This window comes from Strigops habroptila, chromosome 5 (genome assembly GCF_004027225.2).
Source record: "Strigops habroptila isolate Jane chromosome 5, bStrHab1.2.pri, whole genome shotgun sequence".
Lineage (NCBI taxonomy): Eukaryota > Metazoa > Chordata > Aves > Psittaciformes > Psittacidae > Strigops > Strigops habroptila.
This window is the reverse complement of record NC_044281.2, coordinates 19,570,587-19,777,558: the sequence shown is the minus strand read 5'-3', so window position 1 is coordinate 19,777,558 and position 206,972 is coordinate 19,570,587. Positions and strand designations below refer to the sequence as shown.

Genomic DNA, 206,972 nt, shown 5'->3' with positions numbered 1-206,972 from the left:
CTATCTTTACCACTGGCAGAGAGAAAGGCAATAATCTCACGTATAACAGCTAGAAAACAGTGATAGTGCTACTGACACTTCTGCTGCTTGGGGAGCATATGCCCTAGTTCAGTAAGCTTCTGGGGTGAGTTTGAACTAACATTTTACAGACTAAGCATTAGTGGCAGAGTTAACTAAACACTTGGGTTTTGGTGGATGCTACTAGACAAAGCTCTAGCTTTTTTTATTTGCTAGTCTGCATATTTTGTTCCATGGTTTTCAACAGGATAACAAACTTCACCTACATGTGAGCTGTGTGATTCTTGTCTCTGAAGTACAGACAGCAACTCCAGCTGTTCAGTGACCATATTTATGAAATAAAGTTTAATACTGTTTGTAAAAGTTTAAGTTTGGTGTAACTCCTGTTTATATTTCTGTAGCAATGTAATTAAGAACAGGGAGGTCCTGCTACATTTAAACAAATACTTATCAGTGTAGTATAGAAAATAGCATAGCTCTCGCTAGTGGTGTCTGACCTGCATGCTGAGAAGGGACCTGTGAACTAATAACAGCTGCCTATATACAACTGCAATTAGATACTGGAGGGATCTAATTTTGTGGGTTTGTGAGCTGACAAATTAACACTGAGGCTTAGTAGCAACTCTTCAACTCTAGATGTTAGGAATGTAGGAATTGGATAGCTGAAGCTGAACGATCCTGGGCGCAATATGACACTAAAGTAATCTTGGATATAAGTTACTTTTGTCCAAACATACAATCTGCTATCGTAGGTTTCTTAAACTAAAGAAGCTACTGTTCTTCTTTTGAAATATTGCATACTAACAGGAGCAAACACTAAATATAGGTTTATGTTATTTACTCTTTTTTTCTGCATTTTGATTAAATACAGATTCTTCAGTCACTTCACTCAATCATCAAGTGAAACTTTGCACAACATACTGATACAGCATTTAAAAGTTTTGTGCATTTGAGTATCCTTTTCAGAATGCATGTAAGATCTGTAAGTATATTTAAGTTTTTCCATTGTGGATGCTGCTGGCATCAAGCTGCTGGTTTGCCCTTCATTGCTTACAATTCCAGTCACAGCAATAGTGAATCTACTTCAAGAAAATTCAGTGGAGTATCTAAAATGGTGAATATAATTCAATTATAGAGACATTTTCTTTCCATGCAAAGCTATTGTCAGCAGTGCTGATCCAAGATTTTGTCCCAAGAGGTAAATCAAGCTCTGAAAAATGTTTATGTTTAGAAACTTGTGTCAAACTGATCCCTTTCATGTATTTTGAAATATAAAAGTTACCTACTGCAGATACTAGGAAACAACTTCTAGCTCAACAACTATTAACCTGAAGAAATGCAACAGAACACCTACAGTTTCAGAACTGAGAAAGCAGGCTACCTGAAGCTGCAGGATTTGAAGGACACTTTAAGTGCTGTAGCAGGAGGAATAAAGGTCTACGTAGCTGAAGCAGTCTCTTGGGCAGTAAATGTCCATGCCTCCTAGGAACAAACACACAAAGCTGCTATGTGGCAGTTTAGGCAATTCAAGACTGATCTATTGTCTCTCTCCGCAATGTCAGCAGGAGGGTAAGCAGCCCATAATGTCTATACGAAGGATTTACGTCTGCTTACATAGATCATTTTTTCAATTCCTTTTTGTCTCTCACTGAGACTTTGTTGCTCTTTATGCTTTATCATATTGTATGACTGTCAGCCACTAGAAGGCTTGAAAATCTCATGTTGCCTATTTTGCCATTTTACCTTTTCTCTCAGTGTCAGTTCTGACCTGATTTCATCAGTATCAAACTGTTAGAGCTAGAAATACCTGTTACATTCGTAAGCCTATCACCTGAAAACTTGGAATCTCAGCTTTCAATTTGAAAAATATTATTCTCTAACGCTACCGCTTTGTGAAGCATTGCTTGTTAGGATAATTTGGACTTGAAGTTGACAAAAAGACAGCATGGTAAAATATTAAAATCTGTATCTCACAAGTAACTATCTGTTGCAGATATTTCCGTTTTCTCAAAAAAATCAACTTAGAGTCATTGGGAATTTTTTTTCCCCCATGCTCTCAGTATTTCCATCCATTTTATGCTGCTAGTTCTTTCTCAAATAAGAAGAAAGATTTGAATTGAACCCTGATTTCTGTCTATTAAAATGTTTCATTTACAAATGCTATTAACCACACCAGCGGCAGTGTTTGGAATTCTGAGGCTAAAAATTTAATGCAACCAGTAAAAATGGAAGGCTATTACACAGAGCAATACAAATAGATGCGAGCTCTGCTGAGGCAGGACGTGCTATCTGCCAAGATACTAGCTTGTAACTGTGGAGGGAAAATTGTAGAAATGGGCTTGCCCTCCCTATCACTCAAATCTTTTTTACAATGAAAAAAGGAAAATAATGCAAATACCAACTCAAACTCAATCATGCTTACTAGGTTCTTTGTACCTTATGCTAAAGCCTTCAGTAACAGGCATTGCAAGAAACAGGACTGTAGACTCTGTGTCTGAGCTTTCTTTTAGACCTATAATGGTACAACCTAGTGTAAAAAGGATCATTAATCTAACAATTTCCAGATTTCCATCTTCAAAGTATTTGTAATTCTCCAGACTAGAGAAACAAAAAGAAAAAGGGGGGGGGGGGGGGGGGAACAGCATCCTCCTTCCACTCTTCAAAGCTCATTTCAGAGATAAGGCTTCCATCCAAATTGATGACTCTCAGGTAATGACATTATGAAGACAAAGCCTTGGGAAAAATGTTTCAGAATTCTGTCTTTGCCATTACGAAAAATCTATATAGCAGGAGCAGTAGTGTGAACTGGTGGGGTTTTTTTTCTGAGGGTGACACTACCTTCTTTCTTTAGTAAATAAAGAACATGTAATGCTGTAAACACTGCATTAGAGGAGGTATGTGCTCCATTTATGGTTGTTGCACAGTTTGAGCTGAAGAGAGAAAATGTAAAGGAAATCTAGATCAATGAGAAGAGCTTGACATCCCCTTTTTTGTTTCTAAATGGTATGGCAATAAGAGAGGTGTTCTATGTTCAATAGCTGCTATTTTTAGACGCTTGTCTTTCTTCCAGTGAAGCCTTCCTCAGAGCTGCAAGGGGTGTTCATGTTTTTAAAGCTTTCATAGTTTCATGGAAAAGATGAAATCTTTGCCTAGAATGAATTTAATATGATAGGGACTGTGAATATGTCATTTCACTTTCCCTAGATAATGATGTAACAGTTTGATGTAGCTTTGATTATATTTATTATGCATCACTGATGTAGGAGGTTTGGGGTTTTTCACAAGTTCAGGACCCCAAACTATCTCACTGTGGATTAGTTGAACATCAGTGACGAAAAAAAGGACACGTGTGATTAAAGCAGGACCCAAACAGCACCAGCCTCATCAGCAAAAACTGCTGTGGAACTAAATAATCTTTTAAGACAATCTTAGGCAAGTCTAAGCCTCATGCCAGAAGTATCCAACTGCTATAATTAAACTAGAAGTATATTTCTATATTGCTCTATATAAGATTTCATGTATACATAAGGCATAACTGGTTTTTGTAGACTGTTACAGGCTGCTTTCAAACTTGCATCTAAAAATGTAGCTTTACGTCTTCCTTAGCACATCTTTTGCTTATTTTTAAATCAGCCTGACCAAGCTTGGGTGGAAATAAAGTTGAGATTGTACATTTAGAACATGCTGACTCCAACAGCTCAGAGCCAATGTAAGTGAGATGGGGTGTGACAGACTCTCCTTGAAGGACGTAACACCAAGATGTGTTCAAAAGACCCTGGGCTGAAAAGTGACTTCTCCAAAGCTGCCTCTCACCCTGAAGTTCAGGACAGATTGAGACATCACTGTCTGTCTTAAACGTTTCAGAGGATTTGCCAAATGTGAACAAAAGGCAACTATATACATGAGGGAAAGTGATCTATTTTCTTCTGGTGACAGAACTGGAACATGGCAGAGTATGATTTTTCAAGTTTGCTGTGTTAGGATATGGTGTATCTCTCCTTTTCTGAGATATTCATCCCTATTTTACTGGTATAAAGCTCCTAACAAACCTGTATCTGTTATTTATATTTGTTAGTAAAAGGAGAAAACCTGCATCTAAGCATAAATTAGAGACTACTGAATAATGATGGTTGTTAGGCTTAAGATTCATCCAGTGACTGCAAAAATTACACAGTTCTCTTGGAATGTAATCGATTGTAATTTGATCGATCGCCTCTTGGTTTCTGATATGGAAAAGGAATTGGTCCAGTGTAACTGCTAGCACATACCTACAAGTATTTGTGAAATAACCTGGCACTTAAGAGGAAGGTAATTACAAAAGTGGTAGCAGCAGAACTAGTATTGCCTCTGGTTCCTGCATTTCGTTATACCATCAACCAGTTTTCAGACTGTTACAATATGAAATTTTGGTCTTCTGGCTGCAGGCGAAAGCCAAGCATTCACTTTAATTTCTCTAACAGTGGCTGCATTCCACTGAGTAGGAAATACTGACTGACTCTCATAAGAAAGGTGAGACTATGCTACTACCTTAGAGCACTTTGTTTCTCTCTTTTATTGACAGTTCTGTAAAAGACGGTGCAGTGCTCATCAGACATGGCTACTTGCATGTGAAGTGTGCTGTTCTCTTTAGGCACGCACAAGCACACCTACTCCAACATACATGTAGTTACTTATGTGAGATTGCTTTATGCTGTACGTCATTGTTAGAGAATCAGTGGTTGGGTGTCTGCACTCCTAAAGCCTTGCCCAGATAGAAAATAAGATTAAATGATGCCTGATGAGATTCAAACTCCTGAAAGATCATACTATGTTGTGGAATTGGGAACAAGGCAAAGACATGCACATTTCTGCCCTGCAAATGAAACGTGTGTGTACCTCTCACCAGTGGGCAGTGATGCTCATGAGGTGTAACTGGGCAGTTTAGCAGTGCTGTTTCTTCATTTACTTCTAAGTCTATTTTTCTTCTGCTAAAATCCTGCCATTCTCCCCTCCTGGATAACAATGATGCAGCATGTCAGTTGGTGCAGAATGTGGCTGTTAGGCATGGGCTGCTCTATTTTTTTCTAAGGCAGTGCAAAGTATTGATCTTTAAACTACTACGTGGTCTGGATATAAGCTATATGATAGGCTGCCTACCGTGCTGTGGCAGCTGACAGTGATGTACTGTCAGTAGCGATAGTGTTTAGGTCCTGTATAGGACCTCAGAGAGGATCATAGCACAGAGAACTCTTGGAATTTGCTCCTTAAAGGCAGAAATACTTGCTGTGTAACTTCTAAGTTCATACGCTTTTGGAGTTTTTTCCAGAGTACAGAGGGTAAATAACACCAGCCTTCCCATCTGGCTTTGAATCTATTCTTGTTACCTAAATTAGAAAATCTGTACGTGTGAAGTTAAAAACTACTAATGGCTGTACCAGGAGATAAATAAATCTGGAGATCAACAGTCAGCCTCAGTTCTCATTTGAGAATTTGCTTACTTATCTCACAGGTTACCATTGCGTGTGTGCACCTGCATGTGTGTAAGGATACAAAGATAATTACACGTGAGGATGTACGAAAGGACACTACTTGTACTGCTACATTTTATTCATTCTTTCATTCAGTGATTTGATTCCTTTAGGTTTAGTCTCTGCCTGCCAGCTGCTGGATTTATGTCCTGTAACAGTGTTTCTCAAACTCTTAATATTGATAAGAACATAATTTCAGAACGTGTTCAATCATTCATACAGGCAAGCCAAATGTAGGCAAGGAGACAAAATGGTGGAAAATAAAAATGATAAATGGACATTAGAAGCTTAGTTTGCTTTTATTTGACTGCAAATGAAACCTACCACACCAACACCCTGTAAGATGGTCTTGGGGTATTTCTTTAAGGCAAGGTGATGCCTGTACTGAAAAAGGTTGGAAAGGTGCTGCTGTGGCTAAAAGTTTTGCTCTTTTAGATCTTTTCTAAATGCATGAAGTCTGACTGTGCAGGTGAAACAATGAGTTTAGGTGGAAAAATATTGGAGTTCAGAGGTTCCAGCTTTAACCTTCAGATTATGCATAGAGCTTCACAACAAATACAACAGCAAACAGTCCATAAAGAGCAGTTCACATTTTCATTCACAAAAGTGCAAAAAAGAGTTTTGGTTTAGGATTTTTTTGTTGTTGTTGTATTTGTAGGGGAAATAAATGGTGAGCTGGCTCCAGCCCTCATGACCTCGCATGGCTGCAACTCCTCTGAGACCGAGTCCCGCTCTGGGAAGCGCTGTCACTGCCATGTCCCTCGCGGGCTGAAGACCGTCTCCCCGCCTGCCGGCCGCGTTACAGACCCGAGCGAGGGATGCGGACCGCATCCGCGGGCACTTCAGCAGCACGCGAGGGGAACGACACCCTGAGCGCCGCCAGTACCGCACCGCTAACGGCAGCCGGAGGCTGTCGCCCGCGCGCCCCGTGTGCCGCGCCCCGCTCAAAGCCCCTCGGCTCCCCGCCGCGGCAGGGCGGGAAGGGGGCGCTCCCGCCCCGCTGCCACAGACGAGGGGTGGCCGGGCCGGACCGGGCCCCGCGCTGCGAGGGCAGCGAGGCAGGGCTGAGAAGAAGCGGCACTCGCCGGTTCGCGGACACCGCCCTCGCCACGCACAGACGCAGCCCCGCGAGGGAACCCGGGGCTCCCGACCGCCGCCACGTGACCCGGCCTCACGTGGGCAAGATGGCGGCGCCCAGAGCTGTCAGCGTGATGAGGGGCGGAGGTGAGTGCGCACCGCTGCTGCCTCCGCGGGGCGGGGGGGGTGTGTGGAGGGGGAGGCGCGGGCCCGGCGCGGCGCTTGGCTTTGCCCTGCCCTCTACTCCCCTGCCCTCCGCCCGCGCTGCCCGCCCGCCGCCGCGGCGCCGCCGTGGAGACGGGGCTTGCTTTGGACCAGAGGAGCGGGCGAGACCGCCGCGCCCGCCGGGGGCAGCGGGAGGTGTCCTGGGGCGGGAGGGGTGTGTGGCCTGGGGAGCCGCAGCTGCGCAGCCTCGGGTTTTATTAGTGCGTATTCGCTTGGCGTTGGGGCCGCTCTGGTCTCCTCAGTGCGCCGGCAGCGGGCCGAGCAGGGCAGCACCTGCTGCCCCGGTGGTGGTGAGGCATGGCCCGAGGCCGCGCAGCGCGGGCAGCCTGCAGGAGGGGTTTGCTCTCGTTCCGCGGCGGTAATTATTGCTCTTGCAACTTAAGTGTTCGACAGGAAAAAGTAGTCGGACGTAAGTACACAAGTTCCTTCTCCCAACCCACTCAACTGCAGAACTTTTTACGTGTTGGCATGTCAGTGTATGGAATGGCATTTCCAGGTGCCGTTATCCCTCAAACTCTGAGGTCCTCCTAAAAGCACCTTTTCTACCACCTAACCGTCTGCAATCTAGTCACTCCTATGTGTCTTATTGACTTAATAATACACCAGAACAGTTGTACAACTTGTTGTACTTGGCTGAAAAATGCATTATCGGTGCAATGTTACTTACCTCAGCCCTTCCCCTCAGAGTTTTATTGTCACATGTTAAATAAGATTGGAAGCCCTTTGGGCCTTGCAATTCTGTGTTTCTTTTTAGTTGCCATTGTAAAATCTTAAACGTGTGAACAGAAGGAAACGCCTCACAATGATCTTGGTGAAAGATGCGTGATTATTTATCTATTTTTTTAAAGACTGTTAAATACTTTGTAGTAATACAGGAAGGAGTGATCCCAGATTAGCTTTAACTTAAACATTAAACTGAATGTTGTGTGTTTTCAGCTAAAGCATAATATTGCAGCTGGCATAACAAAATTTCAGTCTGTTTTTTCATGTTGCTGATTCTGATCTTCTACTGTACTTTTTTTATTCTATCCAACAGTCTTGAAAAAACACTGGGAAATGTGAAGGCCTTTTCTTCATAGTCAGACTTGAATTTTGCAGGGCACAAGTGCCACATTATTTACTTTTTTTCAGTGGTAAAGGCTCATATCCATAAGGAAATTTTAGTTTGACTGGACCCTTGGAATCTGAGCATCAGCCCAGAACTCTGGATAAAGCTGCAACATTTGACCTTCTGAGTCTCCTGTTTGCTTCATTTCTAACAGTTGTCAAAAACCTTCACTCTTTCACGTGTGTGGAATGGAATCATAGAATCATAGAATAGTTAGGGCTGGAAAGGACCTTAAAATCATCGAGTTCCAATCACATTTTTTTGGTATATAATACCATACAAATAATTACTTTTTTGTTTGAATCTCAAATGAATCACAATTTAGTGTGCAGCTTCATACTATTCTTCATTATTTGCTTCAGCAGTTGTGTGTCTGCAACCTTTTTCTTCTGGATGTTGTTTTGGCCATGCATCCGTTCCCTACCACCACCTAGCCCCACCCACACCTAGAAAACCAGTGTCTGTCAACCAGACAAAAGAACCAAGCCGTTTAAATTTGGTAAGCCTTCATACCTTCCCTTCAGGCATCAAACCTCGTTCAGCTCCCCTAGTGGATATGCATTTCCAGAAGTTGAAAAAGCAAAACTCATGGTTCAGACAAGACTGATTAAACTAAATCAAATTTTCGCTGAATTGGACAGTTCAGTATAATTTAATTTGCAAATACTGAAAGAAGTAATTTAAATTAGATTTCTGTTCACCTAAGGGGATCTGTTCTACCTAAAGTGAATGAAAATGACTTTTTTATAGCCTCTTTTGTGGTATTTTTTTCATATTTCTCATGTTTTGTTTTTATAAGTCAGGAAAGGAAAGCTTGCTTTGTTATGGAGCTGTTCCTAGATAAGTGTGTTTGAACAGCAGAGATCTTGGAAGTTTGCGTACTCAAATACATCCTCTACATATCAGAAGGACTTAGGCTAGCCTAAAAAATCTTTATTATATTTGAAAAAGAAAATAAGCTTAATTAAAAATTGTAGGAAGCTAAAAAGACAGTTTGTGCCATTTCGGTACATGTATCAGGAATTTATTTGAATAGTGGTCTGCTTTGCTAGTGTCAGAATTGCAACGTTGTCAACCCATGGTGAAGGTACACAGCTTTGTAAGAGTGTGAGTGGTTTGCATAAACCTTTATGAAACTCTGTATGCTCAACCACTGCATTTCAGAGTGGCCTTGCAGAGGGTTGAACTGCACTTTGGCTGCCATCCTTTCTTGAAGAGTGTTTGAAAGAGTTGTAAAGGTGGTGCGCGGAAGTGTGAATTGCATTCACCCTTCTGTAAAAGAAAACTAAGAAACACCCAGAACATGGACACATTGCATCGATGTGTCATGTCACAGTGTGTCATGTCACAGTTTGTACTTAGAAATAGTAGGGATTATATGGTGATTCATTGGCTTGTAAATGGTGTAATTACATATTATGACAGGTATTACAATAATTGCATCTGTGATACGTCATTGGTTATAAAATAAAGTAGAGGGTATCAAAGAACTGCATGTCTATAAATGCAACTTAGATGGTTTAAGGCATGGTAGTCTCTTACTGATTTATTCATTTTAGGCAGGTAAATTACCGTGGAGTAGAAGCCCCTAATTTCTTGTAATGAAGTTTCAGGGCTTTGAGCCAGAGGAAAGACATCTCCTGTAAAATGAGTTAGTTACTTTGTTAAATACTGATATAACTGATTTCCGATCTTGCTTACCTATCTCTAACAATGAATAAGTATTCTGTAATAATCTATCTGACCTGTTATTGGCCAGACTTTTAAGTCACTGTAGACTGACAGCATGTGATACAGCTCTTAAATATTCAGTCTGTGTTCCCAGACTGTTTCTTTGCTTGTACCACTGCCTTGTTAAGCCCCTTGCAGAACTGGGAATTCGTACACAGGGTCCTAAACGGGTACCGGTAAACCTGGAAACTTGCTCTCAGGTAGAAGCTATAGCTGTCTCCAACACCATAGTATGTAAGATGTTGTGAGCTACTTCTCTTCTGTGGATGCAGAGCCTTTTGGGAATGAATGTTTTCAACGTTTTTCTGAGTATGTTATTCTTTCCCCCTCAATAAAATGAAGAGAAGAGACATAAATATGTTTTTAAACCTTTTAAAGAAAAAAAGCAGGGGCACATTGCCAGAGTTTCATTTTGTTGCAGTAGAGCTTCAAAACCTCACAATTCCAAGTTTGCCTGGAAGTGCTGAATTTCATTAAAATCAGTCTCTTTAATTTTTATTAATTTTTTAAATTAAAATAAATTCTTATTTGGGCCATGTACATCACAAATTTGGTCAGTGTCTCATCAGTAATGCATGGTTACGTGTTGTCTATACTTCACAGTCTCAGCAAAATTGGATATTTCAAAGGAATAATAAACTCTTCTCCAGCAGGGTATTTGTATGATAATCATCAAACTATTCTGAAGCATTACAGAAGTTGGAAATAGTAGTTTGGACCCTGCAGAGAGTGGACTAATAGCTGAAGGAATAGCAAGTGACTGAGGCAATATGAAGTGATTTGGTTTACATCCTTTAGATAGAGTGAGAATATATTATTTTATGTTGTGTTTTTCTTTGTGGTCAGACATGGCTTTGCCATTTAGGGTGGTAAAACTGGTAGCCAACTTTTAAATTACCATATTGTGCTGAACTCTCACGTTAGTGTACAGAAACGTGTTATGGAGTCTCCAGCTGGGAGGTGGTTAAATAATAAGTAAAGTGCCTGCTGTAAATCTCTTCAAATCTCAACTTGGCCTTTTGATTTCCAGAAACATGGTCAAGATCAAAACAGTTACCTTACTGAATAATATCTAGCCAAAACCATTGCAGTTTCCACCAAGTCATCTTCTGCAAGGGAAGAAGGCCATCTTAATTCTCTGGAATCTTTATTTGCAGCAGTTTCTGATATCCTGTTGCTGTTGCTAACTCACTTCTTCTGTAGGCAGGAACCTGGACTTGCTGACATGTCACCTCCTCACCCACACAGTCTACTACAGGGAATCTGGCATCTTTCTGAATAGTTAGCAGAATCAGTGTCACAAATGAGTCGAGGCATCTTTCCTCCAGTGTGCTTACTTTCCTTTCTTTTTGTTTTTTACTTTTGTGCATGAAATACTTATTCATTATTCCAGAATTCATCAAACGCCTGTGGTCTACTTTGTTTCATGAACAGAGCTGAGGGTGCCTACTGGTCCTTGTGGAAGAAGGGGACATCCCTGTGAAAAATAATGTACTAAATTGTATTTTACGGACATGTAATTTCCATTACCTTAATCGTAATTTGCAGGTGATCTTTATCATTGTAAGTATTTAGCCAGTTTGTGCATTCTGTCAAAACAGGAACCTGGGTTTTTTTCACTCCTGCATTGGAATTGGAGTTGATATGAAACATTCAACCCAACTTGAGAAATTGAGTGAATTTGGGTAGAAGATGGAGCATTAGTGACTGTCTAATACAAGAGTCCTGTCTCTTGGGTCATCCATAAAAACTTTACTGAAGCTTTTACTAAGCAGTATTTCTGACACATACTTGCATTTTGTAAGTCTGCAGCCCTTGTCTCATGAAATGCAAACTTTTAAAAACCTTTAAGAGGGTGTGAACAAAGGACTTAAAATATGGTAGATTTTTTGCTGGAATCAAAGCATACATGCCAGATTTTTTAACAGATTGATTCATGCTGCTGAATCAATCTGTTTCCACCTTTTTGATGATGCATTTTGAATGAGGAGTTACATTTATTTTTAAAAAAGTATTGTTAATAAGTTAAATACCCTTTGCTAAGTGTATTTAACCAGAAACTTCAACATATATGAGATTATTCTCAAGTTACAAATTAATCATAAAAATCTTCTTAGCACTATTAATATTCAAATGCTAAAACTCTCTCTTCATATCTTCATCACCATTAAAAAGAAACTTAGACACATACAACTGGAAAAAAAAAAAAAAATCCTCACTTATGGTAACTTCCAATGCTTTTAAGCTAATGTTTTTTAAAAAATTAACCATAGCATATACAGGTAACAGTTTTGGGGAGACCTGACTAAGCATTTCCTGGTATTCTAGACTGAGAATAAAATACGTCCTGTAATCCTGAGGTTTTTTGGCAGATGAGAAAAAGTGATTGAAAACTTTTATGAGAGAGTTTTCAAGATCAAGTGATGCTTGGCTGCACTGTGCAATATATGAGCAATTAGCTGGAAGAAAATATTAATTCATATTTTCCATTAATTTGTAGACAGACTCATGTCTCCAGAATTTAACATTAGCATTATCAGCTGCAAGTGGTGCATGGTGGAAGTTCAAACCATTTGATTGTAGTACACTTTTAACATTTTTCAAATTATCCTAAGGTAGTTTTATCCCTGTCTTGAAAATAATCAGGCAGACAAGGAATTATTCCCATTTCAACAGTGCACCAGTGAGTAATTCTGTGGGAGACATGCACTTTCATGGTTTGAGGCACGAGAGAAAAAGTATTCCCTTTTCAATAAAGTGTTTAATTGTTCTCTTCTTTTAGTTGAGAGGTAATGTATTGTTGGCAGCACACAGTGCCTTTGTTCTGACAAGATCTATCACTTCTGTCTGTGGGTGGATTTGTAGGGTGTGGTTTCTCCCTGAGCTTAGATTTCTCAATCAGCATTAGCTAAGATTGCCTGTAAACGAAGGAAAGTCATTAACAGATGTCCAGCCATGGTCTGAATTGGATCAACTTGTTGAATCTACCTGAAAACCAGCCACCATGGTGGAGGCTGTGTTTAGGTCATCAGCTCCCTGTTTCGATTTGATGGAGAGGGGAGGGTGGCTTATAAAGCAGCAGCGTTTTCATGTGTGGTTACATTTGAGTGATTGTATAAGTGACATAAGGCATTACCTGAGTGTTCTTTATTATTTGCTAGCTGCTGAAACTCAGCGTTTTCTGCCACATCAACAGCTTTACTGACCCACACCTACTCGGGTGGCCATTTGTTCCAGTCCGTGAGCAAGGAGTATTCCGTGTTTGCATTCACAACTTCTGTGTTGCCTGCCAGAGGTTGTTGGCCTCATCTGGTGGTTCCTTACTTGGCTTCAGGTATAGAAGCAAAGGCTCAACATAATACCATGCAATAGGGTGGAAAGTCGGAAGCAGAAAATCACATCTGTGATTTTAATTCCAAGGGTGTGGTTCAGTGCTGGCTTTGGGCAGAACGAAAGGCAAACTTTGTCTCTTACTGAAGGGATAGGTCTCTTCAGGCTCACAAACACAGTGTATACCAACATGCAAATCTTAGTGTTGCTCTGCAAAAAATCAAATGATTGATTTAACCTCTTCTATACTTGTACAGCAAATCAGTAAAATAATACCAATTCACAGGGATTAAATTAAAGGAAAAAAAAAAAAAAGTGCAGGATCTTAAAATCTGCACAAGACCATGACCCTGTCGAGCCTGTGTACAGGATCGAACTGCAAGTGAAGTCTCTGGATTCTTGGTCTTTGCATGTTCTATTACTTAAAACATCAGGGATAGTGGTAGAGTATATCATAGGTCTCTGGTGGTCTTTAAGCTTGTTTACTGTAGTATATAGCATTTGAAGAGAAAGAATGGAAAGTTGAATCATCCTTAAATAAATTCTGGACCTCAGATTGTGAACTATATTGTATTTTAGAGCAGATAGCTCCATTATCCAAAATCACAGGATCAGATGCCTTATGAGCATATAGTATATCATTTTTTGCCCCTGAGAGCTTGCAGCACAGATAGCTGTGGCAGACAAAAGGGACTGTAATCGTGAGCATGAGCTGATGGATGGAGAAACTGTAGTGCCGACAGAGTAATTTGTGGAGGGTCTCATGGCAGCAGGATGAAACGGGGCCTGCAGCTGCCCTAATGCCTGCTGCTTCTAAGCTACTAGGCTAACACAGTTTAACAATGGTCATATGTGAAGTGGCTTTCTAGATTTAGATACTGTATTCCTTTTACTCAAGCTTTTGCATTGAATTATCCAACTTAGACCAGAAGTTGGATTTGAGGTGTACATAAAAACAATGCATTACATGTCTGTAGAGTTTGGGAATTGTGTGTTGTGGGTGTTCTCTATCTGTTCTAGAGAAACCAAACTGAAGTTTGGCAAGTCTCGCATGCAAGTCTGGCATACTTCCTGTCATTTCTTGTGTGTTTTTCTACATATAGCTAGAGTTGGAGGGTAAGGTTGAAGCTACCAAGAAAGTATTTCTATTGTGTCATGGTATTTTCTTCTTCTATTCTGAAGGCATGTGGGTTTCTGCTGAAGTAACCTGGAAGACAAGCTTATGGTTTTGAACCTGTTCTGGAGCTAAAGCTGCAGCAGAAGTCTGTCTCATGAAATCGAAGTTGGTTTTCCTTTCCATGATATGCAGACATAGTAAACACAGTATTCTGGTTGTGACAGATGTGAATCGTGAGGAAGTTTAAGAGAAACCTTAGGAGTTTTTGAGCATTCTTCAGTGACAGTTCTGCTCACCCACTGCAAACTATGATTGCAAAGTAGTGCTTGGTCATGTATGCAGTCTTTAAAAGGCCTTTATTGTGCTAAAACCACCTGTAGAACCCCAAGTTAGAATTATCTTCTCCATTCAGGATTGTATAATTTTCCTTTTTTTTTTTTTTTCATTCCTCTTTCCTTCTCCCTCACTCCCAAATGAGCACATTCCTATAGCACTTGAAATGCACATCTGGCAAGAGAGATTTGCTGCCTTTTCTCTTTGACAGTTTGATGTGATGATATGCCAACCCTGGATAGCTTGCAGTGCTTCTAGACACCACATCCCAGTGCTGTTGATATAGCAATATTTATTAGCATTAAAATTTAATTTGAAAATATTTTTAAGTAATGAAGCAGGAAAGGAGTGGGTTACAAAGCAGTTGCTTTTATTTATTTATTTTTTTTTTGGTGTTGTGCGTGTTCGAGCCATGTGCATTTGTCACAGTGGTCTCTTTCTGAAGTATTTCTATTTAAAATCAGTGTTTGTTAAAATATCCTTGTGCCTCTGGTCTAACTGTCATATTATAGATGTGAAAAAGCAAGAGAACATATGCAAGGAGCGGTCTGTATGTTGTACGCTCTCTGCCTTACAGTTACTGCATCCTGGAGACAGAGTCTGTGTGGCTACAGCAGTGTTTTAATTTCATGTTTTAGTTTTCAGTTACACATTTCTGGAGTCTCCCTGACCACTGCTGTTACCTGATGGCGCCTATATTTCATCAAGTTTAGACAAGCAGTCTACCTGGACTTAGGCCCAGAGAAGCTGCTGTAACTGATGAACATGATCCTCCCTGCCCAGGAATCCAAGACCTGTAGTACCACAGTTCCCAAGGGAACTGAAAGAAAACTGTGTTCAGGCCTTGCCTCCTGCGTTCTGCATTATCTTTGTTGTTTTTTCTATACTATTGCCTTGTACTGATGGGTAGGGTACCTCACCACAAGTAAAATGCAGTATTAGTTTGATGATAATTAGGATAAAAGATTCTTTTTATCCTAGACTGAAAACAGAAGCAGTGACAAGCAAGAGCACAGGTAGCAACAGAAGTTACTATGACATCTCTTGATTACTGCTTACAAATAGAGTGACAAGTTATTAAACAAAATAGCAAAAAATGTTGCAGCACTAGTGTTATATTGGTGGGGTTTTTTATTACTTGTCATTTTCGTGCTTCCAGAGTTTAGTGGATACAGTTGCATATTTAAATTTTGTTCTTGCATGGTTCCCTTTAATCTGTTTCATTCTGTTGGGAAAGCTGCACTATATAAACATTGTCTATTATTTTAGCTGCAGAATATTATCAGGTGGATTTTTATCTGTTTTTAATTTTAAAAATGATTTTAGAATTTTCTTATTATTGCAGAGTGAATGTTTGTGTCCAATGTAATTAAATTTAATGGCATTTCCTGTATGTTTTAGTTTGCTCTCGTATGCCTTTATTTTCATCAGGAGTTGTAAATTTGACTTTTTTGTTTTTAAAAGCATTGAGTTGGCAGTCAGACCCGATTCCACTTTAAAGCATTGAAATCATAATCTTAAAATTCTTGTAAATGTGGGGAACATGTAGTTTCTGCCTAATGCTCAAGAGCTCTTTCTTCATGTTGTTTTGGTTTGTGTTACATAGTTTTTTTCCTTTTGCAAACTTAAAAAAATGAAGGTGGAGAAGAGTAATTAAAAGCTGCTTCTTCCTTCCTATTGCAGCTTTTATGTCCAGGTCAACTGGAGAGGCAAGCGGAACATGTTAGTTACTCTTTATAGCTGCATAGATCTTTGCTGTTCTTCATTTATCTTTTACTGCTCATGTTTACCTAACTAACATGTTATACCATTACTTGTAGAGAGACTTTTTTCCTTGCTTCCTTAAGAAAATATGAGGAAAAATTTGCCTTCAACTATTGTTGGTTTTGCTGTTATTGTAACAGTTTGTCTGACTTAGCTCATGTTTAGAAAAATAAATGTTTACCCTGGAAGGATCTACGGTGGCTGGAGAACTTGTAAAGCTGTAGATTCATAATGTGAAGACTGAACAGATAAGGGTGCTCAGATTTACTTATTTAAATCTAGTGACTAATAAACGTATGAAATAAAGATGTCATTGCTAAAAATTGATTATTCTTTTTCATCTTATAAGGGAATATAAGGTCTGCTGTAGCACAGTGCAGGTATTGTATTGTTCACCTCTTTCAGGCTTCTTGTCTGCTCCAGGTTTGACAATCCTAGTATTTCTGAGTAAGTGTGGGGGATTTTTTTGTTTGTTTGCTTGTTTGTTTGTTTGTTAGGAGAAAAAAAAAAAGGGCATGAGAGAGAATCTTGTCAGATCTTTTTAGGCCTCAAAAAGGTAAAAGTACAATCATGTGGTACAATCACATTAAGATTTTTTTTCCAGCCACTAGCAAGGGAGAGTTACTGCTCTCGCTAGACGAAGTTCATTCCAAGCTTTTGATTGTTAGAGAATGCCTGAGGAGTGAAGCTGAAGTTGTTTGTTTGCATCATGGCAGTACTCACAGGCATCAGGTTTCTGTTGTCTGAAATGTAGAAGTCTCCTGCCCTGGACACTGTACAGAAGTTTGCAAAATAAGTAAGGGAGAGAGGCTTTTGCCAGCACACAGGCTTTCTCAGCTCACTGCTCAGCCTCAAATCAGTTTCCTACACAGTCTTACGGTAGTGTCTTGTGGACTTCCCACTTCCTGGGGTTGGTGGTCCTGGTGGGAGCTGTCCTTGAGAGCTCACCTGCTTCAGAAATGGGAGCCTCTCCTGCTAGTCTGCTGTGGTCCTTCTTGCAGTAAAAGTTGTACAGCTGTGTGGCTGAAGAGAAGGCATGATATCAACCCAGAATGGGGCTCAGGTCCCTCATGGGACTAGGAGCCGGGAGCTAGGGATTTTGGGGCTGATGATTATGTGTGGACTTGGGTTAAGCCACTGAACATTCTGTGTCTTTCTCCACCTACAATGCAGATATTTATCTACCTTGCAGGTGCGTTGGTTCAGATTAATGAGTTGTTTGTAAAGCACTTCGGGGATGAAAAGCACTATAAAAATGCTAAGTATTATTATGTATGAGCTCTTGAGTGCATAATGGCTGTTTGCCTGACAGTATTTAAAGCAATTTGTTGCACACTAAGTATGAAAGGCGCTGTATGAAGTCAAGTTCTAGTTTCCATTTAAGAAAAGTCGCTCTCATTTTGTGTTCAGCCGTTCAGGTCACACCACTGGTCTTCGGTGTTATCTAGAGTGGAAACAGACAACAAGGTTTTTTAAAAGGAACCATTTCAAATCTTTAAAATTGTGTTGTTATTATAAGGGTTTCTTCTCAATTGATCATTTCTTACCCTTTTTATATGTCTTGGGTTTTGTTTGCCAAATTCCCAGGTCTTCTGCCTTCTTCCATTTTGCCAAATGCTTTTTCTGTCCGTTCTTATGCTTCTGTCTGAACTGCCATAACTTTTCTCTCCCTGATCCTTTTGACTGTCTCTGCAGTTATCACCAAAGCTTCTGTTCTTTGTGCTCCTTCTGCTTGGTGGGTCTTGCCACATTGCCCAGGTTTCCTCAGGCCTTCACCTGCCTGTCCCTTACTTTAGTCATTTCTGCACCCAGGCTTCCCCTGCACTCCTGCCCCAAGGAGTCTCCTGCCCTAGGGTGCTCACTGCCAGTGCTGCAGGATATGGTGCTTTTCTTCAGGTTGCTTCTTCAATAAATGTCAGAGTGAACTGCCTGTCGGGCTGGCAAAAACATCCACAAAAACAGCAACACTGCTCTGTGTTTGAGAGCAGACAGCCCTGTCGGTGACCTGTTGGTTCACTGATTTTCAAGCTGTTTGAGCATGGGTTTTTCTAAGCATTCTCCAGTGGCAACGTGGACTCCCATATAAGGAGCTTAAACAAATTGATAATGAACTTGCTTTCTAAAAAAAAAAATATATCTTTTCACAGTCTTTGGATGTGGCCATCAAATTCTCAGGTTTCTTGAAATTACAAGTTGAAACAACTGCATGTTGTTCATTATTTCCAACCCTAACCATTCTGTGATTCTATGTATCAGCACCATATAGTCTGTCCAGCTTGGATAATAAAATACTTTGGCCCCAAGTATTGTGGTCTATGGCATCAGGTTACAAGATGTGAAAGAAAGAAGCGCCCCATCTTAAGTAGATTCACACTCATATATAATTAATTTAGTGTAGTTCCTTTCACTTTATAAGGTATGTCACATAATCAAATAGTTCATGTTTTAATTGTAGGAGTAAAATGTGAGAGAGTAGGTGTGAAAATTCATATTCCACAGAGTAAGGTCTTGTAGTTTATCATACGCAGTTCAGGCAGGAAAATAGAGTATGTGGCTATGTTTGGTATGATAAGAAGTGTCAGAATTCTCTATTTTGTTTTAGTTATTTCATTATCTTGCGATGTTTTTAAAAGGATCTTGGAGAAATTATTAAAGATAATATTTACAAGTTCATTGGCAGAGGGCATTATCTGTATGATAACTGGCTGTTCCTTGGAAGTAGTTACTACATATGTCCCTGGACAAGGGAAGCTGGAATTTTTTTCATTTTTTTTAATTTTTTTTATTTTAATTCCTTTAAGATCGTTCATATTAAAAACATTTGAGTGGAAAACAATCTGGAAATTTTTTATGACATAGAAATGAAGTGTGGAAGGTTTGTTTATTTCGTTAAATGACTTATTCCCTGGGGAGTTCTTATTTTAGAGCCTTAGTAGATGTTTTTCCCGTTACTTAATTTCTGAACAAAGCGGAAAATGTTGGAAACCAAGTGTTCAACAAACTGCCCTGCTGCATGGAAGCCTTAGAAAAGGGGAATAAAGGGCTCTTCAGAGCTCCTCAGAGGTCTTTTGGCAGGCGTACTTTGTAGCATGCAGCCTGAGAAAACTTTCATGAGTGTTTTTGAAAGTCGCACTGTTCTCTTTCAAGTTCAGATGATAAATAACCAGCCACTCTAACCAGCTGTATAGTCTCCAACTTTCACACTTTAAAGATGTTTGTTTTCAGGTATTCATGGTTAAAATGCTTGTTTAAAGCTATGTTTCAGTTTTAGATCAAGCTCATTTTGAACCATGAAGGACTGTTGCAGTAATGAACACGATCTAAATTTATACATTAATACTTGTGGCATATCAGATGTTCTTTAAAGGAACATATACACTTAGATTATCTGTTTTCATGTTTAGTTGTGCATAAACTTAAATTAGGTCTTACCTTATGTATTTTTTAAATTATGAAAGTCAACAGGGGTGGCATAACATTGAAAGAAAATGGCAAAGAAATAGTTTGTTTCTCACATAAATTCCAGCTGTTCAGTCTCAGATTTTCTCATAGACACACGTGAAGATAAGAGTTGGAAAAAAGCAACAGTGAGCTCCCAACCTCTTTCCACAAGTCATAAAAATGAGGTGCCTTATGTGATAAATGCTGCAGTCACTGCAGATCTGCTTGTATGCTGCTTGGATTGGTAGCTCTTGAATGTGCTTGTAAACTCATCTGGAGTTGTTGAGTTGAGGTCATTCTCTGCTGGGCAAAGTGGGTAGTCATCTTGCAAAGATAACCTGGTTTGACACTGTGTTGCCCACAGTGGTTTGTGCAGGCCTGAGAATCAAGTCACGCTGTTGCATCATGGTAGGCAGTGATAAGGCTTAATTTCATTGACATGTGCTATCTGAACTAGCACCTGTGAGGTGACTGGGAAGGTCTCACCTCCGCGACCTCTTTCTCGTTGTTCTGCACTGATTATTATTAACATACTTCTTATGGCTTATGACAGAGACCTAAAGGAAATGGGTGTTCTTTAAAGAAATAAATAGTGTGACTCATCTGGGTTTATGAAGATTTATTCATGCTCTGGCATACCCTACTAATTCAGCAGAATCTCCGCTCATGAGAAGAGTTGTCTTCTGGGAAAGCTTAAATTGGTTCCTCATAAGGGTCAGGTTGTACCAGCAAGAATTGTTTGGTGCTATAGCTCTGTCTCAGTGGTTTTCTGAGTAGTATTGTTATGTTGTCTAACAGTTCTGGGTTGTAGAGTACTCTCCTTAACTAATACACATTTTCTGGGAAAACTTTAATTGCAGAGCAACCCAAAGAATAAAGGAGAAATGTCTGTTTCTAAAACCAGCTTGATAAAGACAGTTTGCTTTTGTTCATTTGGGGTCTGTTTTGTCCTAATAACTCCTTTGTAAAACTGTTTCACAGAATTTGGTATAGAATAAGGTAGGTGGTAGACAAACTTTGGCAGTTTTCGGTGCAAGTATCCTCAGCTGTGGAACCAGCGGGAGGTTGCAAATGGGTTTGTGGAAGGTTGGCAGCTGTAAGCTCGGCCAGTCAAAAATAATCTGCTGGTGTGGCTGAGGTAGAAGCACTGTTTTTTTCCTGTCCCCTCTGGTGTGAGAAGTGGTGATGATGGACTGCCAACCACTGCACCATGGGCAGGCACGGCAGAGGCATGGGCACATTGCTTCTGCTGACGGTGCCGTTGCAAGGGGAGCAGCCACATTGGAATCAACTTTGCCATAGCTGTTTGCTCAGTGAATGCGAACTGAGAGTCCCAATGTTTATAAAGTTGTGGCCAGGGCCATAAAATTTAAATTCACAGTCACATCACTTTGCAGTAGGCCATGTGGATGGATTGAAATGGGCTTCACATTTTCCATAATCCCTCAATATGTGCCTGTATCTTGTGTGACACATGGAAAGCTATGCACCCTTTTTTTCCTGTCGTGTTAAATTTTACTTAGAGGTAATAAATGCTCTTTTTTTGTATCAAATTGAATGGGAAGCCTTTGCAAAATTTTTTTTCTTTTTACTAATTTTGATTTTGTGTCATTTCTGCCTCCAAAGCTGTTTCTATGTAACAAAAGCCCCAAATAAATAAATACATAAGTGAACTGTGTTCTGATTGAAACTTTTTCTCACTTGCAAGCACCTGGCTCCTGTCAGAGAAACTGGGAGATACAGCTGTGGGCTCAGGTTGCTGCCCATGCCGGCCTGTTTCTCCACTGCACAATACTATACAAATCTATATATTTAAAGCACAAACCTGTAACAACAACAGCAAAAAAAGAGAGTTGAGGTGGACGTTTGACAGATCATGCAGGACCATCAAAAATCACGCAGTTGAGTTTGCAAATTAGTAATTAGTTAAGTGGGATGTCCCATGGAGAATTTCATGGATTATTGCCCAGCTTTGCAGACAAGGTAGCTAAGCATGCTCTGAAGAAATGCCTGTCATATTTAGGTGGCAAGTTAGATTATCTTCATCTTTTTGAAAGCAAAACATTTTTTGCTTCTTATAGATTTACTATCCATGCAGAAAAGAGCTGTGTGAACTCTTTTTAGTCTAGAAAAAGGAGTTGGAGACCTAATTTCTTGTGAAGACCCTTTGCTTTATCTATTTTAGAAAATCAGATGGAGGAGTAGTTTGATAAAACTGTACAAAGTGAGTGAACAGGCTGGTGAAGATGGTTTAGAAATGAAGTATTCTATCTTTTTAAGTTGGCCTGTATGGGGAGTGGTTGTCATGGGCCTTGCTGTACCTGTCCTTGGAGCACCGTATGCAGTAGGGAGGTGTTACCTGGGTGAGTGATACCTGCAAGGTGTGCATCAGGAGAAGTGACTGGGAGCAAGGTCAAGACTTGGTACTGCCTGCAAAGGTCAAGACCTGCAAAGTCAAGAATGGTACTGCCTAAAGTACAACTAGATGTTTGATCCTCTCTCTAGGAGTTAAGCAGCTGCTGTAATTTGTGATTTATTGTCTTTGTTTCAACAAGATGAGTGCTGCTTGAGGTTCCTCCAGGAAATCTCCCACAGCAGTAGCTGGGGTGTTGACCATGGGATATCAGGCAGTGGAGAAACCCAGAGGTCCTTCCTTACCACTCAGGGCTCCCAGCTAGCTCTTGGGATTCAAATGTGACGTTTTCTCACTGGAAGGCAAAGGGCCAGATGGGCAGGGCTGGAGCCAGTCCAAAGTTGTGCTTTAGAAACTTGCAGATGTTGAATGTCAGTTGTCTTAACTCCTTATAATGTGCATTTGATGGGACAGGGTGCAGGGGAAATGTATGTGCCAGATATTGACCTGCATGTGGGTTGTCACACCATGAAATACGCTGACCTCTCTTCCGTGTTCCCAACACCTAGAAAAGGTCATGGCGAAGACTTTACCTTAGTTATCATAGTGGTAGTTATTGTTCAATTTACTGTAAATCAGCCACCAGGTCAGTGCCCACTGATGCCTTAGCTCTTTGCACTGCACAGTTACTGCCTCCAGTTGAGGTGTCTGCTATACCCAGGTGTTTATTAGGTACAAACACTTGTCCAGGGCATGAGTGTTGCAAATGAAGTCTTCTGATGTCGGAATAGTTGGAAACCTCCTACTTTGCCATATGTTGATGAGTTTACTTTAAAAGCTGAAGCTTAGTCCCTGCCCTCCTTCATACTTATGTCTGTGGATTGGAAGAGGAAGCATGGTGAAGGCCTTGCAAGAAAGCCTGTGGCCAGTGCCCACGCCATGTTTTTAGATTTCATATCTCAAAATCAGTAATTTGGGATAGTGTTGGCAAGTGAGTGGCCTGTATAGCTAACAGAGAAGAGATGTTATGTATGCTGTATTACTGACACTTACTTACCAAATAACAGCTACTTTCAGTGGTAACCAAAACCAGTTTCAAGGCTTTAACTTTGTTAGTGGAGAATAAACTGAAATATCGATGGCTGTGCTGATATCAGTGTGTCTATATAAGAATGGATTCAGAGAGCAGACACTGGTAAAGCTTAACCATCCATCGCTGGCTGTCCAGCCATGATAAGGGAGGAAGTGAAGAGTCCCATTACCCACCTGCCTGTTGCCTCATAGCCCGTGCATCCTGTCCCCAAGAAGCTTGGACTTTTCCTGCATTGTCCAGCAGGATCTGCCCAATGGTATGAACCGTGGCGTGGGGTTTCCCAGGCAAGCTCTGCCAGCCCTGTTACACTGTAATGTAATTAAACATGCAATCTCTGCCTTTGTAGAGATTGTGTGCCATGGCAGAACTCTTGTGTTTCAGACAATCTTGATTGCCTTGTTGTTTTTTTAACCCTAATGATATATTTATTGTATAAATGAGTCTGAATGTTTGGTACTTGATCATCCTGTTACTTTCTGCCTGTTTTGTACTTATGTTCTTTCCTTTTAGCATTTATTAGGACAGCTTCCCTTTCCGCAGAAGTGCTACATTATTTATAAATTGCCATTTTATTTGCAATATAGCATGTATGAAATGGGCCGTAGATGATGGCTGCATGGCTTGAGAATAGAGCCCTTAATTTTGATGTGTTTTATAAACAGTTGGCAATAAATGGCCTGATCCTGTGTCCTTTGACTTCAGTGGGAGTTTTCCAACAAGCGTATTTACGCAAGAGCAACCCGTCTGCCAGCACAGTGTCAGCGGGCAGCATGCCTTTGCATTCAGCACAGTTGCATGTCCCCGTGCCAAGAACGAATTTTGCCGATTCAAATTTGCTCAGTTTGTCAACACACAGCTTCCATTGAACTTTGCAGGACAAGAATCATTCTTGGCACGGGGCCGAAGGCAGCCCAGGGCGTGCTGCCCACTGCCAGCACCAGTGAGAGGAGCAGCGCCCAGCCTCAGTTTGCGAGGGTCCCATCTCCTGTAACATGTGTTTGCTGTTGTTTAACCAGTAGGAAGAGTCAATGATAAAAAGAGATTTCCTAGGTTAGTTTTCAAGACTTGGGTTTGGTTTCTTTTTTTTTTTGTGGCTGTCTGTATGATTAATGTGAATAGGAAAATACTGTTGACCCATTTAAATCATGTTAGACAACATCCATTGCTCATCTGCATAATGAAATACACACTGAACATTACAGCCTAAGTATAAGAGCCAGTGAACTACAAAAATAATATTTTACTCATTTAGATTATGAAGTAAAATATAGGACATTAGTACTAATCATAGTATTAAATTTCAAGCCATGCAAATTGTAATTGTCAGTGAAAAAGAACTATAAGTTGGAAAGGCTATTAACATTTCAGCTTTAACAGTTAATTTGAGTAATTTTTTTTGCTAGTGTGCAGCTTAGAAAAGTCTATATGCAAAGCAGTTAATAGTAAGTGCGGGAGTGTTTGTTTTACCTCATTATTTAATTTCAATCATTAAAGAAATGTTAGAAATATTAATTTGCAGTATCAAAAAGTATTAATTTATATTACAAAGTATAAATTGTAATTTTACTTGGATAAAATAAAATTTAAAAGGCAAATTATTAGTAACCGAGAGATTAAATCATTGTAAGCATTTAAGTACCAAAGCAAAAACTGAAACCTTTGAAAATATTGATTTTGTCAAATAGAAACATCATTTTCAACATTTTAAACTAAGCACAAATTTTAAAGTACTGAATTTAGGCTGTCAGGTTTCTATGGTTACCTACCTTTCCAGCAGTTTGGTGAGATGTGTAAATAGGCCTATGAGTCACTTGTAATTATTTGGTTTTGTTTGTTATAGTTGTAATTCTGTGTTCAGTTTGAATCTAATATAGTTCACACCACATGCTTTGGTTTATGTATATTTTAGTCCATATGATTGACAGTGATTGAGCATTTCTTATGGAGTGCTTGGGTTTTTTTGTCATAAGTGATGTATGTTGGTATTTCTGAAAATGTAAACAACTTCTTCCTGTATCACTGTTTGATAAACAGGGACTTTTGTGATAAGAAAGAGGTCTTTGTAAATGTTAAGCAAGGAGATAAGTTAAACGTATTTAAAAAAAAAAGTAAACCAGCTCCTAAACATTATACCATACTCTTCCAAATTCAGTCCATACTCCTATCATTATAATTCATTCAGTGACCCAAATGCCACATTTTTATGAATAAGCTTCCAAGTTACACATTAATAGCACATACTAATTGCTGACAGGTTTAAAAATAGATGTTTTAATCATGATGCTAAAAGTTATCCACAGCCAGCTCTTGATTGGAACATCTTCCTTGTGCACAGCATCTTTGGGGGTGGGGGGGAAAGAGCTTATTTCCACCACCATCACGACAGTAGTTTAGTAGAAACAGCTGTAAACTCTTACACCTCTCTGCTCATGTATTTCGAACTCCGGGTTATAGGATGAATTCCCCAAGGTTATACTCTTCACTCTAGCAAAGTACTTGTTTTCTCAGTAAAGACTCACTGTCCTAATGTAACTTGTGTTTTCATGTGAAAACAGGACAATATGAGTAATTAACATTTAGTACAAGGCAAGAAACACCGTTAGCTGTAATTTTTACCAGATGAATAGTAATGTAACCTTATTCTATTAAGGTATTTATCACAAAATTGCTAGCAGCATACACTTTGTTAGTAGGATTATTATTATTTTTGAGAGAAGACTGGCTTACCATTCAGAAATCATCTTGTATCCTTACACATTCAGCTGCAGGTATGTTGAAAATAATTATTGCAATGGGTCTTATGTTCTGTGTGGGGAAAAGACTCCTGACTGCCCATTCTCTTCCTGTGTCTCAAGCTATGCAAAAATCCTGATACAATGTTTAGGAGCACTCCTAAATTTTCTGAGCAAAAATTACTCTAATTTCAGTAGCTTTGAAAGGGTTTCTGTGGGAAACATTTTTTTGTGGTGATTCAGACATATTTTTTCCATTTCAGATAGAAATTTAGGAGTTTAAAGGATTTATTTTTAACATGTAATACTGTATCAGGCATGTGTATAGGACATAAACATGCCAGTTGAAAAACAGTTGTTTCACAGCACACCTGAAAAGATTTTATCCCAGTAGGATTCAATGAATGTTAGAGCTGTGGGTGGGTGCATATAAACAACAAGACTCAGTATTGTGTGTATGTGTGTAAGAGCTACTTGAATAGCTTATTATTTTAATCTGAAACAACTGCTATTTTTAAAACCGAGTAGCTTGTTCCAACGGTTCTTACTTCTCTACAAGATCAAAATAATTAATACAATAACCAATCTTTCAAGTGAAAGTAATTTCTACAATCTTTTTAAAAACCTCAAGGTAGATAGAAAATGATTGAAAGATATATTTAAATATGCAAACCTGAGCAGATATGTTTCTCGTTTCAATTTATTCGCTTTATGATAAATTAATTTACTCAATATAGGAATGCAGTAATATAAGAGGAATGTTTCTTCTGCTAGTCACACAACTTGAAACTTGCCAGATGCCGTGATCTGGAGCCTAAATTCCCCTGATATTAACTGTACGTGAAACTCTTAATATTGCTTTGTCCAGCTTTTGTACCTGACTTGTTTCATTTTGCTGTGATACTGCTGTAAGCAACACTTTCTTTTTGTTTTCTACTTGTGTTATTCTATCAGAGAGAGAAAATGTAGTAGAAATATACACTAGGATGGAAGGCTCGATTGGAGAACTGCAGTGTCCTGTTCCCAAAGTTAAGCCTGTACCACCCAGTCCCACTTCTGTAATTGGCAATTAATTTTCTTTGGTATATGAGTGAATACAATTTGGATATAATATTTTTTAAATCATGTAATAAAATGGGAAAGTGCTGTTTAATGATACCAGAATTTTACTCAGTCAGTTTCTTAGCCTGCCTTGGTGTGACTCTATGTGTGTGTGTGTGTGTGTGTATATATATACATACACATACACATCTGCTTAACTGGTTGAAGGGGTTTTCAAGGATATAAAATTAATTTCTCCTTTTTTTCTTGTTTGTTAAAGTTGCACTCTTGGTTGCTGCTGATAAAAGCTGGCACTGAGCCGGCTTCCTGAAGGAGCTATGGGGAGGGTCATGGCTTGTCATGACCTGGGCGCTGTTACTTGAATGTTGTTATTATTGGGATGAAGTACCCTTAGGCTGTCATCCTTCCTGTAAATAGAAGAGGTTCTGGTTCTCTGTGGTTTCCCAGTTTACCAACTTGTAGAACAGCTATTTTGTCGGCCCTAAGTTTGACTGAATAATGAATTAGAAGACCGGCACTATTCCAGAAGGCACTGATTCATCATTTTAGTGTGCTGGTCTAGATTAAGGCATAATAATAATAAGTAAAGCCAAACAAGAATGTACTTCCATATATTTTATAAATTTGCGCCCAATTAAAAAACTCATATATATTGGCGTACAGCAAATACAAATTGTCTGGTTCTGCTGTCCATCAAATAAGGTCAAACTGTAATTAACAGGAGCATAACTGGTCCTGAGGGCCAAACTTCGCTTTTTCCATGTCATGGAAGAATCACAGTGGTGTTGGCAGAGGGGCTAGCTACTTCTGCTCCCTTAGAATCAGTGGGTGTTTGGCCATTGGTTTGCTTTATTGCCTCTTGTGAGGGTAATGAGAACAGCAATTCTGTTAATACCTTTATTAACTAAACAACTTTAATTGTTAATTTCAATTATTAAGTAAACCAATGCCAAATTAGAATATAATGTTTGTAAGATACTGGCCCATGTTTCAGTTTGTACAGTCATAAGCATGCTGTTGTTGAGGTTTTTACCAATGTGTTGCTGTTGTAACTGAAGTCGTATCTATCCTGATGAATATTTCATTTCCCCAATCATGTTATTAAAACCAGAGTGTTTTTACCCTTTCATTTCTGTTTTCTCTTTTCCAGTACCATCATGACAGCTGTGGCTGCATCCTGTTTACAAATTGCTGCTAGTCCCTTTTTCAGTAGTCCTTGTGGGTTTTGCTTTCCCCTAATATGGGCAATTACGAGGAAATATTTCTCACGAGCGTGGACTTGCTCTTCTCCTTGTAATGACATAGTCCTGCAATCCAGGAAACAGTGCTGCATGGTGTCCATGTCCACGATTTCCTGATGTGGGAAAAACGTGTAGAAAGCATCTGGAGAGGAGGAGACCCCCTTTACCAGCTTGTTTCCTGTAAGCGAAATTGGAAGACCTTGTCTGTGCAAATAGATTTCAAAATAGAGTCTGCCCTTTGACTGTCTCCATAATTACACAGTGCTCTCTGTATTTTATTTGGCTGCCAGAGCAGTTAACCCCTGGAAGTAAGGGGCTGATGATGGCGTGACCAGCACGGGTATGCAGACATGACCATGTGAATACACTCTTGTTTGGAGAAGCCTGTTGTTAAGACCTCGTTACAATATACTTTTACCAAATTTGAAAATTGTTATGTGTTGGGCTATGTTGATTAAGCTGTGCTATATCCTTAATGTACAGAAAACACGGAGGTATTAGCTGCAAAAAAACGAAAAAAGAAAAGGAAAAAAGTTCTTTCGTGGCTTTGATGTAGTCAACATCTGTCAACAGAATGAATTTGCTTTTGTTTAATTTCAAGGGCTCTTGTCCTTCTACTTTGCCCAATCAGTTTCAACTTCTGCCTCAGGCATTTCCCTATGTTGTTCTTTTTTTTTTTCTTCCCCTCCTTTTTTTCCTTTTTTTTTTTTTTTTAAACGAATGCACAGGTTATTGCTTGTGAAATGTGAGCTGCTTTTTTGCTACACAGGTTACACAGAGTTGGAGAGAACCTTTAATCTTTCCCATCCAATTTCTGAAGCTTGGACGTACCATCGCAACACGGGGATTACAAAGTCAGTGTTTTAAAAGACTGTTAGAATTACAATTACAAGTAATGATCTTTCAAACCACAACCATTATTTTGGATTGGAACATTTCGTAATTAACAGTAAAAAGCTATATATTCTTACCTAGTTGCATTGGTTGGATTCACATACCATTACCCATAGTGATTTTTAATAACTTGCTTTAAACTTTATTCCTTTGAAGTTTCAGCAAAAATAATATTTGCACAAGAAGTGAAATTATGATATAATATTGAAATGACCTGACAAGGCATATTAAAATCTCTAGTGTTTTACTGTCAAATGCATATATGCTAAGAAAATTTCCACAGTCATTCTTTTCAGTAAAAAAAACCCACATATTTTGAAAATAATTATCAGAACAATGCTTTTGATGTTGTTAATTGTTCCTATATACTAAGATGTACTTTATCAAGAGCAAGTTGATTTTATTTCCTAAATGGGTTAGATGTTAATTCTTGTAGTCCTGAATAATTTTGGTACTCTGCTTCTGTTGATACTATGACTAAATAATTTTTTTAAATGTTAATTTTGTTTCTTGGCTCTTTTAAGACGTACCCTTATATTTATTGTAGCTTAGAACTGTCCTTAAGTTTATCCTTTGCTAACATTTTTGTTAATTGCTTGGAAATTTGAACTCTTTCATAAATAAATACTCCAAAAAATGGTTGCTAACAATCACATTTGATGAATCATGCAGATGAGCAGTTTTTTGCATGGCTACCCCACACCTCATTCATTGAAAGCACAGCTGATAAATTGCTGCAAATGTTAAACAAGAAGCATTAGAAAAGGGCTTATGTGAGAGTTCATTTCCAACATCTCCCGTTAAAAATACTTCTTGACCAGAGGAAAATCACATTTAAATGACTAAAATCAACTTAATTAAGGGTCATTAATAGAGATACACATAAAAAACTCTCCACTCTGAGTGAAATGGGAGCATTTCATTATATAGTGTAGCATGCATGAACAGATAACAATTAAAATAGACCTAGAGTAAAAGGCTAATAAATATAGGGCACATTGTGCTACAAAATCAGTCACTTAAAAATGCTCCCACCCATCATCATACTTGAATTCTGTATTCAGCCCCTTTGGCTGACTCGTTTAAAAGAAAAAGAAAATGTCATTTCCGCAGAAGATAAATTCATCTGGTAATTCATGAAAGCTCACAGCGCATATTTATATTATTAATACAAATTAAGGTCTGTAAGGAATGCTGAGGAATCCAGCGGCTCTGGCAGGACATGCGTGCATACAGATTGCACAGTGTAATTCACTGTCGAGTCAGAGGAGCAGTTGTCTGTAATTTTCTGTGCTCGGTGCATCCTGTCTGCTGATGTGATTCAGTAACGCTGGTAATAATTCTTCTTATTGCAGCTGGTAGTAAATACTCTGTTACTCGTGGCAGGTGACATAGTCTTGCTGTTGGGAGAGAGGAGAAATGTGTAAAAGGGCCAACTTTGCATCCTGGCTTTGCTGGTGTGTTACCAGGCTATCCGGGTTCAGAGTCCGGGCTCTCTCCAACAGCTGCAGTTTCTGCTGGAAGCTCCATAAATCCTGTGTTTATGAACTATCTTACAGTAATTAACATACACAGAAAGCTTAGCAAAAGGGATGTGCTTGAAATCCTTTGCAGAAGTAAATAAGTCACTGAGAAAAGCTTTGATAGGTGTAAGGGATGGGGAGGAGGGAACATCTGAGCCAGACTTGGAGAATACAGCCAGTTGTTCCTGTCTCCGATGATTGATGATGTTGCTATATCGAATTAGCTGTGAATATGGGAGCTTAAAAAATAAAAGGAGCTGTGGAGGCATTAGGAAGGCCTTCTTAAGGAAGGAAGTCTGTGGATGGAGTCCAGATTTTCATTATAAAACAATAACTTCATTATATTTTAATGCCACTTTATTTCCTTTTATTTTTACTTTGTAGGAAAATGTTTTCTGCTATAATTTTTTATATTTCAAATAAAGGTTTAGTTGTCCTGTGTTTATAATTCTTGTGATGTATTTTAGAAGTCATATTATACTACGGTGATATTTATTTTATTGTCGCATTTCACCTGTTCAAGTAGTAGATATTCTTGTATGCGTCTGGTTTATAATGAGTAGTTAGAATAACAACAGACTACAGTATCTTATTATCCTGTTATCTTGTGACAACACTTACAGTGTCTCTTTGGGAGAACAGAGGCAAAAATTTAATTCCAAATAAAAAGGTATGCCTTCTGAATGTGGGACAGCCGATACGCACACACCCATGAATATAAACTGGTTCAAGGTACTTAAGAACATGTATTTGGGCATCTGGAGTTTTATTGTTGAACAATTTATAAGCACACCTGCACCTTTTCTTCCCCAATTAAACTTTTACACGGTAGACGAGGTTCCCAGGCAGCATGCTATGCATCAAGAAGAGCATTCACGTTCCCATATTCGTGTCCACATGGGCTTCAGCTGACCATATCAGTGAGTGTGGGTTTTCAATATATTTATGATACCTTCAGCTGTGGTTAAGAGCAAGGTACTTCCACTTCACTCTCTAAAAGAGCTACCTTAGCTTACACTGGCAGACTGATTGCTACTTCCAAGAGCCCAAAAGTTGCTACCTCAGCAGATTCTGTGCTTCCAGCTTCCAGCAATGGGTGCAGATCAGCCAGGGAGTTTGTAGGATGCTTTGGGCTCTTTGGATGCACTTAGATGTTGTGCAGGTTAGATGGCCCACATTCTTTTCTTTTTTTTTTTTTGTTTTAATTGGACAATGATTTTTCTTCTTCTTGTGAAGGAGACACTAGGGAAAGCAGTAGTGAGGTTGTCATTAAACTATAATTAAAACACCACCAAACCAATCGAGCCCTCTGTTAACTGGGCAGGTCCACTTCCACAGACACTCTTGCCTTTTGAAGCAGGCAACTTCCATGGGGGTAGCCAGGTTATACTGAGAGCTTGATCTGAGCCTCAAGCTCCAACTCTGCCTTGTTACTTATCACCAATTTAAAAAAAACAAAACCAAAAACAAGCCTGTAAAAATTTGCTTGTACTCAGTAAAAGGCTTTACAGCCTTCCAAGTGGTGGTAACTAAACATAGCACGAATCAGTGTGCAAAGAGACAGTCGGGAACACTTCTAAAGCAAACTTCACGTGACTGTTTCATTCATTCTGTGTTTTCGGGCTCCAAAAAAGGTGTGTAACTTGAATCTCCTGTATAACATGGGATGCTGTAAAGTGCCTGCAGAAGGGTAATTCCTGCATTTGGACATGATAAATGCATCCAAAAGAAAGGAAGGAAGGTACAACAAAATAAAAACATATAAGATATGGAAGAAACTCTTCCTCTAAAAAAAGAAAAAAATAATTCTTACATAGTTACAAAATATGCAGTACATTAATTTCTTAATTTCTGTGTTGCAAAAATGTTTAGTTACTTCTGTTTAAATGAAAACTCGTTTTACTGAAGAGTAAGTATTTGTATGAGTTACTTCCCATAAAAGATTGCTCTTGTGTTTGTATATACGGATGACATTTTTCAGAAGCAGATTAACTATTATCTGAAACTTTTATTTCAGAAACCTCCTCTGTTTAGATTGTAGAATGTCTGAGTAATGGGAACATGCACTACGTGTAATTGTAGTTTACTTGGCAGTGTCAATAATCCTTTTGAGTTTAGGATATTTCCCAGTTTTGATACTAGCATCACCTTTTGTGATGCATTGTTTTGGATTTGATGTCTCTGACAACCTTTGGGCCTCAATGCACTTCCTCCCCCCCCCCCCCCCCTTTTTTTTTTTTGAGAGGGGCAAAATGTTTCATTGCCCAAGAACTACATTTGAGCAATGAATACTCTGATGAACTGTCATCCCGAATTCCCATGTGAATTACATGGAAATCTCATTCATACATTCCAAGTGACTTACAAATTTTAATTCTCAATTGCCTTTGGCCAAAATTAAAAAGAACTTTTGAAGTTTTTTCTGTTGCCTTCCTATAGGCAGGACAAATTGAACCCCATTCCTTGTGTCTTGGCACAAATTACAAGAGCAACATTAACTTGGTTATGCTCCAATCCGTGACCAATTCTGCAAAAATACTGCCTGAAATCAACATTTAATCTTTTTTTTTCTCTCCTCTTTTCTTGCTATTGTCCCTTATTTACCATTTCACCAAGCCTTGAACAGTGCAGCTTCTAGCTGTGCAGGGGCTAGTTGGAGCATCGCTCCTGGCTGTAAGCTTTGGGGAATTTACCCACACTACTTTTTGATGCATTGACCCAAAGCAGAACTGGCATTTTATAAAGCTTCAAAGTATTGTTTGGGGAGTTTTTTTGTTCTCATTGCTTCTCACTTTTAATGCTTTTTCTTTAACAGTACAAGACTTGAACAATTTGAATTACCCTTGGCTACTGCATGAGTTCTGTGGTTTGTTTTACATGGTGCCCTTCTTTTTGCCCTTTTCAGTTTGTAACGTGGTAGTAGAAAAACTGTTAACCATTTTTAACTAATCTGTTAACAGGTTCTGTGACTGGGTGCCACGTATTCTTTTCTTGGTGCAATCGTATCTACCTGCACAGACAGTCAAGCAATCAACAGCAAAGATGCTTCTTTTTTCACGAACAAAGAAATACTGCTTATAGTATAGTTTGGCCAGCCACAGTTTCTCCAGCTCACCCAGTTCCTAAGGTACTGCAATTTCTATTATCTAATGTGTTCTTCAGCCAATGTAGAGTTCAGCTGCAGCATGATCAAGTGTATTCGTTGTCCAGCAGCTGGGAGTTTGGATCACTGTCCTGTTGCTTGATCTGGTATTTGAAATAGGAGCATTGGTGAGAGAAGTTTTGAGCTGCCTACCATGTTAAACACAGTTATTAGGGAGTTTAAATCTGGGGCTTGTTCACTTAGGGTAGTATAAATGTGGAATATCGTAATAATCTGTCAACACTTTACACTTCTGGGTCCAGATTCTCGTTTTGGACAATTGTAGATGGTCCTACCAAAAGTCAGTAAGAATCATTAATGATCATCTGAGTCCTTTTCTGTATAAACCTCTAGCAAGCTAATTATAAAAACATTTATATTTTGCTGAAGGTTTTGTTAATTGGTTATGTCAGATTTAGGAAGAGAACATACAATACCTGCTGGTAGCTGCCACGCAACCCCACTGCATGTTCTGAACTTGTCTTCACTGTGCTTAAGTGGTTTTTTTACTTGCAACATATACTTTTATGTACTTTAGAGCTAAAAGGAACTTTTTTCATGCAATTTTAACATGTGTCCAACTTCTGGTTTTCTTTTTTTCCTTTTTTTTATTTCCTTTCCCCTATTTAATTACAGCATACAGATTAACTGTTTAGTATCTTTCCTTCAGGCAAAAGAAGACCAAAGTACCTTTTCTAAACAGTGCTTCAGGATGTGTATTAGTACTTTTTTCAAATTTTACTTTTCATCTTATTATAGATTTCTTATTCAAAATATAGAGTATTTCCATGGGCCAGAAATACTTAAAAGTGGTTAGACAGGAAAGCAGATAACGATGTAGGGCTCTTACACCTAAGGGGCTGTGAAGCTCTGTGCAGGGGGAGAGCATAGGGTTACATACTTTAGATATTTTAAAAAGTTTAAAAATTGTAGAACTTGGACACTTTTTTTTCTGTATTTAGATGATGCTTTTAGGATAAAGAGGAAGAAATATATTGTCATACTGAAAAATTGTCTTCACAGGTCGGAGTTCTCAGATTGTTTAAAGATCAGTCCAATTCTTCAACTCTAAAAACTTGAGGGCAAAGTTACTGCTTCATACAGAGTACAGCAGAAATCACACTGAAATACCATGGGGTTTTTTCAAGATACTGGTGTGAAACTGTATGCATAGACATTTGTATGTGTGCTGCTTTGGGCTTCTGCCTTAGCAGATCATACAGGTCAGCAGGGTCAGGTCTCAATAGTTTCTAGATATGTGCCCTCCAAGGGGAAAGCAAGGGTGCTGCTGTTTACAGACTTGCTAGTCCAGGAAATTGAGGGTTTTTTTTCTAAATTAAGTCCCAAACCACTGCAATAGGATGTTGTTAGGGTTGATATGCCATTAATTTGAGCAAAATGGAAATCTGAAATTCTATTGATGTAAGTCCATTAAAGATAGTTTCGCTTTTTATCAGAGTAGAAATTAAATACCTGTAGGAGTAACAATAGTCCTCCTATTTAAAGCCCCTCTAGAGCTAATGGGCTGCCCCACTCTTCTTTACTCCCACACCCTGCTGGTTTATGTTCTTGTTGTGTACAGCCCACATGCCCACTTTGGGTTCTGCCTGCCAGCTTGATTCTGCATTCTGTGAACTCAGTGCAAAACTTGCCCTGTGGCTGGCGTGGCAGAGAATCAGCCTGGCTGTGGTGGGCAAAGGGACTCTTCCTCAGCCAGTGAAACAGCCCAGGACACTCCAGGAGAAAGTGTATTTCCACCTCCGTGGAAGATGTTACCGTTATTATTAGTTTGGTGTGTTTATACACGTGCCATGAAACTTGTGGATTTAAAAAAAAATCAGAAATGAATTTTCAGAACTTTATGTGTGAAAAAAAGATGAAGTTTATTACACTTTCCAAGACACAGCATAATGTTGTAGATGGACAAATTTGGGCACAGCATATGATCTAGATTAAGAAGTAAAAACCTCCAAATTAAATTAAGTTAAATCCAAAGATCAAAAAGCAATCTTGTGAAAGTTAACGAGAGTTTTGTCTGAATGAGAAACTAAGGATTTGATCAGTTTTATTTTTGAGCCTAATTCTGTATGTTTGTTCCATTGGTTCCAATGTTTAGATGCCTTTTGTAGAAAATGTGCCTCTTTCTTTGCAAAAGCAAATTAAGAGTTTTAAAGTCTTTCTCACAGTTTCAAAACTTGCAACTGTCTGTGCTGGAAGTCAGCTGCAGTATCTGGGGTTTCAGCACTGGAAGGCTAACAGACTGTACAAGTCAGTAGTAACAGGCAATGTTAAGTTCAAAAGGGCAGTGGAAGAAATACTGAGGCAGCCTTGAGGGTTTGCCCTGATGGCTTAGGAAGGTCGATACTACGACAGAAAGGGCAAGCTGCCATGAAGCAGGAGGCAGTATCTGAGAAAATGATCCCATTGTCATGCTCAGTTTTCTGATCTTCATTTTCAATCCTTTTTCTCCAAGCACATAAAGAAACCAGACTATGTGACGACAGGCATTGTACCAGACTGGGGAGACGACATAGAAATTAAGAATGAAGATCAGATTCAAGGGCTTCGTCAAGCTTGTCAATTGGCCCGTCACGTCCTGCTTCTGGCTGGAAAGGGCTTAAAGGTAACAATTACAGAAGTCCCATAACAGCTTGAATGTATTTTATGCTTTAGCTTATTTGGGTTTTTTTCTACTTTTTTTTTTTAACTTTCCCTTAATGTGCATCCAGCTTTTAAGTTAGATTCTGAAAAAAATAAGGATTTATTAACTTTTGAGTTAGTCCATAATATGCCTCTTTAATTATTTCTATATTTTGGACCTATGTAGTACTTAGAATGAGTTGCTGGCTCAGGTGTAATATCTCTCTGTCTGTAATCTCCCTCCCTTAGGATTGTGCCAAATCATGTGAGTTTCTCATAAGGCCCATGCTACTTTTTTTTTTCATTTCATGGCCCATCTTCTTCATGCATCATTCTTTCCAGCTCTTCATCTGTGCAAGTTTGAAGGGCTGGGCTGCCCCCTCTGTTCCCATCTATCCTTTGGCCCTTCACTGTCCTGTGAGGTCCAGTGCAACTCCTAGAACTGCCATTGGAGAAAACAGCTGCCAAATTCTACACAATTTTCTGGAGTGCATTGGTAATAAAGCCTCATGGTTTCCAGAAATGTTTCTACAGTATGCTTTTTGGGATACCTCCCAAGTTAAAATGTACTGGGAGGAGTCTATTACCAGGTTTTGCAGATGAAGGAATGCTTTTTTCGCCTTGCCTTGTTATTTCATGTAATAGCATACTGGATAGGGTAAAATGGGTTGAGTAGTTACGAGATGCAGAGATAGATGGGGGCTGCAGGTTAATGCCATTGACTTAAAAGGGGGAAAATATCAGTTTAGCATGCATTTTTTTCTTTCGGCTATCATCACACTTTCCAAGAAGTTTAATTCTGGACCTGGGGTGGCCAATAACAAAACTGCCTACAGCTTTAATCTTACGTAGGCGCATGCTTGCTTAACTTCTTCATGAGCAGTTATTTCCCAGTGCAGTAAACTTACTCATGTAAAGTTAAGGGCGTATGCATGTTTGTGAAGGATCAGGGTGCATATGTATGCAGCACAGTATAGCTTGTGATGCAGTTCATAGTATGTGCCAAATCATACATAATAGCAAAATACTGCATACATGTAATAAACATTTTGGAGCAAGAAGGTGTACGTAAGGTAAGAATTACATGACCAGGTGCTGTGGACTGGGAGGGAGGTGGCATTAGGAGTTGTGGTGCCAAGACTACTGCCCAGGTCAGCTGTAGACAGGTGGTGAGCACCATTTCATACCAGTAAGTGAGGCCAAGACCATCCCTCATTGACAGCAAGCATCTTCTACTTCCCAGCCTGATGTTGCATGTGGCCAGTTTATACCCATTTGTTCTTGTGCCAACTCCACTCTTTAGTTTAAACAGCTTCCTGCCTTTCCTTGAGTCTGTCCCCTTCACATAGTAATAGAGCTATTACAGCTTTCAGTGCACCCGACTAAACAAACCAAGCTCTTTTAGGCTATTCTCATAAGGTAAACTCTGAATTCCTATTTTAGTTGAAGAGCCCCGTCCACCTGTTCCTGTTGTCTTGCTGAACCCACCTTGAATGCAGCCTTCCAAACCAGCTTTAGTTAGTGGCAGTAACATTCCTCAATATAACAAAAGTGTATTATAATGCATGGATGCAGAGAGATGAAGTTTAGGCTGAGTGTTGTTTTGATACACCATTTACTGCCTGTGGGACTTAAAAATACAATGTGGTATTATGTATGACAGTATTTCCTAGGTTTGAGTTAAAGATTTGGAAATAAAGCAGCAAATTCTATGACGTAGAAGTATTTTGTTAGACACCATCAGATTGCCCAGTCCCAAATAAGGGATGAGGTGTGCAGTAGGTGCCTCCCCAGCCTTGCCCGGCTAGCAAAAGCTCCTTTAAAATTAAAACAGATACTGTTAAAAGTAGACCTTTTCACAGTGTGTAAGCCTGCCATGCAGAGACCACAGATCTGTCTGCTGAGTGTCCAAAAGCCACATCAAATTGCTTGAGCAGAGCAGCGTCAGGCAGCACCCAGTCTGGTACACAGCAGTTCAGTTTGTCTGTGGGCTGAAAATGATAGATGGGTGAGTGAAGGCAGGAGCAACAAACCTGTATTTATCCAGAACCGATGGCTGCAGTATCGAGTACAGACAGCACACTGGGGCTGCGACTGCCATCCCAGCACAGAGGCTGCAATGGCTACTGCAAAGCAGGGGGGTTGCACAGTAACCCCAAATCCTGGTCTTGAGTGTCATCATCACTCCTTATCTGCCCAGCCATGTTTTTGTGCTGAACAAGATGCAAGCTGAGCAAAATAGACCTGGTTTTATCCTCAGCACAGCACACAAACGCACTCCACTGTATTCATTGTGCGTGATCACTGAATATTTCAATATATGGATAAGTATGCCTCCTGCACCACAGCCTACCTATATTCCTTGTGTTACTAAAAAGGCCTCCAGAATCACAGCCACTGTGATTTTTCCTTTCCTCTGCCAAGATTGATCTTCGTATGTGTACGAAGTATGATTTTCAAAGGCTCAAAACTCATTCAAATCAAAATCAATTTGCAGAGGAACCCTCAAAAGCACTTCTTCTCAATGAGGGAGGTTTCCCTACCAAATTTCAAATTTCAGCTCTAACCATTCCAGAGACAGAGTTGATCCAAAAGAAAAATGAGAAGAATGTTATTTTAAGCATTTGCATTTTCCACTCCATGGATACTCAGAAAACGGCTGAATGATTTATGAGAGGGGTTTTTTTTAATATGTAAAATTGTGAGAAAAAGATGAATCTAGGAAACGTCAAGCATAAAAATGAATATTTCTAAAAATGATGGATAAGCGCTTGTAGATTCACTGTGATCATCCAGGCTATGGTGACTTTAAGTAAAATATCTTCAAGATATGAAGCCAAATATTTAAATCTTTTATAAAATTACAGCATACTTGGAAAACAATTTCATAAAATGCACAAACGCATTATGATGAATGTCCTGGGCAGTTATATGAGTTAAGGTCCTTTCTTTTACAAATAAAAGGGAAAGTAATGTTGTGTTTTAAATGACTGAAAGCATTGAAAACAGACATTTCAGCAGCTACTGAAAAAAGGTGCCACGGAAAATTGGTGTCTTTGAGAAATCAAATGTGGAAAAAAGAATGGAAAGGAAGTAGGCAGTATTTTAGGTTTTCTAGGAACCTTTGAGTACTTGATTCTACTGTATACTTTGTTTAACACCTTTTCTCTTTTAAAAAAAAGGTTCAACATATCAATAAAGTATATCAGACGGTTTAGTGTTTTGTATCAAAGCAGTGTATTTGAAACATCCAAGATTTCATTGAAACACTTGGCTGCAATCACATTCAGTAAATATGAGAAACTATCTTTGCTTTTTTAACAGGATGTTATGTTTGATATTTTAGGTTGGCATGACAACTGAAGAAATAGATTCCATTGTTCATCATGAAATAATCAGACAGAATGCCTATCCGTCACCTCTGGGCTATGGAGGGTTTCCAAAATCTGTTTGTACTTCTGTAAACAACGTGGTATGTCATGGTATTCCTGACAGGTATTTCCCCAATAATATACATTCTACCACCAGGAATGAAAATGTTAAACTGAAATTAATAAATTATGTTTAACATTGAACATACTTCAGCTTAACTAAATGTCATGTATAAATGTATTGCAGATGCATATCATGTTACCACATGATGCTGATAGATGTTATAGAAATGTATGTGAAATAGAAAAAAAAATATCCTGTTTGTTGAGAAACTTAAAAAAAAAGCATAATGCCTGTAGAATTTAGTGTGTGGAAAAAAGCCAAGAACTGTCCGATTTATTTTTTTTTTCCCTCCAGCAAAATAAGTATAGGGGAAGGAATAAATATATTTGAATTTATGTGTTGTTGTTAGGGGGGTTTTATTATTATTTGCAATACATTCAGCTACTCAGAAAGTAAAATATGAACCCTAGTGAGAGAAAAAGAATAAATATAATGGCAGATTTTTGAGGTGTTGATATGTTTTTCTGGTAGTCATTTCTCATTATTTTATATTCGGCTACACTTGTTCTCTAAGTAGTGAGAGTTGAACATTAAAAATGGTTATTCTGTTTGCCTCGACCTTCCTCCATCACAAAATATCTACCCCCTGATTTTTTATGTATGTGTCATTAGGTGTTTATTCTTATATTCCCTTTGTTGGGAACTGTCTGTCACCTTTTTTTTTTCTGTTTATGTTTCAGTCGACCTCTGCAGGATGGAGATATTATCAACATTGATGTCACGGTGAGTAATTCATATAAAAAAATAGTCTTTGATCAACTTTAGAATCACTAGTAGCAACGGGAAGAATAGTGGATTGGAGATGGGGGATGCACAGATGGATGTGCTGTTTACTTCTGAGCCAAGGCACAAGCAGCTGGTTTCCTTTTTTGTTTTTAACTGTGTGTTTATTCCAGCTAGACCCAGGCCTGACTTGAATTTAGGACTGGAATCAGATGCACTGAGATCAATGTTGGCCTAAGTGAAATGTCAACCCAATCCTGCTATGTGTCATGTTTTTGAGAAGGTGTAATTGTTATTGATCCACTGTGTAGTTAATGCAGAGCACCACAGTACTGGGCAGCAGCTGAAGATAGATATGTATGAGATGAGCTAACATGAAGAAAGCCAGCATTTTTCCTTCACTCTGCCAAGATTGATCTTCCTCTTCCTGCTGATTTTGAGTGGGGCCTGACATTATCTTACTCTGTCATTAGAGGCTACATTGGCCTGTGTATGTCAGTCTATTTGGACAGCAACTCTTTTGCTAGCAGTGTTCCCTACATTTATTAAAATCCCTGAAGGTAGTGTTGTGTTCCATTTCTGGTATAAAAACCCTGAACCTTCTGCACAGAAAACAGAAATAGTGTGATATAACTATGACTTAATATTTCCAGAGAATGGTCAATTATAGCTATTTAAATAAGCACTGGCTGGATTTTCTTAGGAGCAAGAAAGTATAGAAACTGGAAACCTAATTCTCATCTCATTTATACAAAAAAAAAAGAAAAAAAGTCGTCTCTTGCAGAAGCTTTTTTCTTTCTACTGTGCATGTTTTTATTTTCCCAAAGTCCAATTTATTTCTAATATGAACACAGATGTCTTTTGAATCCCACTGTTGCTTTGCAATTATATGTCGCATACAAGGGAGTAACATCTCATAAAAATGGGCATTTTTAATCATTGAAGAAGCTCTTGGTAACTTGATACTATTTTCCATGGGCCCAAATTTCATACTGGCAGAAGTGGAAGAAATCTGCAGTAGAATTGAATCTCTGAGCATGAGATTCAAGCTTTCTAAAATATTTTTTCTATTAAAATTATGGTCAGCGACCTCTTTCCCATGGTATACACGCATGTGATCTAGAACTGGGTTTGCTTTGGTTTGGTTTTTTAGTCTTTCTAAATTCTTTCCCATCTCCATACTTTCTAATTGTGGAATTCTGACTATATCAGGTTTGCACAGTGGGATCTGTCATTTTGAAAGTATATTTTTGGCCTACATTTTTACTTTGGTGAACTGGTGTACCTTGGCTCATTTTATTAGACTAAATCAGTTTGCAACAGCTGAGGATTTAACAGCTGATTTCTTTGTATCTCATTAAGGTTCTTTTTTTTTTTTTTCATCTTTTAGGATAATAATGATGCCTTATATATATAAAAAAATAAAAGTATAGATTCATATCACAGGTACTTTCCATGAGAAACTAAATGAAATATTTTTATATTAATGCATATCCTGCCCACTCTGCTTTACAAATAATGTCTGACTAAATGCTTGATCTTTTTGAAGACATATTTGTATTTGTTTTCTGTTTACTCTCGTAAAATAAAATAAATCTTGAAGTTTCTGTGAATGTGAAGATTCCTGCAAGGATGGGAATTGCTGATTATCTTTGTAAGGTCTTTTTACCATTTAAAACTGAACTGTGCTGTGTTTGATAATTGCTCAGTTCCAAAATAGCTGAAGAAACAAAGATTGCTTTTCAGCGTTGCTAACTGATCTTTTAGCTTATTTTTAATGAGCAAAACTGTGACATTTGGCAGGTGGACAGAATAAAAATCAAAGTAAATATTGCACAACAGATTGTTTATAATTGTGTACAGGCTCTATAAAATGATTAAATAATGTTCTGGTTATTGAGTGTAAAAACGTCACGCTATGTACAAATTATTTGAAGAAAAAAATCCATTTTTGCACAATTAAGGTGGTAGAATTTCGTAGATAAAATACAAATTTTATTGGCTTGAATCATGTAGCCTTTAAAATGTATTTTAGGGTAGAAACAATAGCATTATCCATCCAATCCTCAGCATAGTGCAATTTTCAGCCTACCATTACCAGGTTAATGTTTCTTACAGCTTGGTTCTTTCAGTGACTTCTAAGGAATTAGCGTGTTACAGTTGCTGTGGTTGTACCTTATTAACATCAGAAGTCTGTAATTGCAGTTGATGGGCTGCTGTAAATATTATTATTAATTTTAAGCTCTCCTATGTTTTAAATCTGTATTTTCTTTTTCAGGAGGATGATGATGTTTAATGCTGGGATTTTGTGTGTTGTACTTGCTAGCACTAAAAATGAACTGGTTTAGTTTAAATATGAACTAGCTGGATTAAAACCTGCCCAATGGGCATTAAATTAATAATAGGGAAAAAAAAAAAAAGAAAAAGAAAAGATTTTTTGGCAGTCTGGAATGGCAGAGGAAGGTGTAGAGCAGGGGGTCACAGCCGCTGTCCACCCGAGTGGTGGTAACACAGTTGGGCCCTTGCTGACACTCACCTTTTAAACACCCCTCACTCTTAACTGCCTGCATTTTGTTCACATCTCACCCTGAACACAAACCTGGCCTTGGGATAAACTGTCTGAAGCCAATTTTTTATTTTTCTGTTTTTTCTAGTTTGGAATTGGCCAAAAAGAATGTGAGTCTGTCTTTCACAAATAGCTCACCAGTGGCAAAAGTTCCGTGCTTTGAGCTTGGTGAGTTATTAGTCCTAGAAGGATAGTTGCCCACTGTTCAGGGAGAGAAAAAATGTTTTAGAAGATCAAAACGGTGCACCATTATAATTTGTCTTTCCTTCGGGTAATTTGGCTTGGTCTTACAATTATGTGCCTGCCTGCCATACCTCAGAGCTGCAAACCCCATTTTAATGGCGCGTTGCAGAGCTCCATAGTGCATAGCCAGGGTTTCCTGTGCCCAGCAGAGAACTTCTGGAGAGCTGATGTTTAAAACCTATGAAATATCCAAAAAAAAAGAAAAAAAATTATTCAACAGAATGCCATGTTTTCAGCACATGAAACTTTGTGGTGTCAGAATGGTACATTTATTCTCTTTCAAAATTTAGCTCTGGAAGTCAGAAGTAAAATCGAACATTAATGCCCCACTGTAGTTTAAAAATGAGACTAAAGCAAATATGCAGCGGCTGGCTGTGGATTTGGCCCGTACTTTCCATGGGGCTCCCTATGGATGTTGGTAGCAGGGTACCCCTCTCACCCAGCTGTGCACAGCATCACTCAAAACCCCAGCAGGGGATGCTGGCTGCAGAGGTGCGTGTGTCCCTGCCAGCACTGCTGCGTGTTCCAGTGCCCATAGCCAACACCAGGACTCAACAGCCAACCCTGTGGGGTGCAAGCAGGTCCCCAGCCCCAGGAGCAGGTGTCCTGGGTGGGTGGGCTCCCAGTGGGCCCCAAGAGCCCCCTGAGCCCATGCACAACCTCCATCCATCTTCTCGCATATAGCCCAGCTAGCCTCATGTCCTGTAGCTGAGCAATGTCATTGTCTGGTGCGCTGCTGGGCAGTGGTGCACAACTTCTGCTTTTCTCGAATTTTTAATTGGCAATCCTTACACACCTTGCAATCTTCTGTGCCTTTTGTTTGGTTGGGTTTTTTTTCTCCTTTGCAATGTTTTGCTTTTCCAGTCTCATTCTCGCAAATAGAGCTTACCCGTGGTCTATCTGTTACAATATATAGCCCGTTCCTAGAAAGAATGGATTTAATTAAGGAGACAATCTGTTTCTGGATGCAAAATGAGAAAATGTCTTTACGTTTCTGTATATGTTTAGGTGTATTACAATGGCTACCATGGTGACACTTCTGAAACCTTTTTGGTGGGCAATGTGGATAAATCTGGTGAAAAGTTAGTGGAGGTTGCCAGGAAATGTAGAGATGAAGCAATTGCAGCTTGCAGACCAGGGGCTCCCTTCTCTGTAATTGGAAACACAATCAGGTAAGCCTTATATTGACAAGTAAAAGGAGGGCTGGCAAGTGGGACAAAGGTTATTGGTGGTTTGGTATAAAGCTGATGACATGTTTTATGATTCAAAACCATCATTTCAGTCTGATATCAGTATGTGAACTGCCAAGCTATAATGTTGGTCCTTGGGTAAGAGACTTTTTTTTTTTTTAAGTGAATTACAGTAGGGTCAGCAAAGATAACTGTAGAAAGAATCAAAGACATTCTTAAGATAGATTTAAATTAACAGATGTAATTTGCGGTGGGGTTTTGTTTATTTTTTATTTGTGTGTGAAACTACACCACATCTGTCTTACGATGTAAGGAGGTTAGAAACCATTGTTTTCGGTGTATAGCAATAACGAATGTTACAAAGGAATTAGTCAACATAAATAAGTCTCTTTGTTTAAAAAGTACAAAAATATTTAACTCAAGAGCTTTTGATCTTACAAAGCACAGTGCATGCTAACGTCACAGGGGAAAAAAGAGCTCACATTCAGAGATTTTTCCCTATTTTGCATCTCTTCTAGCCTTCACATAAATGCAGTCATGACTCTTCTTCTGCTGGCAGTTTTGAATAAAAATACAGCTTAGTTTTTTGAAGGTAACTATGAATTATTTTAAAATGTTTGCCAAAAAAAAATACAGAGATATATCGTATACATTTCATTAAGCAATACTTCTCTGGACTATTAATGGTCCCAACATGCTATTGAATACGTTCTGATTACTTAAAAGCTGCAAGGCTTAGTCACCTTGAAAGGATGCTGCTTTTTTTTCTTTGTAAATCTCCAAATACTTTAAGGAAAAAAGAGAACGGCAAAATATCAGTTAGATGTATTTATAGCTTTAAAAATATTGTAACAGAGTCTGAATCAAACTTTAGTAAAACCTCTTTGGGTTATATCTGAGAAGCTTTTATTGAAGACTTTGTATAAAATTGTGTTTTTGACAGTTTTAAATTATAGGCTAACTAGCCTGGAGAAAAAGGATAGTGTCTTTCTGTTCTTTCATAGGAAATGTTGAATCAGACCCCTACTGGGAAAAGAAATTTAATGCATATCTCACTATCTTACTGTCCATGAATATAATAGAAGTGAATTCAAAATGTAGTTTTATTTTTGCAAATGGGATGAGTTGATAGATGCACCTCATATTTTTGAACACCTAGGGTTCAACAAATTTACTGGTGGTGCTCTTGCATTTTAACAAAATTTATTCTTGAGTAGAAGGGGGCACAGAACACTGGATTCTTATTCAAGCATTCTATCGAGCTCTGCATTCATGGCTGTGTCTAAAGGGCATGTCAGCCTTTGATTCTCTCTGAGAGGTAATTATCCTTTTCCTGTCACGGAACAACAAATGATAGCTAACTACAGAGGCACATTTGCAGTAGTCACATTCATCAACTGCAGAAAAAAAATTCAATTTAATTGTGCAACACAGCTGCACATAGGCTTTTTGAGCATTTCTGTTGTTCTCCCTGTCTTGCTATTCCTCCCTCCAGATCTATTTTTTAAACTTTTTTTCTGGTTATTTTTTTCCCCTTTTTTGTCTCTTCTTCCATTTTTACTCTCTGTACTTTCTTGTTAAAGTAATTTTCCTTTGTGGCTCTCATTCTTTTTTCCCCATTGAAGGCTATGAATGTAGAAAATTATCACAATTACTCATATAATTGAGCCTCTTTGTAGCAAGTGCAACTCCAGTAGCCTTTCTCCATCATGAAAATGGTTTCATTATAGGGTTTTTCATATTCTCTGACACCATCTACACAGAGGAACAGGCGTGCAGATGAGATGTACTAGGAACAGGGTAGATCAGTAAGGTCACAGTAGGAATAATTAGCTCTGCTATGGAAAGAGCATCTAGGCCTTTTACTGCTACATAAATGTACTGTCCGTGGCTTTTAGTCACAAAAAAACTTACTAACAAATGGAGCTCCCGCCTACTACTTTGAAAAAAAGATTTGTATCAACACTACAATTTTCCATCATTAAGACTAATAACACAGAGCCTAGTATACATCAAGGGGAATAAAAAGAAAAATCTCACATTCAAGTGGCGGCTGGGTGCTGACCTTTGTTCGCTTTTTTTGTGTTCAACTTAACTCTTTACAAAAAAGAGCCACACGCCACACCAACATGCAGGTGAACTCCAGCTAGTGCTAGCAAAGCATGGCATTCAATTGGAAAATCTGATAAATCTCCATGCAGGATAATGCATTTCATTACAGATTCACTACATTAATTCTAGCTGTATTAAAAAAAAAAAAAAAAAAAAAAAAAAAAAAAAAAAAAAAATAAAAAGGAGGAAGAAATAAAAAGAACAGAATTGAATGTGACATTGGATTTTTGCTGTGTTGGTACAGAGGTCAGTTTACATGCAAAGTGTAAATATGTATAGTCAGCGCCCCCTTTGAAAAGCAGATTAATCAAAGCTAGTAGCTGTTCAAAACTATATATGAAATAGCAGGTCATTAACTTTATTTCTCAAGATTTTATCGTGTTGGTGATTTAAATGTGCTGATTTGTTTAGAACTACTTTAACACTGCCTCTGCTGAAAGATTGCCTTGGTTTGATGAAGCTGTGTGTTTCTGGTTATTTGTCATTCAACATTTGCATGCAGACATATATAATACATACATACGTACAAATCTGAAGCTTTGAAAGAGTGAGATACCATAAATACCTGAGAATAGGCACCTACCTACGAGCTGAAAACGTTTAGGCCCGTCACAATGCAAATGTGTCTCGGTTTCTTTCATCAGTATTTCTATAAAGGTGCTCAAGTGATATGCAGAACATATCTTACACACAAATAATCAGAATATTTCCTTTCTACAATAGATTTCCAAGTAATTATATTGCAGAGATAAGTTTGCATTCAGTATTGTAACATAGTCTTTGTTGTGGAAGCTCGATAGCTGACACTGTGTGTTTCATGGATTCCTTCTCCCATGAGCTACAAGTTGCAAATAAAAGATTGCATGGATGCGCAAGTTACTTTGCTTAGAAAAATCTGAATCTTTGCTGACCTGTTCTTATTGAAGGTGGTGGCAAAACTGTCAGCCAGCTCTGCTGGAAACAGAATTGGGCCCTGTGTTCCATTTTCTTCTACCGTTTCTGACATTTCTCTTTCAGACAGAAACAAATCTAGTTTGAAATCTTCTTTTTAGACAGTCAGTTTAGGTACATGGAAGTGTTGTGAGTGTAGAGAGCTAAAAAATATAAACGTGATATTATTAAAGAAACCAATTTCCAACTCCTAGGAAAAAATAGTAGTGATGAAAGTGTTAATAAATGGTTTAAAATGTTTAACTCATAAGTATATGTTTTGATATTAATTTAGAACAATATAAAGCAGATTTAAAAAAAAAATCTGTTTCTATCAGATTATGCACATTTAAACAATAAGTGGCTCAGGCAAAATAAGTCATTTTAATGTCATCTGTGATAGATTTTCCTTGACAGCTACTGTAAATTACAATTACACTGCTTCTCTCTGCACTTGAAAGTAAGCATTGCAATAAATTATCTTTTATTTCAATCCATCATGTCTGCTTTCAGAAACAGAGAACCTCAAATAAAAGTTCAGCACTATTGTAAGAAAAATACAGTAATTTGTGTTCCAGTTTGAAACTAAAATGTACCTTTCTTTCAAAAAACAATTGTTGGCTTTCAAAAATATTACTAATTATACCTCAACATTTATTGTCATTATAGGGAATCCCTGAACTTGTGCATTCCCTCAGTCTAATATTACTGTTTAAGAGAAAAATACTTTAATATTTTCCCAGTAGAATTTTGTAATTTCTCAAATTAGATAATATGGTACCATTCAAAGTAGGTATTTTTATCATGAGGAAATCTCATTTAGGCTGATGCTGTTTTCAAGAATTAAAAAAGAAAGGAAAAAAAAAGAAAGCAAATATGCCATTCAGTGGTCATTTTGCTAACAATATATCTAAGAAAAACATGATTACTTCTAATTAAAAAAATAAAATACCTAGATAAGAAAATAATTATCATAGGTCTCATCTCATTCAGTGTTTCCCAAGTGTGTTCCCAAGTGCCCAAAAGTGTAAGACAGATTTGTTTGGCAACTTCAGCCATTCACGTCATGCTGCTCTCTCTGCAAGACTGTTTTATCCCTGGAGAGAGAAGCTGGCACTGTAGGACAAGCATCCCTAGCTGGGAATCAGTTCACCAGGATGTTCAACCCGGGTAGCAAAGCAGTCTGTGCCATCTTGTCTGATCAGCAAAATTCTTCCCTTATGCTGTCAAATTGCCCAAAGTGGTTTCTGTCAATGCTAAAAAGAGGATTTGTTTCACTTTGTTTCTTGTGAGGGCTTAGAATACTGTACCAGACTTGCCTTGAGGAAAATTACAGAATTTGGTAAAAAGAAAAGAAAATGTCCCCCTCAAAAAAAAAAAAAAAAAAAATTAAAAAAAAAAATTAAAAAAAAAGAAAATTTCAGTCCTAAGACTGAATGTATGTTTTTCCCTCTGGAGCTGGGATGCCTGTTATCCTGTAGATGCTCCGAGAGGCTATCTGCACAGGGCCAGCCCCCTAAGGAAATTCTTTCAACCTGCTTTTCAGCTTCTTAGCGGGAGGGATTTATCACCCAAGAGCTCCTTTCAGAGGAGGCTGCAGAGTATCAGGGAGAGCTTTGTAGGAGTCAGTCCTGCCTGTTGCGGCTTTGTGGCAATTTCTCTGTTGGGCTGCTGGCAGGACAGCAATGCATGTCTCCACACTCATTCCTCCCTTTGGAGAATTACCTGTTGTCTGGCAACTTGGGAAGAGAATGCTCAGGAGGGAACTGACACCCAACTCTCCTGTCTCTGTCCATTCTCAGAAGCATGATACCACCCTATGAAAGGCTCTGCCTGTGGGTTTAGGTGGACAGCCTGGCCCTCAGTCATGTTCCTTTACCAGCTTGTCTGCTGCCAGTCCGTCCCAATGCCAGATATTTTGCCTGGCTTTGCCATCAGCAGAAGAGGAGCAGCACGGCAGGTACTCTTGACTCCACAGCCACTGGGCTGGAACACATGGCAGCAAAACATAAAATCAAGTACTGGGCTCATTACATGATTATGCTTTTAATCCTGCCCAATTCACCTCTGCTCAGGCGTGCAACATGGCTCAAAGAATAAACCGTGTGATGGTAAATGTGTCAGTGGATATTTTTAACAATGATTATTCTGAAGACCCTTTTTTCCTCCTTGATGCTGTCGGTGTGGCATGGTTCTGCTGCCCAGCCTTTGCTCTGGAAGTGATTCAGCGGCCAAGGGGGACTGGCAGACTGGCACATCCACGCAGTGGTGTAGCTCTCCTTTCCCACGGCAGATGCCAGGCAGCCCAGCTCAGCCATGCCGACTCCTGCCTCCACCTTCGCTGCTTTCCCACTTGCAGTCAGGACTCCTCTGGCTGCCTGATCTTATGCTGCCTGTCTGCAAGGAGCAGCACATGGAGCTGGGACCACAATCTTGTGAGCCTCCCTTCCAGGGAGAGCTGGAAAGAAAGGCCACTGCTGGCAGATCCCGAGCTGAGCAGTGAAACAGTGAAACCAAAATGTTAAGCTTTTGTCGGCAGCAAATGGCAGAACTTGTGCAAAAATGATCCACTCCACAGCATCTTGATTTTTAATCAGATTCCACAGCCTGGGAATCCTGGAGGCTGGAGAGGCTGACCAAGATTAACAGTTCAATTCACTCTTCTCAGAACTGTTTCACAGTCCTGACTGCCAGCATTTACAGCCGACATGTACATTTACAGGATTGCTTTTGCAAGTTGTAGCTGGAGTTGGTAGCTTTGGGTTTTTATGAAAGCTGGGTGTTTTACTGTAACTCCACAAGGATGAATGAGCTCACTAGGATTTTTAAATACTCCAAAGTAAAGCTAGTAGTTGTGGAGTGAAATTCCCCATAAGGTGCTTCTGAAGCACATGCAGATGCTAAAGCCAGATTGAATGTGGCTGAGTTTCATACCTGCAGCTTATTTTCTCCACAGGTTTTCTGTGTGTCACTTCAGGTTCATTGACCACGTTGCATTTTATGTAAAGAATACCCAGGCTCTCTATGTAGACATTATTAAGTGGGAAGGAGGAGGGGCATGGACGTCTGTCAATGCCAATGTCAAAGCCCTGTGAGCTCCAAGATCCCTTATTTTGATCACAGACAGCAACCACTGAAGTATTGGTGCCAACAGAGTTGTTTTCAAGCTGTCTGGCAAGAAAGTGGCAGAATTCGCTGTTGAAATGCACGAGAACCACTTCTTTCACCATGCGAGGACAGGATGCTGTCTTAACACTGCCTTCTGTGTACCTCGGTGCTCGTGCGCCCGGTGCTCAGCACGCAGCTGCCGCTGCCACTGCCACCCTCCTCAGCATCAGCTGAGTGCTGGGGCGAGAGCTTCCCCTGCCCACAAAAGAGTATGTAGCCGTGATGCTCAGAAGAATAGCTGCACAGAAAAGAGCTTTCTGTCTTGCTGAAGAAGATGGGTATTTCTGGGGGGAAAATCCTGTAATAATACAAAACATCTCAAAAAACAGCCATGCTCTTTCAGTGGTCGGGCATGCCATGTAAGGACATCAGCAAAGCTGAGTAGTCAGTGGGATTGTTTGTCCTCTTGGAAAAAGGCTTGCAGAAGAAGGTGAAAGAAAAGCTTATCACATGTTGCATGGATGGCTTCTCCCATCTCTCTTCAGAGAATTGCTTCACCCATATGGGAATCATTATGTGCATTGCTCTGGGCTTGGTCACCGGAGACCATCAGTTTCATTCTGTGTATGTTTCTGAGTAATCTGGCTTTCTAACTCCATTCCCTGTGCTTCTTCCTTGGCCTTAGCCAGCAGGCCAAGTCTCTGACCCAGATGTGGGCAATGTGTTTGAAAGGCAGGGGAGAAAGTTTTCCATCTCTAAGTAGGACTTTCTGCTGCATAAACCTTCATTACTTTTTTTCCATATAAATGATGTATAAACTAAAAGCCTGGACTTTTAATACAACCAAATGAAGCCAAACTTCTTGCCAATACTTAGGAGTTTTGGGGCAGCTGAAATTGACATTCCATTCTTCTCTAGGGTTAATGAATGAAATGTGATGAGTCTTTGTAGCAGGGCAATGGGTGGGTAAAAGCTAATATACAAATCCTGTTAAAATGTGCTCTTAAGGTCTGAACACTGCAGCATTATTAACCATTGACCCGACTCCTCTCTCATTGCCATTTTGCTGTGGTGGAGCACCATGTCCCTCAATTGCAGTGGCATTAAATTCTGGGACGGTGACCCACAGGCAGTGGAGGCAGCACTGCAGGGTCTGTGAAGCCTGATGTGCAAAGGGATTACTGCATACGGCAAGCTGAGGCCACTTTGCACCTGAGTAAGAGCCTCCCTGTGGGGTGTAACATACTTTAATTTCTGTGAGAGCTTACACTTTTATTTGAGTTTCTTAACCTTTCTGCTTTTCCACCTGTAGTCAAACTCTGAGAAAGCATGTTAGGGTTAAATATAGGCAAACCTGAAGTTTTTTAAGTGCCTACCTTGATTTAAAACAAACAAATGAAGCTTTTAATGTAGGTGAAATCTTTCAGGCTAAGTGCCTTCCTGTCTTGCTCCTGTTCGATTTTAGAAATAGTATGGGGATCAAATGCAGGGACAGGGATAGCTTCCTTGTCACTTCTAATCCACCTCCAGGTCCCCCCAAACCTCTGCACATTTCTGTTTGAATGTGGCAGCCTTCCTGGCTGAGCCCTTAAGTCACCTCTTCCACCACTGCTTGAGTCTGCAGAGCCTGAAAGTGAAGCCTGCAGACAAGGGGATAGCCCAGCAGTCAGAGGACACCCCACATACCTTTTTCAGGGATTAGGATAGGAATTTGCTTTCCGGACGGGGCAGGGATCAGTGCCTAACCATGGTACTGCAGGCAGCTCTCAGAGATACTCCTCCCTGAGGCAGGCCCTGGAGGACAGGACAGATCTCCCAGGCAGAACTGATAAACTATGACTCTTTGGTTTTGCTACTGTGGTGATGAGTTCATTATCAGGAATAGATTTGCTGGAGTTTCAATATGTTTTGGTACTGAATGTTTGCAGTATTCTAAAAAGGAAGAAGTAGGGCTCTTAACTCTCCCTGTTGGCAGCAGGAACTTCTTTTCCTGCAGAAAAGCCAGTGCAGGCAGTGAGTACACAACCCAGCATGGGCTCTGCACATGAGAAGTGCTCGGCAGAGGCAGAGGCTGTGGTTTGGTGGTATGCTGGAGCCTCAGCTGCGTGACTTGGCTGCCATTTAGCTGTCCCAGGTTAAAATGAGTTCCCAATGTGCTTGTGGAAAAGGTTACCCACCACCAGACAGGGACATGACATGCTGCAGTCTTGCTTAGACAGCAGGATGGGCACGGGAGCTACCAACCTCTGCTGGCAGGCATGTTCACTCTGAAACCTAACAGTGGCTCACCGGTGGTAGCTCCGATGGCTGCTGTCTTTTGGAGCGGGCAAAAAGTGGTGACCTGGCACTGGGGCGATGCCACTGCTGGTGCCAGTGTGGCAGCAGGGCCTGGGGCTGGCTGGTGGAGGTGGTGGTCAGGCCACACTCCCTCATGGTGTCCTCTTTGCCCCTGCAGCTCTGTGGCGCGGCAGGGCGGCTTCCAGGTCTGCCCCTTCTTCGTCGGCCACGGCATCGGGTCGTACTTCCATGGGCACCCCGAGGTGTGGCACCACGGTAAGCGGCCCTGCCACCCCCTGCACTCACTCCGCCGCCGGCGATGGAACAGCTTCGGAGGAGAGGGTAAAATGAGCAGAGCCCCGCTCCTCACCCGGGCACACTGCCGATCCCGGCGGGGCTCCCGGGGCAGGGATTTCCACGCTAGGTACTGGCGGGCAGACCCTGCCTCCTTTTCTGGGAGTCGCGCGGGTATTTTTGAGGACAAATCACTCGTTTAACGGAGTCGTCGGGGCAGCAGGGCCCCGCGGACCGCCTCTGACCCCCGCTCCGGGCAGCAGCCACCGTGTTCCGCGGCCCCACACCCCCATACCCTTGCACCCCTCCCCGTGTCCCCGCACCCCGCCCGCGCCCGAACCACGCCGGCAAAGTTTGTTACGGGGCAAAGGAAAATCTCGGCCGAAAAGTTGAAGCCCCGGACCCGGCCTGGACGGAGCCGCCGTCGGGGCGGTCCCACTGCAGCCGGGGTGGGATCGCTTTCGGTGGATGCTGCGGTTCATAGCGGGGACCGGCGTGTGCGGTACCTGCGAGCCAAAAAAGGGGGTTAAACCGAGTGCTGGTTGCGTTTATTAGAAAGAAAAAACCCCAACAGTCATAACCGCGGTTTTATTTTGTTTTGTAGCCAATGACAGCGATTTGCTAATGGAAGAGGGAATGGCGTTCACAATAGGTTAGTAACTCTCTGCTACGGGTTTCTTTAAAAAAAGCATACACAGAGCAGCCCAGATCCAGACCGTTTCTTTATTGGGATATCGAAATATGCGTGCAGATAGGGGCATGTCGGCGACACTGACCTCTTAGGAAGCAGAAGATTAAAATACCAATTTTTTTAAAATGCATTAAGGAACGGATTGGGTGAAATAGCTTCCAAACTACAAGATTTAGAAAATTAAGTATTTATTATAAATCCTCCTAAATGTCCTTTTGGACGCGTATTTTTGGCAAGGCAGAGGCTCTGCCGCCCCCCTTGGGCTGTGGGGGATGGGAAGGGTGGGAAGGATGGGTCGGATGGGACCGTGTCCCCGCAGCCGCGCTGTACTGGGGAGTAGCAGCCCGCGGTAGCTCCTACTCGCCCGCTGCCCGGCGGGGCTGCGGCTGGGCTCGGGGGCCGCGGGCTGAGCCAGCGAGGTACCAATCACGGAGAGCCGCCGGGGAAAAGCCCTCTCTCGCACCGTGTGGCTAAATGGCAATTAGAAGGAAATAAGAAAATTGTTGTTTTGCTGATTTAATGAACATTTTAAGCCTGTTTAAAAAATTCACATATTTAAAACTATCTGCTGTTTATAAGTGTGGTTGGTGCTTTGGTTATTATCCACGGGGTCTTAATTAAAGCTTGATTAAAATTCCCCACTTTTACAAAAGAGGAATGGGCAACTTCCTACCTTGATATTTCATCTTCCTCTTTAGTTCACATTTTAGTGTTGCAAGGAGTGCCAGGCCAGGGCAGCAGGACCTGTGCAAAAGGGGAGCTACCTGTTGGGACCCCCCTTTTCTTCTTTGCTTCACACTCTACACAACTAACTTTAGAATACATCTTGTTTTTCTTGCTGCAGAGCCAATAATAATGGAAGGATCCCCTGAATTTAAGATTTTGAAGGATAAATGGACTGCAATTTCTGTAGACAATAAAAGGTGCCTGATTTTATTTTTTTGATCTTTCCTAAAGCTGTAGAACTGATCACTGACGGCCAAAAAAACCCCACCAAAACCGGGTGAGTGTTATGGGCATGGTGGACGCGTTTGTCCCCTAATAACTAGTAAATGTGCATTTCAGATCAGCGCAGTTTGAACATACCATTGTGATTACCTCAGAGGGAGCAGAAATACTCTCTAAACTGGTGGAAGAAGCCTAAAGATGGAGCAAGGAGTGGAGGGACTCACTGTGCTTCTGGGATTTCCAGTTTCACTCGGGACAGAGAGGAGAGTTCTGTAATTTCTGCAGAACTCACAGCAGAGGACAGAAAAAGCAGCTGGAGAGGCTGGCTCTGGATGTAGTCCTTTCTGTGTGTTACCTGGTGAGGATTTAATAAAGTCCCTTGGCTTGTTTGTGACCCTGGAAGCAGCCATACACAGCCTGCAAGTGCAAAGGGTTTGGGTTTTTTGGGGTGAGGGGCAGAGAACGGGTCCCCTCTCTTCTAAATCCTGTGTGGGACAAACATGTATCAGATGACACTGTCTCTGTGCAGCTGAGAGGACAGGGGAACATAGGATTTTCCCTTTATAGCTAAGATACAGGGTCAATTTGTCTCACTGTGATTGGCACAGTGCTGTTTCCCAGGCTGTCACTTCTGCAGTTCCTTGGGTGGAAAAAAGTTTCCCGAGGGTGGCAGGCAGAGGCAGCCGCTGCTTCCCCCACAGCCTTCCCAGCAGCAGCCCTCTCCCCTCCTTCCTGCCTCGGCTAATTTCTCTTTGCACAGCACAAAGGAAAAAGTGATTAAAAATGAGATGCGAAGCGCGCTTCTCTGGAGATCAATAATTGCCCTGCTTGAAGAATTAGCCGGTTTGGGGTAATCACTGCTCTGCGGTGCCCACGTTAGTTAAGGGAGAGGCACTCCGCAGTGAAAGCGTTTAACAGAAACAGAGGAGTTTGCGGTCTGGAGGTTGAGCCCCGGCTCCTTGCTGGAGTTTGGAGCTGATGCTCCTCATGAGCTGCTGGTCCCACTCGGTCCTGCCCCGGGCTTGTGGGCGGGGGGGGGGGTGTCGTTTACAATTAGCCGGTTGCTGACCACCCCGTCGCGCCAGACGGGTCTGGCCTTGATATTGAGAGGCTACCGGAACAGGACCCGGTCCTGTGAAATGCGGGGTAGCTTTGGAGATCAGTAAGGGACATCCAGAAGTGCCCCAGATCCGCGGCAGCAGCGGTGCGGTTTTGGTACAAATAACTTGCCCTTAATTGTAGGCAGATGCGGTCCTGTGCCGAGATTGCCACATGCAGGCGGACCGGGGCTGCTCTGCACCGAGTCCCTCGGTGGTTCAGGCAAGAAGTAAGCCCCTTTCTTACAGCTTTACGCTGCTGTTTGTTTTCACTCGAGTACAGCGAGCTGTCAGCTCTAATAGTTCCTAACAGCATCTTTTCAAAAAGCAGGACCCCACCAGAACACGGCTAACACCGCGGGGCAGCCGCTCAGCTCCGTCCTCCCCGAGAGGAGCTTGGAAGGCCTTAAAACCTGTAAAAACAAACGATGCGGCCAACAAGTTTACAAATACACAGAGGTTAAACAGCGCGCTGCGGCCGCGGGAGGCGAGGGACCCCCAGCGCTGCCCGACGGACGGGGACGGGGGTATTTTACTTTCTGACACCCTGGGGCGCTGGGAGCAGCTGGGGGTCCCGCGCGTCCCGCGGACACTCCAGGAGTACTTCCCGGGGTAGGTTGGCGCTCCGGAAGCCCTTGGATGGCACCGGAGGTGCTGAGCTTCCCCGGTTCCCTATCGCGGCGTGGGGTGAGGCAGGAACGGGGCAGCCGGGGGCAGGGAACCCCCCCGCAGCCCGGCGTAAGGGGACTGCTGGCAGCTCCTGGAAGACCCTGTTTGCTTTGAACCCGTCAGTAACTGACGGGATTGCGGGTTCTACCGGCCGCGGCGGAGCGGTGGCAGCCAGGCGCTGGCATTGATGGCGCACGTTTGTAATCCTAATTATGAATGAGACTGAAGGGATGCCTCAGCTACGCGGGGACAGCCGGCGCCTTTCACAAGCCCTTCACACAGGAGGCCTTGCGGGCAAGCACGGCGGGAGCCCCGACGGGGCGGTCGCCCCCGACGGGTCGGGGCGTCTCACGGCCCCTCCGCGCCCGCCGAAGCCGGCGTTGCACGGAGGACGGGTGTGAGCAGAGCCGCGCCGTCCGGTCCGCGGGGTTTTGGCGGGGCCGGCGGATTGTGGTTCGCCCCGGGACTTGCCAGCTCCCGGATAACTGGAGGAGGTGGCGGCAGACCCGGCGCGCACGGAGCAGCCTCCCCTCCCCGCAGCCGCCGGGCCCGAGGCCGGTGGAGGCGCCGGAGCTGCCGGGGCGCCCCGTCCCCCCTCGGAGAACGCGCAGACCCGCCGCGGGTGGTCACTTACATGGCCGGGAGGCAGAGCCGGCTGCCGGAGGGGTCCGTGTAGGGACACACCGCTACCGCCCCTTCCCGCTCCGAGCCGCGGCCGCTTTGTGAGAATGAACTTTGCATCGCAAGCGGGGGAAAAGAAAAAAAAAGGAAACAAAAGGAGGGGGAGAGGAAGTAAAAGAGGCGTTAGGAAATGGGCAATTAAACCGACAGAGCGCTAATGAAAGGGGGGAAAAAAAAAAAACAGGAGCGGAGGGGCTCGGTCTTGTCGGGTTTAGCGCAGCCCTGAGACGGTTGCTTCAAGGGCCGGCGCTGCCCGGTGGAGCCCGAGCTCGGTGTGCGGGCGCTGCCAGGATGTCCCAGCCCCGGTGGCGGTGGAAGGCAGGCCGGGACTGCCGCCTCGAGCGGCATGAGCTCCGCGATTTGTTTTGAATGTTCCCTTTTATTGGTGTTCTCCGTTTGCCAAAACGCGCTTGATTACATAGATGCGGTGCCGTGATAACTGCGCACCCTAGACAGCCTAGGTGTAACCGGGAAAGTTCAGCCCAGGCCAGATCAAATCCCAGGCTGTTTAATGCTGGAAGGCTGCATGTTGCTATTAGTGTTAAATATATGGCTAATTATGCGTATGAAAATTAAACATCAGTGTTATGCTAATGGGGCCGCCTTCAGCTGTGGATCAGAGCACTTGAGACTAGCATTTAATCAAATGAATCAGTAACTAATACATCTGCACGTGTGAACTTTCACAAGATCATTTTCCTGTTACAGTCACACCGCTGAATTATGAAAGAAATAATTATCAACACTTTCTAATTATCTAACAAAGTAATTTGGGATTCATCGTGGGCTTTCTGGGGAGGATCTCCCAAGTCCCACCTCATTTACCGCTCGCGCACGCGGAAGTTTTCATTTTAAGCTCAAATGCGCCGTTTGGCCGGTCAGGGCGATTTTTGTTTCCTTGGATTTTTTATCTTTTTTTTCCCTTTAAGGACAATAACGGCAACAACCGGGCTGCGCTCAGCGGGGGCGGAAAGCCCCTGCGCGCCCGCGGAGCCTGCGCGGCCGGGCAGGAAAGGGGCTGACCGCTTTGTCTGCGGGTCCCGCACGGTGGGCCCGCAGCCCGCCGGGGCCGGCGGAGCGCGGCTGCCGTTCTCTCCGCGCCGCCTGCGCCGTGAGGGGCGGAGGAGAAGGGCAGAGGGCGGCACGCTGCCTCCTGCCGACCTCCGGCTGGGCGCCGTCAGCCACCGCCGGCGGGAACGGGCGGCCCGCGGTGGGAACGGGGAGCCCAAGTGGCTCCGGTCGCGGGGCCGGCCGGGGAGCGGGGCCGGGGAGCCGTCGTAGCGGAGGCCGCCGAGCGGAGCCGAGCCGAGCCGAGGCGAGGCGAGCCGGCGGTACCGTCGGGGCGTGCGGCCGGCACGCGGGGACGCGCGGCGCTGGCATCCCGGCTCTCCGTGCTCACCGGGGTCCGGGCGAGCCCCGAGCGCCTTGGACCAATCCAAAGCGATTATGCAAGACGGCGGACCAATCAGCTCCGCCAGCTCATGAATATTCATAGGCTTGGCTGAGTCAAAGCTTTTAGGCGAGTTTGTGTAGATCTACAGCATCATGCTTAGACTTTTCAAAGAGACAAACTCCATTTTCTTATGAATGGAAAGTGAAAAACCCTGTTCCGCTTAAATTGGGTTCTTTCCTGTCCTGAGAAACACAACAGACCCCAAAAAGGCAAGCTGAAGAGAGAACACACACACAGACCAAGCGACAAGAAATGACCATGACTACCATGCCAGAGAGTCTAAATAGCCCCGTCTCAGGGAAGGCTGTCTTTATGGAGTTTGGGCCGCCCAGCCAGCAAATGTCTCCTTCTCCCATGTCCCACGGACACTATTCCATGCACTGTTTACACTCCGCGGGCCACTCTCAGCCTGACAGCTCGTACAGCACAGCTTCGTCCTTCTCCCGACCGCTGGGCTACCCCTATGTGAACTCGGTCAGCAGCCACTCCAGCAACCCCTACATCAGTTCAGTGCAGTCCTACCCCAACAGCTCCAGCCTGACTCAGACCCGGTTAGAGGAGACAGGTAGGTGCACTCGGCTTTGGGGAGGGGGGGCAGGAGGGGAGGGAAGGCAAAGAGGGAGGGAGTGTGCTCGTATATTTAAAAAAAAAAAAAATCTATCGGGGGGGGGAAATGAAATTAAATTACAAAATGTTAGTGAGGAGAGGCTGAGGATCACAGGGGAGCAGTACACAGAGCACACAATGCCTGGCTGGAAAAGAAATCAACCCAGATGTGCACGTATTAGTCTTCGTAATTATTTATTGCGTAGCGCTATAAACAATGTATGCAATTAAGGGTAATTAAACCTAAACTGCAGCCTGTAAAAATAGCAAACTTTCTCTGGGAAGAAGCCTGGGCTGCCATAATCGCCCGGAGCCTTTGTTAGCGTTACTCGAGCTTCACTTTTCTTCTTTCTCATTATTGTTGTTGTTGATGTTGCTGCTGTTATTGTTACTATTGCTGCTGCTGCTACTGCTATTATTACTATTGCTGCCATTATTATTATTATTATTTATTCTGCATCGCTTGTTGTTTGTAGGGGCCGAATCCGAGAAAAGCACTGTGGTAGAAGGAGGGGAAGTTCGCTTTAATGGGAAAGGGAAAAAAATCCGCAAACCCAGGACTATTTATTCCAGTTTGCAGCTACAGGCTTTGAACAGGAGGTTCCAGCAAACTCAGTACCTGGCTCTGCCCGAAAGAGCCGAGCTCGCAGCATCTCTGGGACTCACCCAGACCCAGGTATAGCTCCGATAGTGATGGCCCCTCTCCCGTGTCCTCTCCCTGTCCCCACGCGTGATGCAGACGGGTCACAACAGGGCCCGACTCGACGCCCGCCCCGACGCGGAGGAGCAGACGGTGCCGCAAAGGCCCCCGCGGGGCCTCCCCGGCACCGGCTGCTCCTCCGCTACGGGGCGGGCGGGAGGGTCTTACCGGGTGGTTTAGCATCACGAAATGGCAACGGGCACAGCAGCCACCGGGGAATAAGGGAGAGAACCCGGGGGGCCGCCGGGCGCAGGGTCCGTTGGACCCCGGCAGGGAAGGGGGTGGAGGGATGCTGGACCATACCGAGGGATGCTGAGCCCTGGCCCATTCCCGTTCGCAGGTGAAGATTTGGTTTCAGAACAAGCGCTCCAAATTCAAGAAGCTGATGAAGCAAGGAGGGGCCGCCCTGGAGAGCAGCGCCTTGACCAACGGCAGGGCTCTCTCCGGCAGCTCACCACCAGTGCCCCCGGTGTGGAATACCACCTCCGCCTCCGGTAAGGCCTCATCGGGGACCCCGGGCACCTACATCCCCAGCTACACGTCGTGGTATCCTTCGGCCCACCAAGAAGCTATGCAGCAGCCGCAGCTGATGTGATTATAAACGCGTTTTCCCCTGCCGCAAGCACCATCGGCCCCGAAAAGAATCAAAATCATTACGGAAAAAAATAATTTAAAAAAATTTAAAATAGAGAGAAATTAAGAAAAAAATAAAAGGAAAGGGGGGAAAATGAGGAAAAAAAAAAATAACAGGGAGAAAGAGAGAGAGGACAAAACCACAAAGGAAACCCAAGCGAACAACCAAGCAGGAGGTCTCTTGCCCGTCCAGCCGCCGGGACGCTGCCCCGCAGCCCGGTGCGGGAGCGCACAGCTGCGATGCGGCCGGTTCCCAGCGCTGACAGCTGCCGGGCGGCCCCGGGCACCGACCGCGCACCAGCCCGGGAGCACCGCGAGCGGCGGCCGCGGCTTTGTGGGACAATCGGAAAAAGATGTTTGGGGGGAGGGGGGGAAGCCCTCTCCTCTGTCCTGTCTGTCTGTCTGTGTCTGTTGAAATGTAGGTCATTTATTTGCTACTCCGATCTGACGGTCTCTTCAATTGCAAGAGGGGAGGAAGTTGTACAATGTCCAGAGCTTCTTTCCCTCGAAGTTTTCTGTACCTTTCACTCTCCATCTGTATATTTTTTGTTGTTGTTAAAAGGGGAAGACAGGGGTTTTATTTATTGATTTAAATTACCACTATGAGAGCGCCAGAAACAAACTCAGCTCGCTGAGTGCACTGCTCGGACGGACGCACTGTTTACTTCAAACAAAACCACACTCGGCCCCCGGCCCCCCCCCCAACCCCAATAAACCACCTCGAAAGAAGGCGCGATTTTTAACTTTTACAATAACTTTTCTACTTCGCTGTTGTGGAGGGGTTGGCGCCCAGTGATTTGCATCTCTCGCGTATTTAACAAAGGGAATACGTGCGCGTTGTTTGGTGCTCGGAAGTGGAGCCGCAGCAGCTGCCGAGCGCGGTGCCGATGTGAAGCAAGGCGCGGAGGACGGAACGAGAGCCCCGAGGGAGGCGACGGCGGGGGGGGGGGGGGGCTGGTGTCCCGCTGGGCGGGCGGGCGCACCCGCGCAGCTCCGCGCAGCCCCGGCCAGGCTTCTCCGCGCAAAGATGGCCCGAAGTCTAAATGCACAAACCGACGTGCAGGAGCTACTCGCTGTACATATTTTATTCATTATTATTATTATTAATATTATTATTATGTAAACATGTTGCACAAATTTAGCCTTTTTTTAATTATTATTATTATTTCTGTTCCTTTTCGTGTGGCTGTAAAACATGATGCTTTGTGTACTGAGATCTTGACATTTTACTTGTGAAACTCGGAAGATGTGATAAACTGAGCTCGGCTGTGTTTAGTGTTCTATATGTCAAAGTTTAGTTTTATATTAAGAATGTTAACTTATTGCTTTGTATTTGGGGAAGGAAAGAAAACAAAAACAAAACCGAAAACCACACAAATCTTTGTACATAAGTTATAAAGTTTCTTTGAGACAGTAAAATTATGGTTTGGAAAAAGAGACACGCGTGCTCCCTGTGTGGTGGCCCGGGCCAGGCTCCGCGCTCCGCGGCGGGACGGCAGTGGCCATAACCGGGAGGCGAGGCGGGGGAAGGGGGCGGCCGCCCCGGGCCGCGCAGCCGGTCCCCGAGTGTGCCCGGTCGGGCCCAGCCAGCCGACGGCGACCGTCGCGATGGGCCGCGGGACCCTCCGCGGAGGAGCCGGGAACAGCTCCTGGGCCGGGAGGCGGGCGCGGGCGGGACGGGACGACCACAGCACAGGCTGCGACAGCAGGGCCGCTCATCCTCTCGGCAGCGGAGCCGCCCCGGTGCCGCCGCGGGTACCCCAGCGCCGGGCTCAGCCATGCCTGCTCCCCGGGCCCAGCCCGCAGCCGCTACTGGGGGTGAAGCGCTGCGGAGCGAAGCGGGAGCCGGTCGCGGTCCAGCGCGCAGGTTCCGCGGAGTGTGTAACCCGGCGAGGGCAACCCACGCCCGCCCTGAATCCCGCACCCGCTGCCCAGGGCGCGGAGCCGGCACGCGGCCGATGCGAGGCAGCGCAGCATCCTCTCGGGCGCGCAAATGCGGCGCGGCGGCCAGAGGAGTTTCGGCAGCGAAAACACTTCCCGGGGCTGCATTTCCTGCGATGCCACGGCCCCAGCCCGGTACCGAGCACCCCGCAGCCCCGAGCGGAGCGGGAGCGGCTCCGCGGCCCCGCCGTGCACCAGGGACCCGCGCAGCTTCCGCGGCGTCTGCAGCCAGAGACCGAGCGGCTTTGACCGGACAGGAACGGGGTGGTCAAGCAGCTCGGAGCGCTTTAAAGATATATTGGCTTTCCCTAATTCAATAACGTCTTGCTAACAGTTCAAATAGAGAAATTATTAGTTTTCTCTCAGCGAGGCGGTCTTGAGTTAGAGGCTATTATAATTGTACATTTGAAAATGTTAATCTCAATACAGGCCTAATTAATTCTGCCTTGTTGCTGACAAGTAGTTCATCAAATATCTGATTCGAAGATTTTCATAATGAGGATATTAATTAAACTATGAATAATCCAAAGGTGCTTATATTGAAACAATACCTCATTACAATGATTAAGTCCTGATTTCGAATATTATACCTTTAACAATTGTCACCCCGCAAACAAAACCCTACGGATGAGCCTGTAAATGGCAAAATGTAATTTTGGGATATATTTTTTCCTTGTTGGGGAGAAAAAAAAAAGTGCCCCTCATTTTCAAACACTTCTGAAATAGGTTACACACAGCTTAATGATGATCAAAATGACTCTTTTTTGCAAAAAAAGACCCCAAAGTGCGCGTACAGCTGCAAACCCAAGAGGGTCAGCATCATTTCACTGTATTCTCTTCTTGATTACAAGCCGAGCCCATCAAACACAACATAATTACAGTAATTTCAGGTTTATTTATTCTAATGCAGTTTCCCCATCTCTCTGGTAATTATGAGCAATTTTTTCGCCCAGGGAATCTTTTTGCATTAACAAAAGAGATAACGCACTGAAAGCCAAATTTGCTGTGCATTGAGAAAAGCGAAGGAAAAAAAAAACATAAAATAGGTGCGAGCTGCCATCTCTGCAATTCTCCTATATTGGAGCTCTGCAAATTGCTTGCAGGTGTATGGAGCAGAGCTGTCAATAGGAAGGGGCTTCCAAATTAGCAAATGCACAATGTTGAAGTAATGAAGACAGACTTAGCAAAATTGCCAAACAACAGATACCTCTTTAATATCTTCCACCCAAAAAGAAAAAGGAAAAAGAAAAAAAATCCCCTTGGAGTGTCCCTGCGAACCCCCTTGAATGGCTGGGGATGTTGTACATGTGTCAATCTAATTGCAGAGCACAGAGCGGCCCCTGAAACTAGAGGGGGGAAAAAAAATCAAATATCAGAGCCCGAGCCCTCCTGCGTTCGGAGTCTGCTCCCTTCGTTTGACAGAGAGGGACAAGAAATCCCCGCCACCGCCCGCTCCGCTCCTCTCTGCTCCGCTCCCCCGCCGCCGCACGCCTGCCCCGCTCCCGCCGGTGAAAAAGTGCCATGTGCCCCCCCCGGCGCCGGTGCCCCCCCGTCCCTGCCCACCGCCCGGCTCCTGCCTGGGAACCGGGCAGTAACGCTCTCCTTCGCAAGGAACGGCCAAACGTACACCGCGGAACCACCACCGAAAACGATCGCGGCGGGGCGGCGGCAGCCCCCGGCCCCGCGGAAGCCCCGGGCGGCGAATGTCCCCGCTCCGCCCCGGCGCCGCTCTGCCCGCGCCGCGCTCCGCGGCTCGGCGCTGCTCCGGGCGCGGCATCCCCGACGCCCGGCCCGGCGCCCCGCTCCCTCCCCTCGCCCCGGCGCCGCCGGCGGGAAGTTTTGCGGGAGCCGGGGCCGGCGGAGCCGGTGCCAGTTGGTTTACCCCCTCTTCCGCGGCCCGCGCGGGGCACCCGTCCACGTCGCGTCCCGTGCGCTCCCTCGCGTACCCCCTGTGTCGCCCCCCTTACCTGCCGCCTCAGTCCCTGAGGCTCTGGGCACAAGTCTTTGCTTTACAACACACCAAAGGACCGAACGCGGCTTTTTGCTACGAAAGTTACAGGAGCGAGAGAGTGTGAGAGAGGCAGGGGGAGAGGATCGGGGAGGGAGAAAGAAAGGGGAGAGAAAGGAAAAGAGAGAAGGGGAAAAAAAAAAAAAAAAGAAGAAGCCGATCACAATAATAATATCCTGAGAGTGCAAATGTGGATCGAGATCCCCCAGAGATGCACATGCCTCTGAGAGAGCGCAGCAGCCTTTTTGCAGCTCTGCTCTTGCAGAATATGACTGAAATTTTCTGCTATATAGCCTCTGTCTTTATAGCTGATGAAAAAAATTGCAGATTATTAGCATAAATGTTTACTCTTCATTACGCTGATGACATTGTGCACTCGAGATCTTGGTAATCTTTGGGAAAATTATGAGTAATTTTTAAAAATTTTAAAGCAGCAGCAGTTACCATGCAATTCAGGCTAATTCTGCGTAGGCTCCGAACGGATATAATTATCGAGGAGTCAAGATGTTATGCTAAAAACTATGCATTGATATTCCCATTTATTATGTACATACAACTTTGACAATGTTGATGCTTGAAATAGCAGGAAATTGTCTTGCGCAAAAATTACAGTCCATATTAGGACATGTGAAATTGCGAAGAATTATATAGTAATTGCAGGCTTTCAGATGGGAGAGCCAGAATGCTCAAACTAGTGCAAATGTGGATAAAATTACAGATCAGAGCAAAAATTAGGGAAAAAAGGGGTCTGGGATTTTTCAAGTTGGCTATAGGATTCCGGAAGTGTCTAATGCCACATGATTGCTGCAGCTTTAGGGGAGACATTCATGCCTCAAATAACTCCTTTTGCCAGAGCCGCTTTAATTTAATTTCTCGTGCTTTTTCTTTTCACCGGGCAAATGAGTAAATTGCCTACCCACGGCACAAGCCCGGCCGGCCCCGCCCGTGAGCCGGGAGGCACCGGGTGCCCCTCGCCCGGTGGCTGCCGGCCCGGCCCCCCCCCCGGCCAGGGCTGCCCGCGGAGCCCTCGCTTACCCCGGTCGCCCCCCGGGACCGGCCCCCCTCAGCCGCCCGTGTCTGGGGCCGGGCCCGACGGGGGGGGGAGAGGAGGGCGGTGGCCCTGGGACGTGGGGCGGAATCGGCCCAGTCTCACCCGCCCCCAACCCTTCCTGGAGTGCTGGGGATGCACTCTCGCCCCTCGGCTGCTCGTCCCAGCTCCGGGCGGCCGAGCCCCGCGTAGCTGCCGCCTTGAGCGGGAGCTCTTGGCTCACAGCGGTGCCTGCCCCGTCCTACCGGACAGGAAAAAAGAGCATGTGAAAGCAGATTACAAACACGCACAGACCAATGCGTGTGCACCTGGAGGTACGGCGCGCGGGTGTGCATCCCGTCCGCGCGCTGTGAGCCGCATCCCGAGCCCCCGCGAGCGGCGGGAGAAATGAGGCGCCTGGAAGGGCCGCGGAAGCTGCAAGGATGCTGCGGGGTGAAGCTCGAAAAGCCTCACGCACATAGACACCAGGTGCGGGCAGCCCAGGGAGAGCCGCTGCTAGCGGGCAGCAAATAAATACTAATAAATAAGTAACAAAATAATATGTAACCAAACAGGAGAAGGAGAGCGCGGAGGGCAACGGGGGCGGGCCGCGGTCTCCCCCGTCCCGGGGCGGGGTGTTCCGCTCCCGGACCGCTGACAAGCGTCCCCCTGCCCCGGGATCCCCCCCGCCGCTGTCGGCATCCTCCCCGACCCCATGGGGCCGCGCCACGCTCCGCACCGCTCCGCTGCACCGGGCCGGAGTCCCTGGGCGAGGAGGGACGGCGGGGAGGCGGCGGAGGGACGCGGAGCAGGTGTTTGGGGGGAGCTTTATTTAGCAGAGAGAAGCGCCTGTAGAAACAACGGGGCGGGGTGGCGGGGGGTGGGGGTTTGCTGTTCCCGTCTTGGCCATGTCACAGTTTTCTCTTGCATCCCGGATGAGAGGTTTAGCAAAACTTGTCATTTGGCAGAGGGGGGTCCCAGACACCCTGCACACACATATACCTCTCTCCGGAGGCACGGCACGCTGACGGGAGCACAGCCCCTGCCAGTCCGCGGGGCCGGGGGCTCCTCGCCACGCGTGCCCCTGTCTCTGGAGGCGGCCCCGATGCCTTTCCCTACACAGCCCTCTCCGTGCCCACCGCCCCAGCGGTGCCTGCTGCTTCCCCCGCTTCGCCGCCCGCAGCTCCTTCCCCCTGGCCGAACCGAGCGACCGAGGCCGGTGCCGCGGTGTGTCTCCGCGGCCGCCGGGGAGGGAGTGGCGGAGGGAAAAGGTGCGGGACGGGCCGGCGCCGCTGTTTCCCGGGCGGCTCCGGGCTCTCCTCTTCGTCCGCGCCGCCGGGGCAATGCCGGGGCTGGCGGGCAGCTGCCGCTTTCCCCTTTGTCTCTCCCGCTCCCTCCTCTCGCCTCATTTGCGGCCGCCTCTTTCGTCCTCCACCCCCCTCTTCCTCTCTTTTCCTCACTCCTCCTTCGCCCCTCTGCCCCCCCCCTCCTCGCCCCCCAGCTTTTCCCAAGCTCTCAGGAGCAATCCGCCCACCCGGCCCCCAACTCCGGCGTGTCCCCTGTGCCCTCCCCGCACCTTCCCCGGCCCCGCCCGGGCTCCTTATGCCAAAGCCTGTCGGCAGACTCGTGGCCGGGCTGCGCATTCCCTGCCCCGGGCGAGCTGGCCTGGGCCTCTTCATCATCTTGTCTGCAACGGGATTCTCCGCATCGGTCCCTCTCCCCCCGCACCCTCCCAGGCTGGCGGGACCCTCGGGGCGACAAGGGGCAGACACTCCCCTCCCAGCTCCCTTCTTCCAGCCACCGGAACCTCCAGGGGTGCAGAGTTTCACACCCCTCAGGGTTACAGGTGTGCGTGCGGGGCACGTCCCGAGGAAAGCAGACTGGAGGGATGCAGTCTAGAAAAGGGCTCAGCCTGGAGGAATGCAGGGAGGGGTATGGATTCTCCTAGAGGGCTAACGTTCTGGAGAGGTCAGCCCTCTCCATCCCAGAGAGGTGCAACTTAGAGGGGGTGCAGCCTGGAGGGATCCAGCCCTCGGAGAGTACATCCCAGAGGGGTTCAGCTATGAAGGGTGAAGCCTGGAGGGCCACATCCCAGAGTACATACTGGGGGGTCCGGCCCTCCAGGAGCACATCTCGGTAGAGGCCCAGCCGGTGCCTCCAGCATTGGAAGGGCCACAAGAGGGGCTCGGCGGCAACCACCAGCTCTGGCCCAAGCAAAGCTCCCACGCGGGCTCCCGGGCTGGGTGCTACCGGCGGCGGGGGAGAGGCGAAATTTCCCCGGGGCAGGGCTGCGGCCAGGAACCGGCTGCGGGAGTACTCCAGTCCCCGGACACGGCCCTGCCCCAAACCCCTCCGGCCCGGCTGGGAGGCGGCAGGAGCCAGTCCCGGGCGAAATGTGGCTGGCGCCAGCAGGCGCGGGGGGCGGCTCTGGGCTGCTGCAGGCAGCGCTGAGTGATTCATGGCCTCGCCGAGAAGACTGTCAGGGGCGAGATTTTACTGTAGACGGGAAAGGAGAGGGGAGGAAGAAGCGGGGCGGTCGCCGGCTTGTGGCAACAATTGCGGTGGGGAGGGGGTAGAGGGTTCGCAGCTTTTCACCCCCGCAGTGAGCGCCAGGGTCCGGATCGACACACCAACCTCCCCCATCCCCAAAGAAACTCAGCGCGGGCACCATGGAAACAATAATTTATTTAAATAATCTCTGCTTATTGTAAAAGAAACATTAAAGATTGTTTCAGTTCTCCATAATAAATAACCAAAAATACCCCCCCCCCCTTTTTTTTTTCTTTTTTCTTTTTCTTTCACGACTCTAGACATCAAACGGCGCAGGGGCAGGGCCAATGGCTGGGTTGCCGGTGATGGGGGGAGTTGAGCGGAGGGGTGGGCTCGGCGCCCACCCCGGGGAGGCCGCATCGGGTCATGAAACTCACCCGGAGGCACAGCGCGGGCGGAAGCCCCCCCTGAACCGCCGCCTGCGACCGGGCCCCCTCACCGGACGGTTCCGATCACGGCTAAAAAGGATAACTTATCCACGGGAGGCTCTTGTTTTAAATCTACATATAAAAATTATTTATCTTTTTTTTTTTTCAACATTTTATTCTTTAATCCCCAACATCAAAGTGAGGTTATCCGCAAAGGCACCTATCAACTTTAAAAAAATAAAAAATAAAGTTAACCAAAGTTCTGCACCGGTTGGATGGAGAAGCCGGGGAGGAGGAAGGAGGACAGCAGGAGGGGAGCTGGGTGCTTGTTCCGCAGCATGGTCATTTTGGCGGCGGGAGGGCGGACCCCGCGGGGCCGAGCGCACATGGGGTCCGCCGCCGGCGGCGCAACGGATGGGGCGCGGAGCGGTTCCTCTCCGCCGGGACGGCAGGAGCAAGGCTTCACCTAAACACCAGTGCTGCAGCTCGGTAGCCCCGCGGGCTAAAGTCTCTGCGGCGTCTAGAAGATACCGCTGCCCCCGTGGGGGTGCGGAGGCTGCGCCGGCTGCGGCAGGGGAGCGGCCGCCGGCAGGTGTCCCGGGCCGCCGGGAGCCGGCGGGTACCACGAGTAGCTCCCGAGGAAGGCTGCCGCGGGGCTGGGGCTGGCGGTGCCGCCCGCCGTGCGCGGGTGAGGAGCGAAGTCCCAGGTGGGGGGCGAGGCGGGGGGCGGCGGCGAGGAGCTGCGGCGGGGGGGCGGCTCCGCCGGGATCTCGCCGCTCTTCCACATCTTCTTGAACTTGGAGCGGCGGTTCTGAAACCAGATCTTCACCTGAGGGTAAGAGGGGCGTCAGGCGGCCGCAGCCTCGCCGGGGCGCCCCGGCGCCGGGGCCGCCCGCGGCGGGGCAGGCAGCAGCAGCTTTCGCAGCCCCGGGCAGTCCCGGCGCTGCCTCGGCGGCGCGGCCGCCTCCACACCCCCCCCAACCGGCCTCATCCGATCCCGCGGAGGACGAGTGGCGGGGCACCCCGCGGCGGGAGAGTCCTACCTGGGTCTGGGTGAGGCCGAGGGAGGCCGCCAGCTCTGCTCTCTCGGGCAGGGCGAGGTACTGGGTTTTCTGGAAGCGACGCTGCAGAGCTGCCAGCTGGAAGCTGGAGTAGATGGTTCGGGGCTTCCGCACTTTCTTCGGCTTCCCGTTCACGATCCTGATCTCCGGCTCGCAGTCTTCCTTCTCTGCTGCGGCAGAAACGGTGGCCCCGGTGAGGAAAGGCACCCGCGCCGCCTCGAGCCCTGCCCGCAACGCGGCATTACCACCCGCCCCGTCGAGGGTGCCCGCCGGGGACGAGCGCCCTCCCGGTCCACCCCGCGTCCCGGGCCCCGACCGTCTCATCGCCGGGCCTGCAGTGGCCGCCCGGCTCCCGTCAGGTCCCCAGACCTGCCCCGGGTCTTGGACGTACCGGAGTCGTTGTTGGCCGGAGAGGCCCTGCTGCCGTAGGGCCCGTAGGAGCCGTAGGCGCCCGCGTAGCCCAGGTCGTAGCCGGCCTTGGCTGAGTAAGGGGCGGTGCCGCCGCCCGCGTAGGGGTAGGAGCCCACCGGGCCGTAGGGCGGCCCGCCTGCCGCCCCGTGCTGCTGGTTGGTGTAGTAGCTGCTGTCGGTGGCCGTGGAGACGGGCAGCGTGGGGGACTCCTGCGGCTTGTGCAGGCCGCCGTGCTGGTAGCTGCCGGCGGAGATCTGGCTGGCGTGCATGTCCGGCACCAGGCTCTCCAGCACCCCGGTCATCCCGCGCCCCCGCCCGCCGGGGCACGGGCCGCCGCCGTCCCGGGGCCGTCCCCACGGGGCAGAGGGGGTCAGGGCCGCGCCACCATACTCGCCGCGTTGCGTTGCGCTGCGCTGCGCTGCTCTCCGCGCCCGCGGGGCCAGGCCGGGCCGGGGCGGCCAACCGCGCTCCCGCCGCCGCCAGCGGGACGGGCTCTGCGGCGCCGCGCGCCGCCGGGACGGCATTTAACACCGGTCACGTGGCGCGGCGCACGTCACCTAGCAACAGCCAATGGGATGCCCGGCCGCGCCGTATCCCCGCGGGTTCGCAGGGCGCGGGACGGGAGCGGCGCCGGGCGCAGGCACGAAGAGCCGCGGGGTCGCGCCCTGAGCAGGGCCGCGCGGTGCCACGGACCGTCCCCGTCCCCGTCCCCGTCCCCGTCCCCGTCCCCGTCGTATGGCGCTTACCACCGCCCCTCTCCGCCCCTGGCCGGCGTGGTCCGACAGGGCGGTCCGATCCTCACCGGCGAGCGCTCAGTCCGGCCGCTCTTGCCGCGCTGTGCCCGGTGTGTACCCCCGCCCGGAGGCCCGCGGTTCCGTCCCGCCGTGAGCGGCATCCCCTCGCGGGCGCGGCGGGCGCCGGTAGGACGGCAAGAGACAAGCAGAGATATGGGAACCCTGTTCGGAGGTCCTTCACGGCTGTCCTGGCCCCGGGGGAGCGGCCACACCGCGGGACAGCAGCACCCCTCTCTCCGTGATAGGGTGGCAGCCCTTTCCTGCGAAACCTCCGCGATGTTACGCGCGGAGAGGCGACACTCCGTGGGGTGCACACTCATGTATTTCACACAGCAGCTGCTGGCGGCGGCACCCACGGGGCGTCCCTCCACGCGGCAGCCGGTAACGGCGCGTTGTTGCGGGACCGGCAGTGCCAGGCACCCCCCAGCAGCCGCCCGTCCCCTGCCGTGTCCCGGGCGGCGGGCGGCTGCACCAAGAACGGCGCCGGTCGACGGGGCGGCTGTCGGGCGGGCGCGGCGGCGCTGCCCTCTGCCGGGGGCAGCCCTAGGGGGCACAGTGGGCAGCCGTCGCGGTGTGCCAGGGCCTCGGGGAAGCGGCTCCAGGGCCGATGTGGAGTTTCACATTCTGTTTCTCCCGCCCGTCCCGCCGCACTGGGGGGGGGGGTGTGTGTGCCGAAAGGCGCGCGTGCCCCGCGCGTGCTTCCCCCCCCCCCGCGAGCCCCCAGCGCGTGCCCCCTCAGGACCCCTCCTCGCGCTCGCCGCCGCCCGGCTGTGTGTGTGTGTGCGTGTGTTTGGGGAGGGGGGGGTCATTCCCTCCCGCCGCAGGTGCCGGTACCGGGGGTCCCGCCCCCGCCGCTGGGCGGCCTCGCCCCGGCCGCAGCCCCGCTGCGGTCGCTTTGAAGCGGGGCGCGGCTGGAGCCCGTTGGTCTGTGCCCGGCGGGGCGGCGGCGCTCCGCAGGGCGCCGGGCGAAGGTGAGCGGGGCCGGGCCGGGCCCCCGCGCCGCCGGCGGTGGTAGGTGGTCCCGGGAGCGGGGCGGCGGGAGGCGGCGTGCTGGGCCCGGGAACAGCCTCCGCAAGAAGCGACGTGCCGAGAACCCGGGGGACACCGGCGGGACCTGGCGCCGGTAGCTGGCGCCTGGCCGTGCCGGGGCAAGCGGAGCCCGCGGGGTCCTGGGGCTGGGCCGGGAAAGCGCACGGCGGTTACGGAGAGGGCACGGCGGCTGTACCTGTGGGCTCGGGTGCTGCTGCCTCTCAGGCATAGCTAGTATTCAACGCAAAAGAAAGCTGGTTTATAAAATCCGCAGTCTGAGCTTACTGGTGCCCCAAGTGAGGTCTTTGTGCGACCATTTTAGCCCTGACTAGCACGGGGGAGAAGGACAGGGGCAGGCAGCGTGTAGTGATGGGCAGCAGAGATCAGGGCAGTCGGCTGCTCTTCGTTAGTCACATTTTGAAGCATGTAAAATACAAAGGAGAAAGGACATGTCACCGTATGTTATCTCGTTGAAGACTTAATACAAATGACTTTCTCTGAAATTTGTTTCGTTATGTAGCAAAGGTGTTTGTGTTTTTTGTTTTTTTTAATTTCCTTAGAATAATAATAATTAGAATAAATAATTTAGTGCTATACAGCTCCACGCATGTGCATGGTGATTTACACAAAAAGCAAATGGCATAGGTTTTTTTACTTCAGCTTATGTGAATAATCTTTCGCATGCAAGTTGTTTCTCGTAAGTTAGCACAGGGCTCACGAATTTAAGTGAACTGTCACATGGTAGCTGCTTGGACGGCTTTGTTCTTGCAGTTGTTTTGCCTGTGTGGAGTTGCAGGCTCTGCTGGAATGAGCACCGGGGAGTTACTTATGCATACATTCAGATGGTTGATCTTGTAGATCTGATTTTATTATTATTTGTTTGAACTTTGCTTGTGAGTAAGGTGGTGGTTTGAAACAGCAACTTGTGTAAGTAAGGGCATGACTCTCCAGGCTGTGAAGGTGAACAGGTTATGATGCAGGGAAGGAAGGCATCAGGCAGCAGGAAGGAAGGAGGAAGGGTTGTACTAGGTAAGAGAAAACTCGATTACCATGGATGTTTTAAAACACACTCCTCTGAATCAGTCTTGGTATTAGCGAGGAGTTTAAAAGAATAATGGCATTAGGCTGCCCCATGTTTATGTGATTTTGTGTTCTCATGTTGAGTTAACAATTTCAATTCCACTTTTTTTGTCTCTGTTTTGGGAATTACGAATGTTGTCCAGATGGGTAATTAGAAAGGACTCATGGAGACTGGAGCAGGAGGTAAAGCTCAGAGGAGAGGAGGAGTGTTTTGTGTACCTACTATCGCTATTTGGCAGTCTTGCTTGGTTTCGGTGTAATAGATCATGTGTTATTATTTATGTCCAGTGAGAAGGCATGTTTGGGTGGTGCAAAATATTTATTTTATGGACCATAGTAATTCAGCTGCACGTGGGAGAAAGATGCTTGCCTTCTCATGGCAGAGCGGTTCAGTGTTCAAAAGTTTTGGTATTGAGGTTTATATAAATGTACAGCACTTATTGCCAGAGGCTGCAAAACAATGAGCTGGCTGTGGTGTTGTTGATTTTTTTTTTGTCTTAGAATCATCTTCATGCTGCTAGGACTGTGGATATATTTTGTTTATGGAGTATACTAAACACAGTGTGTATGAACACAAGAAAGGACCATCAGCCTTTAAGATGGTCCAGCTCTCCAGCTGACCAGTTTGCATTAATCTTTTTGTTAATTTTTTTCTTAACAGGCCAGTCATATATGACCCATAGAAATGGCAACAGTAACTCCTGCTCGGTATGTTTTGATATATATATATTTTTTTTATTAACTATTATTTCTATTACTCTCTTCCTAAAACAGATTTAATCTGACAAAAATCTGAAAGCGCTTAAATGCTTTAAACTCAGTCTTTATGTACGATATAGATTTAACCTAGGGATCAACAGAGCAAGCTATTCCATGATGTTTTATCTCAAGTTTAACTTGAAGAGAACCACACTCAGCATTCAGAAAGAGATTAATTTTTAATCCTCTGTAGTTAATATTATTTTATCCATTATGATCCACATCTGCCTGAACCATTTAATTTATTTCAGTGGGAATGTGGTGAATCTTGGGAAATGGGCCCATTATTTCTGATAATGTTGCAAAAAAGTGGTTGGACAGTAGTCTCTACTGCAGTGGCACATTAAGAAGTACAGGTTTCTTCTCATGGCTGTGGGAAATGCTTTCCAGTGGATTTATGGTGATACAATGAATGGTATAGTCCTGAGCGTTTGTCTTCCAAATAGAAGGGTCGTTTAAATCACATGCCAGATGAAGCCACGAGGAGGGTTTATGCTTGCATTGTACCTATGAGATCTGGTATTATACTCCGGAGTAATGGTAACAATTAAATCTTCCTTTTCTGAGGGATTAAGCGTATCAACTTTTAGGGAATTGTATGAGTCTTTTCAACACCCATCCGGATGCTTGCTACCTGCTGTGCTTAGTTTCAGAATCCAGCATTATCGTTTTCCTCTCTAGAACTGTTTATTGCCTCATCCATCTGTGCATCAGATTACTTAATTCCAAAACCCACGAAACTCTGCTGGGAAGAATATGCCCCTGTGTGTGGCTCCCCAAGGTTTCTTTTCTTAGCCCCTTGTTGTGAACAGCTTATACAAGCATGATAGGAAGCACGGGCTGTGCAAAATCCTTTCAGAGTTGTTTATTAAGATTACTTGGCCTCAGATTGTCTTTCTCAGTGAGGAAAGGTGCTGAGCTGCTGAGGAATCTTCAGTAGAAACTTTTGCAGAGCAGAGCACAAACTGCGACTTTTAATAGTGGATTAGTCCGGGGTTATTTAGCACAGGTGTTTCTCATTTCTTTCCTTCTACTACACTGAGGGAGTGCACAGCCTGATGCATTGGGGTGAGTGTCTGATAGCAGCACATCCTTGAGTCTAATTATTACTACAAATGTGGGGAGAAGGGAGAAGGAAGGTTTGTGTACAGAATGTGAAGGCAATAGAGCAGCAATCCTCCACGTGCAGCACATGGGTTTTGGGAATAAAGCAGAGCATGCCCAAACAGTTCCTCTTGCCTCCTTTATGGACGTGAAATCCCAGCCAGTGCTTAAGTAGGGCCCTTCAGGCTGTTCTGACCACCTCTTGTATTTCCAGGATCTTTTTTTCTCTACCAGCTGTATCACAAGTAACAGCACTGACAAAAGCTATATGCTTTTCTCTATAGAAGGGGATTGGTAGAACAGCTAGGCAGTAATCTTTTGAATAGTTTCAAATAATGTAAACCAGGCCACTGGTGGCTGCAGGTACGCATACACTCCAGAGCAGTTGGTTCTGAGCCCACTTCATAGTGGATTTGAGCAAACTTGGGTTCAGTCCGCAGGTAAATCTTTGTTGAAAGTGTCTTGTGTGTGAATATTTTGATGGAAGGAATCTTTAGTAAGAGCATGCATGAAAAATACTTTCAAGATGAATCATTAGGTAATTTCTAATACTACTGTAGATGACAAGTGTGAGAGAAGCTGAGAGGCGTATTTTGTGGGAGCGGATTCAGGCCGAGTTGATCATTTGTATCATTATGAGCTCTTGTTTTGCACAGGTAGTGGAGAACAGACTTATTTTTGCCTTGATTGTAACATCTGTATAACCTTTACCTGTGCAGTCTAAGCACAGTTTCAGCAAACTGTTCAACACAGAGACCAGACTAACCAAGACTGCTTTGGTTTTAGTTTAAAGGTTTGGGTTCAGTTTAGTGGACAATGCTGTTCCACCTCAGTGTGCTTGGACGAGTTTTGATTTGTAATGCGAATGAACTGCCTGAGGCATGGAGTGCAGTTTCTCCTGCAGCATGTTGCTTGAGCTGACACCTCCTCTGACTGGCAAATGACAAGGTCTGTTCCTGCTGGAAAACATGAATGTCTTGTTGGAAGGATGGGATGTTTTTCTTTTAAAGAAGATATGCTCAAGAACAGGCCTCCTAAGTGGATTATGCAGCTGCAACACACTTGGGGCAAGTCCTAGATGGCTGCATTTCCATCTGGAATGCCACACTAAAGTGACTTAAATTGTGGGCCATGGAAACTTCAGAGACTCTTCATAGGAACATTTGCATATATGCTCTAGGATTTAGCATTGCTATCCCTAGCCTTTGTAGGCAGCTTAAATACAGACAGTGAATTGATTGAAGATGTAAATTTAAAAGAGAACCTTCTTTTCCATAGTGAGAAAATATATACAAACCACAAAAAAATAATTGTCCTTGAAGTTCATTTGCTTTTTGTTTTTAAAAGTGGTGAAATCAACATGATCAGAAGCGAGCTGAGATGATTTTGACTTGTGAAGTCACAGTTGTCCCATAAACTGGCTGGGTACCTTTTACTCAAGCTACATGGCTGAAGTCCATCACATAAGTGTGAAAACAGAGGCAGTTTTGGGCAGTGAGTTGTCTGAGGAGCACTCAACCCCATAGTCTGCACACATATCTATCCTGAAATTGTTCCTTCCTTGGAGGGAAGGGGATGAAAGGAATGTGTTCAGATTCACAAGTTACTGGCCTTTCATTTTCCTGTGCTTAGCTTGCAATATTGGCAGGTGCTTTACACATGTATTTCATCTGATAGTATTTTTCCCGTTGGCAGAATGCCTAGATCGGAGAATCACATGCCTTTTATGAACATTGTTCTACATCTAAATAAATTGCATTTGAATGTTTCTTTTGACTTGTATGCATGGCTATCAGGGGTTAGTGTTGCCACCTAGACCAGCTCAAGCTTCTGAGCTTTTTTTAACTTGGAAACTTGGTGAAGGTATTGAAAACTGAGGCAGAGCGCAGAAACTGCTGAGAAGCAATTACGTAAAGTGGTAGGCGGGAAGTTAGCTAAGCAAATTCTATTGCCTTCAGGCCCTCTTACATTATTAAGTGACTTGGCATCTAATTTGCAGAAGTGGTTGAACAAATGGATTAAAAATAATAATGGGAACATTCAAGTGTAAAGAATCTAAGTGGCCACAGGATGTCCCCACTGTTCCATGTTGATGCATCCTGTTACGCTATTTATTCTGTAGTACAAAGCTTGATACATTTCTTAAGTGGGATATTTTACATGTTGGAGGTTTAGCATTCATATTCATATTCCCAATGCTTATTAACTGACAGGGCAACCAATTAGCATCTGGTCTGATGGAGGGAGAAAGGAAAAGAAGAATGGTTTTCTTGGCTGGCTTGCTTTAGGTCTGAGTTCTCTTAGCTTCCAAAGATTGGGAATGAACAAGATTAGATTTTTTGGTTTTAAGTCAATTATTCATTCCATGTGAATGCAATTTGGTCGCTCAAATTAGACTGAGAATTTATTCAGAAAGTTAATTTTTGACCCACTTTTAAAAGTCTGCTACAGTTGCTGTGCATGTTGACTAAGAAAGCAAAGGGACATCCTTATTTAAGAGCTTGAACAAGGCGGTGGCACTGAGTAAACTAAAGTGTGAAAGTAAAAGTAATAGCAGTGTTTTTGAGCTGTTAGAGTAACCTGCTGTGGAAGTGGTTTAATTGAAACAGAAGGGAGGCATTCTGTGAAATAAATGTACCCATGAAGAAAGCAGGTGCAGAGAATAGCTATGATGACAAAACGTACACCCTGGCTTCTGAAAACGTGTCCCAAAACTCTGTATGGACCTATGTGATGAACCACACTGTGGCTGATGCTGCACAAGGATATATACGCAGGGGAAAATGTAGAGCATAAGGAGCAATATATTAGTGCTGGGACTTTATGTGAAAACAGATTCCTGAGTCCAAGATCATGCTGTTACATGCAGGCTATGGCAGTGATGTTATCCTTAGGAATTCTTTATAGCTACAGCAACTATATTCAGTTGTTTCAGATTTTCAGCATCTCTGAAAATCACAGCCTGTGTTTTGAAGTTAGATAGTATTGGACATGAGGAAAAATAACATTTTGGGTAGCCTCTTGAGCCTGGAAATCCACGCAGTGAAGCTTTGTATGCCGGGTACAGACAGACATATATTCTCATTCATACTTTTTTTATATGCATGTGGCCACTTAGCCCTCTGGGAAAGCCTGAGGAGAAAACTCTACTTCCCCGAGCAACTCATTGCTTTTCATTGTCCTTTCTGCAGTGCAAGATCTGTGAATTACATTTTTGTATCAGTGGCACACTTACCTTTTCTTACTGAATTGAATGCTGCAATACCAGCAGCATTCTGCAGTGTTGTTTATCTGGTAGCTTCCAGGCTTGGATTGTCTATGCTATTTTAAATAGCTCTGTAGACCAGACTTGTCTAAATGACTACAGTAATTATGCTGCAAACAACAGATGACTGGCATTTCACCTAGAGGTGTTTCCTTGGGGGTTGATGAATGTGAACTAATTTTCCTAAGAACTACTCTAGCAGTAAGCTTGGAGTGCAGCAGTGAGTTAACATACAAACTGTGTCTATTCTTGTCTATGAAGACATGCTACCCAAATCTATATGATTGTATATGCTTTTATTATTGAAATTGCTCGGGGGGTGACAAATGCTTTCTCTTTTCCAGCAAGCTATGCCTTTTGGGTGTTTTATGTGAAAACACAAGTTAGCTTTTTTTGTATCTACGGTTTTCATGACCAGCGTGAAAGAATTTTTATAAAGGAGGCATATCCCATCATCCACTTTAGTATATGCAAGATTCATACTACTGTTACCACTGCCTGCTTAATCAGTTGGTTCACTGACATCAGAAGTAGCTTTAAATGAAAGACAAAACTCTGATGGAGTTGTTCAAAACAATGGGACTTTTATGTACCCAGAGACTGCAAATCTTGAGTCAGACCTAGGCTTTCAGCTCTTACGTTTGCTGATGTGAAGTGATCCAGTGATGAAAGCTGATCACCAAGTACACAACATTTGTACAATGCTTCCGGAGCTGAAAGGCTGGAGTTGCAGTACACTCTCTACACCTGTGAGCTGGCAATGTGGTGCATGGGCAGCTGGGCTGTTGAACTTGGAGTAGTCAGGTTTTGTAAGGAGCCTGCATTGCTTCTAATTAAGAAACCTGTTGTATGGGTCTTAGTGCTGGAATAGTAACTGCATCACTAAGTGCACTGCAGCACTGGAAAAGGCTACCTGACCAGCAGGGGATTTTGCGCTCTAATTGAAGAACTGTGAACAGTTGCTCTTGAACAATGTGAGGCTGCACATATTGGAAGAATAATTGTCCTTCAGACATACAGTATATGGGGTTGCATGCTTGCTTCATAATACTTTTTATGTACCCTTGGCTGCTGCCTTCCTTTTATCTTCCTGCATACACATACTCTTCTGGAATGGGGAATAATTACTGTAATTTTTTGGTGAGAGTGCCAGCTGCCCAGAAGTTATGAGTTTTCTCCTTTCCTCATTCCCTAGTGGGAATGAGGCAGGAGATGACATTCCTGCCTTACTGGGTCCAGGTCACTTACTACATCTCATTCTGTGTATCTAGCCCTGTAAATAGTTAGGAAAAGACAGCAATAAGAAATGTGGGCCCAGGCCTTTTACCTACATTGGCATTGCTGGCATGGCTCTTCTGGTTCTGTGTGTGTGTAACACAGGAATGCAGTGATGCTGTTGTTAAGATGTAGCAGCACCCAGCTTGCTGTGAGAATAGGGATTTGGATGTTGTCACCTCTGTCCAGAAGAGATGTGTGCCATGTCATCAGCCAACTTGAGGAAAGAAAAACAGGGTAGGGAACATTGCCTGTCCAGGTTCTTAGCCTCTGTGTTAGCTGGTCCAGTCTTGACAAAACTCAGGAGCAGAAACAGGTAGGAAGGTGTCAAGAAAAAAGCTTTCTTCCAGAAGGTGGCACATTTCCACCGAGTTTGTGCCAGCGCAGCTGTGTTGGCAGGAAGAATCCAGCCCCTGCTGGACAAGGGAGTTCTGTGTTTCACCCGTCATTCATCCAGCAATGAAGTCAGACCTTCCTGGCAAACTCTGGAAAGGTAAAGTAGGTATGACAGGAAGCATTTCTCTAACTGCTAACTAGCTGTGCTGCCATCTAGCATACCTGTAAACGTTAAATTCTGTTGTATCAATGGTCGGGGAGCTGAGGAGGGGAGAAGGGAGTACTGTTGACCATGAAACTTACCTTGCTCTGGAGGGGGAATGAGAAGGAGAGAGCACTATTGTCACTCAAACAGGGTGGGGAAACAATGTGTTTTGTTTTTAATTGCATAAAACATAAAGCATAAACACTGTTAAGTTAAACAGAGCTTGTGTTACTATTATTGAATTTCATTTTTGTTAGGTGTGAAGAAGACACTAAGTATTTCTGAATTCTAAAAGTGTCCTCACTGTTCTGGGGAGGATTGGATAATTTAGCAAGTTCTGAGTATCTGCCTTTAAGATGAAAATGTGTTATTGTTGATCCCTGGTTTGCATGACCTAGTTAACTAGTTAAGTTTCTTAGAGCTCTGCAGAGACTTAATAATAACCTTGCATTATAATTAGCAGTTCTTCAAAGAAATACCAAGCTTCAACAAATGTATTACTGGCATGATTTGCTCAGTGAACTGCTAGCGAAGGGAAGTAAATAAGCTGCTGTGCCAGCTTCTGTCCTGTTTGCCTGATGTGCTGCCCGGCAGTTACTTAAGCCTATTATAGGGAGGTAAATAAATTGGACCTTCCTTTTTTCAGGTGACATGTCTGACAACTAGCTGTTTTCTTGTTGCTTCTCATGCATTTCCTTTTTGACAGCAGCTCACCTGATGGAGTTGGTGTACTGTCTTTAACACAAGTTTAGCATCGGTTGTTAAGCCAGGAATTCAGTGATGAATTTCAAGATGATCTCTTGAAATTCTATTAATCTTAAATTCTCATTGCTGTATTCATCCTTTCTTATGCTGTTATTTTTTTTTACCATAAGGATAGGCCATATTTTCATGAGAATTGTTAAGGAAGCAGTTAAATATAACATGACATTTTGAAAACAAATGTACATCATATCTGTTGCTTAATTGCACAATGATATATAACAATACTCAGTTCGTCCACATACACAAATACGGGGTTTCCATTGACTGTTTTAACAGGAGGTTCTGGAAACTTGGTCTTTCTCCCTGGTGATGGTATTTGGAGGTGAGAAGTACAGCTGTATACTTATGAAACCTGGCAGAAAAATATCTTTTGCATTAACAGTGGCCATACTTTTACATCCTTCCTCCTTCCCATTATACACTATTGAAAATGGATGATTGAAAAACCACAACAGTCTTCATGAAAAATGTGGAAAACAGTTTCAACAGTTTTGCCAAGCAGCTTTAAACTGTGATAAAGGGTAATATCAGTAAACCTCAGGCAATCCTCTGCAGAATCTGCAGAGGGAATAGCAACCATTTGCAGACTTAATGCAGTTCCTTCAGGAGGTTGCCTGAAGGTAGTGTTTGGCTTTAATCTGCACACAGCATTCATCAAGAGAAACATCCCTGGCTAATTTCCTGTTTCCATCAGGTATTTGCACTCTTACAAGGAGAAGAGCAATCCTTGAGTTTTTTTCTGCATGAAACTGAAACTTCAAAAGCACATTGTTCCCAGATGGGTCTGGTGTGTTCATATTTTCTCTGTGTCACTGGAGCATGGCAGCATCTCTTGCACAAACATCACTATTGTGACAAGCTGATTAATGGATAAGTGCTTTCTATCTGTGTCCACTTGGCTGCACTGTAGATTTATAAATGTTACCTTAAAAATCTTCCTCTCCTGGCTTGTTTCCTAAATTAGTACTTTACCTGAGCTTGAAAACCTTTTAATTTCTTGGGATGTTTCCAATGTTCCAGCATCAGGTCTTCTGTGGGAGTAAGACTTTGGGAAATCATCCTGAACATAGCATAAAGGTCTACAGCTTACATCCTCTGCCCCATTTCTGAATCTGCTCTTGTATAACATGTCGAATACAGAAAATGTGACCTTAAATGGTTTTGTTGGTCTGTCTGTGTGTCATGTTCAGCATAGTTTTTGGCAAAGGTATTTTTTCAGCTCTGGAGTTAGGGTAGGGGGTATGTGAGCTGAGTACAGCCACAGTGACTGGCACCCCATCCTGCTGCCACTCATCTCACTGACATGCTGCCTCTGGCCCTGGGTGAACGCATAGGCTGGGTGGGAGCCATGGGAGAGCCTCCCACTCCACAAAAACAGCTGCAGAAGTGGGCTATGCACCACGCTGCCTGCTCTGCAGTGGGCCAGCTGCTCCAATGTCCACCCTGGCAGGGCACAGAGCCTATAGGGACAAGCTGGGCAAAGCCAGTGGGACTTGTGCGCTATGGGGACATTAAGGATGGGTGAAAGGAGGTGAAGAAACCTACTGGCTTTGTGATGGTTGTGCAGGCTTTTCCTCCCCCTTGTTGGTTTTCTGCAAAATGTACTGCATTGTGTGAGATGTAGCTGATCCCCAGTAGCCTCATAATGCTATGACCTCTTCCAAGGTAAAGGAAAATTAAACCAAGAGCAATACACTGTCATGGATCTCTAGTGTGATCTCTATGATGTGTTCCCAGGGAAAGATCTGGACCCTACCTGGTTTGAAAATTTTGATTTGATAGGTGCTAACAGTTCTACTTGTTTTGTATCTCTAGCGCTGACTATGGTAAATTGGGAATTACATTTGAGTAGAATCACTTCTTAGGATAGTAGAGCATAGCTATCAATTTATGGATTACTTCAAATATTTTATATTATTATTATTACATTTTGCTCCATCAAACACAGTATTAGCTTTAAAGATCATGCATAGAGAAAGAGTGTTTAGTAATGCATAGCATTAACAAACAGCATTACTTGGCAGCCTGACCACCCAGTTTATAATAAAGGCTTTGGCTCTCACATCAGTGAGATCTTTGTATTGCTGCCAGCATGCTTTCCACAACACTGCTTCATAGTTGTGTAAAACTTCTGAGAGGAGAAGACTTATAGAAATAACAGGCTACACCATTGTGCAGCAAGATTATACACTGCTTATCACAGATTAAGTGCTAAATACTGGCTGAATCATTAAAGAGATTGAGAGTGATGTGTGTGTGAGTGGATGGCTGCATGTTTAACTTTTTCCTTGTGCTACTTGATGTAATATTGTCTTAGCTGTTGAGCTTGAGTACTTTCACTAATACTTGCTGTGTTTAGCTACTGCCAATTTTGACTAAGCACCAGTCACAACAAGGAGTAGAAACTTTCTAAACTTGTTCTTTCTTAGCTACCTGGGATACATCTGCCAAATTCCTTAGAGGAAGTTTTATCCTTCTTAGCTGATACCACTTCTAGCTCTCTAGTACACATAGATTACCTGGATTTATACCTCCAAAACGTACTTCTTCATTATTTGAGAGTGATGGTTTTTACAAATACTTTAATTGAAAAAGTTCCTTTTATAAAATTAAATGGTTTCTTCTCTATTTTATATATATATCACTTTTCTCCTTTCTCTTGTGCATATCAATGATGTTTACTTCAAATACATCTTAGTTATTGCAATGGAACCAAAGATGTTACAGCATATGTCCGTATATCTAGGCAAAACAGTGGCTTGACTTAAAGCCAATAGTAAAATAATTAATTACTTCAGCTACAACAACTTAGAACAGTGATTTCTCCAAAACTCTTTTTTCTGTCTGGAAAATCAGGAGTCTGTTTTGCAAAATTGGAGCATTCAGGAAACTTACAGGTGAGGTCATTCAAACACTCTAGTGCTATCCTGAGAACAACCAGAGTCTATGACAACTTTATCTTCCACCTCTCAGTTCTTATTATCAGTGAGCATTAACACCTTTTATATTAGACAGAGAACATTAACTTCTAAATATTACAGAAAAAGCTATGCAGCAGAAAATAATAGCTTGCTATTTCCCGTACAGCTTAAAAATAGATAGTGGTAGCATGTATATTTAGTTCTGTGCTGTATGAGCACTTCAGTTTAACTGTTCAAGAGACTTTCTTTGGCATTTATTTGTTTAGCTGCTAAGACTTCGTTGTTTTGTTTGGTTGCTGGTAGTCAGTGTTCAAACTGAGAAGCCGTGATCAGTGGTCAATAAGCTTGCTTCCCAGGCTGAGTGAGGTGCTGTTAGGAATGTCAGCTGCTGTTGGCTGAAACGCCACAGTTTCACATTGCTTTTTGGAAGGCTCCTGCAAGCCTCAGATGAGGTCACTGCATGATTGCAAAAGAGCAATGAGTGAGAAACAATAAAGTCGAAGGATCCTAATTTTTACATTATAAGGAAATAAGGGAATCTGTAGATCTACAAAAATGCAGAATGAGAGCCGAGGAGAAACAGAGGTGCTGCAGTAATTCAAAATTAGCAAGTGTACTAAGAGCTGTCCTCCAGGGTTGGGGGGGTTTGCTGACTTTTAGACCTCTGCCTATTAGGTCATTAGTGCCTGGCTTCAACCTTTGATCTTTCTGCAATTCTTGTAGCTCTCTTAATTTTTTTTCCCAACAGAGTGCCAAAGTTGTGTGATTACAGTGAAGCCATTGTACTAAACATCCCACATATGGATGCAGCACAGAAGACTTAGAGAAGTGGCTTATGTTGCAAGAATGCAACGATCTGCTTTGTACAATGTATATTCATCTCAAAACAGCCTTTATTATGTGAATAAAGCCTGATTGTTTTTGTTTAAACAGAGCTGTCTTGCAGGACGGAAGATGCACCTCAAGACAAGACAAGAGATGGATAATCTAAGCTCTCCAGTGACACATTAGGCAGAGGGGCTGTTTGTCAAGTCAGAGCTGTTGGGACACAAAGCTCTTGGGAGAGAATGAGGAGCAGCAACATGAGACTACAAAAACTCAGGGCCAGCAATGCTGAACTGTGTTATAAGTGTAATGAAACTTGGACACCTTTGCTGTAACTCCCAATAATGTTGTGCCTGGAAAAACAGCAGAGTTGATGACTTCTGTACAACGGAGACTTGGCTAACTTGAAATTACTTGTATCTCTGGGAGAAGTGTGTGTTCAAGGTCAGGGTGGGAGATGCTGGATGTATGTATTCCTTAAAAGGGGTTCCCATGTTTAATTTTTAGGAAACATTTTCTTTTTCCCTTGGTATATGGGTGAGTTATGTAGTAGTGTCTTTAGTGGTTGATTTTTATGGGCCAGATTCTTGGCCATTTGGGGGTATCGCTGACCATTCAGGAGCATCACTGTAGATTTGGGAGTACAATGTACAGATTGTACACCATGGCTTCCCCAGTATATTTGGGGTTGTTCTGGTTGCTGGAGTAGGGCCAACCTGAGAGTAATAACCTCTTTCCCTAGGCTGTGAAAGACAAGGACTTGGAAAAAAGCCCCTATTGCCTGATTACCTGAGGCTGCTTTCCCACACGTTTGCTAACATGTCACCCCCTTCCTAATTCTACAGAAATGCCTGATTTTTTTCTTAGATTTGCTTTTATTGTACTCCACCACCACTGATGATGTGAACTATGGGTCTTGTAAGCTAACAGTTCCCAGGAGAACAGCTTTCAAACTACTTAGAGCAGTTTCTCTCTTGCTTGCTACCAGTTAGCTGTGCTAGTGCTTACTAACTACGATTGAAGCACAGACATCTTGTTGGTGCTGCAGCACCTCTTTGTCTTCCTCCTCATCTGTATCTAGTTTAGATGGGTCGCCTCCGCCCTGTGTTGCTCAGAGACCCTGCCCAGAAGTGGATGAAGCACTGAGTCATGGAAACAGGAGCTGTGTGCACTGCACTGGCAGGGTCTTTGAGCATGTCAGCACTGACTCCAGCACAGCCTCATTCAAGCTCTCTCTTGCCTCTCAGGCTTAACCACTAGCAGGTTCTGTCTTGTCCCACATAGCAGCACCCAGACTCACATGGGATTACAGAGGAGAGTCCCAGGATGTCTGTGCTGTAAACAAAGATGTATCTGTGGAGCCAAATACCGAAATCTTTTGAAGGTCTCAGGCGCTGGAAGGGCTGTGTCGTGAAATCTGTTCCAGCCAGTTCATTCAGTGACCTTGTATCTCTTTTTTTTTCCACTTTGTAAGGATAAAACCCAAAGTGAACCATTAGATCATCTGTCTTCATTGCTGACACTCAGCCTAGCTACCAACTTACTTAGCAAACAAAACAGACAAAACGTGTAGTAAACTAATTAGAAGGAATCCCAGGACTAGTGTAGGCGTTAACAACAATAGGAAAGTTGGAGAGTCACACTGTAAACAGGGAATAGTGTCTAAAGTGCTACCATTTAAAAGAATAACAAAAGAATAGAAAAATCTTGTTTTCTTTGAGATCACTGCCAAAGAGTTTTGTATTTGGAAATGACGTGCTTTTCCATTATTAAAAAAGGAGTGTGACAGCACAGCTAGGCTTCCTGTTAAGATTTGGTATCTTCCTACATGGTCAGTAGGCAGAGGGTATTTACCAGGAAATGACTGAAAACCTTTGTGAAGTATTACAGATACCCGGACCAGAGCCAGCTGTCTCTGAGAGCCCTGGGAGTCATAGACCTCTAATCGAGTCCAGTAATTGGGTATGTTTTTCAGTTAGTGGCAGCCTTCCTTTTGGGTTCAAAGAGCTGGATCTGTAACTTACTGCTGTCATTCAGAGCAGTTAATTTACCTCCTGTATTTTGCTGCTTTCAGACTGAGTGAAACTACTTGTTTCATGATGTTGTTGTTGTTGTTAAGCATTATTACTTAAGCAGCACATCACAGTGCCTGACAACATGGCATTAAAAAGTTAAGGTTCTTTAGTAAAGTAAGGAACCTGCAGCCCTGTGAATTTATCTTCTCTCGCTGCAGCATTGCTGTGCAGCTATGCGTGATTATCCTTGGCTACACTAGGTTTGGTCTGTGTGGGTTTGTGGAAACAAGTAGCCAGCCCAGGGGGGTCAAACTTCTTGTGGAAATTGGCTGCTCTGTTGCAGTAACTGCCAGTTTTGTTCAGGAGTAAAAGAGGCCCATGGGGCTGAGTACAGTAAAGATCTGCTCTGTTTACTGGTTGGGAATGGTTTTGCATGAGCATATTATTAAAAGTTGGTCATGGTATACAGGGTCCTCATTAGAGCTCGGTACGTAAAAACTGCAATCTGCATGGCTTGCCTGTGCCATTCAGAACAAGTAAAGGGGACACTGGAAACCAAGAGCAGCAGAATGTTCCCTCTGCAGGAAGCAGCATGCCCGTTCCTCTTAAAGCCCAGTAACTTGCATTAGTGAGCCCAGCTAGTCTGCTGTGTGGGTGGGGAGTTGGAGCGATGGAGACACTGGGGGTGGTGTTCCTCTTCATTTTTCCACGGCTTAGTCGTGCAAAGGCACTTCCCCATACCCTGAAGCTGGCTGCGATCCCACAGACGTCGCAGCGCTGTGTTTGTGCCACAAAGGGCAAACCTGCCCAAGCAACCGTAAAGTCATCTTGATCATTTGAATGAGGAATGAACAGTTCTGAGTCATTCCTGCACAGGGTGGGGTGAGAAAGGGAAAGGCAGGTGGACCTGGGACATGGCCTGGGTGCTCAGCCTGGCCTGTCTGTAGTGACCAAAAACCCTCACAGCATCACTGCTGCTCACACTCTTCTGGGGGGCAGACAGCCTCAGTTAGCTCATCTGCTCCCCTGGCCTTGGGTGGCTCATTTCCACCACGTCATGCTTCTTGTATAGCTAAGTGCAAGACCCAGGGACACTTGAGGTCTCTCACACCTTGGCTGTAGTCTCATTTTCACCCTGAACTCCCCCCGGGACCCATGTTTGAGACTCTGTTGATACCCAAGGCTGCACTAGTGGCTCCAGGGCATAGTGAGAAAGATTTAATAAATCCCTAAAGGCATTAAAATTATGTGAGTGTGTTAGATAGATAATCCAGTTATTTTCTCTTCCTCTCCCTGTTCAAGTTTGTCCTTGCACACTAACACCTCAGGTTCGTGACAACATTAGCCTGGCAGAGACTGGCATTTTGGCTTAGGTGGTCCTGCTGCACCTGGTTGCTCTCCCCTCTGCTGTAATGACCCTTTCATGTGCTGATGTAAGTGTACTTGTGGCAAATTTGAGGCAAACTGTGCATGCAGTATTGTGTCTTAATAGTGAAACAACAGCCTTGGTGCCCTTAAGACGTGCATTTTTGTGTGAGGTTGGCACACATGGGATTACGTAAACCTCAAGGTGTGTCCAAGAAGCAGAGTGAGGCAATTATGTGGCCCGAGGCATACGACTTTGGTTTGAGACATGTGTTGCAAAATTTTTGAGGTGGAGGCAGGGAAAAAGGGAGAATTGGGCTTTTTTCCCACCACTGCTTTTCCCTGAGACTTGCCAACACAGGTTTGAGCTGTAAGGGTTGTTTCGAAGATTTCAACACTAGGCTCTTTAAATCCCAGTCTTTATGCACTTTGTGTCTCTGGGGTGACAGTACTGAGGATGGATTTTTCTTTCAGTAAGGCAAGCACAAACTCTAAACAGGAAAAACATTTTAATACTCAGAAGCATTCTTCTGTAACTGAAATGCTGCATGTCTTGCATCTTTGATATTAGTACCCTTCCCTGGGTTGCTTCCAGGGGCATCCAGGAAAGAAGTATTTAACAGCAAGGAGACTGTCATGGACTAAGGAAGGTCTGGAAACAAAACCAGCTATGTAAAAATTCAAATTATCTCTTTCTCATCCCTGTTTTTTGTTCTTTTTATAAGATGATGGCAGACAGTGGCCTGCTGGACTTCAGTTTCAGCTGCATGTACATTCCAGAGTAGCAGAGGACACAAAAGCCATTATACTGAAGGTGTAAATTAGCTTGTACTCAGGACTGTTGCCAGATCAGCGGACAGTGTGTGAAGCATACCAAATGACAGAGCTGGGTATGTGGCAGTGATAATCAGTCCAAAGAGAGGCTGTCACCTTTTCGCTCCAGCAGTATAAGAATTGGCAAGGAGAGAGAGTGTCCCATCTTGGAGCTATTCATTAAGAGGAGAGAAAAGGACACTAAATTAGCATTTAGTGTCTCTAGCTGCCAAAATGTCTCACTTGGGCTGCATGTGACTGCAGGGCTGTGTACTCCCAGCGGCAGTTGACTGGAGCACGAGGAGGGTAGGAAGGAGCTGAGAAGCACCCGCCATGGTGCGCTCCCAGCGTGTGAAGGCAGGAGATGCCTGCCAAGTGGTAACTTTTGCTGAACGGTTGAAAGCTGCCTGGGGTGCATAGACCTGAAATGAGTGTCAGAGTTCTGGTTCAAACTTCATCTTCCAACTCTGTACCAAGATTAGAGGAAGGACAACATGTGCAGGTTGGGCATGCTTAAATGTAGGAAGGAAAATTGCTCTTCAGCAGAGCAATGTCTTCATCTTATCCCAGACAGAAAAACCTGCAAGCTATTGGCACAGACGTGTACCATCTTCAGACATACAGAACTAGCAGCCAGTTGAACAAGACTAAATTGCCTTGTCTAGAGTTCGAGAGTTTATTGCCTTGTCTAGAGTTTGAGAGTTTTTATCCACACTCTGACATTTTACTGAATTAGAAAAGAAGAAACAGAAGCAGCAGAGTGGTGTGAAACACAGCACTATGGGAGCTGCAGCTGAAACAAGGCTCAGATAACTACTGTGTTGTCCATGAGCAACTGGCTGATGAAATTCAGGTATTTCCAGCAAGGCTTCAGTTTGTGTGTTTTGAAGACAGAAATGTAATATGAACACAACAAGGACAGTCTGCTTCCCTTTGTAATAATTTAATCTTTAAAAATTGCATTATCCCGACACCTAGGAATTAGTTAGGGACTGCAGTCACGTTGTGCTGGGCAGATGCAAGAAGGTGCAGGCCATCTGTAAATAGCTACTGATGAATACAGTTACTTTAACAGATTTGCAAAGCTGCATTGCCCATTTTTATTATTTTCTTTAGCAATAGTTTGTCAGGGGTTTCATATTAATCAGCCAGCTCTATTTATTCTGTTTTCAAAAGCTGTTTGGTGGATCTTGTTTTGGTGCAGGCTGGTCTCATTTAGAATTTATGTCTATGGATGTGCGTAGCAATAAGCTGTCCTTAGGAAGCTGCTGGAGTGTATATTAGCAGATTATTATCCTTAATGTGGATTATTTTTGGGTATGCTTTAATCTCTTGCTGCCTCTTCCCTGGAAGACTGATTTTTAAGTAGCAAAGCTGATTAAAGCTTTTTAAGTTTTGTTCTTTTTTATTATTATTATTTTTTTAAAGAAAAGGACTGCAAGCACTCTTATCTCTTAACCAGTGTTCTCCTAAACTGTAACTGTGTGCTCTCATAGTTTAAAATAAAGCCTATGTGATAGTGACTTGTTCCATGATGTTCAGCTGTGACTCTGGTGCTAATTTATTCAGTTAATCATTAAAAGAACAGTATTGCTAACCAGCAACAAAGCAGAGTTTAAGACTGAAAGAAAGCTGCTGCACAGGCTTAAGGTGGAAATTAATGTAGGCATAATATTGATAGACCACCAGCTGGGTTAAACTTGGCTTTCATATCTGTTTACTTTTGGATGTAGAGGGAGAGAGTTGTTTTGAAAGAGGAAGAAAACTTCCTAAATCTCTTTGTGGTATGAACTCTCTCCAAACCTTTTTACTATGATACCTAACAGAATCCATTTAATGCCATGCGTTCTTACTTGTTTGTGCTTGCTTAAAAATGAAAGTGTTTCTAACACAAGCACATTGTTCTGACCTTCAGTGACCATCAGTTGCATTTCCCAGTATCCACACTCTGAAGTGCAATTGAAAGACCTTTGATTTATGATGATGCTAAACATCTCTTTCTGTTTTCTGGCTTTTGTTTGTTTTTACTTTTAATAAGCAGAAGTTCATAATATTTAACCTACTTACATTTAGTAGTGATAGCATAGGATTCACCCTACTGAACAGTGAATGCTGGAAGAAACCTCCATTGTATAAGTAGTATGATTTTGTGGCTAAGGCCATAGTGGGATCTGGGTAGATGAACTATGATTGTCCATTTTGCTGCTGAGTTAGGCAAGTATTAAGTTTGGTCTGAAAAAAGCCACTTCCTTTTTCTTTGCCTCAGATCTCCAAAAGCTAAATGTGGTGGAGGCTTCCTTTTTCTTATGCAGACCATTTGTCTGTTTGACTGAGGGTGGTCCAGTCTGGTAGCAGTTGGAGTATCATCATATTTTCCAGTACAAATAAGAGTGTTTAGCTATGGGAGAGAATCAGAAACCATTTTGGTATGGATACTAGGGTCATGCAGAAGCAGCTTACTCAAGGTGACAGCTGGACTTTTGCAGCCCCTTAATCTGCTTTCATCTGAAAGATGGATGACAGCTGGACTTTTGCAGCCCCTTAATCTGCTTTCATCTGAAAGATGGATTAGGGATGGTGGCTGGAGGAGAAAATTGGGGACCAGCCTGGTGGAACTATCAACTATTTGCTTTTCCTGGGCAGCTCAGCTTTTGTTCCTCGCCTTCCATATTTAATGCAGTTTCCATGATTCAGCAAGTTCAGCATTGAGGGAAGTGCCAGACTCATGTCTGTAGGCAGCACCATCTTCTGTGTGCCTTCTCTTGCGTCTGCTATCCATAAGTGTGACCCTGCTTTACAGAGGTTGAAAGTGCCTCTTCCTGTACATGCTATCTTTGGATCCTTTTTTCCTAGTTCATTTTGTGTTGCATGTCTAGAGGCCCCAGCTGATGCATTGTGCCCAGCCTACACACAGCCAGCTCCATCTCACTGCCTGGATTAGCATCTGGGTTCATCATTCCCAACTGACTCATGTCCTAGGCAGTCAATGCAGTTTCTGGTTAAGTGTTTGTGGTTGAAGAGTGCAGGTGCTGTGCTTAGCTGTTGATGGGGAAGAAGGCCAGGGAATGCCATGTCGTATTATCTGTATGGAGAAGTACCACTACTGCAGAAGTACCAAATGAATGAGCAAGCAATGAATATGGCCCTGTTTCTTGGTACAGCTGTTAGTAAGGAAATACTCTCTATCTCAGTCAACAATTTAATGTCTGTTTTCTTCATGTAAAAGGCACTGAAGACTTTTAAAATTGACCTCAAAGGGTACTTCTCATGTATGCTACGTGGATATGGGATAATGAGGTATAGAAAACCTTTAGGTAGTCTCTAGAAATAGAGACATGACCAGCTCCAAGTTTCTGTGGATGCTCAAAAGTAACTGAAAGGAAGGCTGAACACTAACATGGGAATGGTCAGGGGATGAAAAGGCTTCCATGAGTTCTTTCTCCTGCAATTGCTAGTGGCAGATTGGGGAAAGCATGTAAAAATAAAGTAGGGGAACTGCAGGTTGCCCCTTCTTTGTTCTCCAGTCTGAAACAATGAGCAGCTGAGAGAGATCCCAGATAAGATGTTTCATGTGAACTGCTAAGTTTTACTAGCCACTGATTGACTTACCCTTCAAGAACACGTCTAATCTCTTTTTGAAAGCATTTATACTGTTGACACAGGATAACATGGAAGCTTAAAAGCTTAGAAATGTAATTATTTTTTAAGTGAAAAAAATCTTTTTGTTTGTTTAAATGCTGCCACCTGATAAGAATTAGTAACGGTGAGTGAAACTATTTGTGAGAGCCCAAAGAGTCATTTCCTACATAGCTTCTCTTATACAGATTGCTGTCTTGTCCCTTAGACATCTTTGGAAGACAGGAAGCACATTTTGCTTCTGGTACTACAGGAAGTGATGGCAGGAGATGAGGAAAGACAGCTTTCAGCTCTGGATCAAAAAAATCAACTTTCTGTGCACAACGTATTAATGATAAGTAACTGCTGGAGCATACCAACCATTGGACTTTACTCCAGAAGGTCCTCTCTGTGCAAGAGATGAAGGGTCAAGGGACAGCTGACACAAGGTAGTTATAAAGCAGTTATTTATTGGTGCACATAAGCATTATTAGGGATAGCACCGTATCCTGTGTGTAGGGTATATCCTACATTAGTGATGCCTTATATTTTCTCAGCCATAAGAATGCCAGCTGTTACTATCTGTGTTTCACAGTTGTAGACTGATGGGACAATCATGGTTTGACCCATTACAGTGAAGAACCCTAAAGGATCCACAATGCTTGCATCTTAACGATTATAGCCTCTTTGTCAATAAACTTATGGAAACAGAATATTCCTTCAGTTACCCACTCTTACGAGAACAGGGATGGACTATATTTACAAAAATGTTTCAGATACAGAGGCATCTGCTTTTACTCCTGAAAAAATAGAATGCCTGACTTAGCTTTGATACCGTGAAGCCCTAATAACAGTTCTGGAACAACACTCTTATTACACAAGAGATTTTTGAAAAAATAAGTTTTGTTGAGGTAAAGTAAAATTTGCTGTTGGTCTTCTTTTGTGGTCCAGAGAAGGAAGTGGTGGTCGTGTTCTGAGAGAAAGTCTTAAAGCAGAGGCTGTCTCATTGCCCTGTGTTTTGGTTCAGAAGGAAGGACAGGATTTTGAAGAAATGGAAACAGTTATTGGGAAGCTTGTAGGGAAAAGTCTTGCTAACTGCTTCAATGTTTTCCCATTGCTCATCAATGACACAAGTCTGTCTGCATTGAATGAAATATGCCCTTGCAGCCTTCTCAAAAGTGGAAGTGAACTCCTGTGAACATTTCCCTTCTGGAGGCTGTTTCATATGAAGCAGAACAATTTGCCTCCCTGAATTATACCATTTGTTTGAAGAAAGCAGCAGGTTACTTACTGAACAGCTTGTTACTCTCAGTTAAGCTGTCCTGGCCCTGTGGCATCTGGAGGTTGGTGCCCACTCTCTGCAGGCTGGGATGCAGAACTCTTGGCTTGCTACAAGCTGTACCTTGCACCTCAACAATTTAGCTGAGGAAGCCCATCCTTAATTATTTTGTGAGGTTCTTAGTTAGCAACTGCCAGGTGCCCCTTCCCCTCTGGGAAGGGGAAAGTCTTTTGGCCAGCTCTAGAGAGGACAGAAATGACTGCTCCTATCTCCTGGCATGGTAAGCTCAAGTGGGAATGGTTTGAAGGAGAAGCAGGCATACTGTAAGGAAATCTGATGCCCTTGGCATAACATAATCTGGCATTAGTATGTAACTTTAAAAATAATTCTTCAATAAGGAGAACACTACTATTACCAAGTAGTTGTTTCTGTGTTTCTGCCAAACTTATCTTGTCAGCAGCAAAATAAGTTTAAGGAATCCTTTCTTTAAACTGCTTTTTCCTTCTGATTTATATTTCAGCCACAATGAAATTTCTCTGTGGTATTATTTTGTTTCTGAATCAGACTTCTTCTTTCTCTTTTTAAGTAACAGCCTTCCCAGTCTGGGAATAGAAGTACTATTGTACCTGCCAGTTCCTCTTTTCTGCGTGAACTCTTGTTGCTTTACATTACATAGCACTGCTGCCCTGCAGTGAGGGGTCCAGGTGTAGCTACAGTCTGTGTAGCAATAGCCTGCTGTCACACTTGTCTAAATACAGCCGATTCCTACTTGCTGTGATAACACCTCCAAGTACTGGATCACCTTGGGGTAGTTACAGAGGAGACTGTTTGGGATACTCACCTGAAGCTGACTTGTTTTAGAAGGGAAAATTATCTAGGAATTATAAGGTCCTTAGCTGGGCTAGATTGCTGCTCTGCAGCACTGTAAGAGTTGTGCTTTTCTTTTTTGTTTCTAGCTGTGGCATGTTCAGGAAGTCAACAAGCACATCCCCTGCACTTTGGCCTCTGCGTCAGGACTCCATCTCATTCCAGAGGTGGGCGCGTGAGCTGGGAGAGCAGTGCAAGCAGAGAAGCCGCAATGCTGGGTGAATGCGGTAGAAATTTAGGATAGCTTGAGTGTGCGCCTGGAGTGAAACGAGAACTTGTTTTTTAATGAAGGTCATATTGGTTTTTTTGTTGTGTTTGTCATCTGAACCTGGAGAATTTGCAATAGTTCCTTCAGAACCTTGCTCTTCCTTGCTGGTTAGCATAAAGAAAATAGCTTTATTTTACGAGACAATTATATGACAGTATGGATAGGATATGATACAGGATATATGAAAATGCTGAGTCCCCTCTGTGGATGTGAGCATTACTAAATTTGGGAGTATGTGATACAAGGCTTTGAGTTTTGCACTTTAATGGTATGGTTTACTGATAGGATATTAATACCTATTTCTTTTACCATCATGTAGCCAGGAAGTGGTGCTGTCATATTTGGATGAGTCCTGTAGGAACAGAGAATGTTCTGGTATGTCTTTTGGATAATGAAAAGCACCCATAGCACTGCTTGGCTGGGACTGTAGTCTCTTTTGAGCAAAGGCTGGGGTCACTGAGCCAGCACAGTTAGGTGATTATTGGCTAACCACCAGCCAGCTTGCAGAGAAACTGCTTCTGTTTTTAATGAGAAATGTCATATTATTAGCACTATTTTGATGTGGAGGAGTCAAAATTGCTGAGCTAGTCTGAAATTTTCCCTTGGTTCTCTTTTTTTTATTTTTGGCTTTTTAAAAATAAAAATGTAATAGTGGCTGCATGCTGGAAGTGCTCTCTTTACTCATGGCATAAGAATGCTTTTCCTGTGCTGTGTGCGCAATTCGAATATGAGCCAGAGTGCAGGAGTGGTTCATGATGCCCTTGTAACAGGCACCTGACTCACGTACATCATGATGAATCAGCTTCCTAGGCCCAGAAGATGCTGTTCTGCAAAAGAAATGTACTTTGGTCATGGTACACCGTGCAAGCACATGTTCGTAGTCTCTTTCCTTCTACGTTCATCCCATCAATTACGCAGACTGTTAAATCCATTCTAAATTGTCTTACTGATTATGCAGATCAGCATTTCAGAAAACCAGTATTTTGCTATTGGTCCAATTTACTGTATGAATAGAAATTCTTGGGCTGCTTTTACAGAGCCTCAGGGTGTTTTATTCTTTCCCTTGTGACATGTTACTACTAGCTACCTTAGTGCTAGCTTTGTCCTTGCATCAGAATGGCTCTGCGAAGGACAGACTCACATGTGGAAGAGTGTTGCAATATAAGGAAGAGCTTCTAAATCGTCACATTCAGCTTAAATGTAGTAGGATGAAGTGGAAATGAAATAGAAGAGTTTAACTTAGAAAAACTGCCCACATTTTGGGAGTGTTCTTAGGATTAAGCCGACTCAACTCTTAAAATATTTTAATTAACATTTTATTAACGTCAATGTGTTTGGAAGATTGAGAATGATGTCTTCTATCTCTCCATTGGCCCAAAGAGAATTTGTGTTTGCCTTGAGGTATATACTAGACATTTCCATAGTGTCATTATTATAAGAATGAAGTATGTGACAGAAACTACTCATGAAAAATGGCTACGGGCAGATGACCTTTTGTGAAATGTGGACTAGGCACAATTTTGTGTTTGCAGATACACTTCTTGAAACTGATAACATGACTTCCTAAAATGAAATATCTTAAATAACATAAAAATTAAAATTGCATTATTTTTTAAAAGTTAAGTATACCTACCTTTCTGGTCAAAACCAAGTAAACTTTTTAGCTCTCAGGAGAATTCTGTAGGTACTTTGTTCTTATCGACAAATAGGATATAGGCATTTGTTCGTTACGTCACGTGCTTTGATTTTTGGGTGTCTGGTTTTGATCATGAAGCATGAGAACTGCAGTAGTAGTCTTCAAACTGTGCAAAATGCAGGAGTACTACATGCAGTGTTTATACTTGTGTTAATACTAGAGCTGATTGTATTGCTTGAAATTAAGGTTGTCCTGTGCTTTTTTGTGAAAGATCACTTTTCAGATGCTTATAACTTTACCAAATTTTAACCTTTTGGACTGATGTTTTCTATGTTTAATCAGTGCCGGAGGGTGAAAAGTTATGTCCATAAATTTTAGGAAAATTGTTTTTCTGAGTATGGCTTGTATTGGTTCCATAGAATGGAATCGAAAATCTATTTATTTATTTATTTATATATGCTTATGAGTTAGGAAAACACATCTGAAAAAATTATGTGAAAAGAACATATGCTAAATGCAGAGTGAAACATGTTTAGGAAATACCAGATTTAAATTTTCCTACGTAACTTGGATTCAGTAGTTTACACGGAGTGAGTGACAGAGGCATCAGCTACATACTTACTATAGAGGATAAAAATAAATACTGAGCACTCAAATACTAAATGAAGGAGTGTTGTGGAGAAAACAATGCTCCAATAATGTAATTAGAGAATTGCAGCCTATGGAGTATGCAGAGTTACCTGAGGTTGCACATGTAACTTTTCTTTGGCTGTGTCTGCAATCTAATCAACTTTTTTTCACTGAGTCATTTTATTAGGTATAATGAACTTAAATGAACATAGAAGATTCTTCTCTGGTTCCACTTTTGTCATTCTGTAGAAATACCAATTAGAAACAGCTTTCATTGTCACTTTGTTTTATGCAGTACAATTAGTCCTTGCTGGTATATAAACCTGAAACAATTGTTTGGATATAGTGAAATGTTTTCTATTTCTCTCTTTGTTTTAACACATACCGGAGCTTTTTTATAGTTATATTAATTAATCTGTAGTTGGCAGTAATGTGTGCTGTACTGGATTTCATATTATACTTCCGTAATGAAAATAGCTTTTGTATACCCCACTGCTGTTATACTTGCAACAAATGATGAAGGTGATTGATTCATAGTTAAAAGACTGCATTTACGTTGAAGTATAACATGGAATATTCTGTTGGCTTATAGGTGGGAGAGAATAAGTGGTTTATATTCAGTTACCAAGTGTATAAAAACTTGGAATTCTTGAACATTGTGTTATGATTTCTGTACCTTGAACATGGTATAAAGAGCTGTCTTACACCTACCAAATATCTGAATGCAGATACTGTGTTTATAGCTAGGTACTATTACTACAATGGTAGTTCAGAAAATACTACACCTTTGTAACTTCTCTTCATCAGTTTGGAGGCCCTTGGTGGTAGAGGAGGCTGCTGCTGCAGAGGTGGATCTGCCTGCAGCAGACTGGCTGGGGTACGTGTCTGAACCTCTGAGCACTGGGAGCAGGAATGGATACGTGTCTCACTGCTTCTGCCTTTTTCCTTTCCTGAACCTGTATATTTTTACAGGAGCACCAAAATACAGGCTTTTGGTGAACATGTATGTTCTAAATCCATGTGAAATTTTAGATTTTTTTTTTAAATGTAAAGTTAATTATGAATAAAGTATTGCTAGCAATCATCTGTAGTTGTGCCTGCTCACATGGAAGAAACTGCCCATAAGCAAGGTCAGACTCCCAACAAGAAAATAAGATTCAGCAAAAGGCAGGATGAGATAAGCAGGATCAGTTTCTGTGATTGCCAGAAGCAGAAGTTCCTTAAAGAGAATTTTAAGTTCATGTGTCTGTGAGTAGAGTAAGAGGGGAAGTCAGATTCCCAGTTCTCAATAGCTAAACCATCTCTCTAGCATGTCACTTCTGTTGATGTGAGAGCATAACTGAGGAAAATATTGGAGGGGGCTGGAATAATTGTTTTAAGCCACTTTTAATGCTTCTTCAGCAACCTCCTGATCCAGTGAAATGCAGCAGGGAGCTCCACATGATTCACCTTGCTTATATAGGGAACTTACTGCCCTACTTGAAACAGAAGGGATAGGAGTCTTGTACACATCCTGTTAATACCATCCATAGGGCATGCAATTCTCTCTTCAAACCATGCAGCTAATTCAGGAACGCTTCCAGTATTGACAGGTGGTGGACACAGCACTAATGCACTTGCAAACATCCAGGACATCTGTGCCACCCCTAAACTTTAACTCTCCGGACAGATGGCTAACAGATCTCTGGCAGTATTGGCTGTTGATTGTCACAGGGTTGCTGAGCTGTTATCAGTTCTCTTCTGATCATTGCTAACATATGTGAGGTAAACCCTTTGTACAGTCTCATGAAAATGTCTTTTCTGATTTGAAGGTTTTGGGCTCAGTGCAGGTCACTGTGTTTCCATTTGCAACATGGTCGCACAAGCACAGTTTGTTTCTGTATCCTGTCTGTGTTGCTCTGAGTACAAGCTGTATCCCTGTCCTCAGACTAGCATCTGAGGCTTGTCAACCTTATATGGTTGTTGTTGGGACAAACGCAAGGAAAAGCAGCACTGGCTTCATAAAAAGCAGCAGTGTTTGGTTCTGGTAATTAGGGAGGGTAGGATTGATTTCCCTAACATGAAGCAGCTTATATCATTCAGCTGTAGCCTGTTGTCAGGAAATTGATTTTGCAGACCCGGACCATTTCTTCCTACTATTACAAGACCAAATGGACAAGTTGTCCTGGAACATACTGTGAGTGTACTTAGGAGGTAGTGCAGTGTCTTGTGGGGCTACAAAATCAGGTATGACTGCAGTGGGCTGTAGAGCTTGTCATGGCTGGTGCCCATAGTACAGCCTTGCAAGATGAAATGATACTATACCAGCAAGGGGAAATGCAGGTTCTTACCTTACAGCTAGCACACAGAACTGGTGGTGTTAGAAATGCTTTAGGAATTAGAAATGGTTTTTTGTGGGTTCAGGAGATCTTAAAAATAAGACAAAAGGCTTTTATTTTCCTCCTCAGCCAATGTGAACTTTATCTGCAGTGGAATCTGAAATCCAACACCCTACAGTATTGTGTTTCCCTATAGGGAAACAACTTCCTTATCAGTCTCTATAAGAGTCAAATAACCTCCTGTGTTCTAAAAGCAATGTTCACAACTGGCTTCTAATTTCAAAGCCAAGATTTTATTTCCTATGAAGACTGTCATGCTGCATCAGCTGAAATTGTTCTAGGAAGACACAGAAGTAATCTGCTTCCACTGAAGATGAAATGGTGCAGTGTGAAATTTTATTTTATGTTCCAAAGATGCCAGGTGCATAACAGGCATTGTAACTCACAGGAGGAGTTGGAGTATAACAGCTGATACATTTTTGAGTCACATACAGCCTTTAAAGTTGATAAAATTCTAATGACTTACTGCAATAATACCTCCTCCCTCTCCCCCTTTTTTGGCCTGGATGTTGTGCAGCCATCACAGCTGCTGTGATAGTCATCACACAGTGAGTAGTGAAGGCAGTGCAGCAGAAGTGGGCCTTGCCCAGATGGCGGCACAGAAAGTTGGAACTCCTCCCATGCGAGCACTAACTGCACCTGGCCTTCTCTGCCTTTCCTGAAAGGATCTCTATAGGTTGTCAAGGCTTAAGTCATTTCAGTTTATGAATTTATGACACAGATTTGTTGGCTCATGGGGTTTTTTTTTCAGGTCTGCCTGCTGTGTCTGGTAACATTTTTGCCTCACAAATGTGAGGAGTTTCTATCAAATATGTATCTATATAAGTTATGCATTGGGTTTGGGCTAGTGATAAGTGTAATATGGTTTCATGATTTTGCCTAAAAGAAACTGCGTGCAATTGTATCATAGAAAACAAACAACCTACAGCTGGAGAATGAAACAGCTGCACTCTATTTCTGCAACAGGTCACGGAGGGAGGGTTGCACGAAACTTCCTGTGTAAACCAGTAAAATTATTTTGGTGAATTTGAGTTGTATTGTGAAGAATGGTCTTGGTAATCCACTCCACATCAGTCTGGCTCTGTGTGTAGCGTAACTCTCCTTCCTCCCTAAACAGAGGAAGGAGAGTTTCAAGACTGGGAAAAATAGCAGGGCAAGAGTTAGTAAGGATGGGTAGCATTTGTGAGAGATTACTGAAAGCAGAAAGTATACAAGTGAAAAAAAAATTAAAATTAGCTGGAGGTATGTGGTTGAACCCTCATGGCATATATGCAGCCAAGTTTGCAATGGCTTGCGTTGTACTGCATGTCAGATTATTTCTCCTTTTCTGCCTTTTAGTCCACTGTAACTCTTGAACCTATTGGCTGCAAAATTTAACAGGGGATGAGATGTCTCAAATATACTTAAGTTCCTACAAATCTAACAAAAATCAGCAGCTGGGTACAGGAGAACAGCCTGATTAGTGCTCCCCACCGAGAAAAGGCAGCTACATTTTGGCTCCCAGTGCCTCTGTCAGGCATCAGCCAGCTGGTCAATGAGCACACGCATCCTGCACCGGCCCATCAGACAACACACATGTAGCTGTGAAAACATCATGGCCCATATGTCACTTGTCTGGCTGAACAGAGTGCTCAGGATAAGGGGGTTAAGAAATATAGGACATGTCTATAGGAAACCGGGCATTGCATTTCCAGTGGCACACGGAACAACATGTTGCTCTAGTAATCAAGATGTGATATTTTACCTCTTGCCAACTAATGTTGGCTAGAAGAAAACTTCTAGATGTGTAATCTTGAGAACCTCATGGTCAAGTCGCACATGATGGGAGAGGTTCTGAAAGTACTGCTGGAACTCCTGCTCTGGTTTGAAGGAGGACAAGCAGTCATTGTGTCATAGCTGCAGTGATGTCACCGAATTTAGGTATGATGCATGTGCGTTTCACTTTTCGTAAAAGAAAACTATTTATTAGACATGAAGTGATATGAAATATTTCCAATTTTTCGCCACAATCTCTTTGTGGAGATGCTGCCAAAGGAAAGGTGGAGAAATGGAGGAAAATACAGTAAATATTGCCATTAGCACTTTTTGTTTTTATTGAGGATGTATTTTCTTCAAATATTTTTAGTGGGTTCTTACTATTAAGGTCTCATTTTTGTAACTTTTAATATACACTATATCATTTTTACTTGAACGGAGGAGGAAAAATTTGGCCAGCATATTTTTAAGAAAATACACTTTCCATTTCAGTTACGCCGATGCAACTTTTCTGTGTAGCCACTCTTTGTGGCATCAAGGCACTTTGTAATTCGTTATTCAGTTTACCCAGGTAAACATTTCTTAATAAAAGGGTATATTGGCGATGGTAAGATGATTTTAATGAAGGGGGAGGGTAGGGAGGAACCCCTAATAAACCTATAAATTCTCTGGAGGTCTGGGAGGGAACCAGAATCTGTGAGGACTTCCAAAGCAATGACACCTCTGTCACTGCCACTGCTTCAGTGGCACATTGACAACATGAGTTATCACTGTGATGTTCCTGTGTTTGTGCTAAAATACCAGTTCCTAAAATTGGCGTAGTGCATGTTCCAGTCCAGACACAGGACTCCCTTTGTCCTGTGCTGGAGAGGGGGAGCAAACCTGATGGTCACTGCAAAGGCTGTGGGGACTCCCACCCCCATCCCAGCCCCCTGCTATGGGGACAGTGCTCATTAGTCTGCTCTCGGCTGAGGCTTTGTAATGATCACACAGCTGATGGTGATCCTTATTGCTGTGGTCAGATGATGATGATGCGATCTGGGAAATGATGCCATTGATGTCAGCTTTTCTCGGCAGTTAGGAGGTTATTACTAAACACTTGGGAATATCTGTGTAAATACATGGGAAATTGCTCCCTTGAATACCTTTTAAAACTAGTATGGGAGCAAACAAGAGCTTTTTCCGGCTTGCAGATTTATTAATGATATTTCAATTGAAATATATATAAGTTTAAGTATTACGTGAACTATAAATGCAGTTGATTTTATGATAACTTGTCTTATGTTGTAAGTTGGAAGACATGCTTTACGTTAATCATATATATGTGTGAACAGGACTAAACATACTGATGATTAACATACTTAACCTGGGTGAGAGGTGGTTTGCTTTCATGCATATGCCATGCACTGATGTATTTCAAACTACAAACTATTGTAAAATTAAAACCATCAGTTTCTGCCGAATGTTGGCATCAGTAGGATATACTGATAATGATGTCACTCAAATATTTTGCAGTGGAAAGACTGTAGCTTTGATACCTATAGCACTCTGTAGATATGGCCGTATCTTTCACAGTTGAGCTTTGAGAGTGTTCAGAAAATGCCATATGATGGAAAACAAAAATCTGACTTTGCAAGTGCTATAGTTGCCTATGTTTACCCATTATTTTATTGGGAAAACAGCATGTAGTGAAACAAAGAATTGTTTAGCAGAATTTTTACATTGTAATTTTCAAATTCATTTAGCAAAGAGTTGAAATCAAGAGAAATTGATGGACTGTAAGAGAGTAAAAGTGTAACAGAAATTGTCCTCCCATTATCTGGTGATGAACTACTCTATACTTATATCCATGATGAGTGAGTGTCTGCTCTTTCCGTAAGACAAATGAACAGAAGTCAACAAACGGTATGTGTAGCATGTTGTCATCTCTGCATATAAGAAGGTTTTGGAGATTCACTTGTTTTCCGTGTAATGGTAAATAAAGGTGCTGAAGCATTGAAGATGGGGATTGGGAGATGGGGTTTAAGAAGAAGCCATAACCTTGAGTTGCTTTTTTCAACAATAGAAAAGATGATTTCATGTTCATAATCATGCTCACATTTGGCTAACAGCACTGTACAGTCAAATACCCAAAGGTCTTATTCAGTTACATCTTCTGTATTTGCCTTTTAAGTCTTTTTGATGTTTTACACTGTTGGTTTTGATCATCACCGTAAATTTCATTAACTTCTCATTCCCTAAGCAATGATCCCCCAAACCAGGGTTATGTGATATTGTGCTACATAATAGGTTTTAAAATTCTTAAAACATAAGTTTACAGCAATGAGTGGAGGTAAAAGAATATGAATAAAGATATTCTGCATGACAGCTGATTTAGGCTGACAAAAGTCATACTATGTAATTATCCTAATTGGAAACAGTAACAGAAAACCAGCTAGGCAAAGGGCATCACTAGAAAGCGATGTGGAAAGGACTTTTTTTTATGTTAGGCCGTCAGGAACAAGTTCGACTGAAAGTAACAGAAAATCTGTATGAGGCTGTCAAATATGTTTGTTTGTGGTAAGATACTGAAAGAAGGGCTGTGCTCTGAAATGATGCTCCCTTTGCTCCAACTCCTGTTTTGACTTACAAGTTTGTCTTTCATAAAGTACTATATTTCTTTGTGTAAAGTGGGGAATGGAGTAGAAATGTAACAGTATCAAAAACTCAAGCAGTTGAGCAAAGCCTAACAACATTAATTACAAGCTATTTAAAATCTGCTTTATCTTTGAAGAATTATGTTATTAAACAGTAAAGAACAAACACAATGAGAAATTTGAAATTGATGCTCAAATCACTGTCAAGTGAAGCTGTTAGGAAAACTGGGGGCCTCGCTTTGATTTCGTATTAGAAACAGCTGGAAGAAATGTGTTATCAACCTCCCCTACTTCACTGATGTAAAACAAATAGGGAAGAGCAAAGCAGATACAAACTTCCTAGGCTTTCCTGTGTAGGAAGGCAGAGGTCAGTAAACTGATTCTCTGTGAGCTGATACTCTGGGTTACTCTTCAGCAACTTCCTTGCATAAGTAAGTTCTTCAGTTTGTCTCCAGCACAAATTCATGAATTAGTTTTTCCCAAAAGTGTTGATATATTGAACAACACTAATAACAAGATAGAGTGAGACTATATGTACTGGGACACTCTTTATTTGTGTATTTGAAAGATCAGTGCTTTTCTGAACCTCAGAGAGATTTAAAGCAAAAGCAAAAGGAAAAGAGCTAGATGCACAGAAAGAGAGATAAATGGCAGAAAACTGAAACCAAACCAAATCAAACCCACCCAGGCCCCCCAACAAACAAACAGAAAACCCACTCTAACCCAAACAACCCCTGTATGAAGGGAGGGGAAAAACCGAAACCACCCTATGTCTTAAATCTGTATTTCCTCTGTTTTAAAGGTATTTTACAAATTAAGTTTTAGATTTTTCTTTTTTTTTCAGCCTTTCTTGATGTAGAAGAAATAAATCTTAGTTGGGTATCACAGTTTGAAGAGACTTGTTGTAAATCGTATCGGCAGTATTTTCTAAGAGAATGTAATTTTAGATGAACCTAAAGAATGACAGTCAACCATTTAATTGGCATTGTGTGCAAGACAGAATGTCCACACTAAAGGTTACCTTGAGGTCTGCAGCTATAATTACCATTGACCAAAACAGACTTTTCATTTAATCAGCCCCCTGAGAAATGATGTTGCAAGGTTAAAGGATTACCATTTTTCAAGAAAGATGTCAATAAGGAATGAAGGCTGCTTGCAATTTTACAGCCTGTCTTGTGTCTGCTATGCTTGAAATCTGATAGAGTGGGACCCTTTAAGTATGAAAAAGAACTGTATTCAATACACACTCCTACAATGCCCTCCATCCGCCCCAAAAAAGCCCAAACCCGAACAAACCCAAAAAGAAGGAAGGCTTTTAAATGTGTGAAGAAAAGACATTCAAGTATCTTTTAAATACCTGTAACACTTGATCAGTTCTAGTGAGGTTTTTTTAAAAATGTAAACTTCTAAAGAACTGAAATGGAAAAAAGGTGCTGGAAGCACAGGAGTATCCCTTGATGCAGAATTGGATATAGTGGCAGCTGAGATAATTTGGGGTGCTGAATTCACAGCTGTATAAACTTAGGAGGAGATGGGTCACGGCAACTCTTATGTCCTTAACAAAGGCTTTTTAGGTCTAAAATGTGCTTCCTTCCTTTCATGGGCATTCACATTTGGTTAGGATGAGAAAATTCCAAGAAACTGTTTACTAGATACGTTGTTAGTGTTGATTGTAGGATTGTTTGGTAACTTGAGGCTAGGATACATAGGCTTGAGAAAATACATACTGTGACAAATGTCCTGTGAAGTCTGAGCATAAAAATACAGTTAAAATCATGTGCATAAAGACAGTTACTTCTAGCATTGAACACAGGGCATTAGGAGGAAAAATGTTGGAGATCCGTCCACCTTCATGTAACTGTATCCATAGGTCCTGTGCAAATGGGATCTCTGACAACTTTTGTTAATGAACTGAAAACCCTTTAAGTGGCTCCTAGATAATTTTGTGGCATGGCTTGAGTCACATAAAATGGACAAGTCTAAACATCATCTGAAATGAGACTGCATCTTCTTTCTGTGTTTTTTTTGTTTTCATACCATACATTGGGATAATGAGTGTAATGGTTATCTGGAAGTGGAAAACTCAGCAAAGAGAAGGCGCATTAACACTGTGTGCTGAAACCCTTCCTGCTCCTTTCAGGTGCAGTGTGTGGATTCTGGAGCAGCAGATTTGTTTCTAAGCTCTGGTGTCCCCCTTGCAGTGTTCAGTTTCAGGTCCCCCAGCAGGCAGGGGTTGTGCCGTGCCACCATGTGAAAAGCCGACTGCTGCAACACTGTGCCCTTTTTTTACCACTGGTCAAGAAACCTGCATCTGCCCTTTCATTCTTGCTGTCACCCTTCCTTTCATGTCACCTCCTTCTATCTGCAGACGATGTGTGTGGTTTTATCCGCTTTCTGCAGCGGGATAATCTAACAGCTAGATAGTGTGGGGCAGGAGTTGGCTCTACTGTGGCTTGTTCGTGCAGCAATTAGCACAGCGAGGTGTCAGATCAGTGTAACAACTGCTATCTTGGTGGAGACCGAATGCTTTGCTGTGGATCTCCAGAATTAAAAGCATAGCCTCTATGTGACTCTCACGAGTTAAGTGCAGTAGCTGTCAGGCTCACATCCTTGTCGCATGGAGGGGCAGTGCAGCTGAGTGACGGGCTGCATTCCTGAAGGCACACAACAATAGCAGACACCTAAGCAGCTGCTGCAAGGGGTTGAACAAAAGAAAGCACAAGTACTGCAGATTTATTTATCTGCAACGTGGGAGAAGTATGGTTCCTTGCACTTTCACCTTTAATCATTTACCCATAGGCTGTACTCAACCTGCCTCTATCTAACTTGGTTAGCATCTCTGTGATTCTGAAGTTACTTTCCTTTATCCCCATCTGATTTTCAAATCAACTGCAAGATTCAGGATGTGATAAGGAAGGATCTTAATGTTCACAATGAGCTCAGCTTTCCAACTTTCAGCAAGCTAGAAATACATATTTAAGACAAAACATGGAAGTCCTACAAATTATCAGTGAATGCCCGTGTTCTCTTTTTCAGGAAGTACGCTTTGGCTTACACATCCCTCTCAATACAGAGTTCCCCAGCAGTCTTGCTGTGGACAGTTTGAAAGTGATTACCTTGGTAACGCCACTTCCCATGGCCAAAAAAGCTTCAGACAGCTTGTCTTAGTATTGCCTTTGTGCTCAGTCCTCTTACAATTACAGTATAAGTCCCTAATTATCCTGCTTCACAACAACTTTCCTTCTTCCCTGCTGGAGCACTTGAAAGGGTGCAGTAAGTAAAATAAAGCAAGGATTTACATCTCAAACTTGTTCAAAATCAAGTCCTGATGACAAATTGAAATGCATTATGAAAGAAAAATGTTTTGATTATCAATTTCCTGCTGCTACATCCTCCTGTTTAACATTAGTGTACACACACACACACACACACGCACACACACTCTTCCTTTAAATCTCAGATGGGAACGTGAGCATGATGCCAATTAAGAGCATAATGCTAGAACTACTATACCCAAAAAAGGTGTGGCTAAGTGAGAGCAAGACGAAGTGGTCATCTGGTTCTGTTTTCTGAATTCCTTTCGTGGTCTTGTTTTCAGGCGTTGAGTGTCCAAAACTGTACGGAGGTCAAAGAATCTGTGCCTACTTGATGTTCCTGAAAATGAGGTGTTAGTTATTCTGCTGCATCCTATTCCAAATACTGCTGTCCTGCCTGTGTGATAGCAATGAATGTCTTGCAGAGAGCCTGACAAATGTCCATTTGTCCCAGGATTGCAAAGCTACAGTTCCATATGCAAAGCTGTGAAGGTGAGGAGATAGTTTGTCATCTTTAGCTCAGAGGCAGCAGTGGGATGCAATATGTTGCTCTTAGTGCTGTCTTGTCCTGTTTCAAGGGTTGACATCAGACAGTTTCTTAACTTAGTTTTGAGTCTGTTGTAATTGCTTTGCAATCGAATTGAAGGGTTTGCTGAATTAATAAAAACAAACCAACCCTATATTGAAGTAGCTCTTACAACTGAGGAAAATGCTTCTGCACATTATGGACCTTGATGTCCCTTCACATGTAAATGAGTGTAGCAGAACACAGATTTGTGTTTTGGGATCTACTGGAGATACTCCTTGTGGAGAGAAAGCAGGAAACTTTCATTAGCATGGGATTGTACTGTTTACGTAGGTAATGTCTAGTATTATGACAAAAAATTCTGTTAGTATTTGTTAGAAAAAAATCCTGCTTGTCTTTACGTTATTTGGAAGGCATATATCTCTGTTAGGGAAGCAAAGTGACTATTAAATGCTTCTTTTGTTGTTGATGGAAATTCCACGTTCAATTGTGATGTGTCAAGTGTGAATGTAAAAGATCTGCCATTTCACAATGGCTGTCTACAATACATCCTGATGACAGTGAAGCCAAATTAATCTGCTGCATGTCGGTCAATATTTGCAATTGTTTAGAGAGTTTCTTTGATGGACGTTTATATAAATAGTGGTTCATTGTCCTTTAAGTGGATGTCACCTCCTGAGAGACATAATCTCCCAGGGGGAAAAAACAATCATGGCAAACCTATCATCAGTCCATAAACTGAGGGACATTCATTTTCTCTTTGTTTCACTGTGAATACCTATTCTGTGTGCGCAACACTGGTGGGGTTTTTTCACTTTCTGTGATGTACGATTGCAGATGTCTAGTTTGTGCTGTTCCTCAGCAGAGTTTGGGACGTGCTGACGTGCGTTTCACACATCAAATCCTTCATACAAAGCAGAAAGAGATGTTTATATAGAGATTTATATTTTTTTTGTGCCCAACTGAAATTGGGCACAGAATTATGTTATCTGAAATTAAGGATTCTCTTTTTTTTTCCCCCTGTGAAATACAAAGTCAAATTTTAAAATTAAGACTAATCTAAGATCTTAAATCCTCCTGTATATAAATACTAAAATACTAAATCTTTCTTAATACTAAATCTTCCTGTAAAATTCAAGAGCTTACATGGACTTGGACTAATTCACAATTGTAGTTCACAATTCAGATATGGTATGAAAGGGCTACCAGTGTATTTAGCTCATCCTTAGCAGTTTTCCTGTCTTCTCAAGTCTTCTGCCAAACCCTTCTATAGTGCTGACAAGAGCCATCTGTGCTCTTTCTCTTCTGTAACCCAGGCATCTGTAAATCACTGGCCTGTTCAGTATTAAAACCTGCTTACATAGCACAGCAGTAGGTGATATGTTTTCATATGTGAGCATTTATTTGCGAAAGAACAATGTTTGGTTAACAGTGTTTCGCTGTGCACTTTAGCAAATTTATCTTTACTCTTCTTTGCTAAGTTACCAATAGGTTTAACCCTGTGCTGGTCAACAACTGTGCTTCAGGTAAAAAAAGTAGTGGCTTCATTTTCCCTAAATGTTCCTTTGAAAACTTATCCAAAACTTTGATCCTCAATACCTTTGTGAGAGAAAAAAAGTTTTGCTTCTGGCTCTTCTAGCCTTCCGTTTTTAAAGTTAGTTGTGTTAGGAAACTTTTCAAAGGAACTTCCATCTACACAAATGGATTTTATTTATAGAAGAGTGGAGTTGGTTCTCCTGCAGGAAGGATGTATTTCTTCTGCACGAAACAAAGAAATAAGAAAATTTAAACAGGGAAAAGGTCTGTTTTGGCAGTGCTTACTAATTGAAGAAGAATTAAAAGGCAAAAGATGGGCAGTGGAAAGGAGATCAGAGTTTGATTTGCTGTTTGGCTTCAGTTTGTAATTGTTTTTCTGGCTCATTGTTAGGAAATCCTCTTCCTGTGCCCCTAGTGTTGCAAAAGAGCAAGGGGAGAAATCTTGGGGTCACAGATGTCTGTGTAAATGGTATTAACTTCAGCCAGCAATGAGTGAGTTAGTTACAATGCCCAAGAGAGAGACTGACGTTTTGTTAGACCCAAAAAACAGAGAGAGAGAAGAACTGTTATGGCAGTGGGGTGCTTGAAAGAAGTGTCCTGAAACCATCCTCCTTCTTTTGTGTTGTGAGTGGTCCAAAATGCAGGAGAATGCGTTGTGCCCTGACAAGCTTACCTGTCAGTCTGTGACACCGGTAACATCCAGCCCTAAGGCAGCTTGTCCTCAGCCTCAGTACTTGCCATGCTGAGCTGTGGGCCGTCCTTGCCAGCTTCGAGGCACAGTATGTGGGCAAGGCTTTTGTGAAGCAGGACTTGGTTGTTATTTGTGCATGCCTGCCTCACCGTGTAACACTTCTTTTACTCTAGCTTGTACTTTCCACTTGACCTCCAGATTTTCCAGAGACCTACAGGCTTCACAAATAGGCTGCATGAGGGAAAAAGATGTTGTTTGAACTCTCCTTTTGGTAGGAAATATAGTTCAAAGGTGGGCATTTTCTGTGACAAAAAGGCATGATTTCTGCTTTTCTGTGCCTTGTGATGCTTGGGTTTCTTTTGCAATTATTTGACTTACATGTAATAACCGACCAGTCCTTTCAAAAAGATTAACATTAGGGTTAACAATGGTTTTTTGCATATACATGTCTGTGTGTATGTGACGTTAATTTTGTTTAAAGCTAGTCAGGAAACAATTATTAAACAGAATTTAAACTAAAGCGAAACATGTTTGTGGCTTGATTATATATAGAAGCCTGTGGAGAACAGCAGAAAGTGGCATAATAAATAGACAAAAATGAGACTGGATTGATAAATAATCATAGCAGCATTTGAGAGGGGTAGTTTACAAGTAAGTAATGTGTTGTGCACACAGGACTAGGGTGTTCTATAGTGCTTCCATAGCATTTGTGCTTGGCCATGTGGGGCTGTCAGTATCTTAGGATCAGGAGCACTAATGGCTCTCCGCACCCTTACGAGTGGAAGGTGTGCTGTCCCACATGACAGCTGAGAGACAGGAAATTGTAGATTATTCAAGGTTATCCAGGAAGTCCAGCTGTTGAATTCCTGTGGCAAAAGCATTGGAATTAATCTCTTATTGCAGTGCTGGTGGTTTCCTCTATATGCCAGCTCCTAGACAATCGATATATAGCAGAACAGCTTTGCAAGTCTCCAGATTTTGAAATGTGACATAGCACATTTAGAATAACCCTTTTAGAGGGTATTTATTCCAGTTCACAGTAGCAGGTAGGGATAGAGGAGTCTGCAAGCCACACAGCTGCAGGACTCTGTACTCAGGTTAATAGCTTCAGTCCCTGAATGCCCATTTCCTGAATCCACTCTCAGCTCATCTGCAAGAAATCTTGCTGACACTGCAGCACCAAGGATTGTCCTGACCTGTGATGCAGTTATCAACATCACTTTGCAGCTATATACATACATACACAATGACTCTATGGGCCTCATTTCAGAAACCCCTCTTGTGCAGCAGATTAAATTTTACCATTTTAAGAACAGTCACAGTTGAACAAAAGTAATATTAAAATGCTTTATAACTTACAATAGTAATATTTTTTCTCTTGCTATTACTGTTTTGTTTGAACTTCTTATTAACAGTGAGAAATTCACATTGCAACATGTTGGTGCATGACTTATCCATCCTACAGTGTACTATCTATTGGGCTGTGGCCCTAGATGAGGCAGAAAGGTGTCTCATAAGTGGCTTTTATCAATAAATTAACTCCAAAGTAATATTTGTTCACTTCACCAATGCTTTTTTGTTTGTTTGTTCCATTTGCCCTCCACCTCTAATATTGAAGGAGATGCCAATGAGAAATAATTTTAGGCAATACTCTATTTCTGGTATTGCTTGGATGTCGATAATATTTCTCTGCAATGCAGCCTAGAGGATTGTCATATCCCCCACCCAGTGGCTTGCAAGGAATGCATTGGATAATGACAAACTGCAGTGCACTGTGCTCAGAGAGCTAATGAGGTGCTTTGTTCTTCAGCATCAGTACATATTTCATCTATACCTTTCATGCGCAGAAGTGGAGTTTTAACTGACATTATATTTGTCTGAAAGGCAGTGAATTTCTGATCAAGTGTAGGTACGGATATCCTAACCATAATGATTTCATTATGTCCTGAAAATTCAGCATCAGACTGTCCTTGCGGGAAATGGACGTTCTGAATGTAAGGTAGGAAATTACTGAAGGGAATTGAGGATGCCCTTCTGAAGGGGTGTCGTGAAGATGCTGTGACTTGTTAGAAGGAACAAGGGTGTGATACATGCTCAGACATAGCTTTGTAAGCCTTTCCTTGACACTAAGCACCTCTACTGAATGCTAAGGCTGCATTTCTACAAGGTGAATGTAACCATATGATAAATGTGCGAGAAATATCATTTCAATCTTGTCCCTTTTTGCCTTTTCTATGTATTTAAAGAAAAAAAAAAAAGAATTTCTCATTGTGCTACTTAAAAGGCTGGTATTTTCAGACCATAAACTCTGGGTGGATAATGAATGCGGAAAATATGCATTTTGACTCTTAAGAAAATGCTGTCTCCTAATATTACCAAAGTGGACATCAGCTGTTGGAAAAGTTGAACACTGCTATCTGTGTAAAAGGATGCTGTTCTGAGTGCTATAAAATACACCAATTTGCTCAAGTTCTCTTCTATTGTATAGACTCTTAATGTATGTTCATCACTCCTGTGTCTGCTCATCATACAGAAGTAAATGAAATAATATGGCTAATATCTGCTGTGTGCTCTTACTGTTCTCTTGCAGTGAGAAATGTGTATGTAATGAAATAATTTATTTGGGATTTTTTTTAACTGTGTGTATATGCAGGCTTGTGCATGTTGCTATGCACTTGTGTCGAGAGGTCAAGATCTAAGAAACAGTGTGGTTTGTGACATTTCACAATCCAGCTGATTCTCAAGATAATTTTTTCTTCTGCCCAGGTCAGCCTATTGCATAGTGTTGCTTTTGCCAGACGAGCAAAACCGTCTATGGAATTCTTGAGCTCTGGAGCAATGCCGAGTAGTAGGTAGTGGCCCAATCCAAGGTTATTTTGACAATGATCTACAACCCCAAAGAAAAATCTCAACAATGTAAAACTTCCTTTGCATGTCTGAGTCAAACTGCAGCTCTGCCTCTCTCCAGTTTGATACAAATTTCATGGATTTGTTTATTTGCACTAGTGTGTGTCCTCATTGCCCCATCCCTTCCCTGTGTGAATCAGATGAATTCACACAGATGAAGGGTGCTGCCTGAAGTACAGATGCTCTGAAAGAAGAATTGTTGGTTGTGTCTGCTACAACTGCAGAAAAAGTTTTAGTGTTTCTTCTTACGCCCAGCACTGTTCATCTCCCCCTGCTCCTGTGCTGCACTGCTCTATGCAGCACTCTCTTGCCAGAAAGTAACTTAAATGCGGTGTTAATAATGTGAGTAGTACCAGTGCTTGGACATGAGTACTAGGGAGCCTTCTGGTAAATCTCTGCACTGAAACTGAGCTGCAGAATTTGTTAGTCATTTGGAAAATGTCTCCTGTGTCTATCTATTGCTGCCTGCCTGTACTATCAGAATCTGCTTTTGGAAATCAATGCTAATGCTTGGGGAGTAGTATTTCAAGGTGATCTAGAATCCACATGTAGCCTGTGATCTTGCATCAGCTGTGTTGCAGACATTAGCACAGATTAAATAGAAGAAGAAGATAAAAGGCAAGTTGTTCTGCAATCATATTTGCAGAACAATAGAAGTGAGAGTGATCAAAGGCAAGCACACGGCTGGGTCACTTTGCTGGAGTAGTCCTGACACTCTCGTCACTTGAGCTGCTCTTAGCAGTTTTCCAGGCTCTTTGGAGTAGGAGTTGGAAGCATGCCCAAGGAAGGTGTTTTGCCATTATACATTAATTTTTATTTACTGCTCAACAGCTGAGAACCAAAGAGCAGAGCCTGTTCTTTGATACATGGTTGACTTATTACACACCTCTTTAAAGCCCTCTCATCATCAGGAGTTACGCTTCAGCCAGTCCTGGGGTCTGAGATACTGAGTGCCTCTTTGGTACATGACGGATCTTTTGAAGCTTTTGAAGCTACTAAGGACTGAAGCACCATGCAGCTTCCAAATTGGTTGTAGAGTGCCCATTAGAGAAAATAAGAAAGTTAGGGAATAACAGCAAAATGTCCAAGATCTGCAGTTGCTCCTTGTCGAACAAATGGTGTTATGCTGCAGCACCTCAGTTTTCCTCCCTGCAAAGAAAGGGGTCATTACTCTCCTCTGAAGAATACTTTGAGGCTGACAGCTGAAGGGGACTGTGGAAGTTTTTGGGTTAATTACTATTTGTCATGGCGTTACTGTTGTGGCTACTACTGCTATAATCTGATGTAGCTTCCTTTATATAATTAAACATATACCGATGTCAATAGCGATTTGAGTTGCTGGTATATTGAGACAATGTAGAAACTTTATTGTGGCACAAACCCGTTGCTGTTCTAGATTTTAGTGAGGAATACTTAGCGAAGCAATGTGCTCTAAGTTTGATTAGCTTATCTGAGGTTTTTTTTGAGGGTCACTGTCCTCTGGAAGTTTGGATGTACGTGCACTTAGTTTTTTTTATAACATCTAAAATGAGTCTTGTTTAATGATGTATTCCTATAGTTAAGACCAGACCAGCAGGTATAAAATAGCCACTTGAAGGATGAAGTGCCAAATGTTACAACTAGAGAGAGAGACTCAAGAGACACATTGGGGCTAAGAAGGAACTCACTGTTCAGTGACACATTTCCTCACAGAAACTGTGGAAGACAGTAGCTTTTGCAAGAAGGAAAGAATTGATGGGCAAAGGTGAAATGTCACTGATGAAAGCTGAACTACTGCTTGATTTATGGCAGCCACCCGTAGCACACTGAGCACCAAAGGCTGCTGAGGTATCATGCTGCTGGTGTTAGCCACAGAAAAGGGTGGTTTTGAGATAGACATCTTCTAGGTTTTCTAAATATGACCCACAATGCTGTCATCTTGTTATGTCCAGGAGGGTTTGCTCCAGGAGAAATCTTGTATTGTTTTGAGTAAATAATGCCCAAAGGGAGAAAAATTACCCTTCTCATCCAAGATGTATATTTTGTAGTAAATTTGTTTTGTGACAGTTTGAGAATAGGGCTTTTCCTTAATTTTGCTTTTTATTATTACTCTCCCTAGCTATTTTGTATGGTGTTTGGAGATGTTCATGAATCATGTTGGTATTGCCATTTCAGGTGGGTTTGGTGAGGCATCCGGCATGTTAGTGCCTGTGAGCTGGCTGCCTCCTGCTCCAGCCAGCGACAGGATCACACCGGTCTGGCATAGGAATAAATAGCTTTATCTTCCCCCATCTTACAAATCTGCTGAGTGGGTCAGTCTGACTTCTTGCTTTCCTTGGCTTCCTTCCTTTGAGCTTTCACTCTGTTGTGCCTTTGAAATACACAAGAGATGGTATAATACCAGTTTTACAGAACAAAAGGAGAAGAGAAGGAGAAGTGAAATGATATACCCACATTCCCGAAATAAGTAAGGCAAGAGATGGAAAACAAACTCCTTAATTCCCAGAGGCTGATGGTAGACCCAGCACAATCTCCACTTTGACAGCTCCTCTCTCTCCCTCTTAGCATTTCTTTCCCATACACATTTGAAGAGAGTTTCAGGACAGTGTCCTAAATTTCTTCTGCAGTACACAAAGTGGTTTGAGATTCCCACATCCTTTTTTCCTTCGTTTAGCTACAATTTAAATACGAGCCAAACTCTGTCAGAATTGTTATTTGCTATGACTACTTCTGACTACCCTCAGCTGCTTTATCATCTATAGAGGTGCTTGAGAGCAAAGTCTAGTAATGCAATTTCCTTTCTCACTAGATTTCATTCCCACTCAACCTATTCACCTCTTCAATAGCAGCATCTGGGAAGCCGTGCTTCCGGTTTAAGATTAAAGACACTTCAGAGATTACTTCCATAGCACTGGAAGATAACGAAAGAACTTTTGTTGCACAGGTTACCAAAAGTGTATTTAGCAAATATGTAAATATCTCTTTGCAAAAGAAACTCAATATGGACAGAAGTGATGGGGGGGGGTGTGTGTGTGTGTGAAGGAGGAACAAGTCCTGAACTTCATTTTCTCTGGGTCTGTAGAAGGCTTCCAGACCATGGACTGATCACTGTTGTTGTGGAAGGGTTATTTGAGGGTGACAAATAATACTTTTTTTAAATAACGTCCAGAAAATTAATTGAATAAATTCTGTCAAAGTAGGTGTGGACTAGATTCACCAAATTCAGAACTTCAATCTGCATATGCACTCATTCCACAGTTGCATACATTTTGAATGTGAGGTGCCTGACACATCGTTATCTCAAATGAAATGCTACAATATAACAATCAAGGCATGCAGTTAAGATTAACAGGCTGGAGTGGAACTATCATAACCTCAGGGCAGAAAACAGGTACCTAAAGCCTGATCAACCTTGGGTCTGTGCTCATGCACAAGTGGGTCTCTAAATATTGCAGTGCAGCATTTTCCAGCCACAATTTTTTTTGGCAATTTCTAGTTGTCTGAACTTCTAAGTGAATTTTTACATTTGGATTTCAGCTGCACAAATAGAGTAATACACTGGGTTTTGTGTTTAAATTTTTGGTTCATTTCAATGTTCTCTTCTGATCCAGGCTTCAGAGTATACTTGTATGAATTTGTGTACCTTTCTAATGCGTAAAATAGCTTCACAGTTAAATGTTTTCCTTCCATTTTCCTTCCATGCCAGTCTACTATTTCAGTTGTCTTCCTTTAGTGGTTCCTGTTCTGAGGGCAGGAAAGAATGTGTTGAATGAAGTCTCCATTCTATGCTCAGTTAGTTATCCAAACCCGCTTTTCTTTGTCTAACAGCTTCATGTTTTTCACCATCAAGATCCCTTGATCATAATTTGATCTTCAGAGATGGTTTCTAAGAACTGCTTTGCAGGCAACTTCTGCATGTCATTTAAGAGATTTCCCCATCAATCTGAACTGATATTCATAATCTGGGAAAGACAATTGTGGAGCTGAAGAGCTCTCTTACACTGCTACGGTAAAAATGCAACATCACTCATTCTTTCAGCATTTGTGGTGTGGTGGCTTAGGTTGGTTTGGGTTTTTTTAATCGTTTGCTGAAGTTTAGCAGAAGAAGTATAAACAAGGTTTCTAGGTAATGCAGTTAAGTTTACCGCAGTGATTAAGATAGACTCTCTATCATGTCTGACTATTGCTTGCTGATTTCCTCTCATTCCCAGATGTGGATTCTTATCATACCCTTTGCCTCTTTCACTCACTGCAATTAGCTCAGCTAAAGTAAAGATAAAGTTTCTAGAACCAACCATATTCTGTTTCATGATTGTTCTAAAGAAAAATCAGAGTCTCTTTCATTACGTGTTTGGGGCACCTCAAATAAATAGCAGGTCAAATTACTAATCTATTAGCTCTTTGTGTGCCATGGTATGCACAGTTAGTCATGAAATATTCATGCAATTCAGAAAAAAGCTGGGGGGGGGGCAGCTTCTAAAATGAAACCACAGTATCATAAGGTCAATCAGCTTGCTGCTCTTAGATTCAAGCACAGGTCAAGCCTTTCATCCTAGAAACTTTGCCCAAGAATTATTTACTTTCAGCTGTCAAGCTTGTTGAATTATTACCTAAGTCGATAGTATGCATTTTCTTTATTCCCTGGAAGATTTTTTAGATTACTTTTTTCCCCTGAAGGATTACATTTTTACAGTACATGGTTCTCTATATGTAAGCTTTTCATAGAAATCCTAATCCGGCTTCAAATTAAATCAATTGGCAACTCCTGTTGACTTCAGTGAGAACAGCTAGCACCTCTCTGTCTTTGTGCATTAGAAGAAAGTCCATTCAGCAGTAGAAAGCACATTCAGTGGCACATAGTTATAAGATTACTGGGTTGGAAAGAATATGAAGTTGCATATGCGCATAAATACAAAACTAGATGTACTCTAGTTGGGGTTCCAACCCCATCTCCTCATCCAGCCCTGGAGAATGAACAACTACATGATAAAAGAGGAGATAATCTAAATTTTAAATAGAAAGTAAAAAAAGAACCTGTGTTAAACCTATGCTAATGTTATGTTCATTATTATGGTATCAGAATACTTTCTTCTCTGTACTAGTGACATATATGTTTTTTCTTCTCTTGCGCTTCCTCATCAGCGAAGAACACGAAAAGGAAGGTTTTAGTTTGAGGTTGATTTTTTTTCCCTCTTTAAATGCATATGTGTATTAGGAAAAGCAAGAAGAATCCAATTTTTAATGTGGAGCAAAAGATGACTAGGTTGGCTCCAAGGTTGGTTGAAGGAAATTTATTTCACAGATTCAGGCTGATGCTTGCAGAAGCTTGCGTCTTTTTCCATTATGTCAGGTGAACAAAGTGTTGCCTGTCATCTTTATTTCAGCACCTTATTTATTTTGATTAATCTGGTTCAAGGTTTTGGAAACTTTGCAGATTAACACCCGAGACCCTGATTTTAAATTTATTGGCCAGTATGTTGTACTCTTAGGATGCACACTTGCAGGTGTCTAAACACGTCCGGATTTTCGACACAGTCCAAGACAGAAATTACTTTCTAATTCAGGCTGGAGAGTCAGACTAGTCAGAAACATTGACTGAGAATACATAAAATTGTGGAGTCACATGGATGTTTGCTGGAAAGGACGTGTAGTCCAGAATTCCTCTTGCCATCAGGCCAGCTCTAGTTTTGTCTAGCTGCATCCCAAAAACCTCCAAAGATGATGATTTAATCTCTTCTAGGTCCCATGTTACACTATTTGTTACTAAGGGAAGATTTAGCTCCATCATCTTCATAACTGCCTTTGAAATAGCTGTAGACTTCTGTTAGAACCTCCTATTGCCTCTAGCTAAGCCTAGACTAACTACATTAGAAAGGACAAAATATTTGGCAGGCAAATTTTATTGTAGTAGAAAATACATTGTGTGGCACATGCCACATATACACATCACCAGTGGCTGCTGAAGCTGATGAATCATGGTAGAATAGAAGCGTGATCCATAAAACATTAAATTTCCACTGGCTGCCAGCCAGTGTTTTTCTAGAACAATTTAATGCCCCACCCTGTAGCAGGATACCCTGCCCAGCTGCAGGGCCAGGAAGTGATACATGGATGTGTCCTTTTGAATAAGAGCCTTCACTGTCATGAAAAGAAAATGTGTCTAAATACAACTGCCTCCATGCATCCTCCAGCGGAACTGACACATTCCCATAACCTGTTCCGTTTCAGTCAATGCTATGTGCAATCCTTTGCTCTAACACGCTACCATTAGAGATGGAGCAGTCATGGGGAAATGGAGCTGGTGGTGGAAATAGCACACTGTAGCTGGACCCAAAGAATCATGTAGAGTTAAACACCTTCACGTTAACACATCTCAAGATAGCACCTGCAGTGTTGGTGCTGTGATGTTTATGGAGAAGTATAAAGTAGTTTAATAGTTTTCAAGACTCTGGCTAAAAAAGATTTGCTGCATAACTTGTATGAAATCACCAGACCAGTGGGATATTTTTTGCCTACTGTAAATCCTAAAAAGGTGAATACAGTGAAGATTTAGATATTCTGAAGTGCTAAATTTATCTCAAATTGCTGCATTATTAAAATGCTAAAGTGAACACATTTGCAATATGTGCTGCTCTTAGGAAACTGATGCTGGTTGAAGAAATGTTTTCTGGGATATTTATTTATTGCTCTTTCATGGGAGGGGAATTGTCCATTTCTTGTTCCATCCCATTGACTATGTCTTGCAGTAAAGCATTCATGATTCCGTAATACAGAAGTTTGAATTTTTTATGGGAAATACCCTTTTTGTTGCCAGGATGTGGAAAAAATACATGATACACTTTGGAAAGATGGTTTCATGTTTAGTTATACAATCAGGATTTCTTTCAAGAAAAGGCAAGTTTAGGAGACTGAGAGCCTGTTTTTTATCTGCATCGACTCAGAAACTGAGGTGCCATTGACTTTAAAAGTGCTGTGCATGCTGTTTCTCGCACCGTTTTCTACTGTGACCATGAAATAAATATCAGGTGCTGTGTAGCCCATTGAGGTCAAAATGCCAAATGCTGTTCTCAGTTGCACATGCTGCTGGATAATGGCTGCATCAGTCCCTGCTGCTGGGGAGGTCATGGGGACCTGCACAACAGTCCCTGTGGGAGCCTGTGATGCTCACCTTATTGCAGTGTGGGACACTCCTTCCCTGGGTGCTGCTGCTGGCACACTGAGACTGAGGCCCTTGCGTGCTCTCCTGCAGGGCTGGTAAAAGATTGCACATCAAAAAAACTAATTATGCAGTTATGTCACACAGTGAGCTCTAAAACAAGGATTGGTTTGGCTATGGTCTGGCAAGCATATCCCGCAAAGCCAAAATAAGCAGCAGCCGCCTTTCCTGTGCAAGCTTTTATTCCACCTGTACAGGAGGGCATCTCCACTTGTATTTCATGTTCTGTTCAAATCATTTGGAGATATGCTACTGTGGGATGCAGACTCCTAACTCCTGTCTATGGCACTGGGAGAATTGGTGGGGCACCTGCATAGAAGATTTCTGCCTTATTACCATAAAGAAATAGAAACCCACCATGCGTTGCCAGGGATTTGTGTGTTAATTATCACATTTCTCAGTTGAATCTGGTCCATGGTGACATATGTATAAGGAAATATTAAACATACAGATGAAGAGAGGAGCACGGCTGATTAATGATTGTCATGATTCTTTTCATGTTGTTGGAATCTGAAAAGGGCACTAACTTGCACACGGTAGAAAATTTATTCGATACGCCTGTATTTCCTCCCCTTGTCTTAGATGATTTTTCTCTGTGTCTGATTTTTAGGTGGTGAAAATAGTAAAATATTAAACTTGGGATTATAAAGGTCTACTAAATTCAATGTTTTATGTTATTACAGTATATTTAGAAATCGGTCTTTGGTGTGTTCTATATTGTTTCAAAGGTCAGTTCTAAAATCAAAGCTCTGCACTGGGTATGAGTAATATGAGTTCTTTTCCCAGCTTTTCTACTGATCTACAAATTTCTGATATTGCTGAGATTTTCCAGTTTCACAATCTCTAAAGTGAGAATAATGATACTGATTTCTCTGGCAAGGCATTTTGACAATAGTGAATACAAAGAGTTATTAAGAGCTGGGTTATTATTTTCAGATAAATATTACATTCAAATTATTTTTCGTTGTCACTAAATTAACATATTTTATTTGTAAATTTTGCAACTTTTCTTTCTCCTCTGATAGAATAATTTTCATTGACAGTTTTCAAAAGGTATTTAATTTCAGTCACGAGAATACTTTATTTTTTTTAATGTGCTCCTGGTGAGTTCTAGTCAGTACATGTTTTTCTGCACTTATGTTTTTACTTGAGGAATAACAATGGAGACAGCAGGTGTGTGATTGATTCTGGTGATTGATTGACTAGTTAAGTGCTGATGTCTGGAGGAGGAGTTAAGGCCATTTTTATAAAATTGAAAATGAAAGAAAATTATAAGGGGGTGGATTTTTGTTTAGTGATTGAGACAGCTTTTGCTGTGTATTGTGAGAAAATGAATTTCCTGCACAGTAGCAATTAGATTTCTTGAATTATATTATCATTCTATTCAGTTTAATATTATAGTTGTCACTTACATAATGAGCCTTCTGTATGCAGCTCTGATACACCGAGCCTTGCTGTTTCACACTGGGAACATGAAAGAAATAACTATCTACATCTGGATTTCCCTGCATGTCCAATAGCCTGCACAGTAAGTTTTCAGATCCAAATGATGGATCTCATGTCATGATCTCTGAATGGTAAAAGATGTCCTTTCTGCTGACTACCAGTGAGCAATACCAGCTTTCAGGAGGCACGTTTTCATTTTTGCTGCTTTGTTTCTACTTAGAAATTCCTATGTCGACAGTGACTCATACTGGGAAATATTGATAGTTTTATGGTTTTATTTGCTCTGGCATGTTTGTGTATTAGTGTTTAATTTTTTGCTTGGACTGTACCCAGAATATAAACCAATGTATTTCTCTAGCATGAAGACATATAGAATAGGAAAAAAAGGCCATGAGACAGGGTATTACAAGGTAAATGATAGAGGAGGTTGAGCAAGTATCTAATTAGTGCTGTGCTACCTGTGCCATCTACCTTTCCTATATAGGGGAGGTCTCAGGTTTGTTGCAGTTGGGAGTTCTGTAGTCTCTCAGCCATGTCATGCCAGTAAAGGAAATAAGTCAATTCCCAAGGAGTTAGAGGAAGGAGGAACTGTTGTGGGCAGGTTGCCCGAAGGTATCAAAGCTGGATAGAGCTGCGTGCTGTGGCACGCATGAATTTCCAGGATGGCTGGGATCAGGGAACTGAAACTACATTAGCAGGAATGGAAATGTTTTGGGAAGTGCTTTCTTAGAACAGGGCATGTCCAGTGCAGATGAAGAATACCAGTGTCACTTGGAAAATTATGAAGAATGAGTTAGTCTAATTTGACCTGTAGACAGGACCAACCTAAGTCCAGTACCATTCATAAATTGTATATGAGTATACAAACTGATAGTAAAATGATCTCCAACTCCATACCCTAGACTAAAAAAAAAAAAAAAAAAAAAAAAAAATTCCCCACAAATGTCAAAGTACATTTGTGATCTTTGTGCAATGTAGTAGTTGTTTGACAGAAGGCCATGAAAAAGTGAAAATGAAGGTAAGGGTGTACCCTCTGTGAATTAAGTTACAACACCTTCAGCAGGGTATGCGTGTCCCCAGCCAGATTTAAAATAGGTGCATTGAGACAGATGTGTGTTTGTGTTTATACTTACCTGTAAGTGAAGCCATCTTTTAACTTGACATATTACTATTTCTCTCCACTTCAGTGGAACAACAGCGTGTTGTAGAATGTGCACGTTTAGGATCTAGACTACTTCTGTTTCCCTTGAAATAAGCAAACTAGTCTCCTAGTTTGTTTGTTTTTTACCAATATGCCATGCTTGCTCAAGTTGGCAATGTCAGAGCATCTGAAATGCTGGGCTTCTGACAATAGCTTACTTCCCAGCCAGCTCCAGTTTAGGCAGGACTTTGCTATGTTTCCTGTTATGGCAATGCCTGGTTATTTCCTTTTTGTGCTTATGAGGCCTTGCATGCTTAAGGAAATTATGCTCATTAGAGACTCCAAAACACACACCAGTCTCTATCTGGTATTGTTTCGGATGATCCATGGAGTCTCTCTTTGGTTTATGCCCAAATTAAATTGTGCCAATTTCTGCATGTCTGCAGTTGTTCAGAGCCCAACTGCCCCCTGGGGCGAGAGCACCCAAAGGACTGGTATGTCCCTGCTCTGCAACAGGGGCTCTGGGGGGAAATGGGGGCAAGGAGACCTGATGGATGAGGGGACTTTGCTGCCTGGCAAGTGCCTGGGGATGTGTCCTCCCTGTTCACGTGGTGGGACGTTGGAGGGGCACCTAAGCCGCTGAAGGAGAGCCATGGCTGCCTGCTGAAGGGGCTGCACACAGCCACTGGTACATGCCCTGGTAGGCAAGGCTGGTCTCTCAGGGACAGAGACCTCTCCCCCAGCCTGTGTCAGGGGTGCTCTGCAGTCACCTGCTTCAGACACCTACTTGCCCTCCACAAGCTTAGCCGAGTTGGTTTGCCTCTTTACGCACCAGCCATACGGCTGGCTCTCAGAGGTAAAGACGGCGGATGGGTTCAGCTGCAGCATGAGGGATTTCAGGAAAATGAGGCACTTAGTTTGAGGCTTGGCTTGTACATTAACAGTAACAGTGTTTGCGCTTGAGGAAACAGGCTTGTTGGCTTCAAAGGCAGCTATTTAGTTACATTAGCTGCAGAATGTTTTCTGTGTTTGAATGAGAGCACGTGACTGTTTGGAAAGGGGGAGGTTGCAGTATTTTTAATAGAGAGAGGGCTAATGTATAAATAAAAGGAATAATTGAAAAGTCCATGGCTTCCCTGCCAAATCAAATCAGATTTTTTTTCAGCCATTGTCTAAGAATTACTGGTAGATGTGCTATGCCTGGTAGAGGGATGGTGTCCTCATGGCCATGAGGACTAGTGACCACAAAACAAAATGAGCAAAATGTCCTTCCATAAGAGTGGTGCAGAAACGGTTTTAAAATCAAAGGGCCATTTTGTTAAACCAGCTGGTCTGGACTTCGTGCTCCACAGTAACTCCTTGTTTAGCAGCAAATGCTTTTAATGGTAAAATCATTGCTTCATTCATGACTCCTAGTCTTATGTGAATAAACCCTTTCCAATTCACCTACTTGCCTTGCAGCAAAATCACTTCATTTTAGGCTTTTTAAATAAATGTTGGTTGGAATGAGTGTTTAATTAAATACTAAGGACCTCTGTTGCTCAACTGTTAAATAAAGATCAAGCTCCATTTGGCTGCAAAAACTTTTCAGACATTGCTTAGCAAAACATACCTTATTTTTATAAAGGCATCTGGTATTTCTGGACACAACATTCTCTGCTAACTCTAACTGCCAGTTTCTTTCAGCGGTGTTTTTATTGTCTTTCAAGACTTGCTAAGTTGCTGCCTTGCCTTGATTTATGTCAGTAATGAAAACCAGTGGTTTGGAACAAGATATAATCAGTTTTTCATGCATCTCATGACTAGCCATTGTCTCTCTTAACTTATTCCCATCATATATTTCTGAAGAAGTCTTCCTGAAGGACTTTTTTTGAGCAGGTGTTGCCTTTTCAATTTTATCCTTGTTAATAATTAATCCTTTTTCACAGTTCTTTCTATAGGTACATGTGTTCAAGGCCAGGTTGGACAGAGCCTTGGGCAACATGGTCTAGGGTGAGGCATTCCTGCCCATGGCAGGGGGTTGGAAATAGATGATCTTAAGGTCTTTTCCAACCCTAACTATTCTATGATTCTATGATTCTGTGTTTCTCTCCTTCACAGTTTTGTGTATGTATGTTCAAGGAAGGAGAAAGGACACACTTTGATTTCTAAATATGTTGTATGTTCTGCTTTAGCTCATTGTAAACAAGGAGTAATCTCTTAAATCTGCTCCTTGCATTCAAGGAGCAATGAAACCAAAAATATTTAGATCACTTATTCTGTAGGATGGTGCTTAGTGATAGATCTTTGCAAGGAGAAGCTTTTGGTAGTAAGACCAGAGTCTCTTTTTTCCTTTGATCTTCATAAAAAATTAATAATAAATGATGAATCACTGTTGCATAAATGAAATTATATGGTGGTAAGTAACATTAAGCAAATTGTATTTCAGTGTTTTTTTCTACATGCTTGTAGAAAATTAGACTCTAGCTCAGGTCCTTTTTAATTATTTTAGATGCTTATATCATTCATATCTGGAAAGTATAGAAGTCCTGCAAGACTTTGTGTTTGTATAGTTGCCTACACATGAAACATTGCCAACTCCTGGCAAATGGAGTACATGACTCAGGCTTTCAAATCACAAGGTTGGCTTAAAAGCCTGCACATTTTAAGAGGCATTTTTTTGGTCACAGCTCTTATAAAGCAGCTCTTGAGAGACGTATACTAGATCAGTGCATTTCTGGGTTTGTCCTATGCTCCTAGACTTCCCAACACTGCTGTTGTCCATTTTCCTATGTTTGAGGAGTGTCCTTTCAAAGGAGCCTGCTCCACTTCGTCATTCCTTATGGGAGTGGATCTTCATGGTCTGGCTGCATGTCACAAGATTGCGCAACACCTTCCCCCTTAGCTCCGTGCCTTCTTGTGCCCTTCCTCTCTGAAGTCCTGCCTTAACATGCAGCCCTCTGTGGATATGTGTTGGCTAAATCATTTAGAACAGAGCTTGAAACATTTGCAAAATCTGTTTTCTCCAGTTATTACAAGAAACCGTGATAGACAGAAGTACTCATGTGCAATTCTCTGTTTCAGTATTCTCAGCACTCTTGAGCTGAGGACTGAGGTCAGAGTCTGTTCCTATGACTTGGATTCTTTTTTTTTTTCTCTGTGGATACAATCTGAGTCATGAAGCAAGCCTGTGAACCTTACCTACTTTCTTGTTTAAGCTTTCTTTTAAATTAGGCTATGAGACTACTAGACTAAAATTCATGTGACAGCATGGCTGAGATACTTCATTGGGATGCTGTCTGCTTAACTATTGCTTACCTGGAATTTATCCTAGAAAACTTGACTGGCCCTGGATGTCAGTGGATTTACAAAGTAATGGATGATCTATTTCAACTGGCTGGCAATCTCTGGCTACACTTGTATAAACAGCTTCAGTTGGGGTCAAGCCTGTATCATGCTTTCTGTATCATGCCTTTATACACATCCACTACTCCTGCATGCTCTGAGTTAGACATCACCTGCAGGTAAGGAAATAAATGAATTTAAATAGCTGCTAAAGGTGCTGTAATCTGCGTTCACTTTTCTGGCTTCTTACAGAAGTTCACAGAAGCATTTTCTTGGTACAGTGACAGTGGAGAAGTAGTTTGGGAAGCTGATAGGCTGTCAGCTGAGCCCAGGGAGGCTAAACCACACACATTTAGTGCACACTATTTACCATATTAGCAGACACCTTGTGAATATTTGGGAAGGGAGAGAGCAAAGTCGACCAACAGTAAAGCTGCATCCCAGTACTGTCTGGTACCAGCTGGAGGAGGTTCTGTTATTAACACTACACGTTACAAGGTATTGGCTACAAAAGCACACTTAAAAATGAGGTAAAAATAAACCCATAGAAAAGAAAAAGTATTAAGAATGAATTTTATGATCTTCCTGAAGACTTTGCTTTCTTCTATGTAGGTCTTTTCTTTCTTGGAACTTGCTGAAGTTTGGGGGTTCGTTGGTTGGTTGTTTTTTCTTTCTCCCTTCGAATAGGTAAAAACTGCCTTCAAAATCTTTTCTCCTTTGCCGAAGTGTTTTATCATGAGAGTATTTATGAACTCATGATCAGCAAATTGCCAAGGTTTTCAATCAAGGACAAAAACTCCCACCAGTCAGCCTTTTCCGATAAAGAACTTTATCTGTACTTTAGCTTTCTCTTTTCCTGCTTAGATGACTCACTGCTCAGCTGAGTCATCTTCCAGCACAGCTGATTACCAAGCTCCATCTCACACAGAGCTCTACCCCTAAATCTCTTCACCAGCCACTTGTTGCCTTAGCAGGGCCAGGACTTGCTTTGGATATAAACTTCCAATTTCTTTTTCTGAAATTGCATTTTGCATATGTTTTGTCACTTGAAATCTCACTCAGAGTCAGAAGTTATTTGAATGTTTACGTGAACATCAAAAAGCTGGCATTTTCTCGTCACTGAAGCTGGAAACCAAGCCAAGTGAGAAGATAGCAACATATTTTCTCACCATTCCCGTCTACTCTCCCCTCCAAATGCAGGAATAAAGGCATGGGTGGGGAGACGCAAACAAAATCCAGAAATGATTGTCCTGGATCTGGCCCTCTAGAGCTGCTTTGTCATGAGGTTTATTGAAAATGTAGTATCATTAATTGGTATTGTAGGGAAAACTCAGATTTCATCAATCGGTGACCGTACAGTACTTCTGTTAAGGCTCTCCTTTGCCCTGTTCCACTAACGCTGTTACTAAACTTTCAGCACCACACTGGGAAATAATATTCAACTAAACATGGGCCAAGTAACTTGTTTGATGGTGGCATTCAGCATAACCTTGAGATAAATAGCAGGATGTGCAGCACTTTGCTCACAGCACAGCCTGTTTCACAAAGTGCAGAACAAGCTACTCCCATCTTTTCAGTAGACACAAGTGATAAGTGGCCTTATGGGCTTATTTTAAAATGTTTAAGGATTTAAAATCAAAGAACAGTTGAGAGAGCGGCAAACAGTGACCTAAATCCTTGAACTGAAATTTGGACTGAAGTTCTTTTGAAATTCTTTCACACTCCGCTCTCACTCCCCCTTATTTTTCTCCAAGGACTGGCAGGGACAGAGGGAAAGCAGCATAGCCTTGAGGGAAGTTTTATTAACTTAGTTGAACTTTGAGAACTGTTTTTGCTGTTGTTGCTGTTTGATTTTATTATCTGAGCACTCAGATAATTTAGAACTGTCACAAAGCTCCACAAAGCTGTGGATCCAGACCTTCTCATAGTTTTAGACTAGTTTAGATAGTCTGTGGTGCCCTTCCTAAGCTGAATATGTTACCTACTTCTCCTTTCTTCTGCAAGCCACCTTGGAAAAGATGTTTCTTTCACCAGCCTTAGTGCTTTAGGAAAATAGGTTGTACTAGAAAGGTTGTTAGCTTTAAAACAAACTCAGCGGAACCCACCTGCATTTCAATAGACTGGGGATGATCCAAGGCTGGCGATTAACTTCGAGACAACCAACTGGTAACTACGAGAAAGGAAAACCCATAGCTAGCTGAAAAGGAGAAGCTTGTTACCATACAAAGAAGTGAGAGTTGACTCTGAAAGCTGCATAGCTGAAATCTTCTAATGCAGGAGAGTAGGAGATTTTATTTTCATCAAAATGTTATACCTCTTGGAAAAACACATTCACCTAGTTCTTGCCCTTCTTCTGCTGATGTACTGGTTCAGGATTGTGGCATTGTAAATGAGCATGAAATATACACTGCTAGAGTGGTATAAACCAGCTTTTTATATAACAGGGATCAAATGTATAATTGTGGTTTTTTTTTCTTTACTGGACACAGAAGATAACAATAGTTGTAAGAAACCAAGACCCTGATTGCTTGATATCAATGGTAGAAATCGTGCTTGACTTTCAGGGGGATTAAGATGTTGCGTCTTGTTTGAGAATATCACCCAGGAAAGACCAGTGCTTGATGATCTCTCTCTCCCTCTTCTGATATTATGACCTGGCACGCATGACATGGAAGATCTGCATACGACTGAACTTCTTGTTTCTCACAACAGTGCATCTTCAACAAAACTGTGGTTTTGGTTCGATGTTGCTATGAATTCTTGCTAATGGTATGTGCCAACATACACAACAGGATAGAAACCCAATATTATGACAGGATGGATTTTCAGTAGGTTCAATACCACAGAGTCAAATAGCTTAGAAAAATGTATACCACCTTTAGTTTGAAGCAGTTCAACAGAAACGTGTGCTTTCTGTTCCTCCCCCAGGAATCCATCCATATTTTGCTGCTTTAGACAGATTTCAACAGTTTTGTGTTCTACTTAAAGCCAGCTGTATATAGCCTTTTCCTATTTGTGCTTCAGCTATTTCAGAACATTGCCATTACTTACGGTTCTTCATTTAGCCTTCTTATTCAAACTACTTTACTTGTAGAGCTCCTTGGCTTTGGGTTTTTAACTTCAAGGCACATGTATATGTGACAATGGCAAGTTGAATGTGATCTACCGACACCTTAATTTGCTTTGAAATATTTTGAAACAGTGTGTTGACAGTCTTTGCAGTTGATGCAATTAATAGTATCATAGTTCTACATAAAACTCATTACATTATGGTGCTGTATCTAGTAATTCCTGTATAGTTTCAGAGGGCAGAAATCTTCTTGTTCTCTGTAACTGCTGGCTGGTTTGTTTAGTTTTGAGTTTTTCTTCTATTTGAAGAATAACCTTCTACTAAAAGACTGTCGAGCCTAAATCCTTTTGTAAAACAGAGCTGACTTTCTGTTTTACAGAAACAGTCACACCGAGGTTTTTCAGCTGCTGGAAGTAAATGTTGGTTTAATTATTCATCAAGACAGTTGTTTGTCACTTAAGATCCTGTATTTCTTGGCATTTTAGAGAAAACGTATAGAGCACATTAAAAGATATATCTTTTTTTTTTTTCTTTTCTCAACTAGGGCTGTGCAGAATTAAACCCAGATATTGGAAAGGCATGGAGAAAGATCTTGCTCTGATAAATGTTCACAAAGAGCAGTTACTAAGCTGTACTGGTTCCTGGGATGCAAACACCTTTGCATGTGGCCTCATCTGTGGGAACTGCATGGGTCAGTGAACACTTCTTGGGTGTCTTTTCCTAGTATCTCAGACAACCTTACAGTGGAAAACCCTGTCATCAGTTAACAGTTTTTCTGAGCCTGGGATGCTGCATGATTTCACACTTTCAACTTGCTACTGAATCAGGTTGTACACAAAACATTAATCTAGACATTGATGTGCTGTGTGTAAATCCCTGCGGTGCTGGATGTCACAGCAGCTTTGGGGCTTGACAGGGTTCCTGGCACCTGAGCCTCTCTCATCTGGCTGTTCCTCAACACTTAGTGGTGGTGTTTGCGGATCTGCTTTGAAGTGCCACAACAAAAGGCTATTGGAGAGAATAGGCAATATTGCAATACAATCAAGCTAAGGCACAAAGCCCAAGTGCAAAAATATGTGTTATTAACGAAATAGGTTCTAAAGTCTCTGAAGTACCAAACTATCCTCGGCCAACTGCTCCTTTTTTAGTGCATGGATTTTTGATCTGATAAATCCTGACAGCTCTTGCAGAGCCATTGTAGCCTTGTACAAAAATCAAATGCTTCTATTACAAAGACTCATGGCACCAAAAGACTTCTGCTAACTTTCTATTAAATATGGTTGTGGCACATGTAGTTTAAAAATATGACATTTCCTTTGAAACTGCTTCAGCACATACAAACCACTGTCCTAAATGTGATTACACAGCCAAAATATCTTTCCCCTTAACAGAGCAGTCTGCATCATATGAAAATAACAGTTGGTACTTAGAGCCAGTCTTTTCAAAGTCTCTTTCAATTTCGAAGCTTTTAAGATATTTTATGATTCTTTAGCATGCATTATACCTGTTTTACAGTTAAGAAAGCTGAGGTACAAACTGAGTGCTTTGATTGAGATCACAATATATCAGTGGTAAATCTAGGAGAAGAGTAATGGGATTAAAACCTGTTGTTTCATAGCTCACAATGCACATTCTCGTGTTGCTGGGTCTCGAGGTTAGAGTGCAGAAAATACTTGTTCCATTCAGAGATGCAGGATTACAGAAGCAGCATGTAAAACTAATATGTATTTCCACTATTCTGATTTGATTCTGTACTGATGTCAAGCCACATTGCTTGTTCGCTTTTTTGGGGGGAAGGAAGCAGGAGGACTCTCAAGTAAAATGTTGAGGTCAGACAAGAGAGACAGGATTGAGGCTGTTTGGAAATAGGAAAAGAGAAAAGTTGAAACAACTAATCCTTTTGTGTGGCATTGCAAATAGAGCCCTCATGAGCTGAGAAAGGATTGTGGGAGTGGGGGAAGGGAGGGGAGCAGCATTTCACAAAGCAGCTAGTGCAGCAGTGTTTCAGCAGAAGATGATTTCAACTTCAACTGCTTGTTGAAGTGCTGTTTCACTAGCACCATAAAACAAAACACCTGCAAACTAGGTGTTCCCATTTGTGTTGTCCCTGCTCCATTTGCTCTGTTGTTGTTTGTACTACATGTCAGCTGCTTGCAGTGCAGCACTTGGCAGGGGCTATATTTATTAGAAAGAATCAATCTCCTACAGCCATAAAAACAGTTTGATTCCCTGCGCTCTCCCCCCCCTTTTTTTTATTTTTCTGAGATCTTTTACTTACTCTTAAATGTGGGTCACTGGTTTTGGCAAACTTTGACATGGTTTTTGTACTGCACAGCTTGCTCATCGAGCTGCACCAGTTCATTTGAGTGCATGAAGCAGCTGCACAGTCCAGCAGACCTGGAATGGGACACAGGGAGTCTCATAGTGTGGCAAACTGGAAGCATGGATAAGGTTCCAGCTGGCCTGTTGCTGCTGCTAAAGGCAATTTACAGCAGCTGAAACGCTCTTCAGTGCTTTTCTGCTTGTGTCAAGAAATTGAGATGTTTCTGTTGTGTTTTGCAATCCTGGCAGTTTGTGTTTGTGTGTTCAGCACAGAGCCCTATGTTCAGATACACAGGTTTGCAGCAACAAATCTTCTTGTGCACATATAGCCCTTGATGCTGACTTCATGCTTGATAAGTACTATGCATGAGAATGGGAGCTGTCACTCTCTGAATTTCCTGGTCTTCGTGTAATTAAATTATTGGGCATGATATTGTATTAGCTGTGGCAGGCAGGCATAGCCTTGAATGCATAAGGATCTCTGGTCAGGTCACTGCATACTGTAGAGTCTGGGTCTTTAGGATACTTATGCTGTCAGGATGTAGGTTTATCTGGATGTACAGTAAAAAAGTGGGATTAGTAGTTTGGGATCATGCCACAAAGCTGGTGCTGAAAAGGCCACTTGTTTTCACTCCATCCCAAAAGGGTTACTCTTTTATAATTTAAATATTTCCTAATTTAAAATTAATGACTTGTCTAGATTATTTTCCATCTTTTACATCAGACTTTAGAATACCATGAGGGGGTTGGGGTTTTTTTCCTGTTAGAAGAGTAGTTTCATGCTCACACCACAAGACCAGGATGCAAGCAGGGATGGGTAGGTGTGCGCTGTCTATACATGCTACACTATCCAGATTTTCAGGAGCCCCGCTATCCCCTGGGGGAATGTCTAGCAGTAGCTGTGTCAGCTGCCAGTTTAGGCGTACTTGTAAGCCCAGGACTGTTTCAGCAGAGTTTGCATAATTCTTGTAAAGCTCCAGAAGTCATGTTTTTGGGATATTAACTTGCAAATAACTTTTTACCAGAAACCATTATTTCTAACCAGTGTGATACAAAGTGAGGAAAAACCCTCCTTCCAAAAGACTTCTTGAAAACTCATCTAAAAGATTGCATGTTGCAGAAGAGTTTTATTACCTGTTCCAAGATTATTAAACATGCTGGACTCGAGGCTAATTTCTGTTCTTCAACTGCATTTTAGCTGTAATACTCTTTAGGGTCTTACATGAAAGGTGGGTTTCTGCTTTACAGAGCATATGTAATGTGTGAAGGCACAGCCATAGCAGGCATTTGGCCATTAAAAACCCCAAAATATATATAGAACATCTGTTTGGCTTTGCTTGAATGTTATATACAATAGCTTTCTCAGTGCATGCTATCCTGAAGAGGCTTTCCTACATCATTCTGGCTACTGTTTTGATTTGGAAGGAATAGAAACATCAATGTGCCTTCTAATTTCCTCTGCTCTGGTTTTGTTTAATGTAATTAGCTTACTAAGCAGTAAGAGACAGTCAAGGTCATTAGCAGCAGCTCCGTTCTTTGTCTTGACATTGTAGCTACCCACTTTCCATTCAAACTTACCCTTAAAAATCCAGTTACTTTTTAAAGCATAGTGACTATAGGAACACATTCCAATTTGTGTTTCTCTTCCCGGTTTCTGCATTGTGCTCTTTTTGAGTCCAGAGAGGCTCAGGTGGCAACTACTGTGCAACATACTATTTTCTGAGACTCGTGATTCTGTTCCTTGTGCGTAAAGAGGAAAGTACAGGGTATGTTTTACAGAGAGCTCAGAAGAATGGGAGTGATTGGCTTCAACTCCTAGAGCCTCATTGAATGAGGTGAATGAATAATTAGGTAATGGCAATATATGAGAAGCACCTGGAAATGAACACCTGTGTGATTTGACCCTCTGTTGTGTCAAAAAGAATTTGTCAAACAAGGGTAAGAATAGTTCGTAATTTATATGAAAGTAAGCACCACTGTGCCCAGTCTTGGCTACATGGTGAGTTGATCACAGGAGTAAGCATGTTTTCTCTATCTCATTTCCCTCACTGATCCATGCAACTGCACCCAACTTTTTGGGGAAAAGATTTTGTTTCCAAGCTGTTTTCTCTTTCTGCATATACTTCTCATTGCTTTTCCTTTCACAAGCAAAAAGTACCTGAAAGATTAGAGAAAAAGTACCAGTTAGGGCTTGTCAAATACCTCTTCCATTCTGTCAGATGTTTTGTGAACTGAGCAATCTACATAACTGAATTAATTTTCATTATAAACACAGCAGTTGTGTTTATCTGGGAAATACTGTGGTTAAAAATGACTCATGTATACCTTACAGAACTATTCCACAGTAAATATTTTTTTGCGTATAAGATAAATCCTAAAGGCAAGGTTTTTTTCAGCTCCACTTCAGTGTCTGGCTAGAATTTCAGACAGATTGTCTATTTCAAAATCAAAACAAACCATTGAGACCTCTACATTTTTAGAATACTTCTTTCTTGATAACAACCACCTTGTAATGGAGTCTCTGCACTCTTTGGCATCGTCTGTTCTGTGTAAGGTAGAAGTTAGCACCTCAAAGTAGATTTATTTCTTTTCCTTTTTTGAACCAAATAATAGTAGAAACATTTGCATCTTTGATCTGTATTACAAAAATTTTCTGAAAAATGCTGTATTTGTGTAGTTAAACTGAGACATTCCTTGGCATTGTGTATTAAGGGACAAAAGGATATATTATATGCCTTTTCTTATTTTTAAGGTACTATGCATAGTGCTGTCTGTATGCTGTAAAAGAAAGAATGCCTACTTGTTTCTTTTATAGAACTGAAGTGCAAGGACACTATGCAATTCCTCAGAAAAATGGTTTTATTCTGTGTTATGAAAGCATATATTGCCTTGCATTGAAAACTATAGTGACTGTTTCTAATTTCCACCTCTTACCTATGCAAAACACTGATTTTAAAAGTAATGGTCATTTTGTACATGTTGGAAACACAACCAGACTCTTAGTAACTATCTTCTTACCCTTTTTTACCCACCCATGACAAATATAGTGCAGATTTGCAGCACTGTTTTACTGATTGATAAAAGCAAATGTTCTTCTAGGAATTGTATCTTTTTCTGTCCTTGTAGCTGCTGTCTTGTTCTTTAATCTCTTTTGACAAATTAAAGTAACACTTCAGCTTCATTAGACAAATGACATAATCTGCAAAGCTCCAGAGCTAGAACCACTTGCGGCTGTGCTGAACTTCTGCAGTACCTTTCACCTAGAACAAGGTCAAGGCTAGGATTTCTGCAAAAGCTTTAACATGATGCTTAAGAAGGCTTTTCCAAAAACTGTGATGGGAATCTCCCTAAGAATTGCAATGTGAAAGAGGAAGAGGCAGGCTGGAAATATGTTAGCAGGTGCCCATACATATGCTTACTTAGCTATTGGTTAAACAAAGGAAATTAATAATGAGTGATTTAGAAAGCGGATAGATGTAATTTGTGTAAGGCATAAATGCAAAAAATAGTGACAGTGTCATAGAAATCTGAAGGTCCTTTGACTACATTTCCTTAGTCTTTTAAAGTTGCCTCTTTGTCTTGCAAAGGCTGAGATGAGTGCTGCTGTTGTGAAGGAACTGCTGATGAAGCTGAAGGACTGTGTTGCATGGTGGGAGGAGAGGGCTGTTCTCTGTCCTTGGCATGGCCAGAGTCTGGTTGATCTCTGCAGAGCTGCCTTAAGCACTTAAGCGCAGCCCTCCCTTCTGCAGATATAGTCAAGATGTTGGTGAATCTCTTTCAAGGAAAAAGATAGGCATGACTGACTAGGAACCTCTTCCTAACACGTTGTGTGCGGCAACTGATGTGAGCTCCGTGTTCATAATGTGGACTCTTGCAATGCCTTCTTGCTATTATGGTTAACTTTTCCCTGTGAATTATGCAGGGAGACGTAACTGAGATTTTTCCCTCTGTCATACATCTTTTTTTATTAGAACAGTTTTCATGTTTTAACTTTTTTCCATCAAAAATAACTACTTTATTGGAGCATCTGGATAAAACTGATTTTCAGACTCCCTAGACATCCTCTAATTTTATTCCAGCAGTAGCAAGAGGAAGTATTCTCTTTTTCTTCTTCACAGATTTGCAGAATGCAGATATCAGGCAGATATATGATAATGAGTTTCAATAGTCTGACTCCAACATTGCTGATAGTTTGGTACAATTAAGTTGGGTCTAATCTTAAAATAGCCCTAAATCCTGAATAAATATAGCATTAGGGTTGCAATGAGTAATTCCTGTTTTTCAAAAACAGTAATTGAATGCACAAATATTAAAGGCAAACCACATGGGGGCCCAGTACATAAGATTTCTAATCTACTTAACAGGATCATTTTATATGGCTAGATTCAATTAAAAAGATAAATACGTTCAGTTTTCTCAGTGGTGAACCTGTACATACTTTGTATTCAATCTAACTCATAGGATGTAATTTTAAGCATTCACTTGCGGCAGTGATTTGTATTTTTTCTAACCCTCCCAAAAATTAATTTATTGCATTAATAAGGGCTCTGGAAGATCTGGCAGATCTTGCTGAGGCAGTTTGACATTCCTCTCTCCAGGTGCCTGCCCTCCTTTTTCTATCCATTCTCTGGCAGGGCGGAAGGGTAATGTGCACTTCTGCATCCCTTCTCTAGTCCCCAGGCAGCTGTGCTCGCTGAAGCTGCCAGTGAAGGGCTGGGTAGGTGGGTTAGCAATGTCCACCCTAAAAAGCAGCTGCTGCAAGGCTCTCTGGAGCTCGTCTGTCAACGTCCAGAAATTCATAGGGAATGTTTGCTTGTAATGATCTGACTCTAAGAAATGGCACTTTGGTTAGATTTTAGTAAAGGAGATGGTAAGAAGATCCTCAAAATCTCTCATACAGAATTAGACTGTAGGTTATTTGTCTGATCTGGGTTGATGCTCTGCCCTAAACTGGAAACCTGTTTGCAAAGGTTGCATATGGTTACCCATTCAGCCATAATGTATGAGTAGAGTAAGACTATGCCATTAAGTCATCCAGGGCACTGGATGCAAATACTGGGGCACTGAGGAACTATTTAACATGATGGTATTAGTAGACTGTAGATTTGTCTGGACTGTTTATTAGGATTGGATCAAGCAATACTATATTGCTAAAGCCAGAAGCTACATGACTGAGCAAAATTTCCTAAGGCGGTTGTAACTTATGCAAGAAATTAACTGTATACTCTGGTTTATTACCTTATTTTCTATCAGCGTAGAAAAAACTGACCAGAAAAGTTTGCTGTAAATCTCCATTTAAATTTTGCGCATGGTTATAAAGATCTTTGTGCCTAAGACTCTTTATTTTCCACTTAATCAACTACTCCTTCCGTGGCCCAGTTGCATTTCAGCAAACATCCTTTCAGTGTAACGTGACACACCCAGTGAATTTGCACAATGCGTGCTTGAAGGAAGCCCTGATCTTTTTACATCTGAGGACAATGATTCAAGTGTTTAAAATTATCTGAATGTTCTGCATATCAATCCAGCATTGTTGTCATGCCTGGGTCTTTCTAAATGTGAAATTAGTAGATTTAGGACCCAGAGCTCCCCTGGAGTGTCCCCATAGATAGATTGTAGGTCACAATAACATGAGACAACCTAATTACCATAGCCATTGAAGGGAGTGAATGCACAGTAGGCACTGGATTATGAATGCTCAGTTCCAAGGAATCCATTCCCTAAATGGTTGCTGCTGGGTCCTTCGCAGGCATGTAGGGTTTTTATCTGTTTAGTCGCAAATTTGTTCTACAACCATTGTGACAATATTATTACTTAAAAGTATCCACAAAGCTGTGAAAGATTCATCAGCAAATACAAAATGTATTTATGCAAATGCCTAATTCTTTTTTTCCCTTTTCATGCTGAAACTGGGGGGGGGGGGAAGGGAGCTGCTGATTTGGATTGTCATGCATATGACTCCTGGTGTGCCTTTTACGTTTGTTTTTGGTTTTCCACATGACATTGCAAATGTGGGGATGGTCCCAACCAGAAGCCCAGCAAAACTTGAGTAGCTGATTTTAATTGTGTAGCTGAAGATTTTTGTTTGTTTGTTTGTTTATAGTAATAGTAGTAACCACAATGCTGTCTCCATTGCTAAGAAAACTGAGATGTGCTTCAAGCTAAGTGACAGGCACCTTTCTTCAAAAAGGGTACCCAGGTTCAGCTAGAGAACTGTAGTTGCTCTCTGGAAATGCTGCTGTATTTTGTGTTTATGGTGTACATCACTTGTTCTAAAACTAGACATAGCAACCATCTCACTCTGCAAAGGTAACTAATGTTGCAGTGCTCATTTTTCTCTTTATTTAAAGTTCAAAAATTTAGAAACTCATGGGCAGGTTCTGCGGGCAGCGCCAAGGTCAGCCGATCCACATCCTTTCTCCAGTACAGTCCAGACTTTGCTCTTCTCTTAACATGAGCTTGCACGTCAGCACTTGCATCTCAGCTTCAGAAGGATCAATTTAGCTTATGTCATCTGGGAAGGGGTTTAAGTGGAAGGAAAATAGAGCAGGGTTTGTGTGTCACTGTATTGTGTGTGTATCACGAGAAAATCTTTTCCCATGCAGATGATGCCCTACAGAGTCAAAGTGTAAGTCTCTACCGCTACTTGCCTCCCATAGTTCCTGGGGCTGAGCTGCACAGGGCTGGCAGTAAACTCCTTATGGAAAACTAGGTACCTTGAAAGCTTTCATCTTTGATTGGTTTGGTTGCAGAAGTGACTGAGACAAGAAGATGGAAATGCTGGGTTTGTTCTGTCATCTCCCTCTTTGCCCCTTTTAAACACTACGCTGAAATGGTTGTAAAGGTTGTAAACAGGGGTTGGTGTAAGCACCTGCATTTTCCTGGGTTACAAATAGCAAGAGCCCTGAAGGACAGAGTTTGGTTCCAAATAACCACAGTTCCGGGCTGTGCCTGGATTCATTTCTACAGCAAGGCAAGGGCATCCTACCTACAGTTACCAAATAGAAACTTTCCACGTTATATTTAGTGCACGGTTTAGGAGCAGAAGTTAAGCCCAGGAGTTAAGTGTATTGGGAGTGCAAGCTCCCCAAATACTGTTTATGGCAAAGCTCAGAGAATTTTAAAGGATGGCTTGCACCCAACTCTAAAGAGGACCTAGGAGAAATATCTGTGGATTGTTTGGTGGTTTGTTTTTGTTTTGTTTTCAAGAATCTACTCTTCAAGCAGTGAAAAGATTCTTTTCAATATTTTTTTTTTAATATGATTTATTACTAGTATTTGAACTTCTGGTATTAATCTTCATTTTGGTGAGGACGCAGTTTTCAGATTCATGATTTTGCTACAGTAAGATTTTATTTATTTAAGAATACAGCCCACAGGTACTATCTCTACACTGTTACTAGATGTTCAATATATACAGGTGCTTAAATAGGCAGACAGATAAAAAGTACATTTCACAAACTACCTGAGTATTTGGGCATCTAACTTCAATTTTAAGTTTAGCTTGTTTTCAGTGGTAATTAAGCTCTTTCCCTGTTTCAGTCCCAAAGAAAATCTCCAAAGAACTTATCTGCCTATTTAGACACATAAGGATCCTTGAAAATACCATTTTTTCTAATGACTCATCTTCACAAGGAAGTGGAGCTGTTGCTGATGATATCTTTAACCATGAGACTCCTTGAACTGATTTTTAAATGTAGCTTCACGGGTTATGGCAAGAGTACTACAAATACTTTTGTTCCATTACGAAAGGTTTCCCATGCCAACTACACTTGATGTTACACATCTGAGTGATAAAAATCCCAATCCCTCGAATTAGGTCTTTAAAAAAGATAATTCAGGACTTCAAGAGGGATTTCTTTATTTCGGAGGCTGCTGAGCTACAGTAACTGCATCTGGTTGACAAGGCAGGGAGATTATCTGTGGCAGGAAATGGAGTAGGAATATTTTCATCTTGAAGTCACCACATCAGGTCCTGCCTGGGGCAGGTGGTGGTGCCCCCCCATCAGCAGACAGGGGCCTGAGCTGGGTTTCTGTGGGCTCTGCAAAAAGAGAGGGGCTACCCTGTGCTCAGCCCCAGCCCTTGGGACAAAGCTCTCATTATTTGGTGGAGATTTAATGGTGCATTATGAAATGAAAGTCGCAGAGGCCTGCATGGCTATAGTCTTTGCTTTCACTGTGTGTTAACCACGGGGTGAGTAATTGAATGCTCATCCATGCGTGACTGTCTGCACTGCCGCAAGCTCATTACCGGTATTAGTGGGCTGAAGTCACTCGAGCCTCTGTAGCGGTGCTGTATGTGGCCACCTCAAGAAGTGCTGCTATCTTTATCCTTTTTCCAATGTGCCAGGCAGCAGTTCCCGGTAGCTGTTGGAAATTCTCAATTTACAGAATTATTACAATTCCTTTCTGTGCTAGTAAAGCTGTGTGCTTGCATCCAGACTCTGCCAAGAGATTTGCATGCTTGCATGGCCAAATGGCTGCCTGCTGGTCAGATGCTGTGTCTCTTCATTTTATTTTAGCATGAGGGATGGACGCAGCTTGGTAAGCATTGCATACAGTGAGAGGATAGAGAAAGAGCAGAGGAATAAAAAGCAGAATGCTTCAGGTGAAATCTCAGGTCTGTGGAAGACCTGTGCCTGGGGGCTTCATGGTGTTTCATGACATCAGTAGGTACCCGGTTGTTCCATTTCTGCTGCATTTTCTTCAGGGTTTTCCCTGAAGCCACATGGTACTAGCAAAGGTGAGTGAAGGGGTGAGCACACCTAGTATCACAGTGAAAACCAGTACCAAGGACAGAATAAGGATATGGTAGCATGCAGGACTGCCATGGGGGGAGGCAGCCTCTCACCTCTGTGAGGATAGGTTGTGCAGAAGGTGCCCTTGGGAATGAAGAAAAACTTCTCCTGACGTTTTCCATCATGTTCTTGATCTCTATAAAACCAATCATATCTGCTAATGCACCACATTGGGAGATCAATGGTTTCTGAGAAAAGATCAGCTGACACGCTTCTCTGAGCCATTTCTTGAATGTTCCCATTGTGTCACCCCTTGATACCATGTTGGAGATCCCACAGCACGGTTCCTGCATCACAAGCTTCCTGCCAGTGGCATTTGTGTCCTTGCGGCCTAAGCCTCTCCTTAAAGAGGCTATGCGGCGCTCCTGGCCGCACATAAACATATCCTGCTAAATGCAGTGGGGGGAGGAGGGAGTGTCCTTTAATTGGAAATTCAAGACATGTCCCCTTCTGCTGTCCAGGGCAGTGCTGGAAAGTGGATTAATCTGCGTCAAAGGTGTATAAGAGGATGGAGAAGATAGACCAACTTCTTTTCATCTTTACGTCTTTATTTAGAGAGGAAAACAAATGTTAGCAACTATTTCAGGCAGTTTTTTGGGGTAAATGACAAACCATTTTGGTATGCAGGAAACAACTGTTTCCCCTGTAGAGTTTTTGGGCACTTGAAAGGAAACAAGGCTACTCCAAACCTCTAAAGAGTAAAACAATTACAAAGACTGATTATTTACCCTGTAAAGCTTTTAAAGAGTTTCTCTTGTATCAGATGGAATGATGATTCTGCTACATGCCAATAATACCATTATGTTTGGTTTGCAAAAGTTTACCTCTGTGTGGCAGTGGACTTTTATAAAGGCACTGGAGTTTTATAAAATTCATATCTGATAACAGGACATTATATGTGGAATATTCCATGTAATTCACTCACCAAAATATCTAATAAGGTGGCAAAATAATAAAGAATTTTTTTTGCAGTTTCATGAGGAGACTTGAAACTCTGCTTATGCTGCAGAAAACAGGGAAATGTCACTGGTTTTCAGAGTGGTGTTCTTCTGTTTTGCAAACAATAGAGCCTTTTCTCCTAAATCCTTATTATGTTGAGGGGCTTGGTTATTTGTCTGTTGGTTTACAAGGACCTGTGCCATAACTGCATGTTTAGTGCATATCTAATACGGTGTTTGTGGTTATGTGCATGTTATCGCAGCCCGACTGCTATGTCCAGCAAACCTTTTCTGACCTTGGAGGTGGTCCATGCAAACTCAGGGAGGAGGTCTGTTGTTTTCTGCTTTGTAAGTCAACAGGTCAGGGACTTCATAATGCAGAAAGGGGCTGGGGGTTGAAACTAGATGATCTTAAGGTCCTTTCCAATCCTGACTGTTCTATGATTCTATGAAAGGGGGGTCAGCAAGTATCAAATATGAAGTTGTATTTATGGAGTAGGACTGGAGGACAGACAGAGATGCAAAAACCTAAGGGTTGTGTTAGTGGGTAAGGAACGGCTGTACAAGTGCAATTCCTTTCATGTGTTACACAATGGCTTGAACAGCAACAAAATTCACTTTGTTAAATTCTCAAACCACTTCATCCCATGCCTTGCTGCGGCTGTAACATGGAGCTTGCTAAATCAGCAGGAATTGTACACCTGGCTGGGGGAGCCCCGGCACTAGAATTGGGGGTCGGATGGGCAGCCAGAAACAGACCCATTTGGAGGCTGAGTGCGGGCTTTTAAAGAAGCTGAAGCAGAGGCATTTGGTTTGACTGCTGTATTTATTAATAGCTGGCTGCTGCTGTGCAGCACAGTTTGCCTGCGCATCCCAGGGCCAGCAGGGATTGCCTGCGTGCCTTTCCCAGCTGTCAATGTGGCAGCTGTGGGGTCCTGACCGTAGCACCCAATTCCTGTAGGTTTCCCCTTCCCAGGTGGTGTAGCTCAGGGTGCGCATGTCAGAGAGGAGTGGTTCCTCTGTTCAGATGACACTGCCACAAGCAGGGCCCCAGCCATGGGGAGGAGGAACTGAGAAATAGCACCTCTTGGTTTGCTTTGATTTTTCAGGCATCAAGGCTGTTCAGTCTTGTCTGCACTGCTGTCCTTTTCCCTTCTCCCCTGCTCCCCCCCGCCCCTGACTTCGCAGACCATTAAGTCAGCTTTTGAACCCGTTCCTGTCCCACTGCCCTCCTCCTGCCTCCCAGTACTCAGGGCTATGTGGTGAACAGCCACGGTGCTGACAGCCCTGGAGGTGCCCCATATCTTGTGCTGGACTAGAGCAGAGCGCCAGGCATTTTGTTTTTCACATGCATTACTCTTGTTTGGGAGGGAAGGCATGCACTGGGCACCCTGACCCAAAGGCACAAGGTGGGAAAGGCCAGCAACATGCTGTTGGTACATGCTGATGGTGCTGGAGTGAGTGCTGAGAGGTGCACAGTTATCCAGGGGACTTTTCTGTACCTGCAGCTATGTGGAGCTGGTCCCTGCTCTCCTCCTGGGTCCAGCCAGGGGCTGGTCCTTGCTCAGGGGCAAGAGGTGTCGAGCAACTGTAGGAGTGTCCCCAGCGTGTCTGCCACCTGGGAGAAGCACAGATAAGGAGGAAATCTTCAATTACACTAGTGAAAGAAGTGGAAAAACCCCTCAGTAACTACAAAAGTGAAAGAGGGGAAAAGCAAGAGCTGGTGGTCCCCTTTAGGAAGGGGTGTTTGTGTGGGAGGATGCAGAGCAGCTGCGGGAAACAGGTTTCCCATGTGAGATGGGACATGGATTGGTCGAGGCTGTAAACAGGAGGCTGAAAACAACTGAAAACGTCGTTCTCTTCTGAGAAAAAGACAGCGTGGGAACCTCCCACTGCCTGCAGTTAGGGGGTGATGGCTGTAAACGGATGCTGACTAAGAAGTGCAGAAAGGAGGAGTGGCTGCAAGTTATCTCCCCTCTCCGCTGCATGCCAGTGGGTGTTATAACTTGTGTTTTCACCCATCCTGTTTAATTTATTTCACTGGCTTTCTTAGACAAGTCTGGAGAATGTTCCTTTTTCAAGCATACTTATCCAGAGAAGGTCTGAGGTGGTTGTTGTTCATGGACTGACTGGTGGGCTGTTGATATGTTTTGTTTAACTTGCATTTGTGGTTTTCAGTGTTTTAAATATTAGGAGTCTAAGAATAAACAGAATGGAAATTAGCTCCAGTGCATTAAAATTAGCTCAGGGTGGGGGGATTGTATAATTTAAACAAAATTTTGAGCTAGCAAATACCTAAAACTTCCTGGGAAATCCCTGTGCTGTGAGCAGGGGATCTAGACTTGCCACTGGGATATTTCTGAGATTAGAATGCAGAATAAGATTAAAATAAATATACCAGACTTTCTCTGTATGTCCTAAGGACAATTTTAAAAAGCCTTTTCATGCTGCTACTTGGGCCATTCAGTAACAAAGTCCCTGTGTACTATCTTAGGAATGGCATAATCCCACTTCTTTGCTAGTGATGATCAGATGTTTCCAGCCAAATTTTTTGTGTACTCCATACCATTGGTGAGGCCAGATAAGAAATCATCCCATTCAACCTCAGGAATTGCAGAAAATAAACGATTAAAAATAAATCTGAAATGTTCTGTTGAAAACCATGAAAAGGGTTTTGGGTCTGGGATCATGGGTACCTCCTGGTATGATTGCTGAGATCTGAGGGCTGTGACAAACTCCAATAACTAATTTCAGTTTACCTTTCTTTACTTTTCTAGCACAGAATAGGTATGTTCTCAGACAATACTGTAGCATAGCAACTTCTCATTCAAACTGAAAATTACAGGGAAAGTGGCTTGAAAATTGTGCTGTAGTTGATTTCTTTTCCAAGTAAACTGTAGAGCTCTCCTTTTCAAATTGTGCTTCGGTGAAATTTCTTTCAGGTTTCCTTTTATCTACATTTCATTTACTCAGTTTCTTTCTAAATTAGATCACTGACATGCCATATCCATCACAAGAGTACTGCACATTCCTCACACATTTTCATTCAAAACCTGCCACTATTTCTATTAAGCAGGTAGGGGTCAGTTCATAATAATACTGAAACAAATCTTTCTATTCATTCTTCTCACAGGTTATATGGTGGGGCTTAGAAATGAGATGCATCAATACAGTTCATTCATTTCTGCCCTGCATATGAAATTCAAAGTTTACAGAAGTGCCTAAAAGCTAGCCTCACAAGACAGAAATATTGTAGAACTAGAGCTGTGTGTATCACCCTGAAACTGGGTCCTTGGTTTTATCCTTTTGTGTAGACTTGTCCAAGGTTAAATAGAAGATGAAAGCAATATTAGGCTATACGTAAAGATGGTAAAACTTCCCAAATACTTGCAACTACCACCTAAAAAGCTGAGTTATCGGAATAGTGAAGAGGGAAAGAGGACAAGATACAAAAGAAAACATATCCTCCCAGAAAGAACAGGACTGTGGAAGCAAAACTGGCTGTAAGTTTTAATATGGCCATAAGCAAAGCACTGGTATGTCAAATACAATAGAAAAAAGAGACTACTGCTGCTTGCTAGGAAACAAAGTGGGCTGTGTTCCTCTTTGGACTAAGTTGTGTGCCTGTGGTTCATGATAGGGCATGTTATTTGGGGAAGCAAAAAAATCTTTCTCAGTATGTTGCAGTCTTTGCTGGAAGAAGGCTGGAGCAGAGGGGGATGGCTTCTATGGTACCACCAGCATCACCAAGAAGGTGACACAGAAGTTTCTACCTGCTGTATCTCCTAGTTGAAGTGTCGCAGTGTTTAATGCATGTTATGGTACATTTGCATCAGACGTGCTAGGCTGGGCACGGGGTACAACTATTTTAGTTCCCATCTAGTCTCTATCTCATCACTCCTGCTGAGGGGGAGGGTGTTATACAGTATTTGGGCTAGTGAGAATGCTGTATGGACACATTCACTGCTCTTCATCTAACCTGGATGTCCCAGCACAATCCCACAGTGGGCAGGGAAGACATATTTGTGTAGGTAAACGTCCACCACAGTTTGTCATTGAAATACGAAAGCATCAGACTGAAGTTGATCCAGTATGACTAGAATTTTATCATAGCTTAACATTAGACTTATTTTTATTGTTGCTAAATAATGGTCATATATAGACCTGAACCATACAGGCTAAAATAAGTTTGAATTAACATTTTGATTATTTCAGTACGTTCGTATTTTTAAGAGGTTGTTAGAATTTGTTTTAAGTAATGGTGTAACAGGTTGGCCTTTCGTGGTGGATTCAACGATGGATTCCAGGTGAAAAATCATGCCTTTGATGGAAAGCTAACTCAAGGAAATGGAAAGCTTCAGTCTAAGGGTCAGTTTTTGACTTCTAAACTTCTGAGGGAAAACTGCATATAATTTTAAACATTTTGTTTCAGAAATAACTTGCAAGTCTCCCAGGAGTGTTTTACATTTGGACAGTTACAGCCTAAAAGCCAGAAATAGAAACAAACACAAACTTAGCAAATTGCAGGAATTGCTCATTTGCAGGCTGACCACAGGCAATGGCTTTCAAGATAAGGCTTTAACATATGTTAGAAAAAGACAATGTTATCACTTCAAAAATCACCTTTAAGGAATTGTTCATTACAACTGAATGCTTCTAAAGCTGAAACAAAGGACCTAATTTTTTATTTCTCTTGCTTATATAAAAGCTGAAATCATATTTAGCCCTAACTCATAGCAATCAAAGTAGTGTGCCACTTTATACTTTGCAATTCAGTTTTATGACGCTTGAAAACTTTGTTCTAATTTCTGCCTTGCAGAGTTATAAAAAGGTTTTATTTGTTATAGCTGTCATTCTAGCTGCAGGTGAAATAACGTCCCCTCAGACTAAGAGCAAGAATGAGATGTAATTTCTGAAAAGGTTCTTATTTTACAGTAGCATTCAAGGTGTTCACAGTATTTCTGTGTATCCAGGATAGAAAAGGTAGGAAAAAACAAACCAAGATCAGTCAGACAACAGAAGTCAGTAGGATCAAATTAGAGAGGCAGAAGGATGAATTGAATTCTGATCAAGGATTTGTTCCATAATGGATATGTATAGGAAGCTGTTTAAATCCTAAAATACTGTGCCATCACTAGGTTAACATTTGAGGGAGTTTCATTGTAATGCCTGTTTGCAATGACAGTCATTATAATGTACACTACATTTTCAGAAACATAAATATCTGCAGGTGCAACTGGGCAGTGGAGAAACAGGGCCTCTTTCATCCTTAGGTGATAAGCATATATGGTTCCTGCACTCTTCTGCTCGGAAAAGGGGACTGCATAGTTCAAATATCAAAGGGCCTGTGTGCTGCTCTGTTCAGAGGAGGTCGTTCTGAGCTTCACTTGCGTCTAAAGAGCAATGATGGATATTAAGAAAATAAAGATAACTATCCATATGTGGGTGGGCAAAAGAAAGATAGTGGCATAAACCAAAGTCCCAACTGAAAAAAGCTTTAAAGACCTAATTTCTGGTTTCCTGCTCATCACCCTGGTCACAGTGTCCCACAGTTGCAGAGTGACAGTTACACAAGAAGAACCACAAAAGGGGACATCAGAATGGCAGTGTTGTGCTGGCTGGGGTGTCCACATGTGGTGACACTGAGCACCCGCTTTGCATGGTTTCACACCAGTTACTTGTGTTTTAGAAAGAGAGGGAGGGAGGGGAGATGCAACTGTATGTTTTCTGTGTTAACGTGTGTACTACTCAAAAGCTAAAACAGATGCTGGGCAGGAGTTGAGACTGCATGCACATCATTCAGCTTGTCAAACTGTTTTTCTGAAAAGGGCATTTTGGGCTGTGTTGTCCAGAAGTCAGGCATTGTCATGCATCCACAGGCCTTGTCTGAGAGCTCTGCAGATATCATTTGGAACATATTTGTTTTAAATAAGAGAGTGAGTAAATTCCTATATTTAGCAGCTGATTAGGCCCTCTGTTTTCCATGTATTTATTCATATGCCTAATTATATTCCAATGATTACTTCCTTCACAATTATTGGAAATACTCATGTAATAAAGTTAGCATATGTGCATCTTCAATACTAAGGCTTAAATATCACTAAATTGTTCATTCCTCTTCCTAACTGTTCCCTCATTATTCAATCTGAATAATATGAATGAGTAGAAAAAATAAAGTAGTCAAGACATTAAATTCTACAGCAAGAATCATACCAGTTACTGCTTTACTGAGGAGGAAAAGGAAAAGAGGCAGGGAGAGACAAGGAGGGAAATTTAGCTGCTGATCAAAAAACTTATAACTATAGTGCTGTCACTGCCAGTGTTTCTTTCTTTCCAAATGTGTCTTACTAGTGCAAATATAAAAAAAAAGAAAGATTTTTGAAGTACTTTCTGTTGCCTCTGTCCCAGCTCATCTTTCTTGTTATTGCTTATTAGCATAAGCATCTGCTCTGTTTAGACTTACGTTTATTTCCATTAGTAGTTTATGGGGAAAATATTCAGTTTTTCTACCATTAAAAGTTAAATTTCTGAGCTACATATTTGAAAATAAAGTTAGTTATTTGTACCTTTGAACAATGAACTCCCATTCTGCATAATGTATTTTTGAATGTTATAAAGTTTAAAAGGGTCAAAATATGCAGCGTGTGGAAAAGCAGTAAGTTGCCAGTAAGTGGAACTGTGGTGCTCAAAGTACAGATTCATTCTGTTGGATGCAGTTTCTGAATGTTATGGATTATAAGGAAATGCTGGGTTGGATAGATTAGAATGAGAAGCATCTTGACTAGATAACAACACAGGAGAACTTCAGTGGTTAAGTACCATCCATTCTGACGCATGGGAAATACCTGCCTCGTCTTAGAAGCAGCATAGAGCCCTATCTATTTACGTAGAGATTAACAATCTGTGCTGAGAACCCCCTTCTATTGTGGTGACAAAGGCTGATCCATTGGAAAGCTATTGCTCAACCAGGAGTCTGCAGTCATCTACACAGTTCATAAGTATGATAATATGGAACTGCCAAGAATTTTATAGTTCTGAATGTGCATTCATATAAATAACACCCGAGGTTATGTCTCTATAATGAAGGCATGTGGAGACAAGGCACACAAATATTTAGGTGTTGGCTTACTGTAGTCATGCAGCTTCTTTTACACAAAAGAGACGCATGTCTTTTCATGAAATATTTTAGAAGTGCTTTTCTTCTGAGGTGCTACACAAATAAGACAAAACCAAGTAAGTGCACAGGGGTAGCCCAAGTTCTCATCATGAAACAGGAGATGAGAAGACAGTAGAGCTGAGCTATGAAAACTATGGAGAATTCAGAAAACTGATGTTGCTTGAAAAATTACTCCTTTTTACTGATGTCATTGCTGGAAGATCAGCAGGGGCCCAGGGAAATGAAAGACATTTTCATGATTTCCTGCTTTCTAAGAGGATTTTGATGCTGCCAGTTGAATTGTAACAATGCAGTTGCTACCGGCAGTCTGTTTCAAAAGAGTAGGTGCATTTGGCATTATTTATACTAGGGAGGCTTACAGCCTGGCTGGAAATTTGGGGTGTGAGGGAAGGAAGAGATATTTGTAACCTTCTGAAGGGCTGACATGACTTCTGGGTTCATGATGGCTCTTCTTCATTTCCTGAGGTCACGACTTGATAAGACTGGGGATAAGGAACAGATAGCAGCCTGACGTTTTTAGGCTCTGGTTTGGCAATTGCACATATTCCAACAGCACATAGTGCATACTTATGAACATGAAAGTAAAGATTTTCTGTGTGTGTGTTCATCCTGTTTGCTCAGTGCATCATCAGTTGATTCAGTATTTATACGGATTTACTGTTCTTGAGATTTGAAGGAGTGAATGTCTGAAATTGCTGAACAATTTGGAGTTTTGACTGTCATTCATCATAATGGTACCAGAGGAATAAAGGGGGCCATGTTTGAGAACAGTTTGAAATAGGGTGCTTGGGAGAATTATAGAAACTAATCTGACTTTTAAGCCAGGAACATGATAGGAATTGTAATGAGAACAGTATTAGTGGATACATGGAAAACATGTAGTTTGTAAAGGGACATCATGTCTCTTGGAATTCTTCCAGCAGGCAACAAGCCCGTAGATAAAAAGATGAGTCAGTTGTCACAACCTCCTTGGATTTTTTAAGTTGCTTTGAGCCCCTGAGAACTTAAACTGGTATGCAATAAAGAGAAGATCCTTTTGTAGATTGAGCTGGCTGAAGAAAAGCAAGAAAATGGGAGGAATACAAATTTTTCACAGAGACAGATCCCACAAAGATGTATGCTGTTTGCCATGTTTAAAGACCTGAGAAGGGATGTGAGTATTAGGGAGATAGTGTTTGCTGCCTCTATAAAATTATTTGTGGGTCAAAACTAAAGCTGGCTCTAAAGAAAGGCTTTGCTATATAAATGACTGAGAAATAAAATAGCGAGACTAAGGTCTAGTGTACAAAGCAATATGCTTGAACTAAAAGATGGACTCGGTTACTTTGTTCCATTCAGGATCTTGGTCTTGCTGTGGCAAGTTCTCTGTCATCTCAGTGTTTAGTAGCAGTCAAAATGGGAATTAGAAAATTAGGAATTACAAATGGAATACCATGTGAAACAGTGCGTATAATTATGCTACTGCTGTAAGTCGATGTCTTTGCTGCATCTTGCATGTTGTGTGGTGTTCTGACAGTTCTGTCTTGAAAGACATACAGTGAAATGAAGAAAGTACAAAGAATGCCCAAAGTGTTTAGGAACCATATAATGATTCTGTTTGAGATATGAATTGAACAAGGAGTCTTCTGTGTGAAAACAGATGATTAGAGTGGGGCATGATAGAAGTTTATGAAATCATAAATAAGATGACTAAGGAATGTTCAGTCACTTAGGATCATATAATGCCATGGGCACACAGTGAAGCTATTGGGCAGGCGAGTTTGAAGCAGAAAATCCCTTTTCACACAGTGCACAATTTACTTGCATATCTTGTTTCCACAGATGCTGTAGAGGCCAACAATATATAATTATAAATATAAATTATGTAAATTAGAAACTGTCAATAAGTACAGAGGTCTGAATGAAACCATGGACAAACAATTCTGTAATCTGCAGGGTACCAGCAGGAAAGAGTAAGAGAAGGAGCACTCTATTACACACTCTTTCAGGTGACTACTACTGACAGCTATCAGGCAGGATGTTTAGGTAGCTGAACTTCTTTCTGCGTCAGTATGTCCATTATTTCATAACATTAAAATTATAATTTATAATTATAAATTGTTGGAGAAGGAGAGGAGTTGCAGTGGCTGAAACTCTGCCAAGGTTCTATTGAAATTTTTCTCAGTATTGGACTCTTAAGAAAAGTGAATATTTGCCCTGTCCCTTCAATGTATCACAGCTGTAACTTTGAACTTCACAGATTTCAGGATTTTGAAGAAGGCCAAGAGTCCACCTGTGAATCCCCAAAACATCGTGGTGCGTCCTACCATTGCACCTCTGGCGCTGTGTTGCTAGTGAAGCTGTGTTGCTATTAATGAGACCTTCCCAGCTGTGGCTACCTCCTGAATGCCTCTGCACTGGGAAAATCCCTGCAGAGAGTGATTTGTGGTAAAGGTAATATAGTCTCTCTCTTTTGGGGGTTAATCAAGAAACCTTTTCTTACTTTCTTCACAGGCCACGGCCCCTCTTTCTCAACGGATCTTGATCTTCGGGATAAAAATAAAGAATGGTGTAACAGAGATTGCCAACATCTTCCTTCTCATGTGAATTGATTGTGGAGGATGTGTGTGGGCATATGTTCTAGTCTTGATTTACTAATCACAGAAAAAATCATGCTGCAGCTTTGTTGAAACTTGTCTTGCAAGATATTAAAAGCTGCTGTTGACTTACTAATATAATGAAAAAGGAAAGAAAGATCTGGCTAAGTATTAACCTCATTAACCAAAGACAGACATTCCTTGTACTGGGAACTGAAAGTCTTGGGTTTTGTGATTCCAGAATAATAAGGAGGCTTGATACTTGGATTTTTTTATTTTTATTTTTTCCCTGACTGACTCAGGATGCCTTTAAAGTAAAAATTTACACCTATGGTTATCTTAAAGGATTTTGTCCAGGAGGCTGTTTGTTAGACTGAATTGGTTGTTTTGAATTTTGTGTTTGTTCCCACACAAAATTCAAAACAACCCCCAAAGTGTCATTGCAAAAAGTTCTTCTTCTGCTATTAAAAATTATTGGGAAGAAATAAAATTCAAAGGAGTGTTGTGCTTGTTCTGCAGGAGAGTCTTACTAGAGATGTTTATTTCTTTTGAATTGTTCACATTCAGTTTTATGTCCTGCCGATACAACTCTCAGTTTGTGCTGGTCTGACAAAATAATGTTCCCAGTCTTCAGGTGCTTCTGCTCCATTACCTGCTGTTATTATATGACTACATTATTACAATGATATGATAGCAAACAGCTCTCCAGCAACTATTCCATAAAGCCACTGACATAGCCCAGTCTGGTTACATTTTGGAGCTCTGAGTCACAATGTTTGGACTTCTGGCTTTTATAGTGTTTGAAAGTATTTGCCTTGCAAGTGCCCTGTTGTGAGCATTACAGTGTGGGTCTATGCAAGGCCAAGGTGTGCACATTCTGCAGGAATAAAAATGATTCCGATGTTCCAGGAAGGATGAGGAAGTGTTGGATAAAGAAAAATGTCAGCAAATGTGGCAAGAGCTGTGGCAGCCTTGTCAGAGCTGCTGTTTCTCTGCAGATCACAGTCCCACACTGTCTGGGGTACACCAGCAACATTCAGCTGACAGTGAGTTTCCTATGCCCCGTAGGAAAAGACACCTTTGGCCAGCAAAGCAAGGGAAAGCTTCTGAGGGATTCACAGAGAGCAGGTCTGTTGTTGGGTGGAGATGCTTAAGATAGCTTCATGACCTAGATTGAGGTACTGGAATTCAGGCTCACCTCAGCATCTGTAAAGAGATATATATATATATGTATATGTACTGCCATGGTCAGATTGTTTTTAGGTACCTGAGTTATTTCAATAGATTGTGTGATGTTATCTGCAAAAGATGAAAGAACTCGGGTACTTTACAAATCAAGTGTGTGTTAAAATAACTCTCCCAGTGGACTGTGGCATGCTGCTTTCTTTTCTCCTTTGTACCTCAAATAGCAACAGACTACATGTAGGTAGCGAGTAGGACACTGTAGTTGAAAGTAGCAGATCACCTTATGATTATGTACATGAAGCAAGAATTGCAAAATTACAGAATAAATACACTGAAACTATGCAGCATTGCCTATCAAACTTTAGCAAAAAGCTGCTGTTCAAAATGAAGTAAATCATAATGAAAACAAAAGCGGAATAAGGCTTTGCACCCAGCAATACTAAGCATGTATAACAAATTTATCAAGAAGTAGAACTGCTGCTAAGCAATGTGTCAATTTGATATTAAGACTACATGATGCTATAAGACTATTATTTCAAATGTACTTCAAATTTTGTTATCTACAATAGAATATTTTTATGTTCCTACTTCACCACAACTTTTTGGCTTCTAGATAAGGCCAGTCTGTTACCTACCCATCTTAGGGAAGCCTTCTTAATTGACTTAAATATTAATTCCTGAGCTTTATCTATAGTTGTGCTTCTGAATCAGAAGATGGTTAATGGTTATGCATAGCTTCTTTTTCTGACACTAAACAGATTGTTGAGTGATGCAAACTTTCCCCATAAGATTGATACCCTGATTTTTCCTTCTCAAAGCAGCTGTCATTTTGGCATCCTGAGGCTGAAATAAACTTGGCCTGCAGCCTCAGGAACATGGGATCCAAAGGGCTTGCAGTCACTGCTGACAGGTGCAGGCTTGTACCATGACCTGATCTCACTGCATGGTATTGCCCTGCCATGTGCAGTTGGTCAGCAAGTGCTTGTAACATCTGTTGATTGTTGTTTATTTTCTGCAGAACACTCATCTGCTCAGATTTCTTTTCTAGCTGCTGCACACCTGGCGGATCTGGTAGTTGTATTCCCACAAATAACAGACAAAATGAGTTCCTTTTCCTAACAATGGGCAGTGGGCTCCAGGGGTGACAGTAAAGGGCTTGAAAACTGGCATGTTGAAGGTTGGAGTGGAAGAGCTCCTGGAGTCTTTAAAGCTTCTGTGAAAATGAAGGGACGAGGTGGAACAGAAGGAATTTTTTGACATTGAACACTTATTCTCTGATAAGTACAGCTGCAACCCACGCTGTACTGCAAAAATTCCCAGATATGGACAGTCAGGAAGCATAATGAGGGACATTAGTGCTTACCAACAATGAGGCATGTTTTTTATTAACATAGTGTGTCACTCACAGCATGGGAACTGTCAGCCAAATATACATATGTTCTGGTGTCCCAGCTCAGCAGCTGATAGCTGTGCAGAACCCAACTTGTGAATTTTCAGGTTTAGATGGGGCTTTTAAAACAGGGCGGAGAAGGAAGGAGAAAACCAGATCTGGCAGGTTCTGCTGCAGCTTTTCTCTGTGATACTGGGGCACTCTTTTCTGCTTGGAAATGGAGATTATAACTCTGCCATACCTCACAGGGGAAGAATGAAAATGCTTTGAGATAGTCCTCTATGTTCTGCATGGAAAACACATCATTATTGTAGAACAGCTGCATTTTATTTGATTAATGTTAAGAACAGATCCACACTAAAATGGGTCAATGTACCTTTATTTGCACTCAAGCAGCAAAGAAACATGCCCTTGATCTAACTGCCACTTAGATTGCTGAATTGCTTAAAAGTGGACCTTGATCCTTGGAGATGCTGATTGACTTTGGGAAAAGTTGAGTAACAGGAACGGGTGCGTGCATTTCACTCGATGTAGTCAGAAATTCACAGAAGTTCACTTGCTTGTGTGCTGGAAAACATACTGTTTGTCTGGTATGTACTAACACACCCCCACAAATGAAGAAAGCAATATATGTGTGCCATGTAAGAAATCATAGGAAAGGTACAGCCCTAGTGAAAACTGAGAACACCTCTCCCTGGCTGCATCATCTTACCTTCCTCACTTGTTCATGTTCCCAGATGTAGAGAAATGAACTTGGATAGGTTTGGGGTGTTCTCTTTGAGACTGCTGGTGTGAGAGACATGTAAACAAACATGGCAGAGAACTCCACCACATGCATACAAGGACTGCTGGTTGCAGTTGAAGAAAATACATGTAATTGTTAGAATGTGTGTTTTAGAATAGATCCTCTTATCACATAAAATAAGGCTGGGCTTGTTTAAATGTGAATACTATAGGAAAAATCAAAACCTGATTTTTTAGAACTCTTAGAAAATTTCTCCTGACAGAATTAAGCTGAAGAGAATGACCAAGTAAACAATGGTCTGAAAAGAAATGTTAGAGTAGTTACAGTATGTGGGTATTTGTTTGTGCTATAAATCTTTTACCAATTTATTATGTTATTGGAATAATTGTTTAAAACTCAGTGCCTTAAATCCTGATTGCCAAAAGGCACCAGTTATTTTGCCTTTTCCTAGGAAGGGCACTTGAAATGTAGATGTATAGAAATATGGGGGAAAAATAGAGAGAAAAATGAATTCATGGTGAATAGAAAATTTAAAACTACATTTGAAACACATTTCCAGTATCACACGAAAATTTGCACTTTCATAATTAATGAATGGCCTTTCCTTCCTTGTCCCTGATTTTAGTTCGTTGCAGCAAATGAACAAAAGAACAAATAACCTGAAGTCAGCAAAGCCAACACAGCAGCTTCCATAAAACCCTTTGCCAAACTGATTAGATTTGCAATTCACTCACTAAGCCTGCCTGGTCATGGCAGCATCATGCAATGAATCTTTTCATTGAATAAAACTGGAATTGCAGAGAACTGATTTTTTTTTTTTTTTGTATGAATACTTCTGTAGTGCTTGTTTAAACATGAAATTGTTCCTGATTAACTCATGCGTGAGCAGCTTACTCTTAAAAATCTTCCTGTTAAGCTTAATGTAGTTGTTTAATAATTAAACAGAAGCGGTTAATTGGAAAATAGTGCACACATAGGCAATCCTCAGTCTTTTTCCTCTGGATGTAAATGGTTAGTGGCTGGCTAAAGAAGTGGTATCTTAAAAAAAATCCTTGGATAACAGGTTTTCTTAATTTGTTGATTTTTGTAATTTGTGGGACTAAATAAGAAAGAGAAAGTATCTGATAGTTTTTGCATGTAAAATAGCATTCAAGTAGATTGGCATGAAGGTAGAAGAATCCTTTGTTTCTATCTAATAACTTATGGAGCTCCAGAAACTAATGGTTGCATTGCTCGGCAGGGAGCTTATGAGAACTACAGCGTGTCCTCAGCCTCCACATAACTGCTATTCACATCCAGGCAGAGCAGGGAGAGAGAACAACCTGGTTTTCATTCAGGTAGTAGCTCAGATTGTGGGTGGACTGGGCTTTTACAGACTTTATTTAGGATTATTTTTTTACAGCCTTTGCATAATTAATATTTTCAGCATTGTTAGCACATCAGCAAGTGAGACTTAATATTACAAAGGATTGGATTTGTTCATTATCGATTGATTTAAAAAACTGAGATTAATTAAAACTATATATTGTCCAGAAAATAGCTATTTTTAACTGGTGATCCAAATGAAGTAAAAAGACTGTGCTCAGTTCTACCTTGTCCAGTTTGTTCCTCAGAAATCAGGAGGTTAATCTAAAGAGAAAAGTGAATATATTTGTTAGATTATTTTTATTTTAAAAAGCTTTCTATTAGCAAAGTAAAAGTAAAGAACACACAGGAAGAGTCTTTCTGAGGCTCCTAGCTTTAGAACTTAATCAGAGAAGCTGGCTCTGTCTGCAGTGGCCTGAAAGCCATGTTTAAATGCGTCTTGAACGCAGGTCCTGTTGAATCAGTAGCAGACATGGTTTGGTTGGCATGTGAATGAGGTGGCTGTAGTGCCAAAACTGTAAAATTGCTATAGACAGTGACTACTGAAAAATTTAAATCTATTGAAAATCAAACAAACACAAAAGTCAGATTTCTCTGCATGGTTCTTGTCAATCACTGGAAACTCCTGTGCAGAGTGACTGGGCTTTACCTCTTCCATGAAAGCTAAACAGCTGGGTCTGATCCAGGACCTGATGGGGTGAGCAGGTGTAACAAGTCTGGTAACAACCAAGCAGCTGCTTCCACTTATCTTCCAGAAGGGGAGTTGGGGGTCTTAGCTATGCTGTGCTGTTATGATAAACTAGGTAGTGAACTAGTGACCAGATTCCTCAAGTGACTGTAATTCCTGGTCTTGTGCTTTGCAGACTCTGTCCCAGGGCCAGGTCCTGTGTGCTCAGCACCCAGTGCAGTGCTTGGAGGTAAGTGCTATCAAGGTTGTGTGGAGCTGTGCTTTGGGTGATGGCCAAAGACTCTTTATTCAGAGTCTGTGTGAGCCAGGAGAACAAAAGTGTTTTGTCTTGGTCAACGATTGTTTTTGGCTCTTGATGGAGTGAAAATGTTCTCCCGTGAAGGTTCACTTTGCTTCCTCAGTTCCTGAAGAGATTTTCCAGGGAGATCCTGTGAATATTTTGCTTGTAAACCTCCCCTCTTCCTGCCCTGCTCCCTGCCAGCACCTACCCAAGAAATACCTTGCTTACTTTTTTAATCTCTTCTGCTAGCCTGTGAGCAATGGTTGGCTGCTTTGGCCCAAATTGTCTGACAGAAATGTCTGTCACATATTGACAGACATGGAGGGAGAGTTGGCTCAAATTGCACGGAAGTTTGCATAGGGTGTGGGGTTATGTCTGTACCCTAGTAAACAATGTTACAAGACAAGCAAGGTTCCATGTGCAGATTAGCATTGCAGATCGAGGACCATGCATGGTATAGATGGGTCTGGGATACTGTCAGTGCTACAAGGTTCACCCATGGTGATGTAAGAGATTTGAAGATATATATGTCTGCCTGGGCGCACCACAAAATGTGGCTGCGAAGGGGCGTATGATATGTATAATGATGTTTAAGCTTAGGCTGCCCTTACTGAGGGGGAATCTTATGTAGTAGCATATGTAACTAGTGAATTGGAATACAGGCACATGTTCAAGATGACTGCGATTTTATGCCTTAGTTATCAGCAATTTTGAAGGAACATCCCTAATTCATTCCACAGCAATCCAAACTATGGGTGTTTAGTTCCTATTTGTCACCAGCATTTCTCTGATCTCTGCCTAGCTACGCTCATAAAGTGCCTCCAAGTATGTTTACAAAGATGTTTACTCTCCAAACCCTTCAGGCTGATCATTCTGAAACTACTTAAGGAATGTACCTGTCAACTTGGCTGGAAAAATACTCTCTCTATGTAAAAGACAAAGAGCTGCTATATAATGCTGGTTGCAGTGTTCACCAAAATTCTGAGTCTGGATTGAAATATTTCTTTCAACTCCTATTTTTATTTGTGTAATACTTTGTATATTATATAGAAACATTAAGTTAAAGTCATTACACTAAATGTTAAAACTCAGTCTTAAAGACTTTACATTTGGAATATTGTGTCAAATTCTAACAATTTGTCAACAGAAGTAAGTATTTTTCCTTTGAAGCCAGTAAAGAATGGTAGAATGATGTCTATAGTTGTTTTAGACATCAAAGAGAAAAATAAAAGTTACACCAATGTCTTCATCTGGAACTGCAGTTAATCTGATTTAAATATAGCAATGAGTGAAAGAGCTGCATCATAGAAGTCTTTCTGAAAAGATAGTAGAGAGAAAGATTGAGACATTCTTCATTCAGTTGTAAATTATATAAATGAGTGTCAGTTCTCTATAATTCAGAATACCAAGTGTGTAAATATAACTATTTTAACACTCTAGTTTCAAGATGGTTCAGAGCAAAGCATTTTCCTTACACGGTGGTGAGCAGTTTGTCTCCCTTACCATTGTAAAAACCTTCGTCTTCTGTGCTGCTGTCTTGCTAGTCCTAATGTCATTGTCAACAGAGAGCCAGGAACAGTCAGAGGATATACTGGCAAAAACAGTCTGATAGCACTGGCTGCGTAAAAATTCAGCTGTTTATTGTAGCTGTTGAGATGCATCCGTTCAATAAATGTAAATAATTCGGAGAATGTGCAGTTCTAAAAATGGTATTGTGTTGAGGAGGAACAATGTGGAAGGTTGATCCAGGTGACTAACACTTAAAACTAGTTTATGTTTCTGAACTGAAACACCTCTATAGCTTTAGAACTTGCACAGTGAACCAAATGTTTTTGGCCTGTATTATTTTTTCATCTGGAATTACATCAATTATAAAATCAAGCCTTTTTTTTTTTTTTTTTTTTTTTTTTTTAAATGGGAAGGGGATGTTTACATATTTTGGCTTTTCAGGACCATTTGATGTGCTGCATTAAAGCTGCACAGCTGAGCATCCACAAGTTGTCTATTTCTTTGCATAGTATGTTTTGTTCATATAAATGATGAAAGTTCAGAAATGTAAAGCATTGTGCCTTGCCTTCCTTCTAGGGAAAGCCTAAAATGTCTTGCCAAGCTCTAGCTTTTCCATCCCACCTCTTCTTTTTTCCAGAATTTATTTTCTTTTCCTTTGTAATGAACTACACAGTTGTATGGAGGAGGAAAGTACTGCTGGCAGTAAGATGCAGACACATCTCGAGATTTAGACACAGCAGGCAAACACCTTGTAGCCCTTTGGCTGAGTATCAACACACCATTAATAAGCAGACAGCTTAAACTCGGCAATAGCAGAGCCTTTGTTCCAAAAAAGAGAGACAGCTTTGATCTGGCCATTGCCTTACTTGGAATTGCCCCATTATTATGCATAGCAGAGCGCTCACGTTTAATTGGTCATCATACCTAATCTTGGTCCCCCTTTATACAGGGGTAGTACAAAAGAGGAATTCCCGAAGTATGTGTTAGTTGTAGATAACCCACAGTGTGTTTGTTTTGGAGGAAGAGCAAAGGAAGGAAACTGACTATTTTTTTTTTTAACTTTTTTTTTTTTCTCTTCATCTAGAGCAAATGAAAATAGTACAAAATGATGAGAGACCATCCAAGGTAACTCTAAGCTGTTTGTGTGCGGTTCTGCTCCACCCTGTATACGGTCTATTTTTGTTGTTCCTGCTGTGGTCACTTGAGACAGGTTTTAATATAACTATGTCTTGGAATGCTTGTTACTGCATCTGGAGATGAGAAAACTCTTGCCTCCCCTCAGTAACCTCTGTGGATAACAACAAACAGGTACAACATGCCCAGGCAGCGATGGTTAGAGGGAGAGAGAGGGAGAAGTCAGATGAACCTAACGTGCCAGTATCATTTAGATGGCTGTGGATGAAAGTATTTCTATGACTTCTTACACAAGCTATTGAGTACAAGCACTACTTAAAAAGTAACTATAGTTACTATAAGAGTATTACAAGCATGCGAGTTTCAATGGTCTCGACGGGCAAACTGCTAAGATTTTAGTACAGACCTCAATGCTATTTTCAAAGACCTGTTTTCAAATCTTTACTAATTACTGTGAAATACATGGATTGTAGTATGCCTGCTGGTAATTAGTCTGAGACTCTTCCCTCTTATGGGTCCTTTAGTGAAACCAGAGTATGGTGTTTATGCCAGTACAGTTTTCTGCTGTGGCAATGACTGTGAAGTGATTGAAGACTGGATTAAGACTTTGAATGAGTTGGGCATGAAGAGCAAGCAGGGAAGGACTCTATTAGCAATAAATATCTAGGAGCCTAATTTAACAAAATGTTTTGTTTCCACATTAGATGTACATTTCTGGTGCGTTTTCTCCTCTCTTTTGATCAAGGGTGTTGTGTTTGGACTTGAGCCAATGACTTGTCTATACACGGAGTTATCCTAGAATAACTACTCAGGAAAAAATAGCCTGGATTAACTCCATGGGAGCAGAGTATTGTTCCAGAAGGAGTTATTTGGAGTACCAACATATTTGAGTGCTCTGTCTCAATTGCTCTTTTCTCACTTTCTCTGGAATCTCTTGTGTGAGAAAAGAAGCTTCTCCCTTCATGTCCTGGATGTCACTAGGAAAGAACAAGGATAATGTCATGCTGCTTGGCACTTGTGAGGTTTTAAAGGCTTGCATCCTCTTCTCTAAACCAAAGCACTAAACCAAGACTCTGTAACAAAACTTCTCTCTCTCTCTTGGGTGGATGAAGTGCACTAAGGTATGCTAGCAAATACCCTTTTGAGTTACGGGTGAAATAAGCATGAGACTAAATGATCTGGGCTCCAAACCCACATGTTGTTTTCAAACCGTTAAAGGGTAGGGGTAAGGAATTCTCAGATGCGTTCAGAGATGGGAGATGCTGGAGGAGACTCATGTAGTCTTGAGACTCTGCCCTCGTGCTGTCTTGAAAAGTCTAGAAAACAGAGAGATGTACGCACTGATTTTTGGGTTTTTCTTCTTTTTTTTCTTTTTCTGATGGCTGTGTTGTTTGGGGAATACAGACTGAACGCTGTATAGGGTCACGCGGTCCGTATCACCCATCCAGTACCCAGTATTAGTAGCCAGACCGGTGTTAGCTCTTACCGTGCCCCGTGGGGGGTTTCTGCCCTTTCCCCCCGCCAGTGCCCGCGGGCTACGGCCCGGCCCTTACCTGCGGCCGTGCCCGGCCCCCGGCACCGCTTTGTCTTCGGTCGCGTAGAGCGGAGCCCGCCGCAGCTGGGGGCGCGGGAGGTGGCGGCTCCCGCGGGCCGGGGCCGGGGCAGGCTGCGGGGCACTGTGTGCCGGGCGGGGAGCGGCCGCTCGGGGGCCGGGCAGCCCGCGGAGGGCGGGGCTGGGCTGGGCTCCGTCACTGCGCGCGGAGCCGGCGGGGCACAACGGGCGCCCTCAGCGCGGGGAGCGGCGGCGCTCGGCAGCAGGTTCCCGCGGCCGGCGAGAGCAGATGGCGGCCGCGCTCCTCCTGTACCTGCCCCTCCTGCCGGGGCTGGCCGGCGCCTTCAACCTGGACACGGACAACGTGATCAGCCGGCGCGGGGAGCCGGGCAGCCTCTTCGGCTTCTCCCTGGCCATGCACCGACAGCTGCAGCCGCAGGAGAAACGGCTGTAAGTGCTCCCGCGCCACGCCTGGCCCCGTCCCGGGCCGCCTGCGGGGACCCTCCGCCCTTCCCCCGCCGCGGAGCTTCCGCGGGTTGCGACCGACAGCCCCCCCCCGGTGTCCCGCTGGCGGCGGGGAAGGGGTCAGAGCCGGCGGAAGGGGGGCTCGGAGGGGCGGGCGGCACCTGCCGCGGCCCGCGGGGTGCTGCGGCACCGCAGGCCACCCGGAGGCAGCGTGCGCCGGGCTGAGCGGCGGGGACGTGCCGGGGAGCGAGGTGCCGCCCCGCCCTCCCCGGTGGCCTGCGGGGAACCTGGGCGAGGAAGCGGGAAGCGAGCAACAGCCCCGCCGGGAAACCTTACCGTCCCGGCCGCGACAGCGGTGTCTTGCGCGGGCCCCGCCGGAGGGGGCATGAGGAGGCTGGAGCGGGGGGCGGGCTCCTGCGGGAACGCTGACCTGCTCCGCCGGTGCCCCGCGGCTGCGGGTGCCTGTCCGGGCTCTCGGGTTTGTTCTCCATGTGCGTACCTGGCCTCGGGTAACGCTGGGGCTGCTGTTCAAGACGGAACCTGCTCGGAGTGCAAGTGGGAGGTGGTACAAGGAAGACGGGAAACATAAATCAGTGTTGGTGGCACATGAGTGAAAGCTAGGAGCTTCTTTTGGGAAATCCGGAAAGGGAAGTAAGGCTCCTTTGTATATCTTCAGGGTCCTTGCCTCTTCGTGACCATATCTCAGCATTGCCTTACCCCGTGTAACCAGTAGCACTGGATGGAGTGTGTCTTGTGTCAGGTAGTGTTATCAAATAGATGTGTCTTCCCCAAATATTTAGTTTTAATTAAAGGGAAGACAAGCCCATAATTCATACAGAGTTAATGGGAGAAGGAAGCTGGAAAGAAATGTTATCCTTTATAAAGTTAGCAGGTAAACTTACTCAGAAGTCCTGTGGCCCTGTTGTGCTAACGCTTGCCTTCTGTTGGTTTCATCAAAATTACAGTGTGTAGAGCAGTATAAATCACAAATGCCCACATTCATTCTTCCATCTAGTAGACTAAATGGCTCATGATATCCTGAAGAATGAAATATACATCTGTGAGCTTCTTTTCAGAGGCCTTTATCTTAATTCTTGATGAGATTACTCTTACGTTGGTCTGTGTTCTAAGAAAGCAGTGCCTGAAGCTTGTTAGTTTGCCACTGTATTGTCAATGCTGCTAGAATGAGTGTGTCAGAGTATGCAGACAGAAAGCCAACTACTGAGAAGTCAGTTAAAACACAAGTGCAGTCACAGTATTCAAGCTAGTCTGAAATACTTGGCTGAAATGCTTCAGAGATGACTAGTATGAAAGTTCTGTATTGTATGTATAGTAAGTGCTTCCTCAGGCAATCCAGATCTGGGGACAGAGCAGAGAGCCAGATGCTATCTGCCTTGACACGGCTTTCTGAATCCAGGCTTTCATAAGAAGCAAGTGTCTCTAATAGAGACAGGACCAGACTAGAGAAACTGCGGTTTATGGTGTTGTGCAATTCTGATGTCTTGGCCATTTTTAAAATGTATTCATGAGTGTTAGCATAAAGAATTTGAGTGTTACCCTGGGTAGCTGGTGGGTAGTGTTCTTGGAATGAAACCATTTACATCACGCAGGCGTGTTACAGTCACTTCAAGCATCATTTTTCCATCTGTAAGAGTAGCAGTGTGTGGCTGTAAGAGCACAAGACATTAAACACGCTGAACTGAAACTATCTTTCATAGGGACAGAGGTGTGTTTAGCTCATTTTGTGTAAGTTCTGTCTCATGAAACAGATGGGAGTTTTGAAGGGGAAACTTGAAGCTTCCCATGTTAGGCTGCATATTCATATTAGATAAAAGAGTGACATTGAACTAATATCAAATGATCTGTGTGACCTGTTGCATGGAAACCATATGCAGTTTCTAAATAGCTTGACTCTAGATGGGTGGAACAAACGGTGTCTGCTGTCCAGATACTGGTGGAAGTGAAAGTTATGGGAATGAAGGTCATGTCTTACCTGTACTGCAAAAGTGGTTTTATGTACAGCTATCTCTTAGACAGAAGTATTTCTTTTACCCCTTCTTCTTGAATGGATGCTAACTTAAATGCTCAGTTACAGTTTGAGTGTGAGCACTGTTGTCAAAAGTACAGAAACCCCATTTCATCATTGAAGCTTAATGAAAAATTATACTTGGGTGCTCATCTGGCAGCAACCCCCAACCTGAGCACCCATATACCCCTCCAACATCTTGTAACAGACATGTGCAAGATCAGTCAATCTTTAGAAAAATGAGCAAATGAGAGAAGGTGAAATACTTGAATTCTATTCGAAGGTTGGTTTAGTCTGTGGCTTGGAGCAAGGCTTGGTTAAACAAACTAAATGATGTGTAATTTTTCTCTTGTCTTGCTTAAGTGGTTTTTAAGTGAAATGGTTCCCTGTTCCTCACACTGGATAATTCAGTGTTAAGCGTTATGAAAATCCTCGGGGGAAAAAAAAAAGGGGGGTGGTGGTGGGGAATGTCTAGGAGGTGTGATAAAAGTACAGCTGGAATAGCCTTCAATTAAACATGGTGTTTGCTTTTGATCACCTTTTTCCTTAGTCACAGGATACTGTGGATTGTATATTAGCTTTGAATGGCAGTCTTTTCATTTATTAGTGTTAGCTACTAATGCTATGTTTGCTAATGATGAATTACTTAACTCCTTATGGGTACTTAGTTCCCTATGGTTACTCTATGGGTAGATGACTGTTCAACTGGTACCAAGTACAAGACTATGGGCTAGTAATAGGATTTTGTTTTTCTTTGTGAGTATCTTCATGTGAGAAAAGTTGGAAAGTTTGTCAGTTGGAGAGGGGAAAAACTTTATTAATTCACAGTGATTGAAAGTAAAGGCATGTGGGTGTGAAAGACAGCTAGGCGCAATCTTTATGTGCATCAGGGGAGCATTGATGTTGGCAGTACTAAGCGCAGCCTGCCTGGATTTCTGTGTACATTTCTGGTTCATTGTCAAGCACAATGAATCAGGTAGCAGAAAAGCCTAATGGAGTTCTAAGAGAGCTGGGCTTGTTGCCCTGGGTAAGATTGTTCTGCCTTTAATCTGTCAATATGACAAAAATAAGGGGAGTTCTGGTTCTGTGAGCGGGTGGTGGCACAACAGTAGCGTGTTTTGTTGGCAAACTGGATAAAGGTTTGTAAATTGCAGGGGCCTTAGGCTCAGTGACAGCCTAGCTATAGGAGTAATGTGGTTAAGGTTTAGGTAGTCCTGTGATTGAGAATGTGAGAGTGTATCTAGCATCTGTAAATGGGGATATGCTCACTATATATATATTGGCTACTATATATTACAAATACATTATGATTATAATAAATATATTATTACTAGCTATTCACTTTATATATAGTGAGTGTATTCACATGTGTATTTTTTTTATATATATATAATATCTATATAAATTATGTGCATGCATACTTACTCCAAGTAAGATGTCCAGCAGGTCTGTTCCAGTCCTTTTTAGTTGTAATTCACACTGATTTAAGCACATAATCTTGAATCGGAACACAAGCCCCAAGAATGCTGAAATTGGCGTATAAGTTCATTTGCAAGTAATTCTGATACTATTTGCAGTAGAAGTATAGAGCTGAATTCATGTAGGCTTCTTGGTATTTAAGGCAAAAAAGGATGAAACTGTAGTAATAGACATTCAAGATCTAATCATCAGCTGAAAAGCTGTGTGGTTGAAAGTTGTGGGTAGGCACTTTATGTCAAGACTGCATTGCCCATTAGCAGCCATAAAGTCCTACAAATTGCAGTATCTTACTGAAATTTTTACTTGTGGCAGGTTTTGCTGATACTGCATATGTCTGGTGTGAGTTGTTATATCAATACATAACAAAGTTGCCTTAGGTCAGCAGGGCTGCTGACATTGCTGTACTGCTGCCGTGCATCCTCAGTGGCATTGAGCCAGTGCTTCTGTGTTGACTGAGGGCTTGCGCTCACAGACACTTTGCTCCAGCAACAAAAGAGATGGATTATGCTGGTCTGCAATGGAAAATGACAGTTTCTGCTTGCGGAGGTAGTGTAGTGTAATTCAAGCTTCAGGTAGTAAAGGAGTTTGTCTATGTTTGAGATTGATGTCCTGTGGCAAAGGCCAGAATCAAATGGAGCTGGGAAGGAGGGAGAGTAGCTTAAGAGTTTCCCTGTAGTGGTAAGTGAAAGAATTTTGAAAAGAAGATCCATCATACTAACGTCATGGGTGAAAGAAATGAGAAGATTAAATTTACATCGCATAAGGGAGAAAAATGTGGGATTTCTGTAGGTGGAGTCAAACTGCAAAAGGCAAGCTTTTTCCCAGTGCTGTTTGTGTTGTGCTGTGGGTTATCTGTGGCAGAGACACAGCTGGCAGGTTTGCAAGTGAGGTATACAGAAAATTGGGAACTCTGTCATATGTCACTATCTGACTCCCATTTTTGCAGGTGGAAAAAAAGAGGTAAGTGTTGCTGTTGTTGTTTTTCCTCAAAGGAACAGGAAAGAATTGTGCACTTAGTCCTGCAGAACTCTGCTAAGGCAAGAAACGGAGCATTGAGCTGACACACACCAGGAAGTTAATACTAGTGTAACCGCTTCCCCAATGCAGAGAAAGGAGCAGACTCTCTAAGCAAGGCACTAGTGAAATCACAGGTCATACAGCAAAAACATGCTTCTGACAGGCCAGTTTAGTCCAGGTGGCTCTGAAGAGGCTGTGTCAGGAAAGATATGATATGGTACAGTCCTTTTTTGTTAGCTCTGTGAGTTCACAGGTTCAACTTCACTGCCATGTTAACTGGTGTGACAAATGTTCATAGCGTAAAGCTGGCCTTCCCACACAGTAAGTAGGAAACCTCTTATCCCAGTTCTCCATCCCCATGAGAAACTTGCTTTTCAAGACGTCTTGCACTTTTCAGATAATGTTTTGTTTTTTTCTGAAGTTACCTGTAGGTACAGAAGAATCTTAAATAACCTTGTGGTAGATGTGTTATTTTTCTTATGCTGGTGTTAAGAATTAACAAAATTCATTGCTGTACCTGGTGGGACCCTTCATGAGTAAGGACTGTATCATATGCCTTTTGTCAGCAGTGATGATAAATGGCCTGATGTGCAGGCTCCAGCTTTGAGTAACAGCCTAGGCTGTCAGCTTCAATTACAGCTCATAAAATTGGTATGCTCTTACTGGAAGATGCTTGTACCTGATATAACTCCTTGGTTTCATAGCTTTTTATTTTTACTTATGCTGAGCCTGATTGATGTATCAGTTCTTAGTGTAAAATGTACCATGTCTTTGGTGGGGTTGCTAGAGCATAATATTTACAGGGTGGAAGTGATGACAGCTTTAGAAGCATTTTGGCTTAGGCTTTCTTTCTTATTTTTAAATGTCTCATTAGATGTGAATGGAAATTTGTGGAGGCGCAAATTCCTCTCTCTTCAGGCTGTGCATTTGGAAAGAGAAGGGTGTTCTGTAAGCTGCTACTCTCTGTAAAACACAGACCTGCCAAGCCGTTCCAAGAACATTAAAATGTGATGGCTCAATTAACTAAAATTGCTTTAAGTTCCTCTAGTCCAAGTCTGTTGTTGTCATCCCTTTCTAAAAGGATAGAATTTATACCAAGTAGTTCTTATTAAATAATATTAGGATATAAATCAACCCTGATGAACACAGCATATGCTAGGCAAGCGAGCTCCATTGTGGCCAAAGTATTAGAAATGTCTCAGAAAGAGATAAACTAAATCTTGCATCCTCTAAAACTAGTAAAGTTAAAAAAGTGTAACTGGAACAGTGCAGACAAGGACAGACCTTGATCTCAGGAAGGAGGAGAAAGGCTTTTCGTGTTACTAAAGTGAATGAAAACTAATGAACTGCACAAAATATGAGTTAAGGACAAAGGAAAAGCATTCTTCTTGACAAGTTGTGGTTTTGAGCAGGGACTGTGGGTCCTGACAACTCTGCTTAATGATGCCCAAAGACTGGGCAGAAAAGCGTTGGGGAGGGCTCACAGTTGGAAAGACCAGCAACTATTCTCTTGCTTTTCAAACCAAGCTGATGTAGACGCACACAGATGGGTAAAGTAAACGTGTCTCTGTGCATGTCTGACATAAAGCCTTCAGTGAAGCTGTTCATTGTGTACTCCATTGTGAAAAGCACTTGCAGTCCTTAACAGGGTTTGCTCTAAATACTAAGGGGAGAAGTCATCCTACACTGTCCTAGTCTGATGTATAGTTCAGTTTGAGAACTGTAGTTGTAAGTTGGATGGGCTAAAATGTGTTTGAAGAGCATAAACCCTTACCACACAGAACCTGAGGTGGGAGTGAGCTGGAGAAGCATGTTTTTATGCAGTTCCTTTGCTGCAGTGCAAGGTGGGCTGCTGGGGTGCAGACTGTGGAGTGTGTGCTGTGTGCATGCCCTGCCCCAGTTCTCAGCTGTGTGGGCTGGAGCTGAGTGAATCAAGGCTCTCTGTGGCACTGGCATCCTGAAAGCCTCAGCTGGCAGACGGCTGCGTGAAGCTCATTGCTGCCCTGATCTTATGGACTGACTGGCACAAGCAAATTTATGGTGCTCTTCAGACTTAAAATGTGACTGCATCAGCTACAGAAGGGGAGAAAGTGAGTGAGTCAGAGAGAGTTTTGATCAAGATGCAGGGGTGTAGAGTGAACCATTCAAGTATCTGAAGTACGTAGTGTACACAACACAAGGCGCATTTTCTGTGTGCTGCTCTGTTCCAAAGCAGCAGGATTTGCAGTAGTCAGTAGTCCTGCAACAAGGAGATTAAAGGGAGCACTGTATTGTTAAATTACCTATGAGCTGGAATCTTAAAATTTAGCACTTCTGTTTGAGGGCATAGTTTTCTTTCAATTTCTGTTTTAATTTTCCGGATTTCCTGAGGTCTTGAGATCAGCAGAGCTTTCAGATGGGTGTGCACAGAGATAAGATGTACTGGAGGTACAGCCTCATTGGTCATGGAGGCACAGCTGTGTCAGAATTACTACAGGAAGAAGTGCTACAATTTCTGTATCAGTTTCACTCGTGCTGGCTACCTTGATGATGAATAAGGCTCTTTAAGATGGTATATACTTTAAGAATAAACCATAAGGCAATGCTACCATCAAGTATGAATCTGTCTTCATCCAGATGTGGAGTTTCATGTACTGCCTTGTCTACTGTTAATAATATAATTCACCCGTGTACAGAGTCCTAATTAATCCTTCCTCCTTTTTTTATTGTTACAATCTAGTAGAAAAATGGCTTTTACAGAAGCAGGAAACAGTCTGTGTTGTATCTTCTTCAGAAATGCTGGCTAACCCTGTCAGTCTGTGCCTGCACTATTTGATGGGTCCTGTCTGTAACTGTACAAGACAAATGTAAATCTTCGTTATATAATTCTCAAATTAAGTGTTTTTATTTAATTAAACATTTTTATTTACATTTCTGAGAAGTCTTTTTTACTGTTGACTGCCCTCTAGTAAATATTTTTCAGCGTATAGGCTCCTTCATCCAAAAATCTCAGCATCATGTATAGTGAGACTATAGTTCACTATAGGAATGAAGAGGAGCACAAATCACTGTTACGGTTCTTGCTGAGTGCAGTTTTCTGTGTAATATATGTTACTAATGCTGCTAACAATTTGTAAATAACAAAAACTTACACAGAAGCAGGACAGGTGGGTTGGCTTCTCATAAATGTTTTTCTTTAAAGGATATCAAGCAGAGAGGAATGGTTTACTGATCTAATTTGTTGCTGTCTGGATTCTCCACAAAATAAAACAGAACATTTCCCCAATTAGTATATTGGATTGCCTGGCAGGTTACAGTAGTAAATTATTCACTAGTCAGCATGGGCCGTTTTTGCCTCTGTTAAACTCTATCCAAAACCCTTTCTGTGTTTGCCAGAGCAGCTGTCAGTTTTTTAAGGAATGCAATCTGGTAAGTTTTCACAGGAGATACCTCATTCATTTCACTGCTGTTTAAAATCAGTTGTTGTTTAAATGTTTCAGAACCAGCCAGGCGCTGGATGAATCATTATAGCCATAACTATAGAAGTTCCACGTTTTTGGGGACATATTCTGCAGAATGGACACGACAGAGATCAGGCTGTTGGGCAAGCAGCTATTTAAAAACAAGCAAAAATCTCTACAATCAAATGGGCAGATGGTATATACTGTGAAACATTAGCTGGAAAATTAACACCTCATAGTGGTATTTAGCAAGGGTAGGTACAGTAAGAGGCACACAAGTACTTGAAGAAATAACTATATAGAATGGTCTGGAAAACACTGAATAATTAATTTATTAGCATTGGATATTGTTGATTGAAATACATATAAGTAAGTTGCTGCTTTGAAAGTAATGGCAGAAGAATACAACCCAGAAAAGCAAATATCCATGTGAAAATAAAAAAATCACTTCAATTTTTAAGGGAGTTATTCAGTATATTAAAAATAAATTAACTGAACCATGGGTTAATAAAGCTCCTTTCATGACTTTAGCATAAAATGTACTGTATTCTTGGTAAAAACCACTTCCCGTGGGTTAAAGGTATCGAGAGTATCCCATTTTCTAGGACTGTTTTGAGAATTCTATAACTTGCTTAGCAAAAGAGAATTGCAGTTATGTTGTTTTGAAGAGCAGGTCAGATGTATTCTGCTGTGAAATAGCTGAGATTAGATTTTGGTATCAAAATGATAGTAAAAGCCAAGAAGTTGTGGTTCTTGCATTGTGATTTTTGGAGCATTTGCTAGTATGGACTGGCCATTTTTTGCTTTGTTGGAGCACTGACTGTTTTTCTTGTTTCCTCTGACAGAACTGCATCTAAAAATGTCATTTCCTAATATTGATTTCCGTTAAGCAGTTGTACTAATTTATGTGAGGATGTTTTGACTGTGTTTGAGCACAAAAGCAAGAGGAGTTCACGGGATGCTCCCTGTCTACATGCTGTCTACAGCATAAAAATATACCCTTCCAGGTACATGTATGGATCCTGCACTGGGTTTCTCTGTCAGCTAGCGAGTTTCTAGTTACTTTTCAGCTGTATTCTTTGTTTTGTGCTTTCAAGGAGTTGAAAGGAGGAATGGCAGACCTTAGAGCCAGAGTGTTGTTTCCTTTCTAGTGAAGATGACAGACAATTTTTCAAGTGAAGCTAAATGTACTTGGCTCCTGCTTGTTTCACCTCCATTGTTACCCTTCTCAAAAGCAGGTCTATAAAATGTATCTTTAAAAACCAAAGGGAACCAGGATTGTAAATATGCTGGGAGCAACTCATGTCTGTAGTGCCCCGAGGTTGTCTGCTCAGCAGCACATGCACGGGTCAAAGGTCTGAGGGAAATTCATGTTTACCCTGGAAGTGCTCAAAAGTGGCAACCAACTGTTGCTGATGGCAAGAACGTTATCATTACATGTAGGTGAATTTTCTGCATTCTTCTTTTCTCATAGCTCTTTTCGCATTACCCTTGCAAGGGAATGACAAAGGTTGGTTAGCCTTGCACTTTGTCATAGGTGCTGACAAAGCTGCATAGTGGTTAAATCTGCTGGCTCTTAGACCGTAGTGATGTCTAGCAGAGTGTGTGAAACTAGATCAGAGTTCCTATTTAATTACCCATATTTGTTTAGCGTGAAACAAATCTTAGGTGAAAAGTCACATTATTTTCTTGGCCAAAGATGCTAAAATCAGTCTGGCGTATTTTTTTCTTGTTATATAGCCAACTCCTGTAGCTGCTGCTACAAATATGGCATAATCGTGTAAGTCTCTGTAAGCTTTTCATCCACTCATCTTTCTGCTACATCAGTGTTTGATAATTATGTAGTGTGGCCCCAGAATATTGCTGAAGAGGTAGATTTCTTTTCCACTCCCAGTCAAGCTGTATTCCATCATATAGTGGAAGAATAGTTGTTGTCAGATTAGATCCAGTCCTAGTAATAGCTGCAATACTGTTCGCGCAACTTTCGGCCTACAGAAAGTGTTAAAAATACTTGGAAACAATTAATTCCATGTTCTGCTCAAGTGAGAATGTTGGGAGTGCTGAAAGATGGAAAAAAGTACGTGTGAGGGGAGTCACGTAAAAATGAAGCATGTGTGCATGTGGAGGGGGAGCAGTATACAGTGCAAGAGAATGCAGTGGGTTTCTTGGCACAGTCTCAAGTAGAAGGTATTTTGCAAACAGAAAGATGTTGTTCTTAGGTTTTGCAAGCTGGTTGAAATTCTCAGAGTTTGTACATTCCTGCTCCATAGAAAAATATAGTTGCTGCTTCTTCCACAAGTGTGTGTATGGAGAAGTTTATTGTGAATATGTTTTATTTCTGTTGATCTATTTCATCAGTGTTTTGGTAGCTGAATGAAACATTAAAAAAGGCTCCCGAAGTGTCCCAGCTGCATGGGCATTTGTATGACTTGGTTCTCCTATGAAAATACCTTATTGGAGGGATGTTCTTCCAGGTGATTTGAATGTGTTTTCAGTTAATTTGAAGGGGGGGGACACTATGTGTTAGTATGTATACCCAGTGACACATCTGCTTTTGACATTAAGTTCATGGCTCAAGGAAAAGTTCACTCAGACTGTGAATCCTGGTGTTTAACCAGGACTATAGGGTTTGTTGTGGTTTAACCATGGTTGGCAACTAAGTACCATGCAGCTGCTTGTTCACCCCCACCCTGCCTGGGTGGGATGGGGAGATTGGAAAAAGGGAAAACCCATGGGTTGAGATCTGAACAGTTTTTAATAATTGGGGAGATCGGGGGGGAAGTAGAATATGATATTGACAACAATAATGATAGTTGTAATGAAAAGGAGATACTGAGCATGATGTGCTGTGGTATGGAATATCCCTTTGGCTAGTTCAGGTCCTGGCCCCTCCCGGCTTCTTCTGCCCCTCCTGACTGGCAGAACACGGGAAATGGAAAAGTCCTTGACTTTTGATAACCACTACTTAGCAACAACTAAAACATTGATGTGTTATCAACGTTTTTCTCAGACTAAACCCAAAACACAGCACTGTACCAGCTACCAAGAAATAAAATAACTCTCTCCCAGCCAAAACCAGGACGTGGTTGTAAGACTAAAAGAATAATTTGAACTGTGCAAGTGACTTTTGGCTGTCGACGTGTGCGTTTGCTGGCTGTTTGTGTACTTGTTCTCTGAAGCATTTGTTAAGGATTAGGTATTGGGAAGGCACATGCCTTTCCTACATGAGGAGTTCTTCAGCCTGCTCCCACAGGGTACTTCTCTGTGGTGCCATGGGCTTATGCTGGCAGCTGGGAATGCACAGCTTAGCTCAAGAGTGCCAGTGTTGTGTGGTGTGGGTGAGCTTCCCACTGGGGCTCTGGCTGATACATTTAGTCTTGGCTGAATGTGATGAACTTTTGATCAGATGGTGAGTCTGCCGAAGTTGCGAATTACCATTTCTGTGATTATGCACTTAGTGCGGGAGGTTTCTACCTGTCGTGTTTTTCCCTCTCCGATTCAGAGGGAGAAGGTGTTAAGTCTGGAAAAGAAAGAGCAAGAGTCTCAAATTTGATATATTGGTGAAGAAACGGTGGCTTGGGTTAGTTTGGGGAGCAGTCGCTCTTCAAATGCTACAGGCCTGTGGGATTAGTTGCTGTAGCATGTTATATTGCCCACTGATTCTACTGTGAAATGCCTTTCCCTCTTACTGTACTTCTGTTATGCCTCTTAATGGTTTAATTATGTTCATAAATGAAACTGATGTTCTTCATTCAGTAAAGGAAAGAAAGGAATGACATTTCAACCCAAATATTTGTTTTGTGCTGTATTAAAACTGCTGCAGGTTTTTTTAAATGGCTTTTGGCATGTTGATGGACAGTATATGCCTGTTATGGTTGTTAGCTTCCTAACAAGTAATGCCTTCAAATAGTAACTGAGAGCATTGCACTTCCAGATTACTTTTTTTTGAGGGGAGGGGAAGTGTGAGCAACTGTTTCCATATTTTGATTACTTCTGTTTGTTCTCCTAAAGCATGTACCTAGTAGAGATGTGATACTCCTTTCATTTTTCATGAACTTCAAATGGAGACAGCATGTGTAGTGGGGTATAAAGAAAAGCCCTGCAGATGTGAAGAAGTTTAAATTTGAATTCAGAGGTTTTTTATGGCATGAATGGCCAGCAGCCCAGGTGCAGGAGACTGATTCCTATTCCTGATTTCTGTCATGCACTTGCTTATTTGAGCCTGTGGAGTGAGCATGTCCACGAAACAGCAGTCACAGCAGTGGGGATGGTCAATTCACTCTTTCTGTGCCTGCAGGCAGCTGGGACTGTTGGGTCATCCCTGCTTTGTTGCAGCCACCCTGTCTCACTTGTCCTGCTGCTCTTGGGACCTGCACTTTAACCTTCAATGGAGAGTAGTTGGATTGTACCTAAATGACTGGCGGGACTCGCATGGTTTCAGCGAGCCCAATGCAGACAAGGTGCTGTGGGCAGGGGCTGGGCTGGAAGTGCAAGGGCCTTGGCTCTCAAGTTTGTTTCTTGAAATGGCACATTTGCCACTTTGTGAGTTAAACCTCATGTTAAATCATAAGAAGATTTCATGCAGTAACAGGCACTGCCGTGCTAGAAAATCTGAGTGAAAATCCTTTTAACGTTTCTTCTTCATGCTCAGGTCTGTTCCTCGCATGGGTGGTGGTCTTTTACATCTGAAGCAAGCAACGTATAGCTTGAAAGGCAGAAATTTAAACTGTATGTGTTATACAGGTTTCATTTGCTATTTGACAATATGAAAAATGTGTGAAGTATCTCCTGGTTAAAGCCAGAGAGTGGTGTCTGAAATGGAAAACTTTATTCTGAAACATGAGTTCGGAGCAGACTGTACCGTTTCTTGTAGGAAAAATGCTTTCTACCAATGAAAACGAGATATGCAAAACCTATTTCAAATCCATACAGGCTGGGCTCTAGACTGTGAGAGGAAAGGGTTTATTTTTCCATGTGACTTTCAGAAAGTTAATACGTGGCCTTTCTAGAACAACAGGTATCTTTGTCATTCCAGTTTTACTTTGTAGTAGCTTGCCCTAGTCCTTTTGCAGCTTTTGGCTTTTTTTCCCAGCCTCTCATAATCCGCTTCCCAAAAAGGCTGAATGAATAAGATGAAAATCTGTCCTTCAAATGCCAAGCCTCTAGGCGACAGAGATTAATGGTGTACTTGGCCATGGCTTTGCACTGGTAGTTGGAAAATGTAACTGTGGAGTAGCAGATTAGGAAAATCATCAGTCACTCAAAATAGCTGCTAATAACAGGCTGGTAGTGATGGGTATCTCTGTAAAAAGCATCTTGTAAAAAAACAAGATCCCTGCTGACACAGTTAGTGGCTGGATTTTGCTGGGAGGGTTGTTTTGGAGAAGCTGAGACCCATGGTCCAGCTCCAGTTCCCATTAGCAGCCCAAGCGAATGGAGGGACAGTCTCTTTGTGCTCATTAGTCTGTGGTGCTCCTGTCCTGTGACTTGTTTCTGTTGCAAGAAGCCAGATCCGGGCACAAAGCAGAGGTGGTGCCACCAGTATTCAAACATGGTGTCTGTCCCATCGAGCAGCTTAGTTATGTTGAAGTATTGTGGGGGTAAAGATTCTCCCATCCTCCGTGCTCGTCAAGTTCAAAAACTGTTGAGACCAAACCAGTGCAGAGGACTGAAGTTACAGCTCCAAGGAGGGCTCTAGATGTCCATGCTGGGATCAGGGTGCTCTGCCTGCAGGTTGTAAACATTTGATAGACAACTAGTGACTGTGCCTGGTGATTTGGTAGTAAAATCTGATCTAAATATGAGTTAGTTACTCTAATTTCTTCATTTTGTTCAATCCAGTGAAACTCTTTGCAAGTCAGTACCGAGAGTGTGAGAGGAAAAGGATGCAGCAGTGTGTCTGTCTAGTCAGAAAGAAGTTTCATAGCATTTAGCTTCATCACTTTCCAGATTTTCACACTCCCTAGTGTGTATGGAGTCTTTCTGAAAACACAATGAAGTGCCAAGCCTGCAGTGGCAGCACCGTTATCTGAGAATAGCAGCTTTAAATTGGACACTTGTGCTCAATGAAGGTTGCAAAAGTGGGAATTACTTGCACCACTGACTATTTTATTCTGCCTGTACGTGGAAATGGCTAATGGTTTGTTACCCGGGAAACACTTCAGTGATTTCTACTTCAGTCTCTTAAAGCTCACAGCTGGCACTATTGGTGTGTTGCTGTTACTTTTAAAGAAAGGATGGCAAAGATGTGCCTTGTTTGGGGTAAAAGATACCATGGAAAAGGAAAGAATTTAAGGAATTGAGAAAGCTTTGGGATATAGCAGGGTATCTGACTCAGTGCAGACTGTCATACTTTTTTTGTATTTGTTTAAATCGAAATGTAATTTACTCAATGGAAGGCTCTTACTTTGAACAGGATTTGCTTTCAAAAAATGTTCAAGATACTCTCCCTTCTTTGACTTGATTTCTTTTGAGTAAATGTTTATTCCAAAATAGAACTGTAAGGAACTGATGATATTTTTTTCTCTGAAGTATGTTGTGAAAATCCTATGTTGCCCGTAGACAGTTCCAGGATGTAAGTGAGGAAAAGAATTTCACTGCAGAGTGAGGGAATACTTCCAGGAGCTTAGAGGCGTTCTGGATTTCTTTTGATACGGTTTTCTCATCTTAACTGCAGCTTTCCTTTTGGAAGCAACCAGGGTAGTTTCATGAGCAATATTGGAGAGAGTTCAGATAGCTGTGAGCTCACTGTTGTTTCCATTAGCTGAGAAGGAGCCACAGCCAGCTACTAAACTTCTCAAGAATTACCGTGGAAAGCAGGGAGCGTTTTAAAACTTGCACCCTACTGCTTAATATTCTGCAAAAAATGAAAGGCCATTTCTGTTGTATTTTGCTTTGGATTTTAATAACTTCTTTGGGCTACTTTTGATTATATTAACTTAGAGCCTTCATGATGTTCACCTGGCTGATCTTACCGAATACTGGTCAACAGCAGTCAACAAATTGAGGCCTGATTCCTGCCTGGCTGGGCAGTGAGTTCCTACCTCCTTCCACTTCTTGGAAATGTGTGGGTTTATAAAAAGCGTTTTCTGCATACAGTTATCCACAGGTCTGGTCCAGCTCTAGATAAGGTCAATAAGATGTCTTAATGCCTTTTCTGAGGCTTGAGGAGTGCTAGTCATAACTAATGAAATGGAGTTTTTGTTGCATCAGATGTTTTGGTCAGGGCTGATGTAATACTGCAGTGGTGTAGCTGTGCCCTAGGTGCAGCCGGGGTCACCTGCATCTGTGCAATGCAGGCACCATCCACCTGAGCCAAAATTGTGTCTCACTGAGGTCAGTTAGTTAAACTGTGAATACATAGCAATCCTGGAGCTCTAATCCTAGAGGATTATCTCAAGCTTGGCCATGTATCTGGGTTGTAAGGGAGTAAATCTGTCCCTGGAAGCCAGCAGATGCTCATAATTGGCAGTGGGACATCAGTCATTATCACTTATCTCCAAGAAGTAATAAGAGAAAGCAATAATTTATCTAACTCTAACCAATAGAGCAACAGGTCTGATGCATTTGGTTTGAAGTTGGAATTCTAGTTTGAAATTGGAAGGTGTGTGTTTTAATTATGAGGTATAACTGGAGCCAAAGAGCATTGTAGTTCTGTGCCAGGGTATGAGAGAATTCTGATGGGTTCTTTTTTTTTTCCCCAGCATTATTACTTGATAGACACTTCTTCTAATCTACAGAAATGTAACATAATGCACTATTAATAGAAGTTAATGTAACACCTGTGCAGTCTGATTGGCTCAGCGAAAACCTCATCAGTTTATAGTATATATTTAAGCAAGATGAATGGGGAAATCAGGATTCAAGTAGCACAAAGCATCTGATTTGTACATGAGCAACAGTAATACTTTTTCTGTCTGATGTTCAGCTCATATGTTAAACATTAGATACTAAATCATCATAACTCAAATCATAAAAAGCTAAGGCTCCGTCAGGAACTGATGCTCAGACATGTTTGTGTTCAGTATGCTGTGTGGCTGAGCTGCTGTTTTCTGCACAGTAATAAAGCAAACTTGCCATGGAGTAGAAGATCAGTAAGATGCCCATATGTTGGAGTCTCTGGGCGTTTAATCTCTGACTCTGCAGTCTTGACGTTGGGACATTATTTTGGTACTGAAATACGTATTCTGGAGCCTGTCTTGGGCATTCAGACCTGAATTGACTGTAGTGACTGTAGCCCTTGCACACTTTCAGGAAGAAGGCCCGGTGAATAAAATGAGTCATCATGGTGGATGGGATGGCCACGGGATGGAGGGAAATGAAGAATTTGCTTTTGTCAGTTGTTGTTTGCAGAGGAAGTTCTTGGGTTTTAATGTCAGTGTTTTGTCTGCTGATACAAGGAGATAGCAATAGCTAGGAGAGCACCTCCTCACCCCCCCAACCTCCTTCCTTTTGCAGAAAGAGGTTTTGCTTGCCGCTGAGAAAGCTAAAATAGAACATGCAGAAAAACCTGACCCGCACCATTTGGCATAATGAGCTCAAACTTGATTGAAATTCTTCTATTAAAATGCAGCCAAGTAAGTAGCCATACAGTAATGACTGGAATGTGTCCTCAGTGTGGAAGGACTCTGTTGAGCACGTAGCACAGCTCAGTGTACAGGCTGATTCATTTGAACTGCTGCAGTCATGCTGAAATTCACACTGGTGCATGGCCTGTGTCATACTTTTTTAGTTATGTGCACACCTTTATTTTTAAATGAAGTGATTTGGCTTCTATAATTCTTATTTTTCAAATGTACCCCTTGAACAGTGGGCAGTGTGAACAGCAGCTCTGTTGGTCACAAGTCGCAATGTGCTTGACACACATGACATGTTTTGCTTAATTTATTAAGCCAAAGACTAGATGCACAGACTTTGAGTCCCTAATAATGTTGATGATCTTCATAAACATTTATAATCCGCATCATCTTAAGTAACTTGTCTTGCAGAACCTGGAAGCACAAGTTTAATCTTCTCTGCTGTGGTCTTTAGGGCAGATAAGTAGTGAAGAAGTACAGAGGAGTTATGCCACTTTTTAATGGGTCTTTTCACTACTACTTGAAAATACATTTCAGGATTCACCATACTATCTACCGAACTGATCTAACTCTTTGCAAGCGCCTGCTCATGGTGCATGCTACTGTTGAACTGTGTTGTGAGTAAGGACTTGTAGCGATGTACCTGACAGGATTCAAGACTTTTGCATTTGATGAGCCTTGAAAACTAGTGACAGGATTCCTGACAGAAGTTCTTTGAAGTCTGTAGGGTTTTAAATAAATCTGCTTTGAAATATTTCATTTACGGTGGAAAGTAACTTATGCAAGATTTGGACAGGGGGTATGAGCACTGGGAGGAATCTAAGGTTGCCTCTTTCCTTTGAGGTCATGTTGGATTGACACTCCTTTTCTTTAAAGAAAGCTGAACAATTGCATTTTTCATTTACTGATCTCAACAGGTGCCTGTTTGAGATGCCATAGAACGTTTGGGGCATCTTGTATCAGGTGCCCCATCTTTCCACTTTATCTTCTGTTGGCTGCACTGTTTATTCCCTGATGCCTCCATAGGTCTTCCCTCTGGCTGAATTGCCATTAAGATCATGGTATATTGTAAAAGGTCATATTTTAGTTGATCTGGCACCACTGCTGTCAGTAGTATGCAGATGGGTGGATTAAACCAAATTAAGTATTTCAATTCCAGCAGCTTTTAGTTGTGTTCACAGTGTTGAAACAAAAGGTTTATGATCAGATTTCTGTAAATGAAATTCAAGACATGATTTTTACCACCAAGCTTAGAATGAAAAGGTAGAAACACTGAAAATCTATATAAGTTGGGAAATCAGTGCCTCTACTTTCTTAAATTTATGGTTGTTAATGTAAAAAAAAAAATAATATAAATCTCATCTGTCTTTCCCTGGGCCATAACAGAACTGAGAAGAAAATGTATCTATTCCCACATCAGGACTAGCTCAGAAACAGATGCTTTGCGAAAGAATCACTTAAGAGATTACAGTTAGATGCACTGTTGCCAAAATTAGGAATGAAGTTATTAAATGGCCTTTCTGAAAGCGTTGTTTGTAATCCAAACTCCTGTGATGACTGCTACGTTTCTGAAAAAACCTTTGAAAACGATGCCAGACATATGTAGGGGGAAAAGAAGGAAGCACTTTAAACTAAAACCCACCCACATGGTATGTCCTGATTTTATATGTGTACCAGGCAAAAGTGAGTATTTTACCTGAAGGTTTCACCATTCAGGGGTTACACTTCACAAGGGCAAACTATGGATTGTGGGAGCATTTACTTCTGTAAAAGTGGTGAAAATTTAGCTGATGTAATTTTCTGTATTCAAAAAAGTGTGTTTTCTTATAATACATCAATTTAATTGTGTCCCATTCAGTGACACTGAATAACAATGTCACTGTTTTCTTAATAACAAAAATTATGTATTGCTCTTAACTGATTCAGTCTTAACTGTAGATATGAATAAAAGTGAATCTTGTTTATAGTAGGAAAAGCATTCTGAGGGACAGCACTGTGCTATAAAGCATGCAGAAAAGCTTTTCTCTCAAGCAAAACTCTATAGCTGAAGCCTTAAAGAGGGTCGGAGTTCATTTTTGAGCCTTGTGGATCCAACAATAGTCCCAGCTTGTCCCTCCTTGACAAGGTAATGTCAGGCATCTCTTCTCTCACATGTTTTGTACCAAGGACAGGAAGCACATGGAGTCTGGTCCATCCATCCATCATGCCTGTTGTGTTGTACCTATCCACACGTTGTTCTCGTCCTTGTTTTTTCAGCTGAGCATGATGTTTCTTGTTTCTTCCACAAACTGTTGCATACTGGTTGTTACTCATTTCAGTTATCTGCTTGAGGGGCAGCTGTGCTTTGTGTATGTGTGTCACTTCAAAGAAACACAGGCAATGTAAGGTGTGTGGTTTTATTTATTTATTTTTTTTTTTTTTTTGGCTGAAACCCCTATTTTGCAAGTAAATATGTCTACTGGTGATTTTGTGATAATACTCATGGGAGGTAATGCTCATGGGGATGCAGGAAAACAATTTGCTTTATTCAGTTTTTATCTAACAAGGAGGGCTTGTTAGAGTAGCCTTTTTATAGGAGAAATAAGTCCTTTGTGGGAATGGCCTGTTCTTAATGAGAGATTTGTTGAAGTCCATTTTCAGCTTCAGGATGGAGTATCTGGCCAAAGGAGTGAAGAGGAGAAGTGCATGTGTGAACACTTGCTTGGGCCAGGAGGGATCTTGCTTTGCTTCACGGGTCGAAGATACTAAGGTGCCCGTAAATTCAGCCAAACAGTGGCACAGGACTGGTGTAAAACTAGAAGACAGCCCGAAAGCACTTGGATTCACTGCTCTGGGGGGTTGTGGTCATTTTAGTAACAATACTTTTCCCACCCTTACCAGCAGTTACTATAAAAGCAGTTACTATAAAGTTGCCACTCGACTCCCTGTCAGCAGGATGGTTTTCACACAACTGCAGACAACTACTTTTATACAGTTTTTATCAACTGCTCCCAGTGAACATTGTCACAATAACAGCAGCAATAACAACACATCCACTGGTTTGCAGGTCCAGTAATCACACAACAGTTACTGCTTTGCAGGCCCCCTTTATTTTTCTTTGAGGAACAGTGCTGTGATGTAGCTTTTGATCCATCTTCAAATGTTTGCATGTCAAACCTCTAGCAACCTGGTGAAAAGAATATTTCCTCTAACAGATCCATTGAAGTTATTTCTCCTTCCCTGCAGATTGCTGGTTGGAGCTCCTCGGGAAAAGGCCTTTCCAGCCCAACAAGCCAACAGAACAGGAGGGTTGTACAGCTGTGACATCACATCTCCAAATGGACGTTGCACACGTGTTGTATTTGATGAGGAGAGTAAGTTCTTTGGAACTTTTGGATTGAAACAGTTGTCTGATTTCTCTTACCTGATGATGTGGCCCTTTCCAAAGGCAGTGCATCAGACAGTTATTTGTATGGATTTATTATACATAACATTTTTTGCAACAGAATAAGTTGTAGCTTAATTGGTAAGATAGTAGCACGAGATGCTTAATTCTTGGTAGATTTGGATGTTCTTACTCTTTCATAAATTGATGTGGCATGAAGTAATACGCTAAAACCATTTAATAAAAATGCATATTGTCAGTGATAAAACATGCAGATACTGCCACCTGCAGACTGTGCCGTGTACTCTATGAAATGCCTGCTCTGACAGGGACTTCTAAAAGGGGAAAAAAAGAAAAGGAAGAAAGGAAAATAAAGTATTTAACTGTTGATATTTGACGCTCTGTTGTGATACTCTGCAGCTGACCCAAAGATGGAGAGTAAAGAAGACCAGTGGATGGGTGTTACTGTCCAAAGTCAGGGGCCAGGAGGAAATGTGGTGGTAAGTCCGAAGGACTAACTTAAAAAACCATTTTTGGTCTGCAGTAAATGTTGTGAATAGTCTGTGTTTCTATACAGCTTTCTGAAAGGCAACTTCCCTATGTTTGCTCCTGTGATTTCTTCTAAGGAAGGACTTGCATGTCTCCCCAGCAAAGTAAGACACTTGAGATTGTAAAAGCTTTAAGTTATTCTTCTAACTCTGAGTTAGCCTTTCTTTATAACCTCATAACAATCTAGGATGGGAAGTTCATTTTCAGGGTGTCCACTTATGTTTTTTTGGTGATACATACCTTGTTTCTTTTAAATGCCACTGCCTACAGAAATAGGGAGAAGTAGCGTGATAAGGTTGTAAAAGTAGCAGGATGTCATCTGCCTGTTTTCCAGGATGATCAGCCTCAGTAAACTGTTAAAACTGTCACCAGGGGCTTTGTCTGAGTTGCTCCTATGAATTAATGAGTCCCTTGCACTGCAGTAAGACCATGCAGTAGTCTTTATTTTCTACATTACAGAGATATTTTATACAATACAGAGAGAAAAAGCTTTCGGGAGTTCCCAGAGAATGTGACTTTCTTAGCCCATTCTCAGTTAAATAAACCTCTCCTGGTGCTGTAGGATACTGGCTACATCATAACATGGGTGTGCAGTGAGGCTTCCCCATCTAATTATATTCTTGCAAGTTAATATCAGTGCTTCCCAAGCTGGAGGCAGGCAACCTCAGGGTGTGAATCTGGAGTCGTTTAACAGTAGAGGCAGTAATAACTTGCCTCGGTCTGCCTTGGAACCCAAAGAGAGAGGAGAGCAGACAGCGAGTCCTGCTCATTGAATAATTAATCATCAACTAATGCTGTCTTGTCTGAGAAGGAGCTTTTCTTTGTAAGTGATAAGTGGGAAATGCACTTATTAGGTGAGGTGTGGGCAGCATGAAGGTCACTGTGCAGCAGGGCAGTACTGCAGTGCTCTGAGAGTGGAGCAGCTGGACACTTGCTTAGTATTTAAGCCTTAATAGGAAATGTAGAAAAGGTGTGTCAGATGAGAAACCTGGCTTGCTTATGATATTCACATACCTACTGCATCTGGTTCTGCAAAAACACTGCTGGTTTGATTGTTCCATCTCTTTTTACAATGGTTTGGTGTTACACCACTTACCCCAGTGGCTATTCATCCTCTGTGTTAAATATTTGATTAGTATTTTGTTCCCAGGTGACTGATCTAAAAGGTTAAGGAACAGGTTGTGCTCAGTGCTGCTGCTCTGTCCCAATGACAGTTATTCTGTAAGTGGAACAGCCAACATAGGAACAACTTCCCTTCACTGGAAGAGCTTTCAGCCTCTGCTTTAGCGCTCTTTCCTGGCAGGGGTGTGTTCTGGATAGTCTCAGGTACATGGTAGTTGAACCAGCTTTGCATGTTCTGCACAAGCATGTACGTCGTTTAACTGCCAGCTGTGGGGAAACATGTCTGCTTCTTTCCTTACAAGAGATAGGGTGGTTCCCTCCTCCCTTCTTGAAGGAGAGGTATTGGGTATCAGGGAAGGCTTTAGGGCTAAAACCCCGAAGTCTCACAGAGGAGAGGGATTTAACCATGCGGCCTTCCTTGACCATGAAGCTGGTTGCTCTGACTTGTATCCATAGATGCCCAACTTTTCCCATACATTGCCCATAGGGAACAGTGAGCTCTCTCTGCATTGCAACATGGATATGTCTACAAGGTGACTTGCAGCATTGCTAGCATGAAGTATTGCTAAAGGAGCCCAGCCTTCTTTTGATGACTTGCATACAAACATACAGAAAGCATCACTTGTTATTTCTTCTATCTTGCAGACCTGTGCACATCGCTATGAGAAAAGGCAGTATGTAAACACAGTGCAGGAAACACGGGATATCATTGGAAGGTGCTATGTGCTGAGCCAGGATCTCACTATTAAGGATGATATGGATAATGGAGTATGGAGTTTTTGTGATGGTCGTTTAAGAGGCCACGAGAAGTTTGGTTCCTGTCAGCAAGGCGTTGCTGCTACTTTTACTAGAGACTATCATTATATTGTGTTTGGTGCCCCAGGCACTTACAATTGGAAAGGTATGACCTGGTTTCCTTCCTGCCTATCCTTCCCATTTCCTTGCTCACAAGAGTTGCATCTTAAGGTTTGTGGGGTTTTTTTGTTTGGGTTTTTTTTTTTTTTTTTTTTTTTTTTTTTTTTGGAAGGGGGATGGGATAACAGGAATCTAATTATCTTGTTCTCACAAAATGTATGCTCCTATATCAAAAGTATTTACTGATGTTCCTTTAAATATCTTTATCCTGCAATATTCTCCATTTTATTGTTTGTGAAGTCTGTGGAAAGTAGGACTTCCCAAATTAAATACTGGGAGATTGCAGGAAGATAACTGAACAGAGCCATACTACATGTATTCATATCTAAATCCATGGATAATCCGTCTGATTAAGAGCCAAGTACTCTGTATCATCTAGGAGATAATCCAAAACTGAAGGGGGAAAATAACCATGGTTTTTCTGTTAGTTTATACTGAGAAGCATCTAAATGGCCAGCTCTGTCTGAAAGTGATTTTTCCCGTCACACTTCATTAGACCAACAGCTGTAAATATTTCCCTCTTTAGAACATCTGATCCTTGAACCATTACATTTTTCCCTCGTACACCTGCGCCTGCTACGTGAACCGTGCAAAATCTTTGAGTTAAGCTCTGGCACAAGGTGTACTTTAGTGAAAACTTAATCTTCCCTGTATCTGTCAACAGAACCTGACCAAGCTGAAACAGCATATTGAGTTCACACACTATTTGGCTTTAATTGCAGAGAAGTGCTACGACAGTCTATCAGTCATAAGAATACTCTTCTGTATCATGGAAAACATGTTCGCGATTGCCAAAATGTTAAATATGCCCCTTGATAAAAGGGGAGCACGTATTTTATCGACCAATAGCTCTTTTCCCTGTAAATAATATTTTCTGAATACATCACCAGTGATTGTCATAGCTGAACAGTCATTTTTAATTATTTTTTTAATTCCTATGTATTTACCTCCTTTCTGATGCGACTTTATGAGGTTAGGAACTGTGGGATGGGGGTGATTCCTCACCACGTTGGGCCAGTGTTTTTGCCGAGAATTTTCTTGGTCCCATGTTTTCCAGACCATGGCATGGCCTCTCTGGAGAGCAGCCTGAGTGGCACACAGATAGACTGCAGAAATTCATTGCCTTTGAAAACGCTTTCACCCAGTGCATTATTCTGTGTTTGTCCTATTTAAACAGCAGTCACTATCTCATTCATTATAATTAATGTCATTTGGGAACCATTTATCTGTTATTTTTCTCCCTTACCATTCATTTGGTTTTATTTTATCATTTCATTTCCCTAGGGGTGGTTCGTGCAGAGCAAAAGAATCAGACATTTTATGATCTGGGTATCTTTGATGATGGGCCTTACGAAGTTGGTGATGAGAGCCGCCAAGATAAGAATCTAGTTCCTGTTCCAGCTAACAGTTACTTAGGTAGGATTAAGTACATATGGTGAATCTCTTCAGGCGTAAGTGTTTATTTGTGATCCCAGCCTGATGTGATGATATGAAATGAGAACAGAAAATCCTTCATTTCTAAAGTGTTAAACCATTTTGGATAATTCACATTTCTTTCCACGCTCACAGACCAGTTTTAAGCGTAAGGTGATATTCTGCTGAGGCACCTAGAAGAGCTGCTAATGTAAGGAGAGGTTTAAGAGCTGTCATGAGGACCTACAGATTCTCAGGGAGCGATAATAATCGCTCTGATGGTTAAGTACAGTGTATGGATCTGTAGTCCTTAGTCACAAGGTCTCTGCCATGTGGTATCAGGAGGTTTATAAAAATACAAGTTTCTGGGTGTAACTGTCAAGCCAGCAGCTTCCCTCCCTTGGTGAGTGAGTGCAATATTTTTATTCTTCAAGTTTTTATATCTCCAGTGGCCTGTTTACAAGCCATTATAACACCATAATATGAGTAGTTACATATTTAAAGTGTGTGTGTGTTGCAGGAGGCGAGCCTCTTGCACTTTGTGCGTGTGTGAAAGCAGAAATATGCCCTTGGGCCAGTGGATGTTACTGTACACCAGTGAGATACTTCAGTGCAGAGAAAAGGCTACGCTGCGTTTTTGGAAAGGTCTCAAGTGTAAAGGACCTTTGCATTCTAGTACAGGTTTCTGTGGTGCATTGACCCACTGCTTTTGGCATTTGCAACAAAAACAATTTTGGCAACTTGAAAATGGAATTTCTGTGTGAGTGGTGGAAACTGAACAGGTGGGAAGGGCATCGCTAATCCAAAAAGTAAAAGCAAGTCAAGAGAAGAGCCATCGTAGAGCTACACATCTGTTAGAAGACACAGAACATAAACTTTCATTAAGTAGCAGCAGTAATTACTGGGCGTAAAAAAAAAAAAACAAACAAAAAAAAACCAAACAAACAAACAAAAAAAAAAACAAAAAAAAAAACCCTCCTAAGGGCTTAGGTTAGAAAGACAAGCTGCCAGCCTCTGCTGGTGAAACAGGAATTGGCACGGTGAGGAGTGCTGCGGAGGTGTCTTTTGCTGTGAACAGAGTAATACGGGCTTTTTGTAGTTTCCTAACAAATGCGTTTATCTCCTAAATGTAAATGCTGCCTTTGATGTGTCACAATCAAAACCACTTCCAGGCAAGCCTGCTGTGCACTGGCATTGCTGTTCCCTCTGTTTAGGCAGTAAATAAACACGGTTATAGCTGCTTTGCTTAACTACTATTTTTTCTCTTCAATCTTTCACTCGTGTTTGCAGGTCTTCTGTTTTTGACAGCTGTATCTGATACTCATCCAGACCAGTTTGTATACAAAACATTGCCTCCTGGCACACAGGTGGACAACTCGGTGGATGTAATGATGAATAGTTACTTAGGTTTGTGACCACCTGAGGTGGCAGCATCTGGTTAGACATAATCTCCAGACCTGTGACATGATCCTTTCCCCTCCATCCCCTCCTCATCTCAAATACATTGCAAGTAAAAGCATGTAAAGATGGGGATTCAGACGAAGAGGAGCTTGCAAAATAACATGGCTTCAGAGAAACACTGATCTGTCATGCATTTCTCCAAACCTCTCATCCCTCCCCCAGATGGGGCTCCCTGAATTCTTCTGAAACTGTCTCATTGTGAACTGCTGTAATTGAGAATTTTCATGGTAGTGGTGAAGTGTTTCAGAAGGGAGGTTTCTGGCTGCTGGCTGGTATCTTTCTTCCTCGCAATGAGTGTTACTTTCTACTTTGGCTTTGACTGGATATGTTGGCATACGCAGTATATTCTTTTAATGCAGTTTTGATACATTTAAAAATGTACTGACTTCTATAAAGAATACGTGGAACTAAATCCACTTTAGGGATTAGTACTTTAGGGCTGCTTATATCAAAATTGCCCATTTCGCCATTACTGTGTAAGGTGATTCTCAAATAACTACGTACATCCTTCATGCGAGATACTGTGCTTGTGTGGTATGTTGTGCATGTTTGCAACTGAATGATACTGACTTGTACTTAGCAAGGCTTAGAATAATTTTGCCAGAGGTGAAACACTCATGCTATATTCAAGTGGTAAGACTGGTGTTCAAGTTCTAAGCTGGGATGTTTAAAAATGATCTTGTATTTGGTGTCTGTGAAAAGTAGATCTGAGTGAGCGATGCAATAATAGGTTTAGTGAGGGAAATATTTAAATGTTACATATGGTGGAGCATAGACTTGTAAACATGCATCCACCAGTCCACATAGAACCAGAATTCCCAGTACACTCTACTCTATTGTAGGCACAACTTGCATTCAATATACCACTTTAATATAGTAGGGGAATTTATTTTTCCTATCAGCAATACAAGCTGTCAGTTTGTTTGTTTATTCATATTTTATTTCTTTCTCTGTTAAAGGTTTCTCTTTGGACTCTGGTAAAGGAATTGTCTCCCAAGATGAGATGACTTTTGTGTCTGGTGCCCCAAGAGCCAACCACAGCGGAGCAGTCGTTCTATTGAAAAAAGAGAAAAATCAGAGAGCGCTGTCACTCGAGCACATGTTTGAAGGAGAAGGGCTGGCTTCTTCCTTTGGCTATGATGTTGCTGTTGTGGATCTCAACAGTGATGGGTACGGCCTTGGGTAACTCCTGTAACGAAGGATGGCAATCTGGTTTATTTCTGCTTTAATTTTCCACATTAGAAATACAAGGAATACCAAATCCCATCTTCCATGTTTTGCTGGAGGAAATGGCGGGCATCTCAGAGAACCAGTCAGGACACAGTCTACATTTCTAATTACAGAAAAGAGTTTTATTTGCATTTAAACAAGTAGTGAAAACACAGAAAGAAAAAACAAATCCCATATCTGACGAAGGCCCTAGAAGATCCTTGTATGTCACAAAGGGAACATGAGCAGCTTGTGGTTTCAGTGGAGCTGTTGTTGCTCAACCAGCTCAATGTACTTTTTAGCCTTTGTTCAGCAGCTCTTTGGCCAGCTGACCTTGAGACCATGGTCCAATCAGTCAATCAGTTATTTTCCACAGTCTGTAAAAGCACCCCTTCTTTTTTTCCTCTAAGGTGGCAAGACATTGTTATTGGAGCCCCGCAGTATTTTGACAGAAGTGGAGACATCGGTGGTGCTGCCTACATCTACATTAACCAGCAAGGCAAATGGGACAGAGTAAAGCCCATTCGCTTAAATGGAACCACTGACTCCATGTTTGGTCTTGCAGTTGAAAATGTTGGGGATGTTAATCAGGACGGATACCCGGGTGAGTGAAACATGACTGCAATACAAATGTATGGGACCTTCTTGCTAATGCCAGGGTTGGAACACCCCATACATGATACCCTTAGTGTGACTGCAAGCTGCAGAAAGAGCAAGAATGATTTTAGATGTCACAACTTCTTTTCAACAGATATTGCAATAGGGGCTCCCTATGATGGTTTTGGCAAAGTATACATTTATCATGGATCCAAGAATGGAATAAACACAAAACCAGCACAGGTAATGAAATAACCTTTAATATATACATTTAGTCTTACACAAAATGAAAGGAATGTCAGGGCTATCAGTCTTCTCCCTTTCCACCGCTATTAGCGGTGGGGGATATGCAGAAAAGTCACAGGGCCCTTCTAAGATTGCACTGCTGACCAGGAAGTTTAGGAATTCTTGATTTCAATTCACATTTTTGCTTCCTGGGGCAGTCCTTTGGCAGCAATAATACGTAGAGAAGGAAAAAGGCATGTAGGTGTCTAAGTTTGGTTTTTTGAAAGAAATTTTGGGATTTTAAAGTAATTAGTTTGTTCATTTTCTCTTGCACTACTGCTACTTCACTTTCCTTTTTAAAAAGAAATGTTCATGCCTTTTTCTTTTTTACTTGAGGACTGCTGTGTTCAGTTTGCAAGGTGAGGCTGGAACTTGATTACGCTTCCTACAATACTGTTAGAATATTTTCTAGATAATTTTTCAAGTGCCTCTACTGCATAAATACTATAAATAAAGATAAGCTAGGTTACATTTCTATGCAAACCAGTAATTTCTGGTACTCACTGCTACTGCAAAGTAAGTTCTTGGAAGAAAAGCAAATCTTGGCACTTCAGTGGCATTTACCTGAACACAGAGATCCCATTTCCGTGTATCTATTTTTTTTCTTCTGGCCATGAAAAAATGATGTTCACTTGTTACTTATTTCACTTTTATAGCTTTTAAATGTCTGAATTCCCTCAATCTGTTTGATCTTCAGATTCTTGATGGTGAAAAAACAGGCACCAATTTTTTTGGTTACTCTATTGCTGGAAACATGGACCTGGACAAAAACTCCTACCCCGATATTGCTGTTGGTTCCCTTTCAGATTCTGTTTCTGTGTTCAGGTATTATATACAGAACTGGTATTATATACAGAACCAAGGTTTTAGGTTTAGTTTTTTTAAAAACCAGACTGCTTAGAAGTAACAAAAAGCTGTTTGGCCTGGAGTGTACTTTTTCTTCTAGAAATTGGAAATTCTGGAGGAAAAAAATTCCATAAATTGGTTTGTTACTTTAGCCCTCTCTTCCCATTGAGAAGCTGCCTTACAATCAGTACAGGGTAAGAGGGTGAATGTGGACAGTTATTGTGGAGCGTTGATGTGTGCAGTGTATCTGTACCCTAGCTTGGCCCGGTGGTAACTTACTTGGATGCCCATGTCCTTTGATGAAATTAAGGGTCATAAGTAATTCTTTTGCCTTAAGAAAGGAGAAGTTAACTGATACATTTGCTAGAGCTTTTGTTTGCTGCTGTTACAAATCTAACCCTGCTGTATTGAAAATGGAACAAAAAAACCCCAAACCCCTCTTTCATAGCTGAGGATCCAAAAGCAGCGAGGTACACGGCCTTGCTGATGTTGCAGTGGGTCCATGGGACAGCTCTGAGGCAGACAGGATCCTTTTGGATTTTGGTGGCATATGCCTTAATTAGGGATGAGGTCATGGTCTTTTGCAGACCTCTGCTTTTTTTCCAGTTTAATGTACTGTGAATCACTAGTAATGAGCAGGAAGAGGACTGTCTCCTCATCAGAGCTGTGACTGCTCTGTCAGCTTCAGGTCTTTGGTGGTTGCTGTCAGGTCCCAAAGGAGGAGGAACAGAAAATCACAAAACTGGTTATCTCAATTTTGGGTATGGAAACAACTCTACTTTTCAGACAGACCACCTTTCCTACAATTTTTTTTTGACCATCCCATCTCTAAGGTGTATAGTATCTGTGTACTTAATTGGAATGTTCTTAAATACACTGAAACAGGAGCCAACAAAAGCCACTCACATTGCTTGTGGAAGAGAACAGAGTAGGTGGGAGGTCGGTTAGATTATTAAGTGTTCTGCTTACTCAAAAGGAGCTTTAATCATTTGCTGATAAGGGCAGTATGAAAACTTTTACAAAGATGAGAATGAAAACCTTTGTGGTGGCCAACAGTGGTGGCCTGCTTAAAAGAAATGTGCTAGAAGAGGAGGCGGCGGCGGCTTACTGGCCATTTTAAACAACCCTTAGATGCTTTGATGGGATCAGCTCGTTCATTTGCTCATGTGAACTGTCTTTTCTTGTCCCTTCCAAAAAGGAAGAGAAAGGAAAAGTTGTCAGGCTGAATTATGGTTACAGCCTACATGCAGAGGAGTCAGGAAATGAAAACATCGTTTCCCACAGCCACCCAGGCTCTACATTAAAGCTGTTGTGAACATTAATCTGAATGAATTTCAGTACCTACAGTAGTTCACACGGGCTGAATTACCATTGGGGTGGGAACCATCACTGTGAATTTTCTGGTTTTTATACGTGACTAAAATGACAACCACGTTGTCACATTAACATACCCTGCTTCTCAGGCAGGCATTTAATTATGATTGTGTTGGGTTTTGTGACTTGCTTTGCTTAAACTTTGAGTAGTTTTGTTTCTAACTATTATCAAAGCCTAACTCTGTTTCCTGGGGTGTCTGTTGCAAACCCGTGCAGGCATGGAGGGTGTCTGGGATTCACATGAATTACTACATTAATCTTAACAGAAACTTTTCTTTCTTTTTTTACCCCTTCTTTTCTTTCCCCATCTTTCCCCCAAATGAAGATCTCGGCCTGTGATAAGCATTAAAAAAAGCATTACGGTACAGCCTGACCGAATTGATCTGAAGAAAAAGAACCCTGAGGACCCCAGTGAAATATGGTAAATTAAAAAAACAACAAACAAGTGTATCAGAAGCCTTGGTGTATTGGGTTTTCTGTTGTGATGATGTTGAAGTGGAGGGCTATGACAGCCATGCAGGTTAAGCAAACGTATCTCTGATCATTTTGATCATGTGATCATTTTGACTTCCTGAATTTGCTGTGACCACTTTGCTGCAGACAAGGTGTGGAATATGTTCTGTCCATAATGTCCATTTTTGAAAATGAATGTTACTGCCACTTCAGATATTTAACAGTTACAAGTATCTTAACTTGAACAGCTCTCTCAGTAGAGATGTAAGAGCAAATGCCAGAAAATACTTCTTTTAATTGCTTATTAACCATTTTTTCTTGCTCAGTAATTCCGTTTAGTAAGCAGCAAATTACTGCTCTAGCATGAAAACCACAGTCCTAAGACTGATAGTATCAGTCAATGGACTGTTAAAACTTTTCAGCCTGTTGGACCATGCCTTATTAATTTCTTGTCTCTTTTTACAGGATGGATGTGAAAGCCTGTTTTCAATATACTGCAAACCCCAGTGATTTAAATCCACGAATAAGTAAGTTTTGAAGATAAATATTTTTGATGTGTTTGTCTGTCATGTGGTCTGTGTTTTGTTGTGGGGGTTTTTTTTATTATTGTTATAATTTGGAGCATGTAATGGAAGAACAGTACTCAAATTGTAGTGACTAACCTCAGACTGTGACTGTCAAATGTAAAATGTGACTCGGTACTATGGTTAGTCAGCTACCACACCATCTGTATTTAAGAGTCATGCTGGTGTGTTATGAAGTTCATGACAGACTGAACTGAAGTCTTCTAGGTAATGTAACTGCCAGTGAGCAAGAGGCTGCCGTACAGACCAACACCATTTTGCTTCTCTAGGTTAGTGCTGCTTTAGAAAGCAGTTTTAAAAGCCCATCTTATAAATCATTAGTAAGCATTATTTCTTGTTGGAGACTTATATAAAACAGCATTCTGTATTGATGAAAATGGTTTTGTGGAAATCAGTAATGGAAATAAAAAAAATCTTTTTATTAATAGGAGCCTGGGAGACTGCCATAAATATAGTTAGAAACATAAAGCATTAGTTCCTCATGTCTCCTGTTTTTTCTCTTGTTACAATGCTGCTGTTATTACATCTCAGAAAAACATGTAGGATTTTGAGAGGAAATGAAAAGAATTTTAAGCCCAACCCTCCTTCTCCCAGTTACTTGTCAAATCCATAGGATGTGCCTGAATAAGATCCTGGTCCTTCAACAGGTCAAGTCTTCCAGCTCTCAGAGGCTGCTTATGTGTGCCCGTCTGCACATTCCCGAGGCCTGGAATGCTTGATGCTGTTGCAATCCTTGCAACATTGAATTGGCTTGGTGAATAGAGAGATGGTTAAAAGATGCAGAGTTCAGATCGGTCAAAACATGCCTCAGCATACAACTAGAAAGCTGTAGTCACACTTCTGCTTTCAGTGTTAAAATTAACAGTGTACCTTGACCTCAAAACCCCGCTGGCTGTTTAGGTGCCTTTTGGGATAAAACAGAAACCAAGGGCAGCCGAATCGGAGTATTCACAATATTTTGTATGTCAGCCCTCTACTGGCTCCACAGCAGCAATTACAGCTCCTCCAGCCAGCTCTGTGTGCTGTTGAAGTAACGGGGCACTTTGGGAATAAAGGGTTTGGTGTAGAAGTTGCCTTTAGGTACACACACAGGGTTCCTGGCCCTCCACTGGAGAGGGGCAAAACTGACACATGGAGTTCTGTAAATAACTGAGAAGAGTTTGTGAAGCCCAGCACTGGCTGGAACAGTCTTCCAGAATAATGTTGTAAAGGTCACACCTGGAGAAATTAAAGTTCCTTTTAATAAGGCAAGGGTTCTTTTTATAGTGACTTACTTTATTTGTTCATCTAGAGATCACGTACACATTTGAAGCAGAAAACGAGAGGAGGCAGTTAGGCCTGCCGTCCAGGGTGCGGTTTAAAGACCATCTGTCTGATCAGTTCACTGCAAACACAACCCTAAGGGGGCAGAACTCAAGAGAGTGTGTGACAACCAAGCTTGTACTGCAGGTAAGGCAGAGTATTTTATTTCATTTAGACCCACTGAAAACAAAAGCATGCTTTTTTTCAGCCTCATGGTACCTTTGTATATAACTTAAAAGTCACATGCAATTTAAAGCTTTAAAAAAAACAATTTAGTTGAGTAGTACCTTACTATTCCCTGCATGCATGCTGCTTCCTCCTGTTGCTTTTCTTACAAAGCATGAATAAAAGTTGTAGCCACTGCAGCAATAGACAGGGAATAGATGCCAGAAATGGAGAGCTGTTTCCAACAGAAGTAATTGTTATAGAATTTAACAATGTCACTGGCTAGGAAAAGAATTCTAACCCATGGGTTTTGGAGGGGATGACTGGGCAAGACAAGAAAGCTTGGTAAGTGCTCTCTGACTTGGCTGCTACACCAGCCCTTAAAGATGGCATTGCTCCAGCAGCTGAACAAACTCTCTGCCTGTGGCTCAGCAGTAATGAGCCAGCCTCCAGGGTTGCTTTTGACTACAGCAAATTTAAACAGCTTGAACTTAACGCAGCAGTAGAATCACAGAATGGTTTGGGTTGGAAGGGACCTTAAAGATGACCTAGTTCCATGCCCCTGCTACAGGCAGGGACACTGTCCACTAAACCAGATTGCTCAAAGCCCCATCCAACCTGGCCTTGAACACTGCCAAGGATGGGACAGCCACAACTTCCCTGGGCACCCTGTTCCAGTGTGTTATTTTACTGTTGTAGTGTGAATTTCATTTGCCTGATTTACCATCTGTTATTCCTAGGAACATTTAACAGTGAGAGAAATCGTCACTGGGAAGCCAGGAAAAATACCCAAACCAGCCAGCCAGTAGGGTTCTTGTGCATTTTTAGAGAACGTTGGGTTTCTATATAGTGAATAGTTTCAACACTGGAAAATGTAGCAGGAAAGATTTTGCTTTACTGCTTGTTTTAAAATGGATAGCAGACACTAGTCTTTGTGTTGCTTTTTCTTCTCTGCACCGTACACTAATTATGCCATTTAAAATATTTCAACAGGAAAAAATCAAAGATAAGCTACGACCCATTCCAGTGTCAGTCACTGTTAAAATTGCTGGCCTAGAGTCAAGCTCACCATCCACCACAAGAAAAGACAGAGCACTTCCAGATCTGATACCAATTCTAAATTCAAATGAATCTGAAACAAAGACCACAAAAGTAAGTCTTTGATATCACGTTTTCCCACAAATCTGCACTTTGATGGATTGCTGAATTTTAAAAACTGTATAAAGCTAAATTATGACCAAAGGAAATAACTGGGGTGGCTTGTATTTTGTATCTGTTAGGAGCTTGTTACGGAATGTTATGAACTAGATCCTGTGTTTCTTTTGCAATAGGAGTGGAGATAGTATAGCTGCCAGGTTGTTTGTTTTTGTTTTGTGGTTTTTTTCCTCTCCACAACAAGTTTAGGAAGAAATGTACTTTTGATTAAAAAATGGAAATCCTTCCTCTCCTGCTGTGAATACTTGGACACATCACAAAGTAATGTACTTGTGTAGTTTTTCCATGGTTAGGATGCTGTAATAGTGTTAGAGCTCTGCAGCAGTGACATAAAAGAGAGGGAGTATCTTGGATAAGAGATCTCATTTCCTCACCACTCATTAAAGAATCAGACTTAAGGATGTTTTTCCTTATTAGAAGTATGTCTCTCACTTAGAATTATCTAACTCTACCTTTTGGTCACATTTAAAGTTCTAAATTTATAAGCACCAAGGGTTATGTCTCACGAAGAAAAACACTCTTGACAGGCAAGAGTCAGGTTAAATCTTACTCTATCCAGGAGAGTGTCTCTGATGCTTCATGCAGTGTACGTCAGGAATCTTGTTTTAAGCTATTACCATGTGACATGCAGTAAAAGTCTTTTGGTTTTATTTAGGTGGAGTTCTTAAAAGAAGGATGTGGAGAAGACAATGAATGTCACAGCAATCTGAAACTACAGTACCGGTTTTGCTCTAGAGAAGGAAATGAAGACAGGTTTACTTACCTACCAATGTAAGCCTTGATTAATGTATTGCTAAAATTCAAATTATTAACAAGTGCTTAAAAGAACTTCTAGGAGAGGGTTTTGGGCAATAGAGCAGCTTTGTTCTGTTAGTCTGGCAAACACAGCCCTGTGCGGCTGTACTGTCAGGTGAGGAGGGTGGGGTGTGGGGATGAGCTGGAGAAGAGCAGCAGTGGTGCTACAGCCATTGGGTGCAAGTGACCACAACCGTGCACATGTGGGCTAAAAGTTAAAAAAGTTTCTGACCCCTGGAGAAATGTGATTCTAAACCAGCCTTGCAGAAGTTTATTGTGTGTGATACCATTAGTATATGTATGATATATTATAGTGTTAACTATTTCTGAGTTGAAATTTGTGAGTATGACAACATGATATACTATAGTCTAGTAGCCCAAGACAAGCACAGAGAAGTGCTTTCACTGTAACACACACCTAACATCCTGCTGCATCCCTCCTCCCTGAAGGACTAGTGAAATTGGAAAAAAGGGGTACAACAAATGAAAGGAAATATGTTCCCTTACTGTCAACAGTCAGTCACCTTTGGCAGTGAGTGCCACAACCTGACTCAGAAGCCAAAACCATGTGTATTTTACAAGAAAAAAAAAGTAGGTCAGTAAATTTATTCAGGGAAACTTCACCACTATTAAACATGAGCCAGAGACAAGTGCTGGTTCAGAAATACTACAACCTCTTGATCACCTAAGGGGTGTATCAGTCTGTTCTTCCTGTTAACTGCTGGCTACTTTCTGAGACAAAATACTAGTCTGGGAGAAAAACCTCTGACCATTCATACGTTTATGGTCTAACAGCAGTTCTTCCCTAATGGAGGGAATTACATTTGGGCAAACCATACCAAGAAGCAATTCCTAATGTACAACCCTGTATACTCTGTTTCTGTAGTGAAAATGGTGTGCCGGTGCTTGTTCTGAAAGATCAGAAAGATATTGCCCTGGAGATAACAGTGACAAACAATCCCTCTGATGCAAAAAATCCACAGAAAGATGGTGAGGATGCATATGAAGCTAAACTAATTGCAACTTTTCCAGACAGTCTGACGTATTCTGCATTCAGGGAGATGAGGGGTTATCCTGTAAGTATTTTTAAGAGAAAAGCTGCTCAAATTTTAAATATGTTCAGCATATTTTTACTTTTAAATGTATTCTGTTTCATCAGGAAAAACAGCTAACATGTGGTGCTAACCAAAACGGCTCTCAAGCAGAGTGTGAACTTGGAAATCCTTTTAAAAGAAACTCCAATGTAAGTTGCACCTATTTTACTCAAGTTATAAAATCTGATTCCCGACTGCAGTTGTCCAAAGTTTCTGTGTGTCATAACTGGAAATTTGATTTTGATCTTTATCTGTCCTTTTAACTCTAAAACTTGATGGTGTGTTTGTATAATACTGTATTGTTCTTTCTTGTCTAGGTAACCTTTTATCTGATCTTAAGTACCACTAAAGTTAACGTTGACACAACAGACTTGGACGTCAACCTGAAGTTGGAAACGTAAGTTTTCTTTGTGTGCATGTGCTATGTTTTGTATACAGTTGTAAACAAACAATTTGAATTAATTTGTTCGATTCACAAAAGCAATAGTAAGTAAAGTGAATACTGCTGAATCTGTAAAATAAACAGCATTGTTTTGTTTTCATTGTAGAACAAGCACTCAAGTGAATTCGACACCAATTACAGCTAGTGCTAAAGTGGTTCTTGAACTGCTTTTATCACTCACTGGGTACGTGTTGATAGCATAATGAATGGCGGGCTGGGGACAACAGTTTTGCCACAGACTTGATTAAAATCTGTTTGTTCTCCTTCCCCACTCCTACCTGAACAGAGTTGCTAAACCTTCTCAGGTGTATTTTGGAGGTGACATTGTTGGTGAGAGTGCTATGAAATCTGAAGATAATATTGGAAACCTCATAGAGTATGAATTCAGAGTGAGTAATTTAGATTAATGCCAACAGTTGCTTTTAATCAACAGTTTCTTTATGCATATGAATACTTGAAAAGGTTGCTGGCTTTAAATGGACTTTTCTTCTCCCAAAATCCTGACTTCCCATGAAGAAGAACGTGCAGTCTGACTGCAGACTAGAGGTTCTTTTTAGGCCTTGATGGGTTATGGTCTTTCGAGTAAGTGGCCTGAGACTCACTTGTTTTTCCAGAGCAGTTCATGCACATTCAGCTGTACAGCATACACAGGTAGGGAACAAAACTGAAACACAGAACCCTAACTGTGGTGTGCTCAGGCATTAGCTGATGCCCACAGACAGTGAGTATGTGTACTTGCTGCATGCAGGACTGAGCAGGCATAAGATGACACTGTGGGAGCCACCTTGAATATGTGGGTCTTTTTCACTCTTGGTCTTCTGCTTAATTAATAAATCAAGGAGAAGGCTGAAAGAGATTACTTTTGTTCTGTAAAAACTCTGTTTATCAATCAGCAAGAGAGTGGCTTTTCCTACATCATTAACACAAGCCCCTTTGTATATAGTAGGTTGTCAGATTAAAGTCCATCTCTGTCAATACTTCATGTTCTTCTGTATCTGTGTATATATATATTAAAGTAGCAGCAGTTAAAATATCTGTTTTAGAACTTGCAACCATGAACAGTAACACCAAGAAAGCAAAAAAATAGGTTAGGTGGGAAACAACTTAGGAGAGCAAGAGCTGGTTCTCTTTGTGTGTCAGAGTTCCTCATAGACTTGCAATTTGCCTCACATAACTGAATGATTTTTTTTTTTTTTTTAAATTTTAAATTGGAGTTGTTGTTTCACATGAAGATAGATTTCTAAAAATCAACACCTTAAAGTTTATGTTAGGGAATTTTAATCCTTATGTTTCAACAACTCTCTAGTTACTTGCTATCCAAGCATGCTAGTTTTATACTCTGCTAGTTTTATACTATTTCTTACTGTCTTTCATCTGCTTTTAAATTTCTTGTTAGCTGCATGCTTAAAACTTGCCTGTCAATAACAGTTTTGATTGAGAAGAAAATCCCTTTAAAAAGTATTTCACAGTTTAAAGAATGTTTATTTTAACAGGTAACTAACTTGGGCAGACCACTGAAAACCTTTGGTACCGCTTCCCTGGACATCCAGTGGCCGAAAGAAATTAGTAATGGCAAGTGGCTGCTTTATTTGATGAAAATAGATTCCAAAGGATTGGAGAAAGTCTCCTGTCAACCTGAAAATGAAATCAATAGTCTGCGTGTTGCGGTATGTTACCCTGTCTTCTGTTCATGAATTAGTGAAACATGAAAGCACTGCAGCATGTGGCAGTAGGGTGTAAGAGATTGTCTCCAGAAGGGTTTTTTTGTCTTAAGCAGCTCACAAGCACAATACATGAACAGTATATCAAGGGTTTAGCTTATTAGGAGACTTCAGCTAATGAGGATAATGTGCTTAAGGATAGATGCTCTGTCATTGTGGTGGATGTTTTTGCAATGGGCACTGCTGTCATAAGCTCTTAGAGGATACAATTGCTGACTGCTTTAACAAATTTCATCAGCATTATATTAGCATTATTGAAATCTGTTCACAATAAACAGTAAACATCTCCCCAGCCTGAGGGAATTCCATGTGCTTTTATTAATGCCAAATAAGCCAGCTTGCATTGAAATCTCCTTATTTACAACAAATAAAATAAAAAATTTCTCAACCAAGTGTCACAGCCCTTTCATCATGCCTATCTAGAAAGATTCCCCCCACCCCCCACCCTGTAATCTTAAGATCATGTTGGAGGAGTTCTAATTTCCACTATTAAAACTGCATGCACATAAACCCATTCTGGTCCGATCGCTTCACCAGTTAATGAACTTTCATTATGAGCGTAATCAGTATACAGTTAAAAAAAATTCATCTAGTGTACAGTTAAAAAAATTCAACCTTAGCAGAATCTTATTCTTTTAGCATAGTAAAGTCACATCAAAAGCTTTATAAAAATCTAAACTTTTGACCTATTAAGGAAAGTAATCAGTTGACCTCTAGATAATCTCAAATTCTAGTAGTTGTTCTGACTCTACTGTTGGCAATGAATGTGGGTAAGTAGGGATATATAACAATGTCATTCATGCTGACCTTGGCACAAGAAAATACAGAACTTGTTTCTCTGGTTGTATGGGGTCAGAATTAAGAGATACTTACGATAAACCACTAAAACTTTTTCTTTCCTTCTTTTAGGAATCTCATAACTCAAGAAGGAAACGTGAGGTTGCAGAGAAGCAGATTACAGACAGCAAGACACTTTCTTTATTCTCAGAAAGAAAATACAAGACCTTGGTAAGCACATTGCACCAATGCAGTGGTGACAGACAGCACCCTCTGCGCTAGTAAGAGGGCTTTTCTGAGTTTGCAAGGGTGAAAGATGGCATCACTTTGCTTTTGTCTTAAATCCAAGTATCAATTCTTTTCAAATTTGTGCATTTACATTATTTACTGATGCGAGAGAAATAGGAAAGAATTCCTGCCTAGTTATCTACATTAAAATAAACAAGTAACTGCATCTTCCTTGTGTTTTCCTATTGCTGTTAGTACAAATATTTTGGTTCTTGCACATAAATAAGCTGCATATAATCCAATTTTTAATCTTGGGGGAGAGTGTGTTAAACAATTTATGAGTATATGTTTTTATTTACATGTAGAAATTTGTAATTGCAGGACTGCAGTGTGAATGCACGCTGTGTGGACGTAAAGTGTCCCCTGAAGGGTTTAGACAGCAAGGCATCTATCGTGCTGCGTTCCAGACTGTGGAACAGTACTTTCTTAGAAGTAAGTCCCCTTACGTGCCCTTTTTGGAATGCCAAAGCTCTTTCCTGTTCTGTGTTTAATGTCTGTGTTTTATTTTGGAACAGGAATACTCCAAAATGAATTACCTGGACATTCTTGTTAGGGCTTCAATCAGTGTTCCTGCTGCAGCCAAGAATGTTAAGCTCACAAATGAAGTTGCTCAGGTAGGTTCAACATTTAATGCTAACCATAGGTTGTGGCTGTGATGTTTCCAGCTTAAAGCAAAGGCTAGGGGAAAACAACAAAAAAAGCAAACAAAAAACCATCAACAACCATCAACCAAAGGAACAAACCCACCACGAAACCACAACCAAACAAAACATAAACCCCCCACATTTTAAAGTAGCTAAAAGCTTAGCTTTTTAATCAAGTTTTGAATTATTGATTGCTTTTACCTTTTAATTGGGCTGGAAAAATTCACTACCATATTGAAGTAATACCAGCAGGAACCTTTTCTTCAAAAGCATTTTGTAGGTGAGAGAGAGAAGGCATCTTGTTAGAGAGAATATACTGCTACAATCTACAGTCTTAAACATGGACCCTTCTGAAATGCTCTTTCCATCTTGACATGCTTTCTCTCCTTTAGGTGCGTGTTACTGTCTTTCCTGCAAAACCAGTAGCCCTTTATACAGGAGTACCTTGGTGGATCATCGCAGTGGCTATTTTTGCTGGTATATTGATGCTTGCACTGTTGGTATTCTTACTATGGAAGGTGAGTTCTTATTCATCTGGTTATATTTCTTGGTCTACAACTGACAAGACAGCATAATAATTAAGCAAATGATTAAGTATTATGGTTCGTATTTGGGACTCAAATTAGAGCAAAACTGCCCAAACCATACACTGCCGTTGGGAGTTTCAGTTTTGCAACATTTGGAATTAAAATGGTTACACAGGACGACTTGTTACAAAATTTTTCAGTTTCCACATCCTCAAAAGGAAGTATTTCGAGCTCTGTGCAAACCTTGGATCAGGGACTACATTTACTTTGATATGGATGGATACAACTAATTGGGGCTTCTGCAGTTAGGTGTAAAACTTCATGTGAGCTACCTACAAATGTTTTAGCAGGGCTTTGTTCCCAATAGCATTAGAAACTGATAGCATTAAACTGACAGTTATCACAGAAGGTATCACAGAAGGTTAACAATTTGCAAAATAAAAAGTACTTATTTTTTTAACTACCTTTGGCATTTTTATACTGTTCCAAGTATAACAGGGCAGTTCTTTCATTTTTAGAGACAGAGGCAGTTAGTATGTGCTGTTACAGGATAGCAGAAGGTTACTTAGAAGAGGTGATGAAGAATATCCTGTCACTTACTTTCTTCTGGAGAAACTGCAGCAATTAGCTTTGCTGAGGAGCTCCTATTTACTGCACATAAGCATGCATGCTTTTTTTCCACATATACACACGCAGCATAAAATGAATCTTCTGATGACAAACACTGTGCCATCTTCTGAAGGACAAACGTGGTACTTCACACAAGTTACATGACTGCTTTAAGACAAATGCTTCTGTTGTACAACTCAAAGCAGTGCTCATTTTTGTCCTACCCTATGTTTTTGTCTGTGCTGTGCACTAGTCCCCAAATACATTTCTGTATAGACTTCTTTCTGCTCTTCACTGCCAGCTTTAGTTGCTGTGGACCTACTTTATAGTAGCTTTTCTTAAAAAACAAAACACCAAACCCAAACACCAGTTGCATTACAAATTCAACAAAATGCTTCTAAAACAGTATCCTTTACCTCAGGTTATTCTGTTATTTTACAGATTGAGATAGTCCAAGAAGTTCTCAGATCTAGAAAGTGCTGAGACCTTGCAATTTTTTTTTTTTGGGGGGGTGGGAGGGGGAGAAGGGGACTGTGAAGGGATAATGGGAAGACAATTCACAGAGTTAATTTAAGTCAGTTTTAATAGGCTTGACTACTTCCAGTCCGCAAAAACTGACTAAATACCTTGCTTCCTTATAGTGTGGTTTCTTCAAGAGAAATAAGAAAGATCATTACGATGCCACATATCACAAGGCTGAGATCCATGCTCAGCCATCTGATAAAGAGAGGCTAACTTCTGATGCATAGTATTGATCTACTTCTGTAATTGGTAATTGATGGTATTTTTTAATTTTTAGCTGTGGCACACGCTCTGGTTGTTGCGGTGGCTAACTATGGAGCTTTACTGCATATGTTCTATTAACTTTTGGATTTCAAACTATCACGCTTGCTCATTCTGTTGATAGATTTTCAGCTTTTCGTGCACGTGAACACACACCAGCATTTACCTTGGTCTAAAAAGCTTCTTATTTATTTCTTTAGCAAACATGCTGATCTCTTGCAATGGTTTTTAGTCTTAATTTTTGTTTTAGCAGTACAAGCAAGTTTTTATGCTTGAGAGATGGTAATCAACACTGCAGAGTTAAGATATAAAGCTAAGACTACATGGACAATAGATAAACTTGCTTTACTAACCTTTAATGCATGCTAAAAGGTACACGTTGCTTATAAAGAAAGGGGTTTTCATAATGAGAATTTAATTGCTGTGGAAACATCTGTTTTTCTTCAGTTCTAAGGTATACTTTTCTAGGAACACACTTTCTTCTGCTGAAGCTACTAGATGCATGATGATTTACGCTCCTAGCAACCTTTATTCAACTTGAGATATTACATGCATGTACATTATATTAATAAGTGATGCTTGGGATGAGGGGCTGGGGAGGAGTTATTAACTAACATATGTCATGTAAGTGTTTAATGAAATCTTAATTAAGCAATGGTTAAAGATTTGGCCTATGTCTCAGTGCAGTTTTTTAAATTCAGTTTCATGTAAGTTTTAGTATTGTTTAAAAAAAACCAAAACAACCCAAAACCCAAACAAACCCAGCAACAACCAGACAAAAAGAAAAACCCCATCACCCCAAATACTGTGAACAAAACCATGCCACTTGAATCTTCCCCTCCTCCCCCCCGCAGTACCTAATGACAGCTGGATGGCACAAATGTCTCTTAATCTTACTCTTGACATCAGTGACCCCTGAGCATGTGTCTACCTATCATCATCTTTGTAACGCTGCGGCCATAACTCCGTTCTGTTTTGAAAATTAATTTCAATCCATTCAGCAATATTTAAAATCAGTTTTTACAGTGGCTTCGAATAAAAACTTGCAGGGCACAAAAGCTGCACTAGGTTTCACCAAGGGAGACTTGTGTCATGGCATGTACAAAGCTTTCTAATTATGTCTGGTTTTTTGTCCTATGCCAAGCTAAGCAAGAGCCATCTTCTAATACTGTGTATGGGTAGTTAATTCAGGTGACTATAGTTGAGATGGTGCTTTGAACACCAAGGCCCTTGTGTAACTTTTCTTGAAGGTCCTGGAAATCTTCCTGTTGGTCTTTAAATTATGCCACTGTCCAGGAAGATACAGAAGTGCACACCACCTTTGATTCAGGAGAAGCAAGCTTTCCTGCACTGTATCTACTGCTTTGTGTAGCATTACATTCTCTCATTATATGATTGAATAGCTTTAGAGTAGATTTAAGACTTACAAAATAAATGCAGGAAGTTAGTAGAGGGACTATTTTTAAGGTATTAGATTACCAACAGATTGTCAGACTATGCCATTTGTCTTCAACTGCTGCTTGAACAAATAACGTACACCCACTGGCTCGTATTTTTACAGCTACATATACTACATTTTTGGCCTGCCTATTTTTGATTTCAATTTTCTTACCTGTGCAGAATTTACCATCTCTGTAATTGTAGCACTTTGGCAGCAACTTAAACCTAATCTGTTCTTTTTCTTCTCTGCTCCAGTGCGGGTTCTTCCAGCGTTCCAGGTACGAAGACAGTGTCCCCCGGTATCATGCTGTAAGAATTCGAAAAGAAGAGCGACACATCAAAGATGGGAAATACAAAGAGCTCGAGACAAAACAGTGGTTCACAAAATGGAATGAAAATGAAAATTATTCTTAGGGAAAAATCCTTCTCATCACAAAGTTCAGACAGAAGTTAACGTTTTATTAATGGAATATTGATGGAGTTAGACCTATGAACACTACGGACATTCACCATTTGATTGTAGATATTACTACTTATATTGAGGCTTTTGTTTGCACAGTTAACATTGCTTCAAAAGACTTTATTTGCATTATTTAATTTCCAGACTGCCTCTTTCCCCCTTCAAATCTAACTCACGCTTCAGAAGATGCTGTGTTGATCTGGTGTCTTTCCTGCAAAATATGCAAAACCACTACAGCAGACCTCTTGCTGAGATCCTAACCTCCCTCCTAGGGATGCAAGGAATGGACAGTTAAGGTCAAGATAAGTTCTCCATCCTTCCCTCAATGCATAGTCCATTATAAACACGCAGTTGCCTTAACACATTGTTCAAGTATACTTTGAAGACCTGCCAATCTACTTTAGTAATAAACTTTGCCTGGTGCAGTAGTTAGGGCTTAACAAAAAGCACCGTCTTTAAATTACATGTGCAATAGGTCATTTTGCTCACATTTTTTAAGATCAGATTGTCTGACTCTTGCTCACAACAAATATACACAGGTTCGGGTTTGGTTTTTTTTTGTTCTTTTTGGTTGGATTTTTTGAGAGGCTTGAATATTAGATGTACTTTTTGTGTATATATATATATATTTTAGTCATTTTTGTATTTATTTTTGTTATAAATCATTGTCTTTGACTAACTGTTAGGCCAAAGACTTAACTGAACTTTCAAGTCCACTGTGTTTTTGAACTTCAGATTATGAGACCCGAGGCTATCACTGCATTTTAATAAGTCACTGAAGGTGCCAATGCTTTCTAAAATTGTAAATACTCATTCCAGTGATGTGTATGGGGGCTTTTTCCTGATACTTGTAACTTTATGTAATAAGAATGATCAGGTCTCATAACATGATCTGTATAATACTTCAGACTATTGAACAATTTGGCCACCAAGCAGAAGAAGGGGTTTTAGATACAGTTTTATGCTTACTGCAAGCGAGAGGTTCTCTGGAAACAGCTTTCCAGCTTCATAAGGACTTCCTGTTTGGCCAAGGCATTGACTACTGCAGCTGTCACGTAGCACTTGAAGGAAGCTTACCTTAACTAATGGGTCTGAGCTGATCCATGTTGACACTACTGAATCATCTTGAATACCTGAATGTTGATAAAAGTAGAACCACAACGTTGTGTTTATCAGTAATCTAGTTATTGTAACATAACCGATGAAACTATTTGAAGAGTTTACTTTTTTACCCATGTTCTAAAGCTTTGGTACTATTTAAGAACAAAGATTTAGTTCACAGTTGTTTATTCCATGTGAAACAGAATTCATAAGAAGTATGCATGTTAAGTGCTAGTAGTTTGAACTATGCAAAAACCTCTTGGTACTTTTTCCCCTCATAGGGTAAAAACCTGCTAGGAGGGCAGCTGTCAAGTGTCTTATTTTTACTACTAACTTTGAACATACCTTCTTGAAGGTGTGGTCATCTAAAAAGTTATTATAGAAAGTGCATTAATTTAATAGACTCTTCTTCCTTCCACCAAATAATCTCAGTATGTTGTGACTTTGTGAACACTTACGTGTGTATTTAGCTGTTACCTGGTTTTTGAGCTTTTACAATTCTAGCTTATTTGCTGAAAGGCTCAGCAGCATCAGAAGCCAGGCTAGTCCGGGCTAAGCCTGACAAGTAGCCTTGGATTTAAAAGCAGATTGTAGCCCTTGCCTAAGAACATGAACGTCTTAGCAGTGTTAAACTGAAAGTTCTTGAAAAGTCCTGTCACTGGTATGCATTTATCTCAAACTTTTTTTTTATACCAGGTAGCAGTGCTACATCATTCTGTCATTCAAAATTACCTGTGGATATTTGTATAGAAGTGTGAAATAAATTTTTTTCTTTTTTTTAATTAAACACTAGTTTGGTAGTAGTGATTTCTTATAATTAATATCTGAGGTAGCCATAGCCAAGTTCACTAGAAGAGTAAGCTGCAAGCTGTAACAAATTGTCTCGTACTCAATTTTGCGCCATGACTGTGGGTGCCCTCCCCCATGCAAAGGGCAGACAAGGCAGCTGCAGGAGATAACATGCAATCTTGTGCTCACAGGCTCTCTGCTGCCTGCTGCAGTTCCCAGCATTAGGGTGAAGTGGGCATGGAGTCTGGCAGAGCAGGCTCTGGCAAAGCACCAAGTGTCAGCTCCCATAGGGCAGAGCTACCCTCCTTTCCCCTCTCTCCACACTTCACCTCTGCTGCCCAGTGTACTTAAAATGCACGTGGTCTTCTAAAAGCTCCCTGCCCTGACAGGTGTTTCAGTAACTAGGAAAGATGGATGCATCCCCCAAAATCAGTCAATGACTTCTCATACCTATTGTAATTAGCAGTGGAAGTTTGATACTGACACTTACATGATTGCAGGGCACAGCTTCAACTCCACCAAAAATAGCCCCCCAAAACAAACCCAAACCATAAAAGCAAAAAAGATACAGAAAAACAACAGGAAACTTGTGGTTTATCTCCATTTTTAAGACACTAGCCTTCAGAGGATGCTTGGCTTGCCTTTGCTGGGAGAACAGCTAACTAGCTGATCAGAGGAAATATAGTACAAATATAGTGTCTTAGGTTTTATATATACTTATATATACTATAGTACTAGATGTAGTATATACTACATACACAGTAGTACACTACTGTGTATGTGTATTGTATATATGTGCATATATAAAGCCTAATGTACTGGGGTTTTTTTTTATATATATATAGTGCATGTGTTTTTGTGTAGTAGTGTGTGTGTGTATATCTCTCTCTCTCTCTCCATCTATATAAAATAAACACACTACATAGCCTAAATCGAACCCTAGTAAATTGCAATACTTTACTTTCACATATATTTAACTAACTGTCACAGCACAGGACCCATACCTTATGAGAGCAGCTTTCGGTATAGGGACTATCACAGCATCATTTCAGTCATTGCCTCTGCAGAAGTTAAATGTGGAAGAGGAGACAGAACAGGGGTCCTGGAC

General features: G+C 42.0%; 4 protein-coding genes across 13 annotated transcripts; 3 read left to right on the top strand and 1 right to left on the bottom strand.

The window, feature by feature from the left end:
- The first annotated feature begins 6,684 nt into the window (after window positions 1–6,684).
- On the top strand, window positions 6,685–55,319 carry METAP1D (methionyl aminopeptidase type 1D, mitochondrial). 6 transcript variants are annotated; one of them, XM_030487188.1, is made up of 11 exons: window positions 6,685–6,749; window positions 28,042–28,312; window positions 33,510–33,676; window positions 36,165–36,314; window positions 39,678–39,826; window positions 40,507–40,549; window positions 44,367–44,530; window positions 53,154–53,251; window positions 53,874–53,921; window positions 54,805–54,883; window positions 55,026–55,319. In XM_030487188.1, exons 2-11 carry the CDS (start codon window positions 28,249–28,251, stop codon window positions 55,102–55,104), a joined length of 1,041 nt encoding a protein of 346 aa, XP_030343048.1. In that variant the 5' UTR covers window positions 6,685–6,749; window positions 28,042–28,248; the 3' UTR covers window positions 55,105–55,319. The 6 variants fall into 6 exon arrangements, with proteins under 6 accessions (XP_030343048.1, XP_030343046.1, XP_030343050.1 ...); XM_030487186.1 differs by having other exon boundaries at window positions 53,154–53,317; window positions 55,026–55,310; XM_030487190.1 differs by lacking the exons at window positions 54,805–54,883; window positions 55,026–55,319 and adding an exon at window positions 54,918–55,001.
- A 2,034-nt stretch (window positions 55,320–57,353) lies between these two features.
- Window positions 57,354–62,184, top strand: DLX1 (distal-less homeobox 1). Its single transcript, XM_030487192.1, has 3 exons — window positions 57,354–59,373; window positions 59,891–60,090; window positions 60,455–62,184. The coding sequence occupies exons 1-3, from the start codon at window positions 59,061–59,063 to the stop codon at window positions 60,707–60,709; spliced, it is 768 nt and encodes a 255-aa protein (XP_030343052.1). The 5' UTR covers window positions 57,354–59,060; the 3' UTR covers window positions 60,710–62,184.
- A 6,204-nt stretch (window positions 62,185–68,388) lies between these two features.
- Window positions 68,389–70,629, bottom strand: DLX2 (distal-less homeobox 2). 2 transcript variants are annotated; one of them, XM_030488692.1, is made up of 3 exons: window positions 70,094–70,629; window positions 69,685–69,869; window positions 68,389–69,470 (listed from the first exon to the last, which is right to left on the bottom strand). In XM_030488692.1, the coding sequence occupies exons 1-3, from the start codon at window positions 70,413–70,415 to the stop codon at window positions 69,162–69,164; spliced, it is 816 nt and encodes a 271-aa protein (XP_030344552.1). In that variant the 5' UTR covers window positions 70,416–70,629; the 3' UTR covers window positions 68,389–69,161. The 2 variants fall into 2 exon arrangements, with proteins under 2 accessions (XP_030344552.1, XP_030344551.1); XM_030488691.1 differs by having other exon boundaries at window positions 69,685–69,872; window positions 70,094–70,612.
- A 1,170-nt stretch (window positions 70,630–71,799) lies between these two features.
- Window positions 71,800–205,862, top strand: ITGA6 (integrin subunit alpha 6). Of its 4 annotated transcripts, XM_030488688.1 has the most exons (29): window positions 71,800–71,878; window positions 73,678–73,724; window positions 150,353–150,546; window positions 156,238–156,291; window positions 158,936–158,976; window positions 180,766–180,893; window positions 181,325–181,404; window positions 183,221–183,476; window positions 184,775–184,906; window positions 187,324–187,534; window positions 187,984–188,177; window positions 188,325–188,413; window positions 189,153–189,280; window positions 191,001–191,096; window positions 191,594–191,655; window positions 193,004–193,161; window positions 194,173–194,331; window positions 195,050–195,165; window positions 196,076–196,265; window positions 196,349–196,432; window positions 196,601–196,680; window positions 196,832–196,909; window positions 197,012–197,114; window positions 198,219–198,392; window positions 199,356–199,454; window positions 199,833–199,943; window positions 200,027–200,125; window positions 200,548–200,673; window positions 203,770–205,862. In XM_030488688.1, exons 5-29 carry the CDS (start codon window positions 158,957–158,959, stop codon window positions 203,926–203,928), a joined length of 3,132 nt encoding a protein of 1,043 aa, XP_030344548.1. In that variant the 5' UTR covers window positions 71,800–71,878; window positions 73,678–73,724; window positions 150,353–150,546; window positions 156,238–156,291; window positions 158,936–158,956; the 3' UTR covers window positions 203,929–205,862. The 4 variants fall into 4 exon arrangements, with proteins under 4 accessions (XP_030344548.1, XP_030344546.1, XP_030344545.1 ...); XM_030488686.1 differs by lacking the exons at window positions 71,800–71,878; window positions 73,678–73,724; window positions 150,353–150,546; window positions 156,238–156,291; window positions 158,936–158,976 and adding exons at window positions 160,724–160,987; window positions 201,933–202,062; XM_030488685.1 differs by lacking the exons at window positions 71,800–71,878; window positions 73,678–73,724; window positions 150,353–150,546; window positions 156,238–156,291; window positions 158,936–158,976 and adding an exon at window positions 160,724–160,987.
- The last annotated feature ends 1,110 nt before the right edge of the window (window positions 205,863–206,972 follow it).

Coding starts and splice junctions, on each gene's coding strand:
- METAP1D (XM_030487186.1), top strand. CDS start 28,249: ATGTGGGAAAAACGTGTAGAAAGCATCTGGAGAGGAGGAGACCCCCTT. Junction 33,677..36,164: donor CAGCTCACCCAGTTCCTAAG/GTACTGCAATTT, acceptor TTTTTCTCCAAG/CACATAAAGAAACCAGACTA. Junction 53,318..53,873: donor GAACAGCTTCGGAGGAGAGG/GTAAAATGAGCA, acceptor TTTGTTTTGTAG/CCAATGACAGCGATTTGCTA.
- DLX1 (XM_030487192.1), top strand. CDS start 59,061: ATGACCATGACTACCATGCCAGAGAGTCTAAATAGCCCCGTCTCAGGG. Junction 59,374..59,890: donor GACCCGGTTAGAGGAGACAG/GTAGGTGCACTC, acceptor TGTTGTTTGTAG/GGGCCGAATCCGAGAAAAGC. Junction 60,091..60,454: donor TGGGACTCACCCAGACCCAG/GTATAGCTCCGA, acceptor TCCCGTTCGCAG/GTGAAGATTTGGTTTCAGAA.
- DLX2 (XM_030488691.1), bottom strand. CDS start 70,415: ATGACCGGGGTGCTGGAGAGCCTGGTGCCGGACATGCACGCCAGCCAG. Junction 69,873..70,093: donor TCCGGCCAACAACGACTCCG/GTACGTCCAAGA, acceptor TTTCTGCCGCAG/CAGAGAAGGAAGACTGCGAG. Junction 69,471..69,684: donor TCGGCCTCACCCAGACCCAG/GTAGGACTCTCC, acceptor TCTTACCCTCAG/GTGAAGATCTGGTTTCAGAA.
- ITGA6 (XM_030488685.1), top strand. CDS start 160,827: ATGGCGGCCGCGCTCCTCCTGTACCTGCCCCTCCTGCCGGGGCTGGCC. Junction 160,988..180,765: donor CAGCCGCAGGAGAAACGGCT/GTAAGTGCTCCC, acceptor CCTTCCCTGCAG/ATTGCTGGTTGGAGCTCCTC. Junction 181,405..183,220: donor GGCCAGGAGGAAATGTGGTG/GTAAGTCCGAAG, acceptor TCTATCTTGCAG/ACCTGTGCACATCGCTATGA.